General features: G+C 43.5%; 1 protein-coding gene across 1 annotated transcript; it reads right to left on the bottom strand.

Moving 5' to 3' along the window:
* Window positions 1-24,500: 24,500 nt before the first annotated feature.
* On the bottom strand, window positions 24,501-261,381 carry MAML3 (mastermind like transcriptional coactivator 3). Its single transcript, XM_062493102.1, has 5 exons — window positions 260,947-261,381; window positions 104,933-106,420; window positions 30,411-30,650; window positions 28,182-28,269; window positions 24,501-25,492 (listed from the first exon to the last, which is right to left on the bottom strand). The coding sequence occupies exons 1-5, from the start codon at window positions 261,379-261,381 to the stop codon at window positions 24,501-24,503; spliced, it is 3,243 nt and encodes a 1,080-aa protein (XP_062349086.1).
* Between the last annotated feature and the right edge of the window lie 5,798 nt (window positions 261,382-267,179).

Here is a 267,179-nt window from a genome sequence, read left to right as displayed (position 1 = left end):
ACTTTGTTCCTAATAGTGATGCTTCCAGATGCTGCTGCCAACATAGCTGTACATGTTTTATATGAACGTGTCTTGTGCTGACAGAAGGGCTGCATTCTGAGCTGTCTGCACAGAGAGGCATGCGAAGAAAAGACATTAAAATAAGCCCTCTGCTTAGAGTCTTGTTAGCAAGGACATCCACACATCTGCCTGCATAGAGGCAGTGCTCAAAATAACTCAAAATTTGGGCTAGCTCTCAATTAAAAATGTAGCTGGCAAATCCTTTCTTCCTCTGAAATGCCAAGTTGGTGGTATCACTGGACCTGAGGGCAGACAAAATGCTCCTTTGATGCAGGATATATTCTAGGCTGTGCGACAGACCCCCTAGAGAGCCAGCTACAAGGCAATTCAGGCAATGCTTTCCATAACATTTTGCCCTGATTTGGGTCTACTTAACTGCCATTGATGTCTGCTTGTGCAGGAGTAAATCACTCCTAGTATTTCTGTTAAGCCTGAGCTTAACCCTCCTGCAAGCCTGAACAAAGTCTTGAGCTTGACATGCTTCTCACTGACGGAAAGCTATTATATTCTCTCTCCATACCTCACGTGTGCTGTAGATGTTAAGATGTGGGATCCCATTCACATACCTACTTTGAGGATAAATCAATTTCTGTAAAGCATAGAGATCCTCAGCCATGTAATTTGAAGTATTGCTAGAATATTAGAAGTTCACAGCTTCTTTTCATGCAGACCTACCAAAAGAGCACAGAAAGATTTCATAGGCAGATGCCCACTGAGGGAGATCCAAACCTCTGCCAAACTTTCACATGCTGCCACTTTTACCTTGGTCTGCCATTAGTTGCCTGCTACTAAATGCTGCCCTAACACCCTCCCATTTCGAAAGCTTAGGTCCAGCCTTAGTAATTCTGCTGGGCCAGTGCTTCAGGGAGAACTGACAGTGTAACTCTTCAAATAAACTGAGTCATTCTCCATGGTTATCCTAAAAGGATTATGACCAATGGTAATTGCTCGTCATAAACAGACACCCATCTTTTCCAAAAGATTGACTTTCATTGCTCAGGGGTGAGGTAATCTGCACAGGTTTATACCATGCTCCTTACTTATGTCCAGCTCAATTTTAAGATGGATCTTCTTCCTCCAAAAAGCTCATAAAATGCCTAGTTCTTGTCTGAAGTTCCAGTGTTAGACAGATGCATGGCTACAGGAAAAGACTATTTAATGTATAAAATGCAAGGCAACCGGCTTGATAACCCCTGGAGCAGGGAAATGGCTCTGTTGGCGTGGAAGGAGCTGCTCTGGGGGGTGGAGGCAAGAGTTCTGTTAGAAAGGCCAGTGCACAAATATGGGAGATTGCAAACCCTGACCATACAGGAGGGGTAAGTCTATGCACACCCTAACAGCCAGCTTGCTCTGGCCATCCTTTCCTCTGAGCATGCTCTGATACAGGTAAGGAAAACGTTCTTGGATGCGTCTGTGTTGGGTAGAACCTTCTGCTAACATAAACAAGCAAGGTTGGTGTCACTTCTGGAGCTCCTGATCTCCTTATTAGGAAGCAGAAAGCCAGCAGCTACCAGACATTCACATACTCACTGCCAGTGTCCCACAGGGTGGAGGCTGGAGCAGGATCCTGGGTGTGCTTTTGCAGTCCCACATGGCATTCCCAGCTGGTTTGCTGCTGGGGAAAGGCAGGAGTGAACAGCAATCAGTGCTGGCTACAGGCACAGAGAGGCTGCAGAGGTACAGCACAGATGATCTGTGCTGCTGGAGGCAGTAACTGAGGGCTGCAGATCTGCATGCCCCAGGATCTTATTAAATTATGCTAGGACTGACATCTCCCTCAGCAATCAAGGCTCTGCTGGTTGTTTTAATTACAAGCTCTCTTTATCATAGGTTAGTAACTAAGCTGTCTGCTCTCAGTCTATGGCAGCAGTCTTGGAGCATTTTGTTTTTAAAGCATGTGATATTTTATGGGGTTTGTCTTTGAAGAACAGAGATTGCAAATAGCAGAAGAAACAATTAAAATATATATACTCAGAAGGTCACTAGGCTCATAAAATGAAAATCTGAGCTGCTTATTTTCAATATTTTTTCACCAACCAGTTACTGTGCATTTCAGTGTTATTACCTGCTTCCCTAATATCACAGTGGTGCAACAGTAAAGTCAAGCTATGGGGGAAAAAAAGAGCGAGTGGGTAAGCTGTCACATGTTGCCATTCTGTTAAGTCTGGTTTAGAAAAGTGTCCGCACATTTATGAGGCAGACAGACTTTCAAATACCAAATTAAGGTGACCCACCTTGCCCCCTGGCCTCCCTCTTGCTTCCTGGCTGCTTTGTGCTGTCACTCACTTGACCCCTGACAGGCAGAGGACAGAAGTTGCACACCAGCACATGCAAGTTGTTGTGACCATTTCAGCAACCTGCTTTCCTAAAGTCTCTTGGGGTCACTGCTTTTCCATCCTGGGAGATTAGGTGTGGAAGGTGGCACAAGGCATTTCAGCAGCCACACATAGACACACACAAGTGTACTTCTCTGCAGTAAGGATCAGGACTAAAGCATTTAAGGGCTCAATCTAATAAGCTTTGGAGATTCCCTACGTTATGGTGTGTCTGGAGAGCGCTTATTTTTCAACTCCTAGGAAGTGCCATAGCAATTACAGGGGCAGGGTTTTATTCAAACTAGTGGTTTTGGTTTATACTAAATCTCAGTGTCTGCCTAAAATATTTAATAGGAATAAAATGACCTAAATGTTTTGCAATTGGATTCAGTAAAAGCAGTGGCATCTAATTAGTTCCTGTCACCAGAGGGCATTGGAGGACAAGCTGATTTTCAGAAAGCACTGAGCCCTGTCCCTTCAGTTAAACCAGTAAATATTAATGATGCCAGTGAACCTGAGACCTCCCTCTTGATGACACAAAAGGAACAACTTCAGGCAGAAGCACAAGGGGAGTAGGACTCCGGATTGGCCCCATGCAGACCTGCAGGCTGAGGAGCATCTCCTCACTTTTCCCCCTTTAGTTATGCATCCATCTGAGGACAAGCTTGAGCACAAATCAGGAGCAGTGACTAAATGGTGCTTCAGAGATGGCCACGCAGCAATGCCAACACTTGGCAATCAGCCTCTTGGCCCCAGGTGGGTTATTTAGAAGACAGTGTGCAAGAGAGACAACAAAGTGTCTGGTGACCTTCCTCCTGGAAACAAGGAGCTGGGGAGCAGATTGGAACCATCATTCCATGGCTCCCCAGCCCAGGCCAGCAGTCTTGTAGCACCCCTACAGCATACATAGAGCCTGTGAAGCTCTCCCAGGCTCCAGCAGGCTCCTTCTAGTTCCTTGTCTGATTCATTCAATTCATTTCTATGTTAAATATAAGCTCAGAGGTATGCAGCAGGAGAGGATTTGCTTAGACTGCCTCACTTGACTCAAGGGTAGTTCTTCAGATTAGCAAGGAAATGAAACCTGAGCCTGGAAAGAGCAATGGGAAGTACTTACTTTGGTGCCAGAATGGATATTTCAGATACTGCCCATTAGCATCAAACAATGAGCCTGTCTGTGTATTATAAATGCTTTGAAGTGGGAGGGAGCAGGCCAAGTGGCCTTGGTCTCCTGTCACTGTGTAATAATGATGCTAATTTATAAACTACAGCTGTAGGGGCAAATTTGTGCCCCATGTCAGATCCCTGAGGGTATGAGATGGTTGGTCTCAATTAGAGAGTGAATACTGCTGTGCAGGAATCAAAGGCCTTTCAGCCAAAGGCAGGGCTTCTTGTGCTTTTCAAGCAGGGTCAGCTCAACACCTTAATAATAATATTCCAGCTTGTATCAGGTAATGGTTTAATTTGGATTATCGTTGACTACCTTGTTTTTCCTTTAGATGTGTATTTTTTTAATTCAAAATTTTGCCTCATTTCATTCTTGCAATGTGCAACCACAGGCAAGGGAAAGAGGGAAAGCAATGGGGTGTATTAATTTATTTGCTGTCTTAAATTCAGTGCCTTGCCAACTGTACAAAATACAATAGTCAATGTATGGATTTTTCCAGTACATCATGTACATTCAGCAGCATGTCTGCAGTCCAAAAATGCTAACTTCTTAGTTTCTCTTTAAAAGGCAGGTGGTTTCAAAAAATTGAGTACTGAACATTGTCACATTGACATTTTTTTGGATCATGGGAAAGAAAAGGAACTGCACTAGACCTTTACAGAGAATATTTACTTACTTATTTGCTTCCAAGTTGTCAAGGAAGTTTAAAAGAACGGGGATCTGACATGAATTCACAACTTGTGTCAATACCACGACATGCCTCAAACCAAAATTTATCCCATTCTCTTCTCTATGCAAATTACCTTATTCAAAGTTTATAATCTGGAAAGACACAATTTTTCATGAATACTACGTCCTCGATATTTTTATATAATCACCAGAACAAGTCAAAAATATAAAAAGCATAGATTTAACAAATACATATGTTTATTTGAACACCTGTATTTTTAGCACTGATGTGAATACTGTCACTAGTGTGCTTTTAGCAGTAAAACTATTTCAAGAAAGGCCAATTTTCAATTTATTTTTAAACTAAACTTTTGCACTTTAAAGCTAATTAAATTTTTTTCCTCCATGTCGAGTTAATGGTTTAAAGTTTCAAAATAGACAAATGTTTGTAATATTAACCTGTTTTGCCCATTAAAGAATTGGGCCCTCTCTGTTCTCCTTCAGGGAAATGTGGGATTTAAACTAACAGGCAAAATCTGAACCAAAATATTCAAATAATGCTAAGCTAGTTGTCCTGGTTTTAAAAGAGTAGGCATCTGCCAAGGAAGGTGGGGACCTTCCTGTAATGGAAAAGATGGAAAAGATGGAAAAGATGGAAAAGAGGGAAAAGATGGAAAAGATGGAAAAGATGGAAAAGATGGAAAAGATGGAAAATATTCCCGCCTCCCTGCAAATTATTATAACCTTGAAATTACAAGGTGTGCTGGTTACACCTTGAATGCAGCTGGGAGGAGGGCACACTAGGAAGTTTTTTCTCCATGAGAACTTCCTCTGTGGATTGATGGGACCAACTGGAGGCTGCTTTAGTTGCTGACAGCCTGAAAAACCAATTGGAAAAGTCAGTTCGCTGCGTGAATCGCATTTGAAGCAAGTCAACCCCTGGGCAGGAGAAGTCCAGCCCCAAACACCGCAACCATCGCCTCTCCAAGCCAGGCAAAGACTGGACCACCTCCAGCTCAGAAACTGCCAAAACCACCCTGCTTCCCCCTCCCCCCTCACCCAGGAGAATTCCAAGGGTATGCCAAGGTATCGTCTCTTAATCGACATCCATTTGCCGTTTCCATGACAACAAATGGGAAGAAAAATTCCTTGAAGAAACCTAACAGCCAACACTAGCAACTGCAAAAAAAAAAAAAAAAATTAATTGGGAAGTAACATCCCAATAATGACCATAAGGAATTAAAAATGGACCCATTTCTAAAATGATCTAAAATGCTTTTGTTTGCTTTTGAACATTCCTAAGTCACGAAAAATGCTGAAACTGTGCTACTAGAAGTACACTCTGATATTCTCTGCCCGTGGTCACACTGTGCTTATTTCAGGTTGGAGTGTTTTATAACACTGCTTATTCAGTCATGCCCATGGATTGTAATGCACCCATTGCTCTGTCCACCAGGGCAACCAAGCACAATTTATATGTTGACACACTTGAAAGTTAAGGTAGTTAATAGGAAATGCTGCTTCCCTACCTGCATCTCCAGATTTTGTCAGGTAGGCATTCCCCCACTGATTTATTTATTTATTGCTCTATTTATTTTCTCCAGTCATTTTTCTTTTAGATTACCTGAGCAAGGCTTCCTAAAGGAACAGTACCCATCAGAGAAAATTGACCAAAAGGCAAGCCTTGGTCCTTCTCTGGGGGAACGATGGATTAGAAATCTTTATGGGGTCTGTCACATATTTTGAGGGCAGCAAGTAAATTTGCCATTGACAGACTTTCGATTCTTTCTTGCTTGGTCCTTTCTGTAACACACATTGATAAACAAAGTGTTGTCATGTCTGAAGTGTCATGGGCAAGGACTCCAATAAGCAGAGGAGAGTAAGGACAGGAGCACTTTACACCTTACTGATTCCATAAAGAAGAACCAGGCCACTGAGATCCAGGACTGGGAAATGTGTAAAGCTATGTGTTAGGCAAAGGCAGAAATGGGACATGCTATATTTCATATTGATACAACACATAACGTGTAGTTTCCCACAAGCTCAGGAAAAAAACTGATGGATTTTATGAGATGTGGAGCTTTTTTCTGTCAGAGGAGTGAGAGAGTGGAATGGAAGGAAATACAATTGCTATGTACAGCAGGGAGAAGTGCTGTACCCTCATCTCAGTGGCCCCGGATCTCAGTGGAAGACGCTTATAACTATGTCTCTGAAGAAGATGAAAGTAGTTCTTATGCTGAAAAATGGAACCAAAAGCATTACCTAAAAATAAATATCTCAAGTCAATGCCACCTATTTCTACATTCCTTGTTTCAGAGCTGAGTAAATGAACTATATCAAGAAACATTTGGCTTGTTCAAAGGTCTTTCTGCAACTAGGATGAATTTTACTCTAAAATCTGCTGATTTATCACCAGTTTTCTGTACTCTGCAATATCATCTCTCTCAGAGTTGAGAAAGTCAAGTCAGTCAGCAGGGACCAGGGTGAGGAGAGGAAAATTGCACTGTCTTGTTACCTGGTTTAACACGAGACTTATCAGGTTATGTGTTGGACTGCTCCAATTCTGTTACCACAAAAAACAGAGAGAGATTTTCAAGATGTATAAGACTGAAAACAACGCCTCGCCAGGCTATGCTCATTCAGGGATTTCAAGGCGCTCTCCAAATCTCTTTTCAGAATTTCACAAAACTCCTGGTTTGCAAGCTATGGAACCCAACCAATATTCAGCATGTCCAGAGCCACTGCTGGGTAGGTGAAACTGGGAAACTCTCTCAGGTCCCTGTTTGGCACTGGAGCAGTCTGTGCTTAGAAAGGGTGCAGAGTAAAAGAAGTAAAAACCCATAAAGAATATACTTTTCTCCTGGTCTGTGTAGATCCAGGAAAGAAATGGCTGACAGTGGGGTCATTACTGCAGATCACTTCTGTTCTGGTTTGATTTCAGAGAACTCCCTCCTAAACAACCAACCTGCCTAGGCTAAAGGTGCCTGATTGGGAACTTGCTTTCTTTCACTGAGTAACAGCTGGTCCACAGTCTCTTCTTCCTTTTCTACTGGTGCAATCTTACAGAAATTCAAGAGGCCCCTTCCTTGCAGGTATGTAGTGCCTCAGAACTGAGCCTTCATTTCTATAAAGGACTTAATTTCAAGGCCTTACAAAGATTTTAATTCCAAAAATCCATTTCAATAATGCTGGTTGTGGGAAGACTAGATTTTTAAATGGATTTAGGATCCGCACCTAACTGCTTTTAGGCTGAGATTCGCAGTTCTCTACACTGAGCATGAAGATAGGTGGGTGGATGTCGTGCAGGGAATATACCCCAGAACTGTGGTCAGAAACCATCTCTGCATGCAATTCCAGCTGTTCATAAATATAGAAACAATAACTAAATACACTGTGTAAGTAGTGTAGTAACAAACTGACTCTGTGTGACAGCCACCTGCTGAACAAAAACACAAATCTCGCTTGCCAGCCAGGCATCCTGAGCTCCCAAAGCAGTAATTTCGTAGAATATAGGAGAGGCTTATCCACAGGAAATTCCAAGAGTTCCCTCTGCAGAAGGCACACACCAGTAGTTCTGGCATACCCCAGCAGAGGGCAATGGCAGATGTACATCTGAGTCAGGCACTTCAGTGCACCCCTACAATGGAAAACTTAAGTTTTCCTTTGCCTACCAGGTCTTGTCACAAGCTCGGGAGTCACTTGGCGCTATCAAATGGAATAAATCTTATCTGGAGCTGAATCAAGTAGAAGATCCGGCAGGATGTAATTAGCCAGCAGCATGCAAGAAGCTCTGCAGACGTGTCCTGAGCGACTACAGTTTGTTAAGTAAAGAAAGGCTCAGCAGCATTTTCACTGTAAGATTAGAAAGCACTGGTCTTTCAGATCAGAAATGTGGTCTGGCTTTCTTGCTGTGCTCGTTTGGAGAAAACGGGTCAGTGAAGCTGTATGTCTTCTTTGGCACATCCACAAATACAAGCCAGAAAGACTAAGATGGAAGTGGTCAGTGTGGAGGAGGAAATGGCAAACAGGAAAAACCCTGGATGCTTTATCTCTATTCATGGAAGTGTTTTGGTTTTGAAATCTCAGTGTTAGACCTAAGGTCTTCCTGAAGGTGATAGTAAGTGATTCAGAGCAGGCTTTTTGAGGTACACATGCTCCTAAACAAAAGAACCACAATTTGAGGCAGTTAAGCCAGGCTCTCCTACACTGGATTTTTTCACTTCTGAATATAAAACCTTGCATGTCTCAATTTGGGGCTGAAAAAATAGAAGCACCCACAACCAGGAACCACTTTAAAAAAACCACCAATAATACTGTATGTCACATACACCGAAATGAAGTGACCATCCTTTAATTATTCAGGCATGCTACAAAAGCATAGAACAATATCTGTTTTGACCGAGGAAGGAAGTGAAGAAATGTTTTCAAATCCTTTCATGACAATAACCATAAATAACAAGCAAACAGCGACAGGAGCAACTGCTCCAGTAATATTACTGTCATCTGTTGTGCCTGCATCAGCAGGCACTGCAAGGGAAAATCGCTGTGAAGGAGAGAGAAATAGGTTGCCAAGCAACATGAGACCCTGTCCAAGGCATCCCCTCCCCTGCTCAGGAGCACACAAAGCTTCCCAGTACAACTGCTCTGAAAACTGAGCTAGCATCCATCAGGGAAAAGTGGACATGTTGTGGGGTGAGGGAGCAGGAAAGGGGAAGAGGGCAGAGCTTCCATCTGGCAGGGTGAGGCTGTGGAGACCAAGGGAGGAAATGGCAATTGGGCCAAGGAGGGGTGAAGAAAAGAGCTGAGGATAGGTAGGAAAGACTGAAGTCAGTCCAGGATGGAGCGGCCAGCCTGGGAATGTGGCTGCTTCAATAGTGCTTGGATCAAACCCTGATCCAGTGTGGAAGGGTTGAATGTGAGTGGGGCTTTCCTGGCTGGAGAGAGAGAGAGACAGAGGAGCGTGGTAGAAGGACTCTGGAGTGGTTTTTTTTTCTTTCTAAAACATGTCCATGTAAATATGGTACTCACAACATCAGCTACTTGGGTTATTTTTCTCAAGGGAGCTGACATCTAGGCCCTGCATGCTCTGCAACCTGCCTGATGGGAGGAGGTTCCACTTGGGAATTCAAAGGTCAAGGGCAGCAGCCAGATACCTGGTCTCTACCATTAACCTCCTCTGTCAGCACAGCCAAGTCACACCAGACTTTCCAATGAATCTCAGGGAATCAGGCAACACACCTGGAGATGGAGAACAGGGAGCAGCTGCATATGTAACTGCAGCAGGCACTTTGCTTTTGTCAGTTCTTCAGTTGTGACAATGGCTGGAGCTGTGAAATTCCCCCGGTAGCTGGGGTTAAACAAGCATCATTCTGACAGCAGAGCCCAACATTTGCCAGTTGTGTCTCGAAAAGTTGAACATGCAAGCTGTAAATTGTGGCACACAGCTGTGACAGAAGGTGGACCTGTCTGCAGGGCCTGGCTCACCAGATTCCTGAGCAAATGCTGAGATCTGCCTCGTTGCCTAAAGGCATCAGATAAGGCTGAACATGGGCATGTGCTTCCTAAGGACAGCTGATTTCCACAAAAAGATGAAATTAAACTTTTATTTGGATGAAAAGCCTGCCTTGAGCAGAAGTGGTTCACCAATTAAAATAACTGGTTGTTCAAGGTTAGGAAGGCAAACCCCAGCAAGTGTTATCACAAATCTACAACACTTTGTGAAGGGAGACAAGAGATGTACAGCCAACACAAAGTCTTCAAATCTCTCGCTGAATATTCATTAATCCCCTGCATTTCAGATATCAGAGCAGTTACATTGGCCTGGGGATCAGCTTCCACTTGGTCAATAGCAACAGGGGAATCTTTAAACCTCCTTTTGATCCAGACATAAGCCTTGCAGGATGCACAACTGGCAGACCAGGGCTTGTTTCTCCCAAGACTCTCTGCTGCAAATGGGACACACTACATGCAGAGCCAGTGGGACTGCGTGAGGCAGGAAATATTCCAACATCTGGCAGCACTGCTGCTTCCCAGCTGCCATCATTTATTGATGGGCTGTTTCTCATCACTGAAATACTGCCAGTTTGTTTTGTACAGGCAAGAATGATCGTGTTGGTCCTCAGCAGTTTCAGTCTGCGAGGTGTGGAGCATAAGCCAAGGCAATCAGCATGGATGGAGAATCTGGGAGAGTGGCTTCTAGTCTTCAGGCACTGACTAAAGAAACATGGCTTTGCCTAACTCTCTCCTCAGTCATGTACCTGCAAGGCCTATCACGTACCGTCTCCAGGTTCATAGGTTTTGGAGCACACATTAAATTCCTCACAAGGAAAGTAAAGGAAAGAACAGCTTTGTTCACTGCATTTCATCCTCTGCTGCTAAACAGGAGAGGCAGAGTTTGCAGAATTCACTTCTAGTGTTAGGCTGTACCTCTTCTCTGCAGATTTACTGCTTCTTCCAGAAACATTCAAGTTAGGAGGAGGAGAAAGTCTGAGGCATGGGAGATGAGGAATATTCAGCCTCTACCCAGTTTTCTGCCTCAGCTGTTCCCTGATCACCACATACACAACAGCTTTTGTACAGCAGTGCAGGTATTGTTGTGTGTGCACCATTTTCCTGAAGGAATTCTCCCAAGCCATTGCACTTTTGAGCTCCTCAGAGCTAAAAACAGGTAGAGCTTTTTTAAAAGAAATAACCTTTTCTTTTAGCAGAATAGCACTGCTTTAACAAAAGACAACCCCACTCTGTAATTACATAAGGTACTTCTTATAATAACCTAAAGTCTTTTTCCTGCTACTTTGAAAGCCGGTTGTGATTACAATGGGATATCATGCAAGATTGCCAGAGTTTATGTTTCATACACATCTGTTAAAATACATTATTCTCTATTAGAGTCCAGAATCGCGTCCCAGATATGTTCTTGCAATGACCAAAGTAAAAAAAAACATAATGATCCCTAAAGGCCATAAGACAATCCAAGAGGCTTGTGGGCATGCAGGAATTTATGTGCTTAAAACACATCAATCTTTTGTACACCCAGATGAGAATATCATGAACCAATTCTTTCCTGACCTACATTCAATATTGATGGAGGTGAAACAAGGCTGCAGAAGGTGCAGAATTCTTCTTCAGGGAAGAATCCAAACCTCTGTCTACTACTCTGTTTAATCCTTCTGAATCTGCTCTGCTGCTGCCATCATGCGTGAGCTCACCCCCAGAGGATGGGGATGGCAAATGAGGATCAGCTGTGTTTTTACACTGCCACAAAGCAGGGACTCTGCACAGCCAGACCTTAAACTGAACTGGATAAAATGGACTATTTGTCTTTCCTCTGAAACCCCACACAAAGCACATAGGAAAAGACAGGGGTTACAACTGGTATTTAGGAGGCAGAGAGAGGGAACAATTGAAGGAATAAGCAGATTTTCTTCCTCGTTCACTTGTCTCATAGTTCTGATAAATTTAGAGCCTGCGTACGATCTGGTGCCACACAGGCTCATGTTCTTTGTAATATATTGTTGGAAAGCAAGATAAATGAATAAAGGGCAGAGCCCACTACTGTTCCTGCTGTAGCTAAACTGATTTCAATACATGAGCCAGCCTCATACATTGTAATAGCATTGATTTACCCTCTAAACATTGCCACTGAAATATATGAGAGTCCAGGCATGTCTTCCCTTCCACCCAGAGGAGGCTCTCTGTTCTTCAGGGCCTGTCTTCTAGGAGGTGTTCAAGAATAAATGATGCTGCATTGCCACTTGTGACTGATGTTCAAGAAGTTGCACCCCAGCACAGGCTGAGCATTGCCCTTTGCAAAGGTCTTTTCAGCTCTTCCAGAGTCAGAAACTGAGCAGCTCTGGCAGCGTAATTCCATTAAAAATGTTTATTTGATTAGTCTGATTTCATGCTTAAAATGCTTTTGGTCTCACTATCCCAATCATCTGCTCTCTCATGACAGCAGTACTGGTCAACAGCAACTACACCTGAGAGAGGAGTTTATGTCTGGTAAGACACCCCCAGCATCTCTGAATTGTATGACATTTCACTGGTCAGAACCTCTATTCCTGCCTCTTTTTATGTCAATGTTTGCTGGATTTTGCATGCCCATCACCATTTTGAAATTCGCATCTTCTAAATAAAGTCAGGAAAAAAAAAAACACCCTCAATGTCATCTGGCCTTAAAATGTTCAGCCCTTGTGGCTTTAACTTTTCACATGACCAACTCTGTGAAAGTTTTCCTTCACATTTATCTATCAGCAAGGTGACAACACTTTGAAGTCTTCTGTGCCAGCTCCTAAAAAACACAGAGACTGTGTGGTCAGAAAGTCTACACCATACTACATCAAGAACAGCAATTAAAGGGCTTAAATCAGTAATTAAAGAGGTACTGAACTAAAGAAACACAGACATTAAATTACTGTTATTACAGCATATCTATTTTTTCAATCTTTAGAAGGAACAATATTAACATCCAAGATAGTATAATTTGGCAAGGTAAAATAACCTCTTTAATTTTTTTTTACGTTGGCCCTTAAAATTAGCAAGCTTGATGAAAGGCAATGAAATATCCCACTTTAACATCAGCTGTAGGAAGACAAAATAAACATTATACTTGTTTTGTTCCAGTGGTCTTATGAGATCATAAAGGCTAATGACATTAAGTTTTCTGTTAGTTAGGTAATGAAGAGATGTCCCTTGCGAGAATCTTTCCCAATTTTAAGACTAGGCATGAGGTGTAGGAGGTGTGTTCCAGGCACTGTGATGAGGGGAGGCATTCCCTCCTCCCTTTGCTGGTTGTTTTACCCTTTGAGCCAGCCTGAACAGTTCCTTTCTGCAGGCTGGCTGCTCGTGCCTGTTGTGCCACCCGTCACAGCCCACGTCATGCATGCTCAGCAAAACTCTGAAAATCAGCAGAAGGAACAGCACAAAGCTCTGCTCCTCCCTCCCCTGTCCCACACCAGCTGCTTCCGAGGGGCACTGCTGGTGATGGACACAGACCCTTTACAAAAACAGAACAAAAAGGCTTTGCTCCCTGAGAGGCTGCAACTGGAATCTAAAGATAAAGGAACAGCTGAATCCACAGAGGCAATAAAGGCTGGTTTTGTTCTTTCTGTGCTTTCAAACCGGCAAGAAGTAGGCAGGGCTGGACTTTTTTTCAGGAACAAAACCTGGCTGTAATTTTGCACTCTTGTTTTAAAAAGCTAGTCTGTTTTAGGTCCTTTGTTGCAATGCTGAAAAGCACTCTATATCTCCCACCTGTTGTTTCACCTTATTGCTCGCTGGAACCATCACTCTCTCCCATACACACATCCTGTTGGCATACAGAAACTGCTGGGAACATGGCTGGTGACTGAATTTTGCTCGTGGCTGGCAGCTGTCTCTTCCTTCTGCCTTCCAGCAATGTAAGAAAGAGCCGTGGGCTGCATGGCTGGGGTCTGGGGAGGTTTCCACTGGTTCTGAAGTATGGGAATTATTTTATGATAAATTGGTTGCTCTGCAACTTTAACTCCTGAAAAGTCCTAATTTTTTTCTCACGAGAGCATTGTTTACTCTCTCTGCATTCTGAGAGGGAGTTGGCTCAGTGGGACAGATTACTTTTCCCTATCAGAGAAACCAATTTGTTTTCAATTCTCTTTTTGTTTGTTGACTTCTTGGAACCATACTATTATCAGTGCTTCTAACTAGCTGTAAAGTTACCCTAAAGTCATGCTGTGTCTTGATTTGAATCTTATTTAGGCACCTACACAACTGAAAACTTCGAAAATGAGAGTAAATCTGTGAAATACACCAGTACTGCACTGAAAGTGCTATAAGAAAAATGTTTCCAGTAACAAAGATACATACTCAGTATCTGAAATGAAATAAGAAAGCAAATCTTTACATCAGGCAACAAAATTAGCAAATATTACAGCTTATGTTCTCACCATTACATTTCTTTAAGAGCTAAATGGATTTATTTTATGCCCTGCTGATACGCTTCTGAGAATCAAGGGATAGGCTGCCCAGGGATTTGGTGGGGTCACCATCCCTGGAAGTGTTCAAAAGGCATGTGGATGTGGCTCTTGGGGGCATGGCTTAATGCTGACCATGGCAGTGCTGGGTTAAGGGTTGTACTCAAAGATCTTGGAGGTCTTTTCCTACCTTAATGATTCTATTTGATGACTAGAAAGGGGGCAAGTCTGAGAAGCTCTTTTTGCTGTGCATCAATCTAAAACTGCAGCATAATTTTTAATGCTTGTCATTATTTTCTTTGAAATATGTTGATTCATACAGTTGTGTTTATAGCAGGGAACAAGACACATTTTGAAGGCATTTGTGCTATACTAACATGCGATTTAGAGCAAGTTAAAAATAATTACTCTGCCTTTTTTTCGGAATATTTACAGCACTGCCAACTTATCTAGCAGCCCATCAATGTGTCTTGATTATTTGTTTATTTGTTCTCAGAGCCTCAGCTACTGAAACAACATTTGTACCCAGCAGAAAGAAAAAGTTTGAGAATATGACCCTTCCAGTTAAAAAAACCCTAACAACACAAAAAATAAAAAACACTGGAAAATTACATCCTGTTTTCCTGTCATCAGATCAGCTCCAATATACCCTGTATCTTAATGTTTCTATCTGGTGGCGATGCTTATCATCAACTTCTGAGAAAGTTCAGCTTGCCTGCCTGGGTTTTTAACCTAAAAGTGTGGAGGATTAAAAAAAGCCAACCCAAAAACCCAGACATTATTTGGAAAAGTATCTTGAAAACTCAAGGAGTTCTACAGATACTGGCACCGTGAAGGGAGTTGAAAAATACCCATGTTCTTCCTTATGATGGATAACCTATATTAGTTAATCATGTTTAAAATCCCAGCAAAGCTGATATAACCTGGAGTTGCATTTACACTGGCAATCTGGCATCAAGCCCAAAGAGAAACTTGTGCAAGAATCTGACCAGCTGACCTGATTTAAACCATCTCAGCTTTCCAGCATGGGTAACCCAGCACAGAATAGTTCATGGGAGTTCAGATGAATGCTGTGAAACCAGAACTGCAAGCACGTGTTATAACCAGTTCACCTAAAGGGAGCGGCCCAATCTGTGACCTTTCCTTGGGAACTAAATGCAATGTGCAGAGCACTCCGTGCTCTGTTTGCTCCTCTGTTTATTTTTCGGAGCCTCCAGTCCTGACTCAGAAAGGTGCTAATGGGCAACACCACCTCCCTGGAGCAGTGATGGAAGTCAGGCTTCACTTAGCAGCCATCAGAGCTACAAGATCGTCTCAGAACCAGGAGTTATTCCAAGAATCAGGTCAGTTGAAGATTAAGTTGTGCAAGAAACGCTCTAGGCTAGAAAGAAGGAACAGAAACAATGCAGGAATTGGTTTCCGGTCATGAATCTAGTTTTAAACTGTTGAGATTTGTTTGAAAGATTAGTTTTATATCCTGATGGGAAAACAAGAGAACCCAATGAAAGAGCAGAATTAATTCCAGTCACTGATATAGGAAAGAACAGGGACACAGGAGTCCCACTACTCGTCTAATCTAAAGGATGTCTCTGAACCAGCCACTTCAAAATTAATTTTTAGTAGTTCCAGGACCTACAAAGACATTATTTAAAAGTAATTACTTTGGTTGAATTGATTGTTTTTTTATAGGATGCTAGGCCAGGCCATGCAAATTAATATGCACCATCATACATAGATATCATACTGTGATACAGGTAGCATCTTCTCTATGGGCTTTTTAAACATAAAAAATGTTTGAGTGTAATGTTCTTTGAAAGCCTCCTTTATCCCATGTTTTCAGAGTAAAGGTATTGGCTCAGTAACCATAAATGCTACCTGAAGAGGAAAGAAAAAAAAAAAAAAGAATAAAAAAAAGACATTTACAAGACTGTTTTCCTAAAGGGCTTCAGTTTGTGATTAAGTAATGGCCTTGTGCAAAATTATTTATATTTATTTCAACCAATCTCATCTACTGTAACTGTAGTTGTAGTGGATAACAATAATGAGACATAATATGAATTAGACAACTTGTTAGATAACATGATTCATTGGACACAGAAGTTTGCCTAATTCCTTAAAAATAAACTCATTCAGAACCACTGAGTTAAGATACATGAACAATATATTGGTGGGAAAACGGATGTCCACAAATAAAGGTGCTATGATCCTTGCCATAAGAAAATCTATGATGTGCTGTCTGTGCCTTCATAAAGGCAGCTGGCCTTAGCAGAGTAATCCAAATTCCTCTGGCAGTCCCAGTAATGATGACCCAAAAAACTTGCATACCAACAAGTGTGGAGATAAGTGATTAACATCACATCAGTGAACTGGAATTCCTGCCTGTCTCTGCTGCAGGCACTTGATTGAGGATTATTTGTCCTATTGAATTCCATGTAGCTGGGATCCAGATCCTTGCCTAAGTTTAAATGCCAGGAAAATATTTTAAACAGCTTTTACCAGAGATTTCAAAAATGAGAAATTTTAAGAGTACCTAATGCTGGCTTGACTGTAGTCTCTCTGGATGTCATAACAGCATAAATTTTAGTGGCAACAAAACAATGCCCAAGCTGACTCTCCTTGAAAATCCCACCCATAGTTATTTTCCTTACCATACCAATGTTCTTTCAAATTTATTCTGCAGACAAAACTGTGTTGAGTTTTATCCAGTATAACTGACTGGCCTCTGGACTGCGGGGTGTTTTTCAATCAAGGTAAATACTTCCTGCTTTAGCTTGGACTGAAAAGTTTTATGTAGCTTTTAAAAATGTTGGTATTATCAGGAAGTAATTGACTGTAGACATCTTTTCACCTTCTTTTAATTAACACATTCTTCCTAGAAGAATGCTCAGTGACACTGAAATCTCCATGGCATTTCATAGAGCCCCACCAGCTTTCCCTTCTCTCTGCAAACCAAAGAGCTCTCATAGAGCTAGAACTTGTGACAGCCTAACTTTTGTATTCTCCTTTATTAACCCTTCCCCAGCTAATGTTTTAGAAGCATGAAGTCTGTGGGCTGGGGAAAGGATAACTAGCTCATGCCCATCACTCCTCTTCTTCCTAAACAACTTCTCCATTTTCTCTGTGCTCCAAACCAATAAGTTTTTGTTTGAGGCTCTCTTGCAGTCCCATCTCCTCTGTAAATCCACTGTAAATCCTAAGAAGCATCACTTAATCCAACAAATTGGATAGGAAAGAATACACATGCTCATAGACAGACACTTGAATCTGGGAAGATCATGGTTGCTAGCCAGCAACACAGGTGCTGTCACACATAAGAAATAAAAGATTATGAGAGCCTTCCCTTGAAGTAATGTTTCAGCTATGTCCCACAGGTATGTTTACAGGATTTAATCCAGCTCACAGTGAAAGCTGTCCTCTGTAATACACACACAGAGTTTAAAACCACAAAATTAACAAGCACTGCCTAGTCCTGGGTAATACAACTGACCTCCATACCCTGCTATCTGTCAAGTGGAGGTGACTTTATACTCTTCCCCCAGGGAGGTCAGAAAGCTAACTTCACTACAGCTTCCTTCCACGTCCTTGGATAAAAGCTGCTATATAAATGCAAAGCAGGTTATTAACAACATAAATAGGATTCTCTTCCCAAAACAAACACTCCCCCTTAGCAGAAACTGCCATAATAATACAAAATGACAGAGCCGGGTCAAGCCACAGTGCTCCAACCCCCTATCCTGTTTTTGGGATAATCACCAAACTGGGGGGAATTAGGATTCCTTTCAGTTCCTGAGATGTCCTTCTGAAGGAATGCTTTTGGATATTTTTGGATATTTAATTTGGATATTTCCTCTTCTGAATGATTCTTTCCCAAGGTAACTTCCCAAGTTATGGGCAGCTGTAAAAATTCCCAAAGCAATATAACTAGAAAAAAATAACTAGAATGGTTAGCTGTCCACAATCCTATATTTTTTCTAAGTTTTCTGAGTGTTTTCCCCACCATATCAATCTTGTCCTTAGAATTAGCTTTCTTTCTGGTATGTTGCACATGTTTGCCCACTACAAGTACTTCCATGGCTATGTCCAGGCTGAAAGGAAGGTAAGAAGTTGGATGCAGGCTAGCAGCTCCAGGCTGTGGTCTGAAGCTGGGCTGAGAGCCAAGGACTGGCAGTGAAAAGTGATCATAATTGAATGCAACATGTGTAAAGTGTCAGCAATGGGTCTGGAAACCCTCCGGGAAGAGGGCTGGGTGTTGCAGCAGAAGCCTAGGTTAGGATGTGCATGTGCCGCAGGCCACATTTGTAGTGGGCATAATTTATAATGACACTCAAAGAGATCTGGAAACAGAAGCAATTCTGCATCTCAGGACTGCTGTAGGATGGGAAGCTGCTCGTGCCAGGCTTGCACCATACTTGCCAGTCTGCCATCTGCATTTCCCCTCTGTTTGGCACATTAAGACCTTTTCTCTTGCCACAGAAGTTGCACAAAAGGAAGCAAGCAAGCAAGCAGATCTGGCTTTGTAGGCTGATGAACCTTCACCAAACAGGTGAGAGACCAGGGCTCCAGGTAAGCATAAATGACTGAATGTTGAGTGCACAGCATCTCCTTCTATGAATTCTGCTTTGACAAACATTGGCAGCATACCCTGCACTATGAACACTGAAACACGTGGTTTGTTCCGTTTCACTGAAGGCACTGCACTGTCTTCTGTGCCCTGATCCAGGGCTCTCTTCCACCATCTATCATCAGTCATAAGAAGAAAATAGAGCAAAATGCGATTGTCATAAAATTAAGTCTTGCAATGTCTTCTAGAGGAAGACACAAAACAATCTGACTATTTTATAGTGAACAATCCTGCAGCAGCAGGAAGACTGTCCTACAGGGCTATTTTCCATGGCTTATGTACTGATGTTCCTTCAGATGTTTTGCCTGAACCCCAAAAAGATGATAAGCTACATGTGAATAAAACATCAGAGCTCTTTCCTAACAGCCCCTTGCAATGTACAATGCATGCTTTTCCTGAGCTGTTTACATTCTCTCCTTTGCCTACACTCTTGGAAAAGTTAGTAAGACAGAATGTCATGTCACATCTATATTCGTAATGAAATGTTCTCTTCCCCCATATAGTATTGCAACCCCACAAACAAATGACTAAAAAAATCACTAAAATTAAACCCATTAATTAACTAAATAATTTAGCTGCAACTGGCACTGCAGGCACCAGCCCATCTTACCCATTGTCCTTCAGTTTTGGTAATGCTTCTGTATATTCCTGCACTGCTCTTCATTTCCCCCAGCTGTGCCTTCTGTTTTGTGTTGATAGAAAAACACTTCCTGCTGCAAGATCCCCATTTTCCAAGCATATCCAATCCCACTGCTGTATAAGCATATATGGAAACCCTGCTTACTTCAGAAAAATGTTTAAAGCTTCACTTGGCCCTAAGTTTCTACAAAGGACTTTTGGATTTTATATTCTGGAATGTGCTTACCGTTCAACACATGCTCAAACATTCTTCTTGTAGAAGTGGGGCCCTCCTGTGGGCATATCCCAGACTTCACAGGAAGCCTCCTCAAGACGAGCTGTGCCCAAAACATGACACTTGTGCAGTGGAGAGCCAGCCCAGACAAAAAGAAGACACGGATGCTCTGCTCGTGTTACAATTGGATGCACTGCATTGTCTCCCACCGAGGCACAGATGGCTGGGGTGTGAGAAAGACTAGACAAACATTCCTGGATTCCCAGAGAATGACCACAGCTCCGGGAATCATAATGTCACGGTGAAAAGTAAACTGACTTTAAAAACATTTTTCCGGGAGAAGAAGGGAAAAAGTCATGGCTTACCACTGTGAGCTAAAAGTATACCACTGACCAATTTAAACTATGTAGAAGAACAGAGATGCAAGGCCATGCCGGTTTTGGCAGCTTCTGGTAATTCAAATTATTTAGTCAATGCTGAATATACTTATGAGAGAGCCATCAGGAAGAAACTTACCTTGCCATGCCTCTGAAGACATGACTTGGCCAAAAATGTTGCACATTTAGAGTGGTGTTCAGTCAAATCTATATAATGAACATGCTTATTGTCTCTCTGCAGAGTACTGAGGCTGATAACCAGACCACAAGATAATTGAGAGGTGGATCAGATTCATTATAACCTTTCCTATTTAAAAGGTGGACACTTACAGATACATGGCAGTGGTGCTGGAATGAGATAACCTTTAAGGTTCCTTCCAACTGAAGTCATCCTGTGATTTTATTAAGTTAGCTTAGATAAAAAGACACAACCTAGTGCCTGAAGGTAGCAAAGGCTGAAATGGCATTGAAAACCACAAGGTGGAACAAGTACAAAGATGCAAGACCTGAGTCCAGCAGTGTTTGCTGAGGGGAAAAGGACAGATCATGATGGTGAACAGGCTGGAGCTGACACAGCTGCAGGAGGGTTGGTTCTGCCACCACCTACCTTCACGGAGAAAGTACATCAAAGCCAGAATTAACAACCACAGAAATAATCAGAAATTCTTCCACTAATTTTCCTTCCATAGGCTGAAATATGAAAAATCTACCTACCAAACTGCCAGCGATGCGTTCAGCCAGACGCAGTGTTGGAGGTTAGGATTTTTTGACTTTTTTTACTTCTCTTCCTATGTATGGACAGGCCATACATGCCCAACAGATCTATGTGCACATTCCTAAAGGCTTCTGACAACACAATTCTCACACTGTTGCAGCAGTAGGTGATAGGGAATTACTCTAAGCATGTGTCTTTATCCTTCCCCAGCTTTCCCGTTTTCTCCAACTTCTATGTCCAGCTATGCCTTTCCCTTCTTCCCTCCTACCTCATCTCCATCTTGTCTCCTCCCCTGAAAGCACCTCCCCACTCCCTATTTTTGCTCCCAGCATAGAATAAACACAACAGGTTGGATCTGCCACCTCTAACAGGCCCAGTTAAGGACCAGCTTCCCTGCAGCATCTGCCTGAGCACAGGAAGCTTTGGTAGCTCACCTTGCTGGAGAAAGGGGCACCATGGCAGAAGATGGAGAAGCACATCCCATCTGCCAGCTCATTACAGGGATGCAGGGATTCACTGGCTGCTGAGCCTGCTGGAGCAAGAGGGGCATCCTGGGATGGGCCACACCTAGCCTGTTACTGCTGAGTTCCAGCAGCTGTAACTCCACCAGGTGTCTTGGTACAGCAATACACAAAATCCGGGGCCGGTTCAAGAGCTGCCTGCATGCAGCTTCCCTCCCCTCCATGGAAGATTGTTCACTGAGGCGCAAGAGTGGGGCAAGACATGATCCATATACACCAGGTATATGACTCATTAACCATCTTTTATTTGGATTTTTTTTTTGTTTTGTTTCTTTTTCTTTAAAAGCGGTGTGTTAACATCAGTTTTTCTACGTTTTCAGACTCTGTACAGGTCTTAAAAGCAAATAAGCAATGCTTAATGTACAAAGTAAAACCAGAAAACTAGAAAAATCTGAATAAAATGGAGCAAGTTGCTGTCAGGGGTACAGTACAAATTAGTAATTAGATGTCATCTGAAGTGCAATATCACTGCAATAAGGATGAGTCAAGGAATGAAATAAAAATACTCTATTTTAAACAAACAGTATATATATATATTTATATATATATATTTATATGTATATATTTTACAGATAGTAGACCCAGTGATATCTGCAGAATTGTAAAAACATATTTACAAATGACTTTTTTTTTTAAACATTACATATACATCAGCACCATAGTAAGAAATTAAAAAAAAAAAAGCCCCAGTCAACCCAAATCTAATAAAATCTATTCTCTAGTACTTGATCCCAGTACGGAGTATTTGGAGGAAGCTTTACAAAGACAGCTTCACCACCATATATCATCAAGGCCTGTATCTCCCCCATGCACACTGGCTTGCATTGGCTGCTGTGTGGTGGATGTGTGTTTCTAAGCTCCCCGTTCCCACCTCCGTGTTGGGAGGTGAGCCCCGCTCGCTCTCACCCAGGGCACAGGTGCTGTGCTGTCCCCAGCACTGTTCCCTGCCCAGCAGGGTGGCTGTCTCCTCACCCTGTCACAGCTCTGTCACACAGGAGTGTGCCCCATCCCCACGCTGGCACACACAGAGCCACGGCACCCTGGTCCCTTCAGGGTGCTGCTTCTCCCAGTGTTTGCCTATCGCTTCCATTGTGACCAAGAGATGCTGACCCTTGGGATGAACCAAAAACTTTGGCTGGTGCTCCCTTTCACTGAATTGGGGCCCAACCTGGCTCCTACTGAAGCCGCAGGCATGCTAACCATGCTCATCATCCTCAGCAGGAGCTGGAATTGGCCCTCGTGCTGTATTTTATAAAGGGGTCAGCTAAAAGAGATGTGATTAAAGCCATTTTAAAAAATGTAGCAGTCAGGGCAGGCTGGATTGATGGCTCACCTTGAGCACATTAAAAATGCAGCTTGTCCTGCTGCATCGCAGCATTTAAACAGGTAACTCCCCCAAATAGGCAACCCCAGCAAGGGAAATTGCTCAAAAGGGAGCTTCAGTGGGGCACTGAGATGGCTCCAGACTCATTTGCTGTCCCTCTTTAATATGAGGCATGTCTGTGCTCCACTGGGAAAGGCAGGATGTGAAACTGCCAAGTGCCAAGGCCCTCGGCTTCCACGGAATTCAAGGGCTCAGCACTCGGCACCTCGGGGCCCAGGGAGAGCAGCACAAAAGGAGGTGATCAGGAGCTAGGGAATTGGGACTGGCACTGACACTGCTGCAGAGCACAACTCATGGCTCACAGAGGCCAGTGCTAGGCCAGAGGGTGCTAAAACTCTCGACTGTGGGTCATGTTAACATTTCTTATATGCAGAACTATATAACCTGATGAACAGCTCTCAGCTGAAAACACGAAAGAGGTAATAGATTCCAGAAAACAGCCTCCAACTGCAGTTTGGGAACCCTGCTGTACACACTCAGAATGGCTGGTGACTTCAGTGTTGTGTGAGATCTATCACAGCTTCATCACAGGGCTGCTCAGCACTGGTCCAAACAGTGGAGATAGTGATACATCCCTATTATCGAAAACCTCATTTGGGCAGACCCCATGCTTGTAATATCAATTATTTTATCCACTTATGAATGTTCTTTACAGTAGTCCTTCACCGACTCCTGTTCTTCAAATACTGCAGTGAGTTTTATTCTAGTAAACCAGAGAGATTCGACCAAACATCTCTTTAAAACTGAACGTATCACACCGAGAGCCCAGACACCCTGGGGTAATACTACCTGCCAAACCTGCACTTTTCAAGAGGGGAGGAGAAAATCTTCCTGTGTGCCAAACCCTCGCTGTATGTTTTCTCATGCCTGTTTTCTCCTCCCCTGCCGGCTCTTGCCTGAAAAAAAAGTGCAGCCAGCTCAGCTTGTTTTACATTGAAGGAACAGGAGGGGAAGGGAGTGAACTGAGAACATCCTGGGGAGGAAGGAGAGGGAACAACCAGCTGAGGAGCTCTGCTAATGCCTCTTGGTACCTCTCAGCCCTTCAACACCCCAGGCAGCTGGGCCACGCCAAGTGCTCTGACTTGGGAAGCACAATTTCAAGTCCCAAGGGGACTAAGCAGTTCATTAAGTTTACCCACCACTAAGCTGTCTGCAACAGCAGCCACATAATCAATCTGCCCTCACAACGCTGCCAAATTTATGTTCTTCTGCACTTGTAGTGGGGTTTATCACTCCACAGTGAAAATGGCGACCTCCCTGTGACTGTTTAGGTTTGTCATGTGAGTGTTGTGCATTCCTTCAGGACAGCCCACAGCCAGCCCCACTGGCCTGGCCATGGCTCTCCCAGACCTGCTTGCCCCCAGGGTTAAGCCTGTTTCTGACCGGGGCCTGTGCAATCACCCCTGGATGTCTGTAGGCTTTGCTCCCAGCTCTTCCATCTGCTTCCCTGGAAGCTGCAACGTGCACAGTCATATAAGGTGGGAGATATTGGGACCACCCCACACCACTGTGCAATGAAGCCTTGTTTTAAGTGGGGAGAGAAGGAATTTTCCCAGCCAGACACATCAGCTGGCTTTTCCAGTTTCCTCATTCTGCCTCTCTCACACACACAGAGTGGGAGCTGCCACGCAACAAAGATTGCTTGGTGACAGTTTTGGGATGCTCATGTTTTCATCATCCCCTGAATCTTCTCAAGTTGGCTAAAAGATCAGCTCGGTTTGCACAATTAAAAACAAAAGAAAACAAAATTACCCCAAACCAAACCAACACAAACAAAAACCAACAATCCAGGGATGGGGAGAACATCCAACTCCCTCTTTGCCTTTTCAAACCTAACAAAATGTAACCAAAGCTCCAGACTATACAATTCCATTCACTGGGGGTTTCCAAACAACTCATCGAGTTCTTGAATCCACTCATCCCCTGGCCCGCTCTTGATAATGGAGTCCACAAGGTCTGTGCCTTCTGCTAAACTGGAGAATGAGCCCCCTGCTCCTCCATTACTGTAGTTGTAAGATATGTCCTGAGTGGGATTCCTCTCGTAGGCCGGACCTTGGCCGCTCTGAGCAAAGGTCCCACCTGGCATTTGCTGCGCTGGGGGCTGACTGAAGCCTGACATGGCCGGGACCCCTTGGCTTATTGCTGGCATCACCATCGGCCTGGCCTGGCTGGCTGCCTGTTGCCCAGCGAGGGGCTGCAGCAGCTGTCTCCCCAGCGCTGGGTTCAGGGCTCTCACTGTCCCACTGGTGTCCACAACCGTCTGGTTGAGTCCCTGTGGGAAGTGCTGCTTGGACAGCCGTGGCTGCCCGGGTGGCATCGCGTACGCGGTGCCGTTGTTGAAGGATCCCATTTCGCCACTAGTCCTTCCAGGTATGCCTTGCAAGCCTCGCTGCTGCCAGTTCTGTGATCCTTGAGGGACAGCCCCCATCAGGTTCTGAAGTCGTGGTGCTTGTGGCCTTGGCAAGACCTGGCCCACAGGTCCTTTCATCTGCTGCTGATGCTGGGGAAGAGCAGAGTTTACCAGCATGTTCTGACCAAAACTGCCAACCATTCCCACCGCTTGTCCAGAGGCAGGCTGCCTTGTTCCCTGGCCTGCGCTGTGTGCCATGTTCATTCCGCTTTGGTTTGGGTGCTGCAACGTTTGGCTCATCCCTGTGCTCATGCTGTACATTCCTGGCTGGCTGGAAGAGGCGTTGCTGTAAGGAGTCATGCCCATATCCGACTGGCCCGCAGTGGTGGGCAGCGTGCTCGGGGTCTGGGAGGGACCCATGGCCATCATGTTTGCATTCTGGGCCATCATTCGGGATGTCCTCATGCTCTGGAGAGCTACTTGGTTTCTCACAGCCACTATATCCTGGGGTGAACCTGCACCAAAAAGGGAGGAAGGTAAGAAAAAGCCCACAACCCTGTAAATCTCAATTAACACGCTTTTGCATAAGAGAGAATCTGTAGGAGCGTCCTTGGCAGCACTTACCTTCTTCAGCTACACCTAATTCAGCTTCTAGCAAGCAAATGGGAAAACTTCCACTGGTCTTATTCATTAGCAGCAAAGCAGCTGAACTTCAGTTTACCATTTGAAGCTCTCCTTTAAATATCTGCATTGTCTTTCAAAAGTAAGCCTTGAAAATGGAAATGTCAGTCTCAGAAGGCCAATCAATTTTTTTAATAGCTCAGGAGGCATAAATGAATGGATTTTCTATAGCATAGCTACTGATTAATTCTATGGAAAGAAGAAAAATTGGGTTTTTGTGGATGTTGAAAGTAGGGAGAGTGTATTAGTGAATCAATACTATAAGCACATTTTACTTCACCTTAGGCCAGTGATGGGAAACCAGAAAATCCTAGCCTTGTTAAATTCCACACTGTGACAGATAACCATTCTTGTGTCTTACTTTCAGGGGTAGGGGGGAACTATTGATTTCTGGGAAGCCAATATGCTTCTGTATTTGCTATCTTTAAATAAAGACAATTACCTGGAGCTCAGATTATGCCATGGGTTCATTGTGGATTTTTCACAACCAAATACAACAGTCAGATTTGAGTCACTAACTAAATAGTCAAATTCTTCAGATTTGAGTCACTGACTAAATACAACACTTAGCAGGTGAAGCTTGGAGTGTATGAGGCACACAATTGCTCCAGGCTCAAATGTTATTAAATGCCAGGTGTAAATATAAAATCATTGCTTAAGAGTTCAGAACTGTACAACAGAATCTGAATGTTCTTAAATCAGCCCCTATTTGCTGTCCCTCAGTGGCAGACAACAACCCTGAACAGCCATGGGGAGTGGAGAACACTGGTCCCTGTTATTGATGCTGGCTTGGTTTCCATTAGAAACCGGTCTGGATAAAAGAAGCAACATTTCTGTACATGTCATTCTGTTATATAAAGCAGAGGAAGGCTACAACTCCATTTTCTGCAGCACCACAAGCTTCTGGTGTGTGCTTTTAGTTCCAGCACACAGCTAAATGAAACATTTTGAAGTGAGACCATCTGGATCCCACTGGAACAGGCCACATATAGTGTCAGCTTTTACTTTATTCATGCTATCAAACTGCTTTCTTAATGATTGGCACTGGAGTTCCCTTGATTTTTCTTAACTTAGATCAGCTCCTTCCCATGATTAGAAACAGTCTTTTTACCATGACTCAAGCAAGTACTTAAGATACAGATAATGTTGAAATCTTAATTCATCTTTAGCTATTTTTAATTGAAAATGGCAGTTGAAAAGCTCCAAAAGGAGTCACTAACAGCAAGTGGTTCACATACTACTTTTGTTAACTACTGTACTTTGCATAAGTAACAGGAGATCAGACAAGGAATAGTTAAAAGAGAGATGAAACAGATTTCAAGGTTTTAGGCCACCTTCTGGTCTTACTTACACATAACCTACTGCACTGGATTACATTCATGTGACTAAAAAGGGGAAAATGGTGAACTATTTAAATTAGTTCTTTTATGAAAATGAATTCCTTGCTCTGTCAGATTAGCCTAAACTCTCTTCTCTGTTTCTTTTAAATAATACATACAAAGGCAGTGTTTCAAAGAAGCATGAATGCAGAGAGATTGTATGTGTGTATCTCAGTGGATGTCCGTGCACACGCATTGCTTGATTTTGGAAATGAATTACTGTAAAAGTAATTTCATACAGAACTTATGGTGCCAAAGATAAAAATGAGGAAGTCATTAGAAGAATACCCTGATATATGCCAGTAGAAGATGTGGCTGTCTGTTTCATGTCCTGGGAATCTGGCAGTGTGAAATGTCCAGAATTGCCTCCCTTGTTTTCTGTTGCATCTACATGATATTATCATGAATATCCAGCTCAAGTGTGTGATCATTTCATGTCTCTATAGAAATCATGGTTAGTGAAGACATTCAGCTGATGCTTTCCACCTAAAAAGCTCAGAATTAACTTATTTTCCTAAGCCAAAATGAATGCACTTATATTCTTCAGTTACCTGGGAGCACATCAAAATAAGTACTTGTGCTTTTTTTGAGATCATTAAAAAAATCTCTATTTACATCTCAGATATTTCACTGTGTTTCCCACACCTGATATTTATCAGTCCCTTCTCCAGGTGAGCATGACCTTTCTGAAATTCTCAGTTCATCTAATTAGATAAAGTGGGGAATGAAGGAGGGGCAAAACCAAGGTACAGTCAGAAATGCTATCAGGAAAAAAAATCTCATAAGAGTAGAGGCCAACAAGATAAATCCATGAATGAATCCATGATATTTGAATGTCAAAGGGGCAAAACAAATGCAAAAAAAAAAAAAAAAGAGAGAGAGAGACAGAAAGGGAAAAAAAGAGAGAGAAAAAAAGAAAAATCAAGTTGTTTTCACTGAAGAGAGCAGAAAGGAAAATGTAAACTTAACTGAATATGCAAACTTGGGCATTCCCCTTTGGTAAAATATGTGGTGTGTGCAACAGCCTGTATTCCGCTTCTGCCTCACTACTTAAACCCTAGTAGCCACAAACTCCACAAGCTTTCACATATGTGCTATCTTAAGGGCATTGACTCCAAAACAGGAAAAACAATTTGACTTTTACCTTGGAATTGGTTGACCTGTTGCACTGGATATGGGCTTCGCTGTTGATGCAGATGCTGCCGAGGCAAATGTGGCTGCTGCTGCATCTGCTGAAAATGAGACAGAAAGAAAGCAGAAGAGAAAGAGATAATTAATTAATTAATGGGCTGGTGGCAAAGCTGCAGAACTTGCAGTGGTTCTTATCTGGTGAGGTGTTCTGGAAAGACAGGCAGAGTCGTCTGAAGACTCCTCCTCAGAGAACTTGGACTACTTAGTACTCAGAATATTTTTGGCTCAAAAAGGAACATGCAGTGAGTCCAACATCATTGCTCCTTACTTACAACCAGTTCATCCTCATCTCTACAGCATAAGCTTAACTATCTTCAGGGAGAAAGGAGAGGAAGGGATGTGAACTAAGTCTGCTCACCTAGGTCTAAGAGCAACTGTAGACAGACAGACAGACAGACAGACAGACAGACACACACACACACACTTTCCTTTCTTCAGTCCTGCCAAGGTCCAGAGGTTTGTCTTCCTGGTGCAAGACTTTACTCCATGTCTGCACTTACAACACTCATCTGCAAGGATTACTGCATCCTGACCCAAGCACTGCAGCCCTTGGAACATTCCTGAGCCAAAACAGGAATGGATTACTCAGGCACATTTCCTCTGCTGCTTCAGTGAATGATATTTGGGGAGTAGTGACTGCAAAATGCTCCCTTGATCCAGACCACATTGCTCCTCTGTGGTTGTTTTCTATGAATACTTGTATTTTAGAACAGAACCAAAGGCTGATTATAAAAACAGAGCTTTCAGATGCTAAGGTGTACTCAACTAAGCAGTTACTGAAAGGGCATGTCTTGAAGCATCACCTGCAGCTGTACAAGTGCTGTGTCCAAAACCAGTGATGTGTAACAAAGGTGTGAGAATGACAGAGACAAGAAAGAAGGAAGGACTAATCCCTGCATTCCTAAGTAGGTGTTACACGCTATCAAAAAGAAAGAGGGACTCTTGTTAGGCACAAAGTACCCCGAAGTTAGGAGCCTGGGGACTGTAACTTTAGCACTTTTCATCTCTGAAAAGTGTGTCAGCACACTTGACAGCCTTAGCTTGGTGGCCTTTTAACACTTTCGGGCTTGCCTTTGGCATCCAAGTCACTGACTGGCTCTTGGCTTTGTGCATGTGAATTGGCCCAATCCATGGGATGCATTACTACATCCTTACTCTCTTGCACTTATTCACACTTGAATCAGTTCAGGCAATCTTTATCCTAAATACTTCTAGGAGCATCCTTCCTGTTCACTGAGAGTAAATTTTTCTGTTTCTCAGGAGCAACAAGAGAAAGGGAGGCAATCTGTATTTCTGTGGTTACATGGCATGCATGTGTTCTAACACGAATTCAAGCAGATGATCTTAAGATGTTTTTTCCTTAGCAAGAGAGGAGAAGCAAAGCTTAAAGCAACTGCTGACCTACCAGAGCATTATCTAAGTAACATTAGGGGGCTGCAACTTTAAATTTGAGTGTGATCTTGTAGGAAATCAAGAGTGTGGCTTTCCACTGGCTTTCTCTTGGGCTCCTTTAAAACTACAGCTGAATGAAGCACACAGCACTATTCAGAGTTTAACATCCATATTGCAAAGCCCAGGAGATCAGGAAGCCAGGTGATAGCTCCGATGCAGCTCTTCTACGTTGCCACTGCCAGACATGGTTTTACTGTTCTCCCTCTTCAGTCTCTGGTTCTCCCCTTGCTGCTGTCTCTCCCTAATTGCTCCTCCTGGCACTCAATAAACCAGATTAAGGAATTTTTCTGGGTAAATAGCAACATTTTTCTTCACTAAGTCTTCTTTTAACCCATGTCCATTCTTTGCCCCAGATCCCTGTGCAGCTGTGTACAGATTTTGCCAATGCAAGACCAAGATCAGAGCTCGGGGAGAGGACCTGTGACTGTAACTGCAGCAGAGTCTGCTTCTGCTGGAGTAAAGGCATCATTAGATGCCAGGTTAAGAGCTAACTTTTCCAGTGCCTAAAATCCAAATTGGTGATCAAGCCCACCATTCCAAACGTGGGTAATATTTGCCAAGGTAATGGTCAGATTGATACAGTTGTCTCTTCTTTGACAACCATTGCTGAAACGCCCTGAAGGACTCAACAGAGAGAGAATTCCCAAATCTAGAAGGAAGGGCTGGTGCTGCACTGTCTGCGCTGTCTCACGCTCATCCAGCACGCGTTGGAGACAGACGGATACCGTACCTGCTCCGCTAGGATCTGCTGCTGCTGCTGCCTCTGCTCCCGGAGAAACTGCTGCTTCTGCTGCTCCATCACTTGGAGCTGCGCTCTCTGCTCCATCAGCATCTGCTTCATGATGGCTGCCTGGGGCTGGCTCCCAAGGAAGTGTCCCCCGGAGCCGCTGCCTGTGACTATGCTGCCGGAGCCTGCCGGGACAGAAGGCTGCATGGGCCCTGTGGAACGTGACAATCCCACCTGGTGCTCCTGTGCAGGGAGAGAGGGAATGCCTTGTTACTGGCTGCTCCACAGGCAAAGGGAATCACAGCTCACCAAGCTGAGGAGGCACAGAGAATGTAGGTGAAGCCTGGAGAAAGACCGAGCCATGGACTGCTCCCCACAGGGAATAGGTTCCTCTTTTCTCCTGGAATTCAAAGCCCCTCAGGTAAAGTAGGAGCACTTTATAAATAATTAATAGTGAAATAATGAAGTTGTGAGATAAGTTTTTTTTGTGCTTCTTCCTTTCCGTTTCCCTCTTTGTAACAGCAATTTAACACAGCCCCTTGGATTGAGGAGCCAAGGTGGTAGGTGCACACAACGAATAGTGGGAGCTGCCAGCCCTAATTCTTCTCCAGAACTTTAACTCCATTATGTGTTTATTGAAGATTTCCATCCTGCAGACCCGTGCGTGTGGCTGGAAGGAATCAGGGAAAGCGTCTTCCTGCTCACACCCCACTCTCTCTTCATGTTCTAAATCCAATTTGTTGCCTTTTAGTGCTGGGAAAAGCACCGACGAAAGGTGGGGAGGGAAATCCCAACTCGCGGAGGGACGGGATCGGGATCAGCGGAGCCTTCCCGGCGCTGCCGCTGCCGGCAGGTGGCGCTGCTGACCCGCGGCCCTGCCCGAGCGGGGCCGAAGGGAGCCGAGCGGGGCCGGCTCTTCCCGGGAACTCCGGGGAGCATTCCCGGGATCGGGCTGCGGTCTTCCGAGCCGCCACCGCCCAGCCCGAGGCTGTCCCGCGGCCACGGCAAACGGGACTCACGCCCAGTGCTCCCTAGGGGCCCGGCCCGGCGCCACGCCGTCGTTGATGCCGTGTTTGACAACCAGTGACTGCGTGCCCGGTCCCTATCTCGGGTGCTAAGAGCCCGTAGAACCTCCTAAATTGATGACTAGAGACGACAGGTACTTATTGACAAACCACCACCTTGATGGCAGGGTCCTGTGTCGCTTCAGCATCCTTTGTGCAAAGCCCAGCAGGGTGACGCTCAGACTCGCCCGCCTCGCTGGTGCCTGAGCTGTGTCAGAGCCACGGTGTGATCTGGGCGTGCAGAAAGGGCATCGTGCAGCACCCACCCCACCCCGACCAGGGAAAGGGTTAAGTTCAGTGCTGGAGTGTGGCTTGGGAAATGAGGATCAGCCTTTCTGCATGAAGGTCAGGTTTTCAAGGACCCTGAGGAAATAACAAAATACAATTTGTCCACATCTCTGCTTTTCACAGATACTCCCTGAAGGGCTCTCTGCTGAAAGGCAGCTCTCTGACATTTAGGTTCTTTGCCCTTCTAACATCTATCTTGGTTTGAAAGTTCTCTCCCTGTTCCTCTTTCCACTTCTGCCCTAGTCCCATCGCGCAGTGCACTTTGCACTTTACAACCTGGTCAAGCACAGTCCCTGCAGCATCCCAAGGGCCAGGGCTGCAGCAGTGGCTGGGTCCGCCCTACGCTCGGGTCAGGGAATCACTAAGGATCCCTTAGCTGCTCCTGCACCAAACCCTTCACCCACCCCTGCTGCTGAGCTCCTGCTTTCTTTGCTTTGGGGGGGACACACACATTTATTGGCTGCCTCCAGCAGAGCTGATGGAAAAGGCTTTTTCCTACCACCCCCTGGCCCTCCCCCGGCTTCTGATGAAGTCATCAAGCTACCAATTGCATAACTGATGCACAGGACTATCCTGTGTTATACTGGGATATGGGCCAACAGCTTCCATTTATAGACAAAAGCAGGGCCATGCTGCCAAAATAACAGAGCCTTTGCTGCAACCACTACAAGGCAAAGAAAAAGGAGGGGAAAAACCCCAGGAGCCGAAGGGCATGCTGTGAAGTGACATCCCTTGGAGCTTCCTCTGTGAGCTTCAGTGCACAGCTGCCTTTGGGGCTGCAGACCAAGTCCTCATTGAATTGCTTTCAAAAAAACCCTCTTCCTACAGAACTCCTGTCCTGGCTGCTAATGCACACACGGGTACAGCTGAGAGACACACTCACCCACGCAGAAAGCACTCCATTCTTGGATGGATTATGTTATAAATTAATTCTGGAGTTTTAAATGAAGAAAGCTTTGAAAGGAGCCCAGTGCACTGCAGCCACAGCAGGTGAAGGAAATGCAAAGATTAGCACACAGGTGTCACTTCCAGTGCTGTGTGTTTAGTCTTTTCGAGGTACATCACGAAAACTTCCTGTTTCTGTTAAAGCCAGGGTTTCTTCATCTAGACCACCTTCCTGCCCAGAACATTTATTCTCCTTTCCTTTTTTTTTTCTTGGCAAAATCTCTTCCCAGCTGATGATGAAAGGCCCTTCTGAGAACACTGGGAGCAGCCCTGGGTTGTGTGTCCTGAAAATAAGAGCACAGCCCAGGCGAAAGGTCTCTGCAGGCACGAAAATGCTCCCTTAGCACCTGGGAGCAGAGCTGTTTCCCCAGAGCTTTAGCTCTGCAGCCTGGCACTGCTGCTGTTGTCCTCCAAGAGGAGTATGTGGAGATGGGCAATGGGCAATGTGGCAGGGAACTAGGGATGGAGGAAGCAACACTGCATTCTACAGGGCTGCCTCTTACAATCCATGGCAGTTCCAGACCTAGATGCAGTCTCACCAAAGGAGCCGAACACCAAGTCAAGTAACTCAGCACTTCCACACCTACAGAGCTCAAAAACCAAACTAATCCAAGCTTCACTGACAGCCCTCTTTGCTCCTGCTCTGCCTGACTGCTCCCTCCTACTGCACCCTGAGCCTTCTTGCTCCTCCTCATTCCCTGCTATCCCTTTCTCCTTCCTACACCCTCTACCCAGCCTCTGCATTTTCCTTTCTCCACCAACTGGCAAATGCTGGCTCTTGCTTCACTCTCCAGACACCCCCATCAGCACGCAGCCTGTAGCTGCAGATCACCCATGCTGGTCTCCCCACTGGCCCATACCCACAGCTTGGCTCTCCCAGGAATCTGCAGCAGCAAGGGGACTGCCCAGCTCTTTCCCCCAGGTGCCTGTGCTCATGTGTTCAGGGGTGCCCTGTGGGCAGGTAGTCCCCAAAGACAGTGATAAAATGCCCTGGAAGGGGAAACATATATTGTATTCTCAGGTTGTGATATCTGGGAAAATGGTACAATGTGATTTCTCATTTTTCACTCTGGCTCTTTTTAACACCACCCAAAGCCACTGTGTGCTGCTCTCAGGCTGCAAACAGCTCTCTCCTGCTGACAGTGGCTCGAGCAGAGTCACAGGCGTTCCAGTCGGGAGCAGTGGTGCTGCAGCTCTGCCGCAGGGTCCTCACCGAGGCACAGGTGAAGCCAAGAGCTGGTTACATAAAGGGAGGATGGTGCCAAGGCCCCTCAGCTGTGACACAGAGCGAGTTCAAACACAGGCTGGCCCTGCCCCTGCAGCCTCAGCTGCCCACTTTTAAGGCAGTCCAGGACAGAATTAAGAGCTTGGCCCCTGGGAGCAGAAGGAACCAAAGAGCTGCCTGTTCACAGAGCTGTTTCCAAATGGTCAGCATAACATACCTGGACAGGTCTGTAGAACTGCAGGGCAGCAGGTAAGATGAAGTTGTGCAGAGATCTGACTGCTTACTTAGTGCCTCCTCCATGGGAGTTGCCCCCTGTGGATAATCCGATCTTTAGTTAAGCGACAGGAAAATAAATCCTGTGTTCTCCCAGAGTATTTCCAGGCCTCTACTGGAGTGATGGAATACTCTGCAGGAGCTCAGAGTAACATTTGTGATTTGTACAGTTGTGCACAGTAAAAGGATAACAAAGGGGAGGGGAAATGAGATTTTCCTCTTTGTCTCAAATCTTACGTGCCTCTTCCTTATCACGCAGTAATTTATTCCTTCCGCATGTCATTCAATCCCCAACTGCAGCTAAAAGCAATCACACCATTTCCTTTCAGAAGAAGCAGAACGACCACCAGCTGAAGCCCCAAGAACCAGGCAGGGACACCCAAACCTGCCCATTATCCCTCTGTGCACAGCCTGATACACGTGGAGGAGCCAGCTCCGCTCCCACAGACCAGGGAACCAAAGTGGCACCTCAGGTAAAAGGGGGCTGTTCCAGGCAACTACTGGCAGAAATCAACAGAGAATGGGTATTCCACATCTGGGAGCAAAGCGTTGCCCAAAAAGCTGAGAGAGACATAGACTGGAAAGCAGGGCTGTGAATGTGTAAAATGGACAAACAGACATAATTTTCTGTGCTGTTCTGCGTCGTGTGAGTGAATGGATATTGAATATAAAAAGCAAATAGAAGCCAGGAGGTAGCTTATCCTGCACACTGCATCAGAAGAATGACACTAGAAAAATGTATACAATCAGACATCTACATTTTAGAGTCAGAGCAGAAAAAGTAGACAAAAAAATGATTTGTGGCAGAAAATGCCTGCCAGCGAGTGACTTAAAGAGCTCAATCCATTTAGCTTACCACAAAAAGAACGGAGAGATGCTTTGACCATGGTGGATAAAAATACCTTCATGAGAGAAGAAATTCCTTAAAGAGCTCTTTTATCCAGTGAATAAGGCAAAACCAGATACAAGGACTGGAAGCTGAAGACAGATTCAAATCAGAATCACATTTTGACCCTCTGATTCCATTACCCATCAGAAATGGCAGATCTCCACAATGTGATGTCTTCAAGGATGAATGCCTTTCTAGATAAACACAACACTAGTGCAGTGGAATGGGTGTGATGTACAAGGCAGAACAGCACTGTCTGCCCTCACCTCTACACAGCCCAGAGCTGCTGCTGGGGACACAGGCACTGCCTGCATGTCTGTGTGTTAAGAAGAGGGATCTCCAACCTATTACTGGAACAAAAAATATTACTCCATTTCCATACACTAGGTCACAGTAAAACATCTCTGCCCAGTGTTTGCAGAGCAGCCTGAAAGCACATTCCTATACTCCCTCAGAAATATTTCTGTGGAATTCCTTGTAATGTTGTGACTTATTGTGTCTCGCAAGGATCTTAATCCTCTCTCTCTAAATCAGACTGCCCACAGCAAAGCCACCTTTTTCAGAATAGTACCATCTGACAGACTAAGAATTACAAATCCTTTAATTTCAGACTTCTGGGGGTGTTTTTTGCCTCAGAAAGCCCATCCTGGAGCAGGAGGGAGGAAAGCTAATGTGAAGCGTAAGGATAATCACTGCTAGAGAGCCCCTGGAAAGAGGGAGAGAAGAAAAATGGAAGATGAAAGCAGGCAAATGGTTTAAACAAACACTCACACAGGGCCAATGAAAAGAGGGAACAGAGGGAAAATGACACAATAAAAATAAATGCTGTAAGAGAAAGAAAAGCTTCTAAGCACACACAGGGAAAAATATGGGGCTTGGAAAAAGCAAAAGTGTAAGAAAAAGATGCTCTAATGGAGCTCTCTAGAAGTTAACACTCCCCATTATCAGGCAGCCCCTTTCCTTCTAATGGCCTGAGCCTGTACCACATTATCACCTTGGACCCCATGGAGCTCACTGGTTGTTGAGGTATTTTGAAGAGCCTGGCTCTAGCTCACGCCTAGCAGAAGCTGCCTGAAGTCTCCTGTGGATGACTGCAGAGATTTTTTTTTTTTTTTTTTACTCTAGCTGGAATTTTGTTAAACTTCCTCCTGGTTGTTTTGTTTGAGCATAAACAAAAGGTATTTTTTCACACTTAAAGGTGTTTTTCAGATCCTTTTTTTCTGTGCTGTGATAAATTCAATCTTTCATTTTTAGAAATTCCAACTTGGCACTTGTGTTGCTCCTCAGCAAGCAGTGTGTAATTTGCCAAGCCTGAAAGAATCCTGGCTGACAAATAAACACAGTGGGCCATATGCTCTCCTTCCCATATGCAGAAGGCACCTTACCTCAGAAATTGGGAAGAAGCTGCAATCACCCCCATGGTGTTGCTTCTGCCAAGGCAGAAAAAAAAAAAAAAATCCACAGAAAAATGTATGGCAAAGGCTCTCACAAAGTACCCCTCTTCCTGCATGGCTCCAGGGACCTCTCCTGCTCTGTCCCTGCCCCGGTGACTGGTGTCTAGCCCGGTAGGAATGCGGGGAGGGGTCAGGGAGTGTGTCCCCATGTCCCTGGTGCTGGCAGTAAAGCTGTGCTGTCTTCCTGGGTATTTCCTGTCCCAGTTACTTCTTTCACATTTCTCTCTTCTCCTTCATTGACACCGTGCTTTCAGGAGAGTGAGATCACACGCCAGCAGGATTCAGGTGAAGAGAGGATTTCCTTCTGCTCTGTGCCCATACGGGACACAGAGGGACAGTGTACCTTGGATACACAGTAACTCAGATCCCTGGTGGGCTTCAGCAGATTGTGAGTGCAATAAAAGCATCGGTGCTTATGAAGAATGCTCATCTGTACCTATTCATGCAGAAATTCCATGATCTTCCTCTACCTGACAGTGACTTCAAAGAGCTGGAATAACTCCCTTGCCTTGTTTGCATGTGCTCGTCTGTGCAGCCCCTCTGGAGGTGGGACTTGCATCTCAAATCAAGAACCAAATATTTCCATAGGATAGCTGGCAGGACCAAGATAAGTGGTCCAGCTGCCTGGCAAAGCAACAGGATCTTTGCTATGCTTTCACATAACTGGCTGCTGATAAACCAAACTGGTTGGGATGGTACTACCAGGTGTAGGATTTCATTAGCCTTGTCTTTTAACATCCTTGAATCCAAGCAACCCAGACCACCTAGTTCCAGCACTTGAAACTCTTTTGATTTTTGTTCCCTCTTGCATGTGGTCTTTGTGTTTCCATTAGCCACCTGGCTTTTACTTTGACACAGTTATCTTAGTCCTTACTGCAAACTGAGATGAGGCATTCTGATTTGGGCTATGCCTTGCTTGTCCTTAAGGTTTTTAACCTCGACATGTCCAATTCTGTATGGCTCCCTCTATTTTTACGACTAAGGAAAACCTCACAATTGAATTAATTTATTTTGCAAGGCCTAACTCAGCTCAGGTTTTAGAAGAATTGACTTTATCCCTACACTTCCAGGTCTCTAAGGTATAGCTTGCTTTGCTGATCAAGCCCTTATTAATGCTGTCTGAGGCTTTCTAGATGGCCTTGATACCTCTTAAGCTTTAGATTTCCTCTTCTTTTTTTTTTCCTCTCCCTCCACAACATGAATGCTTTTTTTGCCTCCTTCTATGCTGCCATTTTCCTAATGCCTACTTATCTTTTCCAGCTTAACTAGCCCTCCCAGCACAGCCCCAGCTGCCTTTTTGCCTTTTTGCAGCCTTGGACTCACTTCTGAAGCCCTGCCTTCACTGGAGACAGGTCTTTGCACAGGATTGTGTTGATCTCTCCCATGACAAACTTAAAGCAAGACATGATGTCCCTCTATCCCCACTTCCCATCCTGCCCAGGTGTCTGCTCCTGGCCACAGAGGAGGTGGCCTCATCAGTGGTCCCCAGCCCTTATTCCTGTCTTGGCAACCTCACTGGGTCCTCTTTTCTCATCTCTCTTACCCCCATCTGCCTTCTCCTTTTTTATATCTTGCTCTCCTCTTGCTCTTTCTCATTGCAACACAAGCATGCTTTATCTTCATGCTTAAAAAAAAATTCCAAACAACTCTTGACTCCTGGTGACTCTCCAGCTCTCAGTCTCTATCTCTTCTCACTGTCAGCTCTAAGCTTATTGAGTTTGCTGTTGTTAATTTATATGATTTAGACTGAATTTAGGCCCCATCTCTGACAGATTCTTTTTCAAACAGGCTTTCACTTCTCTCCTGTCACAGAACCAGAATCACAGAGTTTCTAATTTCCTTTGTCTGGCTGCAGCTCTGCACTACACCAGGTTCTCTGTCATAACCTGTCAGTTCCTTCTGGAAATCCGGTCCTCCTTTCCCAGTGCTCCTACTTGACTCCAACACCTTCCTTTTCTTGCTCAGGGTTACTCAGACTAGTTCGTCATTACTCACCCTCCCACCTGCTGCTGTTCTCTGGCTCTGTGTCCTCCATCCTTGTCTCCTTCCCTTCTCCCTCGTGTCTCAGAGTGAGTTCTCCCTCTTGTACACATTCAGGAACCTTCTCTGCACCACTCACTCACTGACCTGCCTCTCTGTCCCTGGCCACTTCCCGTTCGCTCCGACTAAACTCATGCCCTGCCTCTGGGATTATCTTGTGGATATCTGTCAGCTCAAGCTCAAAGTAGGCTCTCATCTTACTCCCTAGGCTTGCTCTCCTTCCTGCTCCTTCAGTCCCTGTCTGTCACTCAGTCCATGCCCTGGTTGTTATCTGTGCCCGCATGCTCCATGCAGTCCCATGGCCAGGCTCCCACTGCCTCACCCCCTGACACTTGGAATCTTACCCTGGCTGTAGTCTGCCCAGGTTCTGCTGTCCTGCTCTTTTATTTTTTTGCCTCTCATCCTGCCTGTGCCATCTCTCTCCTTGTGGCCCTCTCCTGGATTCCCTTTACTCTGGATTTCCATACCTTCCCTTGCTCTCAAATTCAGCTGCAGCATATGCCACCTCACACATCATCTCTCTTTCACTGCTGAGACTTTCTGTCACCCCATCACAACCCACTCTTTTCCACATGTTACAATTTAGCTAGAAGTGCCTTCACGCTTTCCTCCCTGCTGGATCTCATTCCTGGGAGGAGAGGCTCCAAATCACACAAATCTGACCCTGAACCGTGCCCCCAGTATAGTTATATTTGTAGAAGTTTCTGTCTCCATGATATCCAGAAGTCTGTTTCCTTGTACTCCCTGATGTGTTTGTCTCCCTGCATTATCTCTTATCTCACTCTTAGGTTAGAAGTATTTGTGGGGAAGGAAACATATTTACATCCTGCATCTGCAGAGAGCCCAGAACAATGAGACTCCTAAAGTGGGACTATGGCTCAGAGGTGCAATAAATTGTGTAACAAATCCAACTTCAATCTGCATATGGCTAAATACACTATTTTATATTTTGTAGGTGTGAAAACACCATTCTTTCACTGTGCCCTTGCTTCACTACTTCTTCTCTTAAAGAACATAATATAGGGATGAGCTATCGTACTGAAAAAGCCAGGAAATGTTAAGTTACAGTTCCCATGGCAATTGTAACTCAGCCCCCTCCAGTGCAGTACAAAGGTTATCACCATGTACAATAACAGGGGATGCTGAACACATGCAAAGTGACCAAATTACTGTCGTGGCAGATAACCAGCTCTTTGAACTTCTGTGCAGGTAAAATCTTAGGCATTTACTGGGCTTTTAGCATTTAAGTCTGGAAATGTGAAGTCCAATACCCTATAAATAAAAGTCAGAACTAAGTTATATAGCAAGTATCTGGTGCTGGCTTGGAGTCCTCCTTGAAGAGACACAGCTAATGGCAATAAGAAATACTTTCATTACTTTATGAGCTCTGGTAGCTGTCAACTGAGGGAGGGATCTGCCGATCTGAGAAATCTGGGGAGACATCAGTGTGTCAGAACAAGTGAAAAGACTTGACACAGAAGGCACATTTTTGTTGAGCAATTTGCATTAGCACTTCTGGACAAATTCTACATTTCACATGCAATTCACAAACTAACAGCAGCATTGCTAATTGGTGCAGTTGCCACTCAACTCTGGTGCCTTGTTTGAGCTATCACTAACAGGAATGAAGACTACAGTCTTTCTTTAGAAAAAAATGCAGCAATTATTTTCCAGACTTTGCGTTGGGTTCCCCCTGCCCCCACTTTCATCCTTGTAATTTCATTATCTCAGTAACTTAAAAAGGACATGGAACAGAAAAATGCAAATCTCAGAAAAGTCCTGCTGGAGTTATTAATTAGAAACACCACTGTTTATAAAGAATGATGCCCTTCATTAATACCCCTGCCATCACTGTGAATTTGACCATGTCTCAGGGTCCCAATACAAAGCTGTATGCATATCTGAAAAAAACCCAGTAAGTGGCAGAGCACTGGAGACTCAAATCAAGAACCAAACCAAGGTTATGCTCTGCAAAAATCTAAAATGCCGATGGAATGACAGGATCTCTCTGCTCCCTCTTAGGTGATATTAGAAGTTATTTAACTGAAAACAGGGCAGATCTCCCATCCATCTTCTTTATCCTTTGTGAAGTTGAGTCTCCTGAGAAAAGGAAAAAGCATCCATAATGCAGCTTTCTATTACCACTGCTTAGAATGTTCAGGCAGCTGCAGCTCAGCTGAGGGAAGGTTTGGCTGACTCATTTTTGTAAGTTAGATGGCTATTTTTAGGGAACATTTCCTTTAGGCCCCTACAGTGCAAAATCCAAAGGAGCTAATGACATTGTCAGGTGCATAGATTGTCAGTGACCTCCTCTAGCTGAGCATTCACATTTCCTTACTACATTTTTTTCATAATGTATAGTGAAAAAGGGAACAACCTGTAATTAAAGATCTTCTAAAGCAGCTTCAATACCTTTTCTATTCAAATGCTCAATGAGAAACCAATGTGCAATAACAAAAAAAAAGAACAGCATGAGAAAAACTATACATATGCACCTAGAACTAAATAAATCTAATTCTGAAGAATTTGGTGTTAATGGCATATTTTAGTTGCATCTCTATGGATGAATAAGTGTTTCTAATGCACTTGCATTCTGACCCTGACCTTTGTGCAGCTGCAAGAATCCCATTCCCTTTCTTGCTTCCCTTGAGATCTCCTTGGCCTCATCCTAAGGGAGTCAACCTGACTAACAGTTAGTTGACTGTTCTAACAGTCAACCTGACTGTTGTAGAAGTCACTAGCAAAAACCACATCTTTTCCACATCTCCCAGCTGTGCTCTCCTCAGAAGGAATAAGAAAAGCTACAGTAAAGCCAGGAGCCAGGAGCTCCCAATCCTCATCACGAGATCAGGTCCTGGACACTGATGTTGCTTTATTTTCTGCAGTGAAGCACAAAGCAGGTTGTTGGGCAAATTCCTGTAGTACAACTTTCTGGTGCAAGTAGCTCTGCTTGGGCTTCCTTCTGCTACACCTTGGGTTACTGGCACAGCAGTTACTTCCCAGTGTGTGACTAAACCCTGATTTGGAGGCCCAATTATTTTGAGTCTGACTGCACAGTCTTCTTGGTAATAATGTTATACACACCCCCTGCTTCCCAGGCTGAATCAGGTGGTATTTGGGGAAACAGGAGCTGGCTGGGAGCTCTGTGTGTGCCCTGTTCCAAACACTGGTTCCTCTCTGAGCATCCCACCTGTATTCACCTGGTGAACCATGTAAAAAAGGAGGCTCTGAAATCCCCGGTGATATGGGTTGCCTCCTTCCTTCCAGCTACTTTATCCTTTGTCTGTATTCAAAAGATTTTGCCCAGAGAGCTGGTACCTCAAACCCTTCACAAAGCAAAGCCAGCACTGGCTCTGTGAAACCATGGGCTGCACTTGTCAATGACAGAGCAGGGCTCCAATTTACCAGCACGTGGAGTGGCTGTCAGCTGTGAGTCTACAAAAACAGCAGAAACAGCCTTGGACCTTTAATGTGGAGGGACTGGGTAGTTTGCACCTTCCCACCCGCTTAAATATAGTTCGTTACAAAATACCAAACAGATGCATTCAGCCCTTTGTAGACATATCATTACCTTATGTATTCATGTAACACACATCTGTAGCATATTGGCCATACACCTAGTTGATGTGTGGGAGACTCCTAGGTTCAAAGCCTCCAGTGCTTCTTTTGTTCTCTAATGAATCCTTCTTTTGTTTTGCTCCACCTCTCCTTAGGTTGTAGCTGTAACTCTGTCATTAGCATCTGAATTTTTTTTCCTCCAAAACTACCTACAACACTACAATAGACTGGGTACTTAGTAAGAAACACCTAAATGAATCACAATTCTTACTTCAGACACGTTTAGCAGGTCTGGGTCACTTTTCAGCAGCACTGATGCTTCATTAGCAAACTTGGTAACCAAATATTCCCCCTAACACCGTGTGAGGTGAGATTCCTGTATCATATTTTAGCTGGTAAGCTGAGTTCATAATGTTTCAAATTAAATACCAGTCATCATTACTTACATAGGAGTGTGACAATTTTTGTGACTTTCTGAAGATTCTTATCTGCTTCTTAGTGTCCAAAAATCAAAGCACTCAGGTATCTCCACGGTATCCCCTGAAAATGTTGAGTTACATCCTTTGGGTGCAAACATTTGGTTGAATTTTCACCAAATTTCCACCTAATTACCCCACACCTGATTTTCTAGATATTATATATGAAAACACACATGTAAGACTGAGATATCTCTAGCACACAGACTAGCAGCTGTGGTGTCCATCAGAATCACCATCCATCCCGGTGCTGGGCACCTTTCTGGGCTTCACCAAAAGCTACCAACAAGTTCTGGGAAACAAGCAGCTGAAGGTGCTGCTAAGTATCTGTTACCACAGATAAGAAGAAAAGGACAGAAAGATAAGCACAGAAAGTCCTTACCCATTTGGCTATGAATGAAATGCAATGGGGGTTTTGCTTTTAGAAAAACGCCAAGTTTATATCCACTGAGTTACTGTGCTGACTCAGTGGGCTGACTCCAGGTCTTTCCAAGGTTGCAGACCTCTTCTCCAAGACATCCTAGGGACAGCCAGAGATAGTCAATGATCTGGGGCATTTCCGCTGTGAGGAACCCAGTGGTCAGGCAGGAAAGCCACACCACTGCCAGAAGTGTTGGGACTCTCCAGTACTGTGCTGCTTTTACACATCCCAGACATCTCTGGCAATTCAGCCACAGTGCTCTCAATTCCTTGTCCGGCAGTCAGAATACCTGAGCACCCTAGTAGGCAGTTCAGCTGTATAAAAAGGATTGGGATTCTTAACATGGTGACACATGCATAACTTGTCAGACATCTCCAAATTGTAACAGAGACATCATCAGACTTCAGTGTTCGGTTTGTCACTGCAAAAACATCAGCTCCTTAACAAGCACAACACATTAGCAATATGTATTGTTGCCATATACTCATCAACCAGAAGCATTATTTTTATTTAACTGTAAGTGGCATGTTTTCTTTGCTGGCTTCCTTCCAAATTAATCTGTTACTCTGAGCTGAGGTAGTAGTGCCTGTTTTCACTGCTTACAATGAGACATTTCTCTCTTAAGAGATATAAACACACCATTGCCTGAAAAAGGCAGGGTGACAATGCACAGGGGAAAAAAAAAAAAAAGAAAACAAAAAAACCCCAAGCATAAATAAGCTTCCTTCTTCCTCTCCCTGACATTTCAGAAACAATCCTGCAGCAAACTCAGCTCCTTTGACTAGCCACTAAAATGAGCAAAGATGCAATCCAGAGCAGAGCCACAAGCCTTCAAAAGCTGCTGGGGGAAATGGTACACGTACACTCGTGGAGTGGCCCTGTCTTCCTGCTGTTCCTCCTCACAGCAGACTGTGAACCTCTGTCCTGTGGCTCTCCACGATGACTCTAAGTACAGTGACAGCCATAGTTGTCACCTTCCTTTGGAAGCCCCTTTCCTTTGGAAAACCAAACAGCTCCACACTCACACAGATCAAAGGCCAAATGCACATACAGAGAAGGAAAGCTGCTGCATCTTCAGCAGGTGCTGGGCATGGACACAAATCAAGGCAAAATCAAGGTGCACAACCTGAAGGACTAATTTGCTATATTTCATTTCTTCAAAATATTTCCTTATAATCTAAATTGTGTGGCACCAATTTGGCAGTTAGGTGATTGTGAAACATGCCAGCACTGTGTGTCTCATTTCCAGGTTTTTACTGTTATCATCCCCCACTCAACTTGGCCTGCTTCAACATCTACTTTCTCATCTTTCTTAAATGCTGTGGCCTTGTACAAGTGAAAACCTACAACACTGTTCTGCAGCCAAAGTCTGCCTGAAGGGTGAAAAACCTTCCTCCTCAATGGTCACACGGCATTTTCTAGGGGTGTACAAAGAAGATTAGCACAGAGAGGTCCAAAGATTAGTTAAATACCAAAACAAACTTAATTGCCTAATTAATTGAACTAGGTCTCACCTCCTCCAGAATGACTCGATTTGTTCAGCACTGGAAAAGGCTGGTGTTGACACTGTCCCTGTTTGTCTGGCTGCATGTCAGACCAGGAAAGTATATTTAGCTCCAGTGTGCTTGCAGGATTGCATCTCACAACTCCGCAGGAAATCTCTGGAGTCAGAGCTAAAGATATCACTGCACAGTTGGAAATTCACAGCCAGCTGCAAAAGTGGGGCTTCAGTGGTGGTCAGAGTGCTCAACAGCCTCCTTTCAAATGAGCAAGGAGGCTGAATAAAACATTTCTCTGTGCTGGGTACAAGGCAGGCAGGATGCACCCATGGAACCCAAAATAGCAACAGAGGAGAGTCTTCTCTTGCTGAGGTAAGGCTGAATTGATACACCCTGCTCCCAGTCCCGTGCTCATGAGTAGATTGGAGGGGGAGAAGTCTGAGGAGGGAGAACTGAGGACTAATGCTGAACAAGCACACTGAGATCCCCTCCACCTCTGAAGCTTTCAGAAATTTTAAGAGTTGTCAGATCCATTTCAAGACAGAGAAATTGTAAAAGAGAACACACATCTAACATAGGCTTTCTTTTCTATAATGAACATCTACACACGGGTTGTGGTACCAATTCCAGGGCAAGTGAATAGCCAGAGAATCCTGTCAAATCCTTGTCCCTGATGTTTTTAAATGGCATTTTGCCCAATGCTCTCATGGCTTCTAAACAACCTCTCCAGCACTGGGCAAGCATTGGGTACCTTGGCCTCAACCTCACCTACTGCCTCAGTCTTGGAGAAGGATCAGGCCCTCCACTTCACCACAGTTAAGGCATGAATACCACACAGAACCTTTCCCTGCTGAGATAATGAAAGGGCAGGATGCAAAACCAGCTCCTGTTTGCTCTTAATAAGCGCTTTCTTAGGCTATCTTATAATTTTTTTCTCAAGTGATGGCTAGCTGACTGTTTGCATTTCATCTCAGCTCTGGGAATGCTCTGTACCGTCCAAGTAATTCCAGTCAGCCAGAGCACACCTCTCTTTGCTCAGTGGCAGGACAGCTCTATGTGTTTATGAAGCAAGATCAAAAAGGAGTAAATGTAAACAAGTTGTCCCTCTTTGAAGAGCTCCTCAGGATCCAGAGCATTCTGTCAATAGCAATGTAAGGAAGTACAGTGGCCTTAGGGTCCTGCATGCTGTTGATACAGGGAAAAAAAAAAAAAAGGAACTCACTTCAGAATCTTATTTAGATCAATCTGTTTTCTTTCAGGCAAAAAGCCTGGGGTGCCACCTTGCCTACAGCTGACTGGTCTCTCAAGAACAGATAAATTTCTTTGTTTCCAGACAGGTTATTAACTGGTGGAAAGGGGGCAGGTGGGTGTATGCAGCTTTAGAAAGTGTGCAGGATTGTGCAGATGTTTTCATTAACCCTACACAGCAGAAGATGTTGTAAAACTCATCTTTGGCAGCCTGATATATTCACAATGCAGATTTTTGGACAAATCACTACTGTGTCTGATACCTTAGCATCTCCCCCCCACAGAACAGTGACAGTTCCTCTGATTCCAAGAAACTGCCCCAACCCCAGCAAGGCAACAAGATCCAGGGAGCTACAGTACCAGCATGCTTTAGATACATTCTCAGTTAAAACATTTTCTCCAAATTAAACCCCAAAATTGTATTTCATGTCTTCTGCATGAAATTTTATGTCTTCTAAACAAATCAACTGACAAAAAAAACCAAAAAAACAAAAAAAACCACCTTCCTCAAGACCAAAGAAAGAAAATAAATGTCTCTATCCTATATGATTCCTGCTTCCTTTGAGCAATGTCACTAAAAGCATGGGTTAAGGAGCAGACAGGAGAAGGACAGCAGGATTATTGGCTAAAACTGAGGGATTTGTTGTGGCCCAGGCAGTGCCAGAATCTGTGGATGCTGAGACAAGCATCTCCTTATTTCTGCCAGGTGAGATAGAGCAGCAGAGCCCTACAAATCCATCACAGCTGTAGGGAGCTGACAGCTGCATGTTCCCCGTTCAGCAGACTGCTTCCCCTTTGTCAGGTGTCACTTGAGTGCTGCACACCAGCAGGCACACACCTGGCCCCTCCTTACAGGCACCTGTGCCACGCCAGAGCAAGGCTCAGTCGCTGTCGGAAGATTTAAGGGAGGATGTGGAGATGAGGGCCAAGGCTGGCCATGGATGCTGCTCTGGGCTGCTTTCGGGGCTGTGCTACACCACCAGCACTCACTCACTGCTGTGCCCACTGGAAGCAAAGTTTAGTGAACAGGAGACCACCCCCAAGCAGGGGAAACCCCAGAGATTCCGCATGAGTGGAAGAACTGAGGAAGGTGTGGAGCCCTTCTGCACCAAGGCTCTGGGGTCCAGCTGCCAGAGCATGAGGCTGTTCAGCAGCCTGATCCCCTGGGGTGGCTCTTCAGCATGGTGACAGCCCTGCAGAGCAATGCACCATGCTCCCAAAAAGTTGCCGTGCCAAGTCATCACCTGAGTGGCAGACAATGGGAGTCAAGCCACAATCCCCTGAGTATGCACCAGATGCTCAGACTGCAAAACCACTGCTTTGGTTAAGCTTTCTACACCTGTCTACACTTTCTATTATGTGATTTACTTTTAGCTAGAAAGGCTCTCCTTGGATAATCCCAGCATTTTAGACCTGTATTGCCAGCAGTGTTCTCTAAGGGCACTGTTTAGAGAAGTGTCACGTACAAACGACAGAATCAGAGAAGGCAGTGATGGAGAAGATCAGCTAGCCCTTCTCTCAGCTCCCATGAGGACTCTTTCGTCCAACACACTGGAATTACTGAATCTTGCAGCACATCAATGCTCCTTAACAAACAGTAAAAAGCCTGGGAAGAGGAGGTGATCAAGAAGTTGGTGATATATGCCCGTTAGCAGACAGGTCCTTCTAGAGACGGCCTGGAGAGTGCTCTTGTCAATTGGATGAGTGACATTTAAAAAAAAAAAAAGATACATGTGTCACTTTTCCACAGCTTCCCCCTGGCTCAGTTCAGACAATTATGGCATAACTACCAGGGTTGCGTTGAAACCCTCCCGTGTCAGAGTGTAAGATAGAGAGGGACATTGTCAGCTTCTTTGGGTATCGAAATCTCATTTGCAGGAAGGGAAGGCCTCCTCTGCCAGCTCTTTCTTTCACGTCTGAAAGAAGAAAGTCAAAGTCCGTACAAAGGAAAAATGTGGTGGGTGTTTTTTCCCCAGTAGCCTTTACCTGTGGTCTTTCATTCCCATGGCTGCTGGGAGAGGAGCCTCCTCAGGGGCTCTCTGGAGTAAAATTGCCTTGTCATTTCACAAAAGAGGAATGTTGCTTCCCTACAAGCCGCCTCCTGATGGGCTCCATCAGAAGGTTTCCAAGCTAGTTTCTGTCAGAGCCACTGGCATACCACAAGCCTGCTGTGTCCCAGCCCAAGGAGGGGTGACATGCCAGTGGGTACAGGCTGCACTGGCAGTGAAACTGCATCCCTGCATGTGCAGCAAGGTGAAGAACTTGACCACCCTCCCTGGATGCACTCCCTGAAGCAGCCACTTGGCACTGAGAGGGGAGATCTGGGAGCTTAACTTTAACCAGAGGTGCCTACTCAGACATCAGATGTCTCTGAGTTTCACTCAGCTCCAAAGTGCTGCTGAGGCTTGACAAACACAGCCCAATAGGAAGATGAGAGGATAGGTAAGAAAGTGATCTGCAAGCTTCCACAGCCTGGGAGTGAAATGCCCTACTCACAGACAGCACTGAAGGGGACAAGCAAGTGGTCAGGCTTCTAATGACTTGTGCCAAACAATCAACATCAAGCTGCAAATAAATACCACTGGGAGATGCAGCTCCCTGGCAATCACTGCTTCTGCAAGAAGCTCACAGAATGACAGGATGCTCCTGGTTTCTGGAGCGCTGCAAATCTCAGTGCTGCAGCTCTCTCATGTTTCAAAATCAGGAGTTTGTCTTGCCTTTCTCCACCAGAGAGTTAAGGACAGAAAGTACACCTGCAGCTGGTTCTGCTCCAGGTGTAAAACTTTACATCCATGGAGTACAGAAACTTGCCTAAAAGAATACAAGAGCTGTGGTGAAACTTTCAATCATCTGACTCCAGGAATCCAGGTCTTGGAGCAAAAACGAACAGATAAAATCCCAAAGTGTAACAACATTACCACTTGGCTTATACATGGCCAGATTCCACCCTTTTCCCTGAAAAAGAGACACCCTTTTCCCTGAAAAAGTCTGGGAAGGTAGAAGCTTAAGGCAAAATCATGTAGAAATTGATTAAATTTTTTTCTAGTGTTGCCAGTGTAACAAAATGTTATGATGGCGTTTAGTTATGTTTAGAACTGGAAAACAGGTTTTGCTTATTCCTTAATACCCACTTCTTAAGACTTTCCCCCCTAAAGCTGAAGTGGTTATCTGGAGCACTACAGGCAATTAAATACAAGGTGCAGCAGCCCTTTGCTTGTCCAGAATCCACTATGAGATCCTGAACATATTATAAAGTGGGGATAATATTTTCAGTGTGTTGTGACACATGTGCAGAGTGTTACTGCTTCTTCCACACACATCTCATTGTTTTCAGAGCAAAATTTGTTCTTGGACTCTTGTAGAGAGACCATGCCAAAAACAATGGATGTGCTTGTACACTTTCAAACACCAGGTTTTGGCTTCCTGGAGGGAATGCTTTTGTTGTAGTTTGGTTTACAGCAAAGGCCTCTTTCCAAAGGCACAGTGAACCACCATTGCGCAAAACAACAAATTTCGAGTGTTTCCCTCAATCACACACATGCTCTGTAGAAATTAAAGAGGATTCATTTGGGAAAGCAGGAATGGACTGCACCAAGGTCTGGAAGGAAGCATTTATTCCTTTTTATTATTTTTCTCATTGTTAAATGATCTGCGTCTCCTCCAGGCCATGGTACACATTGCATAGCTTTAGCTTTAATTGCTGTACACATGCATCTCTCTGCCTGTGAGGTTCATATGATGACCTCACTTCATGAAGCATATCCCAGACTTCACACATTAGAAGATGTGGCAGGAAGCAGTAACACTTCATGAAGAAATAACACTTGTGAGGAATTTTACTGCTGTGTCCACTTTTGATGCAAAGAAAGAGAAGGGCCAGCTGGCTGATGGAAGGGGAAAGAACAAATTTTACCTTGTGGGGCAGCAAAGCCACAGTAACTTCTGTTCAAATCTTCTACATGATGCTTCTTTATGCTGACCATTCTCCACCCATTCTCAACAGCTCCCTGTTTTAGTGCATGGTCCATCCTTGCTCTCTTCTACTTTTCAATATTAGTCTGCAGCAGCACATAAAGTGCTCCAGGATTCCCAGCCTCAACGCATTCTGTTATTCAACAGAAACATCTGTTTTCAGGGACTTTACACGCAGGCACAGCTATGGCCCTCTCCTTCACATCAGCATCTTTTCTACTGACCTGAATGAAACTTATACTGTACAAACCAGTCCCAACAAACGTCAAGAATTTTAGATTGCTGTTGTGGTTTGACACTGGCTAAATGCCAGGCACTCACAAGATTTGCTTACCCTCTTTGGCTACAGTTGGGCAGAAGAGAGGGAAGGAAAAAAAGAATTAACTAAGGGTTCAAGAGTTGAGATAAGGACTGGGAGAAAAACCCTTCTAAGGGCAATATAGGTTTAAATTTAAAGATATAAAGTAAATTTATTATTAATAGAGTCAGAGCAGGATAATGAGAAGCAAAATAAGTTTTTAAAACAGCTTTTTCCCCCCCAGCCCCTCCCTCCTTCCCACCGATAGAGGAGACAGGGTGTGGGAGTTTTGGGTAATTTGTCATTCAAGCTCTTTTTCTGTTTGCACAGGGAGAGGAGTCTTGCTTCTGCTGTCTGGTGGGATCCCTCCCAAGGAGGAAACAGTCTCCCCAAAACTGTTGTGCCGAGGGTCACTCGTGCACAGGGTGCAGGATAGGCTGCTCTAGTGTGGAAGAGAGGGCTCTCTCCATCTCTGGAAGCAGGGGCCCTCTCTCTCCATTCCTGACTCCCACTGGATCTCAGCTTTCTCTGCTCCTGCTCTGACATGAGCGCTTTTCCCATGGGCTGTGAGTGGATCTCTGCATCCCCCGTGGATTTCATGCATTACAGTTTGTTTCACCATGGTCCTCACCACAGCTCACTGAGGAATTTCTGCTCCAGCACTTGGAGCACCTCCTCCCCCTCTTTTTTTCCCCCACTGATCTTGGTGCTGTTTTCCCTCTCGTGTCCTCACCTCCTCCTCCCCTCTGACTAGAGGCAAAAGTGCTGCCCGTAGGTGCCACTGCCAACAAGTTCCACCAGCTCAAAGATCCCTGCGGGATCCCAAAGCACTGAGAGGTTGATCCCGTGGAGGTTCCCATCAGGGAGTCAGTCACTGGCCGTGTTCCCCCTGCCAGCCCTGTCCCCATGGCTCAGGCCGTGGTGGCCGTGGCAGAGCTGGCGCTGTTTAACCACGGCCTCTCCTCGTGCAGGGCACTGGGAAGGAGAAGCCACCACCACAGCCCTGCCCTTCTGCCCGTGGCACGGCTGGCTGGGGACAGCCAGGCTGGCGAGGCTGAGCCATAGCTGTGCCGGGATGCCAGCCCTGGAAAAAACTCTGCCTGTGCTGTTGTGATTTTTTTATTAAATATGTCATCCGAGAGGTGTAACCAACCTCTCTGTCTGGGCCAGCAGCACGTCCATCTTCAGAGCCATCAAAAGACTGGCTCTGTTGGCCATGGTGGAAGCTTCTAGCAGCTTCTCACAGAAGCCACCCCTGTGCCCCCACCACCTTCCCCGCTACCAAAAACCAGTCTGTGCCAAACTAATACAAATCGCAGAGATCACAACCAGAGTGAAGATGGTAAATGAACCAGTAACATCCAACTATTGCAGTCACCAGAAGGTCTTCACTTTCACCAAAAATGCCTGTCAGGGAATCTCTACCCACATCATTTCAACACTCTGTAAACTGCTTATGTAGGTTTCTGATGCTTAGCATTTTTACATCTTCTATACCAACACCTAACACCCTTTTCTATAGAAAATGGGGTTTCTCAGATGAGGCCATTTCAGAATTTGGGGTGCCAGAAGTGGCAGGACAGCTCAAAGCCCTGTTGCAGTACTGGGCTCGACAGCTCAAAGCCCTGTTGCAGTACTGGGCTCATCTGAAGTAATAATCTCACTCCTAACTCCTGTTTGTAAGCATCCTTAATCACTGGGTACAGTGGTAAGCCTCTTGATAAATACCTGTGTCAGAAGACAGAACTACACCTGTGGTCAGGTCCAGGCTACTGAAAGTTTCAACAGCCAGATTGGTTAGGAAAGAAACTCACCAGCATCTGTTTACAGATCCACACATCCACCAGTTGGATTTTACTTTCATCCACAGTGGGATCTTCCATCTATATAGCCTTTGAAATATGAATCTGAAACTTTATGCTGGAGGACAGAATTCAAAACCATTTGTTACCCAGTGTCATGCTCTTGAATTTATTTCAACTATTTTTTCTTAACTGTGCTAAAATAATGAATAACAAATACTGGTGGCGGCAGCAGCAAGAGCAGCTGAAACATCCAAACCAAATCCATGCTACAAAAGGAAACAAGTAATAAAATTTCTCTCCTTCTCCTTTACTTTCTTTTCCCATTTTTTTCCCAAGGATTCTACTGTGATTATTGTCCACTTAATCTTTTGCTTTCCCTTCTCCTTTCTGCCAAGGGGTATGAAAGACTGTAAGAGGTCAGAGCATTTCACATCAGTCCTCTACTTATTTTAGGAACTGACTGCTCCTGGAATATGTAATTAGATGCTAACAACTGGGTAAGAAGAAGGTGTCCCTGCCAAACTTTGCTCTGAAATACTAAATCTGTGAAATAATAAATTTATGACTTTCATACAAGGGGCAGGGAAGTGTCCTGTGGGATCTTGGTGACAGGCTGGTTTCTGGATCTTCATTCCCTAAAATAGCCACAGTAACAATTTATGAGTTCTGTAAGTTGACCTGGTTAATGTAATGTTTACTATGCAAACGTAATGATTTTGTTTCATTAAAGGCTACCAAGACTGAAACAAGTAATCCTGACAAACCACCCATGAGTGATCATGGGTCTGCTGAGAGACAAAATGCTAAATGCAGTGCTAAACTAGCACTGCAGGCCTGACCACATGCCTCTACCCAGCTAACAAATAGTTTGGAAAGGACTCCACACAAATTAAGGGGGGAATAAGAACAAAAACTGAGGAAGTTCAGAGAGGGACTCTATGAAAAAGGAAAGCATTTGCTGAGGAAGGACAGCTAAGAAGGACTGCTGGGATATCCTGAAAAATCTACTGGAAGTATCATCTGCTGAGCAGGCAGGTGTGCATGGGCACCACAGATTTAAAATATATTTAACCACAGGGACCGTCCCTGCTGTTAATAAAGAAAACTTGGTTTGCCACTAGCCGTGTGCTCCTTTGAGGAAGCCAAAGAGATTTGTCCAAACTCAGCCCAGCTGACCACAAGTTAGTAGTTACAGCCTACAGCCCAGGGTAGGAGTAGGAAGTTGACAGCCATGAGACTGGGGAAAGGTGACAGCTTGATGCCAAGCCTTGAAAGGCAGACTTGGGAGTGTCCAGGAAGGAAACAGAGGAGTTCCTAGTTCTGCCACTGTTGCAGGTCTCACTTGAGATTTGGAAGCTTCAGAGAGTTAACTTTCATTAGAGTCTTCCACTTAATAAATGCACAGAATTAGTGTGAGGGATCTGGAGGAAGAGAGACACCAGTTGTCATCTGGGGGGGGCAGGGCCCTACATTAGCCATTGTGTGTGGCATTCTTTGCACATTAGTGTCTTAGGTTACAATATGAGATGCAACAAAAACAGCAGCAACAACAAAAAGCATTCTATCAACTTCTCCATAGCTCCATAAACTGTCAAAGCCAGGTGGGGCAGTGTTCTTTATCTCTTCCATGAGCCATCCCTGATGCCTCCAGGAGATATCTTCTGCTAATGCACCATCAAGCCTCATTTCATGACTCTTAAAATTACACCATCCCAATGTGAGATGTTGCACCCAAGGGGGAGGAACCAAGCATTCCTACCCAGATATAATCTGAGACTTGGAACACCACGGGCAGCCTTATCCACTGAATTCCCAGAGGACAAGAGCTCCATAACCACCACTGGACCTCCAGAGGAAGACCAGATCCTTCTACAAGATCACTGCTTCAACAGAACCACATCTCTCACTCCAGGAGGACTGCAGCCACCATTTAATCAAACTGCTACCACCACCCTGGCCAGCAGGGTGTCAGGTGACTCTGTCAGGTTAAGCCAGTGGGGGGTTTTTGCATTTATTTTCATTTTCCTATTGAATTGTAGTTCTGACTTGGGGTGTCCCACTGGTTTGCTTTCAATTAAGTACAATTAGAAAGACTGACAGAGAAGCTTTACTGGTGAGTTGCATTTTTTTACCATGACAGTAGTCTGGAATCAAGTCATCCTTTGAAGCTGACAAATACAGACAATGAAAATGTTCTGTTGCTCCTTGCTCTCTCACAAGTGCTTTTCTCTATAGACACACAGGCACATTTAAAAATTAAGCAAGAAAAATTGTCCTATATTTGAATTTTATAATCATGAAGCCAGGGGACTTGTGCAAGGGCATTGTGTTTATGAGAACTAGATTCTTGACAGGAAAAATACTGTAGCTGATTGGTTTTTTTAAATAAATAAAAAAAAAAGAGAGAGAAAAGAAAACAAAAGAAAAAAGTAACATGCCTGTGCAGCAGAAATTATAGAGGCAGTCCTTCAGAGCAGGCAGCAAGAGACCTGGCAGTTTTCTTTGGCTGTGTAGCTCAGTGTGACTAACACGAGCAAATGTCAACACATGCTCCCTAAACCCTCAACCAGCCTAATCTCACAGGGACTGTCCTCAGCAATGAGGAGTTCCTTAAATCAAGGATCCAAGCATCAGTGTGATGGATGTGCTACTCCAAGCGATGGGAAGCATGGCCACGCTGGGTGAGCTGATAAACAGTCACCCAGGGCTGATGAGATCTGCCTGCTCCCCTCCTGCATGGCTGCAGCGTTGTATCCAGGGCTCCCGGCACAGAAATTTGCTGTGGAGCCCAAGCCTGCACTGGATCCATCCCCCTGCCTGCAGTGAAGGGCTGTAAGAACCACTTTGCCTCCTCGTTTGCAGTCAGGCTCTGCTTTCCCCTGCCCAACACCTATGTCCTTGCCTCCCAGCTCTCCATGATGGGACAGCCAAAACTGGCAGGTTGCTCTGCAAACAGCACGGAGGGGACCAGCTCTCAGCTGCCAGCCGCTGCAACCGCCAGGGAGTGTTTGTTGGGGTGGCTGGTGGCAGACCTCTGCATTACTGGGAGTGAATGGGGCTACTATGTGCCTTTCAAGCCTTTGTGTACAACTGAAGTGCGGGACAATAAGAATGGAAACATTTTTCCTGTTCTTGACATCCAACTGCCTCCTGGAGGATACAGTCTCCACCAGACAGATGGCTAATTTCTTTACTCTAGCCTCCTCCTCCAGCACTCCAGTGTTAGTATGATGTTCTGCCCTGGAGTGAAGCCCTAATTGCCGTCAAACGTTTAGAGACAAAAGTGGTTGTCTATATATCATTCATGCAAGTGTTGTTACCAGGGTGTGAATTAAACAGCAGAAGCCACTTGTCAATTGACTCCAACCTGAGCCATTTTGCTCAAATCCTGGCTTGCATTTTAAAGGATCAAGGTTGACAGTTTTTATTTCAGTGCAGGCAGGGACTGTGCGCACCAGAAGATGCCGCATCATTCACTGAAGGACCCTCAGCTGCTCTGCCTTCATTATGCTTACAAAGGACATGGGGTTCTCTTTCCCCTGATCATTCAGAAATCCTCCCATGGAAGAAAAATGTTCATTTTCCTTTGTCCTCACCAGCTAAACCCAAGGGGCTGTTCAGCATGAAATGCACACTGAGCACAAAGCCAAGACATAGAGTTCCTCATTTGTCTCGCTCACATATAAGACATATTTTGGGACCGACCAAGTTCTTGTTTCCTGAAGATGTGGCTGCCATTGAACAGACAGGTAATACTAATGGCCAGACGGTGACAGTCAGCTATTGAGAGGCTGATTAGATGCACATTTATTGTCTAATTATGTTGTGTGACAGCACAGGCTGCTGAACACCATTTTAACATGCAGAGTAACACCTCAGGAGGCTCTTCATTATGCATTCAGTGGGCTATTTTCAGACTAAACAGCATGTCAGTGGCTGTGTTTATCCTTTTCCACCTGGGCAGAGGAAACAGTTCAATGTTCCTCCAGGGAATTAATAGATATTACAACCCACACGTTGATTCTCCTCAACAGACAGAAATGGCCAGACATATTACATGTTTCCAGAAAATATTGAGGTCTTGACAAAGAGAGATTGCTGGGGGGGGGGGGAAATGAGTTTGAGCAGAGATCCTGAATTTAAAGGAAGCCAAATTCCCCAGGATCAGCATGAAACCCTGCCTGCTTTCCCCCCATGCTGAGGTGCACATGCACAAGCAGGACACGGACATGCAGAGCCTCTTGTGCAACAGCTTCTGACAGCACTGTGAGAGGGGAATGCTTTTCCTGGGTCTGAAACTGGTGGTGGGAGTCCTGCGAGCCAAACCACATCACTGTCTGCCCTGGAATGCTGCTGGGCTGAGAGGGCAGCATCTGCAATGGGGCTCATGGGGGCCTTCCCCCTCTCCCTGTCTCTCCCAGCATGATTTACTTCCTCTTGCTGAGAATACTTCATCTCATACCCTTTAACAAATTCTGCCGGTGGCTTCCTGGGAATGGATTAATTCCCATGCCTGTAATTCCACAGCAGTGGCTGAAAAATGTACAAATCAGTATCCTTCCTTTTCTTTTTCTTCCCTTAGCCCACACAGCTTTGATAAAAAATGGCACCTTCAAGAAGCCACTCTCCCCAAACCTTGGATAACACCTGGTAGTTTTCTTAGACACAGCAAGGCAAACAGAGAGCAATAAAAATGTTACAGGATGGCCACATGGTTTTGGCTTGTAGAGGGGAGGGGACAGGATGGACAAAGCTGGTCTAGAGATGGTGAGGGTAGGCAACATCACTGCCAACAATGGCAGGGAGAAGGGCCGAGGGAAGGAAGATGGGAAGTCGAGATGGGTGAGCCTAAAGGCAAGGGAGTGGTACCAAGGGCAAGTCTTCTTTGAGAGCTCCTGGCCTGGCACACATTGGGAGGTGCGAAGAGAAACCTGAGCCCTGAAGGCAAAACCCAGGTCTCAGCCCATCACTTCAGGCTCCCAGCAGGGATTCGAGCCAAGATGCTGACTCTGCCATTTATTTATTCCCAGATTTTTAAGTGGCTGCTGTACAGTATTTACGAAGTTTGGCACGATCTGGGCTCAGAGCAGCATGAGGTCCTAACAGAGCCACTGCTAATTATACACCTCAAATTAAACTCAGAGATGTGGTGGGTGGTTCTTGAAGTCCCTGAGTTGAAGACCACTGGAAGCTCAGAGAGTCTCTTGGGGAAAGCCCCATAGCCCTCTCATGCCCTCACATTCCTCCTGAGGCACTGGCTTCCACCCACTGTCCAGGATGGGATGCTAGGTTAGGATGCCAGGTCCATGGGCTCAGGCTGGTCACTGTCAGGTGCCTAATGTCACCCACCCCCCCCCCCCCCACCCTCCCCCATACCCCCTCTTTTTCAGGACACAGGAGGGCAGCAAAGGAGGAAGCAGCATGTATTCTCTGAGCAGCTCTGACATGGGAGATTGCAAGGTCAGCAGTCCCTCCTCGCCACCAGTAAAACCTAAACCTAACTTGAAATGAAAGAGTGTTTATTAAAATTGACATTTCTGTGGTGTCTGCCCAGCTGATTAGAAGTAACAGCTGTGAAGCCAGCAGTGAAGAGGCCTCATATCCCAGAAGCTTCAAAACCACTTTATATCCTACTTTATTACTGATTTAACAGCCACACAAAAAGATTTAGAGTCAAGTTTCTGCAGACTGAGAGGACCACACAGCTCCTCATAAGCACCTGCAGTGCCTCTCCGGGGCTGGGGCACACACCAGGAATGGTCATGCAAGCCCCCATGGGACCTGGGGGGGTCTGCTGGCACCTTCAGAAGCTGGAGGTGATTCCCAGCTGCTCTAGGTTAGGCAGCAGAGGATGGAGGTGCTGCTGGCAGCTCCTCAGTGGCAGGCATGCTCCTCCTCAAAGTGATGGCAAAGCACATTTGGGAAGGTTTTCTGTGGCAGAGGAATATTGAATTCATTATGCTTCAGGGAAAAACTTAGAGGTTAAAATGAAATGGCAGCAGGTGCATCTAATAAGATTACAAGGTTCCCCTGGGATGCACTGGGAGAGCAGTTTCACTGTGTATTTCAAACAAGGCTATACTGTTGAAATCAACAGGATTTTAGTTGCAAAAGGCGAGCTAATTGGGAATTCAATTCGTGATTATTCAGGTATAAGGCATAACACAGCCAGAGATGTGCTCAAATAAAATCTGCTTGATCCAAGTTAGGAAGAACAAAGCGGATATACCTCCTGAGTACAAATCTATGAGACCTGAGTATGGAGATACAGGTGGAAAGTACACCTTGCAGAGATTTCTGTACTGTCATTAAAAAAACATTATAGTGAAAACAGAATGAAATATATCATGCTAAAATACCATTTAGATTCTGAGGCTCTCTGCTTTAATACCTTGCACAGCCTCAAAGGAGGGGCTAGATATGCCAGCATACCACCCTGAACTAACCAAGCAGTTTCCAGATCTGTAATTTACAAATAACCTTATGCAATGAACTGAATTAAACCTTAAACTTTATTTTGCTGTATCTGTAAGAAATTAGAACAAACTATAATTTTGCCATGTTGCATCTAGGCAGAACATGTACAACTACCTTTCAGACATGCTTATAAGGCAGAACTGACAGCCTGAATGGAGGAGATGCTCTGAAGATCCTATACAACCCTCAAATAAATCTCTGAATTTCTATTTGGGCCAATCAATCTGGCTTTCCAAGTGTCAGCTGGTAACACATCTGTCAGCATCCAAGAGCTGCAGTCACAGGGTAAGCTGTATTCACAGCTGGAAACTTAGCTTAGTGATTGCTTACACTTAAGTAAAAGATAACCCTGGATTATGCATTTCACACAGCAGAGGTTAAAAACAGGACTGGGGTTTGTGTTAATGCCAGTACAATGTTCCTCTCTGACTCCAAGTGCATACGAGGTTGCTTGTAGTAATGTTTTCCCTCATGCTTCTATGCTGCTCAGGAAAAATAAGGGAGAGCTCCCACTGCAACAGGGGCTCACCTGCACAGCTTGTAGATCCAAAAGGAGATAGCTTTAGCTGTAAAAAATCCTATCCTGTTCTCTGTGGGAAGCTTCCAGCTTTGGCCTGGGAGCATACACTTGCTTACCTTTATATCACTGTATGGACTTGCACGTTGACAGCTGCTATAAATATCGGCAAGAGGTGTCCAAGTACCCCTGGGGTCCTACCAGCCCTCATGAGCCTGTAGGGCTCAGGGTTAGAGAGCATCTCTGAATGTTCCACCTGATGAGAGGGCAGTGAGGTAGACATTTCAGCTGGCTAAGTAGAAATGTGTTCCTCAAGCCAGCTCCAGTGGAACCATGGGCAAACTAGAGCCCTAGTAAACTCTACAGGAAGATACGAAGAAGAATATTTTAAAATCCAGCAAGTAATGAAACAACTTTACCAGAACTCTGAAGCACTTCAAGGGGTCACAATCAATCAGTTAACAGGAATGACCACACATTTAACTGTAAAAGAGATGCAGACTCTTCTACAATTTCAGTGAAGGTTTCCCAGAGGTTTTTTCACAAAGGAGTACTCATTTAGCTCCCTGGGAGGCACCCAGAACACACCAACTTCAGCAGCCTGGTGCTCATGGGGGAATCTAGCCCAATTTTCCGGACAGCCATCCTATGAAGCAGTATTCCTGCATTCAGCAATGTAACAAATGAAACACCTGGCACCTGCCCCTGGAGTAGCTTTTTTCGAACTGCTAGGAGAGAGAGACAAGCCCTCTTTCCAGGCCATCCTCCTTTTCCCTCTGACTGGGATCTCCCATATCTGGAGATAAAGACCCCATAGACTAGATCTCTCTGACCCTCTCTCCCAGTGAAATTGGAACCACTCTCTCACCATCAGTCAGAGCTGGTGAGAGATGCCAGTGATTAAATGTGGCTCTCAGTGAGGCTATCCAGAGGCTGTAGCAGGGAGCAGGGACAGTTCATCTCCCTCTCCCATGCCAGCCCTCAGGATCAATGAGCCCGTCTGCCAGGGTGGGATGGTGGCTCTCGAGGTCACAGTCCTCACTAAGTGACACAAGGGCTTTATCACCTCTGCCATAAGGGCTTCAGTGCAGGAAACCAGCCCTTTCCTATCACACCACCTGGGAACGTCCAGTTTTCCACCCAGTCAGCAGCTTCCTTAGAACTGCGACCCACCATGAAATAGAATGTGGGTGCTGGTATTTTAACACTGTTTTATGATTTCTAACAACTTCACCTCAAAGGCAAGATGCTTTTTAATTCTGTTTCATTTTTAAACAGCATTAAATATGGAGTTTAATGTGTTTTACCAAAGTGGTGAGAACAGAAAGGGAAAAATGTAAGCAATTGGGAGAATAAATGGAAACTGAATGTTGCACCTGTAAGACAGTATGTACTTTTCATGCAGAACTAATTAGAATGAACCAGAGGGTTTAAGAGAGCAAGAAGTATGTACTGGAGAAATAGAAGGATGCCACTGCTAACACAGAGGTCTTTATCCCAAACTACTTCACTCTTGGCTCTTTACCTTTTTGTGTCCCAGTTTTCCTAAAAGGGAAATCACCTGCTTCCTTTCTGATAGTTCGGAGGATAAGCTCATCACTAACTTGTGCTGTTGGCACATCCACTGGTGATGACAGAGGGGGACTGGACCAGGAGGGTTCCCTGAGCTTGGCCCTGTGTGTGAGGGAAGCAGGCTAAAATCCTTGCACTCTCCTGCAGCAGGCAAGCTCACTCAGCTTCCATCTGTCAGCTAGCTCTCTAGATGAGGCTGCGGCTGTGTCCATCCCACTGCACTTCCACAGTGGGCTACCTGTGTGGTAGGGAGAGCTTCACTGCTGGAAAAGCCTCTCCTGCACGGCTGCAGTCCATTAAGGCAAACTGCAGTCTGTGCCAGTTCACCTTAATGTGCTGGGCTGTGAGCTATGGCTGTTCAGGAGCTGATTCAAAAATGATTAAGTGGCTCTTGCTCCAAGGGCAGCTACTTTGGGATCAGGGATAGATGACAGCCAGGCACAGCAACTTCCTCCACTGCTGCATGTTAACTCTCACATGTTTCCAGGGCAGGGCCCTCAGAAGCAGGGAGGCTGACAGAGGGATTTACCAGAGTCTGTTTTAATACAGACCCTGTCAGGTACGTACCTGTGTGTAGCACACATGTGTAAGGCCATGTGCCACCCCTTTGCCATTGTTCTCCCACACACCTTAACTCATTCCCACCCACAGACAAGCCCAATAAGCTATCTTTCTCTCTCTGTTGCAAGTGCCTGTGTGTTTTTAAAGAGAGAGAGGAGTGCCCAAAGAGCATGCAAATGGAAACCCAAAACGGGGAGGATGCTACCAGCTCTGAGGGGCATTCCCAGAACTCGGCACTTGTGGAACCTAGGAGCGAGCAGCAGGAGAATGCACAGTGAGCACACATTTGTCCCCTCTTCTCAGCCCAGAGACTGTGCTGGAAACAGTACAAGCAACTTGTCTGGGAGACTGACTCCAGCTGCCAGTCAGCCATGCTGGCTGCACTCCTTTGTTCCTCAGTCTTTCTCTTAGGGCCCTGCTCAGAGGGAGGCTGCAGCATGTGCTCAGCAGCTGGGCTCCATGCCCACAAAAAAAAAAAAAAAAAAAAAAAAAAAAAAGAAGGGAAGGAGATGTTTGACACACTGGCAGAGCAGCTTGTTTGTTGTAAGGAAAAGAGGCCATGTCAGCTCTGGTGCTGCCCTAGGAAGGGCAGTGGGCTTCCCCTGTGGAGATCAGCAGAATAAGTGGGTGCCGCGGAACCAACTGGTACAGGCTGAATTTCAAAGCTAAACTGCTGAACTGCAATAGTCACCTGCAAAGCAGCAGGCAGGGTTCACACAGAGAACCAGCAGCACACTTCTGAGATGCTGGGAGCCAGCATGTTGCTGCTCTCACGGCAGTGTCTCTTGTGCCACCGTGCAACTCTGCTGCCCAGCTCATGTATCCCTCCCATAACCCAGATGCTGCTCCAAGTTCCAAGGGGTGGTGAGCTAAGGGGAGAAGAACTTGGTCCAGAGTGGCCCAGTGGCAGAACAGGAATACCAGAATACCAAAAACAGGAATACCAGGAATACCAAAGCCAGATCTTCAGGCTCCCACTCTCATCCTCATGCCTGTCACCTTTAGCTCCCTTGTTCATAGTCACTCACTCTATTTTATATATAATTTACATGTTTGTCCTTAGTCGCAGCTATGCCACCAAAACTACTCAGGCCACTGGGGTTTGACAAACATTTAAGAAAAACTCATTTTGAAGCAGCAGTTGCAGATAGATACTAGATACAATAACAACTACACCCTGCAGCTTCTACCCTGAAAGTGAAGGATTGAATTGAGCAATACCTCCTTCATGGAGTTTGTGGCTGGTGGCCACTCCTGTAGTGCTGCTTCAGATCCCTGTTATTTTATTATCCCTATTTTTACGAGTTCCCAGGGAAAGTGCAATCACAGCTTTGCGGCTTCCTGGAGCAGCTGTCCCCCTGCACTGCTGCAACCAAAAAAGCTGACACTGGAGCCTGGCACTCTGCTTTTTATTGCCATCCTACTCCTAATTGGAACAAAAAAGGAGCATGCAGAGTCATGCACCAACCCAAGGAGATATTAGCTAATAGAAATTGTGCCCCACTGCACTAAATGCTAGTCACTTAAATCAATCTCTTCCTTCTTCCTCTCACCTCCATCTCATTCTCTCCACCTTCCCTGTGCCTTCATCCTTCCCTCCCCCTCTCCTTCTCAGCCCCTCCTTCCCCAAATCCTCCCCCACCGTCTGATTTCTAATCCCTCTAGGGCAATTAAAAGCAGGACCAACAACAAAGGGAAGGCAACAGGAAGCCCTATTATTCATCCTCTGCAGCACACCATCCCCTCAGGTTTGCAGCACCCACCCCTGTTGCAGGTAGCTGGCCCCCAGCCCGGGGCAGGGGTCCCCACAAGCTGGGGTACCTGGGGTGCTGTGCAGTGGCTGTGGGTGCCTTCCCCCCTCCCTGCACCTAAGAGGCACTCGTCTTTCTCAGATCAATTACCACAAATGATTTATGTGGCCAGTCAAGAGGGCCTGCCAGGGTTCTTATTTCATCTCTGAGAAAAGGAACTCTGCTGGAATTTTATCAGGGAGCTTGGATTAAATTGACAGCTGCCTTTTGTTTTGTTTTTAAAGACCTTCCCTTAAGAGCACAGCATTCTGCCTGGATTTTGGCGGGGGGCGGGGGGCGAAGGAAATCCAACACTGTGCAAGGATACAAGCCCCTCCTTTAAGAGAAAAATCCATTTACTTCACTCCATATATATTTTAAGTGAGGCCATTTTTAAGGAGCTGACATCTGCAAAGTGATCCCCACTCCCACCGACTTGAAGCAGCATTTTATTTCACTTCACTGAAGCCACGAAGGCAACAGCTTTTCCTCCCTAGTGCAAATGTCAGCGAGGCTGACAGAGGGAAACGATGGAATCTTCATCTCAACACGAGCACAGTCATCTCAAAATTCTCCCAGCCCTACCACACACAAAGCATCCTGCATCCCGTTCCACGTCCAGGCGTGCAAACACGCCAGGAACACCCACATATTGCACTCAGGAGCGCAGGGACACCCACATATTGCACTCAGGAGCACAGGGACATCCACATATTGCACTCAGGAGCACAGGGAGGCAGATCCTGTTTCAGAGAGACCCCATGCAGGCAGACATGCTGGGACACAGCGAAGCAGAGCCCGTGTAGAGCAGACAGGCACACACGCGCCGCAGCACAGCGCGCACGGGGGGAAACATGCCAGCAGGCGTGCAGCTACACACAAATCATCCAAAAATGTGCCCAGAAAGGCACGTGCACAGGCAGAAGGCATAGAGAGACACACAGACAGAGCCGATCACAACTTCAGCCACTGCCAACAGCAAGAAGTACTAACAAGTATTTAACCAAGTCAGCTGCCTCTTGCCTTCCTTTGCTTTAGTAGCTGGTTCGTGCACACCCTTTGAACAGATTTGAAAGCATTTGTTCTCTACATAACACGATTTGGGCTTTGTATATATATTTGGGAGGCAAAGTCTAACACAAGGACATAAAATTATAGAGGAAGCCAGCAGAGATTACAGCATCAGTGGTGAAAGGTCTAGATATATATTTATTGCCTTAAAAACAATTCTGGGTTTGATACAAAGCAGCAGTCTTTCTCTGTACTGCAGGGTGGTATGGAGGAGGAGAATAGTATGTTAATTCTGTATTAGAAGAAGTGAATAGGATTACAAAATAGAGATGAGCAGTCCAATAACAATGCTAAGAAGGTGCAGAAAGAGGATGCAGGGTGGTATGGTTCACACAAAGGAGACATGTCTCGTGGTAAAGGACTCTGTCAACCTGAAATCCAGGCATTTGCAGACATAAGCTACAGTATTTTCAATAAATTTACCACCCAGATGCCTGCACTCACTTCTGGGTTTTTTTTTGTATTGACGTTTTCATACTTTCAGATTACTCTCTGCTTACCATCACTTTGCAGAAGAGCTAAATATGCATTTGGGGGGATGGAAAAAGCTTGGACACCAATGACACCCATGTGCTGCTCAGTGCATCAAAATATTTGATAGGGGAAAAAATAAAAACACTGTTTTCCCTCATACTTTTTCATCTGGGCACTTCAGGTTTTATCATCATCGATATTAACCCTAACTGATTTCAGAAGAAGAACTATTTTAAAGCTAGCTGGCATATTTTTAAATGCAAAACCTTTAAGCTGCATGTGTTTTTTACTACTCTGTCCACAGAAACTGTGGACAAAATATGCTGCTTCATTTATTACAAAATGGCCACATTTTCTTACTCCTTCCTGCCGCCCATCACTACTTTTCCTCTAAATGGGCATGTTTACAGAGACTGGAGAACTTCCAGCTCTCATACCCCAGAAAAATGATCTCTTTGCTATAGGATATAGCTGACAGGAATGCTCTGCTCTCCTCCTCAAGGCTGGGGAGAATGCTTTGGTGTTCAAAGACCAAGGTGGCAGCATCTTCACCCCCAATCTCTTATAAAGATTGCACCAAGACCAGTCATTTCTCCCTGCCTCTGGTCACATCACTTGGATAAAGAAAGAGAGCTGAGTACGCTGTTAAACAAAGAGGGTTATGCTAATTTTATGCTAATTAGGTGTATCAATTCAGCCCTGCTATAGAATTACTTCCCTCTGCCCAGGCCTTCTTCAGCTGCAGAAAGGATGACAGGGGGAGCTGACAAGGCATGGTAAGGATGAATGCAATGCAGGGAGTCCAGCAGCACTCAGAAAAATAAAAAAAAAACCAAAAACTCAGTTACTTTTGGTGGATTTACTCTCTTTGTGGCTCCATTCCCGTCCAGTGCAACCCTTGGCAAGGCTGCCAAGCTCTCAGCCCCAGAAATAGCATGTCAAGCAGCAGAAAAACCAGAGGGGAGGGGGAGATGCAGATAAAAATAGAGAGAAATGTTGATTGCATTGTTACTGCTTCAATTAAGCTCAGACACTTCAGCCTGATGAGTCAACAGCAATGACAAGAGGGCACAGAAAACAAGAGCGATTGCAGTGCAAACCAGTTTATCAGTCCCGCTAATGTGGAAAGCACCGAACTCCCAAACCAATCACTGTGATAGGGAAAAGAGGAAGTGCTCCAACACCGTCCTCCTGCACCAGTCTGACAACAGCAGCAGAAGCCACGAACAAGTGGTGAGCTAATAATGACCGGGCAGGAGAGCTGATGGTTTGGACCAGAGCAGCCCTCCCCAGCCCAGCATGCAGCACTGGGCGGTAAAAGTGGGGCTCTGGAGGCCAACTTGACTTGTTCAAATGTAGCCATTGTCTTCTCCAGGGACTTAAATCACGCTTGTGATTCTTTGTGCATTTCAGCGGTGGCGGCAGAGACAGGGAAGTAACAGATGGGTATAATTACAAGGACCAAGGCACAGTTCCTTCTCCATCACCCCATGTGATGCACATTTTCTCTATGAGAACAGACTGCCTTGCACCCTGCCCATGAGTGGGGGTGATCCAACTTCTTCCCCACACCACCTCTGCTGCTAGGAGCTGACAGAGCAGGGATTTTGGTCAGGGCAGCGGTGCAAATACAACATATGCTGAGTGAGAGGGAGCACAAGCACCTCTACAGAATGGGAGGTTGGGTGGGAAGCTGCCCCTGTCGTTCCCTCCCTGAGTGTCAGGGGACAGGCTTGGGGCTGAGGCAAATAAGCTCTGGTTGGGATTGCTGTCTGTGTCACCCACTATATCAAGTCACCTCTGAAAAGAAAGGAAGAGATGCAGTTGATCATAACTTCAAACAGTCTGTCTCTTGACCTTGCCACACCAATCCCTGGGAAATGTTCACCTCTCCCTGTGAAGTAGTTTACAACATATATAACATCAGCATTTATTGCACCATCTGCCAGCACTCCTCCTTTTACCAACCCCATCAAAGGAATGCTGAGGAAGTTATGTATGGAACCACTTATGACCAGCAGCAGTGCCATAAAACCCTGCTCTGCAGCCTGGGCTGCCCAGGTTATCCCACCACATCCCAATTCAGGGATTCATCCCATTCTTGTCCTGTCAGTGCAACATAATGTTCTTACACTCAGAAGTTTTGTTAGCCCAGTGTCCCATCTCTGACAGTAGCCAGCCACAAATTCTCTGGAAAAGCATAAAAGGAACAAGGACTGGTGCACAGTGAGTTGGCCCTTGGGATCCCTCCCAGCATCCAGCAATTAGGATGAAAAGCATCCTGTGCTGGTGACTGTATAGATCTAACACCCTTGCTCTCAACTGCAAAGCTCTCCTCAGTGCTTTTAAACAATTCCTTTTACATACAATCTCTGCAGCAGTGTGCAGCAGGGAATTCTGCATATTAAGTTGATGTTGAGCAGAAAAACCAACAAAACAAACCCAAAACATTCTTCTGCTTTAAACCTACTACCCACTCCCGTGCTGCTACAGAGACACTAGATTATCATGCTCCTCTTCCTTGACATTGGGGAATTTCACATTTGGGGCAAATCCCTGGGTACCCAGCTGCCTCCTGAAGTTCCATACATGTCTCCCTTACCAAACAGCTTTTCAAGTTATTCCCACCTGTTTGTCACTGCCTAGCCAGCCATTGATTGTGGCAGGAATATACAATTTTAAGATGATGCTATGCCTAGGTTTAAAAAGTGCATTTTTGGACCTAGAGGCCCATCAGTCTGCATGGTTTGGGCTTGCTGCACCTGCCAGTATTTGAGAAAAAAAAAGTGCCAAGCCTCTTCCTCCTTTGTCCAGGGGAGGAAGAGCCCAGTTAACATGGGGTTCACTGGGGTGTCATTTGTCAGGAGTCTGGAAACAGCCTCTCTGGCATAGCCTAGCACATCCTGTCACCCCCCGCTACCAAAAGTCACAGAGAATAATACCAGAGTTTGCTGAGCAGGGGCAACATCACTACAGGAGAAAGGAAATGCCGTGGTGAGCTAGGGTGCTCCATAAGTGCACCTGAGAACTGCTCTTTACCTTCCCAGCTGGGGCGGCATCCAGTTACTGAAAGGAAAATAAGTACACCTGGAAACACTCAATAGCATCTGAGGTGAAAACCTGCCCACCCCTCTGCACAGGGGAAATACAGTTATCCGCTCCAGAGACATGGATCTGTCAGAGAGGAAAGGGGCTGGCACAGGATTAGAGAGAGCAACATTTGAAAGTCCTCAGATCCTGTGTTTGCACACAGGCGGGGCCACATCCAAGGTTCACAGTCTTGCTGGTAGCTATTCATCAAAACATTTGCACTGCCAATTTGACAACATTTGTTGAAAATCTATGCTCAGTTCACAAGGCTCACACCAGACTGTCCAAATAAATGACTGAATAATCTCTTTTCTTAATGTTATCTCCCAGTATTTAGGATTACTTCATGCCAGATACCCTGCTGAAAGACAGGCTTGGCATGGGGGAGGAGTAGAGACAAGGCTGCTCGGGGGAAGAGCCAGGCCAATATTCATTCTGTTTCGTTCCCCTGTGAGATCCTTTCCATCACACTACTGAGCACAACACAATTAGTGAAAGGGGCCCATTTTTCCTCCAGGAGCCAAGGTCCCAAAAAGGTACAGCTTCAACATCATTAGCAGTTCATCTTCTTAAACCTCCGGGCAGCCCCTAGGCAGATCCCCTCATGCAAACCCCACACCTCTCCCCCTTTTTGGTGTCTGCTTATCAGACTAATGAAGCACATCTACGCTGAAAGGTCTTGAGGTAGAAGACAGCAGCTTAACCATGATTCACTACATGTCTTTCCCCTCCTCCTCTTTATCAAATAAAGCAAGCAAAATTTCCTACACTTAAATGGAAGGGAGGAGGAAGGAAGGAGGGTAAGGGGAGGGAGACATTTGTCTGGTAATTCCCAGCAGAAGGAGATGTCTGTTTACTTTCTTTGACTGAGCACTTGCATATTAAAAAGGCTCAGTTCCTTAGCGGACAGGATTTATCAGTGCCACGTTTTCTACTTAATAGGCCAGAGCTGGCAATGCCTGCTCCAGGTAGCTGGAGACAGAAAAAACTTCGTGTGACCTTCCCCTTGCCCTTCTCTGAGTCTCCTCTGTAGAGGGGAGCCAGCAGAGGATGCAGAGAGAGCTGAGAGCCAAGGGCCATGTGGTGGGGAAGGGATGCTTCGTGTGCCTTAGTACTAAAACAAGACCACTGCGAGAACAGTGAAAGCACAACAAGGCTCCATTAGCTTTTTTCCATTCAGTGATATCCGGAAAGGCAATTTCCAGCTTTAGATAAAAACACATAAACATCTTTCATCATGTCACCGACCTAAATATAGATGATTACTTCAAGGCAAGAGAAACAAAAAAACAAAACCAAACCAAAACAAAACCCCAAAAAAACCAACAACAACAAAAAAGCCCTATTCTTATAAAGCTTCAAAAGCTATGAAGCCCTACAAGCAGACTGCAGTAAAGAGGAGCAATAGATAACCAGTCAGATGTAAAGAGAGAGAGAAAGGAATACATGGTTGTGAATGGTTGTCCTGATGGACCATTATCCTGGGCCCAGCTTTCACCTGCTCCGTGACACAGGCTTTTTCCATGGCTTCTTGGACACTTGGCTGTCCCCTGGGCTGCCTCCTCCTGTCACCCAGAGCCTTTTCCTGCAGCACAGTACAGCAAGCAGGACCTTTGCTTTGTCATAAAGCCTCTGGAGCTCAGATTCACATTAACACCACCTTAACCAGGCCATTACACTGCCCTAAAGGGTCAGGCCACGTTTTCCAAAGGGACATAAAGTTGCCTTTGGACCTAGGGACACACTTTGGAACATGACAAATCTACACATGAACCAAGGTGGTGCTAGACTCCAGTAGCACTTGAGCATGAGCCTAAGAATGCTTGACTGTGTTGCCTCCAAGGTCACCCTCACATCACAGTGAGGTTGCACTGCTCTTGTGAAGGATAAGTGGTTTTGCTCTCAGCACCTGTGCTGGCTTGCAGCAGCAATCCCCAAAACCATAGTGCCAGGGACCCACCACTAACAAGCTAGAGGGTTCCAGTAACACACACACTGGAAGCATAGGCATTGGCAGGCAAGCTCTTTCTACTCACACAATCCAACATTAAATATCAGTGACAAATCATGATTATCCATATTTAATGCACATCCTACCATTCACAATCACTGAATAGCATTTTATAACCCTCACTGGTATGTGCTGGGGTCAGAACTGGGTACTTAATTGCCCCCTGCCTCGGTTTACCCCATCCATAAATGGTATATCGAGTACACAGAAAAACTGCCATCTTGGGGCTCTGTGTGAACCGTCATAGGTACTTGCAAAGACAGATGTGCATTTGGTGATCAGCTGCTGTTTCTTTAAAATCAAGTGACATGCACTTAAATCCTACATGCAGCCTTCCAGTAACTTATAGCCTCTTCCAGTACCTCAGGGAGAGCCTACAAGAGAGATGGAGAGGGACATTTTACAAGGGCATGTAGTGACAGGACAAGGGGGAATGGCTTCACACTGGCAGAGGTTAAGTTTAGACTAGATATTAGGAACAAATTCTTTTCTGCGACGGTAGTGAGGGTACTGGCTGCCCAGACAAGCTGTGGATGCCTCATCCTTGTGAGTGTTCAAGACCAGGTTGGATGGGGCTCTGAGCAACCTGGTCTAGTGGAAGGTGTCCCTGCCCATAGCAGGAGTATTGGAATTAGATGATCTTTAAACCATTCTGTGATTCTGTGATCGCTCTTGTCACAGTTTCAAGTCAGTCTTCCTTCTGCTGCATCAGGGGGAGCTTTGCCTGAGAAAGGGCTTTGGGAGCATGAAAGCTATTGTTTATGCAGTAAAAAAAAAGTAATTCTTGTCAAATAAACTGTATACTATTTTAAAATGAGTTCAGTAGAGATAGTTCATTGTCATAAACACTTACTGCTGTACAGTCTCTTCCCAAGCATTGCACAATTGTCAGTGATGAGGGACTGACAAACCCCCTTAAGCTGCCAGAAACTGCCTATGTTTAGACCCAAACAGAAACTCCCTCTTTCTCCCTAACACAAGACTATCCTGAATTTGCAGCAATAGGCTCGGTTCTTCTGAGACAAGGCAAAGGAAAAGCTCAACCAATCCATTGTACCCACTTTGCAATTTTACTGTATTGCAAAGACATAAGAAACCTCAAGTTTTACCGCTTGAAAGGCAGGGACCAGATGAAATCACAAATACCATGCAAGTATCAACTTCATCACAGACCAACCATACAGAGTACAATGTTGACTGAAACCCAAGGAACCCACAGGACCTTTTTAATAAACAAGTTTGAAAAATCACAACCAATGAACATTTTTTTTCTCTCCCAATAATGTGAGTTAAGAGTACTTTCCATCAATACAGGTGAGATGAGTATCAAAAGGAAAAAAAAAGCACCAAACGCAAAGGAGCTGGAAGAAGATAGCTCAGGGAAGTCCTCCTTGGGGGGCATGAGGCTTGTAGAGAACCAGAATGGACAGAGCTCTCCATGGAAGTGTTACTGCCAATGTTCCTGTGAATGACTCTGCCAAAGAGAGACACCTGCACACTCAACCCCATTGCCTGATCTTTGGGTCAGCGTGTGTTTAGTGAGGTCATGGGCCTGGGCTACATCCTTGTGTCTTGCTCTCTTCACTAATTGCTAGTCAGAAATGAGCCCTGCGAGGAATAGCAGCACAGCAAAACTGTGTCAAAACTCCCTATTTCTTGTCTCATAAAATACCTACTGCTTAAATTGTCAGAGGAAAGTAAAAGCTGCAGTCTCAACTCCATAGCATAATTTGCTTTATTTTTTTTCCTGTGGAAATGCAAACTCTTGCAATAAAGGCTACTCCTCATGTCTCATAATATGGCCTTTGACTCAAAGGAATCTGCACTGCAGTGTTTGTAAAATTTGCTGTTGGCCTGATAAGACTCAGAAGATTTCTCTAGCACTGTCAATCCTGTGCATATACCCAGATGACCTGAAACACTTCTGGTAAAGTTCCAGTGCCCTCCATGCTGGGTACTTGCAGGACTGGTAAGTTCTGTGTTTCCTGACTTTCAGGCCAGCATGAGGATTGCTCAGTGCATGTGTCCACACAAGTGAAAAGAGCTTTGTGGTAGGGTAGAGAAACCCATTGCATGAGGATTTGCTTTGGAGGGCAGGCACCAACAGGGTTATTTCTATCTTGTGTTTCACTATGGCTATTCTGAGACGTACCTACGAAGCTGCAGCCCAATCCCAAATTTCTGTGTCCTTTAAAATCTTTAATCAACCACTCCATGGGTTGAAAATGGCAGCAGGCCAGTGCATTATCCACAAAAGAGCAGAGGATTGAGTTATGATACTGTTGTCTAATTTCCACACATCCAGTGTATTTACACACATCACCGTGCTACTTTGCTTCTTGATCATTTCAGCCTGAGGTAAAAGCTTAGTCCTACCTACACAAAAGACCTGCTTTTTGCCATCATAAGTGAATGTATCTCACCACTCGGAAGATGCGCATTCTGAAGTTAAGCTTGCTGGGTGAAAGCCAGGGGATCTAATGGGAAACTTCTCATCAAAACCGCCCTGGGGAAACAATGTGTCTCTTCAGGAAACTTGTGTGAAAATAAGCCATAACTGCATGCAAGCACACACACTCAGAGATAGAAGGACTGCCTGCATGATTTGACTGTGAGCGTTCCGACGCACAATGACAATACCCAGAAGCATCGAGAACACAATCGTGTGTTTTCTCTAAATCTCCTTCCTGTTTGTGTCACCATTAGGTTTCTCCCCCTAGTTTACTGGTGCCTGGTCGCCTGGTCGTGGTGTTTAGAGCCTCCATGGCCTGGCTGAGCTGTAAGTGGAGCCAAATTCAGCGCTGGAGGCCAAGAGCCAGCCTGGCCCTGTGTGTCTCTTTGCCCCCTGCCCTGGTGTGGAGCACTGGCAGGAAACCCTCAGCAGCAGCAGCTAAAAGCAGCACAGCTGGAGAGCTGCCACTGTTCAGATGCACAGGGTTCAGGAGATAAAGGAACAGGAAACCTGCACAGATATAGCCTGAAAGTATGTATCAATAATATTAAGGGAGAAAATTCCTTGAACTGTAGAATCATAGAATGGGTTGGAAGAGACCTTAAATACGATCTCGTTGCAGCCCTCCATGTACAGGGACGCCTTCCACTAGATTAAATTAAATTTATCCATTTTCTGTACTTGACAGAGACAAGCATGCTCCACAAAATGAGCAGGTTCTGGTTTTGCCCTTTTTAAGTTTGCACTGGCGGCAGGATTGCAGTTCCTGTCTCAGTCATATGGGCACCTTTCTGAGAACGGCTGTGTTTGTTGTCAGCTTGTGTGCGTTATCACATTGTAACCAATCCAACAGGCTATCTCTTGTGTAAAATATAAATACTAATTTGAGGGCTCAGGGAGAACAGCTATTTTAGTTTCAGCTAAAGAAAGAAGAAAAAAAGAAAGGAGGAGGCTGGGCATCATAACAGTAATTTATGATTTTACTGGTGTATTATCATTGGGTAATAAGAGCAATGTGAAACTGCCAATTATCTCATAAGAGGGGTATCACCTTTTCTATTCTGAATGACTCCATCGATAAATGCAGGTTTTGCTTGCTAACAATCCATCACATAATCAGTGGCCTTACAACAGGAGAGACCACATGAGGAAGGGAGACAAACCTGCAAACACTTGATGTGAGCCGAGCAGAGCCGGGGGAGGGGGCGAGTGGGCTGGGAGGAATCGCCTGCAGCAGTCGGCAGGTCACACACACAGAGTGTGCAACAGCAAACTCAGTTTACAAAGAGACATCTGTTCCATTACTTCGATGCATTGTGGCTAATTACATCCTGGCCCATCTGTGAAATGACAGCCACTTATTCTCCAGTGAACCATAAAATCTGTACATGTTCAATGTGGGCAGTGGGGAGTAAGAGGAGTGCAGAGGAGTAGGGGAAGGGGGAGGATGGAGAGGGGAGAGCAGGAGAATGGCACCAAGGAGAAGCACCGAGAAAACTCCGTATCTCCCACTCCCACCTGGTGTCAGCCAGGAAAGAAGGAACTCTGGAAGAAAGGCCCTAACAAAGCACTGCCATTTTGATGCAAAACTTGCTCTAACCCAAAGCTCCTCACTCCCCATTTTTGCATGCGTAGGGGCGTGAGATGTGCCAGCAGTGGAAATTATTCCAGACCTGCATCCCTGTGCTTCCCGCGAGGATTTCTACAATGTTTCTGCCATTGCTGCTTATATCATTTCTTGCTGGTCACACAGCTTTGTTAGAGGCTACTCTCCTATACATAAATCTAAGTTCAGGCTCAGAAGAATTAAAACCAAGGGCTTATCTCTCATCACCTCCAACAGATTTTTAGAAAAATGAAAGAAACTTCAAGAAAATGAATCCCACCTCAACTTTTCTACATATAACAAAAAGAACCTTGCAATCAGGGACAACTGCAAGCCCTCAAGTTACCTAAGACAGGGCACATCTTATTTCCATACCTAGAGTAGGTAAGCCAAAGTATGGCTTTCAGCACCATATCAGCTAAGAAGAATTAAATCCTGATCCTGGTAAGTCTGTCAGGCAGGAAATCTGCAAACGTTTTAGTAAAGTGTCAAATATCAGCCAAAGGCTGCAAAGATTTTGACAGCAAGCTTTGTTAGGGGCATGGTGGCTTGGCTTGATGTAGAGACCTCTTACAGCAGCAGCTTCACCAGCAGCCATCACAGTGGTGACTGCTGATCCCACATCCATCCACAACCCTGCTGCACAAACTTCTGAAAAATCCCCTATTTTGGTGGCTCTGGTGAACAGAGCTCTGAGGTGGTGGAAGTAGCCAAAATATTATGAAGGAATTAAAAAATGGTGGTGGGGTTAAGGGTGGGGCACACAGTAGAAACAGAGCTGGGTTGCTCAGTGGTAGCTTGGTAACTGGGGGCACTGCTTTTATGCCAGGATTTCTGGTGTAAAAGCATCACTTTCCCAATAACGCAATCACTCTGTGTGGGTTTGGGCAGAATTTGCTCAGTGTGATGAACTGCTCACTCCCAAAATACCAGCAAAACTAAGTGTACAAGGAAGGAGAGTAAGGAGGATGGCTCATATCATCTACAAGCCAAAGCTGTGGAAATCTGATGGGGTCTAAAACCAGTATTGCAAAAGCCAAACTAAAGAAAGCTAGGATGCTTTGGGATGGGATTTCTTGCATTTGGCCGTGGGCTAAAGGAAGATATTAATCCATCTGAATCCTTGACTGAATCATATCCTGCAGGTGTTACAGCTATTCAAGACAGTTAGGTCTAGAGGGGAAGAAAAAAATACAATTAATCTAGGTTCACTTACATGATACACAAATAGATGAAAAAAAAAGGAAGCACTGTAAGAGGCTGGTTTGTGTTCACAGCCTAAAGCAAATCCACCTGAGGCTGAAACATCAGGATAAATAGTGTGATCTTGGTGTTTTTGCTCTAGCTTTAAAACTGGCCTCAGTAGCTGTTGACAAACAAATAATATAGGGATGAAAATGGATCAGGAACTAGTGTTGGGAGAAAGAGTAACTGGAAAATTTAATGTTTTTTTCATTAAAACGTTCATAATTTCCTCCAACTTTTGGTCTGCATTCTGTTGATGCACCTTTAAACGTTCTTTTCCGATGAAGGTTTCAACATTTTGTAAGACCAGAATGCACACTGAAAATCACCTCGCTTATGACACAGGTCACAGACCCAGGCAATGAAGAAGCTCAAAGCTTTGTTTTGGCAGCAGGGATGCTACAACTCAGCCTTTTAGGGAGCCCTGTTGTTCAGCTGGGGGCTGGGGCCTTCTGCTGGGACAGGAGGATGCTGGAAGGGTCCAAGATCTCTAGGACAATCTACCTGTCCTGCATGAAAGTAGCAGCAGCACCTTAGCTCTGTGTAGTGCTTTTGTAATGGGCAGGGTGGTGGTCAGGGTTTTGCAGGGTTTCTCCACAAATAGATCCAGGAGCCCCTACACCCTTGAGCTCTGCTAGTGGTTAGCATTCACCATAGTTTGGGAATCTCAGAGGTAAAGCAGAGCTCTTCCAAAGCACCTGCTTTGACTGGCAGGTTTGAAGCAAGTGATTCAGTCTTACTGTACTTGACAAAACCTGCAAAACTATTGAAAGGCAACTGAGTCGTGTCAGTCTAATTTAGAATGGATGATACATCCATTTAACCAATTTCACTACACAACAGGCAATTGGAGAAGGCAAACCAAGGGGAAGGAGAGGGATGACTGAGCTGAATTCAGTCTTGCAGTGGGTTCTACTGCTGGAACAGCTGGTGTTTAGTCTATGGATAAATAAAGGATTTAATTTTCCATGGACATCAGGCTGCCTTTCCTCACCAGTGCTAAACTCAGCCTCACAAAAGAAAAGATTAAGAGAAGAAGAAGCTCACAGTGTGGAACTCTACAAAGAGCTTACAGGAAGGATTTGTAGTAAATTAATATCACTAGCAACCACACAGTTCTAGAAGCTCACAAGCTTTAGGTGTAAACTGTGGTTTAGCTGGCTCACACACTAGGTGTAGGATCCAGCAACCTCCGTTGCACAGAGGGACCTCCTCCCACACTGCCTGAAAGATGTTCAGGTTTTGTTGGATATATTGACCTGTCACTTCCGATCATTCATCTGGGAGTGATGGCCAGCACAACATCTTAGCCTGCTCTTGGATCTGAAGCCTTAATGTTTTACAGAAGGTTACCACAAGCTCAACTTAATAAGCATCAAGAAAGCGTCTCAGGTGTGGGCCCAGGATTGATCCTGAGTTCATTTTGATCAGGAAAGATTAAAAGAGATATTCCCTCTCCTCCATTTTCTTTTTCCCTTACATTTCACATTGGTTATGGACAAGGTGAGTTTCTCCTCTCCTCTCCAGCAAAAGCTATGACAACTGGAGAAGAGAAAATGGGTGACATCACAGGAGTCAAATAAAACATGAAGCAATGGCAGTGTGCAAGGTTTTTAATCATTCCATTTAAAATGCCGCTTCCCCCTGAGTTTGTGTGGTATGAATTCTTCCTCATATCTATTTCAATAAGAAATGAAAAATTTGTAACAAAGGACATCTGTTCTGTAAATGCAAAACTTCCAGCTTTTCAATAAAGATGAAAAAAATGTCTTTGAGACTTTCAGGAGTTTCTCTGTCAGAAAGTGGAGATATCCTTGAGGCCTATACAGCAAAGTGAAAGCTACCTGCTCTCTTTCAGAATCCCCCCTTCTCCCCCAACTGTTGCCTGTTGCGAAATTCTTTTCAAGTAATTTTGTCCCCCTGTAATTCAAAGGTGACCAGCTGCAGTGTTTCAAAGATATGGATCTATGCTTCCTTTTTACCCTCCTAAGGGTAAATTCTTTTAAGGCAATCGAGGTATGACTTTGCAAAAGCTGAAAGCATTCCCAACCAGCAGCTGGAAAGAATAAAGTGCTCAATTCCTCCCCTGAGAACTCTCTGCCTGTTCACAGAGAGCTGCCACTTTTCTGAGCCTTCCTAGTTATAAACACCTCCTCCCCACTTCCCCATGCTTATCTCTAAGGCAGGGCAGATGCATGTACTGATTTTTCTTATGGAAAAAGACAGCAAGCCCTAGCTATTCCCCCATTACCTGGTTTCAGTCCCGCTACCAAGGTGATTAGAAAGCAATGCATAAAGAAACCACCTGAAAATAACTAAACAATCATTTTGCCTTAATATAAAAGGGGAGAGATATTTGAGATATTTGGAGGGGGATATTTGTCTCTAAATTTGAAGGCTGACACAGGCAACATTTGAACTGGTTTTAAAATATTAGTCACTAACCTCTTATCCTTATGCTGGCAGAAAGCTGGTCAGCATAAAAGGGATAGAGGACAAAAGAAAACTTTGGGAATATGTATTAATTAACTAGTCAGCAGGGAAGGGTTCTTGGTAAATGCATGCCATACTCACCAAGGAAAACAAAACCTGGAGGAGGCATTAAGAATATTTGTGCACAAAATATACACAGAAGATACAAGAAGGCTGCTACGTGCTTGGAAGCCTGCAGTCAGATGCAGGGTGTTCTGCTCACAAATGCTACCTGTAAGTAAATCTGGATAGGAACTGCTTCTGAAAATGTAGATTACACACACTTTACAGCTGCACACGAAAATCATAAGTTCCAGGTGCTTCAGAAAAGCTATCCCAGGAAACAAATGAAAGGCAGGCACAAGCCCTAGTGGGAAAACCACTTCACATGTGAGCTTGCATGAGAGGAGAAGAGGGAAGAAGAGGTGCTATATTTATATTTTGGCAGAGGACAGGCTCAGCTTTCCTTTTTGTAAGTACACACAAACCCAAACTTCAAATAAAACACCTGTCATGCAGGGCTGACTTGTGCTTGCAACCACACAGCATGAAGTGATGCCACATACTCAGGTTTATTTGCCCAGCAGCATGGGTGCCAAGTGGTCTAACAGGAAGAGCTTACCCATTTGGAAAGCCAATCCTTAGAAAGTATAATTTCAAGGAATACAGAGAGTTTCATGTTATTCAAATAAACCTACTGTGACTGTGGTAGCTTGGAGGAAAAGGCTGTATTTAATTCTGATGTGCACACTGGGAAGTGATGGCACAGCTGGGCAGCCCAGGATGTCTGAAGAGCTCTGCCTCCCAGTCCTTGACCACTGAGCTTGGAGTTTCAGTTTCCAGAGTGTAACACTCAGTTACTGGAATGGCCACTGGCATAATAAAAATCACAAGTTTAAGTCCCTCTGTGAGTCTGGTTTACAGCAGCTGCAAGTGCTGATTCCTGGAGATGGAGGAATGTGGGGCTGGATCTTGAGTGCAGGGGGCTGCTGAGGACATGGATCCCGGGACAGCCACAGTCAGCAGTGCTTGCTAGTGAGAGAGCCAAGTCATTAGCTGGCATGGAAAGTTAATCACTTGTCCACTCTTAGAAAGGGATGGTCCTACAGGAGAAAGGTTGGTGGCTGGCACCACTCAGGGGACAGTATCTGTTCTCTAAATGTTGTCCTATGAATAAATCAATGTCCAAATCCCAGGGTTTCTGAACTCTACAAACACAAACACTCAAAGTATATACATTAAAAAATGATTCTGAATAAAAATGCCTCCCCCTGAGCCCCAGCTTTCCAAAGCCATATCCCTTGTTAACCCTTCCCTGCCCAAATTATCCCCTCTGTCTCTGTTTTCTTGTTCCCATAGAACATTATTTGTTGAAATAAATATGGAGGTAAGTCTGAGCAAGACAGCCAAGACAGCCAGATTGAAATAAATTCATCACTCACTGGCTCTCAAGGGAAGAAAACCGTGCATTTTTTCTAAATGATTATTTCTGAAGTGCTGAAGGAATGGCTATATCACTAATGAGGCCAGTGCTCCATGACTGCTGATTATAAATGACCTAAAAAGAGACAAGGGGATGGTGTATATGTGTACAGGGGGATGAGAAAAGGGATTAATTGTTCTTCCTTAGAGTGTGGAATTGACTCCCTGGGCTTCTCAAAAATCTGAGAGCATTTGTAGTGCACCACAAAGGCAGGCCTGGCATATGTACAGACACACAAGGAAGTTTGGACTGCAGTGCTGGGCTGTTCTAACAAGTAGACACACAGTTCCTCTCCTCCCATGACAGGTCACCATCTACTCACTGCAATAATAATTAAAAAGGAAAATGAGCTCTCTCAGTTCCCCATGGGTCTAAATTACAGGGCATGCAGGTTGATGCAGCCAGACTTGAGGTTAAAGCAAGGAATAAGATTCACTTATGTCTTCTCTCACTCACTAATTCCCATGGAAACAAGAAACTCCCGACAAATGACTCAAAATATGCTTGCAAAAATCTTACTCATATGTTTGGTTGGCTACCTTCCCCCATGCTTTCAGGCTGAATGATTACAGGTGCATTACACATGCAGCAATCCCAGGGCAGCTGATGGTGGAACAGAGAGGGATGGCTGCATGTAAAGGAGGGCCAGATGCCAGCCACTAACAGGAACATTAGTAATGTGAATTTTCAGAGAATAATATCATAGCTTGTCCATAAAAAGGTGCAGCTTTCGGATCCCTAGCAGTATTGTTTATATCACATGGTATGTATAAGTGAGAGCACTTAGAAGTAAAAGATATCCAAGGAACAACCCCGATACAAAATATGACTTGAGGGTACTGAGAAGATGGGGTTTACTTATTTAATTAATGGCTTGGTTTATATACAGAAATTACTCAGGACACCTTGGAGAGAAGAGATCTGAAAATGAAGTTTTGCAGAAGCTCAGACAAAGGAGCCTTGGCAGATATTAAATGGATTTTAGTCATGTGCCACTGCCAGAGATTTCCTAGCACTTTTTGAAGACTGCCCCTTTTTTGCAGGCAGCAACATCCTCTTGCCTGACCTGACAGATGCAGCTTAGTTTCCACCAAAACTGTTCCAGGCCGTGTATGGATTTAGGGTAGTAAATGGGAACATTCTCAGTGCAGAAGCTCAGATCAGGGCCCCTACAATTACCTGCTTCAGCTGACTCAGGCAGTTCATCACTAATGCTTACTGCAGTCTCAATGGGGGCTCCAGAAAGTTTTCTCCCCCTCTTAGGAGATGCCCTTTGCTTGGAGCTCAGGATCACTCACTGATCTCCTCACAGGTACCCATCTTTACAAAGATAGAAAGCCTGCACAGACTTTGCACAACTGCTAAATCTAGGGGTGGAGGCAGGGAAGGAAAGTTTAACTAAGTTTTCTTCCTTCACACAGGTCATTTGTCACAACCCTTTATAGCTAATAACCCCTCTGTAAAATTTATAAGCCAATTACAGAACAGGGAAATAATTCACTAATAGCCTATATAAGATGGTTTAGAAATCTTGTAGGAAAAAACTCCAATATATTAAATACCACAGGTTTTGGAAGCAAATGCTGTAGGTGATACTCTTTAAAAGACTTTTGAGTTCAGAAGGCCTAGGCTATGCAAATCTGTTTGAGCCTAGCCACTGCCACAGCTTTTCCCTGAGAAACATCGCTGCTGGGAGCTGGGGCCACCATCCAGCTGCACACAACCTGTGCTGGAGCCTGTTTCCTTTTCATCTCTCAAGGGCTGCGCAGAGTTCCCCTTCCCTATTCCTCATGTAAGTCAGCCTACAGATAAATGAAGTACCTCATTTGCTTTTCCAAAAGCCACTATTTCGCCACAGAAAGTAAATCTGACAAGCAAGTGAAGATTATTCACTGGGCTACACTGTATCTTTCCCTCTTGCTTGGAGCAGGGAGCATTAAGAAATCAGCCCCGCTGCCGTATCACTACCATTTCGGAAGTTCTCTAATGAATCTGAGCCCAGGTTGGAGCTTTAAAAGACTGCAGTGGTGTGTCAGCATAAACAGCCAAAAACAGTGTCATGTCAAGTGTTAACAAGGTCACTTCTGTTTTTACAAGCATCATGCACTTAGCAGATAAAAATTAGTATCCTATCCAAGCCACCACGAGTCACCCTGATCACCATCAAGGAGAAGCACTGCCCCTGCATGACTGCTGCTACTCGGGGACACTGATAGCAAGTTCAATTTCTTACATGATGTCCCTTAGTATGATGAAGGGACTAATAACCACCACACTTTTTTTTTTCTTTTTCCTCTTTGTTGGTCTGCTGGACACAGACCTGCAAATAGCTTTCTGGGGCTCCTTTAAATAAACACAACTAATTACCCTGCACAATGTTGCAGCTTACAGACAACTAATTACATCATGGAAGGCTTTCTTAACATGTACGTTTCTTTGCAGAGGGCCATGTCTAACATGAAACAAATTTATTCAGCCTTTATGCTGTCAGCTGGTACAAAAATGACATTGAATCCACAGCAGAGCTAGATTGCACAACTCTAGCAGGCAAGCTCTTCCAGGAGGCTGAAAAACAACACATGGAGTACCCATATTCCAGAACATGTGTAGCTGTGTGGCTGTAAGCCTCTTGCACACTGACTGCAGTGCCATGGCACAGACTGGGACTGTTGTGTAAATAAAGCTCTGCTTTCCTTCACTCACGTTTGCTATATGTTGAACAATCACCACTTGCTATGCCTTATGCCCTGACTACACGCCTTGCTGGAGGAATAATGGAAATCCTGGGCCAAAAAAAAAAAAAAAAGGCACAGAACTGAACAGATGGGCAACATGAATGAAAAGATACATTGGGAAACTGTTCAACCAGTAAGAGATGAAGAAAAAGAGAAGTTAAGTGACTCACTCTATGTAATGTGGACAGCTGTGTTAGAGGCTGGAAACAAACTTAGGGTTTCCTGACACCCACTCCCTGCTTAGACAGGGATAGCATCAAACCAAAACAAATTTTTAAAAAATAGACTTTGCAGGCAGATATCTAACTAACAATACAGGTTCATAGCAAATTATTCAAAGTGGATGCGACTGAATGCCTCTTCACACTCCTGCAAATCTAAAAAGACTTTGTTCTTTAAAGCAAAATACTGGGTGAAAGGATTTTTTTAAGGTGTGCAGCCCCCCTCCTTCCCATTCCCTGCATAAACAGCAGATGAAAGCATTTGATTTGCAAGCATTTCTGGACAACCATGTCGTACAAAACAGTAACTCCTTCTCCTCAGGGACAATATCCTGAAAGGATGAAGCAAGGACACCTCTCAAACCACACTCACAATGACCCCTAGCATTGACAAGAGTTATATGCGTAAAAAGCAGCATATATCTTACTTAGCAAATGAGAGTGGCAGATGAACTGATAGAAGAGGGCAGAATATCTTATTTGCAGCTATTAGCTGGCTGGTCAAAATACATGAGTAGAAATGTATGTTCAATTATACACGTATTGAGCTCTTGGACATGTATCATGAGCACCTACACCTCTATGGAGAACATGGGCCTTAACTTGCTGTTTGAAGCATTTGAGTCAATGGGCTTCATGAGAAAATGATAGCCTCTACAAAAGAGCTTCAAAAATCTCATGAAAGATTGTTTTCTGCAATTCTCCAAGGCTCTGCCTTTCCCTTCACACAAGAGGATGATTTTTTTACAGGGAGCAAACTGAACGACAAAATCGCAAGCTCGCTGTAGAACTGCAGCAGAAACAGGAAAGACAGAGATTTCTCATGGACCAGACTGACCTTGATGACAGCTCCAGATAAAAGCTACAGTGCTTGGTCTCCCACTATGATTTTCAGAGGTGGGTCACTTCAGTTATATCTCTCCCTGTAGCAACAGACAGCCCTAGCAGAGATGACACACTCTCAGAGGGTTCCCCTTTACAAAAGAAACCATTAGAAGATGACAGGACAGGCACAGGGAATTCTGACATGGAAGTCAGAAAGAAAAAAAAAAAGGCATGAATGGGACAAAGAACAAGGGTCACAAGGATGCATTGTGTCCTGGGTTCCTCAGAATGCCCCTGGAGCACGACACCTTAGAGATGGGATCTCCTGCTGTAGGGCAGTGGAACAGCAGAAGACTTTAGGTAGAAAGTGGCCAAACCAACCTGTTGAGAGCCATGCAATGTTCAGCACAAGGAGGTCACATGGAATCCTCATTACAGTTCTCATTACCCACCTCTGTTTTGTACCGCTCAACTCTGGTAACTCAAGTTACAACAAAAGAAGAATGGAATCTGGACAAGTTGATTAAAAGATGGAAAAACATGCCAGTCCTGAAATAGAGCTTCTGCTCTATCTTCTCTTTCTTTAAGCCTCTGATTTCCAGAATGATTTAAAGGAAACTTTTTGTACCTCCACAGCAGCAATACCCATGACCTAGTTAGTGACTCCCAAAGGAAACGATGAAGTTTCTTACAGCATTTTTGTTACTCTTATGCAAGGGAGATTAAAAGAACATCACAAAGCAGCCAACCCTGAACATTTAAAAATCAGGAAGCAAGTCCCTAAAACCATACAATATCCTGGGTTGGAAGGAACCCACAAGGATCATGAAGTCCAACTCCTGGCCCTGCACAGGACATCGTAGGAATCACACCCTGCACCTGGAAGCACTGTCCAAGCACTCCTTGAACTCTGCCAGCCTTGGTGCTGTGACCACTGCCCTGGGGAGTCTGTTCCAGGCTCAACCACCCTTGGGGTGAAAAACTTCCTTCTGATATTGAACCTCCCTGACTCAGCTTCAAGCCATTCCCTCAGGTCCTGTCACTGGCCACCAGAGAGAAGAGATCAAACCTCACTATTTCTTCTTAGTATCATGTTTTGGCTTTTTCTCCTTTGCCCATATTTGCAGGTGCCAGATTCAAAAAGATGCCTTTCCTAAAACACAAAAATTAAGACTGTTGCAGGATCTGAGACCTTCCAAAGAAGATACCAAATAAAACTCCATGTTAAAATGCAATCTAGAGAACATGGATTGTCTTCTGAAAGCATGGGTCTCCCTCATCAACCCTTCTGAGACACAGGAATGGGTAAGAGTCACATGTGAGTTTTCAGCTTTTCAAACGAAATTCCATTGCCTGAGTTCCCACATGGAAAAAAGGGAAGAATAAACAATTTCATGCAGTCTGATATTATACTCCTGCTCTACTCGCCTTGTGTTAACCTACCTGTTGAGGTTATTGGGGTAGCAAATCATGTAACACATTGATTTTTAGCTATTTTAAGTGAATATAGCATTCCTATGTGCATTTCTCCTTCAAAGAATGAAGTTGTAGAGGGCACAGCAAGACACATTTTGTTCTGTCAAAGCAGTCTGTAAGTGGAACGGAAAACCTTTGCTTTGTGATATTACAGACAGAAGCATGAAAAGAGAACAGGCTCCTGGTGCCTCCACACATGCAGGTACCCCTGAGTGAGTGCAGAGATTCAGGCTCTGATCACAAGTCAGTGCTGAAGGACGTCAAAACTGCCAAAGAGGCCCACGCCTGCAGGCAAGCAGTGATTTCCCTCTGCCTTTAAGACTCATATCTTCAAATTTATAGCCCAAACAGGAGTCCAAAAATGGGCAACACACTAAAACTTTCTTCCAGAAAGGGGAAAGCGTCTGTCCTAGTAGCCTGACTGTGCCTGAACTACAGGTGCAGGTCATTTGTGCAGCTGCACAAATATCCCAGAGGATGTAGGTCTGATTGGCATATGTGATACTTGCTGACAGACAGCCTGAAGGTTTGGCACTTGTTCCACATTTTAATTCCTCAAGGTTTAGTACTGTAGGATTCGTACCTCAGAAGCCATGATTCCTGGGGATAGCATACAATTTGCAGAGGGGATCTGCGTCCTTTCCTTTCCTTTCCTTTCCTTTCCTTTCCTTTCCTTTCCTTTCCTTTCCTTTCCTTTCCTTTCCTTTCCTTTCCTTTCCTTTCCTTTCCTTTCCTTTCCTTTCCTTTCCTTTCCTTTCCTTTCCTTTCCTTTCCTTTCCTTTCCTTTCCTTTCCTTTCCTTTCCTTTCCTTTTCTGGATTTTTACACAAGTTTTTAATTCTTTTCCTTCCCTTCCCCCTCACCCCCATCTGCTTTCAGTTGATACAGGAGAAAGTAGAGGTCACAGGAAGAGCGGAGACACATAATCTAATTTTCATTTTGTCCATTAATCATGCACAATTTCAGCCAGCTATTTAACAAGGTGGAACTCTAAAGTGATCACTCTCTAGAGTGATGGGGAAAAATTCACTCTAATTCCCATTGCTGCTCCACACTCCTGTTCATGCTGCACAGAGCAGCCTCTCCTTATTACAGAGAAAAATGGATCTACAGGTCCTGAAAAACATACGCTGTCCTGGAAGTCTTCTCAAGAGTTTTTGCTATATTTAGAAGTGTTAAGCTGTAGCTGTTGGTGCTTCATTTGTGGGTGGCTGGATTTTGGGGAGGTATGGGTCAAAATAAGCCAAAAGGGAAGCTGTGCATTTTAGTACATTTTGATATGAAGTTGCAACTATTGCCACACATTATTTGAGCTCACAAATCAGAAAGCCTACAAGTAGTTCTGTGTCTGCACCCCTTACAAACTCTGCTTTATGCCAGATTCCCAGCTTGTCAGGATCAAATCACCTAAAGTGAGACAATTCTGGAAATTACAGAGGTATGCACTAATGGCATGTAAGGTCCAGGGGACTGGATGTGTTGGGCCTTCAGAGGAGGCAGAAGGCAGCACCTTCTTTCTCTGCTGGAGTTTAATGAGTACTGCAACATTTGCTGTCTTGAAAGAAGATGTCTCACCTTTGTTTAATTCTTTGGCAAAGTGACCTTAGCGTGCCGAGGCGAAAAAATCTCTCTCTGGTTTAAGAGCAGTCCTTAGCAGCTGTGTTGGGAGTGAGGGCAGAGGAACCCAAGGAGAACTGCAGCAAGGCACACTTCCCACTGATTGTTTATCTGCTCAACAGGAGGGACCTGGCCTCCTCTCTAGGTCCATGGATGAGCTCTGGACATCCCAGTTTCTCCATAGCCAAGGAAGCTTATTTCACAAGGTTTCTATGCCAGCTGTGAATGCCCCAGTCTCCTTCCACTCATTATGCTTTTGTCAGAGAAAGAGAGCAAAGGCTTATCCTGAACTTCGAGGCAAGAGACCCAAGGACACCTATACCTCCCTTGGAGGGGAAAAAATGGGTTTTCCATACCAAAAAGGTGATAAGCCTGAGAAGTGCTGTCTCTCTGAGGCCACTCAAGGGCATCATTTAACAGAAAGTAAGAATTAGCAGTACATGTTTAAAGGAAGAGGAGTGTGGCTGCACAGAAGTAGGATAAGATTTGAGCAAGTCAAAGACTGAATTGCTGAAAAGCACTGTTTTGGAGGGACACTGAGCAGTTAGGCTCTGCAATGGAAGAAGCATTTCCAATACAGCACTGCCACTCTGGAGTCTTCTCCTCCACTCTGATGACAAAGAGGTGCTCGATGGTTCTAGGAAAGAAACTATGTCCCGCAGCTGGCTGGTTGTCTTTCTCCAAAAAATTACAACTTCTTTTTTAGGAGGTTTCTGTAGTAAGATCACTGACTCAAGTAAAGGGACCGTGATCCCTAAGCCCAGTTTTTAAGTCCCCAGAACTACAAGGACTTCCCAAAATGCCAGTGCTATATAACCTCTGACACAGGCTATGGAGAGGTGCATGGAGACCAAAAGCCCCTTTAGGATAGCTCTGATAGGAATGGGATGACAAAGAGGTGAAATGAAAGATTTATTACATTTTGTTTCCCAGTTCTTAAGGGCTAACAGACAATGCCTATGAAACCAGGAATATGGGAAGGGTAGTAGGGGTTATATTTATCTGCCAGTGTTTCTAATCAAATTTACCAACTGTGGAAGACATTTGGGCATTTTTGTCTAGTCAAATCAAAATAATAAAGATAGAGAGAAAAAAAAATTAAAAGAAGAAATGAGAATCAGAGACTCAATGACCTAACTGCACTCAGTTTCTGTGGGATTTGGGAGCATCACCAGCTTTTTGAAAACTTCCCTTTACATGTGAAGAACACAGTTGTGTGAACCCAAATACTGCACCTGCTGTCAAGAGTATGGAACAAGAAGAGACTGGCTCAGTTCTTATGATTCTACTAACTTAAGTTTTCGTACTCCAAAATAGAATTACCATGATGTTTGGGAGTGATTATGTGCAATAATTAAAAGAATTTTCACAACACCATTACTGGGGAAGCCCTCTGTATTATAAGCAACTTTATTAGTTGCTGAGCCAAACCATATTTCATGAGGCAAAAAACCTGATCAGGCCACATTTGTCAGGTGAGTATTATGTAGTGTTTCATTTTCAGGTGCTTGATCTGAGAGTAGCACCACAGAGTTGAAATTTTGGCTGCTTGGTTTGTTTTTTGCTACATGTGTATGTTTTTAGTTTTTATTGAAATCACATATTGCAAGAAATCCCTGGATGCACAACCCCACCTCTCCTAACAGACTTTTCTATTCTGCCAGGGATGCTCAACAGCATGAAATAATCCCCTTCAATTTACAAAAGAAGTTCCCAGTCTCTGAGTTTTAAGCTACTAGTGATCCATCACTTGCAACAAAACCTAAAATAGATACTCTGTTTACAGCCTGGATTTTAAATACTCACTATTCTTGGTGGCTGTTTGCCTGGGTGTCCAGGAATGACTAACTGTTCTCTGGCTTCCAAGGCACCATCAAAAACAAGAGGGGATTATGTAAGTGGACAATTTCCCGGTTTAAGTATTTACATTTGTTTCCTCTTTTCCCCCACCATGTATTATTCTAAGCAAGAGGATATAACTCTGCTTTCAGGAGGGAAACAAGAAGAGGTGATGTGACAGAAAAGCAGAGACACATATGCACAGAGGCCAATTAATTTTTTTTAAACTACAACACCATTTGAAAGCAAAATTCAAAGAGAAATTGCAATAAACACCCAAGATTGCTTCTAAAATAATGAATAAGCCCAAAAATCCTTCAAAAAGACTGCATTAAAAAAATCGGACATGGGCCTTTTAAATAGATAAAGCAGTCCAACTTTGGAGAGACTGAAATACAACTTGGTCATAACCTTAATTTTGTACTTGGATCTAGATGCTATGACGGAAAATATTTGAGAACAAATAGAAAAAAAAAATACAATAGGTCCCCATTCCTGACCAATGATGATACAAAATAAGTGCATAGGATTTTAAGAAGAGCATCAACAAATTCTTTAAATCCTTGTCTACCTTCTGCAACTGAGCCAGCACATCTCCTTCCAAAATAAGCCTGAAAACACTTTTTTTTCTTTTTAATCATGTGTTGCCTTTAGAAATTTTAGATTTGTGTTTTTCTCCTGAACCTAAAAACTTCCTTTGTAGGAAAGCAAAAGTAAACATAAAAAAGAAATTGAATAAATACAGTCAAAAGTCAGTGATGATCTACTTTTTTTGTTGATACTAGGATCATTTTGCCATTTTAAAAATCAAGCCCAACTGAATGCTGCTAAGGTATCTGGAACTGCACCAAAATAAAATATGATCCCGACCTATTAATTTTTCTTTTCCAAGGATTGATGCTGATATCATGTATTGGAAGACATGACCTACAGCCTGTATTTTCGGAAAATACAAGTAAGGAAGATATCATTGCTAAATATACTTAAAAAACAGAAGAAAGAGAGGGGAGTGACAAGCAGTAGGGCAGAGAGGTGGGCTTGAGTGAGGTAGAGGTAGTTTGCCAGAGAACACAAAACATTCCTGGTTTTCACCAGGAGTTCACTGTTAATGATTTTTTTTTTTTAACAAGGGCACAGCATTTAGGTAAATACCAAGCCACTGGCAAATAAAGTAATTGCATCATGTGCACTCCCCTCTCTTCTCTGGAAGAAGAATATGCCTTTGCACAGTGCTTGACCACCTGAAGCTGCCCCCAGACTCTGCTGGCCAGGGGCTGCCTGTGCTGCGACTCAAGGGAGCCATGTCTGCACTCCAAGCCTTGGGATTCACTTTTGTCATTAAAGGACGTCAAACTTCTGTGTGCAAGGATACCTCTTGTACAAACCTGAGGCTTAGTTTGCTGTAAGTAACTTCCTGGGGTTCTCATGTGAAAAAGGCTCCAAAAAAATCCCTTGGGCACCAACTTCTGCTGCCTCTGCTCCAGTAGTCTGCTCTGAACATCAGCACTCATTCCCCAGTTTAAAAACCCCACAGCTTTGAAGCAGTGTATGACCTGTTTCCGCAGTAATAGACATTAATTTCTCAGAACTAACTATCAGAAGGAGTCTGATACACACAGTCTTCTCCACAAATACATATAAACACTGAAGCTTTACTAAATGCTCTCTGTTCCTTGGTCAAACTACACGGGTTTGATTTTCCTGCACAGGATGAGGTAGGATCTTGCTGCCACCAAAGCTGAAATCCCCAAATGCAACATGACTAAGAACTGAATTGCCCTGTTTCCAGAGCTAAGGCTGGCTCCACATGCTAATTCTCTGCTAAGCCAAAGCATGGGGCTTTGATTTCCTAACCTCAGAATGTTATCTGGCTCTGGTATAGGATTACCATTAGCTCTGTACATCTGTCCTTACAGTAGGGTCACTGTCACACCATATGTCACTTGAACAACCTTTATTTTTTCTAGATTTTTGTCTTTTGTAAAATCAGTGTTCATCTGGAAGAGCCTGGATTCCCTTGGCTTTCAAAATCTGCTTTGTATTGCTAATGCATGAGGCTGTAGGCAAAGTTGCATTAGTGAACAGAGAAAGACACAGAGAAAGATACTAAAAACCTGCTAAGAAAAAATGTTTTCAGGTTGCTCTTCCCTTCAATACTAACAAAAAAATCCCCAGCCGCCCAAACAAAACATCGGAGGAGGTTTATTCAACTTCCATTTACCAAATTAATGACCACTTTTTTTGTTTTTCTTTTTCTAAAATGCTTCTGCATAAGTTCAGAATATTTCTGACTTGCAGCAGTGTAACAAGAGAGAGTCTGACCTAGAAAGAGCAGGTCAGGCTTCACATGGAAGCCACCACAGGGTGGAGAGTCACAGCCTCAGTACACATAAGGTATGCCAATCTTTTGATACGGGAGGAAAAAACTCCTGCAAAATTCATGGACAATTAAGTCTCCCTCTCCCCTCTCTAGTAAGAAGAAGGTCATCAGTCTTCAGATTGTCACTCTCTCAGAGGAACAACAGAAGAAAGAAATCAGGGGGATCTGGAGGGAGAAATGAAATGGGTCTTCCAAGATCAATGGTCGGCCTTCTGGGACATCATGAGGATTTTATACTTCTGTAGTACCTTTCACCCTGAAGGAACTCAAACTCCTCTCTAAATGATATACTGATCTCACATGAAAGCTGCATCCAGTGAAAGGAAGCAGAGAAAACCATGTCCATGCAGGTGGTCATATGACAGTTCCCGTGCTAGAAGGAGCACAGGAACACCTACAGGAAATGCATGTCTCTGCCCTAGGGGTTTAATAAGCCTGGACCCGACTATGTAACACAGACTTGTGCAAGGGATGTAGGGGAAAAGTAGATTACCAAAACTGGGAAATCAGCAGGAAAGAGAAAAGCCATCCATAGCTTGCTTCAAAGCGGAAAGACATTAATCAAACCACATACACAAGAAGAAAATGGAAACACTCCACAGCCACTAGAAACAAAAGCAAGACCCAGAGAATTGTATTGAAGCTGCAAGGGAGATCCAGGGCACATTCCTATTTTAGAGGAAGACAACAGGGCTTTTTCTACCAGCTTAAGAATGAGCAAGTCACAGCAGAATTCAGACTCAAGATGAAGACACTGAAGAAAAGAGCCTGTCTCTCACTGAAAACCACAAAGGTTCCCTGCCTCACTTCTGTGCCTCATCTTCCACTGCTTTTCCAATGAAAAAGTTCACCATGGAATGCAGACAAAAGAGCAACATTAGCTCCATCCCTCCCAGGGTATCCAGTGGCTTAAAGGTGTTCCTGCAGCCCTGACTCAAACTGATCAGCTCAAAAGCATCATTTGAGAGCTCATGCAAAAAGTTTTCAAACAAATCCAGCCAACTTCAGATATAATCAGATATAAATAAGTATATATAATTCAGATATAATAAGTATAATCTGTTGTTGTTCCACCAAGAATAGATACTCACCTAAACATCACTTTTTAAAAATTGGTCTTAACAACTCATCTTCCTATGCCTCTTGTATTCCCCTATCTCCTTGCAGTCTGGGGCATCCAGGTGTGGCTGTGAACTTCCCCATGATGGGATGGTAAGATACAAACGACAGAGGAAGAGACTACAGGTTGACCTCATTGTCAGATAAAATCCATTAGGTGTGATTAAAATGTAACAAAAATGCAGTCACATTAAAAATTACTATAATGAAGTGCACTATGATTTACTGACTAAATGAATGAGAAATTTATCTGAATAAAATAGTCCTAGCCCCCCTGCATTGGCAATGCATGATAAATTGCTGATTGTGAGAAGATCACTGCTTGCTGTTGGATGACTTATACACATTGATTTTTCCTAACAACACTAATTATCATAACAGCATCTCCAAATATACTACATAAAGTTTCCTCTGAGCAAGCAAAAATTATTTCAGGCCTTCTGGTCCCAAACTGCAAAGAATAAAGATGGAAAGGAAGGATTTACAAACTACCTCCTTGCCTTTTATTATGCAGATCAAAGGTCCAACCCACTGGATCTTACTTAATCTTGAAGAGATTGGAGCAACATTCAAGAAAGCACAGGCATTGTGCAATGAAGTTGTGATCACAGTGGGTTGTTTTTTTGCATAGTGGTGATCTAATTTCGTGGGGCCAAAAAAAGCCTTTGAGAAAGAAGAATGCAATGCCAAAGAGCAAAGGAAAAAAAAAAAAAACCTCACAATTTCTCCAATTTCATTAAGATGCACTGGGGCAGACTGTGCAGTCCTTATGTAAGTGCTCCCATTGACTAAGGTTGTGTAGGTGAGAAATCTCTCACTAAGATGAAAAGTAAGAGCACAGTCTATTAATAGGAAATTAAAAGTGGTGGAATAGGTAAGAGAAATGGAGGAGAGAGAAAGAGGGACCACGTATTCCCAATTAACTGAAAATCAATCACAATAACCCACGTTCTTCTCTTTGAGAAATCTAAGAGGTGATAAAACACCACCTTAAAAAAAATGCTCTGCCATTCAGTGTTCTCTCTAGTACATACATTTCAGACTTACCTATGAGGATTTTCCAAAAGTCCATGCATTTTCAAAGAGGAATGTGCTGCTCAGGAGCATGAATAAACCAGTTTATTTACTGACATTAATGCTTTGTGTTTTTTGATGACCCAGTACACTGTATTTAAAGCAGAGAGCCTGGGCAGAAGCAGACACATCAGCTGCCTTTGGTGAAAGAGCAATGCCAGAGTACACCCAGGAGAGCTCCCAGGCTGCGCTGGCCACTTCACAGCTGCTGTCTGCTATAGGAAGCACAAAGCTGGGAGCTCTGCTCAAGTTACAGCCCTGACATTTCCACTTTACTCTGACCTGTGCTGCTCGGAAGCCAGAGCCCTCTCTGCCACAATGCTGGCCAAGTAGCTGGGAAGCAGAGCAGGCAAGTAGGATGCTCCAGACAGCTGAGTGGATAATATGGTGTAGTAAGGTTTCTGTTGGTCTTTATTCAGCTTTCCCATGCCAGCTGCAGTGGGGAACATCTTGCTGACAGCAGTGCAGGATTGACGCGCATGGTGTGAGCATTGCAGCTTTTACTGAAAGGCAGAAGGACTTAGGAGCCCTGTTCTTTCCACAGGCTGCTTTCTCCTGAAGGGCTGCACTGGTACCTGTGGTTTACCCCCCTCCCTGACCCCCAGTCATTGCCAAGCTGGGGCCTTTTCCACTGCTCCTTTAGCACAAAAATGCCAGGTTTTCAGTGCATCTGACACACTGTCCACCCCCAGCCAAAACAGGCTCTGTCCAAGTGTGCCTGCAGGTGACACCCATGTCCCTTCCAGCAGGGCACTTGGAAAACAGCCCACCCCTTATGTAACCTGAGACAAGGACTATTTTTTTTTTTTTTTTTTGGTAGCAGTTTTCCCTCCTATCTGTATCTTGGGAAGACTGGGATGTAATCTCTATGCTGTTTGCAAACCAGGCACAACAATGAGTAAGTGCAAAGGAAAATTTCTAGAGCAGCACAGCTGGTGACTTCTCTTGTGTCACAGTGAGAAATCTCTGGCATCTCCCACTAACACCCAGAGCTTCATCTGCTTCAGACACACAAGATTTTGGGTACATACAGTTTCCAGTTTCCCCACTGTGTTTCTTTACCTGAGGAATGTGACCAGGCGCTTGGGGAAATAATTTTCCTTGACCCTGGACTAGCAACCCCCATGTAGTCAGATGAACAATGTGAACACATCTTCAGAGTCACCACATACACTGAATTTTACTACAAATCCATGTGTATTGTGTAGTTTGTGATACACATAGTAAGTATTGCAGAAATGTCTTAAATGGCTTTAAATATTTCTGTTCTATGCATGTATCTGTGGGAACAGTGAAGCTGTCTTCAAGTGATGGGACCAGTTTCGTATGATATGAAGGATTTAAAAGTAACTCACCCAAAAAATAATTTAAAATTGCTTTTTCATCTGTAAGACTGCAAAGGCTTGTAACCCTAATTTACTGCATTCTTCTGCCACAGACAATTCCTCTAGGTGTGCATCTCCCTATCCATAGAAAATTCCTACATATTTAGTTTTGTTTTAGCCATCTGTGGTAATGGCACACTTCAAATAATCTTAATCCAGTGAAATGGTTCCATAGCTTGGAACACTGAAATTCTGGTTGAGATGGATTAGTGATCAGGCTGCAGACAGAGGGGACAAATTTATCTCATGGATAGTGCTACTACACTAGTGAGATTATAGCTAAGAGTCCCCAGTTCTTCACCTGTCCCATGACTGGTTAAAAAAACATTTAACAAATATTTCATACTATTTCCATCTGCCAGAAATATACAGACCACAGAAAGCCACGGTGTCTGCAGTAATTTCCTGTGAACTGTGACAAGAGCAAAAAGAGGTCCTGTGCTATTAATTAGGTAAGGAAGGGAAGCAGACAGATAAAAGCTGGATGAGGGGAAACATGAGGTAAACTTGAGCAGGGAACATAGATGGAGAGAAAGAAAAATGGCTCATGGAGTAGTGGAAGAGAGAAAAGAGGGAGACAAATATTATAGGACAAATTAAAACAAAACAAAAAAACAACAGAAACACCCCACCCTCCCCAACAAAACCCAAAACTTCCCAGCCTTCTGGACTCAGAGAGAAAGAAATACACACTGGAAAAATAATTCTCTGGAAAGTGTACGTTGGGCAGTCTCAGGAATCTTCCTTTCTCCAGGCAATACTATATACAAAAATAAATTTTAAATTCAGATTCTTTTGAGGAGATTTACTCTTCAAGGAATGTCATGTCACAAAAGGAGGAGTCATCTCAGGACAGACCTTACACTCTCTCTAGGTAGACACCTTCAAATTATTTTTCTTTCTGTTTTTTAAAGACTTTGACCTTTTTCCAGTTTCTGCAAACAGCATAAGCAAACAAACGACATCTTATAGGTTTACCTGCTTTTCAAACTAGGAGATTTTAACTAGAAGCAAGAGACCTGACAGATTCTACAGAAGGGTGCTAGCATGAGCAGCCAAAGACAAAGCTTCTAGAGTGAGTAACCAGCTTTAATACTGCCCAAGTGTGACACAGAAGTGAAAAGGAGACAAAGGAAACACCATTTTGTGACAGTACTACTAAAGTTGGGCTTGCTTTCTCCCTCTCTTGCTGTAGAGGAAGAGCTGCTAACAAGCTCCCACTGGGTGTAAATGAACAAGCACCTGTTTGGAAGATGTGGTGCCAGAGAATGGGTGGTTTTGTCCCAGTATGTAAGACAGGCTTGCAGACTAATGCATACCGAATGTTCCTCTCACACATGAAACAGGGGCTGAGTATGAGGGAGGACTCCAGAATTCAACAGGAGGACAAAGAACAGAGGGACCAACAGATCGGTTCCTCTCCTTATTAACAAATTTGGCTGTCTCAGACAACACTGAGCTGGTGAACATTAACACAAAGAGGGCAAGATTCGCATGGCCCATGAGGAATGAAATCTTTGCTGAGAGAGCAGAAGCCACATTCTTTAGCAAATCAGATGCATCAGCTGGGATTTGGCAGAACCTCTTGAGCACAGGGATCCAAATCTGCACTTAACCACTTACTGGGACAGTCTTTCAAGAGGTATTAAGTGTTCCTGCTATGGACACACACATGTTGCAACATTTAGGAAATCTTTCTGGAGGGAACACATACTAATGGCATAATGCTTCTAGGTAGCATTAGGCTTGACCATTTAGAAATGTTTTGGAAAGCACCAGAAATAGAATCCACATAGATAAAACTAAAGACAAAATTGGAAGTCAGAAGAGAGAGGCTCATCTTGCTGCTGAGCTGGAACATCCTAGGCATCCAGGGAACAAAGACTGATCATCAGAGAGCACTCCTTCATACAGACACAGGTTAGGTAGATGTTGAGCTCAGAGCTTTGAATGGATGCTGACACTGGTCCTGGTATCACTGCTCTGGGATCAGGTGGCCAAGCCCTCTGCTGAGGCACAACCAGGCTGTAAGTCATACAGCTTTAGAGAAGGGACAAAAAAACCCTCCAAAATGCCAGAAAGCTATACTAGCCACAAAGGAGTATGCAAGCACAAGTTTGAAAAGGACTGTTGGGTTGCACATGTAAATCCCCAAACACAGTGATGCTCAAAACACTCCTGAGCTACAGTCATGAACTGCAGTAAAGAAAGGTGAGCAAAAATGAGCCCTAAAGATGGGACTATTACTTTTCCTTTGAAAATACAAGCCTTACTTGGTCCTAAGTTCCTAGCTGGAACATTAGGCAGTACTTAATTGATACTCTCCTCAAGCAAAAGAGCTGGGATATATTCATGCTCCTGGGACAAACAAACAGCCTCTTTCAGTGCCATCAAAATGTTCTTAGGGGGGGTGTCTCGGGGTGGGGGGTGGATGGGGGACATTTGAGGAACCCATGGATTACAAAAGAGATGGGGATTTTGTCTTTCTGGTAGTGCTTAGTCTCCCAGACTTCTCTCTGTGTCTTTCTTCCTCTTCTGCCATTTCTTGCACCTTATGGAGCATCACAGATAACTATGGGCACTCCAATTGTGGCACTTCTGATTTTCATACCTCTTCACATCGCCCAAAATGAAGCTGTCACTGTGTGTAATGTTTAATTAGCTGTAACACCTCTGAGGTGGGCACTGCCTCTTCTGACATGTGGCTCTGACACTCTCCACAAAGCCCCACCACAGCAGAAACACCTAGATTTTCTTCTCTCACAGCGTTAGGGTTTTTTTTTAACAGCTTGATCAGATGCACACAGGACTGGCTGAAGGAGCTGTTGGGAAAGGATTGCCATGTATTTCCCCAGTCACCAAGAAGCTGGTTTCCCCATTACACTGGTAACCGGTGATGGGTACGTGGGGAGAGGAGCCCTGCAGTTTGCCCTGTTCCCTAGGCTGGCTCTTTATGTGCACCAGCCCTCCACAAAAGCCAGAAACCATTCCCAGCTATCCTGCAAACAGGAAAGAGGAGGTGATGCAGGAGACAGAAACAGAGGATGTACAGCATGGGCAGTCAGCAAACAGTCCTCTGGGGGGAGGAGGTGCTCATGCTGTACACATAATTTTCATAATTTTCATCATTTCCCCCCCTTCCTCCCCCACTGATGTCTGTTTACCTGAGTATAGAGCCATGAGAAGGGAAGGAGTCACCTACACATTAAAAGAAAAAAAAAAAGAAGATGATTGAGGACAAATAAAGAGAAAACAGGATGGAGGTTGCTTTTAAGGTAATCACAATCCAGTTCAAAGTAGTTTTTTTAATTGGAGGGTATCCTATGGCCTTTATCCTTATTGATTGATTATTTGATAAGGTTTTTTTTTTGTTGCTGCAAGGTCCATAACAGAGAGAAATCAGAGGAGAGAGAGAATGCAGGGAAAGAAAAGGAGGTCTCTGGCAGAGCAGGCTGGGTGATCACTGTGGAGCAGAAACTGCATAAAACCTACTTAACTGAGTTAAGCAGCAAAAACATTCCATCCTTCACACAGTAAAGAGAGCACAGGGGAGGACACTGCTTGTGCAAGAATAATTCCTGTTGCAAGAATACTTCTATATGTACAATTGAACTCTTCTTGAAATACTACTAAAAAAAACTAAATTTCAAGTTTCCTGGGGATTACATCTCAGCTTGTATATGCCTCTACTTTGGAGGGAGATGGAAAGAGTTAATTTTTCATCCAGTCTCTTGCTCTCTTTACAAAGGGTGGGAAAGACAATGACACCATGTATAAATTGAAAAATAAACTCCCAGACTACCCAGAAAAAGGCTTTCCTAGCAAAGGGGTTTGCCAACAGCTTGTTTCCTGCAGAACAGAATAGTCAAAAGGCAATTTTAAATCTAATGTCAGCAGAGATACATGAAATGCCACTGAGGCTTAGAAATGCTGCTGAGGATGGAAATGCAGCCTGAAAGGAGACAGTGTGTTTCATCTCTTATAATCAGCACAGAAAGCAGTAAGAGCCCCAGATCTCAATATTCTAAAGTTTATTGTTAGCCTGATAAAGGCTAATCATTCGTTGATTTATGCATTTATATTCATTTGGATATTTAGGAATTATAAGGACACCCCCACTCACCCCACATTAAATGGTTATTCTGTGGAAATAAGATAGGTCTGAGTGTGTTCAGATCCAAAAAAGTACCAGAGAAAATGGGTGGACAACTGCAAGGCCTTCCCAACAAAGCCTATTCTCTTCCAAAATAAGTTTTAACACTTGCTTGACTCCCACTACTAGCAAGGGAAAGCTGAACATCGATCTCCTTGGCTAGAATGAGACCTGGAAGACTGAGCAGAGAAGGGAGAAGAGATCTTCCCTGTCCCTCTGAAAAAGAGATGAAGTAGAGAGATCTTCCTGGCCCTGGATCTGTACTTAAATCTGTTAAATCCAGCCAGGACCTGCTGCTGATTTTATCATTGCTGCAAACTACAAGGCCTGGTAAATCCACTGCACTCACAGCCTTCTCACTGGTGGCAGATGAAGGAAATTTGAGCAATTACTTCACCTGTGTATTCAACATGGACTATAACTTGGAAACAATGATATTTTCTAAAAGGAGTATGTGACACCTTAGAAATACAAGCACAACCCAAGGGGAGCTTACAAGAAAGAAGTCTGGAGTTGCACCAGAACCTTGATGGTAGAGATGGGTAAAAGAACAGACCGGACTGGAATGGAGGTAAGGAAAATCTCCAGTATTTCATAATCTTATCATTATAAGATTCATAATTTCACGTGTTTCCCCTTCACTTTAATATTCTGAAGCCAAAAGGGGAAGGAAGAATCAAAGCTTTACTCTAAAAAGCAAACTCCTGTCCCAGATGGATGCAGAACAGCTGGAAGTCAAGAATCCTAGGAGTTTGGCAAACAGGAAGATAACTACTACCTTATCCCCAATATGTATTAATTTTATGAGCTCATGATTTTACAGCAATTTTAGAATTTCTGAATATTTCCAACCAGCAGTGTTTTGAAGCATGAGTTGACTTTTGTTCTAGGCATTCTAGGCATAAAACTTGTATGTTTATGAATTTAAACACAGGAATATACATTCCTGTAAAATTAAGGTCTCATAGATGTGTTTGAAATGTCAAAAAGTAAATCGGCAAACCTAGGAATTGTAGAAGGGAAATTAATAAATACAGGAGCAAGAGGAATTATAAATGTCTACACTCCAGGAAAAGGTAAAGCTAAGGACACATATGGACTTAGAAAATTTACACAAGGACAAATCTAAAACTCAAATATTATCTAGGTGGAAGCTATGATTCAATCTGCATCATGGCTGGGTACTGCAAGATCCCAGACTGGAGAAAAAGGGACCAGAGCAAGTTAAACCTGGCAACCAGTAGTGAGGTACTGAAGGCTAAATAGACAAAGTGCTCTCAAGGATGGGAGCCTTACTCTGTCTTTGGATTCTTCTCTCAAAATAAAAATGGAAAATAACAAAATCTAACTCATGACCTGAACTCCCTGTCTACATGAAAACAGGACAGTTTATTGGTTTTCAATAAGCTCAGAGAGTTACAAAGGCCTGGGGACAATAAGAAGTTGGTTAAAAAATGGCACAAAAAAGCCCACCAGGAAAGGGTAGCACTCTATGTAAAAATATTCTGCTACTGGCTATAGGCACTTCAAAACCACAGTGCTTCACAACTGCAGTTGTAATGAATAAAGCTGAAGGAGAGTTGATTGGCACACACTGAATCATTAAACTATTGGACCTTGCTACGTAACAGGACAAACTGCTCTTTACTTAGCGATCTTGATCATGTAGGAAGGAAAAGCGTAAAAGAAAAAAAAAGTAAAATAGGGGACATTTAATGTACACTTTGTGCAGTTAGTAATACAAATTACCTGCTTCTAAAAATAACATAGGACATTTTCTTTACAGATACGAATAACCCACACTATAACTCTTCAAGAAACTTGACAAGAAGAAAATTACACAATAATGTACTTTTATAAATCTTAAATGGAGAATGTTCTGCAAATCAAAGAGTTACTACTACAAGTGTGTTTTTTAAAGTGGAAAAGACCAGTTGTTCTGACACACTCTAGCAAGACAATGGAACAACTGGTTTCAGCTCTGTACTAGCAATGATTTGGAGGATTTAACAGTGAATACTGGCCAGTGTGGTTTCAGGAGAGTAGGTTTCACCAAAGAATTTAATAGACTCATAGGGCTATTTAGTCTGGAAGAGACCTCTAAGATCACTGAGTTCAGCCTTTAACCCAACACTGCTGAGTCCACCACTAAACCAGGGCCCTTAGGACCACATGTGCATGTCTTTTAAATACCTCCAGGGATGGTGAATCAACCACTTGCCTGGGGAATCTGTTCCCATTCCTTACAATAGAATGAGTGGTTTAGTTAGGGCATGGGAACAATACTCTTATACTTTGATTTTGCAAGGTTCAGGCTGGGCAAGAAACTTGATAATGAAGAAAAAACATTGCCAAATGAAATGAATGAAGTTTGTATTACATGAACAAGTACATACCCACAGGTCACAAAATGAGGAAATACCAACAAAATTGGTTTTTAGGATTATGCCATGGAGATCTTAGCCAAATGCTATCCAATGTTTGTTTCTAGTGATTTATGCTAGTACAGCCTCCCAGACAACACAATGGGCAGATGACAGCGGGCATGGTAAGAAGGCTAGGTTATGCTCACAGGTAAGATGGTCAGAATCCATCCAAACATGTTTTGTTAACCCGTTTGTCCTTAAAAATCTGCCAGAGACTGATTTTCAGGGAGAACATTTGAACTTTGTAAAAGGCAGGTACAGCATCTAAACTCCAAGTCGAAGCTTTTGTGGAAAGCAGCTTCTACAAGTCAAACACAGCATAGACAGGCATTCACTACAGGTCTATATACTGCTCAGCAAGTGATCCTCACTGTCTCCTTTATTATTTCCATTCCAGCCTGTCTCCCCTAAGATCTGGTAAGACAGTTGTTTCTCTGTCGCACTTTCATGCAGTGAATACAAATCTTTCTTCTTTACTTCCAGGTAGGCTTTTAAAAAAGGCCAAATTCCAGAACATCAACAATTTCTTTTTCTCACTGTCTTAAAGATAACCTCAAAAAAAGTGTAAAATCTCTTTTACAGTTTCAGAGAGAAGCACACCCTTTCAGTTCTAAAGGACAATGATTACGTTTTGGAAATGTTCTTAGGACACCAGTCCCCCTTTATCTTTAGTATACAAAACCAGACTGAGCAGATGATGCATCTTGAATGCATAAGATTAAAACAAAGGACAGATAATTAGATATGAAGATATGCTTGCAGGATGGTGTAATTTCTCTCCTTCATTCACATCCCTAAAATTTTAAACAATATAACTAGCGGTTTCGTTAGGAAATAATTGCAGCATTCTCACAGTCCCATGCAGGCAAATAGCTGCACTATAGTTTTACTTGTCTTACACCCACAGAGAATTCTGTTTTGTTTTCTCTCATTACTTTCCCTCACACACTTGGCTCCAAACATCAAATTTTGCCTCAATCATTCAACTTTAATTCCTTTGGGTTGCTTTTCTTCTCTTACCATTATGTATTCATATCGAACAGCTGGAATAATAAAAAAAAGCACAATTATTTATTCCTAAATTTCTGTAAGAATTGTTTTTTTTTACTTTTCTATAGTTTGAAATTACTTTTTTGGTTTGAGGAAAAGGAGAAAAAAACATGCCTCCCATAAAACCTTACATACATCTCAAAAACTTAATGGAATATTTTAACTTAAACAGCACCGTAACTTTTGAGAAGGACGTGGGTTCAGACTTTCTTCCTTTTATTTCTAAAATCGTACAAAAAGTCTAAGCAAAGCAACTGCCGCTCCTCGGTGTGGAACTGGTTTCTTTAACTATGACACGAGAACTAGAAGAGAAGAGGATCTCTACCCCCAAAATACCAAAGAAGTTACCAGCCCTGTGAAAATCTACTGGCTGGGTTAGCCTATGAGCCACAGCTAAACAAGAATGGAGGAACCACCCAGAAAAAGCAAGAGCAAAAAAAAGCAAGACCTGCCACCTAGTCACAAACTAACAACTGGGTTTAGGGCAGATCAGGGTAACAAGGAGCAAGGTAGAGAGCAGGGAATTCTAAGTACCAGTCTGACCAAGTGGAGAACAGTCAGGCATGAGGTAATATTAGTGGGACAGAATCTACCTTGATAAGTTAGACAAGTCAGGATCCACCATGAGCTTTGCTGGATAGAGATGGGTCAGAATCTGCCTATGGTTTTAATACTCAGTTCCAGAAAAAAAAATCCCATCAAAATTACCTTCAGGGCATCTCTGGAAAAATCTCTGACTCAAAAATCCAAAACAGTATCTCCTTTATGTAAAAATACCCCAACCTGTGCTGCTGTGAAGAGAAACAAGGTATAAAATAAGATATAGGACTTAATGGCTCAGGGTGCATGGGTCTTTCAGCAACAGTGTGTTGAGGGCTACAGCTGCAGTGCCAGTACCAGTCCTGAATTTCCACTGAAAAGTAAAGAACTAACACTTCTGACAGGAAGAGTCTCAAATACTCACAGTGCAGAGATCCTTCAGAGAAATCCTACTTCTCTAGGATACTAGTTCTGCTGGCTAGGCTGCTAATTTGGCACTCTGCCTGTCCAACCACTCACACACATATTGAGCAGAAGGGCTTCCTCTCTTTAAAAGAGTAGGAAGTGATGCTCAGCATGCCCAGGACACAAGCCCAGAGCACTGACACATTGATAGGACAGTCATGGACAGCTGACCTCCACAGACCATTTGCAAGGCCCCAGCTGGGCTGAAAAAACTGCTGTGTCTCACCAAAATACACTCAACAGCTGAAGCAATGAGTTAATATAAGAATGCTACTTATTACAACACGAGTGCCTCAGGCACAAATGGGTTTTAATTAGTGTCCATACACATGCACAGAACTAAGCCATACCTAAATTTTACAGCAGTACACGGAAAGTAAGACAAGGCACTTAGGTACATGTCAGGTGATCTCTAAATCAGCTTTTGGTTCTCGAATATGCCCTTGAAAGAGTAACTTGACAGAAGTATATGGCCACAGCTAACTATTAGATGCAATAGGTAGATTCTTTTTTCCCCTTAAATATAATTTATTAAATCACTGTGATTATTTAACACAAACATAAAATTTTACAAATCTCTGTCAAACCCCAAAACTACAATGAAAGTAGAAACTATAAACTGACAGAAATATACATTCAGTTTACATGCAGGAATGTATTTCAAACTGATGAGCGCAATATTCTTATTTTTCATCTGTGACTATCAGTATGTAGTAAGTCGTAAAATCAGATAATCTGCATCACTCTGTTTTTAACTTACCAATATCAACATATTTGCCACTTTTGCAAAAACAGTAAGTTCCATCAAGCACATCTCACAATAATAAGCTTTCTAATTTTCCACAGGAAATGCTTTTAAGGGAAGCAGGAGAGAAAGAAGGAAGGAATACATTGCAGTTAGAAATGTATTATTTCAACCTTTCCCACCAAAATAAATCCCATCAGTGTAGGCAAGTAGGTTCCACAAGTAGTAAAGGGACGTTTTGATACCTACGCAATAACAAGAAGTCCCTCATCCTGGATGGATAAAAAAATGTGAATTGCACATAATATATAATAAAGTATGGCTTTGCCTTAAGTATCTTATTTGTTTGTCACAGAAATGACTTAATATCTGGACTTGTTTATGTAAGGATGCCTAGTTCTATCCAAATATCTAGTTTTTCCCATGCTAAACAAACAAACAAACGAACAACAACAACAACAAAAAAAAACCACAAAAAAAGAGGAACTGAGTGAGATTAGGTACATGAAACCTTGGCTACCCATTCACAGTTTGGAATTGCAGAGAGATATTAACATTAATTTCTCAACTTATGAAATGGAGGAGATGCCATTAACCCTTTCACATAGGCAGTTCATCCTCTCAGCAGTTTGATGGGTCTTTGAGTTCAACAGTTTTAACAAAAGCAAAAGAAAATCAATTAAACATTAGGTGGCACGACCAAGCATCCTCTGCCTCTCAGTTACAAACTAACAAATCTGTAGCTACAATTACAGTCTGAGTTCCATGTCATTGTTGCAGTATTTCTCTGGATAAGCCTTCACCAAAAGAAGAGGCTTTAGATCACCTATGTCTAATAAAATAGGCAAGTAGAATTAATATAAAAATACGAACTTCTGAGCTGTCACCATACATCCTGAACCAAAACCAGGAGACAGATGAACATTTCTTTTTGTTTTGCAATTAATTTTAAGTAATATGTGACGTGCTCTGACCTGGTAAAGATCCTACTTCTCCTTATTTGTTGATCCCCAAACTCCTTAAGCTGAAGGAATAACAAAATTTGCACTATCTCTACATGCATTACAGTGTGAGTCACAATTAAACCATGCTCAGAATGAAGTATTCCTTGTAGGTGGTGTGGAAACAGCTAATTTGGTGGAAAGCTGTTATGCTAAAACGATCAACCAACAATTCTATTAGTGTATTATACACTATTAGTATATATCAGACTACTTGACATGTTTTGGTGGCACATAACTTCTGGGAAGACATCACCTACTTTGGGAATTGATTGTTAATTTTAATCCATTTCTAAACTCTCAAAACAACATTTAAAAAATTTGTTCTTGAACCTTTCTGTGACACCAGTGGGCAGATCTTTACAGGGGCTGCACAACTAAGAATACCCTGCTGACCCAGGAGGCAACAGGGCATTGATGTAACCACTATTCAAACCGGTTATTAACTCATTGCAAAGTATTCCCCAAACCTGGCAACTGCTGCACCAGAGCTTAGCATGGAATACAAGTGAGACAGTGCTGCCAAGGCTCTGAAGCCAACATGGCTTTAGCCTCTTGCTGAAAGACAAAACACTTGGGGCTGCTAAAGACTACTTGACAGTCCCAGAATAAACCATCCCATCTCATCATCATGGCCAAAGCACCACTAAAACCATTCCGTTGTTCTTACTTTTTCCAGTCAAAACCAAAGGCTCTCAGCACCCAAAATGTTCTTCCTTTGCTCCCAGAGACAAAATGCCAAAAATGCTGTTTAAAGCTAGCTTGATCTCTACCCCAAGAAGAAGGGACCCACTGCTCCATCTTTTTGTTACAATGCTAACTACACTGTGGGAAACTAAGTAATGCAGTGGTTTGGGATCCACAACCACCAAGTCTTGCATTATGAAAAAGAAAGGAAACAAACCCTCCAAGGAAGCGTGACTTCTGACCCAAAATTTCCAAGAGTGGCCCTAAGCATTCATCAGAAGAGGCACAGGGAAAGAGCAGTGAGTTAACCACAGGTCTAAAGTATAATGCAACATAATTTCAGTTGTTTCTTAAAATAATCAGGCTCCAATACCATGTGGAAAATCCAAGAAGCGTCTGCAATGACATTCCATACTTTCCAGGAGAAAGAGGAGGCGAGTAGAGGAGACTAAGAGGTACTAAGCCTTTGTACTGGCCTCTTGTTGTTGCCCACATTGTGCACTCACACTTACCTGACCAAGGGCGGGGAGCGTTGCATATGCCATGGGCTGATTGATCATTCCTTTCTGCTTCATGATGAGCATGCGTTTCTGCTCCTCGCTCAGGTGTGCCATCTGAGCTGGCATCTGCGTCTGCTGGGACTGCTGCTGCTGGATGTATGGCATCATGGCGTTCTTCCCAGGATTTGCCATCGGTGGGGTCATCCTCTGACTCAGCTCAGTGTTGAAATGGGTCAGAGGTTTGGTGTTGCCGTAAGATAGCATATTGGGCTGTTTGCTCAAGGAGTTTGTGACCAAATTATTTGGCTGCTGACTGATCATGTTCATGTGATTTTGAGGGAGGTAGTTATTAATTGTGGTCTTCTGGGGATTATTTGCCATAGGAGGCACTATTGGGTTTTGGTTGTTAAAGGCTTGAGAATACATCATTGGACTATTTGGTTTGTCTGCGCTGAAGGGTCCTCCGTAGGGACTAGATGGAGGCCCCACCGGTGACCAGTTTGAGGGCTGATTTGGATGCTGCTGCTGCTGCTTCTGCTGCATGAGCTTGGCTCTCTGCTGCTGCTGGGCTGCCATCTGCTTGAGCTGCTCAGCTGGGGACAGGTCAGCACTAGGCAAGGTCACTGGCCCAGGCCCCGATCCTGCCACGGCCGATGCCGGGTTCATCAGGAAGCCATTCCCAGAGCGTGCCTGCGTCTGTCCGGGAGTGTGTACCTGGCTGGGAGTCTGAGGGGACTGGACAACACAGTTTGCCGGTGATCCAGCAGGGACTGGGGCCGGCGGTGCGCTGGATGCAGAAGCAATGCTGGAACCTGTGGAGATGTTGGAGAATGGAGGACCAGAAGATGATGGTCTGACCTGGGGAGACCCTAATGGGACATGAGCGAATGGAGAATGGGATGGATCACTTTTTACACTTGCACTCTCCTGAGTCTCTGTGGCAGGCCTGGGAAATTCGGGCTCCTTCTTCTCTTCAAAGTCTTCATTGAATAAATCCTGTATATCATCTTCTGGGACTGTGTTTGCCAGCTCATCTATGAGTTCCTGCCACTCCTGATCATTTAGGTTAATGTCTGAGAAGAGCTTGTTCTGATTTGAAAGAGATGTTTCAGAAGTGTCTATGCAGTTGGAGTCATCCAGAGGCTCTTGCTTTAGCTCCTTGTTCTGCAGGATGTTAAAACCATCATCCAGCTCGTTGCAGCCATTAACAGGGAGCTTTATCTCAGAAAGCGCACCATTTTCACCCAAGTCTTCTAGACCACTCCTGTGAGTTCCACTGTTCTGCAGGGGCAGGGGAGCTTTCATGTCAAGCTGGTGAAGAGGAGAAACAGCAGGCAGAGGCAAATTAATGGGCAAGCTGTTGATTGCCTCAATGCCTGGCACATCCTTTCGTGTCCGCTTACTGGTTGGAGAAAACTTCCCATCACAAACTCCGTTCTGCTGTTCTCCATTGAGAGGTGAACGTGTGCCTTCCAACTTCCTTTTGACTGTCTCTTGAAGCTTAAAGAAAACAAAAGGAAAGAAAAAAAATTAACCATTTGCAGATGCAAAAGAAGTACTCATGGGCACTGTGACAAGATGCTTCTTATCAAGCCAGTGACAATGAGTTTTAAAACTGATTAGGAAGTTTCTCTTATTTCATTCTTATGCCTTGATCAATTTGACAACACAGTCCAAAAGCCCCCAAACAATCAAACACCTCCTCCTACCCCAAACCTAACTTCCCTTGACTAAGAAAGCAGAACTGCAAAATATGTCTGTGGATTCCAAGCTGAGTCTGTGCTAACTTCCAAGAAATTTAGGGAGTAAGTTGACTAATTCAACATTTTAGTGCCTAATACAGGGATGAGATTTATACAGTGTGCCTAACACACTGAGGGGTTTTAAAATGGAACAAAAAAAAAAGAAAAAAAGAATCTCTAAAATTTACTACTCACTCTGATTTTTTTTTTTTTACATGGAAGTTTCTGGAAGCTTCTTAAAAATAACTGCAGTACAACTGATTGACTACTTATATTGATATGTGTTGTTGACCAAAAAAAAAAATAAAATAAAATAGTTTCATTTGATTATGTTCTTGGCTAACATATCGAGAATCACTCTTAAGGGAGAGGAAAAAAAATATCTAACCTAGAAAATAGAAGGTGCTTTGCACAACGTTAACTCAATCAAATAATGAAAAAAAGGAAATCAGCAATGTGCTAGGAGCTAGCATAAAACATAAATAGCTAACAGAAATAACAGCAAAACAAGTCTACAGGAAAGCAAATAAATTGGAATATAAGAATTTTATAAAGCAAGAGTGTATTAACATCAGCTTTTAGTCAGGTTATAGAAGCATAGCAAAGAACTGTAGCAAGCAAGAGTCCTCCCCACTCACACCCAAGTTGAGTCCTTTACTTATGCAGGAGGCTAAAAAAAGCATCTCTCTTCAGCTAAGGCAAAAAACAATAGTGGGGAGGGGAGGAAGCAAAGAGGTCACAGCTCTAGCGAACGCCTTCAGGACACACTTGCATCCTTGATACTAGAACAATAGAAGAAAAAATACTGAAAGATTTTATCAGTTTTTAAAGTATTCTTTCTGCTAGGAAAGTCCCAGATACGAAGCTCCCACCCCTTCCCTAACCTAGAGGTCCTCAACCTTCTTTCTTCTCACAGTCCAGATCCCATTTATTTCTCCCATCCCAGAGGGCTGGTTCCCCTTTCATCCCATGTGTAAGACAGGCAAGCAAATCCGTATCTTGCCCAGGTTTTGTAGGGAGTGGTTCTGGGAAGGCTGTGTCCTTCTCCTGCCCCTCGGGCCAGCCTGGCCTCTTTCAGCACACAATGCAGAGGGATGTGGCCAGCACAGGCATTGCTGCAGCTGAGCATGCATGGGCCACCAAGCTGCTGGTGAGGCTGCTCTTCTGCAGAGAACCAGGCAGAAAGGCACAGATATGAGTCTATGCAGAGCATCAATTTCTTGATTTGCATTGGAGTAGAACCGCTTTTTAAAGTGGGAAAATAATTAACATATGAATGAGACTACCCAGTTGGTCATCCTTGGCATAAGTGACTTTGCTGCCTGTTCTACCTTGCACAAAGCCAGTGTGTGCCAAGCCTCCTGGAGGTGGAAATTCCTCCACCTGGGTTCTGTAGTGCCACACAGAGCAGCTGCTCTGTAACCACAGCCTCTGCCACATAGCTCATCTCCTCCTCTGGTGTCTGGTCTTAAAACCCTGAATTTGGAGAGTTGGGGATGTTCATCTTGGAGATGAGAAAGTTCTGGGCAGACATTTGTAACACCCTCCAGTACCCAAAGGGCCTACAAGAGAGTTGGAGAAGGACTTTCTACAAATGACAGGACAAGGGCCAATGGCTTCAAACTGACAGAAGGTGGGTTTAGATTAGATATCAGGAAGAAATTCTTCCCTATGAAGATGATGAGGCGCTGGCACAGGTTGCCTAGAGAAGCTGTGGATGTCCCATCCCTGAAAGTATTCAAGGCCAGGCTGGATGAGGCTCTGAGCAACCTGGTCTAGTGGAAGGTGTCCTTGCCCATGGCAAGGGGGGTGGAATCAGATGATTTTTAAGGTCCCTTCCAACCTGTCGCATTCTGTAAATTCATGCTTATGCAGCTCTGTAGCAGCATGTATGTAACCATACCCTGAGTCTCTCTCCTCCCCAGTTTCTGGAGATGAGTGAACAGCATGGCCAGTGGTCTGCACCAAGAATTTCCTCTTCCTGTGTTGCAGGCTGTGATAGGGAACTAGCCTGCAGCAATGTGGGGGTCAAGAAGGCTGTGAACATGTTTTGGGCTTCTCTATCAAGTCCCTGACACTGCGTTCCCACTCCTCTCCCAAATGCAGCAGCTCTTGTCCCCAGGAGCTCCACAGATGCAAGTGGGAATGCACACTGTGCCACTGCCTCTAGATTAAAGGCTGGCATAGTCAGGTTTAGCAATCATAGTCTGCAGGAACCCACCAGGCTGCAGAGCACAGAGCCCTGCAGCAGAGCATCGCCTTCTCATCTCTCTGTGCCAGAGCAGCAGAGCTCTGCTGGCAAGAGCTGCTTGCCCCAGAGGTGATAATTGCCTCGATCTGTGCCAGTGAGCAGCCACGTGGAAAGGAAATCCAGGACTAGTGTGAAGGATCAAAATCAGATCCCACAAGGGGACTTAGGGTATGGCTTTCACCTCTGCTGCCTCCCTCCCCTAAAAACCCATGTTAAGTTCAACACCGGTGTGTGGCATTACAGCTCCGTGCTGCTTTTTGAGTCGTGTATCTGCCATGCTGCAGTATCCTACAGCTGAGTTGGTTCCACTGATCTTTATACAGCCCTGGATCAGACCCTGGAGACAGGATAGGATGGTACAGATGTGGTAATGGCACTGCTTCACAAGTACAACAGTACAGCTCCAGGGCAAGAAAAGGAAAGCACAAGCTAGCCTCAAGTGCAGGTGGTCAGTTGATATAATGGCATAAAAAAGCATGTTTAAGTATTGTCCCGGATGGGCCACTCACACAATTTGCAGCTGAAATCACCCATTTCAACTCCTAAGCCATTTCACTACAAACTCACTAAGTCATCACAAGAACAAGTCATCACAGGAACATTGCCCAAACAGCAAGTGACTCAAGACCAAGCTCAATGAGCATGCACAGGCAAAACCAGGATTTGAAGAACTGTTCAAAATGCATTTTGGCCCTTTACCCCAAGTTCATATTGACCAAATGCTGGGCTAAAGTAAGAACAGGACCTGGTGGCAGGCTTCTCATCATGAAGTAAAGTTCCTATAAGGAAAAGATGGGAAAAAGTTTGTCTTGATGACAAGGCAGGGAGTAGTGAGAGTGATTATGTCCTGAGTAGTACAGGTGAACTGATTCCATATGTTTTGCAAATTTGAATGAATAGTTTACAAAAAAATTGTTAAGAATGATACGCTTTTACATGGTTTTACACTTTCAGGTTTTAAAACAGTACTATTTTGTCCTGAATCTATCACCTTTTTGGTACACGAATATTTACAAAAAGAATCAAAATTATCTAGTGGCAAATAGCCAGCCCTAAAAATATCAGTTCCTAAAGTTTCATCATGTGCTGGAAACTTGGATGTCCCCCCATACAAATATACAATGACTTTAGAGAAAGTAAAAACAGGCCCAGTATATAAATATTCATAATTGTGTTTATTATGCATTATAACACAAAGAAGCTTGCCATGGAAACTATTTTCCATCAAATATGAAACATAGAGAAGCTGTGCCCTGTTGCAAAAAGAAATTAAATTAAACCTATCCTAAGTTTGTACCTCCACACTGTTCTCCTTCAGAGACTTTAGGATTTGGGGGGTTAACAGGGACTAATATTTTTATTTTGTTTGTCATTGAAAAACTGTAGGTAGACAGAAACGTAACATGAAAGGTTTGTTTGAAGGCAACACGTTGGGTACAACCTTTGCAGGTGGGGAAGCCCCTTGACTCCAGCATTTTGGGGGAGTTGAGAGCCATAACAACAGATGAATTTCCTTTTTTTGAGGTACAACACAGAAATATTCTTATAAAATTATTTCAATGAAAATTTTCCTTTTCATATCTTGATTTCATCCCAAATCACCATATTAAGTCTTGAACAGTTTGGATATCCTACAGTGAGCATACACTGGCAAACAGTTTACCACCACCAGGATTCCACAGTGTCTTAGACTAAAATCCCAGCACCTCCCCTTCCCTCTATAAACACAATCCCTGAAGTAAAATAGCATCTTTTAAGGTACCCTCCCTCTCCTTCTTAGTACAAATACACAGTTTGTGAAGATATTAGTAGGAGCGGAGAGATTTATGTCTAGGAGCAAAAGATTGTTGACACATAATATAAAAATAAAAGGAACATATTGAAATAAAAGAAGCCCCTTCCAGCTTCATAAGCCTTTAGCTTTATTCACGCAAAGTATTCAGCTGATGAATCTTCATTTCACTGCAGTTTTCTACCCCAAGGCACAAGAGGGTGAAGCAGGACTCTCAATTCTTTATACGCCTTTGGAAAAACTCCAGTTACAGAGTGAGAAAAGGTCAAATTTTGGCAGGTTGACTTTTTAAATGAATTTCTACTGGAGGAGAGGCAGGGGGACAGAGTCTGTGCACGCAAACATGCAGGGACCCGAAGGGTCTCATCCAACCCATCCTGAGACCCATGGCGGAGCTGCTTGGACATGCCGTGACAGACCCCACAGATAAACAAGAGAGTGTGGAGGCTGTCGGCAGGGCTTTCATCTGTGAGGAGAAGCTGCTCCGCTTCATCTCACCAGTAGCAATTCATTTTTCAAAAGAAATGAGACAGAGGTACTGTTGTTATAGCAACAGCCGAGCCACTCGCCAGCCCATCCTCCACCATGGAGGCTGTTCCAGCTGTACATGGGGAGTGATGGGGCTGTGGTGGCAGAAAATCCTTTCATTGCTCCTTAAAAAAAAAAAAAACAACCCCCCCCCCCCAAAAAAAAAAAAAAAACAACCAGAGGGAGGTGGGGAAGCCAAGAGGCTATATAATCCCTATGCCAGTAGAAGCTGGATGTGATTCACAGGGTTTAACACAGGTCCACCTCTCCTCTGTGAGCTCCCAGATAAGGAAGCTGATGTCACTTTTACAGATGTTTTTGTGTACCAGCTACATGTAGCCACTGGTTTTCCTCCCCCTAGGGAAGCTCCAGCCATTTCAATACAAGACAAGGGCAACAGTTCTGAGAGGTTTGGTCCACTTGGCTCTCGAGCTCTGCTAGAATGTGCCCTGCTCTGGAGCTATCTTTGCCCCCTGTGGGAAAGCAGAGGAACTAGCCAAAGCCCAAAGTCCATCTTCTTCAGAGGACATGCATTTCTACAAAAAAACAAGGGTTATTATCTTCTCCACATGCTCTTCTGTGTCTCTTTCTGTTAAAAATTGATCTTTTCAGTCCTTCATGTTGAATAAGTCTGGCCCACCAGTCATTGTGACCTTCAGTTCCTTTCCATGAAATTAATTCAAGTCTTGGGCCTTCCTCCAGGGTTTCTACTCTGCCTTCCACCAGTGTGTGTATTGTGAGTTTGCCCCCCCTTTCTTCTCCTTTCTTCTCCTAGAGCTTCTATAGAAAGATCTTGATACTTCTTACCTCCAACAGGGTGTATTTACAATGAACTCTGCCAAACACCTCCCCAGTTCAGCAGTCTCCAACCTGCAGCCTAAAGACTGAGTCAAGTTTGCTACTTAACTTCTTGTGCTGCACTCAAATCTTATCAACAATTTAGGAAGCATCCTGGGGTGGCTATGAAGTGACACTAAACAAGTGGATTTGACATGGCAGCATCTAAGATCAGTAAGGAATAATCAGCATTGCCATTCGCCTGCCAAAATTTCAGCTTCAACATTTGAAAGGATTTTTTGCGCTCTCCTCCTTGCTGTATCATCTCTGACGCTGCCGTTCAAAAGTCAGTGCTGCCAGGGCACCACTCTCTGAGGTACAGCACTTCGTGTCACCGGTGTTTTAAGTCCACCAGCACCATAGTGCCCCTCCAATGACTCTGCAGTGTCCTGCAGAGGTGGTGGGGAGCAGAGAGCAGCCTTTCGACAGCCCCTGTTGGAGCTGAACTCAGACAAGCAGCCAAGCAACATGAAGGTGAGTTACAGATCACCACTTCCCACAAATGAAAATATTTCCTGCATCCAACCACTCCCCTACTATCTTAAGTTCTTCATGCTGCTGAAAGCATGGCACTGATGCCTACTAACTCACCTGATGAAGCCTCATGTAGCAAACTGATTTGGGAGCACAACTGCTCGTTTAAAGCACATGCTGTGTTTCTCTATGCTAGGCCAGGCTGCCCAGCTCTTATTGGCCAGAGCAATGTTTCAACTATACAGGAAATTCACATTGTGAAATCGGTCTGAAGTTGGTAAAATCTCATCCTGCCAACCTAGCCAGTAACCTGTTCAGCTCTGCAGGCTCACAGAGTAACCTCTGCCTCAGGAAAGGGGTCAACCTTCTGCCCCTTACCCTGAAAAGGGCTGTTGGGGTCTCTTGTCATTACCCTTTTTTGCCATCAGTCACCAGAAGAACAAAATAACTCCCACTAATAGTAAAACCATGATCAAAGCATTGGGCAAACCTGAAAAAGTTAGCAGAGAGGAAAATAATCCCCTTCCTTACATTTCAGCCAGACAGGAAGGGTTGCTCTCTGAAGAGTGAGGGTAAAGAGTCGTGGTGGCTCTTGGATGCAAAGCTGGCAGCACAGGCCCCTTGCTAGAGCTGCCCGCAAGCTGTCAAGGCCCCAGCCACCTGTCAGGCTCCCAGCCACCAGCAGGAACTGGACCACACTGGGACATCAAGCAGAGAACAGGGGAAAAAGGGTAGCAAAAAAAGGCACTGCATGAGAGCAAAATAGCAATCGAGATGGGGAAGTCAAACCAGGTGAATGCTCTTACTCCATCTGCTCTCAGTCAGCCAGGTAAGGATGCCGGACATTGTGCAGCAAGTTTAACTGAACTTTAGAGCACTAATTATTCCATGGGTGGAATGCTGTTATCACCATCAAAGAGCCTTCCTGCTCAAGAGTATGATCTACATGGTTTACTCCTCTCCAGATCTAATTCAATCCTGCTTTGGCCCAATGGGGTAAACACTAGCAAAGCAGTAACCTCATTGCTTTGGGAGTGCCAGCACTGTTCCACTTGTGTGTGCAAAAGTCCTAGGAAGGCTCTAAGAGCTGGCAGCGCCTACTCCTGCCTCTCACACCCAGCAGCTGAGCTCTTCTCTCCCTGAAATTGTCCTGGCAGATGGCATGAGCTGCATTTTCAGGGTGTGTTATGAGGATTTAGCCAGGCAGCCACCAGCTGACTTGCCTGGGAACTGTTCTGGTAAGTCTTCACCCTTTCCAATCTGATTTGAATCTGGACAGAAGAGAGGGTAATGATAAAAAGCAGATCCTGGAGATTATTAAAGCTGTGCCTCCCAGAGAACTACAAATCAGGGCAGAAAAGAAATGCAGGGACTTCTTGCATATTAAACTAAAAAGCAGCAAAACAACACACCCAGTGTTGTTGCACATGCACCATAGCTACTCATTATCTCTTTAAACTGTGTATGTGACACTAGGAATGGTTTCCTGGGGAAAATTTTGTCCCACTTCATCCTTGGATGAGCACAAGTTGTAGCAGGCTGGTGGCATCCTGCCTGCCTAGCAAAGGGGTATGTGGGACATGAAAGCATTCCTGTCCTCTGCAAAGGAGGAGCGGCTCTGTAACACAGCCTCTGCTTTCCTTGTCATGAAGGCACCTGTAGGATGTGAGCCCTGTTCCTAACTTCAGAACTGACAGACTAAAACCTTGTTTAACTGATGTAAGGGAGAAGCCTTTCCTATGCTTAGGGCAAGCAAATTACCTTCCAGCTGTGCTTGCAAAATACTGCCCTGGCACAATCTACCTATATAACATATTACTCCAGAATATTCTTGGAGAAACTCTGAAGAGAGAGCCAGAAGACACAGTGAAGGCATGGTAGTAGTCCCCTGATGACACCATAGATTTCCATGGACTATGAGTTTCTCCTGGATCTCTTTTACTACCAAAGCCTGACTAGTGCCTCCTCTCTAGAAGACAGATAACAAGCTGACAGAAGGCAGAACTCAGAAATGGCACAGTTATCTTCCATTCATATCACTGGTGTTAACTCCCAACACACATCACCTCATGGCAACATAGCTACTTTTTCCATAGATGCATGAAGCAGCACCTTCCAGTTCCTCAAATGAGTGTGGGCTAAGTAATTTCAGGGATTCTTCCACATGACTAAGTTCAAGTTCATGCTTTTTGAAGCAAAGTGTTTCATACAATTGGAAAAGGAAGGAAATGAGAGCCACATAGTCCCCACACTGTACCTGCTCAAGCCCACACATTTCAGTCACCCTCTTGGGGTAACAACATAAATTAAACTTCCACCTGAAAATATTTAAATATAAAATCAACAGATTTCCACCATTAACACATTAAAAGAAAAAGATCCAGTGACTCGGTCATGCTATGCTGCAAACAAAATGGTGAATTTAACCTCCTCTTCCTCATCTCTACCCTGTGCCTGAATGGGCAGCTTGGCTGAAGACATAGGTCAACTGAAGTTTTCTCTGTAAGGACAAATACCTTCAAAAGAGTATGGGTTATCTAAGCACAGACTGAACAAGTAATGATAAAGTAAGCATTTGAAAAGGAGAGGGAAATGAATGCTTTGCATGGTAATTAATTCTTATATTTTTTCTACATTTTAATTCTTTGCAGTGTAATGAGACCTGTCTTTTAGGGAAAGGGAAAAAAAAAAATCCAACATGGGACAGATGAGTTTGGAAATAAATTTCTGCTAAGCTACTGACAATTTAAAAAACAAATAATAAAATCAAATAACTGAAAATCCCGAAATAGAAATTATGCCAGAGGCAGCTTTTTCCTTCAGTCAAACAATTCCCTGATCAGCACAATCAGCTTGATCCATCTCTAGGAAAGAAGAGCAATACAGGAACTGGTTGTTTGTCTTGGTATCTCTTTAAAAGAACACAGCCAGCCGCAGTTTTGAAAGACTCCTGGACAAAACCCATGGCTCAGTCCCGAGGGGTGCTGAAGCCCTCAGGTCACAGAACCACACAAAGGTCTGGGCTGGAAGGGACCTTAAAGAGCAGCCTGTTCCAACACCCCTGCCATGGGCAGGGATGATTCCCCAGACCAGCTGGTTTAGGGCCCCATCCAACCTGGCCTTGAACACACCCAGGGTGAATCCCATTAAGTTCACTAGGAATTAGGGATGTATTGATAAGGTCATTTCTCCTGGATAAAAATTTCTTCAGAGATGGACACTAGGTCTGATGGAACATCTCTTTGCACTCATTTTTTGGCTTCAATACAAGCTATAGCCAGTACTGGATTAAAAAAGCAGGATCTCTAAAGATCTGTGAAGAGTCAAGGAATCAAAGGACTTTATAGGATGCCCCAGACAAGTTCTGAATTATTCTTATTATTCTGAGCACAGTTTGGGAGCTATTTGCCATGGGCTAAAGGCCAGACAGCACTGAACAGCAGATTTGCCCTAAATATGGCCAAGTAAACCATACAAACTTTAGCTCTTTGTGGCCTCAGCACCTTCACCTCAAGCTGACCTCAGTCCCACAAAGGCACACAGCACAACTAATGGAAAAGCACATCTGGTCTCCCAGCAATTACCAGTCACAGACTCACAAGGCTGGACCTGCTGTGTGGCATGAACTGCAAATGTACTATTTAAGTCTACTGATCAAGTGTAAAGAAATAGATTTTAAGCAAATGAAGGCCCTGATTCAGCACAATATTTAGCACATGGCTCACCTTGAGTACATTAAGCAACAGAAAATACAAAGAATGGTTTATGCAGTGAGTGACAACATCAGACCAAGACCTTTGCTCAGGTCTTACCTTCTTTATTTCATCCACAGCAGCTGTCTTCATCCCTGGATAAACCTCTTCCTCTCTCCCATCCTACTCTGAATATACATACGCTGAACTTGTGGCAGCAACTGCAGGAAGATTCCCAAATCCCAGAGGTGTGTAAGACTTTGAGATCTCTCTGCACAAACCAAAAAGATTACCAGGAGAAAGGTGGGCAGTGTTCTACCAAACAGGTCACATACCCAGGTAGTCATGGCTGTGCACCACACTCCAACCAGGCACTTTTATCTGTTTGTGGATTTTGAAAACAGTCCTCCAAGGGAAAGAATTGCAACTCATAATGCTATAGATGTCTGTACATTACCAGTATACACAACCCACGGGTCTTTCTTTCTTTTTTCCTTTTGCTGTCAAAAAAAAATTCTGATTTTTTCTGCACAAGTGCGCACACACGCACATACACACACAGTCATTGCCCATGATACTCACATGGGTTTTAGTCTCAGCAATCTATGCATACTAAGCATACATTAGCAGCTAATTAAAATTAAATTTAGACTTCAAGTCCCATTCACTACTGGAAGTTTGTGCCCTTAAAAGTGCTAAATAAGTAGAAGACAATAAAGCACGTGCTGTAGGTAAAGCCGAAATCACAGAGAATGTTACAGCTCTTTCTTAAACCCCTTGAAGCTCTGAAACATTAGATATTATAGTTGGCTGTTAGATAAGCCAGAGAACTGCATTATAAGCCAGAGTGAATTCATACAAAGGACTTCCACTAATTTTATTTTTCGTTTTAAAGGACTTCTCCTTCCCTCCTTTTTCTCTTATTGTAGGAATGATAAGCCACCTAGTACTAAGTGCTTTTAATTTGTTAGTCTGAAGACACAGTACTATTAGTCTACTACCAGAATTATGTGGATTTTGGTCTCAGAGAAAAACATAGATGAGATGAATCTAAAAGGAAAAACAAACCTAATTGTGTGTCATTCCCCACCATCATTTATCACTTAAATGTTGTCATTCAGATGCAGACATACATTAAACCTCTAAATTTCACTTCAGAAAACAGAGCAGGAAGCTGCCTAAAGCTGTATATTCAAGTCAGTGGCAGGGCTAGAATTGCACCCAAATCTTCCAAATCCTGTCCCCAGCCAATGGGAATACAAAATATCTTATATCTTGTCAGATCAATGTGCTTTTGTGTCTCCTTTTATTCTTATTCAGGAAAAACAAGGGGTGTGTACAGGGATCTATGAACAGGACATGGAGTCTGGGAACTCTTGTAGGCACCATAAGAAAGGTGCAGGCAAAAATAGGTCAGGTCATTCCAGTCTTAAGATTGCAAGCCATACCCCCGGATAGCAGGCTGAGATGGGATGAGATAAATCATGCTCCAGAAAGGGTCTTTTTCTTTTCACTGACCTTAAAGGGAACCTTGGTAACTAGCAGAAAAAGACACATCCACAGTCAGATGCTTCCATCTGGACCCTCCCCAAGCCACTGTTATTTGCCCAGTCACAATTAGGGCACTAATTACATGCTACTGCTGTTGACATCTGTGTTTAATAAAGATTTCTGTCTGCGTGGGTTGGGTCTTCCCCCCAGTTTCATTTCCAGAGGCCTCAGTTTTGTTCCACTAAGCTCTAAGAAAATAAGCCTGAAATCTTCATAGTTTGGCCTATAATAATGATACTACATTTACTCTTGGAAAGAGTGTTACTTTTCTTGCTTTGCCAAGGGAAAGAAGGTTGTGCAGCTCCAAATTTTTGCTTAGTAGCTAACTTCTACGTTCTATCACTTCTGGGTTAAGAGAGGCAAGCAGAAGGGGAGAGCTAGCAGGAAGAGCTTCAGATTAAGTCCCAGATAAACAGTAAGTAGTGTTACAACCATGATGCTCTAAGCAAAGTCTATAGAGAGGAGGGGAAAGAAGTATTTTTAATTAGACACACAGGGAACCATAGACAAGCTCTGGGATAAGCGCGCACTTCCTTCTTTAATGACAGTTATAGCAACATTAGTAACAACAGTAACAATTAGTAAACATGCTTAAGAAATTACACAAAATCACACAGATTTTGGGCATATAGGATTGTGTGCAAATCTGCTGTGTGATAGTTTCCCATAGCACAAAATTTGTTTTTAAAGGAAATTACATGGGCAGCAGGTTGAGGTTTTTCCTAGGGCTATTTACAAAACTCCTTTATTTTTCTTCTTTTCTTCCAAGCTTTTGAAAACAGTCAAATGAAAATAAAAGCCTGGCAATTAGCATATTTCAGAATTACAGTAAGGGCACAGTTTTAAAAGGCACAGCTGCCTGAGACTGACTTTTTTTCAATGCCAGGTGGATGCTACAAGGCCAAGAACAACCCTAAATAGGTCCTGATGGCTGTAGGATTTGCAAGGGTCTGTGATTTTATTGTATCTAGGGACATAAGTTATCACTGTTTTCTTTCTTTTTCCTCAAAACCCAAAAGCTTTCTGATATTGCCAAACTCCAAATTCAGACCTGCAATAATCATATTAGAAACATTCAACACTGTAAACATAGAGGATTTTCCTGACTCATCAGTAAAGTAGTGGCAGCCTTCTCTCCCTGCTAATAAGAAAGAACTGCAATTCCTGGAACTAAAGCAGATATTTTTCCCATTGAATGTTCCCAATGTCTCTCTACAGCAGCATAACCTACTGAATGAAGTTTTATCTGTACAGGGCATGGAAATATTACCAAACAGAGAAATACTAAGCGGGCCCTGGGTAAAAGGCTCCCGAAGGAGCTTTGGGGCAACACAACAGGGCACAGCACCCTTCTTGGGAATGCTGTCTCTCCAGGCAGCTACTGTGGAGCAGAGATTCAGAACACAAGGATCCACACTAAGCCACAGAACTGCAGAGATTCTCCTCTTGGTCCCAGCACAGCAGGGCTGTGTGCTCCGGCATTCCTGGCTCCAGCCTCTCCTAGCAAAGGCAAGAGTCCCCCCGTGGGGATAAAGCTGCTCTTGTGCTGCTGCCTTAAGAGCTACAACTGGTCCCTGCCTCCTCTGCTTTCCCAGCGCTCTGCTGGAGCCCTGGAGCTCTCACCAGCGTGGCAGCAATGATCAGAGGAGGCTCTACAATCGAGTGGCAAGGTGCCATGGCAGATCTGTGCAATGGTGGGAGGCTGCAGGGCGCTGGGTATGAAATGTGCACCAGGCAGGTGGGAAACATTTGCTCCCCTCTCACACAGTCCCATCTTTTTCCCTCTCCTGTCCCAGCCCAGATCTCACAGGCTCATAGTGTGAGCCTTCTGCAGCCTCAAGTTTTTTGGCTGTGATAGCTGCAGGGCCTCTGCTTGCCTGGTGCACGCTCAAATTCTGCAAACAGCCTCTCACCACTTTCCGACTGCTTTCTTCCCAGCTTTCTTCCCAGCGCTGCTGGTGTTTACGGTCTTGAATAAAGCCATGAGAAAAACTGACCTCATTAGCAGTTTCCTCAAAAGGTGAATTGGAGCAGGGCATTCATCTCCTCCAGCAATTTTCAAACTCACGTGAAAAACGTGAAAGGAGACAAAGCCTAGGGTTGCCCAGGAATTCTATCTACCTCCTATGAGAGGAATTTGCGCAACATGCCCCCCCATATGTGGTGCAAACAAGAAGCTTCTGCTACATCTGTTTTCTTGGCTTTCCTCATTTCACCCCACTCTTGAGGAACAAGAAGAAACCTTCTTCACATATGCAGGGGGCTACAAAAGCAAACTGTACAGATGGGCTCAGCAAGAGGTTCTTAGACCTGGGATAGCTGGAAGGTGTGCCAGGGAAGGGTGACTGTGTGCCTGCTCTGTTTCTTGCACTCTACTTGCTCACTGAGAGCTAAATGTCCCTTTGACACGACCCAGTACAACTGTTCCTATACCCACAGTGTCTGCAGAAGAAATGCTAGTCAGAAGATCTTTACTGGAATAAAACAAACAGAACCCTTCCTCTAAGAGATTTTCAATGTTCTTGTTATGAAGCATTTTGAGGATAATATATGATTTTACAAACCAGCAGCTATACAATGCAGTGTGGTAGAAACCATTTCCAGTAGCCTCTAAATAAAGAGGAATTGGTGCAAAATAGCAACCTCAGTCCCTTCTTTAGTGCTTTTTGAACATGGACTGAATGCCAGATTGCAGCCATCCAGTCAGAACGCAACCAATTGACCATACTTTCTCCTCCACCCAAAACTTGCAGCTCCAACAGCCAAAACCTACCTATCTGACTCTGGATTTTGAAAGACTGTTATTACAATTTGGAAGAAGGAAGGATTGTGATAACTACCACACCAAACATGAGGAGGCATAAATAAGCAATTTAAACTGTTAGGATCTTAACATCCTTTGTAAAGAGAATTCCTCTCACTAATTTCCAGTGCATACAATGTAATGAAAAGCTATTTTTTCATATCTAGAGAGTTTCCATTTCACATTGGAAGTGAAAGACACCAGTAGGAGCCACAAATGAGAGAGCCTTGAGGCCAAAATCTTCAGTGTGCTGAGGCCCCTGATACAAAGGATGATGTCCTGTTGAAAAATTAGGTTTTGCTAGAGAACAGACCAGTCACATCGTAGATAAAAAGTCACAGAACTGATAAAAGTCACTTAAGGAAATGTGAATTGTCATGATGCTCAAAATGCATTTTCTCTGCCTTGCATGTGTAACGGGATCGTCTCCAAAAATGAAGTAGAATAGAATTTAATTGAACAATAGACTCATTAGATTTTTGAAAATATAGAAGGACAAAAATACGGAGATCCTAGAAAGGCAAAGAGACTATTTTTCCTTTTCCTAGCTTTCCTTACTTTCCACATATGATGCTGTGACTCAAATTAACTCCACATCAATTCTGAATATAAAAAGATCACCAAATTAATTTTTTAATAAGGAAGGAAAAAAAAAAAATCAAGCTCGTTGGCAGAACTTGAACTCCATTCCTCAGAATGATTAGTTTGGCCACTGGAGGGCTCCAATATTGTTCCATAAAAGCAAAAGAAAGTTTACTAGGAAGGATAAACACATAACAAATAACCTGGGCAATAAAGTTCAAACATAATACACATTCTAGAAATCTAGAGATCAAGATCTATGGGCTTGCAAGCATTTCGTAAGAGTCAGGACTAATTTAACTGCTGTTTTGCTCTTGTAGCATAAAAGGATTTGAAGAAGAATGATTTTCCTACGGTTTGGCTATAAAGGTCTCCTCCAGTACACCACCTATTAAAAAGGGTTCTGTATGCAATCACAGAACGAGTAGATGTCTGCAGGAAAACAAAACCCATAGGTTTTCTTGGCACATGCTAGTAAAACACTTTTTTATGAAAGCCCGGTGCTGCAGAGTACAAAAGAAACACATTTTCTGTTCCTCTCATGACTCCAGTATTCCCAATGAAAGTTTACAAAGATAAATCAGGCAACTCAACAACTGGGAGCACAGCGGGGTGCTCCCACTACATAAAGTCCTCAGCAGTTCTTCTTTGGATAAGCCATTGTTGGGAGTTGTCCTTTGTTTTATTTTTTAAAACGAGTTATACATTCAGGTACAGAAAGTCAAGGAATAACTGGCTCTAAAACGAATGGGTCTCTTCCCAGTAACGTGGCAGTCAAGATCTTATCAGAAAAATGCTATGTGGTCCTGCAGAAGCAAGTACAGGCACTGATGTCAGTCGATAAGCTAATGACTGCATCATATCAGCTGATAAGCTAATGACTGCAGTGCTCCAGTTAAGGATAAAACAAAAGCTATTTCAGTATAGGAGCATAAGAAAAAGTATTTTGGACATCATTCTACCTACAAACTTATGTGAGGGAATAAAAAGTCTAAGTACCTCCTGGACCCCGTAGTCCTTCCAGCTGGGGGTGGGGAGAATTACTCCTGGACTGAGATGCTGAATGTTGGAAGTTTCACACTGAACCAAACTTTACAATTGACTTAAGCAGTGCTGAAAATAAAGGAGGTTTATTGGAACTATTGAAAGATTCTAGTGGGTACTATGATAAGCCCAACTGAGCACTGTTCTTGTTTGATGAAGTATTGGGCTGATGCAGAAAACATCATGGTTTGCTGGCACGCGCTATTTTTTTTTCTGCTTCTTCATGGTAAAGGAAAAAAGGGGGGGAAAAAAAGAGCTTTCTTAAAATATCCCTGCTGCTCTCCTGTAGCCCCTTCCTCCAGCACATCACACATTAATGCCAATCTTCTGGGAGACTGCAATTCGAACATAATGAGATATTAATGAGCTTTGCACATGTCCCCAGCTCATTTCTCACAAACCTACAGAGATGTTTTGCTTGTTTTCCTGACACTGCAATTGTGACTCCCCCATCCTGCCCCCCCTCCCGGCAAACCCTGCTGCACTCTTCCCCTTAAGCTGCCAGCTCTAAAGAGCACCAAATGGGCTGGCACCGTCTTGTTTCCTGGACTAATGGATGCTTGTTTAAACACTGGAGCTGTTTGCATTGCTGCGGCTCACTGCATGTTAAACACAGTCCTCTGAAACCCTATGCCAATCCAATAAAGGTATCAGCAGTTCAGCGTGGGGAGGCAATTACTATAAAGTCCCAAGTGTACCTTCTAAGCTCAAGGAAGGAAAATTTGATTGAACAACTAAAAGCAAAATCTGGTTTCGGTTCAGCATCACTAGGAGGACACGAGGTTTCACTGCAGCCAGGCCTGGGGAGGGCAGGAGGAAGTCAATGGGCAAGCTGGGGAGAGCAAATGCACTTTGTTAAGAGGGTTTTAAAGCTGGCCTGGTATTGATGCTCTCCTGCCTCCAGAGCTCCTTCCTTCTTCATCCACATGCCAAGTTGTGCTCCCTCCCCGCCCCCACTTTTTTTTAATTTAAATTATATACTGCCAATTTTGTTTCATTGATCCTTGAAACAATTCTTCCCCTGGTAAAGGTCCTTTTCTCTGTACAAAGTCATTGTCATATCAAAGAGGAAGTGTTACACAGGAGCAGCTATGATAGAGGGCTGATGGTAACCAAAAAAAGATCTGTGCTTCATTGAGAGATGAAAAAAAACCAAATCTTGGACTAATGATAGTCAATATTTCAATGAACCTGCTCTTTACCTGGCTGAGGGCAGAAAGTCAAGGGAGAAAGAAGATGCATTTCAGTTCATTTAATCCACAGAAATAAAGGTGCTTTAAAGTGTTCTACTTCCTTTACTTTTAAGTGAAAGATAAGGAGAGGAGGTAGCAAAGGAATGTTTTCATTTTATACTTTATATTTTTTTCTTTAATTTTAAACAGATTCTGCAATATGGCCTTACTCTGAGAGCGGCTTTGCAAATGATATGGAAAGTTTTCCAAGCACTTTTTGTGGCCACAGCTACCCTCGGGAACCTAGGAAAAGGGGATTTGCCACACCAGATGAGGCCAGCAAGCTTGGCATCCTGCCCCTAGCTGTGTTCCACAGCTCCGAGGCTGTGGGGGGCTAAAACTTTCCTTCCCCTTCCATGCTGCAGGGAAGGGACAGCTGGGAATCAGGAGAAAAATCTCTGAGGGTGATCTTGTCCTCCTCAGAGCTGAGTCCCCAACACTGTGGGGCTAAGTTTGCCATGTAGAAGGGCACAGCTGGCAGAACACAACTGGCACCAGCCCATGCCCAGAGTTTCTGACCACTGCCCTGCCAGAGCTGGCATCTGGCTAATGAGCTTAAGGATCAAGCTGTCCCTTCAAAGCAAAGTTCTTACAGGTCAGAAATCCGGTGTGATGCTAAGTGCAGGCTGAAAGGTAGAGGGTTGTGCCAATTAGCTGATCACTGAAGGATGAATATCATCACTCCCACTGGGAGAAACTGCCATTCTCCACGCTGCAGCAAGGAGGACAGGGAAAAGAAGCATTGCCTAGTTTCGAAAAGGGTTATCTGCAGAGGAGACTACTTCTTTATTTGTTTTCTTACAATTTAAGAAAACAACTTTTGGGGACAGGATGGAGTTAATCCCAAAATCTCACCTTTCCTGCTCTAGAAGTCTAAAGTCTTGGAGCTGCAAAACCCCTGTGGACTCCAAACTCAGGGCAAGCAACAGGATGCCACAGGCAGCCTGAGCACAGCTAGTTACAGAGTGACTGCCTGATGGGTATTTTGACAGAAATGAGGAGCTTTAAACCAAGAGGGTAGAAGCATTGGGAAACATTTGTTTCGCTCATTAAAAAAAAAAAAAAAAAAGGGAAAGAAAGCACAGTAACTTTCTTATTTTCAGTTTTACAGCAAAACACAAACAAACAAACAGCACTTGTTTTTGCTGGTATTCCTGGCCAGAACTGGGGCAGGGAGGAGGATGAGCTGGAGACATAATGTCTAGGTAAAGAGGGAATCCTTCCACACACTGGTCTTCAGTTAGGGCTTGGAATTTAGAGACTTAATTTTCCACACCTTAGAACAAAGATTGTTACTAAGAAAATAGGGCAAAGAGCACCATTTTCCTGGGTGGAGCAGTGCAGCAGGCAGAGCCTAACCAATACCAAAACAAAAACCAGGCTGTCTTGAAAGATCCCCAAGAGGCTCTTGTCACATTATATCTAACTCCTTCACTTTCTTCAAGCTGAGAATACAGTTTATGTGAGATCTAGAGAAACCCACTCACCTACTCACCAGTGGTAAGTGGAATGATTTCCTGATGAGACTGGGGAAGGATGTGGGTCCTAAAATCATCAACTGCTGCAGAGTCTAGCCTTTAATTTGAACAAAACACCACAACAAGAACAAAAACCCCAGCCCATGTGATTGCACAGATAAATTCCCAAATATGACCATTGATGTGCTTGTGTTTCTGAGTCTGCAGACAGGCTTCTGCTGTTCCCAAGAAGCTGCACCATGAAATCAATAAGACTCATTAAAGATAATCAGTACCCTATGGGCAGCAGCAAAACTGCCAGGAATCCTGCCAGTTTTGTCCTTCTACTGTTCCTGGGGAAGCTCTGATTGACAAGAAAGGTAGATTTCCCACTTGCTTACATTCAGCAGTAAGAGGAAGGTGCAGATGTAGTCCTGCAGGAAGGTTTAGCCACAGCATCCTACAAGGAATATGAGTATTTGCTCCAGTCAGAGAAGGGCTTTGCAATCTCACAATCTCCTACACATGTGTGTCATCCCACTGCAGCACAGGATGAGGCTCTTTTCTGTCTCCTTTTGCATCCTGGTCTACTGCTTATCCTTGAACTCCTCAGCAAGGTTGCCTGCCTCCTGACACCCAGTGTGCTGGTGAGTTGATAATCTTCAATTCCTCAGCTTTGACATGCACAGGGAACTATACCATGAAAGACAGACTAGGCTGTTAAATAACACAAAGTGTGCAGGAGGATATTTTCATTCTCTTAAGTCTAGCACTGCAGCTAAAGGATCTGCCCCCCACTGTCTTCCCATGTATTTCTGGTGAACCACTAAGGAGATATCTTGGGACTCAAGGCAGGGACCCAGTAGTCCCTTCAGTTTGTTCAAGGTCTGCCTCTCCACAGCTCTCATCTCGTCTCGGTGACTTCCAGCTTTTGCTTGTTTCCTTCAGCCTAGGACCTCCTTGGGCACTGAGCTGGCCCTGGACCATACAGTGCATGCTCTCTGACACACTCTAACACAAGTGACAAAATAGACGTGTTGACAGAGTCACTGAAGATGAATCCCCAAGGAGATTTTAATTTCAGAATGAAATTACTACCAACTTTTATAGATCCATTCACTTGAAGGCATACATTACATATTTGTTACTTGTTTAAAACATATTCCAATATTTGATTTGAAATGGTAGCCCTGAAGGGTGTGACTGGCTTCCTTCTTTGAGGTATGACTCCAGGAAATGCAAAAAGAATACAATACGGTTTAAAGCAACAAGAATTTCCTCCTTCCCATCCCCTTTTCATAAAATACACCATGACAGCATAGTTATACCTTTACAGTTTAAGCTGATCATTCCTCAGAATAAAATAGCTTTTTTCCAGCAACCTAGAACCTAGGTTTACACAATGGAGATAGTATCCTATTAATCAATATTGTGGAAGAAAAGTATAATAAATTACTGTACATCCAATGTCTGTAATCTGTTTACATAAACCTGAACATTCTTATAATTCACACTTTCAAGGGAAATAAATGGAAGGATTGACAGAAACTACGTTTGTCAGGAAAAAAACCTAGGGGAAAGGAAAAATTCCTTGAGTGCTCCTCAACCATAGTATCACCTCATCAGAAGATGCACAGAGTGATGCTGAGATAAAGGAAATTGTGAAGATGTCATTTCCTGCTTCATTTCCTGCAGGGAGAATCTGGAAGTAGGTTTCATCATCACAAATCCAAACCACCACAGGTAGATTACAGTTTGCAGTCCCAGGCCTCACAGGGAAGCACCCGGTTACAAGCGAGAGAGGGTGAGCTCCACTTCTGTGAAGTGGAAAGGCAGCAAGAAAAAGTGGAGGTGTGAAGAGTAAGGAATGGGGGCTGTCACTTCCAGTCTTGGTTTCAAAGTCCTGAGCAGGGAAAGTATGAGCTCCACTAGAGAAGATACACTTACTGGCCTGGGAAGTAGAATTTCAGGTGGTCAGTTACAGAAACAAGAGAGGGGAAAAAAAACCCCAATGCACCAAAAGAAACCACCTCCATTTTCATTTCCAGAACAGTTCAAATATTAATTCTCAGCTACACATACATAGGAGCCAGGTTTTGAAAAGTGCTAAGTATCAGATTCCTGAACATGAGACCTTTGCACATAAGTACCTTTGAGCAGGTACCCCAAAACTGAAAGGCATTTCTGGAAATTATTTTTTTTCCTGCCAGTTCACACGAATAGTCACTGCCTTGAAATCAGAAACATTAGACTGGCATTCACTGTCACTAACCACACAAAAAATCAGCCACATAACAGTGCACAAAATTAGCAAGTCATCAGTTGTATTTCACCAAGGGTACCTAATGAGAATGTTATGATATGCCTGAGCATTAATAAACTTACATCATGAACTGCTGACTGTATGTCATTCTGTTGGGCTCTTTAAGAAGCCAGAAGAATAGAGGCAAATTAGATGCTCTTGGAAAGCACTTTGCAAAACACCCTGAGAGTGGCCCAGGGGACAGAATTTGGAAAGCACACTAGGGATTGATGGGCTTTCTGTTACTGACAGACAAGGGAGGCTAGTTTGGTTTCAAACAGCTGAAAATATCCTCACTTTTCATCATTAGCCATGTCTCACACTGGAACCTTTGGCATTGTATCTCAACCATCTCGTCAGATTCCTGCAATTCATAGTACAGCATTTAAAACAAACTGAAAACAGTGCCAGCTTCACCTTAAAATGCCTCACTGAAATAATTTCCAAAGCGGATTCTGGTACTTCCCCAAATAAAGTCTGTGACAGAGCCAATATGTTTCACTTGCAGTGATGTTGAGGACTGGGCATAGCCAGCCTGTGCCATAAGGACTGGATCTGGCCTGCAAGGTAGTTTTACATGGTAGTTTGTTTTTTTTTTTTCTCAAGGTAGTTTTTCACCCATGTCAGCAGGGCAAACCAGTTACCATTTTTAGTACGCTTCTGGTATCTTGAGCACTGCCAGCAGATTGAAAGGATCGGCACTTATAAAAAGGACTGCAGCTGATCAGGGCACCAGGCTTTTTTCTACCAGCTGAATGAAACAACTGCTTTCTTTGGCGTGAGACACCAGATTTATAACCTACAGTGTAGTTTTAAGGTCATGCAGTAGCGTATACTTTCTCTTTTCTCTGTGGCATATTTAGATAATCAGAAGAATGGTTATTAGTGGTAAAATAAAGCAAATAAAGCAATAAAACAGAGTAATGCAATTCCAGTAACTGGCAAGGGTAACTTAGGGATCAAAACTCAGATGTCAACCCAAAACTCAGATTTCAAAGTAATTTTTCAGAGGCCATGCTATTAATAGACAATACTGATGCTTACAGGAAACCTCACCCATCTGTGGGACAGGTATCCAATCCCCTCCAAGTCACTCCAGCTCCACAGAGGCCCACAGAACTCCAGCTTATGTTTCTTTGGACAGGCTGAGAGAGTGTTCTTATACAGGAAACACTATCACATACCTCCTTTCCTATAACAGCTTCCCTCCTCTCTCTGAGCTCACAGGGATGTGTGCTGATGTGGATGCATGGCAATGTGTGAGAAGGCTCACTACACGTTTCAGCTCTCAGTTCATTATCCAGTTTGCATCTGTTCCACTGTACTTCTGCCTTGCATCTGTTTCACCCAAGGAAATCCTACAGAATGCTTTGAGAAAAAAAACAAAATCCAGGCAAATAAAATGTTTCTCTTGGCATTTCTGCGTTAGAGGCCAGGCTCATATTTCTGCCTATGGAAGTGACAAGATATGCCTTGTTTGGCCTTAATTTCTCCTTCAGAAACAGCAGTGTTGTAGAGACTGAAAGGAACTATATAAATCTGTCCAAAGCATTTCCTGGAAGCTCTTCCAATAAAAATTGAGGGATTATTTTCTAGCAATTTAAATAAGTGACCACTCCAAACCAGAGCTTCCAGAATTTAAATAGTCCTGTGATTAATATAATTCTGGATGATGAGCCACACTTCACATAAATCCCCTACCTGAGCAACAGCTGCAAGTCAAAACCACAACAGACATCATGGGTAGGCCAAGTGAGCAGCCTTTTGGGCTGTCTGATTTTGGCAGCTAATACCTGCAGCAGCTTCTGTCTTCCTGCTCCTTGCTGGGCAGAATTATCTCAGGTCAGGAAACTGGCAGATTTTGCAAGTAACACACGGTGTTGAAGACTTGGATCCGCTAAGAAGACTTGGATCCGCTAGGAACCAGGTCCCTTGTGTCAGCTGCAGCCCAGCTGTGAAGGGCACAAAGTTAGGGAGTACCTGAGTTGTACTTTTCTTGTAGCCCCCCTTCACCATGCCTCATTTTCATACTTTGTCTTCCAGGACTTTATCCTCATTCCGGTTTACAAAGCATCTCCTGCTGGTGGACTGACAAAAAGAGAGCCAGTAACAAAGCTGCCTAATATTGTCTTAGTTAAAAAGTTCTTCTCGGAAGAGTAAGTGACAGGAGGGAAACCCTGGAGCACAAAGGCTGTGCTGATGCTAGCTCTGCATCTCCATCTCTGATTGATGTCTATGCCTGAGATGTGTCAGTAATAACAGGAAAAACAGCCAGCACTGATTTTAAGAAAGGAGAGAAAGGAGAATTTTTCTTCTCTCCCTCATTTAGCTCCCATGGCCAGCTCCTATCTGGGGCTCTGCCAAGAGGCTGTGCCCTGGCTCAGGGCAGGGAATACCCTGCACAGCTCTCCTGGCATTTGCTGGGCCTTTGTCCAGCTATTGGTGGTTTACCCCATCATATATTATACACTCCATGATGTTTACTTCATCATGGTAAGACTGGATAGCTAAATATTTACCTAATCTAATATACCAAATAAAACTTTTAAGCCTGATAAATTTATTTAGTAATAGGTGACTCTTGGCCCTTCGGGCCTTTCTGCTTCCCAAGGTCCATGATAGGTATGCTGTGAAACCAGAGCCTGGCTGTCACTGCATTAGGGTCTAGGAAGAAAAGATGACAGAAAGCTACTTTTAAGGCAGACCTGCCATAATTTTTGTCTCAGATGGAAAGACTTACACCCCGGACTGAAGTTTCCAGAACTACTGTTTACAAAAGGAAGGAGGCAGACAGAGCAACATTCTCTCCAGTGCTTCCCTGCTTTTCCTTTCCACCCATCTAAACCTCTCAGGGTAGATGGAGAACAGAAGGTCTCAAGGTGTCTATGTTCCTCTTGGCCATTCTTGCTAGACCAAGCCCTGAGGTGCCAGCAGTAATCTTGCAATGAAGTAGCAATACATTAAAGAGAGAATGAATGGCATTAATCCAGCTCTCCTTAAAGGAGCATACCGATACTTCGACTTGAAGTAAGGAGATTAAAAAATAAATCACAGTGTCCTCACTTAAAACTACATCTGATGCAGAGTTGTTACAGGACCTGTAAAGAGAAGAGATGGGATTGAGAGAGATCAACAAGAGGTAAAAATGTCCTGCGTATGAAGCCCTTTGCCTAACCAGTATTTCTCAGCAAAAAGCAGTCAAATTCATAGAAGTGTCTTCATGGAAATAGAACAGCCTATAGCAAAGAAACTCTGCTTTATCATTTACTTAATGACCTGGGGAAGGTATTAGTCAAAACATTTATTCGCTGAAGCTATGTTAAATCAGCCATTTCAATCCCTTCTTCTCCAAAAGCTTTGGTCTCTGTGGAAGAGCTTTTCTCTTTACATTCCACAGAAAGAGAGGACAACCAGTCTCCTTTTTTCTAGACAAATACTCTGTTAATCTTTACTAGTTTATTATTTTTATCCATAACAAGCAGATTGTTATGTCATTCCTAACTGCAGCAAGAACTGTGTAAAGACTAATGCCTAGGTCTCACTGACAGAAAGGATTTTAACATCTTAAGTTATGTTTAAAGAAACATAAGCACGTCAGAGTTATTCTAGGCAAAATATTCATTCTACTTTCCCAGATGATGCCCCTTTGTTCTGGCACACTGTCAATAAAGAAAACCAGAATTACAAAAGTCTTGGCTTTGTTTTTACATTGTCTTAGAATAGATAAGCAAAGAACTGGAATGTCAAAATATGGCCCATAATTAATAAATTCATCTCAACAAATTCTTTTCTTCGTAGTGCAAAGTACTGCTTGAGCCAAGAGTCCCACATCACAGGGAGAGCGGGGCAAGTGAGGTTTATTTGTTCAACTTTCAGATAGCAGATCTTCTCAGGCAAGTTTCTAGAAACTGAGGCACCTTCAGTATTTCAAAAAGTGAGGAAGCTTTTCATCCTTTCTAAAGGAAATGAGCACCTTTCTCACAGGAGGGCAGCCATGATATTCTTCTAGCCAAGAAACACACCACACAGGCAAAATACCACCTCCTGATCCTGAATTATTTAACCTATGCCCAGCCTTTGGGGTTGTTTATTATTGTAGCAGTAATTTTCTAGTAAGTTGCTGGAATGTCTTTGAGAATGTCTTTGGCTCTGGCTAAATTAAAAATGCTTTCCATTATTATTATTTCCAACAGGAGTCTCTCTCTTTTGGGATTTTGCAAACAGCACCTGTACACATTTTCTGCTCATCAGGTGAGCAGTCTCAGTAGAATCCTCACACCATGTGAGAGTCCCATGGGAATGGAAAACAGTTTACCCTAGATAGGTGAATTTATATTGTTACATTATAAAAGCTTTTGCAGAAAGAATACTTTCTAGCAGGTGTCAAGCTTCTGTACTGTGTAATCTATCATCAAATCTCAAAGACATATGGCCAATTATTTTATTTTCCTTTTAAAACCAAGGAGGGGAAATAAAAGCAAATTTAGCATTTACTATTTGTGGAAGTGAAAATAATGCTTTTTCCAGCAGGTTATGTCCTATTTACATTTTAGTGTAACATATTGACAAATTAAATATTTTCTAGAAAAATTCTCTGCTACCATTAAAAATTGGGATTTTTCCACTTTATGACAACTTTAATCAATGTTTAAATATTTTTTAAAAAAGGTAGGCAGATGCTGCTCACTTTGAATCACTTTGTTTCTTTGGGGAATCTTCTCCTAGGCGCAGAACTGAATTTGAACTTTCAAATTCCTTTGTCTGACCAGACAGATCATCATACCTTGGCCCTGCTTTATTTCCCCCAGCATCTGATTGGTGCAAAACACCAAAACTTTCTCCTGCAGTAGAATGGTAACGGCAGCAATGCAGATTTCGTGGAATAACTCTAATGGGAACTCAGTCCTGCATGGCATCTGAGAACTTTCTGAAAGGTGCCAATGTAATTTGGGCTGTAATCCTTCTCCTCAGCAACATGTGGGATTATGCAAATTGTGCTGTCCCAGTAAGGAACATGTATTCCTCGACACAGCACTGTTTGGGGAGAGGTCAAGTTTTTTATGCTGCTTAAACTAAAACTCTTTCCCACCACAAGTTGCCTCATATGCACACACAGCTCAAGGAGACAGATAACAGCTCCTCTGAATGAGGGAGAGTCCTTAAGAAAAAACAAACACAGACCACCCAGCCCCAATTTTCCCTGAACCTTCCTTTTTTTCTATCTTCTAAACATTTTTCTCTGCAGTCTTAAGATCCCTTGCTGTTCACCCCAAAAGCTCTCCATCACCACCATACCACACAACACCACAGCAAAACACGCTAGCCTCTGCAAAATGCATCCCAATTCCATGATAAGGACAAAAGATTCCCTAGAGCTTGGGGATTCTTGCAAGCAAATAGCAGCTACATCTAAAGGCAGGAGGGCTAAATCATGTGCACCTTTTAATTGATTTTGGATGTAAAACTTGCTAAACTTACAAGTTGTATGTTTCTATTGCAACCCTCTAGCAGCTACCCCACTCATAAGCACCAAATACGGATTCACATTAAAAATCTGAGCAGATGATTTGTGGAGTAATAAAACAGCAAATTACAAGATGCAGGAAGGGGAGGGGGGGAAGTAAAAAGGAAGGGAAGAAAAGCAACAGCAACTGACGACAACTTCCTCCTGACATTGATTAATTTCAGCTGGTGAGAAGTTCCACACTGGGAACCACACAGATACTATTGCTGGTTTTGTGAGAGAATCCTTCTCAAGTTTCACCTAACCCATTTAAGCTCCTGCTGCTGTTGAAAAAGCATCATAAAAATAGCAGCGAAACTGTGCTTTCTGAAGCAAGCAGTGCAGAAAAATATCCTTCACAAAAGCAAAGTTTGCAGCACACTGTAATTAAGCTCCCATCCTGACAGCGGGAGCATGGAGTTTCATTCTAAATATAGCAGAAGGCTCTCCAATGCTCTCCCCATTTCTAATACAAGATTTGCAAAATGAGTCAGTATATCCCAGCCTCCTCCTAGGATTTCCTTAAGAAATATTTGGGGTTCCAGAGCAGGGAACTTTACAGCAGGGACTTAACATAGACTTTGGTGTCAATAATTTTGGTTGGTTTATTCCTTGCCTACACAGTGCTTAGAGCAGGGTGTCCCCTACTCACAGGCAGCAAGAGCAACCTCTGCCAGACCTGTTGGTTCAAGCAGGCAGCTGCACACACACAACACAAAGACAAATCCCCCAAACCCTTGACTTTCCCCCTAATATTGATCTCCTTGTCCAGCTTCCAGCAACTGCTACTCAAGGCATTTTATCTTGAGCTGGGAAGGCAGTAAGGACTCTGTCAGCTTCAGATTGTCTTTCTTTAATTCAGTCTAAAGCAGAGATTTAAGCCAGCTTGGGCTAGCTCATACTAAACTGCAGCATGGCTGACAGGCATGAATGTGAACACAAATGTGAACAGAGTTTGGAAACCATCTTCTTAACCAGACATTCTTTATGTCAGAAAAATAATCCACAATGGCAAGAGTTTATGTTCAAAAACGAGACAGCAGGGTCCTGTAACTTTATTCGAATAAAAGGAGAGGCCATAGGGCACCACCCTGGGGTCTCTTAAATTGCTAGAGGATGCAGCCTCCTTTTTATCTTAATTTCCCAGCCACATTTCCCCCTCTCTTTCCCCACTGGCTGAGGTTCTTGAGAGGTACAGACTTCCTGAATTGCCTAATACAGATCCCCCCTTCTAATGTGCATTTCCCCCTCCCCCACGCCCCCTTCTTTTTCTTTGTGTCTCTGTTCTTTTTCTCCAAGTCCAGGAATTTAGCACGGTCTTGGGTGAGCAACAGTCTGTGTCAATTAGTGGAATTCCTGTGGAATTTATGGTTACTCCTATTGCTTTATTCACCTATCAGTATCTGGGTTTATCTACCAGCAGGCACACAGTTCGTTTGTAAAGACACCTCTCTCTCATTCCTTTCATTAATATAGATCAGCTCCAAATCCCAACTGCATCATCTGATGGCAGATTATTTAATAATTTCCACAAAGAAACTGTTGTCTTTTAACTCTGGAGAAATGGGACTCTAGCCTGTGTTATATCTGTATGTTTCTGCAGGTCTGTTCATCTGCATCCTGTACCGTTTCTGGTGCAAATGAAAGAGGAAGGAGGCCCTGGGGTAACCCTCCATGGCAGTGCCCGTGTTGCTGGAACTTCTTGTGAGTGGGTAAGTGGCTGCTGGAGAGAGCCTCTAAAGAGGTGGACATAGCACTGGGGTTTGACAACACCAGGCAGGATGAGTATTTGCAAGAAGGTGTGCACTATGACTGCTTTGGACAGCTGTAGCGGCTCCAAAGCAGCTGGGTGAACTATAAAAATAGCAACACACGGCCAGCAAAATCCATTTGTGACTGAGTCCAGCCTGCTCCTCCCTGCACTCTGTAAGCTGAAGCCAGCTGCTGGCAGCACACAGCTCAAAGCTGGGCTCTGGGTGTTGTGACCAATTCTGTGGACCTGCACAGCACCCAAGCAAGCTTGGCAGAAGAAGAATCCAGCTCCCCAGTTCCATCCCTGACAGCTAACCATGCTGAAACTACAGGAGAGCTACAGGAACATGGGGATACCCTGGACAAACCACCAAATACTGAGATGTGCTCAGGTACTTACAAAAGAAGCATGTTTGCCCAGTCTGTGCTGCCCTGGATGAGCCTAAGGAGGTACCTTTTTCTGCCCTCCCTTTCCCAGCATTTCATCTGTGCAAAATTTAGGCACAGCATTTAATGCTGATCTGCACACTACATCATTGACCTGCCTGAAGGTGGGCATGACAGTGATCAGGGCACAGAGCATCAGACCTGTGTGTACCTGGGACAACCCAGGCTGTCCTGTGGATGGATGGATGGCCAAATTTCCTGACACAAAACCCAGGATCCCACATGCCTATGGCTGCTGTTCTTCTTGGAAGTCTTGATATTTCTGCTGTTCTGTACAGCACCATGCAGGATGAACCTCTCTCCCCTACCGCATATACCAAAAGTCACATGGAAAAATGAGTAGTGTCACAGACTGTATCAATGTCCTTTAAAAACAAAATTCCAGGGCCTGTATTTAGTAAGAGGCTCCAGGCTGTGTGTGGAAGCTGTGAACATTTAACAGTGAACAAATCCACTGTTTACCCAAGGCTGTTTTCCTTGTGGTTGTTTCTTTTTTTCAGTAGCATGCATGCATGCATGCCTTTGATGTTTACTGTCAGCAATTTTCAATGTGCTGACATGGCTAAAAGTGACCACAAAGCCAAAGCAAGCAGACAAAGAGGAGAAGCAGAAGTAGAACTGTCAGGAGGCACAGACTCCAGCTTTGCAGTCCTGCAGCAATAAGGACCAAGGAAACCTGGCTATCATGGAGAAGAACTGGATCCCTGTGTCACAATGGTCATAACTTGTGTGAGGGAGGAGAGGGCACAGCAGTACAGATCACACCATCTCCCTGTCCTCTGAGGCTGTGTGTGGAGAATCAATAGCTTTCCCAAGCAGGGTCTGACATCCCAGCCCACAGGATCAATTCAGAGCCATGATTCCATAGTTACTCTGCTGTGAACTCCTTGCAAATCCCATTTAAGATTTAAGAGCTGTCCTGAGAGCAGAGCCATGAACTCTCCTTACTGGAGGCAAGATCTGAATTTTCAGCCTGTCTTTTCCTGGGCTGTGGCACAACCACCACCTTCTGCTTACACATACAGCTTCAGGTGAAACAATAGGAACTAATTCCACCACGGAATTAAGGGGACAAAGGGAGGCCTTTAAAAAGTACCTGGGACCTGATAAAACAGCTGGCCCCCAGCAAACATTCAGCCAATACAGCACCCTGATACAAGTGCTGGAGGGTTAGAAACAAACTTGTATTCGTTCATTTTTTAAAAATATATTTTTCCAAGGTCAGTAACTGTATGAAATTTTTCAGAATTAGATTCTTCCACCCTCACAGCTGTTTTTCATCCAAGGTATCAAAAAGACAGACATGACAATCATTAACATTGTCCATTTTCCTTTGTCCCAGTCTCAGGACTTGCAGATTTGGAGCAACTTCTATGTACATGTGTATCAGAGGAGTAAATAATTGTTTTTATTAATGTCCTCCACAATTACAGAGAGTAGAATTGTTTATGTAGCCAAACATACCCACAAACTCTACTAAAATACACTGTGCATTTTTTACTTTTTGAGGAACCTCTGCATGAATGGCAAAGAGAAAGAAAAATGAGAGATGCTGGGTTCATGAAGACCTCCCAGCATTACTTCAGGCATTAGTCCAGTAAGGTGCAGTGAATATAGCCCACTTTGCAGTGGACAGGGATAGGTGAGTTCTCCAGACATCTACTTGGATCCTCTTACTTAGTTTCTGCTCCAGAAATGCCTCTGGCACCCATGAAAACAACCAGGATCTACCTGTTTTTGACTGATCAGCACAGCAGTTGTGTTCTTTACTCCTTTGTTGCTCAGTCTCTTTCTAATCCCTTCCTAAACTGCAGCAAAAACATTCCCCCAAACTGAAGCCAGCAAGGCAACACAATTACGATAAGACTCACAAAATATAATCATTTGCATATCCGTGACTGACACAGAAGATCATTAATTAGGCATTCTGAGTATATGTATATATGTATAAATTAGCATCTATTCATCATTTAGACTGTAATAGGGTTTTTTTTTTATATCTGAATATTAACTATGTAGGAAAATTACTAAGTTTTCCATGGAAGGGCATCCAACAAGAAATTTCATCAGCAAAAATAAAATGAGAATTACAGAAACAATCAGAATAGTGGAGTGAGCACTGAAGAATCTGACCTTGGTAGTGCCTATCCCTGCTCTGTTCCACCTCACTTGTTGCAAGCTCTCTGCTACCTCTTTCACCACCCAAGCATCCCCAACAATTCTTTATGGTAGGAGCATTTCAGCAGTACTATTTTTGACTGAATTTAAAAGGCAATGCAAAAACCTTCAGGATTTCACACATCTGCCAACCACAATCTCTACACCTCATTAAGATTAAAGAGGACCCAGACTGAGAGCAGAGCTTCTAACTCCACCACTACCTAGCAGAGCTCCCAAAGACACGCATCTTGCACCAGCACAGACTAACTCTTGCCAGGGAGAATAAATAGAAGGAAGCAGGACTTTTAAGTTTTTTAAAAAGCTGGATGTAACCTCTTTGCAGGAAGTAAAAGACACTTCAAAGACTGCACTTTCACAAGTGAAAGAAATCTGGTGATTTTGGAAGTGAGAGATGACAACTTGAAAAATTACCAAAGCTTACAGCTCTTGTACAGAAATAAACAAGGTGGGAATGTTGGTAGCATTTATAGGCAAGACAGAGACTAATGAAGATATAACTGCCAGTAATGAGATGAACAAAGTTTGCTCAGAGCTACAAAATGCACAAAGAGTAGACAAAAAAAAAAAAAAAAAAAGATAATATGGGGGTCTCAGGTAGCAAAAGCAGAAGTTGCTGCTTTGCTGTGCTGCTTTACCCTTTCCAAACATCTGGCCTGTATTTTTAAGAACACTGATGCTTGCTTACAGTCAACCAGTGAAATGGAAAACCAACAGAGAAACAGAAACCAAACAGAAACAGCATCCTCCAAAGGGTAGATATTTATCTAGCAGAAAAGGAAGATTAACTTCATAACATGGGAGTTCTTACTGGGCTGCCTGTATGGCAGTAATATGTATTAGTAAACACAGAAAATGGAAAGCACACTAGCAAAAGAACAAAGTGCGAAACCTCTGTTTTCTTCTGTTATTTTTCCACTTCCAAAATAGCGATCACTGACTGTTCCTTGTCCATCACAGTGGTGGCTCTGATGTGCAATGGTTAGGCAGCTGCTGTCCCAGCATCTTCTACATTGGTAGAGATGGAAAGTCCATTATCACATTATGTAATTTAGTTCTGTGTGGTATCATTGAGAAAAGTGCAACTGTGTGACTGATATTTAAGTTATTTAAGCCAGACAATGAAATTGAGTATCTGGGAAATAAAAATAAAAAAAAATTTAAAAAAAAAAAAATTTAAAGACTGATTTTTTAAATTTCTTTTTTCTTTTTCTTTTTTTAATGCAGGTTTCTTTGTGATTCAAGTTCCCTGAATTCAGATGAATTTAGATTCAGGGATAGCAAGCACAAACTATGTATTCTCACAAGCCCTCCTCATTCCTCCTACTCTTTAACTTCATCATTGTGCAAGCCCACTGACCTTGCTCAGCATCTCTACCCTACCCTATTATTACTGCAGTATCACCTTTAAAATATCCATACACACAACCCATTACAGTACTGTAAACTTATGAAGTACATACACATGCATATCCAAAAGAAGCAAAAGCAGTAGCAGCATTTAGTGGTCGAGGTTTCTTCTCCTCAAAGTAAAAAAAAAAAAAAAAAAAAAAAGGAAGGAAACTCCGGCCTCAATTTTCTGCCTTTCTGCAAATGTAAATCTGTCTGTCATACATCATCTCTGCATTTTGGGGTTGTTTTTAGCCCACAAGCTCCAGGTCTGATCTAGACAGTTGTGGAACGCTGACAGCTCCCACTAAACACACGCAAGAATGACTCCAGTTTTGCCAGAATTAAGCAGGGGGTGGGTACAACTTTCTAAAGGTCCTTCAGAACAAACAGAACTTGTGATTTTCTGCATGCCAGCTTTTGAGTGTATGCCTGCTGAGCATGATCCCTAAAATTACATGGTTTATGAATGCAGGGAGAAGACAGGTCACAGCTACGACTTGGGGTCAAACAAAGCTGCACTGAGTGGTATGTGGATGAAAGTAAAAGTATCATAGATACTTTTACAACACAGACAAGGAAAGATCTCTTCTCCTGGTGTCAAGGCATCAATTTTACCCACCAAAACTAAGGAGATAATTTACGTGCAAGTTCTCTGTGCCAAGAAAATCCACCCACCAATCCAGACTAATACCTACCAGGCAGCAAGCCATAGGAACCACACAGATAAACCAGAAAATTCAACTATGTAGCAAAATTAAAACTGATGAGGTAAACAGGCATAACTTGGACCAGGTGGGTCTTTTCAAATGTGATTAAATATGAACAGGACAGGTAAGGGTGGTCTACAGCATACAGTGCTCAAAGCTGATTCCGAGGAGTGGAAGGTTCCTGTTTCAGCCTTTAATGAAAGAGCAAAGGCAAGTCCAGCTCACAGCCTTGCAGATTTTATCACAAGGACCTGTTCTCCTGTGCTTAAGACGCTGCTAACGATATGGTTGAATGGGCGTGAATCCCTGAAGCAAGGATCCTTCAAAGATAGAACAAAAATCTTTGATTGAGGCTTTGACAAAAATCAAGTGCCTTCTGACAGTTTGGGACAAAACAATCTCTGAAAGCTGAACATAATTCAAGCATTTATTTCAAACTCCCGTATGATCCACTGGCTATAGGAAAGGGATAGATTTCTCGAAAAAGACTGTTCTGGCAAGAGGAGGAGTGCCCAAAGGGAAAAAAAGCTCTATCAACTTTTACATGGAAGAAATGGACTACCTTTTGTGCACCAGGCCACAACTTTTCCTTTTTTTTTTATCTTTTATTTTAGGACAATGCTCTCAGGCACATGACTCTCTTGGTTGTCCTGTCCAAGGCTAAGAGTTAGACCCGATCGTTGTGGGTCCCTTCCAGTTCAGGATATTTTATGATTCTATGATTTTCTTCAGGGGCTACCATTCTCACTGCTGCAGCAGACCTCCTCCAAGAGTTTGGGACAGACTCTACTCCAGGTCAAAGCAGTTATCTCAATGGCCCACCACAACCCAGACCTCACTCACAGCAGAAAGCCTACAGTGCATGAACTCTTCTGGGAGACACCATCCTGAGAAAGAAAACAGAGTGAAAGAAAATAAAAGGGAACCACCTACAAGGGTTCAGTAGCATCAGAGAGGAAGGTTACTCAAAGTCTGAAAAAAAGAAGAAACAACCCATCAGTCTGTCTGCTTGCTGGCTCTTGCCAAGTACCCTTTTGTGAGCCTCAAAAACCTGAATTTAACAGAATCCTGCCCTAGCTAAAGCAACACTAGTTATACAACTTGATCTTAATTGAAATATTTGGTGCCTGCTGATATGTTCAAACAAATTCACCAGATCTTGATTATGCTCTGGCAATTAAAGCCATTAAGTCAGTAGACAGACAGCAGGTTATTTCATTGCTATTTGACAAAGCCAGCCAACGTTCTTTCCCCCTGTCTAAGTGACAGCACTGTAATTAGCAGTAATCAAATACTATTTGTGTGAGGTGTTATGAGTCTGCCTCCTTAGCTAGCAAGATACTTCTGCCAATTACAGAACTCAGAAACCTACCTCTGGCCAGACCATGCACAAGATAGAATAAGGGGAAGAAAACAATGAAACAGGAGGAACAAAGGATGATTGCTTATTTCAGGCTGAAGGAGTTCTTGAAAGCAAGATTAAACATTAAGAACATTTTTTTTTAATTTCTGCAAGCTATATATATTAAAAAAAAAGCTAAATTACAAAACCACGATCAAGGAATATTGTGAAATACAATCATAATTTAAATTCTATTTAGCATTTATGTATTCCCTGCTTGAGGAATGCATGCAACTTCTATTAGATTAATGGGTGTTCTACTCATGCATCAAGCAGAGACTAAAGCCTAATAGTGCATTACGTTTTCAAAGTGCTGTACAAACATTAACTAATTAATCCTCATAACCACCCTGCATGGTAGGTAAGTGATACATGAAGTGTATATCTGAGCGAGCCCAAGAGCAAGACAGCACCACTCTGTGCTCTTCAACACAGACTGTAAATTAATCACATTTATTGCTGCACCGAACTCAGATGTATTCTACAAGAGCAAGAGGGGGACCCATGGTGAGCCATGTTCACTGAAGCCAGCAAGAAAAGAAGTAAATTATGGCTCACTCTCTCTCTCTCCCCTCTTTCCCTGGGCTCTGGTGGGCCACTCTTGACAAGCACAAAGTATTAATGCCCACTGCTTCCGATTTAAATTTCTACTGGGTGGAGAGAGTTCCTGAACCCTGGGAAGAGAAAGGAAAAAATCCATAGGAACCTCATCACTGCAGACTTTCCTCTGTCAGTACCACTCCCTTTGATATCTTGATCTTCCCTGCTTTCTGCTACTATTCTTCCTGGCAGGCTTTCTGCCTTCAAAACCTTTAGCAAAGTCTGTATATCAAAATTGCAACAGGACCCCAGGATGAGAAACTCAGCCCATGATTTGGGTACTCCAACTACAACACCTGAGTGATTTCTCTTTAAATAGTAATCTAGCAGTGAACATAGCTCATCTTTCCCTGGTAAAGAGACACTACATTCACTATTCTGAACACCCATTCTCAAAAGGCCATAGGCAGGTGTAACTTTACAAGCAGAAAACTACCTTAATGCCAAGTATAAAAGTCCCAGGACATATAAACGCTCAAAGAGAGTTTTATAAATATGACAAGACTACACAGCAGTACATTGTGAGAGAAGGGGGGGATGCACCTAGGACACAGTTTAGCAACAAACACAGCAGTGCTATGTTAACAATTAGAGTCAAAAATCTTAGAGATCTTTTCAAATCTTAGGGATTACATGACAAATGTTAAATCAGTAGGGATAAAGGAGAAGCAGACCAGGTAAGTAATGAAAGCATTACACTGCACCATTTTCATCACTATTCTTCTTTCCAAAACTCACTCAAGCCCAGTACTCACACCACAGTAAAATAGTGCAGCAGCAGGTGCTCTGGCAAGCAGACACAAAGACATTTACCATGTTTAAGTTCTCCCCAAAGCCTTGGAAGCTCAGTGTCAGAGTTGACACCACAGAAGAAATCCATGGGTCTCTGACAACACTGTCTTCTCCATGGAGAGAGGCCCAGATCAACCTTCCTTCCTACACATGTGATCCTGAGCTCAGTAGCAGACACAGGCACTTTTCCATGGTTGAACTTGCCTGCAAAGTGACTTGTGCCATTTACAAGCCCAGACCAGATGGGTGCTCAGGGAGAAGCATGAGGAGGAACAAAAACTCATATTCATGAAAGATGCTCTTAAAACTGCGCTTTATCACCTTTTGGTGTCATATGAAACACGTGAACAGACAGTATGAAATAAGAGAAATTTTCTTTAAAGAATATTCAGTTTTGTTTAAAAGTCGTTCATATAGATTACAATCCATATGCCAGATCTTCAGCTAGAGGTGATGCTCAAAACTGGTTCACCCTGACTGCTTTAACATGCAGGGTTTAGGGCTTGGATGGCAATAGGAACTGTGGCTGGTGTGTTTGGTCTTTAAAGATAGAAACACATTTGAAACATTCTGTTTGCATTTGCTACAGGCTGACTAGAAAGTTTACAGACACATATCCTAAGTGTATATGTGCTTGTCACCACTCCACCCTATCAATGAAGTTTCAACAAGACTGTGTGTAAATCTGCTTAGAAAACAGACTTTCATGTGCCCTTGAGCTTCCTGGACAATAAATGCACCATGGCATAGGGAAGAAACAGTAATGACAGCAGTGAAGCTCCTGATGGTTGGGATGGAAAACACACATGAATTTTGGCTTGAAGAATTGAAAATTGAACTTCCTGGGTAGTGCTTTTCTGTTTGTAAAAGTCAGGTTAAGACTTTCCAAATTGTGTGTTCTCAACTGCAGGCAGCTGAACCCAATGCAGGATACAGTTGATTTTCTCTTCATTTATTGTGATTCAGAATCCTCTGTGATAGCAACCATAGCCTCTGTCCCAGATGAGCGCCCCAGCACTGGCCTCGGGTGATAGAGCAGGGCCCCTCCTAACACAAGTCTGCAGGAGGTAACCATAACTTTGTTCTGCACTGGAATTAAGAACTTGCACATTATTTTTAGCTGGTTTTCTTTCAAGGAGGAAAAGAGTTTCCCAAAATCTTGTCTTGGTGAGGTATCCACCCATAAGCATAGGGGACAAAAGGGCAGCCTCCTAACCCTGGAAGCTTTATTACATGCCGGAAAGCCTACTGTGAGCTCTGCCCTTACAGCTCTCAGTTTTAGGGACAAGTGCTTGCCAGCAGCTTCCTCCATCCTTCCCACCCCATCCAGGCCAGGGGATCAACCTTCTCTCTCCTGAGTAAATGGAAGCCCCAAAACAATCCCTGCAATGCCAACTTCACACTGCCCCATCTTCACAAAAGGGAGACAACTAAAGGAAATTTCTTGCATACCTTCCTTAAACCTGTTGTTAGATATGGAGAGAGAGAGAGAGAACAGCACAGAGAAATGAGATTGTCAGAAACTGGTTTCATTTCAAATAAGCCCTCCCCCTCAGCTAGCAAACATTCAGCAAATGTTGTGACCAATTAATTTCTATCCTCTCTCTTCCCCTTAGTCAATAACTATATCATTTCCATAGATGCTGAGGAAATAGTCTCTGATCAGCTGAAATTCGGTGTAGATAAATGCAAGGTAATGCACATGAAGAGCTGTTGTTTCCTCATGCCTGCTGATGGATGTTATCTTAACACCAACTGCCCTGGAAATTTCTTCAGCACTGCTGTAGGCAGCTGAGTGAAAACACCTGCTCTACACAGAAGGACAAAGAAGTGGCAAAGAAACAAAATATCTGGATGTGAGAATGTGTTAATACAAGGAAATAAAACAAAAAGTGAAGTGGTACCTAAACCTTTCATGAACACTCCCCACTCAAATTCTTGCTGCCTCATTTCAGAAAGATACATGTTATTACAGGCATGGAGAAGTTTCTGTCTGAGGAAGGATTTTAGAGATTGTAACTATCAGTTCAGAGAGAGCTCAGGGCAGGACTGACATGATAAAAACTATGTCAGATAATACATGCTTTAAGGAAGGTCTAGCTCCCTTTTTCTTACTCTTTTTCTAAACAGAAATAAATGAAGACCCTGACATTTAATGAAAATACATCTGAAGTGAAGTATGATAAAAATAATGCTCAATGTCTTGTTGAGACATAGTCCCAAAGATTTCAAAAAGTACTACATGTTTACAGCTACTGAGATTTATAATTTCACTACAAGTTTGCATGGGTTTTCTAGCCTTCTGCATCAGCCAAAGAATAACTGGGATAACAAAGGAGAGGAAGAGATTCCTCCTTGAAGGTATGCTGATTTGGCACAGCCTGGTTTTTGGTAGCAGGGGAGAACCACAGGGGTGGCTTCTGTGAGAAGCTGCTAGAAGCTTCCACCATGGCCAACAGAGCCAATCTTTTGATGGCTCTGAAGATGGACGTGCTGCTGGCCCAGACAGAGAGGTTGGTTACACCTCTCGGATGACATATTTAATAAAAAAATCACAACAGCACAGGCAGAGTTTTTTCCAGGGCTGACATCCCGGCACAGCTATGGCTCAGCCTCGCCAGCCTGGCTGTCCCCAGCCAGCCGTGCCACGGGCAGAAGGGCAGGGCTGTGGTGGTGGCTTCTCCTTCCCAGTGCCCTGCACGAGGAGAGGCCGTGGTTAAACAGCGCCAGCTCTGCTGCACTGGTGAATGCAGGACAAGAGGGACAAGTCTCTGCCTCAAGCTACTGTACAGAATAAATTTGGCAGGATCACTTCAGCAAATCCTGTGCCAGGGCTCTGCCCACTACTGGAGTGACTGGAAAGCCAGGGGCCCCAGTCCAACTCTGAGGAAAACCCTCTTCTTTGGTATATCACACAGCTTCTGTTTGGGATGAATGTGACACATCCACATCTCCAGGTTCGCAGGTAATGTGACAGGCTTCCCATTCAAAGCCAAGATGGAGTTGCATCAGATATGACTTCGACTTGGTTTTCAAAGAGGCCTAATTCTGCTCTCACTTGAACTTTTCACTAATGTAAATGAATTAACTCCAGCTATATGCTAATACCACTAAGAATACAATTCAGAAATCACAGGAGGCTATTTTCAGGATTTTCTTTTATTTCATGAAAGACCCTTAACTCCCCTAGTTTTTCAAAGCAAGCCAAAACGTTCAGATGTTGCTGGTGTAAACTGCGTCATACAAGACACAGGCATAAAGAGTAAAACAAGTGCTATAATTTAACATTCAGGCAGTCACTGCACAGCCCCTGTGTATTGTTGCAAATTAAAAAAAAAAAAAGTTTAGAATTGACTACTCTTTCCAGAGAAGTAAACGACAGCCCTGCAACACCCCCCAAATCCCATGCCTTCAGGCTTTCTGTCTTGTTTTAGCTTTTCAAATTGCATAAACCAGTCTTGTGGTGCAATTACGACAAGAATGTATAAATGGAACTGCTTGGCCTAGGGAATTTCTCCTAACACAAAGAAATCCAAAACACTGATGCTTGTTTGTTTGCTTTCAATGCTAGTGACAGCATCCCGGCTTACAGTCACAAATGCTTTCCATCTTTTGCCCAGCTACTCATTGACAGAGTTCCCCAGCTCCCCTCTGAGCTCCACTTCAGCACTTTCGGGTCTGAGCTGACCACAGTAACACATGCAGGAGAGTCTCATTCTGCAAACTCAATAAAGTTCCCCATCAGTCAAGGCTGCTCCTGCCAAGCTGAGCACTTTGCAGGCTCGCCCTTCTAGCTCAAGTTTTATAGTCAACCAAAACCTTCCTTTCATTTCATACAGGATTCATACAGAAAAATGGAAGTCTAAGTTCAAATCTCTGATGAAAGAAGCCAATTTACCCTCCCAGTGGACAGAAAGCAGGTTAGCAGACTTTGGCTCCCTGTTCACAGTGCTTGAGCATGTGCATGGGAGGGAAACTCATCTCCAGTCCCTTTGTGTGACATTTCCCTCATCAGGAGTGCCCAAGCTACCCAGAACACAGCCCTCCCCATGCACACTGAGGGCATGCAGGAGTAATGTACATAGTCCACAGGGGAGTCAGAAAGGATTTATACAGGTTTTCTGAGGAGAGGTGATGTTGCCAACCAGCACATACCAAATTGTCCTTGAAACCCAAGACCTTGTTGTGGGGACAGAGGCTTCTGTTCTCTGGGCACAGGTGGTAGAGAAAGAAGCACAAGAGCCACTCTTCTACTGTGACAATATTCTGTCCTATGTGACTGCAGTCACAGTATTTTTCTTCCCCTTGCACAGGGAGTGAGAGCAGCCCATATTGCTCACTGTTCTCCAGGATTTACATACCAGAAAATTACATGCGTTCTCTTTTTCTCTCCCTCCCTTCCTCCGTCGCTTACATTTACACACACAGAGCAACCATCCCCCCCTCCTTTCCACTTATCCTGTGTGCCTGCATGAAGCTGGGGAGCACATCTGCACTGCAAGCCACACCTGCTCATCACACCAAGCTCTGCTCCGACTCATGGCAAAGGAAGTTTCAGTTCAAGGGGTGGGAGGCAAAGAGATGAAAAATATCTGGCAAAGTAATGGGATTAATATCAGCAGTAGTGTGTAAATCACCATCTGGTGGGTGTCTTTTTCTACTCACACCAGCTTAAAGCAATAAACCAAAGCATAAACAAGACACCTCCTCCAGCACGAGTAACATTAAAGTAATGAAATTCCCAAAGCAGCCCCAGCATCAACATCAGTCTGTTCCTGTCCTAATGTAAAGGTGCAAAATCTTACTCATCGACTCAAGGCAATAGTAACATTTCGATGGACAAGTGAAATTAGTAGATTTTTCATTATGTGTCCCACTAAAAGGCTGACAGATAAATCTTCCTACAGTTGTCTTCCATAGTAGTTTTGCTGCTCAGTGTCAGGAATATTTAACAGGTATTTAAATGCATTTGTTTGTGTTCATATAGAATTGTCTTTTTGCCCACCAGTAAAAATCCAAGTTTTTTTCTCCTTTTTGCCCACCAGTAAAAATCCAAGTTTTTTTCTCAGCCATACTTCATCTATGGATGTGTCCTATTTAGGAAGAGCAAGCTTATTCCAAAGGCATGTAATGGGACACTATCTATCAAACCATTATTTCTTAGAACACCCTGAATTAATCTTCTCTTCTGCTGCAAAAAAGGAAAAAAAAAAAAAAAAGGGAACTATCAAAGGAAACAAGAGGCTGCATTCTCACTTCTCTATCTCCAGTATGCACTTAGAATTCACAGCGATCACTTTACAACACTGCTCACACAAAACTTTGAGCCCGCAATTTACATAAATGAATTTGTCCTTTCTAGCAAAATATGTCCTAATGACTGAAATTCTTTCTTGGTCATGCTGTAGAACAAAAATATTTCTGAACAGTTCTTCAGCTTTCTGTGCCTTCCTGTTTATGTACAGACAAAACTCTTTCAGAGCCAGAGCACAGCAAACAACTTTTTCAGATATTGACTTTCCACCGCTCCCAGTTGCACACATTAACATCAGCTGTAACTCAGGTGTAGTCAGATTCAAAAGCCCTACATCCTTTTAGAATCTGATTCCACCCCCCCCCCCTTAAAAATAAAAATCCATCTATTCAGTTTAGGGATTCTCTAGTCTTGTCATCCAAGTACATATTTTGCTACCTAAGCAGAATTAGTCAAACTTAAAATCTGCTCCAGTGGTTAACTACCATCCAAAGATTATTTTTTTAATCCAGCTCCTTCAGAGAATAAAGAGTATAAAGAGGATTTAAGCACAAAACAAGCAAAGTCCCTCTGTTGCTAGTGGCAAGGAAAAGAAAACACAGGCAGCAAAGGTACTGCCTAAATACAGTGTGGAATAGATTCCCTCTAACCAGATCTGTGCACTCACACAAAGGCATCTGCCAGCAGAGCTAGCGCAGGCACCAGCCAAGGGCTATTTTAAAAGTGCAGCTTATGGAGCCTTTCCTCAAACCAAGCTGAAAACCGTGGAAAAGGACTCTCTAGCTGGCACATCTACAAGTACACTCCGGCTTTAGCAGCAGGGCCCAGTGTGGCATCCCAGCACCATTCCATGGCCACCCTTTTGGCTGGACTCAATCCTCCTGGTGTCCCTGCTGGGTGCCCTGCTGCCACCTTCCACATCAGGGCTGCCTGGCCACCAGGAAGCCACTCCACACCCTGGCTTTATCTTCAGTCAATTCCCTTGGCCAGCCTGCATGGCCAAATTGAACCTGCTTGGAACAGGAGAAATTAGAAAAAAAAGGGAAAAAAAAGCAAAAAAAAGGAATTAGAAAAAAAAAGAAAAAAAAAGAAAAAAAAAAGGATTAATAAAGGATAAAAAAAAAAAAAGGAGTGTGCTGCCTCCATTTCAAGAGCATAGTATCAGACAGTGAACTTTTAAAAAAAAAAACCCCGGGACTGTTCAGACTAGGGAAAACATGCTGTTTCCAGTGAACTGCCTTAATTCGATTGATTATCACACTTTACTGCCGATATAGAAGCATTTAGTCCCTCTCGCGCGATACTAGCAGACCAAGTAAATGTTACAAACTGGAACACCGTTGCAAACATGGCTTTACTAGGCAGGCCTTAAATGAGCCAGAGATAAAAGAAGCTCTATTTTGTAACTAGACTTGAGCTGAGTGTTACTTGTATGGACCGATACTGTCTTTAATGTCACCATTTACTGCTCATTTACATGAGCAGTATTTACATGTATTATATATGTATAAACATCCGGCCTCTTAGGTGGGTGCCAAGATACAAATTTCAGTACTTAACTGCAGGCTTGTGAAAAGCATGTTAAAAATGCCCTCCTCTTTCTTTTTCCATCGTGGTGACTGCAAGGATTCATTACTTACATTAATTTGAGTTACGTGCCAGGGTGCCTGTGCAAAACCCTACATTGCTTTAATTCCCTACAGTTTTAAATATAACTGCTTTAGACAAAGCCAGTCAATATCTTTTCTGCCTGTATTAAGATGTTTTGTTCTTGGAAGACCCCTGTTTTATATCACAGACTCATGGCTGAGAGTGAGCCTGATGGGGCTACAACTACTGATGACAATTTTTTTGGATGTTCTTAGTCCCTAAATTGCAAGGCAATTTTCACCCAAATAGTTTAAATTAAAGGAGCATGGGTTTAGATTAGAAGTTAGGAATAAATTCTTTGTTGTGAAGGCGGTGAGGCACTGGAACAGTTTGCGCAGATAAGCTGTGGATGCCCCATCCCTGGAAATGTTCAAGGCCAGGCTGGATGGGGCTTTGAGCAACCTAGTTTAGTGGGAAATGTTCCTGCCCATAGCAGGAGTGTTAGACAGAGATGGTCTCTAAAATCCCTGCTAATCCAAACCATTCTATGATTCTATGAATGGCAGGGCCCTGGGACTTCACCCCTGCCAGTATCAGCTGCCTGCCTAGAGGCAGAGGAAGAAGCTGGCTGGGCAGATAAATGACTAATGACCTGCATCCCCATCTCTCCTCCCTTTCTCTCCTGCATACATACAGTGGAATGCCGGCTGCACTGCTCCCTTTTAGGCAGTGTTCACACATTCAAACTGCTGAAAGACATGAAAACCCTGCGCTTTTATAAAGTGCTTTCTGCAAGAATTTGCCCTGTCCCTCACACCTCTGTTCTTGTGAGGATCACAGCTGCAACATAAAACATATGATTTTTAATTGTATAGCAGGATTATTCTGTCAGGGCTGGCCACAAATAAATTTAAGGAGGGGTTGAAAGAATGAAGAAAAGCCTTCTCTTCCTTAGGAGCCTGCAGCTGAAGCAAAACAAAGAAAGACTGCTCCTTCTTCTTCGTTCCCCCCCCCCCCCCCCCCGCCCATTCCCAGCATAGTCATTCCTGTCTCTACAGTTCCTAGGATATGATGTTCATGTTCCAGTAATGAAGATCACATACAGTCAGGTACTGAAATGTTTAATGCCTTAAACATTGTTATAAAAGAGTTTTTCCCATTATAGCAAAAACTGTATAAAGAAGCTACAACCACAGAAGCCCACCCCTCCTAGAAGATTCCTGGCTGGAATTTTGCCCTGTGAGTTAAGCCACCTAGATAAGATAAAGGCGACACAATTGTTTAATCATCTCAGGTCTAGGGAGAAACAAACAAGGCTGAGGGAAAGGAATGCATCCACAAGAAAGCCAAACACAGCAGAGAATCATCCCTGGCTGGGTTTGGGGTGGAGGAGGGCACAGCCCCCAGAGGCCGGGTTTGCACAGAGCACCCCCCCCCCAGCCCAGGGTGGGAGGAGGTTTTGGGTTCACGGCGTAACCTCTGGTCAGAGGCAGTGAACACCCATCCTCCCTTACACAAACCAGCCCAGCTGTGGAACCCCACAGGCCACATCCAGGGGACGTTCCCTGAGGAGCTGAGGGGGTGTCATAAACCATCACTGACACCCCCCCCCCCCCCAAAGTGTTCCCCAGACTCATTCCTGAGGCCTTGCACCTCAGCACTGCACGTGATGCAAAGTGGTGCAGCAGAGCCAGAGTGTGCTGCGAGAGATTGTGTCCAACTGCCCCAGCCCAAGGGAGGGACCTGGGCATTCCCACCTGGCCTGAGCGTGTGTTAATCCACCCTGTGCTTCTTGGGAGACCCTCACCACCAAGAAGACCAACATGAGGTGATCATCAGGACATCAGTGGGATCCATGGAGTGGTGATATTTTCTTTATCCTGTCTCTGCCACCCTTTCTGTCCCCCTCTCCTCTTTTCTTTTTTTTTTCTGCTCTCTCCCTCTCTCTCTGTTTACTGTCAAATAAAACCCATACTACTGACTTTGGCATATGGTCTCGTTTGAACCTTAATTCAGGCAGAGGCATTTCTACGAACTTAAAAAAACAGACTGTAACATGCATGCCCTCCTAGAAAGCACTGAAGAACCGGCCCAGGAACTGATGTGGACTGAAGTGATGCACATCCACAAAAGCCTTTTGACCAATGAGCCTTTTTCTCATGAAAATCTTCAGCCAGTGAGGAACCATGCGGTGCTGAAGCTGCCTTCACGTCAGCATGCTGCTGCTTCTGCAAACCCTAAAGCTGAGGCTGTGGAAGAGTTAGGAACATGCAGTCCCACCCAAAGGAGACTATTCTGCAATTGGCACCAATGCAGTTAATTAACCAGTGGGTTAATGCTAGGGCCTCTGAACCCTAGTGGAATGAAATAATGCAGAAGATGGACACAACTGTGAAAAAGTTACCCAGAAGTCTTATAAGACTAATACAACTTTCATCAGGTGCCCTGAACCCTTCTGCAGAAGTCAAAGGCTGCATCATGTCATGAACACTGGGCAAACACAGAGATGTTGCAGTGGCCACTGCCATCCAAAGGAGCTGTAACTATGAAATGCAGGGAACCATAAAAAGCTATGGGTTTTTGCAAAACTTGTAATGACTTGAGAATATTTTACATATCTATTATATATTGACTGATGATAAATGTATACTTGTGCATATGAAATGCTTAAGAGACACAGAAAGTTGCTTAGTTTTGTTTGAACAGCAAAGGGCTCAACATTCTGCAGAAAACATAATTATTTATTAAAATGCTTTTGAAGCAGAAAATATCATTGCTGATAGAAAATCATGTCAACTGAGTGCTCTTTCTTGAGCATTGTTTGGACTCTTCCTTTTGTTTCTTCCTCTCAGGGAATTTTCTCCCATATGTTGCTAAAAGAATATAATGCCCGGTACTTAAAAGAGAGACAAAAGAAGTTGCTAGGCTCAGGGGAAGGGTGCACCTGGCTACTCTCTTCACCTGGAGGGTTTTCTCTTGGAGGGGCAGAGATTCCTCAGATTTGGGCTGGGGGAAGGGGTTGGGCATAGCTCCTTCTTTCCCTCTCTCTCACTTGTCAGCATAGGAAGGGAGACTTCAACCCTTGGTAAGCACCTGTCTCTCAAAATGAGATGAGCATCAACACCCATGCACCCATGTATCAATGTACTAGGCCTGTTTCTCAGACTCCTTAGCTCTCCACTTCCTTGTGCCATGCCAGCAGTAATGACTGTGGAGCTGCACAATGGATTCCACCAAAGTGCTCTCCAATTTGAACTCACTGTCCCCCAAAACAGGAAAGTTTTCAGCTGAACTGCTCCTGAGTTTGATCTTGTAAATACAAACAACGGGAACAGAAAGTGAAGGGCTGGAGATGGGTAGAGGTGCCTGTCTCACTTCCCCAAAGCCTCAAGCAACTGGAATAACCTTAACCTTAGTGTACTCTTTGCCCCAGTACTTGAAGCATTAAACACAACCAATTTCTACCATTAGCTTTGTTTGGAAACCATACTGCTCGCTGCCAAAAGAAGAACCTCATCCTCATGGTCAGAGTGAGCTGGGTACTATAGTACTATTTAAAGATAAATGACAAACCAGTAGTTCAGCTCTGTGTCAAATGACAAAACTGAGTTCCTGAAACTGTGTTTGGTCATTGTGTTTTGTTTTTTTTCTTAAAGGCAGCAGCCATCTGCAGAGCCTCCCTGAGTGCACTGAACTGTGCACAAGTGCCTCACCAGCCAAGGACAGTTTCTTCTCTTGCCCTCCTTCCACAAGCAGTCTCACTGGTGTAAGTCTCAACTGCAGAGAATGCTCTTTGACCACAAATGTGTCCTTCAGTGTCAAAAAATACCTGAACTAAAAGGTATGACCTGAAGAGCTGGTAGGAAATTCTCTCCTTACAAGGATGTGGTGCACAGCAGAAACAGGGAGATTTGACATGAAGATGTCTGCCTATGATTTGAAAGGCATTTTCGAAGACTAACACCATACCAATTCCTGTGTGTATCAGGATAATTCCTGATTGAAGTCCCAGTTCAGGCACTTCTGATATATTTCAAGTTCTTTCTTATTCAGGACAGCAAATTCACAGCATGGTTAAACATGAAGCACAGAGGCAGAGGTCTGACCAGATCATAGCAAGATAGTTACTACATCATCTTACTACTTACTACTTTAAGAAATTACCTTGATCAAGGTCAAAAACCTTGGAAACACAGAGAGAAAACACACTGTAAATGCCCCTTTGGTGCCAGTTCTGTGAATAAAGGAATCCAGTGTTCAGTGCTGTCATTTCTGTAGTAGTTATGAATGCAGAGAAACTCAGCTGATAAATAAAAAGCCCAGAGATGTCATAAGAATCCTCAAGTCTCTGTACAGTTCAAACAATTGAATACTACCCCAACTTTAAAGTTTGTAATTCACTACTGGCTATTAAAATTTATCTTCAAGCTCTGCTTTTAAAAAATGGCTTTTCCTGTGAAAAAAATCAAGAATTCCAACCAAATCAAACACATGTTAAGAGACCTTGCCATCTTCCACTACAGTGCATTAGCAGAGATCCAGGTTGGCTTCCTCCCCCTTTTCTGCTCATTACCATCAGTTTTGAGAACTGATTAGCTGTGGTTGTTATTCATTAGTCACATCTCCAAAATCTGAATTATAAACATCCCTGTGAGGTCTTATCCTAATCAACCTATTTTGAGTCTTGCAATTAATACTAACACCAGAAAAAATAATTGAACAGTGTACATTTAAAGACAACCCCCCCCCCCCCACCCCCCGCCGCCTTCCCACAAAAATCTAGGCTTAGATATGCATGAAAAGGAAGACTAAAATAAGACCTACACACTGCCATTGCTGCTGTAAATCCTTCTTCCATGCTCACTGCAGCCTGGTTAATACAGGTGACATAATGGGTACACAGGAAAGACGAGGCAGCCATCAGTGATTTTGCTGATGAGGTCAGAGGCTACACAGCTGATAGATCTCAGGAGGACAAGAACATGCAGGCATGACAGATTAAGTGACTGCCATTGGCTGTGTGCTTCCTCTAAATGCTCAGCTATGGATGATAATCAATTATTTGGGGCTGCTAATGATACTGATCAAATGCACTTAGCACTCGGCAGCTCGAGGGCTACCACCCCGATACCACAGGCTACCCACAGACAGGAGGGGAGAGGAGGTTGGTATCAGAAACATCCTCAAAGTCAACACGCAACAGCTTGCTCCTTCTTTGCCACCCTACTTAAAATGATAAAACAAATATTTGCTTAGGAGTAAGAGTGTCCTTTCCCATAAAACAATATGACTTGGAAATGCTTGGCTGTCTATAGGGCCAGAAGTTCACGTGGAGGGACCCCACACTGCTTCAAGAATGATCTGTCACAGGAAACTAAGTGTATTACCACTGTACATATTGGCTTCCAGGGGTCTGTGTAACAGGTCATCTGTCTCCTGATGTTACTTCCCAGGCTTGACCTTTGATTCAGGGTGATTTGGCCTTCTCATCATTATCATCAGCCCAAGATATTGATCTATTCCCAACTTTTACAACTAGGGAAAGTAAAAATTTTGTCAAGGTTTCAGAAGAGTATAAGACTGGGGCAAACGTTTCTTAGTTTGTCTCAGGCATCCTAAACCACAACTCCTCCTTTTAAGGATCAGGACAGGGGTGAAGGTTTGGGGTTTGCATTTTGATTTCTGAATAACTAAGACCTTGCTCTACTGCTTTAACTGTAGAGGTTATTTATTCCCTATTCCTATACAGAAAATGGATTAATTGCACAGAGTTATAATGCCATGTTAGGAATAACTAAAATTATACCCTTAATTTTAGGGGAATACACATATATAAAAAGCCTCCCTTGAAGGGACTAAACCAAAAGTAATACTCTGACAGAGGAAATCAGTTCTCTAATTGGCAATAAAAGCAGTACATTAAACCAAACCTCATGTCCTGGATGGTCCTTTGCTCTCAGAACTGGAATTCTGGGCATTTGAAACCAAATTTTCATCCCTCAGGAATCAGCCTTCCTTCTGTTGTAGAGCAGACAGTCCCACAGCAACACTGACTGTATGGATCTGTTAGCAAGATGGAACATACTCAAAAATGTCTTTACAAGTACAATGTGTTTAATCACTACAAGAAAAATAAATTTTGAAGAAAGCAAACAGAACCATCTGAGGAGAATTTGTAGAAGATAGTTCTACAGATAACTGTGTATTCCCTAGGAACCCTTTCCCTGAAAGCAGAAAATTAACTGCAGAAAATGTCTTACTTTTCAAATAATAATAAACCATCAAATTAATATAGTGCAGATCTGTTCCACCGAGTTGTTTTTGCAAACTGGGTGCCAAAATTCCTTATCATCTATTCTGGGACTACCTCATCAGTGAACAGCAGCCTGGGACACAAGGCAGTGTACTCCAAACCTGCTCAAACAGCAGGGGAGAATTTCAACAGGCAGAATGCAAGAACTATTGGGATTTTTAGCTAAAATTCACTCATTGTGCATAGAATGAAAAGAAGAATCCCCACCACAATGCACAGTGAGGATTCATTAAACTCTTAAGAAAGAAGCTTGTACTGAGAGCCCTACTTAGGTAGTAATTATTCATTACTGAAAAAGCAAAGTACGCCAGCAATGACAGCTAATCCCTTCCTTCCCTCCCTTCTTCCTGCAAAAAAGTGGCACAGGAATCGAATCCTTCAGAACAGCCAGTTTTAAAAAGCTCTGTTCTAGGGCTCAAGATACCCCAGAAGAGGTCTCATTTTTCCAGAAGGGAAAAAAATTCTCCTATCTCCAAATGTTCCAGCCTTCCAGTAAATGCTGCCTGAGGCCAACAAGTTCAAGACATAAAGCAAGGCTGCTGGGGAAAAAATCAAACTTGGTCTGCACAAAATGACCTTGTGCAGCAGCAGGTTCAGCACGGGGTACCTACAACTCAAACAATCACACCCCTCCCTCCCTCCCCACTACTGCCTACAATAATGACAATTGCCTTAGAAATCATAAGCAAAAGAGAGGTTCTCTTGCTGCCCTCAAGGAATGGGAAGGTGTAGTCAGTCACTCAGTGGACCACATACTGGTAGGTAGAAGGGCAAGACATTAATTTCAACACAGGAAATTGCAATTACATACCAGCAAAGAGGTTTCCAGTGTGAATGAAACCAAATGCTGGTGCAGGCTCCCCAGTGAAACTGTGGAGTCTCCATCCTTGGGGATACTCAAAGCCCAATTGAATACAACCCCCAACAACCTGAAGCAGCTGGCACAGCTTTTTACATTGGCTGGGCTGCATGACCTTCAAGAGCTGCAACTACTTGATCCTTATTCCACAATACAAGTTTTAAAGGAAGAACCTACATAGCTCTGGGGATTTCTTGCTTTTAGCCATGGAATACAGCAGGATAGCACAGCACTGGAAGGTGGGAACAGAAAAACAAGCACTCTCATTACTTCAATTAATTATTTCAGAAGGCACAAAGGTATCTTTTTCCCTGCTACATCTGGGCTGCACAGGTGTGGATACCTTCAGTTGTTACAGTGGATCCTGACACGTGGTTAGGGCTTACAGCCACTCCCAAAACAAGTGTGAGCTTGTTGCCAGCTTGAAGGATGTTAGTCAGGTGCCTTTTACTAACATAGAATGCACTCATTCCAACATATGCTGTCACATACATTCAAGGGAAACAAAAACAAAAAAAAAACCAAACAAACAACAACTCTGTGCTCAATTAAAGTATATGAAAAGCCAAAAATCAGGGAAACTAATCCTATTCTTATGAGAAGACGCTAAACAATTTAACCATTGAGGAATGATTTCCCTGTGAGCCTGTCGGCCACAGAATTCTGAGAACACACCAGAGAGGCAGCTATTTTAATTTAACTTGTTAATGCCGTGCATTAAACAATTCTTGTTCTTACTGCCTGCTCCATCTCAGGGCTCCTTTGAGCCAATTACTAGTAACCTGCTATTGCATTCCATTAAACAATTCAGCTCTCAAAAAAAATGCAATCAACGAATTATTTCCTGTAACAGATTCAGTCTACTCATTCTCTTCTCTACTCCACATACCCGGCTAATACACAATCTGGGAAACATCAGCGTTTTCTCCACAGTATTAGGTATATAGTATAGAAATGCATATGTCAGGGCCTGATGTGCCAAAAATATTATCTTTGATAAACTGGTATTTTGAGCAAATATTTCAGAAATAATTCCTATCATTTTAAGTCCTCCAGAATATTCAGTTCACCAGGTTATTGCAATTCCCTCTTCCCTCATTCATCTGGATGCTCAAATGCAGCTCTCAAAAAGTGCCTCTCTTATTTTTCCCTGGGACTAGAAAACCAGTTTTGCATATTGAATCATTATTTGTTTCCATGGATGTCTCCGGGTTCCTCTGACAGCTTTATCTTACTGATGAGAATAAACGTTTTTCCGAAAGTTACTGCCAGGCTGCCCTCACTCCCAGACATCACAGGATGTAGTTGGCAGAATCTGTCAGATATAACTCACATGGTCTGAGGGATCTGAAAATCACAATTGATAGTTTTGGAAACACAGTTGATACACAGCAGCTTTGAGTAGCACTTCATCCTTAACACACAATCCCTTCTTGCCTTTTTCTTTCTCCTGGTCACCATGGGAATTATTAATTTGAAAAACAAATTAGAAAGTAGCAGTGATATGACTTCAATATTTCTAAAAATGAGATAGCTTTTCTTCTTCAGATTCTGCTAGTACTCATGCGCAGAAACTTTTTGAAGCATAAAGAAAACAAACAAAAGGAAGTTAATTATTTACAGTTCAACTGGAATCTTGTACTGGTTTGGGGCTTCTATAGAGACTGCTTATGCTGGCAACAAAAGTTGACTCTGGAACATTCACTACCAGCCACCAAAACCTGTGCATAGGCTCATGCACACACATACAATGCAGCATAGCTAAGCCTTGATACCACACTTTGTCTTCATGAATGAAAAGATCAAGAGGCTGTGGCACTTGAAAATTATCCAGGGTATTCTTTCTAGCAAACATAAATGCAATGTTCATATCAAATCTGTGCTGTTGTGAGCTGCACACTGACTGACACCAGTACATTAAGCTTGTGTGTTCTCATAAGACACTGCCTAAATAACTCTTTTTAAAAAGAATTAAGCGAAATGATTCAAAATGCCTTCCCTTAGGCTTTTACAAGCAGTAGAATTGTTCATGTGCACACTTATGAGCTGGTGCTCGCAGCGTGCCTGCACTTTTGGCATTACTGAGCGGCGCTTTAGAACTGGAGATGAAAACTTCCTCCATTTAAAATTTATAGTCTTTGCTAAGGTTAATCTCCAATGCAGCACCATGTCACCTGCAGTGATGCACACCCAGTCAAGAATACATAGCCTCTTGTTCCCAACAAACACAAACACCAAAGCAATTAAAACTAGAAACTGAGAAACTGTTTCTCTTCTTGCATTGCCAGGAGTGCTTTTTGAAGCATGTTTTAGATCAGGTCAGCATTCCTGAGACACAAAGGACCTGCTCAGGCTGGTCTAAGCTGGTCCAAGACTCAGGAGCCCCACAGCAGCTGTGGCACACACTGGGGTATTCCTGTACTTCATGAATCTCTGTAACTGGTCAAAACTGCCTGTTCAGCAAGCAGCATGCGCATGTGTAATTTTTCAGATGGAACCAGCCAGGATCCAAGTCAGTTCTAGGCTCAGCTCCTCTGAAGTGTTGCCCAAGTCACAGGTCTGACTGGGTGCTTCATCTACCTCACTGCAGCCAGTGTAGCTAAGAGAGAGCAGGGCACACATATCCCTGTCTGCATTTCCCAAAGGATCTGTCACTGAGAGATACTAAGCTGTCCTTGCAAACAAACAATTACTGATACCTCAAGACCTTTGTCTGCAGGAGGTTACTTGGCACAGCTGCAATTTTAGAGGCATTTTTCAATAGGCCATTTTGGGATGCAGCCAGATCTTTAGAAGGTCCTGTAATTTCAATAATGAAATTAAAACCATAATTTAGCACTTGTGGGACTGAAGGAAAAGAGACATGGGGCTAAGTAATGCCTGCTCACATTTTTTCTTTATGACATCTCTCAATCTGCTAAATAGAAGTCACACAATTCTTCATGAACAAGAATGTAAATGACAAACTGAGCTTCTTGATAGGCAACAAGCATAAAACTGAGATTCTTAAAGGGATATGTATGGCTAAATAAGAAATATTATTTATTCTGGAAGCATTATGTGAATGGACTGATTTCATACATGAATCTAGTGTTTGCCATGTTTAGTGGATTTGGACTGGTGTACTTAAACCAGCTAGAATCCATAGAAATATTTTTAACAAAAATAGTAAAAATTAAAAAGCTGTTTAAATATTAGACAAAACATTTTGGTCCCAGACAGGACTAGGATTCTTTTGAGAGATCTGGGAATATACACTGGCTAGGACCTCATTTCCACAGAAAAGAGAAAAAGAGAAAGAGGGAAGAAGACCCTTCCTGCCTTATGTGATTCTGAAAAACCTTCCCTTGAATCACATATAAATTCAGTGAAGGCCAAATCTTAAGGACAGCTTTTCATGCCTAGGGTTTATATGGAGGGCAAACTCTGTACATGCAATAGGCCTGAGAAACCAAGACTCATAGGAAATCAGAACACATCTGGCCCCAACTCAGCTTTGCCATCAACCATAATTGAAATGTTAATGCAAAGAGTCAAAGTTCTTCATCAAGAAGCCAAACTTCTTAATTTCTAAATTCCAACTAATATGAATTTTGACTACTGATTTATAATCTCATGTGTCCCTTCAATGAACAGGAGTGAGGAATGAAAACCAAATCTGCAGCAAAGCCTTGCATAGAAAAGCAGCTGGAAATGGCTTATGTACAGTCACAAATTATATTACTAATGTGGTCTGCCAGTTTTACTTGAGTCCCACAGCTGAGACTTAATCACATCTTTGACACAGCTAAACTGCTCGGATACAATGGGACCTGCAGCTAATAGCATTGCTTCAAAAATATACAGACTCCTGTACTCCTAAAGTGATTATAAGGAACTCCCATATATTTTACATGACCTGCATCTGCTTAACCATCCTGTTCTGAGGTGACATCACAAGTAGCTAGCCTGTGTTTTGTCTTTATGTTGGGAAGGGAGCAGAGAGTGCTTTGCAACAGGCACTTTCTGCTGCTCCCAAATGCTCTTTTGGTTTACAGAGATATTTAACACAACAGCAACAGAGAGCAGGAAGATTTTGTTCTTATTTTTAACAAAAGAAAACAAGATACTCTAGATAGCACAATCACAGCTAGTAACGAGGACACTGGGCAGATAAAAAGAAGTAGACCTAAGCACTGTGCCTAGCTTCCAAACTGGTGACACAGAAACTCTCAACCCCAAAGTTCATCACTCAGTGCTGGAAAACTGCATCCTGGGATGCGCTCAGGGAGGTACCAGCTGTCTGACACCTCCCCGGCACCATCACATCCACAATCTATCCCTTGTTTACAAGCTCCCTCACCTTTTTCTATTAAAGCCATTCATCCAGAGGAAATAAAGAATGCTTAACTGAGTTAACTGAAGCCAGCTGATTATCAAGTGAAGTGAGGGTTCCTGAGCTCAGGGACATACACCAGCAGTTCCATCAGGACCAATCTGGTGAGCGGGCATTGCCAGGAGCATCCAAAGGAGATTTAAGTGTCTCCAGGCAGTGTGTCAAACAGGAACAGGCAAACAAGGCACAACAGGTCCGAGAGGAAGGGCTCAGAACTTAGAGTCAGCCATCACCTAGAAGTCTGGAAGAGGACTAACCATGGTGTCAACATGGTCAAAAGCTACTGTCAGAAGGAACGTGACACAGACATCTCACATATCTACATGCAGCTGCCCAGGCCTCCAGCTGCACTGAGCTTGCCGGAGGGCAGTGGAGACATCTGTTCGAGGTGTGAAAAGGGGCATGATCTGCTCAGGCTGAAGGCACAGCTGAAGGAAGCAGTGGAGAGGCCAAGGAATATCAGGGACTACAGGAGAGGTAGCTCACGGAATTGCTGCTGGTGTGTCCTGGTGAAGGACCTCCAGAAACAGGGTGTCAAGCTGCAGGAGACAGTCAAAAAAGACTGGGAGGGAATTGGACAGCTGGTTCCAAGCCCCTCTCGTGGGGGAACCACAGCCTGCTGCTGACAAGCTGCAAATTCATATCCTGGCACACATAGAGGGAAGGGAGAGCATTAACACTGGAGCTTGGGAAGTAGGGGGGAACCTACAACAACAAAAGGAAGGGACTTGCTTCACAGCCATACATTCCTACCAAGCTGGACATGCCCACTCAGTACCACTTCATAGCTCTGCAGGCTAACGAGGCAGCACCCACACACTGAAAGAACAGCCAGAGCTAAGCAGAGCAGCCCAATCTGCTCCACAAATAAAAGAGTTAACAACTAGTTTGACCAAGAAAAAGCAGTGGGTGATAGTAGCGAGTGATTAAGAGGTCCAGAGGCTCTGTCTGTCAACCTGAGCTCTGCTAAACAGAAGTGTGCTACCTTCCAGAAGCCTGGATCAGGGATGGTACTGGCCCGTCTGGCAAAGAAGGACAAAACCATCTTGGGTCAGGAACTTGCTGTACTGGTGAAGGGGCTTTAAAACTAAATTTGTCAGGGCATCTATCCATCACAATCTTGCCAGTCAGATGTCAAAACCTGTAATGAATGCCTGGAACAGTGGGAAGGGATTCCAGATGCCCCAGTGTCCTGAAGTATCCTGGGACAGGAGGAGAGTGTTAATGTGGGGTGTAACCAAACTGTGTATTCTACTCCCCTCTTCTGCCATTTCTGACAGGCTGTTAATGATGGGTCATTTGCAGTAGCTGCCCAGTGCACACCTGACACCTCAGGCTACAAACTGGGTGTTAAACGAAATAAAGAAGAGGCAAACCCTGTGAGGTGGGGTACTGTGCCATCATTTTGTCTTTACAAATGACTCAACCATGATAACAACCTCCGGGGAAGAGCCAGCACAGTTCCAGGAATCCTGAGGGTGTCACGTCTGCTAATGGGCCATAATGGCTACATAAAGACTCCAGCACAAGGGCCAGCTGTAACACCTAGACCATCAAGGACTCCCAAAAAGATCCTATGACTCACAGAATTCAATTGAGAAACTCCCCACCCTAGGGAAGGTACTGAGCATTCCCACATGACCTTATATATCTGGGGACTTGGGACACCACCACCATCACTTTTCCATGGATTGAGAGGTGGACCAGATCTTCCACAGGACCACTGTTTATGACAGGACTGCAACCACTGCTTAATGAGCCTGTGACTGACAGAGTACCAGGTTGTACTCTGACTTTGTGGGTTTAAGCCAGTTTTCTGTGTATTATTGCATTTATTGTAATCATTTTATTAAACTAACTCTGACCTGAAATCTCTGACAAGGTAACTGTGTGGAGTTCATTTATCCCACTGGTTTACTTTCAAACCAGTACATCCAGCCATCAAGCTGGCTTTACCCAGGTCCTGGCTCAGATACCTGTGCACAAACCCATGTGGTACAGGGAACAAACAAGAGGAACTGGAGATGTGCACACGCCTGGGTGGGTATGATATCGTTGGCATCACAGAGACATGGTGGGATGGTTCCTATGACTGGAGCACTGGAACTGAAGGTTTTAAGTTTTCTAGGAAAGACAGGCTAGGGAGATGAGGAGAGGATGTAGCCCCTATGTCAGTGAACAGCTGGAAAGTATGGAATTCTGCATGGGGAAGGATGAGGAGCCAGGCAAGTGCTTGTGGGTCAAGACTCTTTTATAACAACTTTGCCTCTGCCACTAAGCCTATGCAACGCACCTGAACATGCAAGATGCATGAATATGAAGATGCAAGGGCTGTTTGAACTGTTTTCTAGATGGGTACAGTGAAGTCTCACTTCACCTTATCCACTTCTGGGCAGCACTCAGACTAGGCAGCACACCCCTTTTCTTATCACCCACCTTGCAGAATCATGCCAGACACTGGGGATAAGCTCCTGGCACTCAGGACATTAAATGACCGACACAACTAACTTTGGTGGGACCAGGGTTTTCTCCCAAGATGGATCAGTTTCTTTCTTTCTTAGATTAAGGCTTGTACTAAAGGACCTAATGTCAAACTAGTAATTTGGTTGCATCCATTAGAGTGACAATTCTTAATTTCAGATGATACTTCTTTTCTATTCCTGAATTTTTAATTAGAAATACTTTTTCTTTACTAAAGGGAGTCTATCTGATCCAATCAATGTCAGCATAAGCCTGGAACTTTCTCCCCATTATTAATGAGAGAGACATCAGACTTCACATGTATGTCAAAAAGAGCTCATTTCAATCCATTTCAGACAACACAGGTATTTCACAATGGGTTTATGGTTGCGTTCTTTTCTTTTTTAATCATAGCACATAGAGTAAATGCACAAAGGCAGCTCTCAAAAAGATAAATCACAGAATGCTTTGGGGGGGGGGGGGGGCGGGGGTTGGGGAAATATCCAAACAACTGCTGTTCTCTAATGTGTTACTAAAGACACCATCATCACTCATCCCTCCAGAACTGCCCTTAATTAAATAAGAATCTATTAAAAATACAGTGTCCCTCAGTGTAAACTCCCACACACACCCTTCCCTTCCAATTTTAAAAGTGATCTATTTTGCCTTCTGCCTGCCTAGAAGCTCATTAGAAACAGCCCCTTCTGCACATATGCATCACCTAACAGAGATTTGGAGCGAGACCGACAGAAGAAAGGGAGAGAAAGAAATTAGAAAGTGAATTAAAATAGTAGACCTGCAAGACAAGAAAGCCAGTGCAGACAAAGAACATCTTGTACTCACAAGGGAACAGTGAAGACTGAGACATGAATGCTGGTACCATGGGATTAAAACAGAAGCTGTTGTTTAACTTTGCAACAGAGATGCAGTGCTTCTCTAACTAAATTCAATTATCAACAATAACCAAGGCAGACCAGAGAGGTCTATCACTTATTTTTGTCTGAGGTCCCCATTAAACATACCTTAAAATTCAAATGGAGTCACCAAGTATGGGCAGTGCTGTCACACAACAGTCAGTACCTACCCAGTGCTTGGTAATGCCCATCAGCTCATTCCCTGCTGCTCTCCTTCCTCAGTTCCCACTTCCAAATATTACCTACCTTATCTGTTCTCTGATAAGCCCAAGCTGGTCAATCCAAAAAGAACAATAACCTGCTCTCTCTCTCAGATCTAAAGAGGTAACAAAATCAGCAACCCACTGGAGCCCATTTTTCTGTCTGTTTTCTATTACAGATATTTACTTGAGGAATTAACTCCTAACAGTTCACCTCAAAAATAACTTTTTCATCTTGCAAGAATTTTTCCCACCTCATGTCAGATACAAGGAGCAACATGGCATTTGTTAATGGCAAGCTACTCCAACACAAAGTTCCTTTGATCTTTAGTACATGGTGGCATAAATGATAAAGTACCAAATAGAAGAGAGCTGGAGAGGGACTTTTTACAAGGGCATGCAGTGACAGGGCAAGTGGGAATGGCTCCACACTGACAGAGGGCAGGTTTACATTAGCTATTAGGAAGAAATTATTTACTGTGAGGGTGGTGAGGCACTGGAACAGGTTGCCCAGAGCTGTGGATTCCCCATCCACTCCTAGAAGCATTCAAGTCCAGGCTGATGGAGCTTTGAGCAACCTGCTCAAAGGTGTCTCTCCCTGCCCTTGGCAGGGGGGTGGAACAAGGTGATCATCATGATCCTTTCCAACCCAAACCATCCTGATTCTGTAATCTTTCCTCAACATCTGTGACACCAGAACGGACAAAAAGGGAAGAGACATCAACATGAGCCCTGGCGTTGAGACAAATTGAAAATGCGGTAAAATTTTACCTTCTGGAATGGACACAAATTCAAAATGCAGTAAATCTGTCTGCCTTAATGAGAGGAGGGGCTGAGAATTCACATCTAAACTTCATCCATTGCTTAAAATATCTGCAAAGAACAATCTGAATTCCAGGCTTAACCAGGACCTTTTAAACAACTCTGGATCCAGATACACCTGCCTAAACGGTGACTTTACTCTCCAGATAGATTCCACTTGTCCTGCACTGATCTCTGAACATAAACCTGCACCTCCTGATACCTGAGCTATAAAATTATATGAGCCACAGGCTTTTTTTATTTTTCTTTTTTAAAATATACAGTTGTTTCTGCAATGGATTTTTGAGCAACTTCATACAGCTGCCTGACAGTCTCTTCAGTACTGTGGTGGGAACATCCTCTTGTCTGTCTCTTGGAAGGCTGTGCTAGAAGGGACTAAGAGAAGAGATCCAAAATGAAGCCCATACCTAAGAGTGACTGCAGTGTTATTTATTTTGGAATGTTTTACTAGATTTACTTCTTCAAACATGAGGGATCTATCCTTCACCTAAATTAAGATGAAATTTGCTCCAACACAAATTTTGATTATCAGACATTCCTGTCCAAGACCAGTGCCTTCAGATGATGCACTGTTTCATTCAGGGAGACTCCTAGGAATTTCTTTGCCTATGTATGTAGAAATAAAGGATGAAGACTGACAAAATGTTTTACTGCAAGTAAAAAGGAGTATCCAGAAATTATTGTTTTCTTCTCCCCCAAAAATAAAGAATGGTTCACCTCATCCTGTTTTCTGTAGTTGCAGAGTCACTTCCTTGCTGAATTTTCCCTTTCTTGTGAGAGTTTTATTCTTTATGATTGTAAGGCTCATAGTTGTGAGAGAGAACAGGCAACAAAAGCTCTAAACCAGATGCAGGAACCCATAGCCACACCAAGGAGCAATCTAGTTGTAATAATAACAACATATTAAAAAGAACTGCGACATGAAGAACAGACTCGAAGCAGCCAAGGAGGTAGCTAGAGTTTTAATAAATCCTTTGCCTATCTGGAAAGTGGGAGTGTGAGAGACCACTGATTCCAGCACGTAAAACTGAGGCAGAAGCTTGGAAATCAGATGTGCTATGCTACTGGACTACTACTGGGAAAGCACATGGAAAGACATAGCTTAGTATCTTAAAATTTAACTAGCCTGCTCTTGGTTTCTGACATATTTTCCTTGAAAGCATTTAAATAATACCAGCAAATTTTAAAATTACCATCTCAGGTAACTGCAGGAAGCAACCGCAAGCTCTGCATTTAGAGCTATGGGATCCAAGGCTACAGAATACTTCACGTTTTGCCATACACAGTTGCTTCAGTTGGGAGGTGAGCTTCACCAGAAGCTCACTTTCAGCCTTTTAGCCCCAGACAGGCTGGGCTTAAACCACAGCACTGCTGGCAGTTTCTGTTCACAAAGCACCTTGGCAGGTTCTGTGCCCAAGTGTCCGGCTCAGCTGGGTGCCTGAGGGAAGGGACTGCCCAGTTCCTGCTGCAGTAGCACTCCAGGTCCCCTCCCTGTCACCTGCCCCTGACCCCATCTCCTCCCCATGGGGACTCCCTGCCACTGTATCATCAAAGAATATCTCACCTTGGCCTCTGACCAATGGTTTCATCTGGATATGGAAAACGGCACAATTTCTGATTTCTCCACTTCTTGATCACTGACTGCTTTCAGTTCTGGGCTCAAATGGACTATGGGAAGCAAACGTATTTGTGACTGAGTAACGTAGCCTAACAACTACAAAGCAAGTCTCTTTGTGAAAGAAGGAGGATCAGAAGCTCTGTCAGTAAAGTAAAATATTTTGTTTTGTCCTTGGTAATGAGGAAGGACAAAGAAAAGGAAAGACAAATAGAGAGTATAAAGTTATTAAAAGAAACTAATAGGTACAATTTTATCAATGTCCACAAGATAAATATAATTTTATTTCATCAGCAGCTTAAAAATAAAGGAGACACTGTTTCCAATGAAGATTTTTATCACTATCTTCAACAGGAATGAAATAAAAAGAAAAGGAGAAAGGAAAACAAAAAAAAAAACCTTTAAAGACAGGTTTTGCCCTTTGTCATGCAGACCTGTTACTGCACTGATGGAATTTGTATCACACAATCACAGAATACGCTGAGTTGGAAGGGACCCAGGAGGGTCATAGAGTCCAACTCCTGCATAGGATACCCCATGAATCCCACCCTGTTCCTGAGAGCCCTGTACAAACACTTCTTGAACTCTGTCAGGCTCGGTGCTGTGACACTTCCCTGGGGAGCCTGTTCAACCTGCTCAGCCACTCTCTGGATGGAGAACCTGTTCCTGACATCCATCCTAAACCTCCCCTGACACAGCTTCAGGCTGTTCCCTATGGTCCCATCCCTGCTCACTGGAGAGAAGAGATCAGTGCCTGTCCTGCTGCTTCCCCTCCTGATGAAGTGATAACCACACTGAGGTCTCCCCTCAGTCTCCTCCAGGCTGGACAAACCAAGTGACCTCAGCCACTCCTCACAGCTTCCCCTCAAGGCCCTTCACCATCCTCACGGCCTCCTTTGGACCCTCTCTAATGGCTTCATGTCTTTTTTATATTGTGGCACCCCAAACTGCCCCCAGCACTGGAGGTGAGGCTGCCCCAGTGCAGAGCAGAGCACGACAATCCCTCCCTTGCCCAGCTGGCCGTGCTGTCCCTGATGTCCCCAGGACAGGGTTGCCCTCCTGGCTGCCAGGGCACTGCTGACTCACATGGAACTTTCCATCGAGCAGGACCCCCAGGTCCCTTTGCACAGCGCTGCTCTCCAGCCTCTCCTTCCCCAGTCTGTCCGTACATCCAGGGTTGACCCATCCCAGGGGCAGAATATGGCAACTTGCCCTTGTTGAACTTCCTAAACTGGTGGTTGCCCATCTCTCTAATAAGGTCTGGGTACAAATGGCATCAGGACAGTCACATCTTGATGAAAGCTTTAAGTACTGGAGTCTTAGCAGGCGATGCTGTTCATACTGTCTGTTCCTTCCTATGAAGAAAGGCATGTAACAGTTGTTTGAGTAATAACAATCCAATTACTGCCCCAGGACAGATATGGTCCTTTGCAGAAATACATCTGTAAATTTGCATATATTCAGACTGAAGATAACAGGAATCATCTTGTCCAGATACAGAACAACCCCGCTTCTAACCTACCTGGTTTGTCAATGAACATAAGCAATGACATCATCCCAAGATATCCAAAGGTACGCTGTGGATACTGCTTGGAGGTAAAAGTCAAGAAAAATACAGTGACAGCACAGGGGCTACATGTACCCAGCCTTTCACTCAATGCCAAGGAAGAACATTTAAGCACTGTCTGGGTGTGCACCAAGGTGAATATTAATGTGCAAGATAGTCACTGGAACCTTTGCTATTTAAATTACTTGTTTCTATGTTACAGAGAAGGCCAAGTGACAGAAAAAAAATATTATTTCTCTTGGTACTCTCTACTTAAATTGCAGCAATAAATATTTTTAAGAGTAGTGTTGCCAGATCTCAAGTACAGGTTCACCCCTCCAGATTGCACATCATGTTAAACTTGTTATTTTCCATTTCATTATGAGCTTTCATAAATAAACTCAGATCTACTTCTCTCCGGGGTTGTCTATTTCCAGAATTTGTTTCCATAAGAATTTGTGTTCCTCTAATTTTCCCTCACAAGAAACTGCTTTATTTCTGCTGAAAGCAAACTAACTCCATGTACCTGTCCTAGGATCTGTTCAGTAGCTACAAGGATTCAACTTTCTTCCATTTCACAACTTTAAACAGAATCTGAAGAATGTTTCTCACATGCTTGGAGAGCATGAATCCCTTGCAACCTACCTTCCAAATAAACTCCCTTCCTTTTTCCAAAAGAGTGATAATGATAAGTTGAAAATACAAATTTCTAATTTCCTGATCAAAAGAGAATGAATTTTCAACCAAGTCTGAGAAAGGACTCAAGCAATAACTGAAAAACATACTTTCACTGATGTGCAAAGGCTGTGATTACCTAACATGATTTCCCTTTCAAAACTCTCCATTGCTGTGAGTCACAAACATCTTTGATAGTAGTTTGCTGACAATCTCCCATATGCTGGGTTGTCTCAAAAATGCACACATCTTGTCCAGCAAAGTGCTAAACCTCAGCATTTTGCAGCTCCCCAGTTTATTTAGCAATTATACTTGCTAGGAAAAAAAAAAGAAAAAAGAAAAAAAAAAAGAAAAGCTGCTGTTTGCTCAAAAATATTTATAATCATTTCAGCTATTTCTGCGTGTGAATACAAGAACAGAATGCCCTGGCATAGACAGTAGCTAAAAGCAATGGGCAACTCTGTTTTGTGGTTGCTACATGTATTGCTGACAAACGAGATGCTGTTTGGTAACTAAATATATAAAAGATTGATACGGGCCTTTACTTCTGTTTCCTAATTTAACTTTTCTTTCAGAACATTACTGCTTTGGCTTGCACACTTTTTCTTCCACTAAATCACAGCATGGACTTGCAAACACAGAGGGACTCACCAGCTTTTCCCAGGCACTCAAATGGTGATTAGAAAACCATCCTGTATCATAAACTGCAGGTCTGAACCTGAAGAGGGACACACAGGCTGGAGAAGGAAGGCAGTTAAGGGCGAGAAAGGGAACTGCTTCATGGAGCACAGAGAGATTTATTGTCTATTTAATTACTTTTTTGGGGGTTTGTGCTGGCAGAAGAGAGTTTAACTGAAACTGTTACAGGTTTGGAGCATGCAGGAGTCCATAAACATGCACTTGTCCAGGCAGTGACACAAACTCAAATCACATCTCGGGGACCAACTAGTTTGTGAAGTTTTCCATGAGATGCTGCCTGCTCATGGCACAAGGGTACAAAGCAGCACAGATGTGAAGCTGGCAGCGCTGCAGAACAGCTCAGCTCTGGATACCTCTGCTTCAGCAACAGAAGACAAAAATAGATGCAAGTTTTACAACTTGCAAACCCAGCTCCTGATTCTTTTCCTCCAAACCTCTTCCTACACCTTTAGATCTTTCTGAGATGTTTACTCATCTCCCCCACCCCCAAGACCTTGCCTGCAGCATAGCAGTATATGAATTTGCCTGGCAACCTGACATAAATATCCAACCAACCAGCAAACAAAGCCTGGCGTGCTCTTAGCTGCAATGTTTCTGTGAACAGCCTTACAACGAATCAGAGCTGGCCACCAGGCAAGGAATCAACTCACTTTTGCTCAGTTTATAATCTAAAGTTTGGGGGAAGAGGTGAGCATTTACCTTCCTTTATTTTACTTCTATGCAGTGCTCAGAACTCAGCTCTAGACATCTCTCTTTTCCCAGAAAATACAAAGCACTTATCTTCCTTACCCCTAAACTGGCTAGATAAATGAGACTGCTGGGGTGAGGTGAGATACAGCACGAGGAAAGGTGAGGTGTGACTGAGGGGAGATGCACTGGAAAACACAGAAATTAGCTGTTTGACTGACTCAGCTGGGGATCCTGTGGGTGACCAGCAGCCAGCTCTCTTCACTGAAATCCACTGCAGGACCTGAGCTGTGCCTGATGCTGAGGGCATCCCTCCAAGGAATGGCATGGGATGGGATCATTTCAGAATCAGGGCATCACAAAGGCTGTGGGGCAGGAATCTGTGTAAAAGATCACAACTGTCTTCAAGATTTTGGCTAATGCCATGAGTTGGCCTGGGGGAAGAGAGGACTACCTGCCCTGAGTGGCTCCTTGCATCCCAGTTAGGAGCTGGTGGCTTTTCACAGCAGTTCCAGCAGATAGTGGGAGCTACACCCTGTGCAGAGAGTGGCGTTGCACCCAAGCACTGCATCTTTGTCCTCCCCTTTCTCTGGGGACATGCAATACACAATGAGGGTTTCAGAGATCAGTGAGTCCTCTGGACCCCAAACCAGCAAACTTGAGGATAAGTACATAACAGGAAATCCCCACCTCATTTCTTTGAGCTTACCAATGCAGAACAAATAAATGAGACTCATACCCTCTATCAGCTACAGCAGAGCAGTCAAGAAGGTAAGATAGTGTCGTATCAATAGTTCCATCATAACTGAACTGTTACATTCCAACCTGCCCCACAAAACGGATTGCTTGAGACTGGAACACAAAACACAGGATCAAGACAAGCCAGAAACAAAGTTTCTCTCCATCCATATTTGCCCCTGCAAATGCATCAGCCTGCACAAAGGTTTGAGTCACTGCTAAGCAAGTAGAAGTCCTTCCCACTGCTTCTGCTCTTTATATGAGTTATAAAGAGCTCAAATAAGAGATCCTCTGTAACAGAAGTTGATGAGGAAGGCTGACATCTGTGTCGTGCTTTGGTGCATCATAGAAGTATTTTTTACCCTTTGTTTAAGAGAAAGTGTTGCAGGGCAGAAGCATCAGAACTGGTTTGCGGTATGGAGGTAAACTTAAATGGCAGCAGCTCCTGTAAAAAATGCCAGCAGGCTGTTCCACATACACTGTTCTGCAGAGTGGCATGGCTGGAGTAGGGATGAATGGAAAGTCTGAACTTCTACTGTGCTGTTGTTTCCCCAATCTCCTTGCTAACTAAATGATTAGCAAGAATGCACATCAAGAGAGTAAGGTCAAAAGAGAGCCAGGCAAGTTAAAGGTAAAAATATTTCTTGCAACCTGCTATTGCAGACTTGGAAATTCAGAGCACAGAGGCAGCTCTACTCTTTCCTCATTACTCAGCTCCCAGTCACAGGGACGGGTCCTTTGTTCTGTGGTTGGTACCACCCAACAGTCTCTGGCTGGCTGCTTCTGGTCATTGCTACAGCACACGCAGGGGGTTTAACACACACAAACCTCATTACTCCTTGAACTACCTGACAATGCACCCCTTGGGCAAGCCTCTCAGACACTCAGCTTTGTTTACCTGAAAAAATGAGAGCAAGTTTGCTGGCTACATCAAAATCCTTCAAGTTTTGTCTTTCCCTACAGGAAACAGTAGGACCAGAGTCAGGTTTCAAAAGAGTTGGCAAAGCTTCAGCAGAGCTGAAGGTAGGCAACAGCAGAGACTCATCCAGCACCCCCATTTCTTGAGACAGATGAATGCAAATAGACAACAACTTTTGTGGTAAACCATCTTCCTCTGCCCTCAAGAGCTTCTTTTTACACAGGATGGTGTTATATACAATATGACTTCTACTACTTGGGAATGCTCACACTGAATATTTGGAAGAATCAGTCAGTGCACCAACAGACATTTGGATTCTTATTTTCATAACCCAAGGAATATAAACATTCTTTCCCGTTTTTATTTTACTTTCTAAAACAAAAGCTTGCATTGAAAGAGATCCTGGAACACTTAGGAAAGAGGCTGGTAACACAGAATAGCCTTGAGGTACAAAAAGGGGGTAGATTTATTTACTCTTTTTAAAAAAAGAGAGGAAAAGCTAATCCAAACAAACCGTATGCATTCTATCTTGTTGGTCAGGTAGGGAGAAATCACATCAAACACCCAAATTAAACACCATATCTCTGGAAGCTAGTTTGTCTGATTATGCTCATTTTACAGCTTCACTGGATAAACTAAAGAAATTAATGCTCCAGGCAGTTACCCAACAATAATAATTGCCAAGACCTCCATCATTAAAATCATGTTGTGGAACTGGATAAAAGCAATGCCTGTTTTGATCAGACCCCACATCACTGTAATGCTCACAATCAGCCTGTACAGTCATGCACTGTGCCTAAAATCAGGCTTTCCTCTATCATTGTCCTGAACCAGTGTGACCACTCTGTCCTGAGTATTGGCACCGTGATGTAAACAACATGTAACATCTCAGCTGAGGGTCTAAATGGCAACACACAACAGCCAAAAAGTGTCTGGAAAACAGCAAGTCTGACCTCTATACAACTATTTTAAAATGTGCTTTAAAATGTTTAAATAAAACCAAAATTTGTTAACACCATAACAAAGAGAGGCTGATGTATTTCTTTCTGCTAACTGAAGTAACCTTCTCATTCTACAGCCAAAGTTTCTTACTTCAGGTAACTCAGAAACAGATTGCTGTTGAAGCTATTGCACAAGTTCATATTATGGCAGGTACCACTCAGTATTATCTCAGTTACTATTGCAAGGATGTCTATCTTTTTAGTGCACATGCTTGATCTTTTCCCCCAGAGAAAAACAGAAGTGGCAAATTTAAAGCATATGCATGAAACACAACATTTTTTCAAGTGGCATCAGTGACAGTAGCAGCAGTGCTGGCAGCATGTTAGCATTTGGCTAATTGAGCCATTCAGGTTAATGAGCTTCATAGTTATGAGGATCAAGTGGGAAAAAAAATACTTTTTAAGACCATAAGCATTGAGAGCTTGCTCATCCAACTTTCCAGAAGAATCATATTTGTATCAAGGAGGAATGAAGACACAAATCAGGGAGTGAAAAGAGCCCCTCCCACAGCCCCACAACACTCCCCCCCCCCCCCCCAAGAAAACAGGACTCTCCTATATACCCCCTATTTGAGATGCCAAACTGGAATGCTAAAACAAGCCCCTTACTGACAGCAAATTGTGCAGACTCTCCAGCTCCTTCCTTCCAGCAGAATAATTAACAATGCTGGCAAGTACATTATCATAAACTTCAGTGTTAACACCCCCACTGCAAAGAACAAAGGCGGTTCACATCCCTCCCAAGCTCCTGCTGCAGACTGGGTGCTGATTCTGACAAGTTGCTCTGTGCCAATTTAGATTCCTTTCACGTTTGGAAGATTATGTTCTTAACCACAAGCTAGAGAATACTTTTTAAGTGATGCCGGATAGTACGGAAAACAGTGCTCTGAAAACCTACAAGCCAGCCTGGATCACCTCCTGGTCGCTCTGTTGATTTAGTGCAGAACTCAAAACAAATCGTTTGTAACAATCACGTACAGTATCCTTTATCTCAAAAGGTCCTAAAGTTCTGCTAGACTGAGACTGGATCTTGCATGCTTATTACCAGTCATCCTTTCCCTGGATAGGCTACAGGTTGGAAGAAGCCAGATATCTGTAAAAGCAAGTGCTAAACGCTTCCATCAAGAGGTTTTTTCCCACTTCAGATACACCGTGAGCAGCTGACAACACGCAGCAACATTTCAACCCTGGCCAATGTACAGTGGCTGATAGCCACTCTGCACTGAAGAGAGGTCACTGGGAGAACGAGGTGGTGACACCCGTGTTAGCTGCCCAGCTGGATCCTGCTCATCTTGTTATCATCACTTGTTAGTAAAGTCTACAACCTGAAAATCTAGTAAGGTGCCAAGTTGTTTTGGGGGTTTATTTCGACAAAAAAAAGCAACAAGAATGCTTTGCCACTCATGTCTGGTAGCTGCATGGCTTTCGTTTGGATACAACCTCATGGATACAACCCACCCCCACGGAATTTTGATATTAGCACAAGACAATCCGCGAGATGTTTCATGTGCTACTGCAGGTGCTGCGAGGTGTTACAGCTCAAAAAGGATATGCAAATGGATTCTCTGCTATTTCTGATACATAGTGCCAAGAGCAGACTTCAGGTTACTACACTTTGGTTTTAGTTATCAACCCCAACTGGTCTGAGTGCCACCCTAACCCAGGCATTGTCCTTTTGCATGCATCAAACTTCTATTCCATGAAGATGGATGTTTACAACAGAGGATTTTTTTTCTATAAAATGGCCTTGGGGATGGAACTCTGTTAAGCATTTTTCTCTTTCTTGTCCACCACATAGCCGGGACAAGGCCTCTGGTAGTGAGGGTTGGCAATTGGTTTCTTTTAAGAGGTAGTTAGGAAAGAAAAGGTGATCAGCTACTTTGTATTTTTAATGGATTATACTGAGCAAGACTGGATTTCTAGCAGAAAAACAACAACAGCGCCAGAGACTTATGTCTTTCAATGTGCTCAAATAAGTAATTAAAAAAAAAAAACCACAAAAAAACCCAAAACACAACAATCCCAGGTGGTTCACTACTGGCACTTTGTGTGACTGTCAATTTATTCAGCAGAATTCTCTTTGAAACAGGCATCACAAACTCTCCAAGTGTTGTGACAACAAAAGCTAACATTTCTAGGAGACAAGTGATGTCAAAGTGCAGCAGCCTTATCCATGAGGCAACAAAACAAAGATTATCATGCACTGGGAAAATTAATGACCTATAAAGAAACAACTGCATTGCAAAAATAAACCAAACAAAATTCCAACCAAGCCAAGCCAGGCCATCCCTTACCTCTTCGGCCCCTTCCAAATAACTCTGGCTGCCAGCATCTGGGATGAACTGTGGCACTGGGGATTTCCACTTTATCTGATATTTATACACAGCCTCTCTGCAGAGCAGCCCTCAAGAACTGAGAAACAGAGTTTCTGCATCTTTTACAGAAAAGAAACCCCCTCTCACAGACAGCAAACCTGTTTTTCACCTGACCTTTGTCAGCTGAGGATGCTGCACTACCTTTGGATGCAAGTGATAACAATGGATATGAACTGCCTTGTTTACTCAATGTTAAGTATTAATAAGGCCTGTGCTATCTCAGCCATGGCCACACCACACTAGGCAAGATTTCCCAGCATAAACAGCTTTATACAAATACCTGCCCAACCTCTGTCAAGGACAGTGCATTCCAGGAACAAAAAGAGTTAAAGGTATTTCTATGTTGTTCAGAAGAGCCATGTGGTAAAATAAAGGGTGGGGAAAAACATAAATCCATGTTTGAAGAAAACGCAGTCATTTATCAGTCACAGAATTTTGTCTTCAAGAAATACAGATTTCACCTTTGGAGGTGACTTCTGGGTTTCTCTCACAAATAAATAACTACTACTCAGCAGACAAAGAAACAATCGTCTCCAGTCTGTGGGGATTCATCTTTTCAGTTTCTTAGACACAGTGGAAATTTTGTTATCTGCTACCATGGTGAGGGAAAGCTAGCAGAAGTTTTATTGCAGCACATTCTCAGGATTCTAAACATACCATATCACATACACACAGTAATGAGTTTTATTTTAACTGCTTTTGGGGATTGCTTTAGTGGACACTGAAATTGAATAATCAGCTCTGCTCACCAAATGAAAGGAAAGCTATAACAGGATACATAAAAAGTCTCTCATTATTTTACAGAGGGCCTCACACACAATTCAGACAGGAGGGATGTGGTGGCCATCACATAAGCATTCTCCTTCTTGTGTGTTCAAGAACAACTAAAAATATGAAAAATAAAAACAAACAAAAAACCCAAGAAACAAATCCTACATTATCATGGACCCATCATGTGCATGTAAATATCCTTCACCAGGGTGATGCAAAGGTGTCACGGCTACAAGCTGGCTATTTACAGCAGCACTAAGGGAGCTTCCCACTCTGAAACATTGCAATGTCCTTACTGGCAGGCATCTGCCTCTTGAGTTTACATTTTAAGTTTCTTCCTATTTTAAATGCTGTGCCCTACCCTGCTCTCCCACCTATGACCTTTCTTTGACAGCTCTGGTCTGGGGAATTGATGCATTGGGAAAACTATTCAGCTCACTCTGAAGCAAGGAGAAGGAGATGTTCTTCACATCTTGAGGAAATCAAGTCCCACTTTCCACACTTACCATACTAAGGTAAGTGCATCTGCACATGGATTTTAAATGCTGACCTGTGTCCCAACTTAATTTGTTCTACCTCACATAAATGAGTTATCTACCCATTAAGAAAACCTATAGTGACCTCTCTTCCCCAGCCTCCTTTTTGCCCCTGCCTTCTCTTCTAAAGGCAATTTGGCTTCAGTAAGACTTTCAGTGGAAATTTTCATTCCATTTTCTCCTGTGAGAGCAAAAAGATGCACCAGAGGCCTGATCCTGGTGTGTCCACACAGTTACTAAGAAATAAGCCTGCAGGTGAAACCAATCAAAAAAAAAGGCATCACAGTAAACAAATCTTATTGACTCTAAGTTTTTCTTTGCAATTAAGAAGAAAATATACTTTAGTACAACTATTATTGTAGATCATAGGATCCACTACACGTGAAACACTGCTTTTACTGACTGCCCCGAGCCTGTCCCATTCTCTGTGTTGGTTCATGTTCAATATTCCACTAAGAGACCTCTAAATTAATACTTGATGTTGGCAGCACCGAGAGGTGACCAGTTTTGCAGTTCAAAGCAAAGAATCTAAGACACATATTTGGAAACATTCCCCACCAATGACAAGGAAGAGCAAAAGTCACACTAACAAATTATTTCAACATCAAAAAATGGAAAAGCATTGGTGTTATGCTGCACGTACTTTGTCCCTACTTCTGAAGAAGATTTTTCATCCTTGCAGACATAATACAGGAAGCCATTGCCCCACCAAGATTGCACCTCAAACTATTTCACTACAAAGACAAATGTTCCTTTCCAGACAATATCAGCTTGTTCAGCTCCATTCTGTCCTTCAGTTTAATGTTTGGATGCTGTTTCCCTTTGTTCAGATAAAACAAAGAGCACATAACAAAAATTCACAGCCACCCTGCCTATGAAAAAGAACACAAATGAAAGATGCAAGGGGGGGAGAAGGTTTTGTAAGATAAAAGACCACTAAGGGGCAACACTCCTCCATCAGAATTTACTGAGAGCAAAGAAACTCTTTTTTTGAGCAGAAGTCCCCAGAATTTTTTAAATAATATTTTGCCGTGTCAGTACTACAGGTTATGGATAGCTGGCTAGTAGTCATGGCCTGGCAGATGTTAGAAGAGCTTCCTTAGTAGATAATAAAGCATGTAAAAAGAGACACCAGCTACCCCTAAACCACCAGGAAAACACTAACAAAATCTTCAGATGTTACAGCTCCAGACAGCCCTTTAGGTAATGCTGGGCACAGCTCCCAAAGCAGTCTTTTCTAGCAGTTCCCTAGCCTGTATAATGCCTTCTTCCTTCAGCTCATCTCACACTCCTTCAGTAATCATTTACTCTTACTTTACATGTGCAAAGAACTTGGAGTTTCCAATAATCTGGGGAGAGCTGAGTGGCAGAATTTGCACATCTGTCTGAAGATGATCTTTTGCAGAGGAGTACAGCACTGCTGCACTCATAGTTTCTCACTCCTAGCTCCTCCTCCTTCCCCAGACTTCATGAGCACTTAAGTGTACACGATGTGATTACCTTTTAATTTCTCATCTCTTTCACCATTTATCACCACTGGCTTCTATCTCTCACTACTGAGATTTGCTACACTCATTTTACTAATCCATGACACATTGCACTGCCTCCCCCAGCCCTTTCTCTCTCTCTCCCCAACCTTCATTTCCTCCTGCTGGTTCACTACCAGCGAGGAGCCCCTCAGCCAGCTGCAATTCCACCCATCTGCCCTCCCCAGCCTGTTACAACTCAGTCTTTTTTGTGTATGCCCACCCAGGACTCCCAGCCAGCAACATGGACAGGTCTCCCAGGGCACAAGACCATAAAAGTGTGCCAAATCATGCCCCTGGGAATGCACTTGGTCAGCAGCAGGGAAGGGAAATGAGTTAAAAAAAAAAAAAAAGCTTCAGAAGCAGAAATGTAGGAAAGGAGAAAAAAAAAAACCCGAGAGAATGAGAGAACAGCTCATTATTACATTAGCAAACCTAAACTATTTATAAGCACTACATCTATCATTTCAATAACATGTTTCTAAATGAGGCTGAAGCAAGATATCCATAATTATTACTGAAATGCCATTTTTACACTGGCCCAACAGTTGTACATGCTTCTCACAAAATGCAATAAGCAAACCACCAATTTACTTTTACTGTAATTTAGAGATAAATTAATCTAAATACCTCTTTTGCAATAGATTTGTTTTTTAATCCAGATTTCTATTTCCTTTGAATAGCACAAGTGGCAAAAAAGCATCCTTTTCCCTTCTATCTCCTCTTCTAGGGAGCTTTTTCCTGCCCTATTCTGTTTAGTCTATGGATGCTCAGAGGAAGAAGTGAAATTAAAAAGGCTTGTTTAACTTGTGTTATTCCTTACTCCTTCCCCCCTTTTATTCCATTTGTCCTTTTGTGAAGCTCTTTCTTACATCTCCTAACACTATCTGCTACACTCTCCTCTTTCCTGTCACTTTGCCTCTTGCTTTCTTAGCTGTGAGGAACACTGGAGGTGATGTCTGCAGCCCAGGGATAAGTGTCCTTTACTTGGAGAGAGCAGGAGCTGCCCAGCCCCTGCCCTCACAGCTCTAAAGCTGGTCATGATGCACATCTGGGGCTCACCCCAAGTCAGCATACGGTCTGGGGACCATTATATTGTGGTCTTCTGCCCCTCCATTCTCCCATCTGTGCATCCCTTCTGCTCAGGAATTTGTTATCCTGGTCATTCTTTCTCTCCCTTGCTAGTACAACCAGTTTATTTCCAGGCTTCCTTCTCCTGCTCATGGCTGCTGAAAATACTATCGCATTCTCATAAAAGCAGAGAGCTCTACAAACCGCAGACTTTGTCTTTAGACAAAAGAAATGGAGGCAGGAGGTGGATAAAGGAGAGGCTGTGGATGTTGTTTACTCATACTTCAGTAAAGCCTTTGACAGTGTTTCCCACAGCATTCTCCTGGAGAAATGGGCTGCTCACAGCTGGGGTAGTGTACTATGGGTTAAAAACAGCTGGGTGCCAAACCCTAAGAGCGGTGGTGAATGGAGATAAATACAGCTCAAGGCCAGTTACTAGTGGGGGTTCCCCAGGGCTCAGGTTTTGGACCAGTTTAATATCTTTATAAGTTCTCTAGACAAAGGGATCAAGTGCACCCTCAGTCATTTTGCAGACAACACCACGTTGGGTGGGAATGTTGATCTGCTGGAGGGCAGGAAGGCTCTGCAGAGGGATCGGGGCAGGATGGATCAATGGGATGAGGCCAATCATGTGAGGTTCAACGAGACCAGGTGCTGGGTCCTGCTCTTGGGCTGCAACAACCCCAGGCAGCAACACAGGCTGGGGCAGAGGGGCTGGAAAACTGCCCAGCAGAAAAGGACCTGGGTGTGCTGAACATGGGCCAGCTGTGCCCAGGTGGCCAAGAAGGCCAGTGGCATCCTGGCCTGGACCAGCTGGATCAGCCAGCAGGACCAGGGCAGTGATTGTGCCCCTGTACTCAGCACCAGTGAAGCTGTACTCCAGGTCCTGTATCTGGTTCTCAGCCACTCAATTCAGGAAGGACATGGAGGAGCTGGAGCGTGTCCAGAGAAGGGCAGGGGAGCTGGGGAAGGGTCTGGAGCACAAGTCCAGTAAGGAGTGGCTGAGGGAGCTGCAGATGTTTAGTCTGGTGAAACCGAGGATCAGGAGAGACCTTATCACTCTCTACAACTCCCTTAAAGGAGGTTGTGGCCACCTGGGGGTGGGTCTCTTCTCCCAATTAATAAGCAAACAGGACAAGAGGAAACAGCATCAGGTCACTCCAGGGGAGGTTTAGATCAGATGTTAGGGAACATTTGTTACTGAAAGGGGGATCAGGCACTAGAACAGGTTGCTTAGGGACTGGTAATTGGTGGAGTCACCATCCCTGGATGTATGTAAAAGATGTATAGATGTGGCACTTGGGACACTGGGGGCTTGGCAGTGGCTGGGTTAATGCTGGACTCGATCTTAGAGGTCTTTTCCTACCTTAACAATTCTGTGATTTTTGAAGAGGTGAGGTACATTTTCCCAGATTAAGCAGCCCTCACTGAGCAGGCCTGAGCACATATCCTTTAGAGGTGCTGATTTACTACTGTATATTTTAGTTTGCAAGAGAGGTAATGGTAGTCTACATATTTGCTCTTGCCATATATAACTACCCTGCCTGCTCAGAGAAAGATTTAAGCCACATGCAAAGTAAAACCTTTTCTAGGACAAACTATTACTTTTTTTCCAAATTAAATTCTTACAGTAACAGAAGTTGTTTGGCATGGTTGGGCAGAAGCCCCCATAGATTCTCCATACTATCACTTATTTTTTATCATTCTCCACACGAGGAGTAGCAATAAATCCTTTTATCAGATATCTGATAAATTTTTACCAAAAATGCATTAAAACTAATTATGAAAGTTGATGGTGGCAGCATAAGCCCTGTCTTTCTTTCTGCCTTCATCTCGTGGCAGTCTACTTTGAAGACCTACCTGTGCTTTTTGTCCTATTGCCAAGATCATGTTCAAATCTTGACTTTGACCTGGCTTTTCAGGACTTTGTCAGAGTTCTAAGGTATACTCCGCTGTAATCACAAACACTTTTAATACCCTCCTTGGAACCCACTTTGAGTTGTAAATGCCACCTTGACTCTGGTGAGGTACCAAGCTGTGTTGTTAGAGGGGGTGCCTGTTCTACAACTCTGTCCTCATTTTCTATTTACTTACTGCCATTTCCTCCTGGTCAATTGTTGGTTCTTTTTTTTTTCCTGTCTTTTCTCTCAGGGAATTTTCTCCCATTTGTTGCCTAAGAGATGAAAATGATGATACTGAAGAGACAAAATATGTGGTAGGTAGGAGGAGGAAGGGGAAGGGTGCAGTTTGCTACCGTCTCTTAGCTGGGAGGGTTCTCTCTTTGGAAGTGCAGAGGTACTCAAGATTTTGGCTGGGGTGTAAGGGGCTGGGCTTGGCTCCCCTGCTCTCTCTGTCTCTGGGATCAGAGGGCAGATGGTTGTGGTCTTGGAGCCAGGCTGCTGCTGTGGGGAGTATTTACTGCCACTGAGGAGTTCTGTCCTTCACTGCTTCTCCTACCATGGGTGAGCCTTTGCTCATAAGAGTGCTTGCTTTACTGGGATCTTTCCAACACCTGATCTCACTGGAAAGGACCCTCACCAGCTGCTTGGGAAACCCTGGGACCCTGACCCCTCCAGGGGCAGCATCTCCTGGCTGCTTGTGGGAGCCTGGCAGCCACTGCCCAGCCCTGCTGTTTTCTGACACTGCTTTGGGATTTTTGCTACACTTCCACCCAACAATATCCCATGTCCACTCAACTCCTGCGGCTCCTGGAATGGCTTTGGGTTTTTTTCTACACTTTGTTTGCCAACTCAGGTGTGCTTGACTCTGCTGTTCCCACCTGCTGCTCTGAGGTTCCTGCTGCACTCCATTAAACGACCTGGAGGGGCAGAGATCAGCTCCTTCCCATGGCTGTGCCAAGCAAAGCCCCTTCTCTCCCATGGACACTGAGACCAGCTCCTTCCCATGGCTGTGCCAAGCAAAGCCCCTTCTCTCCCATGGACACTGAGATCAGCTCCTTCCCATGGCTGTGCCAAGCAAAGCCCCTTCTCTCCCATGGACACTGAGATCAGCTCCTTCCCATGGCTGTGCCAAGCAAAGCCCCCTCTCTCCCATGGACACTGAGACCAGCTCCTTCCCATGGCTGTGCCAAGCAAAGCCCCTTCTCTCCCATGGACACTGAGATCAGCTCCTTCCCATGGCTGTGCCAAGCAAAGCCCCTTCTCTCCCAGGGACACTGAGACCAGCTCCTTCCCATGGCTGTGCCAAGCAAAGCCCCTTCTCTCCTCCCTCCCTCCCACCAGATCCGCCCTCACCGTGTGGGGAGCGGCGGCCGAGCCCGCGCCACAGCTCCCCCTGCAGGCGTGGAGGACTCATCGCCCCCACCCTGCCTGGCCAGGAGCCAGCAGCGCCCCCTGCCAGCTGTGCCTGGAACTGCACCCAGGGAAAAGCACCCGACAGCCCAGAGGAGCAATGGGTGCCTTCTGGTTCTGGTTCGGTTCTGTTATTCCTTTTCCCATTTCTGCACCTGAAAGCCCTGCAAATTCAAAGTTATAATAATATGGAGAGAAGGGCGTCATATTTTCCATTTCAAGGGAGGTTCCCGCCTTCCGTGGCAGACACCTGTCTTTCAAACCAAGACATCAATAGACCATCCTTTTTTCAACTCATAACAGCACATTTCACTTGGTGTCTTATGACTGGAAAAAATCTTTGCAAGTTCAGTTACCTCGTCACCCTTTCACTGCATTTGAAGGCTTGCTAATACTCTGCTTTTTTGATTATAGTCTTTTGCAGCTATGCATTCTCTTGCCTACAAGAAAACACATAGAATCACAGAATGGTCTGGATGTGAAGGAATCATCTCATTCCAATCCCCCTGCCAGGGGCAGGGATACCTTCCCCTAGACCAGGTTGCTGAAAGCCCCATCCAGTCTGGCCTTGCTTACAACTCAAAACACGGTATTATTAAAATCATGGAGAAAGCAAAATAAGAACCCCCAGGTTTTATTTACATATCCCATCACCCACACTTTTTGTAATTCATAAGGCCAGATTTCTGGGGAAGACGACTTGTCATTGGGGGTTATTTTGGGAACGTGATACCAATCTTTAATTACGTTTCCCAATACAGAGCCTAGGACCCAGTTTTCACAGTATTCAGGTGCCAGCATACAACCACTTTTAACATATCAGAACACCATGTAGATACAAGTACGGCAGGAGTCTGAATTTATTTTCTGCTAGATGAGCCCTACAAGTCCGCTTATTTTGTGACTGTAGGGTATTTGGTGCTGACATGCAAAGGCGGCAGGAACAAATGTCCAAAAGTGGGACCTCTACTACTGACAACTGTGCAGATTCATTCTAGATGAAAGACAACTGAAAGCAAAAGCTCAAGGAACTGGTCAAGAATGTTGTAGTGAATTTGTGCTGAAGAAGAGGACATCAAGTCTGACTGCAAACATGAAGGGTGGGTAATCTAATTATTACATAAATAAGAGGTAATTATTTAAGTAATTTTCAGAGCTAGTATGTTCTAGCTGTCTGCATACCCACTTCTGTAGGATCTTTTTTTTTTCCACTTGATTTGATTAAATAATCAAGGAGGATATTTTCTCATTCTGATATTACTGAATATCTGAGCTGTGCATCCCTAGGATGGGCATATTCACATTGTTCCAGAAACATGCAGTATATGGAACACGTGCCAAGAGCACAGAACCACACTGTACAGCACTGGCAGGTCCCACAGACATTGAGTTTATGTGACTATACTTAGAAAAAAACAAGTTGTCAGCATACTTATTTTAAAATGAAAACTACATCCAGTGCAATCTAGACATGGTGAAATTAATGGCAGAGTTCATAGGACTGAATCAGAGCCCAAATGTCCCAAAGAAGACATCATTACCTGTTTCACTAATTACAATTTTTTAATTAACACTGACAGAAAATACACATAGGTAACAATTACAAGACACACACAAAGTGAAAAATATATCTGCATCAGGGCAAGCAGAGATTGTGCAGTGAAAAGTAACTGAGCCTCAGTTGCTTTACCTGAAGGGAGCAACATCATCTTGACATTTGGGCAGTTCTCACCTGGAGATCTCCCAGAAGACTTAAGCCAAGAAATCCTGAATAATTTTTCACACACACCATCTACACTCTATCTACAATCAAGGGCAGCATATGCTAGAATCCATGTAGGGTGGACAGAGACTTAGAATCAAATTTTTAAAATACAACCCTATCTTTTTAAGAAAAATATGTTGGGATGGAGCACCCAGAACAATGAGAAGCAGATGTTCATGCCAAATAAAACCCCATTCCAAGCTTATTATGGCCACCATGTGGAAAATCACACGTTATTAGCAGGTAAAAGAAGCAAATGTATGCTTCTATGCTAACTATAATTTTAGCCTTGGCCCAAACTGCCCTTTTCCTTTCCCAGGGGTGCAGTTATTGCATCTTGGGTTGCATCTCTCAATAAAATATAGTTTTTAAGAGAGAGCTCATTTCTTTACCTTTAGGGAATGCCTGGGAAGTCTTTTCATTAAAATGCTAATAGACTCAATAAAGTTTAACACCAAATTTCCCCCACTTGATCTTGACAGCAAATGCTTCGGTCTAATTCTGATCAGAATAGTGTCAATTTTATCATTAAAGCTTTATTCTGATGTATTTATTATTGAGGAGCCTTTGAGGAGATGCATCATACTCAAGAATGAACTGAAATGAACTTTGAAGCATGAAACAAAGCCTGTCTATGCAAGGGAGTGAACTGCTTAAAGAATTAAGAGATGAGGTTTGCTGCATTTTTAAGTGGTTTGTCACCACAATATACCAGTACTTTGTTGTTCTTGGAGATACTAACTGCACTTACCCCTTTGGTCCATTTTACTTGGAGTATTTATGAAACAAAACATTAACATTTCACATGCACATTCATGTTGTTTCCTAGACTGGCTCTCAATTAAGCTATGTACTGATGCAAGAGGACAATCAGTAAAACTACAATCAGTAATACAAACAAGCCCTTGTATCATGTTGAGTTACATGTTCTCTGGCTTTTCTCAGTGTGTAGGTGAGTGCAGACTCGCTACAGCTACCCAAAAAACTAAGCCAGAACAATTACAGCTTCCATCATCCTCATCAGACAATAAGAAGCAAGGATGAAAGAAATGCTTAACTTAAAACTTGTCTTTTTCCAATTAGATGTTGATCAGCAATACCCAGTGCTTCTCTTTCTTCAACAGTGCATCAGCCCAAAGATATAATCTGTGGGCCAGCCATGCAGAGCTAAAGAACATGATGAGATTTAAAGACAATTCAATGCTCCAATGCATTTTCCCTCAGCTCCACTCATCCCTCTTGGAGTGCTGTTTAAGAACACTGGCTTACACCCTCTCAATAACAAACCACTTGGAGAAGCTGCAATCCATGCACTTACATGCACACAGTCATGTGATTTTTCTCATGGAATCCCTCTCCTCTTCCTCTGCCCTTTTCCCTTCATCCATTTGGATTCCAGCATCCTGGGGACAGACCCCAAACGCTCCACCTGTGCAGTCCCCTCTAATAAGGAGGCAGAATATACAGTAAAGAACAAAAGGAACACAGCATGCACGCACTTTTCATTTCCTATATGAAAAGGAACCAACATTCTCCTGTGTCACCTGCCCTTATCTGAGAAATTTCTTTTCTTCTGGTTCTCATTATGGTTTTAATGAAGCAAGGAAAGCTTATTTAAAATGATTCTGCTACAAATGATCTGACTTTAAAAAAAAAATGTAATGCATTACTGAAAGTGAGATTCCTAGCCAACTCTCTAAGAGCATGTTTTTCCAGAATCCATGGTGAGGACAGTATCCGGGGGGCAGAGCTCTGTTTCCAGGAGACACCTGAACACTAAAGAGGGGCTGACAGGGGTGCCCTGCTTCTGCTGTGCTGGAGGAAGAAGAAGGTAGCTCTGCATGGTGACACCCCAAGGAGCAAAGGGCTGGGGGAGCAGTGCTGGGGCTGGAGAGGATGGATAAGGAGAGGTGAGTAACTAACCCCACATGGCTTCTATTCCTAGCCCCACACAGGGCCTCTAACTTTCCTGCCATCTCCTGTCCTGGTCATTGATTCTGATCAGTTCTCATGTTCTCCTCAGCCTTCTTCATTGAAATTCAATTGCATGGCATATCCCACCTTTCCTTTATCAGTCCAGCCACTAACAAGAAGGATTCACTGACAAAGAGCAGCAGCACCACAGGCTCTGGGTGCTGAGGTACATGGACTGGCCACACAGCACACAGGCTATGCTCCAGAGCCCATGGTAGCTTCCCAGGCTGAGAGAGAAGGAATTTGAGCTTTGCCACTGAGCTAGAAAAACAGAGAATGTTTCCAAAGCACTGAAACCTAGGCCTGCAAGAGAATTGTACACCTGTTCTCCCTTACTCCAGAAAATTATCTTTGCATTTCAAACAAAGATCTCAAAAATTAGTGTTAACTAGAAAGAAAAGAAACAAGCAACTTTCCATCTCAATTACTGCACAAACATTCCTTCAAATTTGTTAAAGCTACATGAAAGGAAAATAAGCACAAAAAGAATTTGAATAATGCCTGTATCTAAGGATTACTATGTAAATAGCACATACACCAGCACTTTTGAATCACAAAGCTCATTCAGGTATAAAGTCTCCAGAATACTGTCTGTTAACACCTCAGGATGCCTCCATTTGTTTTTAGCCCTCCACACCCAATTAAGGTCAAAGCACTAACACCACAACCCAAAATCAGCACAGGGGCTGCCTGGTTTACAGAAGCTTCAAGTTATTCTGAATTGAGCTTTTACCAAAGAGCCCAAACCCATTTAACAGTTTAACAAAGTCTCAGCTGGCACTGACTAGACATAATCTTACAAGGGTCTTTTGTCTCTGCCTGAAATTTTCAGGTATATAGCACTCTTAGCTGTGATAATTGGTTTGGCTGTCCATTCCACCCATCAGGTGATAGAAAATATCCATCAGGCTAAATGCAATGTGAGAGAATTCTCTTTAGCCAATTAGTTGGTAATGAGAACATTAGCCACAGTATCTTCTGCAGAGGGCACCTTAGCAATTCCAGCGAAGCCCACAAAGATGACAGTTCTATCTGTATGATTAATAGCGGGTGTATGACACTATATGAATTCTACAGTTGTGCAAAATCAGGGAGGAATGATCCACTTTATGCTGTTAAATATTTTAAGAGCCACGGATGATTTTATATTACATTCTAATACATACACTTATTTTGTATCTTGAAATTAACTCTCCCAAACCAGCTCCTATCCTAAAAAAAGGATAGTTTTTAAAGCATTTGGAGTTCTCCAGACAAGAGGAATTACAAAAATTCAAGCAATCAGGAGCAGCAGTTGCAGAATGATAAGATTATCCCTTGTACAGTGTGGTTTTGAACATCAGGAAGGCAGAACTAAGTCAGCCTGTTTCTCCACTTTCACCTCAAGCATATATTCTTCTGACTCTATAGAAAGTGGCTTAACTTCCGACCTGGCGGGTCAGCAACAACCACCTGTGTAACGTGCAAAGCAACGGAGAGTCAATATTTTCTCCTCCCCAAAATTTTTTGATACAGAGTGTGTTTTCTGTGTGAACACGTGCAAAGGTGTCCCAGACCTCAATGGGATCACACCCTACACTCCTTCATATCACACCATAAAGCCAGGGGATAACCGTGTACCCACAGCAGGGCTGTGCACCAGCAAGGGGGCATTCAAGCATCCCCACACCCAGAACTGTGCCAGCAGCCACAAGCACACCTGAGCTGTCCCTAAAACACTGTGAGGGCACTGCCACCTGCCAGCAACCTGAGCTGACCAACCAAACCATCCGATCAACCACGTCTCTGCTACTGGACTGTGCATAACAAACAGAAAAAACTATACTGGCACGTTAATAGATCCAGTTACACCAGTGAAAAACCTTTAAATGCAAGGCTCTAGTCCAGATTAGCCTAATTGGATTTAATTGCCAAAAGAAATAAACAATTGGAGTTTCCTGTTGTGCCAGAAGGGTGCTTGTAAGAGAAGTCTATAATAGTGCAGCTACTGATCCATCAATTTATTTACACTGCAAGATTGCCTAACACAGACAAAGCCTGACTGAGCTGTGTGGGGGCAGAAAAAGAGGGGAAAGGCAAAGGAGATTAGTGAATGGTGCAGTTATGGGAAGTGACAGAGCAATCAATAATCTCCAGGTTCAGAGGATAAATTGAACTGACAAAAGTCAGCCTTAGTTTGCATACCAAAATTTCATTTGTATAAATCCTCCGTGGGGAAGGAAGGAATAATGTAACAACTAGGATAATTTGAACATATTTTTCTTCTTTAACTGCTCTTCCAAAGTGTCATTTGTTCCTCAGTCCAGGCCTTCCTCTTACTCGAGCTTTGTTAAGCTCAAAACACATGGCAAATATCAGATGGAACATATTAAGAAGTACTTGGGTACCATGGCAATAAGCACACTGGGAGCACCACTCAACACAGCAGCTGAGACAGACAAATGGATTTGTATGCAGTGAATTTTGTATGAGGGAATTTTAAAAAATCTGCCGAAGGTGGCAGGTACCAGGTGCCTGCCCTGTAGCAGCTCATGCAGCACCATCCAGGCAGGGACAACAAGGAACAGGCAGGAGGAGCAGCCAGAAGAGGAACAGGGCTGCAAATAGACTAGTTGAGCTCAGCTGCACAAGGGGAAGTGACCCCTTATGGAACAGGACTCCCCCAGCCTTGACTACAGCCTCAGGTACCTGTTACACCCTTCACAGTCTGCTGAGACTTTGCATGAAGGAAGAAATAGGATTCTGAGAGCAGACACACAAATGAGACTTTACCCTGAGCTGTTTAGTTTTCTTGAAACCTATGGATCAGAATAATTTTTTTGTCAAGCACAATTCCATGCTTTTTTACCGTTTTTTTTTTTTTTAATGTGAGGACAGTTAATCTGGTAATAATGCAAAAGGAGTTCAAAACTGAAAATTAAATTCAATTGATTGCAGATTGACAATGTGTCATCTGTTAATTAAAAGTGACAACTGTAACATTATATTTCATTGTACAATGCAAAATTATTGACTGTGGCAAGCTCTTCCAAGTTCCATCACTCTTTTACAGTCGTCAGCCCGGCTAAGGAGGCAAGCGCAGGATTAGCTCTACAAAGCACTAAACAAGATTGCCACATACAGCTGGGTTCTGTGAGCTTGAAAGGACTGGTATTGTGTCTGTGCTCAGTGGCATAGTTGCAGCTGTGACATGTCATAGCAAATGACATGAGTGACTTACAGGGTACCTGACTATAAAAGCAGAGCAACCTTTTGTTTCAAGGAACGCCAGGCGAAGCGCTCACTACTGACCCTGTGTTAAACTATGACATCACTCAGATTCATTCCAGTTTCAGACTGCTCTTTCCCCAGCAGACAGAACAATCTTAGCCCCCAAATCCTCGCCTGGATCTTCCCCAGACACCACCCTGCCCCTCAGTTCTCCGCTGGAGGAGGAAATGCTGCAGCAGAGCCACTGTAGCACCACAGGGGAAGTGCAGCTCTCCTTTTTGGTTCAATCCATGGGATTTATTACATTCCCTGCAAGGTGTGGGTTACATTGTACAACCTAATATACTCTGGATTTCACTGCTCATCATCTTTCGGTGGCAACTGGAGAAGACAGACGTCTGTGCTGATGCTTTTAGATTATCACAGGAAGTCCTTTACTGCTACTGCTCAGAGGCATAAATAAACTGTTAATCATGATGTGGCTTAAGTGGATCAGTTGTCATCTATGAGTAAATTTTTTCTAAAAAAATCTAATTTCTTTAATGGAGTATTTGAGTTTCACAAATTTTCCCCTGCTCATCAGGTCCAACCACCAGTTCTGAGGGGCATTCCATCCCACCAACCACTGTCTCTCCATAGATACCTTTTATCTACCCACCATTTGCCTTGAGGTTTGCAGCTGGGAAAACTCGGTGGTTGTGACATGCAAACAATAATATTGGACATGCTGCTCCCATTTACACTTAGAAAGAAGGCTATGTCTTTTCCTCCCAGATCCAGAACTAACCGCAGTCATTCACACTGCTGCTTAGGGGCAAGGTGTGTGCTGTATTCCTCACATAACAGCAGCAGACTCAATCCAGCCACAGGGCGAACACAAGTACTTTTTGTCACTGGCACTGATGGTTTACAGATAAAATTCACTCATTTCTTTGCTGTGCCTAAAAAACCGTGCTCAAGATGCAAACATCTAAACAGGGAAAACTTCATATTACAAAACAACCTACATTAGGTTCCCACTGAACTTTAAACTACCAAATAGATGCTTTATCTTGCCACTTCAATCACAAAAATATTTTGCTGCATTTGTGAGAGGGGAGCCTAAATAAATTTATTTTTAACAAAATAAGACTGTAAAGTGTCCAATTCCTATAGCTACTCACCGTGTAAATAAAATAAGACTGTAAAGTGTCCAATTCCTATAGCTACTCACCGTGTGGCTGTGTGCTTACAGGGACTACAGCCATCACACAAATGTCTGCAGTGTGTTGAGCAACACCCTCTTCCCAAATACTCCTGAAGGAGAGCAGGGAAACAATAGCTATAAGGTGATAAATGTGTCATGACTCGCGACAGGAAGGCTGAAGCAATGCTTAGTGTTTCTCTGGTTGAGGGAAAGATGAGCCTTACAATATATTCTAGTGCCGGTGATTAGCAAAAGATTAACAGCTGCAAAGAGCACAGCAAAATAACTTCATAGTATTAATTCATTTCCTCCAGCTTGGAGCTCACAGCACAAGAGAAGAACACACTTGCCTCTGTGTGTGTATAAATACAACAGAGCATAATATTCTCTTTCTTTCCCCAGGTATTACTGCATGTATCACCAGAACACAAGTGGCTATTATGAATTATCTCCACCATCCTGTATTCTCCCTCTGCCCTCCCTACTCCCCTGTGAAAGGGGGTTGAGAAGAGAGCAAAGAAAAGATGGCACCGTTAAGATTCCCTTTCTTCAGCTTTTAGCAGCCTTCAGAGGTCAGGATGCTATTGGCTCTGCTCCGTGTGTGAGCTGGAGCTGTTCACTTAGCAACAGAAAGCAGGAGCAGCAGACAGCAAAACTATCTGGCGACGTGTGTGTGTACACCCATGAGAGAAAGGAGGAGAGAGAGAGAGAGATAGCAAGGATGGCTTAGAGGATGTTCTCTGCCTGCCCCTGCTTGCAGAGGGTCTGCTCTGCACCAGTGCTGGCTCCTCCAGGGATAGACGCAACAGGTGCTGGTGCCCTGCATCCCACTGAGAGCAGCTTGAGAGCTCAGCATATTGCATTTTTTTAATATAGGAGCTTAATTAGAGCCTACAAACAGCAACAACAACAGACAATCTCAATAAAGCCTGTATTTAATGCAAGTCGTAAAGCATGGATTCCGTGCCTGAAACAATACAGATGCAAAATGCGATGTGCTGTTCGAAGGAAAAAGATGGGAAAGGAGGAAAGCCAGAGTTAAGGTTATGTAGAAAGGACAAATGAATTTACCTTCATCTGCTTTTTCTCCTGCTATCTATCAGCAAAATACCCAAGACTTAAACAACTGCAGTAAGAAACTGTCTGTACCATTATTCAACCTCCAGAAGCATGAACTTGTATCTCAGATACTTCTAAATAACAGTTTCTTACAGAGCAGGGAAAGGAATTGCAGAGGAAGGTGTTAAGACAGAAAAAAATACATATTTTGCAGATCTTAGTTCCTTTATGAAACACAGGAGGCTTGTGCTGATAGATTACTGATTATTTCAAGCTGCTGTTCAGAGCAACAGAGGAGATTTCATGCAGATCATTCCGCAGGGAACATACAGCCTGCAACCCTGCCATGCAACTAGCACCAGATATTTTCCTTTCTGCCACTGTTAAGGAGAGCTCTGAGCACCCACAAAGGAAAGCATAATTTTCTAATATGTAAGGTATGTCTCCCTCCTCTCCACCCATCCCCAAATGAAGTAATTGTAGAGCAAATGTCACCCTATTCTTTCTCCCAATTGCTTTACATTTCTGTAAATCTAAAATTTTAATTTTAAAACTAAATGTGAGTCCCTCTGCATGTGGACTATATCACTGCTGGTCTTTCCAACTTTGTACACATAATCTTGCAAATCAGGCCCACTGAAATGCAGCAGCTGAACAGCTCTGCTCAAGAAAAAAAAAACAACAAATAAACAAAAAACAAAAAACCCCCCCCCAAAAAAACCCAACCAGGACTCTCTACTCAGAATGAGGGACTTAAAAGCAACCAAGGGTGTTGTTTTATCCTTTTCACCTCTTTTGTGAGACAATTCTATTACATTTTCCTTATATTCAACAATACAATGGATATGTAATAAAGGAAAGGAAATGGTACTTCCCTAGATTCAATATATCCAAAACATATATGCAATTGTCAAAGAGGAACCCATATTTTTGAAGGAACAGGTCCACAGCATGGGTTGCAGGCCCACTTCTCCTATTACTTCCTCTGTAGAAGGACTTCATCTTGCCAACAAAAATCTACAGATGACAGGAACTGAGCAAAAGTGGAAAAAGTTGACTGTCGAGAATAGCCCACTGGTACTTATGAATCTGGTGTAAAGAAAGAAAAAAAAAAAGGGGGGGGGGAGGGAGAGAAACAAACCTAAGACTTTTACCTGTTTGAGCAGGGCCAAAGAGACTCAAAGTGCCTAAGAAAAGCAAGGGCATGGTGTGGTCACCTTTCTTGGGCTTCAGGCAAACTCTTACCAAAGCCACTGGGAATGTGAATGCTGTCTTACTGAAAAATTCTTCAGGTTTCTTAATTTAAAGAAGTAATGGTAATTTTCACCAGTAGTATGAAAGGCATCACACAGAAGCCAGTCACCTTGATGGTCTGTGATGGTGCATGAATCTAAAATTTGTGTTCTGTTGGTGAATGTGGTGACCAGCATTCATTCAAAGGACACCACAGGAGACTTATTCCATTTCCAGACCCTGCCAGGACCTTGGCTTTACATTACCTACAATGCAGGTTGCAGCCTGCGCTGTCTCCCCAGCTGTATTGGCACGTGGTGACTTCCCCATGGCTTTGCCTGCCTTCTGCAGAACTGCTCTGGCATTGCCTGAATGTGTGGCACAGGACAGAGGAGCCCAGGTCCAGGGAAGCAGTGATTTGAGGGCTGCAGACAGTCTACCTGGAAGTTAGTGGGCTTTCTGGAAGGTACACTTCCATGCTTTTGGCAGGGAGGTTATTTGAGGCATTTGAATTCACAGCCATCTTCCTTCTAAAAGTGCTTAAAGAACTTACTGAAAGTGTAAAGTTTGGTATTAGATAGCTTTGGGGATTTCCATTGGGATATATTAATAACTTTAAATAAAGTTCATGGTCATTGTTATTATCTCATGAATGTGAAATCTCTTGGCAATATCAATAGAGTACACTGAAATGAAAACCCAGACCCAATAACATATTTTGGCTTCTAACATCCCACTTTTGCATGTCTGCACATCACATTTTGAGTGGAGAACAAAATAAAAAGACCTGTGACACCAGGGCTCTGAGCTCAGTGGCACTGGCACCCTCCAGCTGTGAGTAAACTCTGAGGTCTTTTTTCCTCTTCCCTCATTTCCCTGCAGTATCAAGAAGTTGAAAGTAACATTTTTGTCAGAGACCCAGTGCTCACCTCATGTGGAAAACTGAAGTTCTGGGGGCTGTCAGCCAACAGCAACAGCCCTGCAGAGAGCAGGGACTTCGTTCTGCTCTGGAGGCATCATCTCCTGTTTATTACTGAACTCTCAGCTTAGGAAGAGTTGGAAGCCAAGAGAGACCAGCATCTCTCAAGGCAGCCTGTTCTGTGCTTGCACAAAATATGGTACTGAATATACAGAATCATTGAATAGTTTGGGTTGAAATTCAACTTAAAGATCACCTTTCTCTTGTTGCCTAGAATTGAAAGAAGCTTTCCAAACAATATTAGAGTTGATAACAAAGAGCAGTTCTTTAATGAAAGCTTTCAGGTGTACATAATACAGATACGTACACCCATGGTACCAGATTATCAAGATTTCTCTAAGTTTAATTAATTAGTGCATCTAGCAAGTACATCCAATAGGAGAATGGTGACCCACCCTTGGGGCCTGCCCCTTGGAGTCTCTCCAGGAGGTTCTTTGCCCTATTTCTTGTTATGTCTCCCAAGGGCTGGTACAAAATAAGATGTCCCTATTAGAAATTTTTTTCTTGAAAATAAGTCTAAATAGAATTTCAAGAGTGTGACATATTGTGTGAGAAAGGGTTAGACACTGACCCAAAGTATGAGAAAGGGTAAGAAAGTGCTGGAAACCTTACAACTATATACTACAAATCTGAAAAGCTACAAATATATGAAAAAGCTAAAAAACTTTGGCATCGCTCCAACTCCCTGCCATGAGCAGGGACACCTTCTACTTTTCAGAGCTCGAAGTCCCACAGTCTCCTCATGACACACACACAGTGTAAAAGCTCTCACTTGAGGGACTGAGTTGCATGCCCACCTCTGAATTGGCATGATCTGAGGAAGAACAATGCCTGTTAACAGCCCATCTTTTAAATTGTACCTTAAGTTACTGGAATAAGCAGGGAGAAAGGGAATAATTAAGCAATTTTTTGAAAAAACACTGCAAACATCACATCTCCTGTATGCTTCAGCAATTTCATTTTTGTAGGAGACAAATCAATATTCTTCTCTGTGGAGTTAAAGATTCTCATTTGGTAAGGAAAAAGAGGGAATTCACCTTAAGGAAAACAATACATAATTCTTCAGAAGAAAAAAAAAAAAAAAACAGCAACTCAAACCTTCTTTTTGACTAGTTTCTGTTTTGTTAATAAAAACTAATGATGCTTGGAGGGAAGAGTTTTTCTGTATAGACAAATTTTCATAAACAAACTTGCTCCTTCCAACAGATTGAAGGAAAACGACAAAAAAAATGCTGAGAAAAAGCCTAAAGGAGAAAAACATTTTGGAAATGGTCTGGATCTCTCTCTCAACACTCAGTTACCTGAGCAACCACGGAGGAATAGTTCAGGACAACAGAATAAAACAATAACCAAAGAACACGTCCTTACTCTCTGCATGTGATTCAGTTTTGGCTATGTTTTGGGAGGGGTTTTCTTGGGGGTGGTGATGGGGATGTCACTCTTTACCCAATCCCTAGTCCCATTCATGCCCCTACCGTGTTGCAAATGCAATTGCTATGAAATACAGAAACAAACTCTAATGGCAAAGTTTACCTAAGTTCTCTTAATGTAAATAATCTGGAATTCCTAGTAGCCAAAGGAGTTCCCCACTGCTTCTAAAATGGTGGTTTGATTATATTTTATATAGATCCTCTTTAAGCGAGAGCTTGCTATTAAAATGTCTGTGCTGGTTGAGAGAACAGAAATTAAGGCAATAATAGAACAATGGTGTTTTGCTGACAGACAGGCAGAAAACAAAGCACCATGGTGTGACCTTGCTAACTGGCACACCCTATACACTGTCTCTGAGGACTCCCCAGTAAACATGACCTGGCACTAAACCATTGCCTCTTTGCTTTCCTAGTGGGCTCTCCTCACGTGGGAGACCCTAACTCTGCCTCATTTCATCACAGTAACTCAGGACATTTCGGTGATGTCACAACTTTCTTTCCCAGAGGAGTCACCAGAACCTACTCAGCCCAAAATATTTTACTGTTTGACCAATTCTCACAGCACACTTACAGCATGTCCGGGGCAGTTAATTAGAAGGACACATACTCCCTTTCCTCCCACAGATGAGAACACAGGCAGCTGACATAACTGCTCAATCACACAGCAATATATAAATAGCAGCATGACAATGAAAAGATCAAGTAGTCAACTCCTGGCCTTAATTTTTTTCTGAGTGCATCACTAATTGTCTCTTTAAAAAAAAGAGTCTTACAAAATTACAATAAAAATGCATTTCTAAACAATCATGACCCATCTGTGAAAGCTGCTGCTTTATGTTGCTTGCCTCAGTGGTAACAGAATGCCAGCTGAGAATCTTGCTGGTGGTGTCAGGTAGTTTCACTGAAAAAACAGGCTTCTTTTACAAAACTTCAGTGGAATGATAGCTCTTATCATGGAAAGAGAATTTCACAGGGCAGAAGAATAATGGTGAAATGCTTTGTGAGTGGCAGAATGAAATCCGGTCCCACAGGCAGTCAGGAAGGCAGCACTGGTGGGTGGTTATCAAGACAGTTTCATCAGACAGTTGAAGGCCATGCAAAGCTTTATAAATCAGCATGAAGAGTTTACAACTGACACACCACTGAACACAGAACACTAAAGACTTCTCCTGTTCTGAAAAGCTGATTTTTGGCAGCAGCTTTCCTGCAGTTTTTAGATTTTGCTTACAAGAGTTAAAGGGTGGAGACAGATAAAAATCAAATAACCCAGTCTCAAACTCAAGAAAGCATGAATTGAAATCTGTCTCCGTGACATAGAAATTATCTGTCACTGAAAATATTCCTCAGATAATAAAAGTCAGGATGTGAAACAGCCCAAGTACTTCAGGGGAACCAAAGCAATAAATCAGGGTGCTAGACAAGTGTGACATCCTCTGCTACCTGACAGACAATTCTGTCTGCCTGAGGTTGGACCACCCTGACAGGGTCCTTTACCCTGGTGAAAAACCAAGCAAAGACATCTGGCCAGAGATGAAGACCTGGGTCCTTGGTGTTCTGGCACCCACAGCAGTAGGACAGAAGATGAAAGGAGTGCCCCTCAAATCAACTTCACATGGAGTAAAACGACACCTGCAAATGACAACCGAAGGACTCAAGTCTCACAAGGAGATGAGCATGGTGTCTTCCTGCAAGCTCAAAATTTGACTCTAGTGGCCACTGCAACAATTCAGTTGTCAGCCTCATAAGTTTGGAAAGGAAAGAATTGACTAGGGCACCCAAACAGCATTTACAATTACATATTTCACTAGTCTAAAATTACTGAATAGCAATTGAAACTGGAAAAAACTAAAGCAACTGATCGATGGGAAAGCATACAGGAGCAGCTTTATTCTACACTAAAAAAATGACATTACGAAATGAACATTAATCACCACACCACCAAACAATGTCACAATCACCAAAGAGAAAAACTTCCTCTCTGCAACTTACTATCAAGTGGAGATAACATAAACAAGAAATCCACACAGACTAGGGATACAAGAACTAGAGATGGGGTCAAACACCTTGTCTATTTGTCACTAGCTGAAAACTACCAGAAGTATCAATAGGGCTGGACTCCACTTTCCAACACAAGTGCAATGAGGGAAAAGGAGCAACTATCCAGACAACATACATATATACATTTTTAGCAATACAGGCAAAATCTTCCACTGATAAATCCCCAAGGAGAAATCCACAAACAATTTTTTCACCTAAAATTCAAGAACTATTCCTTGTCAAACAATAAAGCAGGTTTTGCACACCCTCTGAAATATTTGCCTGGAGGGGTGGGGGAGGGAAGAGAGAGAGAGAGAGAGAGAGAGATGAGAGAGTTCTGATTGTAATAAACTGATTCTTGGAAAGTCTGACCCACCAGACAAGATAATTAGCAGCCAGGCCAGTAATTCTCTTTAGCCATGAAAGTACAGCTGTTAACTATTTCTGTAAAACAGGGATAAAACACTGAGATAAAGGATAACTGCAGTGTGGATTTTCTAAGTGATATTCCAACAGATCAATATTTTCTTCTTAAGTTTGACATGTCCTTCTGGCAACCAGCTGGTGATGTAATGTAAAATTTAAGATATCATCTACATGCAAAGAAATCCAAATGAAGAATATGACAATTATGGGGGAAAGTCCATAAGCTAGAAGACGTGCAAAATGTTTGAAAGCACAAATATAAGAAGTTCCCCTGTACAGCAAATCCTTAGGACAGTTTGGAAGTAAAACACAACAGATACTCACCTTAATGTGCTAATCACATGACACCAAGGGACAGAGACATTGCAGTAACAAATCTAGGATAAAACCATGAGAAATCCAAAAGAAATTCTGAAATGGTACTGAGAGGGCAATAAATGGCCAAAATTAAGAGAATTACTGTAAACTAAGCACCAAATGAAGCAATTTAAATTACAGAGCAATACAACAGGAGCATCATTCCTAAGCAGCAGAGATTTATGAGCAGACATCAGTGGGTGTATATTTTGGGTATTATGAACCACCTTCTCACTATTTAAAAAGCACTGTGGATTTCACAGTGACCTGAAACATTCTCAGGGCCAGAGGGAGCTTATGCTGATATATATCTCTGAGGACAACAGCATACAAGGGTGATGAACCCAGAGCAGCTTCTGCTAGCCAAGGCCATATTCCAGTGACTTTAAAGGAGTTCTGTTAAGTCTAGGCCACTTGAGGGGCTTCTTCCCATCTCCATTCTCCCCACTTTCAGACCCTGGGACTTCGCTGGACTGGGGGGATGTTGCTCATGGTGCAACAGGAGGCCATACATGGGAAGAAAAAAGTGAGCAGACTCCTCTTTTCACACTCAAACTCATCTCCACCCACCCTGCCTGGGTGGGTCCACATCAGGGTCTAAATTTTGTCCAGTGAAATTAACACAGGCTTTTGACAAGAAAAGTAATTGTCAGTAAACTTGAAAAAAGCAACTTCTAAAACACACCAACAAAAGCAGCAGTAACACAGTGACATTAATGACTGCATGATGGAACCGTTTATTTAGTGGCTACTTTAGACTTTGGCATATAGTTAAATCTCAGTGACAATAATCTAAGCACATTCCACACAGTGATTTAGTGGTTCATTAGCACGCCTTTTAATTTGAAATTCTTTTAGAGCTACATGCGCTTTCTAGTACTGTTTTGCTAGCTAAGAGCATCTTGTCTGAATTGCTGGATCAAATCTAGAAAAAATGCATAACAACCCAAAGCCATCACCATCTGGTGACTGTTCAACATCCTATACGGACACTAGCCTGTATCCAGCACTGGGTGAACAGCTGTCCACATAATAGCAGCCTACACAGTTGTCACTGGTTTGTAATCCCATTTCCAGACTTGACACTTGGGCAGAATACTAAAAGCTTGTCACCTTTTAGCTTGATCCTTCCCGGCATGCTTGGGAGGAACCCTCTCTCCCCTGCTCCTTTGCCTCACATTGTTGAGTGGCTGCTGGTGCATTCTGTGCTGGATTTCATTCACTAATACCTCCATTCTTGATCGTTTGAAAAGAACAAGCAAACAGCATTAACAAAAAAGAAATGCCCTTGGAAATCCAGTGTTGTGCAAATACACAGGGACTAAGACCCTGCTCTCTTTGCTGTTCAGGCTCCAGAAACACTAGTACTCCCCACAAAAGATGACTCCTTCACTTAAGCAAGAGTGGAACCAACTATTATTCGTGCCCAGTAGAAAAAGTATTTTGCTACCTCTAACATTAGGGAAAACAAAAATAGTAAGACTCTTCCCCTAGGTTCAGTGAGTAAGAAAAACAATAATTTTCATTGAAAATGGCTGACCCAGACATAAAATCTTACTAAAAGATTCCTGCAGGAACCTAAAAACTGTACACATTTGATTGGCAACAAATGTCAAAATAAAAAATAATAAAAAAAAAGATACACAGAATAAGGCAGGCTGTGGATTTCACTAACATCTGCGAGTTCACAGACAAGTAGCCAAGTTTACAAGCACAACAAATGAGTGGGACTTGGATGAGCCACAGTAAGTAATTGTGCATTGCTAGATCGAGCAAATACGAGGTAAAGGCTCATTAACTTACAACTTTCCCAAGGAGCTACAAACTAACACTAGTTACCCGGTATTTCCTAAGGGGCTCACACACACTCACTTAACTCTTCAGCTGAGGCCAGGAAACTCTCAAAGCCATGGATTTCCCCCAGGCACAGGACCCCTAAGCTGAGTGCTAATAACTAAGCCCACGTTCCCAGGCAGTAGCACCCTCCTTGTGGAAAATGCCTTCTCAGGAGCCACCACTGTGTGATGTGGCAGGGGAGCAAAGGCTGCTTGTGCCAGCCAGCTTGGTGACATTTGAATCCCTCCACTTGACCTGACAGAGCCCTCTGAATCTTTGACTGGTTGGAGCAGTTTTGAACTAAGACTGGGTGAGGGGGAGATGTTTGTGCTGATTTGGCACAGCCTGGTTTTTGGTAGCAGGGGAGAACCACAGGGGTGGCTTCTGTGAGAAGCTGCTAGAAGCTTCCACCATGGCCAACAGAGCCAGTCTTTTGATGGCTCTGAAGATGGACGTGCTGCTGGCCCAGACAGAGAGGTTGGTTACACCTCTCGGATGACATATTTAATAAAAAAATCACAACAGCACAGGCAGAGTTTTTTCCAGGGCTGGCATCCCGGCACAGCTATGGCTCAGCCTCGCCAGCCTGGCTGTCCCCAGCCAGCCGTGCCACGGGCAGAAGGGCAGGGCTGTGGTGGTGGCTTCTCCTTCCCAGTGCCCTGCACGAGGAGAGGCCGTGGTTAAACAGCGCCAGCTCTGCCACGGCCACCACGGCCTGAGCCATGGGGACAGGGCTGGCAGGGGGAACACGGCCAGTGACTGACTCCCTGATGGGAACCTCCACGGGATCAACCTCTCGGTGCTTTGGGATCCCTCAGGGATCTTTGAGCTGGTGGAACTTGTTGGCAGTGGCACCTACGGGCAGCACTTTTGCCTCTAGTCAGAGAGGAGGAGGAGGTGAGGACACGAGAGGGAAAACAGCACCAAGATCAGTGGGGGAAAAAAAGAGGGGGAGGAGGTGCTCCAAGTGCTGGAGCAGAAATTCCTCAGTGAGCTGTGGTGAGGACCATGGTGAAACAAACTGTAATGCATGAAATCCACGGGGGATGCAGAGATCCACTCACAGCCCATGGGAAAAGCGCTCATGTCAGAGCAGGAGCAGAGAAAGCTGAGATCCAGTGGGAGTCAGGAATGGAGAGAGAGGGCCCCTGCTTCCAGAGATGGAGAGAGCCCTCTCTTCCACACTAGAGCAGCCTATCCTGCACCCTGTGCACGAGTGACCCTCGCCACAACAGTTTGGGGAGACTGTTTCCTCCTTGGGAGGGATCCCACAGCACAGCAAAGACTCCTCTCTCTCTCTTAGCAAGCAGAAAATCTCAAGTGATGAACTGACCAAACACCCATGGCCTGTCTCCCTGCACTGTAAGTGTGAAAGAAGGAAGAGGCTGGGAGGGGAAAGGTGTTTTAAAGACTTATTTTGCTTCTCATTATCCTGCTCTGGCTCTGTTAATAATAAATTTACTTTATACCTTTAAATTTGAACCTGTTTTGCCTTTTAGAGCCTTCATTAATTTTTTCTTCCCCTCTCCTCTGCCCAACTATAGCAGAAGAGAGTGAGCAAATGACTTTTGTGGGTGCCTGGCATTTGGCCAGTATCAAACCATGACAATGTTCTCCAACAATTTTGCAGGGGTGACTGTCCAGTTTCTAGCTGGTTTAGTTTTTTCCTTAACAGCCTGCAAGAGCAAGGAGGAAACTACACTTAAAACCTCTGTGTTGAGATCTTTATAGCCAGCAAAATAAACTACAGGTGCTACAGCCTTCTATAGGCTTACACCATTAATGTGCTTCTCCATCAGGAATTTAGAAACATCCCTAGCAAGCTGCCAAAAGACCTCCTCTAGGCAAAGGATGGACATCCCAAATTCCTGCTCTTCTTGCCCCATGATCCATACTATCTCAGCATTTCCCAGCTATCATGCCAGTAATTTTCTTTGTTCTATATAAACATGACCAACATTTCTGTGTCCTCAAAAGAATAGCCATTCTAAGCAATGATCTAAACTAAACTTTCTACTTCATAAAAAAAGCCCTATGAAGATTGCTGGGAGGATAAAATATGATTAGTTTTCAAACACCAAGAAGAAACCAGCATCAAAAATCCTTTGGCAAGGTCTAGAAAATTAGATACTTAAAGTGAACCAGAAATGACCAAACTTATCAATTACACATTCTGCCACATAACGTACTTAGCTAAATTTTGGTTTTTGTGTGAAAACAGACAGGGTTTTGCCTATTTGGCCTGTTGCCTTATAACAGAATTACTCCCTTTGCATCATGAAAGTTAATTACACCAACTACAGAAATAGAGTAGAGAATCAGGACTGTTTTTTTTTGTTCTGTGCATGTCTACCTATGTTAATATCCATCTCTGTGCATGCACACCCATGAACATGCAAGCTACACTGAGATAAAACATGAACAGAACAATGAGGCTTTGATAATCTTTAATACACTTCTGTTATAGACAACCTTTCAGCTTAAATATAAGCTTAAACTTGAATCTCTCACATACATACAGTTATATACTTATTTATAGCTACAGCAATAGGGAGGCTTCTTGGAAAAGTAGAACATCTTTGGAAAAAGTGGGTGGTGATAATGCAAAACAGAATTTGCTTTTCAACTTTACTGGCATCTCTGGTATATGAAAATTGAACTTGAATCTCCTTTTTCAGCCCAGTGGATTTCTTTGAATCATGTGTCATAATCCTGTCTGCAGGAATTTTTATTTGCCCTATCCCCCAGTCATCCTTTAGGAGGTTGGCTTCATTCTGGCCATCAGAAAATTGCAGAAGGAATGGAAATGGGCTCCTTCCTTGTTTGCGTTCTCATACAAGAAAAAGACCAACAAAAAGCAGGCAGTTCTGGGTGTGAAGATAAGTTCTGAGTCGCCTTGCCCCACACTGAGTGAAGATCTCTGAACTCTGTGACTGCTGGAAATAATGGGACACCATCTCAGAGCAGAGGGTGCCTTAGAAAACACAGAATCCCCCACACCTTATAGTATTTGTGGATTAATTTTTTCTTTCGTTTCATCATCCAGAGCACGGGAACAAGTTCACTGTTGGCAAACTCCATCACCTGGAAACCTAGTCACTCGAATTCATTAATTGCCAAAAGGGCAAAAGGGAAGCAGATGCTTGAGAACAGGCCACGTGATGCTGGGCTGACCCCAGGAATGCTGTGTTGTGTGGACAAGCACAGCAGTGTCAGACAAAGAACAGAACATGGCCTGTTTGCAGAACATGTATACTTGATTAGAACTGTGTAAAGTTTGGTGGCAAACATGCTGCAGCTTACCCAGCTACATCTTCAAGACTGTTCTTCTAAGCCTTCCACCTGCAAGGGTCTTTGGAGAGAATTCACACACTCTGTGTTATAAGCAAAGAGCAACTTCAGATGTTTGTTGTGCATAGTTATACAGCTTCTAATAGCTAGTAACACATGACAAATGGTGATTTTAATGTGTAAATCATGCCATGGGTATTTTGCATGCCATACTCCTATATGTAACTACACAGACTATTTAAAAGCTATTTTCATGTACCCCTCTCTTGTTCCCCTCAGCTCACAGTAACTGCAAGACAAATACAGCTGCATCTGTCTCCTCACAGGGAAGGTGACAGGAAATGGGAAACAATGACAGCCCAGGCCTGACTCTCAGCTTGCTAACCACTGCAAACTGTAAAATTGCCTTTCACTGCAGTCAGCACAAGGCCTGCCACTTTCTTCAGCAGCCCCAGAGCCTGACCTCTGCACAGGATTTCCTTGGCTTTATCGAGCCACTTACATCATATCAGCCATGCTAATTTTTTGACAACAACTCTAAAATACCGAAGGCGAATTTCAATATTTAACACTACATTAGAAAGGTTCAGCAAATATTACGAACATGGAACAGGCCACCTGTGCCTGCCTTGTGTAGGCAGAGACTTTATAAAAGCAGCTTATACTTGGGCAGGCTATGCAAACTGTTTGGCAGCTAAAGAATTCTGCTGACCTCTTCTTTAAGTTAGCTGCAGACTTACAGGGAGATTTATAAAACATCTCTTCCTCTAATATGTCCAGTTTATAATCAAGTAACTCGCTCATGGTGCATCCAAGTCAGTCAGGCATGAAATGCTTTCTGTAGATAAGGCAGACAAAACTGCTGTACTCATTTCTGTTCCTGGACCTTAGTGGAGCTGTTGGGATCTTGCATGTTAAGACAGGCAAAGAGAGCACTTGAAGAATGGGGTTAAAACTAAGTCAGCCTTTCTGTTCTCTCTCAATGATTTTCAGTCGATTCGAGTCTGCTATTGTCAGCTCAGCACAGATCAGATTCACTGTGAAGTTTGCTTTTTCTCTGCCTCTTGCATTACAGCCACTACCAAGGACTTTGCAGAGCTAGAACCACTTGCCCCTTGTGTTCAGGCAAAAGAGACCCAGCAGCGCTGCTTCCCTGACATAGCAATGCCCATAGAAGCAAAGCCTTGGCTGTGTCATTGAAATTAATAATTATGAGTTGCTAGATGTGCAATGAAAAGACCTCCTGAAAAAGAGGGATCCAACTATGGTTTCACCTTGGGAGCAGCTGTACTGCAGTCTGGAAACCTTGCATGTTGTACTGATGATCTGGTGTGCTCATCTCTGGGGCCTTGCACACACTCAGAAGAAGGACGAGGTCCTTAACATAAAGTTGGCAAAACAAAATCTGGGTTTCCACACAGCTGTGAGGGTGGTGAGGAACTGAAAGAGGTTGCCCAGAGAAGCTGCAGATGACCCATCCCTGGAAGTGTTCAAGGCCAGGTTGGATGGGGCTTTGAGCAACCTGGTTCAGTGAGAGGTGTCTCTGCCCATAGCAGGGAAGTTGGAACTCTATGATCTTTAAAGGTTTCTGTCAACCCAAACCATTCCATGATCCTCTGGAAGAAAAGGGAGGAGACACAGAAGCACACAGACCACCAACTGCAATGTTTCATCTACAGTGGCAGAGTGGCAGCATGACATATGTTATCATGACTGTGGTGATAAAAATATACCTGGAGGATATAGAAGTTATGTCATGCTGTCAAAAATCTCTGCGGGCCCAGTAACTAAGCAACATCTAAACCTTTGCTTTCCTCATTAGGGTAGTGCAAACCCATTAATTTTGCTTGGACTGACAAGGGTCAGAATTTAACCCATTATTTCTGAGCTGGCATTTTTTTCCCCCGGTGCTGGTAGAAGTCACACATGATTATCCCTCACAGGGTACCAATAGCCAGGTAAACACCTAGAAGAACCCAATATTAATGACCCAGCCCTTCATTCCCAGTTCTAACCATATGGGAACAAAAATCGTTAGATCTTTGTTAAAAATAGTTAGATCTTTTGTATGTTAAAAAAATAAGCTTATTTTCATACACATCTCTGCCATTTCCGTGTAGAACAACCCTGGCTATATCATCTACATGACTCTTTTGTTTTCTCTCCCTGCCCTATACCACTGGGGCTATGTCTGCATAACTCCCTCCAATCCACTTTTTCACAGTTGTTTTGTAAATCCGAATAAAAATGGAATCAAAACAAAGCAAAACTGAAATGGAAGCAGCAAAATGCTTTCCAGGCATCCCCAGGTGTTTCACTAATTTAATACACACCCTGCCTTCAGTTTTTCTGTTTCAGCCCCATTCAACTAAACATCCATACTAGGATACAATCCAAAGAAGTGCTTACATGTTATTTAAATACAGATGGTTTAAATACTTTTCTGAATTAAACTCTTTAACTATCAGCTTTTCAGAGCAGAAAGAACACTTTAATTTTGGGTTACAAAGAATTGAAAAATCAGATGGAAGCCATGCTCTTCATGGCTGCATTAGTAGCTTGCTGAGAACACACACAAACCCAGAAATATCTTCTCACTTCCTCTTAAGTTTGTGCATTGGATCTTAAAGAAGAAGCAGACAACAGAAAATGCTTATAAATCTCATCAGACAGACCACTAGGCATGTGCTCAGAGAAAATCCATGGACCTGCCATTTCCGGGAGAGAATTACAATCATTCAATGTCAGAGTTTTCACTTGTACAACAGGAAAAGTGCTGCTCAATTCATCCTAGGAGACATTAATATGATTTGTTGCTTATCCAGTGCTGAGGTAAGGGTCCTTTTTACTCCAATATTAAAATAACCAGGACCTCTTCCCCTCCCTCCACCCCCCCATGTCTCCAAGTGTCATTCCTGGTCTCTTACTGTGGGTGGACCACCTCATCCTGACAATAACTGAATGCAGCTTCCACCAGGGTCTGTGAGCAACACTCCTACAGAAGGCAAAGAGGTCACCACAAAACAACCACACATGACCCATAAGGGCTTCATGGACCCTGCAGTGCTCCCTGATTTAAGAGGTGGTCAGCATTTTCTGAGTTAGGAGTTGCATTTTCCCTCCCTTTCCTTCCAATCATTTAATTAAATCTTTTGTGAAACAAAAACAACAACACCCCTCCCACACTCTCATGTTCCATTGCCACGGCAGAAATCATGGCACCTTTTGCTCAGGCAGCCTCCTCCCTCCCAGCTGTGCACCAAGTGGACTAAAACCCACAGAGCAGCAAGAACACGTGCATATCCTATCATGCACATAGGTACACACAGTCCTTGAGCACAGGACTCTGATGGTGGCAGCATGTTTTGTGTCATTTTAATGACGCACAGCCCTGCTAGCTTCACCCCCCTCCCCCCCAAGGCTTTACGTAGGAGGCAGAGTTATATAATAAAATTCCTGTTTCTGCAGCATTTGCCCCATACCAACACAGAAATGCAGGCTTTATTATTCTTCCCAAGTGGCAGGCACTGAATTATAAGTGTTTTAACCCTCTTTGCACTAAACCCACAGATTGATTTCTGACTGGCAACAGCAGGAGAAACAGCCACTGATCATTTCTGCTCTCTCCACTTGTGAGGCTGATTCTTGGCCTTTGAGATACATTTTTATCAGCTCATAAACGCCTGCTTATTAAGGACCAAATTTATTTCCTGGGGAAACTTTTGCTCACCGTGCACGAGTTGGGTCCAGGACTAATGTGCCTCAGCCTTAGGACAGAACTACTTGACCTGGTTTTACATTGTGGCTGCATTGAGAAGGATGGAGCTCATGCTGCAAAAAAGGGCAGAGGTACAACTGCATTGGGCTGCTCTGCCAACCACAGGGTCTCTGTAAAGCCAAGACTGCAGATATGTGATGGATACTGAAAGGGGAACCAAGGGCAATGACCTCTGACACCTTGACCACGTGCTGGCAGGACACATCTCCCCTTGCAGCAAGGAGCTGGGTTTCTAGTCACTGTTTTTGAATACCAGGGCACCAATTTGCTTTTCAGGACCCTGCTTTCTATTACTCAGGTGTGCAGGCATTTTGGAAAAGCTGTTAAGCCAAATGTGGACTGAAATCTCACCAAGAGACAAGTAAGGGGCCAACACAACTTACTGGTGTCTCTTCCACCAAACCAAGGAAGGGTCTGTCTATAATGGAAGAGTCATCCACACCCAGCCAGCATGATGATGACCACCCAGAAAGAGAAGGCCTCTTACATTGCCAGATTTACACTCTTCCAGCCAAAGCACTGAAGACACTAAGAGGAAGGTCTCTAAAGCAGATGCTGTTAAGCTTATGTGGGAGTGTTTCTGAACAGGAAAGCATTTACAGTTAATTAACAAATAACCCTACCTGGGGTACCAGAGCTCCCACAGACAATTTGGAAAGGGATCAGGTTCTTGGGAACATGCACACTATTAGCACAGTCCCAAGAAGAAGATGTCTTGACAGGTCCCTCTAGTGCCCGGCACCAATGACCAAAGCCCAGCCCAGGACAGCTGGGCAAGGCAGCACGTGTGTGCTCCACACAGCTTCCCTGCCCGTGCCACAGAGCAGAACCTTTGGCACGCTCCACAGTGATGCCCTGGACCCCCAACCCTTCCATGCCTAGGAAAGTAAATTGCCACCTGAGGTACATCCCATCTGACACCCGTCCTTCCAAATCTCCTTCCTACAGAGTGGGCACTGCCAGAGCCTTCCCTCCACCTTTCCTTGCTGGGGCAATCCCTCCAGGCCTGTGAGCAAGGGGAGCAGGGTTTGGCCCCTCAGTGAGGTACTTTGCAGAGAAAGCGAGCCACCAGCAGGAGCATGCCCAGGAACAGCACCTGAATTCTGCAGGCTTCAGAACAGCATTAAGTCCCAGCATTGAGCATCTGTGTATCATTTCCACAATTAAAATTCTCAGCAGCTTTCTTACCAGAGAACACAGCTGTCACCACTTTAACTGTATTCGTTCATCAACACTGACTGACCTTCATTCACAATCTCCCTGAGCAATTATTTCCAGCTACCTGCCTGTGGTGGCCTTGAAACACCCAGCAGCCCAATTCTGGGAAACAGATACCTCTGGAGCCATTTATTCACACGGAGCTGTGAACACGATACATAATCTTTCCAATAATCTGCACTGACTAAGGCCTGCTGAGTCACTATCTTTATTTTTCTGTAGGCATAAATTTTCACAGCCCACCGTGAGTGCAGTGTAAGCAGTTCCACAGCAGTGCAGACCAAAGGAATAATCCTAACATGAAGGAATGAGGGGCTCTTCATCATCGTGACCTGGCTGCCTAAAAACAAGGAGGAATTGAGGATAAAACCATCTTCCCCCAGCCCTGCCCCACTCACACTGACTGACCTGGTCAGCATTGCTGCCTCCTCCTCCCTCCAGGAGGGATAATGGGGACCATGATCCCTTGTTGGTTAGTCATGTCCCAGGCCATTTGTGCTGCTAGTTAATGGAGCTTCATCTGCTTGTCTTGGATTGTGTGCTATAAATGCACCTTTTGCTTTTGTCAGCAACCTAAGATAACCAAGTTTGCAGCAGCACAGAACTCCAAAGAAATTCTGCATTCTTAAATCAAGTTATAGGTGGAGTTGTGAAAGGTTCTGCTCACCTCTTATTCTGATTATTTGGTTTCATTACCTAAACGAGTTCTGTTAGGGAAAGGAAACTTTTTTTTTTTTAAACTACAAACATGAATTCTGCCCTTTCTCATTCCACAGCTTCCCTCACAAGCATACATTTAAATAAAAGGTGTTGGGGTTTTTTCCTCCCCGAGTCATGCCACAGGAGACAGACTGAAACTGGGGAACAGAGAGCAGAAGAAATGAGGATCTGACCTTTTCCTATAAACCAGCTTGGGAGGCACAGGGGCCGCTCAAGAAGGTTTTTTCCCCCTGTGAAGCTTCAGGCAGCCACAGGAATGTATCTCTAGGAACAGGCTGGCTACATAAACGGGATAGAACAAGTTCAGAGCAGCGTTGCAGCTTGCTCTGACACCACGTCAAAGTGGTGAGAGGGAGAGTTTTAGGTACAGAGGCAAGCAGGGGCTGTGGGGCTGCTGCACTGCACCCTCCACATCAGCAAGGCAGTGATGGGGCTTGCCAAAGAAGGGGCACAGCTGCAGAAAGCAGAGTGTCAGATGGCTCTGGTGGCTGCTGCATCTCAAATCCGTGTGTTGGAGCGCTGCTTCTTGCTGCCAAGGCTTGGCTGTGGTCATGAAGGAGCTTGGGCAGGGCTAGGATCAGGCTGAGACATGAAGCTGTGTACCTCAACAAGCAGGGCTGGGATAGCAACGTTTCCACTTTCTAATGATAAGTCTTATGAACTCTGGGTAAGAGCAAGATCGCTGTGTGGGTGGACTGATGTTGAAATGAACTTGGGTTTAATCACATAGTTGTTTTCTGTCTGCTTTAACAGGGTCTGCTTCCTCCAAGGATAGTTCTTGCCTGGACTTGAACAATAATTGAAATTAAGGTAGGATGTGAAACTAAAGCACGACTGTTGCTCCTGAAGAACTACAACCGTGAGTATCCCCCTGTGGAACATCTTGATCCCATTTGGTGCAGCTTAGCTCAAAGGAGGAAAAGCATAAATCACGCTTCTGAGTGGGCCCTGAAACCATCAACTGGCTAAATTCTTATTAACAGTTGTAATTTCTGTCATGTACAGCTAATCAACTCAGATTTTTTTTTTCCTATTTGAAGCAGTATTTTAAATAGATTTGCTACTCTAACATTTTACTGTAGCAGTTCAGATTTACTTTGGGGTTTGGTTAATTTTTTATTGTTGTTTTTTACATGTATGTGGGGTTTGGGTTTTTTTGCTGAAGAACTGGCGAGTGCAGTTTAACCTGCTAAGAGGACACAGTCACTACTGAGTTTGGCCAGGGCTGGGACCATTGTGCAAGGACAGCAGCTGTCATCCATCATTCTCTCCTGGGATGCCAAACCTCAGCACTTATTAGCCAGGTCAAACTGAATGTATGCACTGCCAGTGAGCAGTGGTTTATGGCACAGAGCTCATTCTAGAACACTAGCTTTATACTGTCATAGCTTCCACAGAGGTAACATGGTTAGAAAACAGAGCAAGTGCAAGGTGAATCAAAACCAGCAGCTCTTAGATGGAGCCCAGTGGAATGGTTTTTCCTCTCAGTCATGCTAGAGAGGCTCTGGAGCATCCGTGTACAACAGGCCCCTGCAGATATGGACTTACACTGGTACCAGTGACTTTCAACTTGATCCAGGTGTTTAAAACACCCTCCAGGAAGATATATTTGTATTCATTCTACAAATCCCATTGATGATACAACCTGGTGCACCAAGAATCTTAATGACATGTCCAAACATATAAAAGCCAGTGGAGAGAACATAAGGAATACTGAGTCTCTCGCAGAAGAGAGGAGACATGGTCTGAACTTTCTACACTGTTGTGGTTTTTTATATGGGATGTACATAGAAGAGACTAACAAACAGTACATTTTTATTATCTTAGCTCTTCCTATGCTGAGAGCAAATCTAGTAGTTCAAATATTTTTTCTTTCAATTTACAAATTCTTAAGATCTGATAAAACAGTATATATTTGTAGTTGTAAGGAATACAGAGAGATTTTTTTTCTTTCCTTTTAAAAGGATGACAAAATTTCCTGTTGGAAACATATTTGTGTGCAAATACCTTTATCCTTCCATAGTTAATCTACAGGAAAGAAGTAGGGAACATACGTAATGAACACAACTGTAATCAGCATAAAATAATGGGAATAATAAAAATTAAAATAATACAAAAAAATAAAAATGCCTTAGAAATGCTATTGGTAACAATGTACTCTTTCAGATTTTTGCATGCTTTTCTTGCAGCTTAGATTATAATTGCTCTCTCTGTACATTCAGGAAGCTGGGACCAAACTCTTCCTCAGTATAATTCCCCTTCAATTGATCAGGATTAATTTAGCCTAGTGCCTCAAAATCACAGTTGGTTTCTTTCTCAGATAAAGCAGAATATATATTATGAAACTGAAGAACAAGACAGAGCAGAACTAAGCAACTTGAAAAACAAGGCATGTCATCTTTCTGACTTTATTCAGGCAAAACTCCAACTGAGTTATACCTCAAGGTAGTGAGCTTTTTCCTTTTTAAGACCCATGCTGTATGCCTTTTATTTTTTTTTCTCCCTGTTTCACATTTGCTAGTCGTACAATTAGCATTTATAAGCTCTATAAAGGAAACACAGAAGAAAAATTTCTGGCTGCTTGACACAGTGAAATTGTTGATTCACAACTTTTGTAACTGCAGACATACTGCACAGAGACAGCCAAATACAATGTAGTAACACTTGCCACAAAACACTAATTGGCAGGCAACTTTGGGCAGGTGCTACTTCCAAAACAGACTAATTATTATTTTACTACTTATTATGACGACTTACTTTGCAAAAAACAGTTCACAAGTTTTCGTGTCAACTGTGTCCTCCCTAAAGACTGTGGTTTTCACCTCATCTTCTTTTTGTCTTATTTACTGGCTTCACTTTTTCTATAGTCATATAATAATTTAGGTCAGAAAAGGTTAAGATCATGTTACATATTTGGAGTTTACTAATTTACCAGAACTGCAAGAATTTAAAAAGCCTCTAAGTACTAGAACTGTCTTCACAGTTGTGTGAGGATAACCTACTCACAGGAATGTGTTTCAAAGAAAAAAAAAATCAAAATAATCATAAGCAAAAGAACAAAATCCCCAAACAACTCATTAAATAGCTTACAGACTTCAAAAGAATTGTTCAATTAAGAATAGAAAGGTGTCCCATGCCTTTTGTTTTTTTTTTTACTTCTTCCTGATGTAAAACCAGATAACAAAAAAACTTTAAATACAAAAGATAGCCATCAGGTTTTTAAGAAGTTATGCTGAAATAAACATCTCTGAAAATTCCTTTTCCCCAAGCAATCTCTTTTCAGTGCAATATAGCAATTTCCCCTTCTACTGTGAGAAGGAAATACACACTTTCAAACTCACACAAAGTAAGTTCTCACTGGAGGAATCATGATGAAAACTGAGACCCCAGGAGGCGAGCAGTGACACAGAGGGAAGAACAGAAAAGGACTTGGGGCAATGACTGCTCTCTGCTACCATGTAAGCAGGTTTGGGCTGAAGCAGATAAAGCCACAAATCTACACAAACTTGTGCCAGTGTTAAGACAGACAGCAGGGGCAGAGAGGAACCAGCTCTACCTTAGAGCAAGCACATCCCCACCCTGGGAGGGCAAAGCCTCAGCAGGAAGGGCTTTAACACCATGATGCTCCTGGCTTGATACAAGTACACACCAAACTCTGGCAGATCACATTCCACCCCTGCTCTAATAACAGGGCATGCATTTGCCATTTCACCTACACAGAAGCCTACACGGCAGCACCTGCATTGTGCAGTCCCAGAGGTGGGCAGCATGTGCCCTTCCCACCTCAATAAACATATCATGAGCATAACAAGCCCTTCTGGAATGGGGCTGAAGTTTGTTTAAATAATCACTCCTTCGATCAGATTTACATTTCCCACACTAACCTTCCCCTAGTTTACTGCCACGTGCCTTTCTGGGAAAAGGGAAATTTGGCTTTGAAGGGCCGCTCTAAAAAAATCTAAGGAGTAGTAAAGTCACAGCAGAAGCCACGACAACAAAGGGCTCAGCTGAAGTGACTGCCCCCATAGGAAAAAAAAAAATAGCCTTTAGGTAGCTGTCCATTGAGGTTTGCTGCATGAGCATAAGGAACAGGCCAGGAAGCCACAGAACATAAAGAATTCCTGCTGTGTTTCCCCCGGTGTTTCTCCTTGAAATTCAAATGTGTGCATGAAAACAGCTTCTGAAGGCATTAGCTTTTCACATCTGGAGACACAGGTTCAGTTGTGCATTAGCCCACACATCTCCATTTCTTCACTAAAGAAAAAAGTGTATCCAGAGGCATGCAGGTATTCAGGGGAACCCCATAATTAAAGGGAAAATAATGCACGTTCACTTCCAAACAGATAAAATCTGACTACAGGTTGTCAGCATCTTGCATGTTTTCTTGAGAACTACTCACAGGCTGTAAAAGTCCTCTGGGTTTTGGAACAACTCTTTTGAGCATAAGAATATAAAACATAGAGAAGTCTGGATGAGTATTTAGGAGATGTCAAGTCATGCTTAGGGCACAAAACCCCTTAACTCACAGGTACCAAAAAGAGGAGTTCCCATATTCTCTTTCCACCTACTGTCTCTAACAACTCCCACCCACAAAGACTCCTCTGTGTTGCACTGATCCTTGTCATTCCTGCCAGTTAGCCATTTTAATATGTTAATAGGGTACAAAAGGGGTGGGCAGCAGGAAAGCTACATGTATTTCCAGTGGTTTAGGGATTTTTAATAAAATAAACAAAAACAATCTCCTGAGACAGCTTAACAATTGACAAAACAGTGAGGGAATAGACACCAGAAGCTGAAAATTGTGGGTAATAAAAGCCACACACAGAAAAGTATTTTTCTTTCCAGGTTTTGCAGCAAGCTCCCTCTGAGCCTTTCAGAAAAGGTTTGAGACCAACAGGAAAAAGCTGCTTGCTGTGCAACTGCAGAAAACTGGGGAACTGTGTGTGCAGACCAAAACCAGGAATGGGTTCAGTCAGGGATTAAAACAAGATAATAGACTACAGATTCCTTTTGCTGTCCTTAGAATTGTTTCTAAACATGAAGGTCTTGGAGGAATTTCCTTGGCCACTGATTATCAGGAGCTGGAAGGCTTAAAGGCAAGATACAAGGAAGATTGCTCTCTGCCCACTACCAAAAATCAGGTTAAATACAACCTGCCACAAAACCATTCCAGAAGACACTGCTTTTAACTGGTTCTGTCCCAACCAGCAAGGCCAGGCCTGCAATAGCCAACTTGTTCTGTTTCCAGAACACTGTTATTTTCCGAGCATTGATCAGAGCTGGACACAACCCCAGCTGACCTCTTTGTGCAAAGCTGACTATTTCACCACTGAGCCTCTTGGAGAAGCTTTCACATGACTATGCCACAAACATTTGAACATACTGTCAAATATTTATTATATGCTTGGGTTTGTGTTATATTTGGGCACCACCACAGTCCTTGAGCTCCAGGGGAGGTTTCCTCACACTGAGGGTTCAGCTGGACTAAGCACTTCAAAGACTCCTCCTGGAAGGTTTCCCAGTTCATCTATGAACACTTGATTGACAAAACCAATGTTGGATTTCTTTTAAGGGTTGGTAATCAAGCTTCTCAGCCTCTGTCCCAGACCATTAGCACTGTCATCATTTGGTACAGCAGCAGGACCCCAAGGTGCTCTGTTCTTAACACTCCCAACTATGGCAAACCAACCCTGGTACAAATTTGCAGTTTCTTTGCTTCCTATTTAACATATTTATTAAACCTGCAGTGTGACTATGAGACTCACCCCTTGTTTATCAGCTTTCCATAACAGCCTCCTCTGAAAAACTTCAACAAAAGCCTTTAGGAGTGTAAATAAGTTACAGAACATATAACATTTCTCCCATTGAGCACTACCTTAACTTCTTGAAATAATTCTATTATGTTAGAAGAAGTTTACACCTAGAGACAGTTATACTGGTTTGCACCTCAGGTACTTTATAATGACATCTATAATGACTTTCTCAACAATTTTCTTAGGCACTTAAGTAAGGGTCATGAGTTTATAATTCCCTGGATCACCCTTATCATCTCTCCCACCTCAATAAAAAGAGCACTGGCAATCTTCCAGATTCTTATTATAGCTGTAACGATAAATTAAATCACATTTATTTTGGGATTGTTTTTTCCTAGGAGGTAATTCAACTAATACTAAAGAAATTAACTGCTGACTTAATAGATTAATGTAGTACAAATATTATAATATTAATACTCTATATTTACATATTCATGTCAGTCAATCCCAAACTGCTTTAACAACAAAGCCACTATCTTTATTTCCATTTTGAAGACCAGGAAAATGAATCGCAGACAAGAGCATTACGTGGCAAAGTTACAAGCAGAGTCCAAGTCTCATATTTGTATCACTGCCTGCTAAATCATGAGATTCAATGAGGGCTTTATTAAGTATAAAAGTATCTCTACTCCTGCCAACTCTTTACCGAAAGGTAACGTTAAGCTCACCAGGTATTCCAATGTAAAAAGTATTTTATATTCTAATTTTCTCTTCTTAATTGTTCCTTGAGCCTCCAGAGCTATACAGGCTCATCAGATCTCTAGAGGATTTCTAATACAATTCTGGAAGAAAATTACCCTTTTTTTTTTTTAATGTAGTTGTCCTTTTAGCTTCCTTTCATTCATCTTGGTCTTTAGCTTTCCTACAAAAGCATACATTTCACTACCTGCATGATTCATAGTGAGCTTATTTTCCCCTCTCCAACTATTGCTCTGCATTATTTCTCACTATTGAGGTCTCTTCTCATTTAAGCATTTTTTTTCCTGTCCTTATACTCCTTTCTCTGCCATTACACTATAAAAATAAGTGTCATCATTGTGTTTGACTCTTCTATTTGTACAAGCATCTAATCACATTCAGTAACACCAAGTTGATGGATTCAGAGATACCCTGCAGTCATCAGCAGTTCCATGCAGTAAACAATTAGGTTCTTAATTTTTTTCAGGACGAGATCCTCAAAATGGACCAAAATAGAGCTGTTCAGTGCAGCCACAGACTAGGAGCAAAACCAGTCTTCCCCATATTAAGCCAAAGGAGTACTCCACCTTGTTTCAGGCCCTTTTTATTTGTTTCCTCAGTCTTGTTTCCTAATGACAACCTGATGATTCTTCCACTCCTCTTCCCTGAAAAAAACACTTCCTTGATGCTAGGTATCACATTAACATTAGTAACTTCAGTGTACATAGCATCCGTTACCTAAAAGAATCCCAGGGAGTTTTGGAAATCCCACACAGACTCATTGACTGAAGCAACTCACCCATGAATGGGAGGAGGATATGCAGCAGCTGTTCATCAACACACAAACACTGAGCACAACAGTAAAAACATTTCAGATTGACAAGGTACAAGAAGTTAGGTGAGTAAAATATAACTCTTGCACCTGGGTTAGATATTACTGTTAACACCCTTTTCCTAGTAGAAGTGTCATGGCATAACTACTAATGATATTTTTCAAATTCTTGGGTAAACACTTCATCCAAAATACACAAGGTGAAATTTCAGCTCTTGCTTCAGTATTTGTGTACTGAAAGAGAAACAGGGAGGGAGGCTCAGCTTGAAAGCTCGCACGGTGTGGCAAAAATGAGAGCTAGCTCTACAGCTAACATCATGGTCTTCCTTGGAAAAGTTTCCAAGCAGCAGTATAGAATCATGGAATCACGAAGTTTGGAAAAAACCTTATAGATAATCAAATTCAACCATCAAACCAGCACCTTCACCATTAAACTATGCCCTCAAGTGCCATATCTAAACATTTTTTGAAAACTTCCAGAGACAGTGAATCCACCACCTCCCTGGGCAGCCTGTTCCAATGCTTTACAACCCTTTCTGTGAAGAAATTTTTCCTATATTCAACATAAGCCTCTCCTGGCACAACTCGAGGCCATTTTTCCCAATCCTTTCATTTGTTACCTGGGAGAAAAAGCCACTCCCCACCTGGCTACAGGGTCACTTTCAGGGAGCTGTAGAGCACCATAAGGTCTTTTCCTGAGCCTCCTTTTCTCCAGACTAAACACCCTCGGCTCTCTCAGCTGCTCCTTATAGGACCTGTGCTCCAGACTCTTCCCCAGCTCCATTTCCCTTCTCTGGACACTCTGCAGCACCTCTGTGTCTTTCTTGCAGTGAGGGGCCCAGAACAGGACACAGCACTCGAGGTGTGACCTCACCTGTGCTGATACAGGGGGACAATCCCTGCCCTGCTGCTGCTGGCCACGCTATTGCTGATCCAGGCCAGGATGCCACTGGCCTTCCTGGCCACCTGGGCACAGCTGGGCTCATGTTAGCAGCAGCATGAAACAAGCATCCCCAGAAATCCATTTCAGTGGGCCCCTGTCAGACAGGGCTGCAGACCTGCCGTGGTCCTGTGGCCAATGCACAGGATCTCAGGATACACACACTCACTCATAAGCACATTTTGGCTTACTTGGGACAGCTGACCAAGTCATTTGCCCCATGGACAGCTGCATGTCTTATAGCCCATCCTGGCTTGTAACAACCACCCCATTTTTAAGACAGCAGACACCAGATTCAGTATCCCTAAGACATCAGGCTGCAAACCATAGATGCAAAAGCTACCATGAGAGCTCTGCCACTCATACAGCAGAAGTCAGTGGATAACTCAGGGTGGCATCCTAAGTTATCCTAAGGTAAATCACCTCAACTTACATGTCAGACCACTAAGGTGTATAAGTAATGTTGAAGTTCTCTCAAGATGCAGATCAGTCCTAGATCAGGAGCACACAAGAGCAGTTCCATTCTGCTCCCTCCTGTACCTTTCTTAGAGGCAGACATTTCATATAAGCTATCATTTCCCTTTATTCTTCATCAGACAGCTAACAATACCTCGGCATGGAATCAAGGCATTTAAGCTGTCGGTACCTCAGTATCAAGCTTTGTAGGAGTCATGGTTTTCAGTAAAATCATCACTTTTCCCTCTCCCTCTACAATTAGTCATATTAGTATCTCCCCACCAAACAGTGACCTGCCCAGTCTAGTAACTTAAAAGATGAGAGAGTGCAGTGTAACCACAGTACAGTACTTCAAAGTACTGTGTAACCACATTATTTTATGAGGATAACTACTGGAAGACATGAAACTAGCTGCTGAAGGGGGCCGGACACATTTACTCCTAGAAAGAAAACAGCCTTCCTCTTGAATATCCCAGAAAACTAAAACCAAGTTGGTTTCAAAACATCATTTGTCCTTACCCTTTCCTAAAGACTATGTCCTCTATCATTTACAGCCTGTTGACATTAGTGGGCAGATGGAGCCATTACTGCACTTCTGGCTGATTTTCCCAGGTCTTTAAACTCTTCTTGAGCTGCTGCACTTGCTATCACTGCTTTGATCCAGACACTGACAGCACACTACTTACTGCTGCAGCTTTACGATCTGTCCTGGAATTTTTATCCCTGCCATTTCTCTACTTTATAGGCCTTCAAACTGAAACACTCCTGCAAGGGAGCTCCTGGAATCTTTTATGTAATGCATCACCTTTCCATGGGTGAAAGCAACCTGTGTTTTCTCTGGAGTTTTTTATGTGTCAGTATAACAACATTCATAGCCCACACTGTTGCCTCAGACATGCCAGGCCAGTCTGTCCTGTCACAGCATCAGCATCTGACTCTTTGGACTCTCTTCTCAGTCTTTAAAATCCAAAAGAAGGAAGTGATGGTTGTCACTTACAAACGTTATTGAATTAACTACTTTCACCTATTAATACTGCAAGTCAGGGTGGAGAGTCAACGAGGAAGCTTAGAGTCCTCCAAACTATGGGTAGTGTTGAATTTCCAGCTGTAAAAAGTAATTTTAAAATTCAGGATAAATTATGTATAGACTGAAAAATAACTATTCAGTATAATAAATGTGTACATTATCTATCCATTTAAGTTATTGCGACCAGTGTTTTTCCTCAGATGTGAAGGAAGTAGGTCATCCCCTAAGCTGGTCAGTGTGAAATGTACATTTTTAATTTGTAAGCTTATCAGGAATGCTAAATCCTATTTCCAACTTGCAGCTAATACTACATCTAGCTTGTATTACTTCTCTCTTTGCAGCTTCTACCTTAAAAAAAAAAAAAAAAAAAAAAGGCAGCTAGTCAATCTTAGGAGACGACATGACAAACGACACACATTTCAATAGGATTTAACAATAAACAGCCACCTCAACAAAGAGAAGCCTTCCCCCGCCTCCCCACTAAAGCAGCATCAGACAAGACACTAAGTGAGACATGTTAACAGAGAAGCATTCCAATTAACGTGTTACAGCTCCTCTAAAGCAGAGACCAAAGGCTACTGCTGCCGGGGATGCTGGGGGATGCAGAGCAATAATTGTCACTTAAGCACTTCACTACTCCCCGCAGCCCGGCTCCCTCCCGGCCGGGTTTATCTCTCTCCAATTACTGCTGTCATTTGCATTTCTGCGTGTGCCACCAGGAGCCAGGGCACAGGCACCAGCCGTGGTCACACGCAGCAAAGCCGAGCCACTCTTCGTGCCCGCTGATGTTCTGCCGGGTCCTTGGGGTCCAGGACCCACCGCCCCCACCTGACACCCAAAGGGCACTCAGGGAAACGCCATGGCCAGCGATGGCAAAGATAGCCCAAGCTCAGCTGAGAGCCTGCAAGAGGCCACAGAGGAGATTTTCAGGAGGAGGTAAGGCATGAAAGACACTCCGGATACCAGTGGTACATGTTTTGTTCCTGATGCATCTCCTGATATGCCATCATCCTGGATTGTATTTTCTACTCCAAATCCATTTGCACTTCAAAGGCGCTCAGCAGGCAGAGTCGGTGTACTTCAGTATGACTATTCTTCAGTGCTTCACACAGGGATGGGTAAGGTTGGAGAGGACCACTGGAGGTCTAGTCCAACCTACCCGCTTGAGCAGGGTCCCCTAAAATTCATTAACTAGGGATTGTGTCCAAATGAATTTTGAACATCTCTTGGAAAGGAGACTCCGTAACCTCTCTGGGAGCCTGTTCCAGTGCTTGGTCACATGCCCAGTGAAGAACTTCCTCATGTTCAGGTGGAACTTTCTGTTCCAGTTTCAGCCTGTTGCCTCTCATCCCAGTATCACCAAGAAAAGCCTGGTCCATCCTCTTGGCACACCCTCTTCAGATATTTTTAGACATTGATAAGATTGCCTCCCAGTCTTCTCCAGGTTAAACTGCCCCAGTTCCCTCACTCTTTCCTCCAGAAGAGGGATCAATGCTCCAGCCCCATAACCACCTTCACAGCCCTTCAGGAGCTCTATTTCTCTGGTACCAAGGACCCAAAAACTAGACAGAGTACTCCATGTGAAGTCTCACCAGGGTGGGAGTACAGGCCACCAGTATTTGTATTTTTGTAGCACCCACACGAGGAAGCTGCACTTTGGGGTCCACAAGGCTGGATGTTTATACTTGTGTACTCGAGCAGGTTGAAGATACTGGATTGGAGAAGGAACATGGATAAAACCAGGATTCTCAGTTTCTCAGCTAGGGAATGGTTACAATGCACATTGGTGGTGTGCCATTAACTGACTGCACAGAGCTGGGAGTGGATGCAAGAGGGCTTAAGGATGACAGTGGGGAGGCTGGAATTCCAGAAGACAACTGCTACTCTGTGGAGGTTAGGTGAAAGCACAGCATCTACAGCTCCTCATTTACTGCTTTGATTCCTAAACAGTGCAGCTAAGACAATAACACATAAAAGTTCATCAATACCTAATGGATTCCCCTCACTGAAGGTTGAAGCCTGCCTATTTGCTAAGTATCACAACAAAAATTTACCGCCAGTTTTAGAGCTGTATTGGCTCTTTAAACAATCCATTTACTTAATAGTGTTTGGAGCTCAGGGATCACTCTTCCTCACTGACAGAAAAGTCTGTGGTGCCCGCATTTGTCAGCCTGCTCTGTGACATCTCATCACCACACGAGGAGCAGCAGAGACCTCGGAGAGGGAAGAACCACTTCAGCTAGATCTAATTCAACATGGCCTCTGTCACTGAAAATAGTATTTCTTCTGATATCCACAGCCAAAAAGAATCAGAGGTACAGAACCATCAGTTTTATTTACTGACAAGATGCATTTCCATGTTTTTTTCAATGAAAGAAAGCATTTTTAAGAATTCTGTGGGCAACTCAGACCAAATGGAGAGGGATACAAATAGCCAGCAACCATGGAACAAATGCGACATCCTACTTAGGAGTGTGCTAGGGAAAGGTTGTTTGTCACTGATGAGCTGCAATCAGAGGCTATGAACTATCCTTGGCATATCCGAGAAGCATTTTGCACCATGCTAACCAAAGAAAATCAGAGATCAAGTCAGAAAACAAAACAAACACCACACTGCTGGCTTTTTCTTCTTAACTAGCCACAAGAAAAGTGATGAAAGACTAGGATTAGCTGTGATGCCCAGATTGCTACTTCAAGTTTAAGAAGGCACCTGCATGTAAAGCTCACACAGAGCTTATTTTCCCCTGCCATCATGACCTCCCTTTTTTGGGGGGGGAGGGGAAATGATGCTTAAAAAAATAAACTAAAACAGCTACTAAAAAGCAGCCAGAGATTGAACTATGGTTAATCGAAGGCCAACAGAAAACTAATTTCTTTTGTTTCTTTTTAATTGTTTCTAAATGGGCTTTTTTGGCTGACTGTGCATTTGAAATCCTCTGTATTAATAAGCTGATCAGCTACTGGCTCTCCATCTGCTAACCTGGGCCAAAAAACCTGCTCTTTTCTCTTTTGTCTCCAAGCCAAAAGAAATTTGTATGGGAAATAAGTCTTCTCCCTCTCCATGCACTGAGTCACAATGCAACGATAATTTGAAAACCTTCTATTTATCACCAAGAACAAACACGCTAAGCCAGATAGCAAAGAAGGGTTTGAAACAGGGTCTCCAGAACAAAAACTCCCACCACTGCAGCCCACCCAATTCCTGACTCAGGAATCCTGTCTCTGAACACCACCATGGCACAGACAGGGCTATCCTTCTGTTTCACTTCATACTGCCTTGCCTGACCTCATGTTGTCCTGTAATTCTATATTATTTATGTTTTTTTCCTGCTACAAAATATAACAGCTTTTTGTTACTTGGCTTACCAATCCGGTAAAAATCAAAACCTGCATTTACAAAGTAGGCATTTTTTTCTGCACTTTTAAAAGTAGAACGTCAATCCAGGCATTGAATATGTTGGGTGGAAAAAAAGTTCCACAGAGGGAATTTCTTCAGACAAGCTGAATGACAGCCAGGGAAGGATGGTCTGCTGGAATCATCCGGGATGAATTCACTGACTGTTACTGCTTATTCAAGTGACACAGCAAGGACTGCAGCTAAAGACTGAGGGTGGCTCCTTAGTGCTGGGACTAAGGAGAGATGACTTCTCAAATGCCCCACCAAGTTTATTCTGTTAGCCCTGCCTACAGCAACTGGTCCAGCCAGCTGTCATTCTAAGGATCTTGGCCATGGAGGGTTCAGCTTCCCATCAGCAGAGTGGCTGAATTAATGCATACTTGTGGAAGTCTCTGTCACGTTTTATGAAGCTTCGACTAAAACATGTTGCTGCTGCTCCTCAATTTGGTGTCCCTATCATCCAAACTGAAGGATGAACATGCTCCCATCCTACACAGAGATGCTACTTCCTTTAAGAACACACAGTATCTCCATTTTGTGTCCCAGCAGGTATGAAGCACTCCCCACGTGTAGTTTTCTAGAAGGATGTCTGTTTGAGACAAGTTTGGAGGAAACATCCTGAAATGAACATCTCCTCTAAAGAAGGCAGATTTCAGTACTCCTCCACCAATACAAGAATTTCTCAGAGGAAAGTGAAAAGAACTTTAACAAGTGGAGTGCACACAGAGTACAGGGGAAAAAAGCCAATCAAAATACTGTTAATATTTGAACCTTCTTGCTGCAGAGAAAGCTGGTGGATTCTGGAGTCCTGCTTGGCTTCTCCCAAGGTCCAGAGCCAGGATGCAGGATCCCAGGGCCTCGTGGGGCTCCTGGTGATGTCCTCGTGTTTGGACCAAAGCAAAGCTGAACAGCTCCAGAAGCAGCATCCACAGTCCTGGGGAAAAATTCTTGCCTCAGCTAACAGAAAAGAAGCTAGCTAAAAGCAAAGAATTTAACTCTCCCTCTCCCTGCTGAGAAAGAACCAAGAGAGAGAGAGGAGGAATATCTGTGTGTGAACACAGAGCTCCAAAAGTATTTCTCCAGCTTCCTCCACTTCCCTTGGGCTTAAAGTTACAGGACCCATTCCTGGGCATAAAGCAGATTATAGAGGAATAGAGTAGCATAACATCACCCCAGGACAAAGCATTTTAGACCTTCTCTAACTCATCTTTTAGTGATCGATACCACCATCTTCACATGCCCAATCCCCTTTCATACTGAATTCTTAGAGGATTACACTACCTGAACACCAGAGAGAATCAACAAGAGACAACAACGGGTTGACTGACTGGGTTGAGACTGTACATTGGGTTCACCCAATTGTGACAGACTAGGACCTTTGGCTGAGTGGCAGTAATTATTTGAAATGTTAAATTACAAAAAGCAAGACAAACTGCACTAAAATCCTAGACCACTTTGAAATAAGACACATAGTACACCTCCTTCTTTTCTGCCTGCCCCACCATGCCCAAGCTAATATGAGTCAAACAGTATGAAAAAACCAGTTCTAAGATTAATAGTGCATACAGTCATCCAGAGGTTCTCAATGAAGAAAGCACAGGCAGAACTACAACAAATAGATAGATTTTTCTTAACCCACAGAGGACAAAAGACTTTTTTTCTGGGACTGAGATTTAGTGTTGCATCAGAGGCAGAGCTCTCTTGTGCATGCACGCGCATATGTATCATCCAAAGCAGCTGAAAGTGCATAAATTTCTCCTAATGGACATTCAGTTTAATTAACAGCAATCTTTAATTGCTACAGCAGGCAGAAGTAACCTGGCTATAATTTATATCTTGACAACAAGCCATCAGCCAGATGTCCAGAGGCAGACAGCACTCACTGATCTTAGAACTTAAATGAAATTTGGGTGCTTGCCTTTGGAATCAGGACTGGTGATCTTCTGCCCTCTTCCCTTCTTTCTCTCCTTTTCATCTTACCCCTTCATCTGAAACCCATTGCTGTGTGTCCATACAGTAGGACAGAGATTAATACATCAATTTCCATGCCAAGAGCATAACTAACTAATAAAACTTTGTGAGTTTTTGTTCTTCCTTTCAACCATGAGCATTTATGAATCCTGTGTGCTCCCTTCCCCTTAAGGGTGTGACATCACATTTTTGGTGTCACAGGAAGGATGCTGTGGTTGAAAGAGTGTGTTTGGGATGCCATCACTCTACCCCTGAGTTCAGGGCATGCTGGAAAGTGATCTATTGGGTGTAAACAGCCAGGAGGGAACCAAGCAGCTGCAAGCCAAGACTGTCCTAGAAATGTCAATGCTTGACTGCTCCCTGATTTTGAAAAAGTTGAGAGAATATAATGCCTTCCCAATTCCCCTGGCCACACAGAACAGGCAAATGAAAATCGGTATAATTCTGAGGTGGTGGTTAAATGCGTAAGTGTGGTGCTAAGAGAACAAAAGGTACAAAAGAAAAAATGTAAAGTAATTTCAAGTGCAGTTTTGGGAGGAGCTTTTACAGCTGCCCAAAAGGACAGGTATACCAACATACGAGTAGAGGGGGAAAAAAATGACTGGATATCAGCATGATTTGGTGAAAAGATTGCAGGACCAGTTAAATGAGAAGGCTTTGATAGAAAATACTGTTTTTGACTCAGCGTGAGCATACTAGGATGGTTCAGACGGAGCTTTGAGATGTGGATGAGAGAATATTATAGGAGGATTTGCAGGATTTATAACTTGGGCCATTTGCACAAACACCTTCTCATAACACTGACTTTTTGTAACCAATGAAGAAGTTGGAAGACAGTATACACAGGTCTACTTCTCTGACAAAACAAGATATAACATTTGCATTGTCATCTGATGGTGAGGAAGTAACATTAGGACCCCTAATCAAAACTGAAACCACAGACAATGGTCAGGGTCAGCGAGCTGCTAGCCAAACACTGCTGTATACAGCAACTGAGATACCAGAGTTCCAGAAAAAATATAGCAGACTTGCATAGTATGGAAATATATGGGCTGAACCTGACAACACTGAGCAGGCCAATGATGATTCTTAATCTTCAAGTCTCCCTGAGCCTACTAGATTGCACGGTAGAGTGGAAAAAAAAAAAAAAAAAACCACACAAAATTACTGCCCCTCTCCTCTCATTTTATTTGATTCAGGCTGCTGATTTGCTAAGAGCACTATAGCCACAAGCCAGATAGGATGGAAATTCAGCAAGTGGAATCCTGTTGCATACATAGTGACAGCCCATACCTTTGGATTCCAGTAGGTCCTTGTCAACAAATAATAACATTTCTAAGAGTAACTCAAATTCAGAGAGCATCCCATTCATGGGGACAACTTGAACCACAGGAGACCCTCCCAAAAAGGTGGGTGAAACAGCAACAGCAGTACAGCAAGCACTTCATGAAGTAGAAGTTGAGATCCCACCTGAGGAATGTGAAGGCCAAACTGGCCCTGACCAAAGAGATCTTTACTGTCCAGCTTAATTGCATTTAAAGAGACAGGAATTACAAGTGGAGAAAAAGAATTTTTGTCATCTGCTTGAGCCCTTAAACAGCTTGAGCTATTAAGGGACAACCTGTCCAGACAAACCCCACCAGGACTTATATTATTTTCTCATCCCAGAAACAATACCAGGAATTATGTCAGTGTACCCCCCACTGAAGATCAAGTTAACCATGGAAGGACTGCCCGTCCTTCTTGCAGGAACAGTGATTGCCAGCATGAACCAAATTTGGTTCACACATCAACAAGCTGAATCCACAGAGTGGAGATTCTGTTCTTTATTTATGGTAACAATAATACATTCTGCACCACACATTTCTCAGCTGTGGGGGCAATTTACTATGGCACTTATAAAGGAAGGAGATGAAAGTGATTTACCCACTGAAATTAAAAAAGTAGCCTGAGATCATGCAACCAAATTTGGAAGCAAATTCCACTCTTGGTAGTAACTAACTACTTTCACCTATAACCCCACCAAGAGCAAAGCCAAAATTTTTGTTTTAACAAACTTCAATGCTTTGGTACATACTACATACTCAATCATTGTGTCAGGATTAAATCCCAACAGAGCTGTACTCTACTCCCTGGAGCAGAGAGTAAGGGCCCAATGGAAGGATGCGTCTGCACAAGAACCCCTTGAGATTTTACTCTTGTAGACAACCTTGTTGTAGATGCAAGTAATCACCTTTGTGTCTATAACTGTGTTGAAATTATGGGATCTGATTTTAGTTATTGAGCTTCAATTACATCTTATCAATTGTTATGATTTAACACTGATTTAAGATAACCCTAGCCCTGTTGGAATAAATCTCAACTTGATAAAGCTGTTACTGAAGCAAGCACAAGGAAATGGACAAAAGACTGATTACCGCTCCTCATGATGTAAAAGAATGGGGAACAACATTGGTGGGACATATTACTTGGATGCTTGCCAACAGCAACAGTAGTTTTTAACAAGGTGCTGCATCCTGTGACTGTTCTTTTAATATTAACCTTTCTGCCTTCCATTCTGGTAACTGCATTGTACATCAAGTTGTGAAGGATTATGGAGAGATTACCCCCAAAGAGCTGAGACAGAGGGGGAAAAAAGGGGGAAAACACATTCTACAAGTTTCTCATCCTTTCCCTTTTCAAAGAATGGTTCACCATGTCCACCCACACTGGTGTTTGTGCCACAGGGTGGTGTAGAATCCCAGAAGACAAGGGGCTAATGTGCCTCAAATAGCAACAGCCAGATGGCTGCAGAGCTGACCAAGGATTGTTGGCAATGACACACCATGAAAAAGAACAATATGTGGCTGGAGAAGGGGGCCATGCAGAGGTAGGGCAGCACTCTTCCAGGATAAACATCCTTGTTCTAGTTCCTGGAGATAAGCACACCCCAGTACTGCACCAGTGCAGGAATGAGGTTGAGAAAAGGACGTTGAGTGTACATCAGGAACTGAAATGTTTCATGCCTAAAACACTGCTATGAAGGAGTTTTGCCAATTACAGCAAAAACTGCACCAAGAAGCCACAACCACAGGAGCCTCCCTGAAGAACTTTGGACTGTGAGTTAAGCCACCTAGATAAGATAAAGGTGACACAATTGTTTAATCATCTCAGGTCTAGGGAGAAAGCAACAAAGCTAAAGGAGAAGAATGCATCCACAAGAAAGCCAAACACAGCAGAGATTCTTCCCTGGCTAAATTTGGGGTGCAGGAGACCACAGCCCACAGGAGCCAGGCTTACACCCCCTGGGAGGAGGTTTTGGGTTCACGGCGTAACCTCTGGTCAGAGGCAGTGAACACCCATCCTCCCTTACACAAACCAGCCCAGCTGTGGAACCCCACAGGCCACATCCAGGGGACGTTCCCTGAGGAGTGTCATAATCCATCACAGACCCCCCTCCCCAGAGCACTCCCCTGAGGCTTTACACCTCAGCACTGCTCGTGATGCCACAAACCCAGAGTCTGATGTAAGAGACAATGGCAAACTCCCCCCAGCCTGGGAGGTGCCTGGGTTTTCCTACCTGACCTGAGTATAGGTTAAACCATTGGATTCTCTGCTTTTTGGGGGGACCATCACCACCAAGAATACCAGCTGGAGAGGATCAATGGAGCATCTTTGGGATCCACGGATGGGGATATTTTCCTTAATCTGTCCCTGTTACTCTTTCTGCCCCCTCCACCTCTCAGATTTCCTCTCTCTCTCTTCCTATCAAATAAAATCCATACTATTGTCACTGGCATATGGTCTCATTTGCACCTTAATTCAGGCAGAGGCATTTCTAAGAACTTTAATAACTACATCGTGACAATGTATGGGAGGGTCAAGATCACCCAAGACCCCAAAGCCCTCCAACTCACTTCCAGGAAGGAGTAGAGGAATGGACTGCACATGGTAACTAACTTGCATAAAAAGTTATTCCCACCAAGCCTGGGCAGATTCTGGTCCCTCACTGCCAATGTGTTCAGGTCAAGCAGTACTTATTACACAGAGGAGATGAAACATTTCTTCTATCTCAATAGTTAATGAGCACTAATAAATGAATGAGAGATGCCTTAATAACTCCAAATCCCATAAGCAAAGAAGTGTTCCACTGTACACTATAAATTCTAATAAAAGAAAATTAAGGACATAAAGTCAAACCATGGGAAAGGATGAAAAAGGCAAATTTTTTGCCAGCTCATACAATACTTGGCTACCAAATCTGTGAAGTAGTAATAGCACCAAGTACACATTTTTAAAGCTTCTCTTTCTCCCAAATGTACAACTCATCAGAAAATGCTCCTGCTTCCCATCATCTATTTCCCTTTCCAAAAGGTACTCAGGAAAATTATTTTTTCCTAGCAAATAGAAGTCCATAAGAACTTACAAATCAACCATATATGCTACCCCAACTTGCTTTTATTCCAGAAGAACAGTTCCAAACTACTGAGTGAAATATATACACTGTATTTCACTCAATAGTTTTCAAACCTGCATGCCTGAAGGTTTGCTTCCAGGAGTTCCCAGAAGTGTATTTCAGCACTTAAAATAAGCCATTTGGACGGAAAAAGTATCCTGCACTTGAAAAGTGGGGAGAGGCAACCAAACTCAACATTCTTTTCTCCTGCCTCAACAAACAGGCATAATCACTACACCCATCCTTAATGCACTGAAAAGGGGTTATGTTAGGTTCTGGACTATTTATTTCAGTGCCTCATGGATTGCATTCACTTCTCCATGAAGCTACTTCTCTTCACATTCAGGGTTCTTCATAGCCTTTGTGTCTTCCAAATCACATTTAGACTTCCACCTCTGATCAGCCCATGGCAGACACTGAGCCCTCTCTACTCGCAAACAAATTTCTTCCTGCTCCCCATAAACTCTCATAACTGCCCAAACTCCTCCAGTGTTGGGATGGAGAACTTACTGAGAGACCATTACTATCATGTTGGTTAATATCCAGTCACAGCCACTTTGCTTTCTGCCTGCTGTCCATTTGGGATCTGTTCTTATACCTGGAACATGACCACCTTTTAGTATAGCACCTGACAAAAGAGCGCTGTGGGCTTTGGCTAAGCTCTTCATACTCTGGTATACAAGAAAGTTAAGAGCATCAAGAACAAGTGAACTGCGGGAAGGTTTAATAGATTTGACCACTTACAACACTAACCCACAGGAGCACATAACAGACCCTCTACATGTGCTGACCTCCATCAAAAATAGTTGTACAAAAGCTCCATAAATCACCACTATCATCACCATCTTCTCAGCTACTTGGGCAGTGGCTTTTTGGCTTTTTTAACCTAGTTTTTTCTTTAGCATCAGGATGAGAGGAGACAGTCTTAAGCTGCACCAGGAGAGGTTTAGATTGGATGTTAGAAAGAATTTCTTCACAGAAGCACTGGAATGCACTGCCCAGGGAGGTGGTGGAACCACTGTCCTAGTAGGTGTTTAAAGAAGGTCTGGATATGGCACTTAGCACCATGGTCAGGTTAATAAGGTGTTGTTAGGTCATAGGTTGGACTCCATCTCAGAGGTCTTTCCTAATCTAATAGATTCTGTGATTCTTCTATTACTGCTAGAAAGAATCAAAAAAACCCTTCTGCTGCTGGAGTTCTTTACGCTGGCCCCTGAGGGCAGGCATGTTTTCCTTTTCAGCATATTTATTATTGTGTCTACTGGGCAAGGGCTGTTCCAGGAAGACAAAAAGGAAGAGTTGCTCTCACAAGCACATAGTAATCTAAGGGCATATGGAGGGGCCTGCAAGCTGGCATCAAGCCTTCAAGCTTGCCATCAAGCTGGCAAGACAGTCATGGCCAGATACAGCCCAAGCTGTGGATGTGCTTTTCAAGAGAGTTGTAACTCTGAGACACAGAATGCCTTTCAGTCCTGAGAACGGACTATGTAACTACTCCACCTTCATTGCAATTTTTTCCCCATCCTTAAGTCAGGATTAGTCACCACAGCTACAACTTCTGGATAATTTGTGAGAAGTTTTGGCTTTTCTCTCTCTGGTCCAAGGCACGTGTTGATCAGCAGAATGATGCTCATGTAAAAGCACAAGCTCTGGTCCCTTTTGTTTTGTGCCACAGCTGCACTCGAACTGAGAGCGTGTCAGTGTTGGCATCACTGGCAGAACAAAGGAGACAAAGGCTGACACGGGGGAGAGGCTGTTAGGCACTGTTAAACTCCTAAAGAGCAGCAATACTAGGAAAAAAAAATTAAATAAAAGCAAATTCTAGAAAAGGAGACACCTGGACCAGAAGCAGTTTTTAAAGGAGGAAGCCCTGCACATCTGCCACTTGTGGAAGACTCACCATACATAACCCCGGCCTTTCCTTACAGTTTTGTGCAAGAGAGCACGGATTTGGTGAACAGAGAGATCTAGAAGGCTATTTCCTATGCCACTGCAGCCCCAGCAACGCCTGCACTGCCTTCTCTCTTTGTAAACAAGCTAAGCTAGGCTGGGCTAAGTGCACAGGAAAGTGCACTAACCATGAGTGGATTTAAGGCTCTTGGCACTAGACGCAGCCACTTGGTTTAAGTGGCACGTGTCTCAGTATTAAGGCTCATGCTAAGCAGCTGCAAATGGATACAGCAGGCACACTCTGCTCTGCACTGAGTTTAATGCAGGAAATTGTGTCTGCTCCAATACTGCAACATGGGAAATCTGAGAGCTACAAATGCACCCTGGGGAATTACACCTCTGCTCTTCGCCCCCATCTGCAACTCAGGGGTGCCCAGAGTGGCCTTTGTATAGCCTCACCTCCGAACATTCCCTGATCTGCACTCATTCCCAGCACTGCCCGACGTGCAAGGGACACTTCCAGGGAGACAAAAGGCTGTGTCTCCATCCCAAGCAGCTCACAAACTGAGGACGTGCAGAGGGGATGGATGTGCCCCTTCAGTCTCTCCCTCTGCACAGCTCCAGAGCCCTTCCTTCTACTCCCTCAATTAAAAGAAGCACATTGCTGCATTTATCTGTTGGTGCGGCAGGAGACATCCTTGTGAGCAGCACTGGAGCTGTGCGAGTGACTCCTGCAGTTGCCATTGTTCTTCGACATAGGATTCATTACATAAAGCCTGCCCACTGAGAGAGATGTTGGGAAGGGGGGGACAGGAAGGAGGGCGAGGGAGCCCTTTAGCAGGGAGGGGAAAAGAAACCCTCAGAGATCCAAAATAAATGATTCTTGATTCACCGGGGGGGCAGGAAACACGGCTCACACCCAAACAGAGACACTCCTCCACGGCAGACAAGCATCCTGATGATTGTTGACTTTGTTGTTACAGCAGGAAACTCCCCCGCCCCGCTTTGCGGAGCTGGATTCTCGGAGGCACCTACCACTGCTCGCCTTTTGCTGCTCCCTCCTCTGCAGGAGCAGGAGTTGCTGCTGGAACACGCTGCACGGCGGCTGAAATGGCAAACAGCTCGGGATGCAGCATCTTTCAACTCACCCAACAAATAACCTGCTCTAATTCAAAGGGCTGGCAGGGAACGAGATATTACAAAAATATATTTCCCCGGCGTTAGTGCAGCAAACGGCATAGTACAAAGCTCATGATATGCCACCATATGGCTTCTGTCATTATTTCTGCTAATAATGTAAAACAACGTGCACTGTGGTAGCTGCAACAACCACAATGCCACTACAGCCTGTTTGTGCCAGGATTCAAGTGGTTTCTTATTAATTATTTAGGCATAGCATTGTATTCTTAAAAACCCTGAGGATGGAATAATATTATTCTTGTTTAGTTATTTTTCACCTAGAGTACGGTGTTCACAAGTCAGAGATCCTATTTTTTTCAGCAAAACTGGGATGAGAAAACATCACTTACGGAGCAAGCATGATGTCAGCAACCTAGTAAAAATACCTGTTAAAACACATGGTTTATAGCAAGCAATAGCTGAGAAACTACTCTGAGCTGTAAAGATGAGACAGAACCAGGGATCTCTGTCCTGCTGTGATGAGCTGCAAACTTAATTAGAATCCATCCTGGCTTGAAATATGTAATCTGTATTGTCCATTTCCCTCCTCCTCTCCGTGTATGTACAGATGGTCAAAACCTTGCAGCTAACCCTGAGCACTGGGTAATAACACTTCCCACCTCCAGCCTCCCTGGTTACTTCCAAATTAACATCCAAACTGCATTATGCAATTCACAACACCAGAAACAAGAGCCTAGTTCACCAGTCAGACCAACCTGTTAGTCAGGAAATGGTTAGAGCAGCTATATTTCTGCACCTATTTTTGCTCTTTAAAAATTGTGTATGGCTACTGTAAACATACACATCAAAGCTCCCCATGTTCCAGTTTCGAGAGAAAAAGAACAACAACAACAAAAAAAAAAAAAAAATCCCACTGGAAAAAACCCCAGCCCCCTCCTACCCAGACTTGTCCTGAATACTAACGCTAAAACTATTACAAAATGCTAATTTGGTACCAGCAACCTATGATTAAAAAAACAATGAAGCACCTCAAGCACATGAATTAAGGCATCATCTTAAACATGTTTTTTTTTCCATCTTAAGCTAGAAAACCCTTATATATACACATCTGGGCCTTTTCTTGCTCCTCATGATCTCAAAGCTACATTCAAGATACAAATCTTCATGTAAGCTAGTCTGATGTATCTGGGGTCTGAATGAAAGCTAAAGACACCACGGTACTTTTAAAGGCAACCACAAATGAAACCAAAATCTCGGCTAAGATTGTTTTCTGTCAGCAAACACCCCCTGAAGGCAATTCTCATGGATTACTGGGATGCCTATTGAGTTACTTGAGTGCCATTCCCTAACATTCATTATTTGGTATAGAACATCACTACGTGCTTTCATACTTAACACACTTAAGCAGTCAGTGGGGTAAAGATTCAATTTCATGACACTTCTGAGGCAAGAGTCTCCAAGTTTTCATACAACAATCTTCACAATTTTTGTTTCCCCTCCATTTTAAGGCATAGGAAAGCCTTGTTTCCTTCTCCGTGCTGCACTATTCATCAACAGCAAACCTTGAAATGGAAACCTCAGTGCTCAGTTTCTTCTCCCAAGTCATTATCTAACACTACTCCCTCACTACTCTATCAAACTTTTTTACTCTCCTCTTGCATTTGTGGATAGTATCTAACCTACCTGATGCCCCCCATCAACAGAATGAAAAAGTAGGCAAATCTCCCAAAACTCTTGCCAATGTATTGACCATTTAAGGAGAAGGAAGAACAGATTGCTTGGCCAGGGGGCCAACTGTTAAACTGCGGGACCTTTCCTACTCCATCGTTCACATTTTGTCTGAATCGCTGAAATATTTAAAACACAGATAAACACCTAACCTTAGCCAAAGCTTGGTTAAAAATGGCACAAAAAAAACCACCCCAGAAACAAAAAAATAGAATGAATCAAAAAAACTCCTTCACTCTCACCCAGATGAAAACTTCCCTTTATACAATATATCTTTACCAGACACATTGTATGAGAGTGCTAATTTTGCTAATTCATTGTAAATATTCAGTAACTCCCTACATCAATAGTATCCTTGACAGATGCATAAGTATGTATTGGATTCTAGTTAAATGGTCCATAGGGAACTTCAACGAAAATAAAAGTTCCTCCTACTTGCAATAAAAACATTTGTGTCATCTACATACCCAGAAATGCATCAAACCAAAACATGTAATGCTGGGTTCTGGAGTGCAGAGAAGGTGAACAGCAGGTTAGAAAGAACTAAGCCAGGGAGTCAAAAATAATTTTATTTCTTTAACTTTTTTCTATTTAAAAATAGTACCCCATCAGATTGATTATATCCTTCAACTGATAAAACATTTACATTGCTTGGCTGATGTTCTTCAATTCACAATTGCACATAATGAACAATTACAAAGGTGCAATTAAAACTTGCAGGAGGTAAGAAAGTCTCCCATAGGGTCTCCCAGAAGTAGACAAAGTAGCATTTCCACTTCAGATCAAAGCAAACTGCAAAACCCAACTAAATTCACATAGACAAAGTGCCACAGGAAACAAATACTTCACATCTGACAAGAACAGAAGTGAATTTTTCCACCATCACTTTCACTATTCTCTTCACAAAGAGTTTGCTTCTATTGGTGGGGAAGATAGTTCAATAGATAGCACAAGGCAAGGGGGACCTGCCAAAATGACACAGATTAATTTTAGTGTCAGGAACTACTGTAAATCTCAGCAGTTTGAAAGGTACCATCGGGAAAGGGGAGGGGATGAGAGTCAGATTCTATTTGAAATGTCATGGAATGTAGGCCTCAAACCCATGAGAGAGAACAGCTCTGGAATATAAATTACTTTTTAGCAAATCTAACAAACATTTTCTATGAGATGCCTTGACTTAGAGGACCTGTTTCACAATTTAAGTTTTTGTAACATCTTCAAATCTGGACAGCCTTCTGCTAGTAACTCTGAGGTACAGTAATGAAACATCATATTTTCCTCTTGTTATTGGGTTCTAGGGCCTCTTCCAGCTCTTACCCAGAAGAATTTGCCATTCTTCCCACTTCTTTTCCATCTCAGCCTAACACCACCATCATTTTGACCTTGAGAAAGCAGCAAAGACGTAACAATGATGTATATTTGTATATATTCTCCCTCTCTAAAACTGATTTGGCTTACATGAAGGCATAAACAACCTAAAGCATCATCCCTGGGCCATCCACAGCTTTCACAAAAAGCTGCCTTTAAAGCTATCTAAGCTCTCTTCCACCTGATCCTATAAACACTGCTGGCAATTTTTCCCCCCATGCCTCTAACATATTTTCACTTAGCACCAGTTTGATGTATAAGATCTGACAGCCAGGCAGTTATAGGCCACCTGCATCACTGTCACCATGACAACAGTGAAAGACAATCCATGATCCCATGCCCTGGTCACACGTTTCAATACAGCTTATCTGTCCAAAGCCACTGAGTCTAATGGAAGAGAGTAATTACAATCTTCCACTCATTGTCAAAATTCTCACCATAAAATGCTCTTCAAAATTATTTTATTCCTCTCTCATGGCTGCTTTGCACAAAAAAAAAAAAATCCACATAAACAAACTAAACAAACCCCAAAAGAAACCTTAAGTGGGTTTGGAAGGGAGGGAAAGAGTGAAAAGCAAGTCTGTGCCTGATAGAAAAATGCAGCAGTGTGAGTGAGCAAACTGGCTCTTTGCAATGCTGAAGGACTAATCAGAAGCAGGGGAATGTACCAACCACTAAGAGGGATAAATGAAAATTTCTCTTCTATTCGTAGAGCATCACTTAAGATCCTTTTGGTTTTGCACTGGAGGTGAAGAGAGGATATTAGCTGCCCTCTTTTCCCCTCCCCTTCCTGGAAAACTTCTTCCTATCAAAACGAACAAGCATTGTGCAGGAGCAGCAGCCTCAGCAAACAGCAGAGCTCTTCAGATGACCATGTCACTAAAGAGAGAGGGAACCTTCTGTCTGAGACAGCAGAGCAGCGGCTCCTCCTCTCCACACTCTGTAACAGACTCCCTCTTCGTTTTTCATTTCTAAAGCAGAACAGCAGGGCGAAGCTTTGGAATTTTACCCTGTCTGATCACTGTCTCGAAAGGATCGCTGCATTCCCTCCATCTCTGGCAGAAAATGCCAAAATGATACTCTTATTTATGGCCACAGTCATAATTAGGATGGAGGTCAGGGTAAAATTTTTCACCTGTAAAAGAAGGACATTACTTCCCTGCCTTGTAGGGAACTGAAAGGACAGAGGCAATCCAGCCACGACACAGACCAGCAGCATTTATTTTGAAATATGGCAAACGTTGGACAGTGAGTACCTGGACTCTCACGCTGCAGGAGATGCAAATACAACAACTTCTGGTGCAGAGTATGGTGCTGGAGGAGGTCACATCCATAGTAAATGAAAAGCTTTGCTTTCTGCTTGATACGCCGTGTCTCAATCCTTCCTTCCTTCTCCTCCAAGCACCTCCATGCAAATCAGTCAGCACATTGGAGCTTCTATTTATTAAGCATGTAATAAATACCTCTTGAATTAGTAAAATGTGATGGATCAGGAACAAACAAGAAGACACAGTAATTTATTAAAACGTTTCATCCATGTCCAAACCACAACAGTAAATAAAATGTTAGACGGCTGCCCATTTTAGAGACATATTTTTAGTTGAATGCTTTTGGCCACAGCACTGGCACCAGGAAATGAAAGCTTCATTCACAGCACATTACTTGCATTTGCCATGCAGGGTTACCCTGGCTCAGCTGACACAGTAACCCCACTGTAGCTCTGGCCCCAGAGTCCTGACTCTCAACCCCCAAACCACAAGGTAAATAAAAAGTCAGTCTTTTTTTGGTCTGTACTTACAGGAACACAAACAGGGCTGAGGACCCCCAGTCCTGATGTAGTTCAAGCACGCATTTGAAATAACCTCCAGCACTCATGGCAGAATTACTTTAAAGAGAAGCAATGCTGCGATTTGATGGCCACCTTTTAACACGGCAGCCTAAGGAAATGTTACAACCAGCAAAAGGCAATGGAATCTTCAGGTTTCTGCAGAGCTGTGACTCCCTCCCGAAGCCGGGTACAAGCCCAGTGCCCGCCCCACAGGGGCACAGCTGAGGATGTGCAGCACAAACCCAAGGGATGTGTACCCTGATCTGAGCTCATTCCCAGCACTGCCCGACGTGCAAGGGACACTTCCAGGGAGACAAAGGGCTGTGTCTCCATCCCAAGCAGCTCACAAACTGAGGACGTGCAGAGGGGATGGATGTGCCCCTTCAGTCTCTCCCTCTGCACAGCTCCAGAGCCCTTCCTTCTACTCCCTCAATTAAAAGAAGCACATTGCTGCATTTATCTGTTGGTGCGGCAGGAGACATCCTTGTGAGCAGCACTGGAGCTGTGCGAGTGACTCCTGCAGATGCCATTGTCCTGAGGCACAGGATTTCGGAAGATGGATGGGGTAAAGCAGGCAGGCCAGCAGATCCGTGTGGCTTTGCCCCAGTGCAGGATGCGTTCCGGGGCTCCCCCGTGCAGAGTGCCCCCAACCCCTGGCTGCCTTCTGGCACTGGTTCAGCACCATCGCAAAGGGAAGGGTGCCACCTACAGCACTGTGCACAGCGCTTCCTCCAGCACCATGGCTCGCCTTTGGATGTCTCCCAGTGAAGAATTAATCAGGGCCAGCCCCCTTAAATGGAGGCTTGACGACTCTTCCATGACAGAGATAGGCAACGTCCTCAAAGTGGTTTCTTATTTTAGGAATGCATAGGTAGAGGGTCTCAAATATATGCCTTGCCTTCATTTCTTTGGTGTCTTACTGCTGCAGTGTGAGTATTTCCTCTTCTACTACACCTGCATGTCAGTACTATCAAAACCACTGCACTAAGTTCTATTTTATTTTTTATGATATCTTAGGGTGTGTCGAACATGATTTACTGCATAACTTCTTCAGAGAAGATTTGGTTCCTGCCCCCTCATGTTTATGCACTTAATTCCTTTCCCTCTCCTTTTCCACGTGAAAGATCAATTCAAACAACATATTTTCAGTCTTGTACAAGCTACATCTTTTGGAGTTCCCCCTTGTGCAACACCCAACTTCTGGAAAGGAATTAGAGTTGAGGTGCCTCTTCCTGTTTTTAATCTCACTAAACCACTACTAATTCATATAGGGGATGCATAACCAATAGATAGAGTCTGCAAAGCAATTCTTGCTTTTATGGAAGAGTGCTGGCTCTATTCATCAATGCTAATCTGAGATAAATGTCCCCATGCAGAATGCATGACACACACAGAGTCCAGAAGGAAGACGCTGAATAAGTCTGAGCCCACCTGCCACTGTTGATGAAACAGTCAGAAAATTAATAGGCCTCCATAGCCACTGCAAGAACTAAAAGCATAATCCTGTAAACCAGAATAATAGTTCAGCTAAATATGAGGATTAAGTTCTCCTCTTTTCTTCAGGCTCCGGTTTTTACTATGCAAGAATCTTTCTAATTATTACAAATTCACCATGAAAAGCAAGTTCTGGTCTGAGTGTTGAGACTCTACCAAGTCAGGAAATAGGAAAAATTAGAATTAATAACTCTTTAATAGACTGTTTCATTCATAACTGTCCAAGTGTTCTCCCTGCTTGGGGTGACTTCAGGAATGACCCCAGGGAGCCAAAGGCCACAACAGCATGCTTCACCGACCTTGATGTGGTCAGAAGGCATCTTGCCTAGCAAATTCTGGACAGCATGAGGTGAAATGTGCCACTAAGTGCCTCTCCAAGTCCAGGAGCCTGTGCCTGGGAACAGGCAGAAAGCAGCTACAGGGAATAGCCACAGACCACCACCACACAGGATCTTTGTTGGCACTGCACAGAACTAGTCTGGAGTGAAAACCCGCACTGGAAACATGCCAGAGAAATAATCCAGCCAATTTTGGTGTTTGCATCTCTGGTGCCTTTCAGCTACCAGAGGAAGAGCAACTGAGAAGCACCTTCACCAGCATCCCTGTCTTCCACACACCCACCATCCAAGCACTGGGCTTCTCCATGGTGATGGCATCTTGCTCTCCCCAAGCCTCCCTCACTTCCACAGCTGCTGCAAGGACATCACTCCTTTTCACATGTGCCACAGGGTCATGGGGAACAGGACAGAAGGACACACTGCTTTTGCAGGGATCTTGTGCACGCCCAGGACCACTGAAGACTTTATGCCACAGCTTCCTGGCAATGGGCCAGCTGGAAAAGAGAGTCTGGGGGCCTGACAGCAGAAACCCAGTGCAAAAACATCAAGTTACGAATCCGAGTGCTCCATATCAGAACTCCGCTCTTCTGAGGCATTTGGTCTGCTAATACTCTTACTGCTCTGGCTAAGAGCTGTCAAAGACCTTGAACCTACATGGAAACAACTACATCCAAAAGAGTTTTCAGCATTCAGAAGGGCAAAGTCCTACCACTGACATGGGCCAGAAAATATGAGATATAGTCTCATTTATCTGAATTTTTTTATATACACATATTTTATATTATATTTAGAGTTATTCATAGATAAAGACTATTGGAAGCCAAAATGTAATGAGCAAAAACAAGCAGCAGAAAAAAAATCCCCAGACAACTAAACAGAACCACAAAGAGAAATTACACCATAAATGACATTCAGAAATGACAGATCACACCTCAAAGTGAGAGGAAGCATCTAACACCAAACAGTGACCAGAGAGATGCATACCTATGCATCACATGCTTCCACATCTGCCATGAATCTCCTCCAAATTTAGAGGTGCCTTCTGCAGGCCAGTGCTGCAGCTGGCAGCATGCTGAAGAGGAAAGGTGTAATACTCAATACCTGCTCTGTCAGCCGAGGTGTTTTCAGACAGACACACCACAAACAGATGTCCTTGCACATATAGCACTTCCATTCAGTGACTGCTTGTGTATTTATGAGCCAGCACATTCACAAACAAGTCACATGTTCAACTGGACACGACAGACACCTCCAGCTTCACTGACACTGTGCATGTTAGCATCTAACTGCATTTGTGTTCTGGTATTTATTTATCCTCTCAGGCTTAATTTAGTCACATTTTAATTTTCATACAGATGCAGAATTCTGCACTCATAACACCTGTCTGCTAGGCTTTGCAACTACCCAAAAAAGACATGCGTAACTTTTGTTGTCTAAGACCTACTGCTTAGGACACTTTTCCCCTCTTGTTTAAACTCTCATCTTGCAGGTTTCCTTGAGTTTCAAACTCTCACCTGAAGTCTAAGGATGGAGAATACTTGCCAGCTGGATGCAATATGAAGAATGGAACTGATCCATGCCTTCCTAGTTTCCTCCACAACAAGCAAATGCTTTTCACAGTACTGACCTCCTGCTGGAGCCAAGAAATTCAGCTACTTCAGTGGGAACTGTTGTAAATACAGCTTCACTTGTAGCTGAATGATAGATACAGACTCGGGAGTGAAATCCCCTTTCACTACTTCTCTCTCAAATGTGTAAAAAAGTGCATTCACCTAGCTCCTGTTTTGCAGAACTAGTATTTGCACATAGTCTGGTAAGCATCCAACCCACGTTGCTTTGAATCAGCGTTCAGACTTTCCTCAGGAATAAACACAAGAAATCCCCTACCAGATCTTCCCCTTCCTGAAAGGCAAACCCTGCCACAAACAAGCCACAGCATTCCTCCCTCACTATCAGTCCCCTATCTCCCTACAGCAGATACAGACTAATCCTAAAGAATACGTGCAGCACATTTACTTTTCTATGATATAACAATAAAAAGACCTCTCCAGATGAGAGCAGACCATGTAATGAATAAAAATTCCCATATGTCAACAAGCAAACTAATATTAGTTGCAAAGAAAGCCATAAATCACAAACAACCACTTCTCCCAAGTGAAGCCTGACTAAAGGGAAACATCTACAACGTGAACCTGGATGCCTTTGCTAATGAGTAATGAGAGGTGTTAAATTACAGCTGCCACAGGCACTTCGCCTGAAAAAATCCAGCTTTTAGGGAAGGTGAGGACTTGCACAACAAGCAACTAACTACGGAGAAACCAAGAGATCCCTTTCAGTAACTCCAAACTCATCTTGAAAGTGCACTCTAGTTTTAGTGAGTCACAATTGGTAAAATTAGGACCATACTTAATGAGCAGTTGGACACTATTGACATCGCTGCCATTTCCACCACCTTTCCTCCTCGTCGTGCCCTTTTAATGAGTTTTCATATTTCTCATTAACATTTATTATATTAAGCCCTACACCCACCTACAGGTGTGTGTACTGAATCTAATCTCTGTCTGGAACACATCGTACTTATCCACACAGTCTGTTCCAGCCCCTTGCAGTCCTCTCCTCCTTGCAGATTATCTGCCTGCCACTATCTTAAAAAAAAAAAAAAAAAAAGTTACATTTTTCTGCAGCTGGAAACCTCAGTTAAAGTGTTTTCTAGAAAACGGTGCTATAATTTCTCACCAAACAGAAAGGTGGAGGCAAGGGTAGTGACTTCAGTACTCTCAGTTATACTAACTAAGGAAAAATAACTAGTATTAGAATATAGATTATTTACTCCAGCATAGCTGAGGGCCTGCTCTGAATTTCACAGAATGGTTCAAAGATTTTATCTGTTATGAACACCAATCAGATTTGGGCCAAGCATTCCACATATCATTAAATACAGAAAAAAACTCTGCAGGCATTTATTGATTAACAACTGTGATGCATGGCAGATAATTGCTACTCTTGTGCCACTTCATTAGGTAACCATTTTTATTCCTACAATGTAACCAGATAAGTAATTTTTTAAGACTTAATTGTATACAGAACTTCAGTGCCACGTGTGTGTGCAAAGAAGTGATCTAGGTGTATCTGTCTACATTCTAACAAAAACATAACAGGGAAAAGCAGATCAAGCCACATAAATGTTTCTACATTAATTTTTTTTCAATGCAATTCCCTTCCCGTTTTTCCCAGAGTCCAACTTCTGAAAAGCTATTCTTAGTCTATCAGAAGTTTATCTTTTTCCACGGTCAGAAAGGAAAGGTTGTTCACAGTCAGGATTTGCTAATGTTTTCCTAACCACAGAATCTGTGGGAGAAGAAAAGTATGTAAATATATTTTATTACCCTGCACTCAATATCTAACTCTAAGGAGCAAAAGAGAAGAGGTTTCTCCCTTACATGCATATCTACAAATTAAGAAGAGATCATGGTATTCAAGCCATCTCCAGCTAAGCACTTTCCAACATGGTCAACCAGGTAACAGCTGACAAACCCCACTTAAATTATACTTGAGATGCAAAAGCTGTAATTTTCTTCAACATTTACTGAATTTGCTGTATCTCTATGAACTGCTGAATCGGCAACAGTATCAATTATATTTGCAATAGGTAAACACAGACTTACATTAGCATTTTTGGCAAAGCTACATGTCATTATATATGCATACACAAATATATACACACACAGTCTTTAAACTAACTGCTCATGTCAGCCACTTGCAATAATGACAACCTCAAAATTTGTTTTTGGACTTTGCCCATCTCCATGATGAAGGAAATTCACTGACCAAAACCACAGTGAGCCATGTTGCCTATTCCCTCTGATCAATAGTGTATCCCAGTTGTGCCAGGTACTTCCCAAACTTAGTCACAGCCTTCTTGTACTAATGAATTACCAGGACATGTAAAAACCTCCTACCCTCCCCTTTGCTTTATTATCTGTGGCAAGATCTGTACAATCAGAAAACTAAAACATCTGCCAGACAAGTCCTCTTTTAATCATCACATAAATCCATTTCCTAGAGGAATTTTACTATCCAGCACCCTCATATTTCTCACCCATATTCTTCTAAGGATAAAGAGCTGTCGGGATCACATCTCCCGCAAATCCAACATAAACTTAAAACTCACTGGTGATGGAAACATGTCCCGGTCTACACTGATTTTATTGCAATCTATACACTAAATAACGCTGGGGAGGAGGGTATATAAAAAGACTCAATCCAGCCGGCCAGGCTAACAGAACAACACAGCTTGGACACTTGAACTCACATTTACTACTACTACAAACTTCCTGGGTTACATTTGATTCCTTCCCCTTGAAGAAGGGGAAAACAAGCCATTTAACAACCCAGGCTTTGAAGCTGGAGATGATACGAGCATTCCACAACCCTCAAACCCATCTCCTAATGAAATGTCGTGGTGTGAAATGGGGTGTATTGCTCTTCAATCTAAACACAAATAGCTCTTTTGTCACAGTGTCTGCTCACTAGTTTACAACAGGGAGAGGGGGTGGTGGTGTGCTCTTCAAAACCCTCCAGCACAACAACTTCGCGTTTCTACTTTGCACCTAGATCGAGGGACCCCTTGTTCACTACTAAATTTATCTAAAAACCTCTGTTTTACTTCAACACGTTGTCCTTCCTCATTGTTTTTGACACTCAAAATGACAAATTATTCCAGAATGACAGTTGATGAGTCAAAAGAAACCTTCCCATTACAACATATCATAAACCATAACTAACTCAAGTAAATAAAAGTAATCATTAGCCCTAGTGAGTAGAACAGCGCATTTATGAGATCTGCTTCCTCTGAAGATACCTTCACCACCTGGCAGCTGAGCACAGATAAAGCCCATCTGATCTGGGGACTGGGGTGGAAAAAGCATCATTTTCTCCTGTGATTTCAAGTTAAAGGAAAAAAAAAAATAAAAAAAACCAGGGAGGGCTAGAGTCAGATGTCCTTAGTTGGGAAAGTGGGGAGGGGGGGGGGGGGGGGAAACAAAGCAACCTCATCAAGATCTCACTGAACTTTAGCCCAGTAAAAAACAAAGAGAACCGAAAATGGTAAAAACATAAAAGAAATTAACTGTATATAAACAAGTTCATTATGATACAAAATATTTACTGGTCATGAACATCTGTAGAAATCACACATTTGTGCTGCATTATCATCTCAATTGCACTGTTAAACTACTCAACCTCTTCCTTATTCTGATACAAGAGAAACGTTAAAAAAAAGCCACACGCACAGAGGAATATGTTTGAATTGACGAGCACAGCAAAGGAAATGCAGATAGGTAACAATGAAACTGTGCAAGCAATTTAAAATTGGGGGATGGAATAAGTGTAGTGCTCAATGGCAAAGGCCTTCAGTCCCAGCACATTCCTACTTTGTTTGAAGGCAGAATGGCTGATATAAATCAAAGTGATGAAAATTGCTGAATTTAAACAGGATTTAAATTATCAAGCAGGAAATCCTCATATGAATAGATCCATTTGGGAGCACGGTTGGATTTGTGCAAAGTTTCCTAAGGAAGGGTCAATTCTTACTGATTGGTAACTAATAAAGTGTGTCACTTGACAACTCCTTATGTCCTTTGCACGACCAAACAAACCACTGCGCATTAATAGAGCAAAATGCTATTTTCTAATCAATTTTTTAAAATACCTCCAGCACACCTGTAATGTAAGAATTACTGTTCATCAAATTGGTTTTTTTGCCTTATTTACAAATATTTAAAGACTAGTAGATACCTCAGCTTTCACCTTATGGGAAGCAGAAATCTCCTCCAGCTGTCTTCACACTCAGCTTTAACCCTTAAACAAACTAATTGAGTCCAGTAAACTGATGGAGAAACCATGGCAGTATCAGCACAGAAGGCTTCTATTGCCTTGCTTAGAATTTTAAGACCCCCCCCCCTTGTTCCAGAACACTTCCTAGATGTCAACCTTTGCCTGGTTCAATTTCCTTCAAAATTTCAGTAAAAATGTGGTGCTCATTTGCTTTTTTTTTTTTTAATGGTTGGATTATTTTAGCAGGTGACAAGAATTTTAGGCATAAGCTATCCTGTTTTCACATCTGATTTGTGTTCTGAAAATTAATTTTAACTTTACTAATAGAGATCATAAATCTGAATTATGAACTAGGTAAAATTCAATGTTTCAGGTGGAGTGTGGGTGTGTATTAAGAAAAAAAAAAAATCAAATCACACTCCAAACAAAGGTCTGAGCAGAGAAACAAATAAACACCTGTGACAAACAACTCATGAAAGAATAACTGCAGCTGACATATGAAAAAAAAAAAAATCACCCTCATCCATCAGTTTAACCTGGTTAATTTTGAGTTATCTTTTTTGAACACAGACTGCAAGTAACCAAAGGACAATAGCATAAGGCTGGATAAGGCTTTGAGCAACTTGGTCTGGTGGAGTTTCACTGTCAGTGCCAAGGAGGGGCTGGAAATAAATGATTCTTAAGATCCCTCCCAACCTATTCTACGGCTCTATAACCACCTCAAAATCTGGGAGACAAAGGTCTTCATGGACATGAGGAAAAGGACCATTAGGATATTATATTCTAAATATCTATACCTTGTTTCAAAATTTCTTGTCTTACTGTTCTAATGCCATTGAAGTGGGTGAGTTGCACGAAAATCCAGATGTGAGGGGTAAGACAGTGCTACCAGTGTTTTTTCACTGTGACAGGAACCATGCTGTGGGAAATCTGAAATAAACCCTTCAGACTGTTCCATAGTGATCAACAGATACGGCTTAATTTTAGGCTCCCTGTTATCCTCCTTCAGCTTGCAAAGAGCAATACAACTCCTGTTTGCAGAAAAAAAAAAAAAAAACAACAACAAAAAAACAGCAGATTTTTCCTTTCCCCAGACTAATCTGTTTTACTAAGTATGGTAGCAGTTCTTGAGAAAAAAAAAAAAAAGGCAAAAACTGGTACTTTTTCCAGGATAATCCACCTTGGGGTTCTTTCTTCTGTCTCAGTGAATTCTTCACTCGCTGCCTCTGTCAGCTTTCTGGGGCAGAAGCTGAACAACCAGGGCAGTCAGGAATATATCCATATAAAAGTGCTCAAAGCTACAGTGAACCTGTGAGTGTTCCTCACACATCAGTCCAGGCCAAAAATAGGAAAAACTAAGGCAGAAACACTATGTTTGTTTTAAAGCTCTTGTCAAATCTTTTCCCCACTGCACAAAGCGAGCAAGAGAGACTGAACAAAGCGGCAGAAAGCGCTGCAGAAAAACATCAGATAAAAAAAATAAAAACCAGAATATGAGAGGTGGAACACGAAAGGGACGCACTTCCCCCCCCAGTATCTTTTTTTAAAGTATTTTCTCCTCTACCTCAAAACCAATCACCCAACAGCTGGATTTTAGCCCCAGAAGGACTCCAGTGCTTTGGCCACTGCTGACCAGCACATCACACAGTGGACAAGAGTGTACACCTCCAGCCTCCTAAGCCTCCTTGCAGCCCTGCACAGCCTGGACAGCTGGCTATTTTTATGTCCAGGATAGCGTGTGAGCTCAAAGCTTATTACCAAGGGTTTCCCACTGAACACAGGAGCAATGCCAAGGATTTTTTTTTTTTTAAATTGTGGCAATGGGCTCTGCATACGGCCAAGTAACTTATGCGTTTCCTTTAATTTGTATTTTAAGAGTAGAACTTACTTCACCATTTATAATACCTCATGTATTTGTTAATATGACTATATTAAATTAAGAAGTGCTTTTAATATTAAATATGGAAGAAATCATCTTTTAATGCTCTTGTTTATCCTCCAAAAAAACCCCCCAAAGCTCTGAAAACACGTAAGTGAAGGGATCAGCCTACAGCTCAGCACATCCTGATCAGAGAGCAGGAGATTCTGCCTCTCCACAATATTTTCTCCAGCTTGACCAGCAGATTGAGGCACTCAGATGGGTCCAACAGGAGAGCAGGGAACAAGTCACAGCACAGCCTTATTCCTTTTTTTACCTTGTGCTGCTGGTGGCATAAGGGGGCAGATGAATGCCCTTTTCCCAGTGCTTTCTCATTTCCTGGACTAACACAGACAGGTCTAAGGACTCCAAAAATACAGAGATAGCAACACCTTGAGAATAGGCACTGAAATTAAAATGAATTTTATTTCTGCCCATCAGGGTCTCCTGGCTGTGTGGAATTAGCCTGTCCAAGCCACTGGCTATTTGCTACTAAAATTAAAGATGCATGCATTTTTTTGGCTGTGCTGAGGAAAACCTGCAGCCTTTGTTACTATATAGGTCAGAATATATTTCTCCTAACATGACACACAATGAAAATAGTTCCACATACCACCACTGGGAAAGATATTGCCACTTCTCCATTCCCACACATCCAGCTCAATGAGATGGCCAGACTACAATCCAGTTTTCTTAAAAGCAGTGGTCTACACCTGACAGAAGCTTCAGTCAGAAAGAATAAAGCCAACACTAAACAAATTTTAAATATGACCTAGTTCTGAAACTTCATCTCCTTTATGTGACTGAGCCATTATTGAGATAAATCTGTATGCAGTGATGAGGGGGGGAACTGAATTGAAGCAGCCAGTAAAACCCTATTGCAGAAACAGAGAGTGTTTTGTTGTGAGCTTTTACCCACACACCCTTCTCTTGAAGGAATTAAACTAACTTAACTGTGCCAGGATGAAAGGCCTTTGCAGAAAAATGATTTTGGAGGAAATGAAGCCTTTTTCCAATCACATAATTTTCTTGAAGTGTCAGAACCCTCCAATTCTTCAAACTTCCACCTCACGAACGGAAATTAAAAGCATGGTCCCAGTTGTCAAAACACACATTTACCATAAATAAATCCATTACTCACTGTAAGGTTCTCTCTGTATTGATTATACTGTCTTATGAGCAATTTCAGCATGAGGCCACTGAACTGCAAAGGTTTTGTGGTGTGGCTCTGCCCTGACTCTTAAAAAAACTAATGCAACATCCTCTGCTACAAAGAGTGAGAGAGCAACAGAACATATTCATTATTACAGAGAACTTGTGAAAGTATATTTTATTATAAGAACTGAACCAGCACCTGTGCTGAACAAAACCAATCTTACAGTGACTGCACTTAAACATCCCCACCTAACGTAGTGAAGGTTTACTGTGAGGAATTAGAAATACAGCATTTATGTGCTTTCACATCAGTTATACCAAATAACACTCAAACAGTAAAAATTCAGAAGATTTGTGTCTCTTCCCCTTGAAGGGCAGACACAAGTCCCTACCACAGAAAGAAAAAGGGAAAAGGAAAAACAGGAAAAAAAAGGAAGAGGAAAAAAAGGCAGGGGAAAAGGGGGAGGAAAGGGAACAAGAAAAAAGAAACAAGGGAAAAAAAGGAGGAAAAAAAAAGGAGGGAAAAGACAAAAAAGATAAATAGAAAAAAAAAAACCTCAATTTTTATCTTCTTCCTTTCAGTCATGAGCCAGCCAACACACCTCAACAAGCATTTGAAATGGATATCTCCTAAACTTGCAAAAATATCTTGCACTTGAAATGTGGCTCTTAAGAACTGTATTAGATTTTCATAGCTTACAGTTTGTGGATTCTTAGCTTTCAGGGAGGGAGAGTTACTTTACAGCAGAGATGCAGAGGACTTCCAGAAATTTCCTATACATAAATTGTTTTTCCTAGCTGTGAGAAATGACAGCTGTGGTTTTCTAAATTCTACAGGTTTAGAAACAAAACTTATATACAGGGAATACTGGAAAACAGGGCCAGGAAATGCTGACGTGTGACAGGAAAAGAAGCTATTAATAAAATCATCCATATAAATGGCTCAAATATAAGCAATAAGTTAGAGATTTCTGGAATATCTTTTTTCCCCCCCACAGTTTGACAAAAACTCAGTTCCTTACAGGGATTAGGATAGTTCTTTATGCAAGTATTGGGTTCTGCCTGTCAGCAATACCTCTGTTGTACCCCCAAAATTTGTTCTAAGTATTACCAGTAAGATTTCCCTTCTGTCCCCACGGACATCTTTCAATCTGTCTCATTTCTTACGTGTTCTGTGTCTCAAAGATGAGCTAAATTGAAGTTAAGGGACCCTTTTTATATCTATCTCATTACAACATCAAGAATAAGAGATTGACTCCTATTGATATTTACAGAACAATAAAAGCAACACAAAAACACAGCTGTCAATAATGAGAGAGGAAAATAAGCACATTATTACCTAACATTACCAAAATAATATGATATTTTCCATCCAGTTCTACAGACCCAGGGGAAAGGAAAGGATCTCTCTCATGGTACAGCCTACATACTAGGTGTGAAACTGGTTGAATTTTCCAATGCTCTCCCAACAATAAGTGTCCATATCATTGTCTTTACCTCGAGGCCAGTCAAATTATCCAACCTGAGCTCAGATACACCCTGGACAGATAAAACATTGTTCTGAAAACACAGCCACCCTCCAGACCAAAGAAGGCAACTCCGTGACACAAAGACCCTTACTGAAATGCCAGTGTTATGAATGATTACTAACTGAGGAAAGCTGACATGTCAATATCATGACTGAAACATGAAATATGGCATATAAAACTTAGTTCTGTTAACTCCTCAAACAATCTAAGCCTGCAAAAGGCAGGCTTTAAGATCATAAAAATCACATTACGAAACACTGAGAAGAGTTCTTAATTCTTGTGAGAAAACCCAACTCTTTTTCCGGAGACAGCAACAGCCCATATGATGAAAAACAGCACTAATTTTCAAGCTTACCTGTTTAAGAATATGCAAATCACCCCAGATATCTGAAGCACCAACTTCACACACTAAGGCATGGAGAGCATGGCTTGGACAATGAGAGGACATGACCATAACTGTGGTTTATTAAACTGTAAATCTTCCCAACATCTTGGCTGTTTGTTGTTGCATTTTTGACCTCAGGGACAGAAGCTTGTTCCTTCCCAAAATGTGAGACAGTACCACCCAAGGGAAAGGAAATCTCTCATAGCTGCTGAGTGTGCCTGCAGCACACCTCTGAGCAGTTCTCTCTATCCATCAGAAAACAGGATCACAGCCCCTGAAACACTGAGCCTAAACCACCTAAAATACTTCCCATTTGGTTCCACTGGTTTGAGAAATACATGTTGCCTACTACCTGCCACAGCAATCCCTCCTGAAAACTGATTTATATTAACAGTGGACATATGCATGGGTGGGGGGAACGCATTGAAATGCAGCTTGTTTTAGCAAAACAAAGCTAATCCATCAGGAGGGGGAAAAAAAACCCACACCACTTACTTAACCAACTTTAGAAACTTGCAAATAGGATTTGGACACAAAGGATTTAAAATACACACAACGTGTCCATTACTAACGTGTAAGAAATGACCCAGGCAATGGTCTTCAGGTGGACTGCTGGTGAGTTCCAGGGAATATGCAACAGGTAACTAAGAAAAGCAAGTCTGCTGTCCAGAGGCTTACACTTGCTGAATGATTGCCATATATATTCATTAGCTGTGTTGCTGGAAAATGTTTAGAATTCCTCAAATCTGAACAAAGCAAAGGTCACCACCCAGTTAACAGCAGTGCAGAAAACCAGCTAGCACAACACTGTAATGCTCTGATGGACACAAGACCTGCAAAAGCAAGAAAACCAAAGCCACTAACTCACCTGGTATTTGCAGCTGTTAAGGGCCCCAACACCAAACTCTGGCTATTCCAGGTGGCAAAAGCTGAGCTGGTTACAATTGCCTGTGCTCTCACTGACTCAGTGAAGCCCGAGTCCATGGGCAGAGACAAAGCTCTGCTCTCCAGCCTGGTCCAACAAGTCCAACACCCTCCTATACATTTCTGTCCTTCCCCGACAGCTGATGTTTGCTTAGCTCCACTCTGTCTACCCCTGTCTGGGTTCCATCCATCTTCTGTCCCACACTTTTTTCCTGTCCTCCCATTCCTCAGGTTTCTGCATTTCTGTAGCACCACCCTTCTTGTTTACCTTCCAAACCACAAAACCAGCCATGTAAAAACCATCCAAGAATAGAAAAAAAAAAAAAAAACACCACCACCTCACAAAACCCCCAACCCATCTAACCAAGGTCAAAAGGCAAGAAATAAATCCTATAAAATTAACTCTTGCATATAAAAGTGTACTATAAAATTGAAAAAATATGGATTTTTTCTAATTTAAAACAATATGCCTGATACCACATTAATATAAGTTTCACACAACTCTAAGCATTTAGTTTCTCCCCTTTACAACAAGAAAGATATTTTGTCCTCAATTTAAATACTAAATATTGAATCATGTAAGAAACAGAAAGCATCTCTGAAAATCATGAAATATTTTATGAGTCTGTTTGTGCTACATTCCTTACAGAGCCTGGTGTATATGACTCAATCATTGTTTTTCACTTACTGGCCTCAGTTACCAATTATCTTTGTACATTTACAAATGCCTAAATTTATAGAAGAGCTTAGAAAATCTTCTCTCCAAAAAAAAAAAAAAAACTTGAAAAAGCAAAAAAAAAAAAAAAAGGCACAAGGTGAAGTACATTGGCTAAAATTTTTTGCATATTCTACTGTTGTTTGAGACAAGAAGCACAATTTGCTCCTGCCATTAAATTTAGGGACAAGGTAGCCAGTCTAAAAACCTGCTCCCATAAACCACTTATTTGACTTTATGACATATGTTCACCACGCATTCACTACCCACAAGAGATAGGTCACAGATTTGGGAAGTAAACAATTTTTAAACCAGAAACAACATCATAACCACTAGTGAAACTTGACATAGGGAACACACTGCACCAGAAATACCAATACTGCAAATACCCTTTTCTACTTATTGTACTAACAGGTTGGATTCTAGCAAATGAGCTGATTCTGAAATAAAACACCTGAGAAAACAGAACAAACAAATAAAAAAAAAAATCCCCTCCATCTCCCCCCCCAAAAAAAAAAAATCAACAAAAAACACCCACTGAACTTTTCCATTCCTGATTTATACAATTATTATCATATTGCCCTGACTTGGGCTCAGACAGAAGGACAATAAAACTACATGTGAGTGTCTGTCATGGACACACACAGCCCCCTGCTTCCATGTTACCTCAAGTTCCATATGCAAATCAAGACATCACAGTGGTGAGAACTTTTTTATCTGGGCCTTTCATAATTACTTAGCCTAGTTATTGTTCTACATGGAATTAAAATGAGCACAACACATTGAGCAGCCAAAAAAAAAAAAAAAAAAAAAGCAATCATCATACTGGAAAGATCAAGCAAAAGTATGTTTTCTTTTATCAAGAGACCAAGTCTATCAATTTTCAGAAGGAAAGCAGCAAACAAAAAAAAAGAAATGAACACAACCCCTTCCCTTTCTTCTTTCCTCACAGAAAGGACAATTATCACCTACCTGATTCAAGTCCATGCTGTGGCCAGCTGATGTCTTCTTTAGACTAGATTGGATTGAAAAGATCTTCTCCTCATCATCCTTTACACTTTGGGCCATCACCTCGCCCTTGAGAGTGACTGTAGCAGTATTCCTGAAGACACTTCCAATAACTTCTGCCTCATGGTCCATAAACTGTGTGCTTAGCTCCCAAATTAACTCCAACAATGCACCACAACTGCCAGGCTTCTAACCGGAAGGTTGGAAAGGACCCTTAAGGTGCTCAAGTCCAACCATTAACCCAGCATGGCCAAGCCCATCCCCAAACCAGGTCCTTAAGTGCCACATTTACATTTCTGAAATATCTCAAGGGATGTGGACTCCAACACTTCCCTGGGCAGCATAATCCAATGCCTGACCACCCTTTGAATTATTGTTCAACTTGACTAAAAGAGCTACTGAAGGCTAAAGCAGACTACATGGACCTTCTGCCTTCCCTTTCTTCTAGTCCATCTTCCCCTTGCACCTAAAAAAATCCCCACCATTCTCCTCCTAGGTAGCTAGTTTTCCTCGGACATCAGTACCCCAGGCAGACTGCAGGTGTAGGACTGCAGCCCTGAGACCACCCTGTTTTATGGCAGCAAAATGTTAATTTGTTTCAGCTGCTTCATCTAATTAACCCCAAGGCAGTACCACGTGAAGACACCATTAAGTGGAAAAGTATATACTCCAAGCTTAACTTCCCAGAACCCCTGTCTGGCTGTAAATAAACAGACGCTTTATCACCGTGCTTGGTGAAATTTTTAGTGCTATTAAGTCAAAATTATTTTGGTTTTTCTGTTCTTCATTCCCAATTCTTCATCAACCCCCCAATCCACCGCTGACATTTTCCACAGCAAAAGTGTTACTGAGAAGGGCAGTAAGCCTTACTGTGACCATAAAATGGTTTTGTTTTGTTGTAAATGAAATGCAGAAGAGAAAATAAGTGGTTTTTGTTGTTGTTGTTTTGCATGATGTAGAATAGATATTAAAATGGGTTAGAAAAAATAAGCTCCAGCAAAATCCTATGGGGTGAAAAAAATGTAAAGTCAAATTCTCTCAAGTAAATTTTCAAAATTGCAGCAATCCAGCCTTTAAAGCTTTCATTGTACAAAATACCTGGCATAAATTGGAGGGGGGGGGGGGGGGGGGGAAAGGAGAACACTGCAACCTCAGCATTGTATCTCCACTTTTACTGGAAGGCAAAGACTGCAAGCTCAGCCCATAAACGTGCAATAATAGAAGAACCTACAGATTATTTTGAACTACTGCTTCACATCCAGCCATGGGTTACATACCAGAACATTTCACCAATTTCAAACAGTGTGATCCCCATTCAGTGACAGAAATCTACAGTCTTCAGCATGAGTCCACTAAAGCCTTCAAAGCTGAGTTACCTGCTTTGATGACAACTGAAGATATGTATAATGAACAGCAACTTGCTTGCTGAAAACATCATTAAAATTGGTTATTTAATGTGAATAGCAGTTTTCTCTCTGCTGCCTCAGTTGTGCACTGGAATGCAATCCAGAAAAGTCAGAGCAACAGCCACCAGCTCTGAAGACAAAAAGGAACAGCAGTAGAGATCACAGCAAAAATGGAACAACCCGTTTAGCAGTCCAAAGGCAACTAGTGCAAGGTTAGGCAGTCACATTTAAAGTAATTTTTGCAGATGCTAGAGAGTCTGAAAAACAATATTCTGCATAAACAGAAGGGGTAAGGAATGCAACGATTTCTTTTTTGGCAAAGTGTGCTGATCTATCCTCCTTAATGTAAGGAATTAAATGATTAAAAAACTTCTATACTTTCCAGAACTCTTCTACAATCTCATTTGCCATAGCCACCTCCCTTCTTCCTTCAGAAGTGCCAAAACAACACAGAAGATTAGACATGAGCTAAAGGAAAGAGAAAGAGGATGATAATGTAGAAAACTGGTATGTATCAGTGATTCTTAAACTTGTTGGACTGTTATATCCCCTTTCACCATCAAAACTGATCATAAATCTTTCCACTTTGCCTTGGAGTACAGTTTAAAAACCAGTGTGTAAATACAGGTACTGATTTATACAAATACACATACATAAGTATGTTGGCTTCTTGGTTGTGATGCTGCCCGGGGTCAGAGTAAGGTTAAAAACCAATTCTCTGCTCTTTTCCAAGGTACACAATACCCAAGGACTTTCTGAATTGGCCCAAGATTTTCACAGGCATCATAAAGGTGATGCAGAAAAACTACACCTTCACTGCAGCACTGAGCAATTGTTCCTCTGAATCTGAAGAGCAGAGGAAAATGAAGTTGAATTGTTCTGTGAAGCCTGAAGCCTTACTGTATGGCACAGAGTAAAAGTAATGCAGGGAGGAGACAGAAAAGTGAAGACAGGAGGAGGGGAAGAGGCACAGCCCCACCCTCCACCAGTGAAAGCACAACTCCACCAAGCCTCAGCTGATGAGAGCTGAGAATTTACAGGACACTACAGAGCCCTATATGAAAACCCTACAGAAAGTGATTTTTTTAAAAAGGGGGGAAAAAAATCCTTGACCTGTTGGATCTTTCTTTTTATTACCTTAGTTATTCTGAAAGTCTAAATTCAAACCTTTTTCCTACTCCGTGTGTGCTGTGGTTGTGAAGAACTGACAACAAGCAAACAGCGATAGATCTCCTGTGCTACCAGCAGCACGGCAGCATTGGCTTTAGCACTATCACAAAATTCTAGGAAATGCAAAGTTCCTATGGGGGAACACACTTCTCTCAGGTCAGTTGCAGACTGAAGTATTTTTATTCCCTCACTGATTTTACTTGTGCGTGGAGGCAAAAAAATCAGCCTGAAAGAGGGAAGTCTTGAAAGAAGGCAGCTCTTCCTGTAAGAAATTCAGCAGCTGCAATCTTCTTAACTACTGCAAGTTTAAAAAGATATTTTCTCTTAAGCCCTATGAAACTGAGTTTCAAGTATTCAGAAAGCAAACAGGAGCAGTTTGTAGTGACTTTTGAGCTACAAACATTGGGAAGCTAAAATAAGTAAGAGGGAAGAAAAAGAACAATCAAAGTTACATGATTTTGTGATTCACCAGCTTAGACGAACAAGAAAATATGTATTTCAAATTCTTAAGGCTCCCAGATTTCCACCGAATATACAAGCATGCTGCTTATCCAAACAACCTGTGAGATCTCAGACTGCAAAACTGGTTACAGGTTCCTAACTCCAGTCAGAGATTGTTCCTCACATTTCAATTCACACAACAGCACACTTGAAGGATTCCAGTCAGCACTTACTGGCTGTCAGGCCTGTTCTTAAACCTCTGCTAATCCAAGCACATCTCTCACATGAATTATACATATTGGAGTAATATGCAACCAAGTGTCTTATACATGCAGGTGTTTAAATAAAAATGAACCCTGACTCCTTTGCTACATACAGCCACCCCTGTTTCAGTGTCTGTGCTCAGGAACAGAACTGTGCACTGACACCAAGTGTAACTTAGCTGAGGTTCAATGTGTGCTACCAGGTAAGCATGTTTGAACTAAGAGGGCCCAGATGTTTATCCTGGGATAAGGGTTGAATTTCACAAGAGGATTAAGATGTTGTAAGACTGTGCTACCCACGGGAGGGACAGTCAAACAAATGATGGACCTGATCCAGCTAAAAACTAACCCAGAAGAAAAGGAAGAAGCGTGTCTGCCCTCCCCACCTGCTCAGTGAACCCCACTGGCCATGGGGATACACAAGTGAGCGAAGGCAGCAAACACAGTCCCCACAAGAGCAGGAAAGAGGAGACTTCCTCGGTGGTGGCAGCTTGGGTTACACCAGATGAAGCCATTTGCGAACCCTTAAGCTTTAGGTCAGGTTATTGTAAATCGAGGTTAACCTAAATGCAACCAATTGTCCTAACACAATTGCATGTTAATATTTTTGGCGCTGGGTTAGCAGAATAAGTTTTTTATGTGTTCCAGACAAAGTTATTCTTCCTGAACTTAACAATGCCTAGAACTTCACTGCAGGACTTTGAACACATTCTGTTTGGTCAATCTGAAGCTGAGATTTCACTATGACTGGATACCCTATGTCAAAATACAATTTGCCCTGCTCCAGCTACAGCGTGTAATAACCCAAGCCACTGCCTTTGAAAGGGACACGCTTTCCATCAGAGCATTAAAGGTCATCAGAGGCTAGCAGTGCTCGAAGTGAAGAGTCTCTTCATTCCTTTCAGTTTGCTAAACTGAAACCTATTGTGCTGACTAGCTGCAAAAGGAGGTCAGCACAAAAACTCCTTGTGTCCTAAAGGACAGTAATCACACAGGCACATCAAGCACCAGTTGGTATGAAAAGGAGAAAACAAATGGGAGAGGCCTGTGGAGTAAGAAAGACACAGAGATCCACCCTTACAGAAAAAGGAAAATAAAAAGGGTTACACAATTACTCCTTCTATGATGCTTACGAAAGAGAAAGAGCATTGCTGGCCTGGGATTTAATTCTAGTATCACCCCTGTTGTGTATTTACTACTGACTTTACCCTGTGTGAGCAAGATCAGACATAGCTTATTAACCAAAGAGATGCTTAATCCTACTTAGTCATTAGGCATGAGTAAGGGCTACAAGTATTTGACCTTTTGTGGAAAATAATAAAAAATAATAAATTATCTTTTTTCATCTTTGCAATGCCAGAGAAATAGACTTTCCCTATAGCATGAGTGATGAACTCCTAAGCAGCTGTAAAGTAAGTTGAACAGCAATATTACACAACAAAGAACACAAGAAATGTGCTCAGTTTTGTGAACATGTGAACAAGTACGTATTAAGTACAGTAGGTGTAAGCTTTAACAAAATCCTCACCAGCCTAACAACATTCTGTGGAGTTCGATTCCAATAGTGGCATTATCCATTATCACTAACACAAATGAAAATGTTCCACTTTTCACTCTGGATACCTTTATCAACAAAAAGAAGAGACTCAGGCGGAGAGAGGAACAACTTTTCTGTGGTGGAATATCCACCAACAAGAAGACATTTAACCAGATTTCTGTAATTGTGGACATGTCATTCTGTCCCTACACAGAGAAAGCTAAAAGGAGTGGCCTCCCCATTTTCCTTCCCTCAGGTAGAAGTGCAGTGTGATCATTCATTTCTGGAAGGCAGTGAGCTAGCCCAGAATGGGTTAAAGAGCAGGGCTGGAAAATACCCTATGTTTCCAGCCGTGTTTTCCCTGACTTTAAACTAATTTTGAATTGGCATAGGATGCTTTGGCAGTGGAACAGAAAAGATGATCTAATAGGTTATTCGACTTCTGTCACTAATTTCTCTGATCTAAATAACATTTTAGGTTTACTTGCTTAAAACACAATTTCCTGAGAACTGGGTTTAGGGCTGGAAATGGAGAATAAGACAGTGGCTGTCAAAACCACAGCAATGCTAAATTAAAACAAAAAAAAAAAGTCTTGAAGAGCCTTAAAATAGGAAAAAAGTAGCTCCAGCCTCTTTATAGCTCACAAGAGAGCTCAGTTGCAAATAAATGTGCACTACAAGATGAATGTGATAATTACACATCACTGGACAAAAAAATGCATGGGAAGAAAGGACTGTCAAAGGTGATACAATTTGCAGTTATTATTTTGTATTTAGCTATTATATACAAAATATACATTATTTATTCTATATATAATGTATGGGTATACACACACCTACAACTTCTGAACCCCACACAATAACATGGATGCAGAGCCAAGAAGACTCTTGCACTGAAAGAAGGAAACAAGAAAGTAGATTAGCTCACGAAGAACCAAAGAACTGATATAATGTGTTGATATTTCCTGGAACCAATCCAAAGATGAGCAGCAGAGTTCTGGATGAACTGCAAATTTTCCCAATACTTCCTCTGAAAGCCAGGCTGGTACAGCATTTTAATAATCCAACTCAAAATCACAGAAATCAACTTTGGTTTTTGCCAAGTTGAGCTGAGGTGAGGGGGCAAGGTCCCCACAGATATTTATAAGCAACTTTAATTTCTGTGCACACCCCAAACTATGCCTGTGTGAGAGCAAACTAGTTGTGTAACCCACTGTTCTCCTCAATAGAAGAGGTTGAAGTAGTTACAAATCCAGGTATTTCAAATCTCAGCAAGGGAAAGCTTTCTCTGTAACAAGACACAAATTCAGGGTAGATCAGCAACTCACCAAATACAGCCAAGCCTATGGTCCCACACCCCATTTTAACAAAAGGCTTCCATTGATGACCTCGAGTCAGTTGACACAGAGTCCCCAACAGTGGAAACTGCAGAGTGCCTTCCATGAACTCTGGGAGGGAGGGTGCAAACTGTGGGGGTGGCAACAAGAATCACTGTACAAACTGCATCGCTTGTACTCCATCCAGTGAAGAAAATCAGAGTGCATGCCTTTAAAGAGAATTGTCTTCTAAAGATTTTTTTTGGCTTTTTTTTTTACCCAGCTTGCTGAAGGGGACTCAGCATGTGTCAGTACCAGCTACTGGGAGGGTTGTTGGGTGACTGCCTGCCTGGATTAAGCACATCTCCCCTCCCTTCTCAGCATCTCTCAGTTTGGAGGACACATACACACACACATAGAGAGAGAGATTATATTTTCCCTTAATTTTCTTTGATTTAAAAAAAAAAGATAGTAAAAGCATTTCTTGCTGTCCACATTGTGTTTGTTGTCATTCAATCCCAACAGCTTCTTTTCCAAATCACGCGGTTTAATGATATGAGGGAAAAAATTAATAATTATTTTTGTGTGAAGAGTAAAGCAGTAGGAGACCTATGACTGTTCCACTGTAAAACTCTCCACTGGAGTTTGCCTGAGAATAAAGAAAGGGAGAAAACCCCTAAATGTACTTAACTTTTTTTTTTTTAACATGAGGAAGAAGGTTAAATTAAGTGGAATCGTTTTGCTAAATAAAAATTATGAAGCACATAAACTTGCCACACTCTTACAATTGCTAGAAATTAAGAAGTTTGGGAGCTTGCATTTGGTTTTACTGCAAAAGCATAAATGTCTCAGAGAAAATACTTTTCAACTGCTTTAAAAAGACTAATTTCTTGTGTTTTAAGTATTGCTTTCATGTTCCCATGGATGTTCCCCAGTGTTCTTAGACATTAGTCAAAAATCATAATTAACACTTTACAAGTGAAACAAAGCAGGTGATGTGTCTAGATTTTGTTGGCAATATTTGTGTATTTTCTTTAAGAAAAAAAATGAAAGAAGAAAATTGGTGGGCTTTTTGTAAAAAGGCAGCAAAATTTATGTTTTTAAGATCAAAAGCATAGGGCACCTAGAGTATATTTAAGTAACATGAAAATCATAGCACAGGAATTGAGTTATGGTGAATTTCATAGCAGACTACCCCTTAATTAGGCAACTCTTAGCTCTTCAATTGTCCCAACCAGAAAGAATCAAACAACAGTGAGAGCTGAAACTGCACTTCCTCCTTTTGTTGTATCCATAACTTTCACATTATAGCTTTGGTTTTCTGTCTCACTTCTTCAAGGAAAGACCAATTACCCGCTTATCTAAAAATCCCGGCTTTACTACTTCAGCCTTAAATAAGGGGAATACGGGGAAAGGACACCCCATCACTAGCCTGGGCCCAGGAGCACCCGAACTGCTCTGGAGCTGGATGGGGACACAGCGCACCACAACGCTGCCCTGCACAGAAGTCTTCCCGAGAATGACTCCTAAACCTCCGGCCCCTTTCCTGGATCTTGTGGAAACGACGTGAGATGTTCGAAAAGGGATTTGAGGACAGCTGGGCTGACGAGAGTCCCTGCTCCTGGGGTTTAGGGAGCGACTCTGCTGCTGCCCCGGGAGTAGGTGCAAGCCGAGCCCAAGTACCGCGCGTGTGTTTAAAAGCCTCGGTCCGGAGGAAGGGCGCCAGAAGGAAGAGAAACACGGTTGTGCCTCGCCGGTAACATCAGGAAAGCAGCGAGATGTCAGTGAGGTCGCTCTGCTTCCTGTTTGCCAAGCGCACACGCACACATTCCGCCACCCCCGCCGCTTTGTGCGGCTCCTGCCCGCGCTCCCCCCGGCCCCGCTCCCTGCGCATCCCCGCCTCCCGCCGGCCTCGCTCGGATGCGCCGGGCTGCCGGGACTTGCGCTCCCGAGGCCAAGGAGGCGGGGGCAGCGCTCGGCGCCGAGCTTTTGTTTGCCGCTGGCGAAGCGATCCCCGTCTCCAGCCGCCGCACGGTGAGGGAGCGGGGCTGGGGGCAGCGGGAAGGGTGCTGCCCGCCGGGATGCGCGGCGTCCCGCAGGGGAGGAGCTGCCCGGCACCGAACCGGCACCGGGCAGGCTCGGCGCGGCCGCGGAGAAACACGAGGCTCCCTCCTCGCACGTACGGGAGGGGGTGAGAGGAAGGACCGTCCCCTCTCCGCTTTGTCACACAGAGCTCCCCCGGCGGGGGCCGCCAGCAGCTGCCGCCCTGCCGGACCCTCCCGCACGGCCGCGCCTCCCCGCGCAGGGGAAGGCGAGAGGGAGGGACGTGCGAAGCTTGTAAACCACACGCCGCCGTCGCACCTCCCCTCTCCTCCTCCCCCTCCTCCCCGCCGGTCTCCACCGCCCATTGTGCGCCCGGCAGACGGCGAGGACCCGGCCGCCCCGTGCCCGCCCCCGGGCACACCCGCCCCGGCGCGGGGACACGTCAGGACACACACGCGTGTCCCCCGCGGCACGGCCGCCCGCCCTCCCTCCCCCGCCGGCCGGGACGAGCACCGCCAGCCCCTCCACCAGAACCACTGGCGGCCGCCACCAGCTATAAATAAATAAAGCTCTGCCGGAGCGCAGGGCCCGGCTCCCCCCGCACCTCCTCTTATTATTCATCATCGGTGCAGCCTGGGAGTGGGAAACTCCGCTTCCTACTTGCTGCTACGCTCCTACCGGCTCAGCCCCCGCCCCCTTCCCCCCCTCCGCTCCTCGCTAAGCTCCTTAAATCCCAAGGAAACTTTGGGAAGCGATTCAGCTCGCGTGGGGAGCCGGGCTGCTGCGAGCCGGGGCAGCCCGAGCGAGAAACCTGCCTAACTTTTCTTTTCCTCCATCCGCCAGCTCAGCCTTCCACCTTCCTCCGCGGCGGGATTTAAAGGCGGCCAGCCCCCCGCACGGAGAACCCGTGGCGAAACACGCACGCACGAACACACACACACAAAACCCTCCCCGGCTCTCGGCAGCACGCCTGGCACCGCTCCTTCCCCCTTACCCCAGAGCAATTCTACCCTTCCGAAGGGGACGGGGAGGGAGGGGAAGCTCCCTCCGCCCCAGCCCGTGAGAAGTTGCGAAGCGTCCCGGCAGCTCCCGCCAGAGACCTTGCCACCGCCAAAGTTGAGTCGAGCCCCGTTCCCCCTTGACAAGCGACGGGGCCGACCTCCAGCTCATCCCGGCGAGCGACGCGGAGTGGACAGCCACCCCTCAGCCCCCCGGCCCGCATCCCCTTACCATGATCAGCGTGTGGTTCCTCTGCTCCGCCGTGGCGGGCTCGGCATCTTGCTGCTGTTTGCTCTGGTGCTGTTGCTTGCTGCCGCCGCCGGTGCCCGTTTTCTTGGCCCTCTGCTCCAGGGTCCGCTGGTAGAGGCTCACCGTGTCCCTGCGCTCCAGCTCCAGCTGCTCCGCCTGGGCTTGCTGGTACCTGCTCTCGCAGTTGACATGGTGCCGCCGGCAGCCCTCGATGCGCTGCCTCAGCCGCTCCACCACCGTGCTGTGCTTGGGAATGCCGCCGCTGTTGGCGTTATTGTTACCGGGAGCAGCGGCAGGAGGGCCGTGGGGAGTGCTGCTAACCCCGATACCGGCCCCGCTGAGGCTGCTGTTCAGGTTATTGTTGATGCAGATACTGCTGCCATTCGCGGCGGCAGCGGGGGCTGCAAAATCCCCCATCCTCGTCCCCGCGCACACTATTTTGGAAGAACTTTTTATCCTACACTTCGCACACACAGTCTCCTCTGGGGTCCTGATGGGATACTTTTTAGAGAACCGGGGAGGGGGGGGAAGGGGGCACCATCATGTATCAGGGAAACAGCGATCCCAAGCAAATGTTTCTCTTTTCCCCCAGCCAATCCCTCTCGAGAAGCTCCAAAACATTAAAAAGAGAGAGGGAAGGGGGCAGGGAAATGGAGAAGGTGCTAAAAGGTTATCGCCAGCAGCACAACCAACAAACACACACGCACACACACAAAGCACAACAAACTGAGCAGCAGCAATTCTGGGTAGCAAACTCCAGGAGATATCAGACCAGTTCCTTTCCTCCTCTTTCTTTTTTATAATCCATTATTTCAAAACAGATTCCATGAGATTTCCGGAGATTTTGCCAAAAGCCTTCTCTCCCCATGGATAAGGAGAAACACGCGCCCCTCCACATGCACACACATACGCACCCGTTCACACGCACGTTCGCACACGCACATCCAAGCACAGGCACACGCTGGGCACACACGGCACACTCACTCGCACTCCACGGCATCAAAAGACAGGCAAAGCCGCTTGCTTATTGTATTTTCCTTCTAGAAAAAAGTTTTGGTGTTTATGCCGCACCGCGTTCGCAAAGTACTTTGGCTGCTCAGTTGCATTTCAACAGGAACCTAAATAGCAAATCCTCGGGCTGGGGGAAGTAAACACATGAACAATCCGGACCGAGCTGGAGAGGAAAAAAAAAAAAAAAAAAAGAAAAATAAGGAAAAAAAAAAAGTAGCGCTCTGAAGTCTCTGCCAAACGCCGAGCTGATACAGCCTAGCGCTTTGCTCTGTCGTGCTGGCTGCTGCTCCTCCTGCCACCATCACAATGATCAAATGCTCTCCTCCTCCACCTCCTCCTCCTCCATGCCAGCGGAGTGATATCAGGACAGGAGCGCTCAGTAAACACCGCAGCGGCGGCGGCGGCTCCTGCGGGCCGAGAGGCAGACCCGGGGACAAGGTGCAAAACCCGGCACGGACGGCGCCCGGCAGGAGCGGACACGGCGCTTCCCCCGCAGCGGCCGGCGGGGCGAGCGGGGCCCGACACCTGCCGGCCTGGGGGCTCGCTGCCTCCGGCAGGGACAGGGAACCGAGCGGTGCCTCCGGCAGGGACAGGGAACCGAGCGGTGCCTCCGGCAGGGCACACCGAACCGAGCGGTGCCGCCCGGCAGGGCACACCGAACCGAGCGGTGCCGCCCGGCAGGGCACACCGAACCGAGCGGTGCCTCCGGCAGGGCACACCGAACCGAGCGGTGCCGCCCGGCAGGGACAGGGAACCGAGCGGTGCCTCCGGCAGGGCACACCGAACCGAGCGGTGCCTCCGGCAGGGACAGGGAACCGAGCGGTGCCGCCCGGCAGGGCACACCGAACCGAGCGGTGCCGCCCGGCAGGGACAGGGAACCGAGCGGTGCCTCCGGCAGGGCACACCGAACCGAGCGGTGCCTCCGGCAGGGCACACCGAACCGAGCGGTGCCGCCCGGCAGGGCACACGGAACCGAGCGGTGCCGCCCGGCAGGGACAGGGAACCGAGCGGTGCCGCCCGGCAGGGCACACGGAACCGAGCGGTGCCTCCGGCAGGGCACACCGAACCGAGCGGTGCCGCCCGGCAGGGCACACCGAACCGAGCGGTGCCTCCGGCAGGGCACACCGAACCGAGCGGTGCCGCCCGGCAGGGCACACCGAACCGAGCGGTGCCGCCCGGCAGGGCACACCGAACCGAGCGGTGCCGCCCGGCAGGGCACACCGAACCGAGCGGTGCCTCCTTCCCGGCGTGTGCCGCCTTTCCCCTTCGGTGTCAACTGTTGCATAATGAATGGGGAGCGGAGCGCCGAGTCCTGCGCCTCCCTTCCCCGGCACGGGGCTGAACTTTCTATTTTAAACAACACAAGAAACATGACACGCCGGGCAGTAACATTTTTCTGAGCGAACGGTGGCTGCCTCCGTGTGTGATTAATGGGTCAGGAATAACAGCCCGGGAATCTTGTTTTAAACCTTTTTGAAGACAAAGCTATTGCGGCCGTAATTGTCATTGATTGTTATTTTCTACCTAGCCCTGTAAGAAACGCACTTCTAATTTTTTTTAAATACATCTACATAAAACAGAATTATCTCAGGGAGACACACGTATCTTCTAACATGCAGCTGATATAAAGAAAATTGGGAACTCGTGCATTAGTAATGCAATCTGATTTAAACCATCTCCAATTTTGGCCATTGCAGGTTAGCAGAGGATAGATACTGTTTCTAAAATACAGCGGCAAAGAGCAGTCATTGTCTTTTTTAAGTGCTCAGCAGTATGAAATTTGGGGTTCATTTCATACTTATTCCCACAATTAATTACTATGTTGAGATGGAACATAATAGTGGACAAATAAAAATAGCAATTAGTACCTCCCCTACACTGGGATTAACAAACACGTCTACCCTCCAGAAAAAAAAAACAACAAATAAACAAAACCCAAACTTTTCTGTAGTATCAGTGAAGATTCTTAAAAGTTCTTCATGATCACCGATTACTACATTATCACAGAACAAGCAGGGGGAAATTGCAGCTCTGCTCAGAAACAGTGTAAGAACGCGGGGAAACTGCAGTCCTGAGTCAATTATAGAAATTCGTGCCTCTCTTAATTTGGAGACGGGGGATGTGTTGTAATCTTTCCAGCACCTATTGAATTGAAAAGTTAAGATCCAATGCAAGAGTAGAAAGAGAAGGAAAAAAAAAAAAAGAAGAGAGGGGAGGGATTTCGTGTTTTAAATAATATATTAAAATTTAATTAATAATAATAATAATAACAACAACAACATGGAAAATGTAATCAGGCCAGGAAGGGAGAGGGCTGTGAAGTACATTTAACTTAGAGCCAATACTTTTATACTTTTTGGATTCCTCCGCAGTGCCCCCTGCAGCCCGCAGCTCGTGTGCTGCAGCCTGGCGCCACAGAGCTCTGGGCAGCCCTCGAGTCCCAAAAAACGAAGTGTTTCTTACACCCAGCAGGGTCAGAAATACGTGTAAAAGCAGTGGTCTTCTTACAGACTGCTTTTCCAGTGCATTTCACATTTGTCGTCTTTTCCTAGGACTGCAATTTATAGCATTTTTCAATCTCTATGAAGTCACACAAACTTCCAGTAAATCACTTTGGCAGCTGTCAATGTGGTAATTTTTAAGTGTAAGCTGTATTGCTATAGAATTTAATTTTAGCCTATTAAATAAAAACTAGGAATTTATCTCTCAGCTATGTGACTTGGTTCTGCCAGGTTGCACAGCCCAAGAGTGATGATTTGAGAAAAAGAAGTTTTGGAGTAACAAGTGCGCAGTGCTAGAAGTTTTGAAAACAAATAAATCGCCAGTTTTGTGGAAATAAAATCCAGACCAACCAAAGAAAGGAAGAAACAAAATACAGAACTTCCCCAACAAATCTCCTCCACCTGAATACATTCAAAAAACATTTGATTCTGATTAAAATATATTTTCTCATTGTCTGAGGTTAAAGCAAAGCTGAGCAAATATATATATATATATATATATTTCCCAACTTATTTTAACAGCACAGTGGTGATTCTTGCATTATTCTACATTACAATCTTTTATTAGACAAGGCACTCCCTCCTATATCTAAAGACAATCAACAGAATCAGCATTTCATTTAAAAAATGGAAGTTGTCCTCTGTTATTTCACAGCTGTCATACAGCACCTAAGAGCTACCTAAATATTTTCCTCTGATGGGAGGTTTTTATTTTAATGCCAAGTATTGAGTGGCCATTGTAAAACAGCATAATAGACGCAAGATTTCAGAGTTCATTTTTGCATCATTTATTTTAAGGACACTTACATAAACAATCACCAGCTTATAAACAGCTAAAGTAAAATGAGCTATTTAGCAAACTATTTAAATCCAATTTTTGAGAAGGACAACGCTTCTGCTAAGCCTCTGAGTCTGAAAAAAAAATAAAACCAGGAAACAAATGCCTTGTATTATATGCAAGAAATAGAGAGATCTCAATTTTGTTCTAACCACTGATTATTGCCATTAAAGCAATGTTCTTCACAACCTTGACCAAACAACTCTGTCCTGTAGTCAGACACAAGCACAGACTCACTCATGACCGTGTGTGCTCTTACTTCCATGGACTTACAAACAGCTCTTCTGTAGAAATTCACTTTGCATGCATAAATGTGTTCATCTGCCCAATAACCTATTTCCTCCCCCACCCCCCGTTTGCACATCAGCTTTGGAGCACTATCTTCACAACTGGAATTTGAAGAGAATCAAATCCATCAGAATTCTAAATGATCTAAGATGAAACTTGCTGATGGCAGCAGATGAGCAGTAATGCCTACCGATATCAGCTGACAGGACACTAATTACCAGTTACAGGAGATGATTGCTTGGTGAGAGATCTATTCAGTGAGTTGGGATTTTGAAAAATTATAAAGCACAGGCCTGATCTGTGAAAAGATACACAGTATGAAAATACAGCGTACGTTCTCAAGATGATTATCATGGCAGAGATCTGTCTAATTAGGAAGGAACTATTTTAATGCTGAGATATGAAAGAGCCCAGCTGGGAGAGGAATTTAGAGGAAGACACAGAAACATGACTGTTAAGCTGACAGCAAGTGCAGTCTAAGCATGTTCCAATGACAGTTTCTAAAAAAAAAAATTCATCTCAGCATTTAATCAATAGTGGTTTCAGAACAAGCACAGGCTTACAGATAATCTAGCTAGTCATATTAGTGGGAGGGGCTCCATGAAACATACATAAAATATTCCTTTGCAGAGCAACATACCACTCTCCTTTGGTCGCCTCAGCTAGAGGGTTATTCAGTTGATGGGCAACATGAAGAATACCACTGAGGAGAAAAATGGGAATCCCACTCTATTAGAAACCACACTTTCCTGGCACTGCCAGTCAGGTTGGAAACTCCAGTCATTGTGACAGCAAGTTTCAAACCAACCTGGGCAAGAGATTAACCTTCAGGACGGCCACCTGGGCAGAACCCTTTCTGAAAACTCCTGCTATAATTAAATGGTTTATGTCTAAATCAGTGAATGACACGGTGAAACAGGCATCTGCTGGAAGGCAAACCTAGAGGCAGCCACACAATGTGTTCACTGGATAACTTGGAACTTCTTGGGTCTGTAACTTTTTCTTACGTGTTGAAAAGGGTTTCAGAGGAATTCTGCTGAAGGTTCTCTTGGACACAGTGGCCATAAAAAAAGAAGAAGAATGTCATTTGGAGAAGAGTTAAAGCAAAGCCATATATTGAGGGTTCACTGAAAATGAAAAACCCCGCAACCTCCATGAATGAACGTATCCGGGAAATCCAACCACAGCACAGCAAAAATTCTCATGAAAGTTGGGGTGACCAGAAGCTACAGCTGTTAGAACATCCAGAACTTTAGGGATTCTTCAAGGGATGAGCTGAGTATGGAGCAAAAAAAGTTGCTCTAAGTAGTTAAGGAAAAGGTGAAAACTTCAGAGGGACACAAGAACAAAACAATAAAGGGAGGAAGAGGAAGCAAGAAAGAAAATCAGAAAGCAAGTTCAAATTGCAAAAAGCAGAGACTTAAGGCACTGCAGGAAGTGAAGTGATCACTCTGTGTAAATACAGACAACACCAAAACACCCTCAAAACACATTTTTCAGCTTGTACATGTCAAGTTGTAGAATGTGGGCCATCCAAGTCAGAATTTTTACAAAATCTTTCCCGTTGTGACCAACAT

This window comes from Cinclus cinclus, chromosome 5 (genome assembly GCF_963662255.1).
Source record: "Cinclus cinclus chromosome 5, bCinCin1.1, whole genome shotgun sequence".
In the NCBI taxonomy this organism is placed as follows: Eukaryota; Metazoa; Chordata; class Aves; order Passeriformes; family Cinclidae; genus Cinclus; species Cinclus cinclus.
The sequence above is the reverse complement of the archived record's forward strand: the minus strand, read 5'-3'. Positions and strand labels throughout refer to the sequence as shown.

Excerpts from the sequence above, each read along its gene's own strand:
- MAML3 (XM_062493102.1), bottom strand. The coding sequence starts at position 261,381 with ATGGGGGATTTTGCAGCCCCCGCTGCCGCCGCGAATGGCAGCAGTATC. Across the intron at positions 106,421-260,946 it reads GGAACCACACGCTGATCATG|CTTCAAGAGACAGTCAAAAG; the intron begins GTAAGGGGATGC and ends GTTTTCTTTAAG. Across the intron at positions 25,493-28,181 it reads ACAGGTCAACCAATTCCAAG|GTTCACCCCAGGATATAGTG; the intron begins GTAAAAGTCAAA and ends TTTTTGGTGCAG.